The sequence below is a fragment of the Schistocerca gregaria genome, chromosome 1 (assembly GCF_023897955.1).
Source record: "Schistocerca gregaria isolate iqSchGreg1 chromosome 1, iqSchGreg1.2, whole genome shotgun sequence".
NCBI classification, from domain to species: domain Eukaryota; kingdom Metazoa; phylum Arthropoda; class Insecta; order Orthoptera; family Acrididae; genus Schistocerca; species Schistocerca gregaria.
The window spans coordinates 892883562-893154220 of NC_064920.1; the positions used below are offsets into that span (position 1 = coordinate 892883562).

At 42.5% G+C, this 270659-nt stretch overlaps 1 protein-coding gene across 1 annotated transcript; it reads left to right on the plus strand.

Annotated features, from left to right (window-relative positions):
- The first annotated feature begins 29832 nt into the window (after positions 1-29832).
- On the plus strand, positions 29833-239837 carry LOC126273784 (uncharacterized). Its single transcript, XM_049977059.1, has 5 exons — positions 29833-30068; positions 106609-106765; positions 207582-207814; positions 228575-228734; positions 239328-239837. Exons 1-5 carry the CDS (start codon positions 29870-29872, stop codon positions 239509-239511), a joined length of 933 nt encoding a protein of 310 aa, XP_049833016.1. The 5' UTR covers positions 29833-29869; the 3' UTR covers positions 239512-239837.
- Positions 239838-270659: the final 30822 nt, after the last annotated feature.

Sequence of the window (270659 nt, forward strand, 5' to 3'; positions counted from 1 at the left end):
AACATCCGTATCTACATACATACTCCGCAAGCCACCTTACGGCGCGTGGAGGTAGGCACCCTGTACCACTATTTGTCACTTCCTCCCTGTTCCACTCGCAAATAGAACAAGCGAAAAACCACATTTATATTCCTCAGTATGAGGCCTAATTTTTCGTATCTTATCTTCGTGGTTCTAATGCGAAATGTGTGTTGGCGGCAGTAGAATCTTTCTGCAGTCGGTCTCAAATGCCCGTTCTCTAAATTTTCTCGATAGTGGGCCTCGAAAAAGACGTCGCCTTTCGTTCAGGAATATCCATTTGATTTTGCCAAAGCATCTTCGTAATACTTGCTTGTTGTTTGAACCTAGCGGTGCTGTCACACTTCCCTGGGACACTCCTGATGATACCCTGGTCTCTGACGAACACTCGCCGTCGAGGTCAACGTACTGCTTTCTATTACTTAGGGAGTCTTCGAGCCACTCACATATTGGGAACAAATTCCGTATGCTCGTACCTGTGTTAACAGTCTGCAGTGGGGCACCGTGTCAAATGATTTCCGAAAATCTGGGAATATGGAATCTGCCTTTCGCCCTTCATCCATAGTTCGCTGTACATCATGCGAGAAAAGGGCAAGTTGATTTTCGCAAGAGCGATGTTTTCTAAAACCGTGCTTATTCGTGGACAGAAGATTTTCGGTCTAAAGGAACTGTATTATATTCACAGTGAGACTATGTTCGAGAATTCTGCAGCAAGCCTTTGTTTGGTCTGTATTTTGGGGGGTCAGTTTTTTCCCCCTACTTATATACAGGGGTCACCTACGCTTTTTTCCACTCGCTGGAAACTAAGTAAGGGACCAATGCGGTACAGTACTCTTTGTAAAACGAAACTGGGAGTCCATTCAGATCTACATTCGCTATATGACGGATTAGTTATTCTTTCCCATCACATCTAAGCTATGGAACAGACTTTAAAAAATCTAAGGATTCAGTTTGCTCCGTATTCAATGAACTAGATAACTGCTTTAGAAAAAGGAAATTCATATAGTATTGTCACAGATTTCAGATTTTTTTTCATTTAGCACTTCTCTCAGCTTCTGGCAGCGTTCAGGGCCAAATGTGACTCTAAAGGGCTGAACGACCCAGTCCTATGCTCGTGACTCAAAATTGTAGCTGCGACCGTTGAAGCGGAAACGATTTTTCAGATTCAGTGGCAATGATTTACGAAAGTTAGTTTCTCCGGCCGACTTGAGTAATAAACAAGGACAGAGCGCACTAGATCCCTGGGACTTGTATCTGTGGTTCGAGTTTCACAAGTTCTCTCTGCAATGTCCTCCGCTCCCCTTTCCTCCCATAAGCCAATTCTCTGCCTCAGTGGTCAACAGGGCCACCGTGATCTGTCGTTCGTCGTAGATAGCAACCCACAATTACTTAACTGCTAACATATTTCATTTTGTGGCAAGCGATATTCATTATAAGCTGTCATTCATTTATCTGAAGGCAGTTGCCGAAATAATCAAGAGCAGATATGTTAACCCACATCTAAAGGGTGGAAGGGTACTGGTATTCGACAGAGACATAGTCATATTAAGTAATCTCCTGTATATTACTGGGCATGAACTACGCTACAAGTAGCGCGAAGCAGCTCTTTTTCACCTTGTGGTGACGATTCTCCTGACTGTACAAGACATCAGAATTGCAGGGGGCCATGTAGATTCATAATGCTCAACAGCCCGCCATAATTCATGCATGTTCCTTGGTGGCAGGCATACGCCTTCTGATTAACCTTATTTGTTCTATGGAAGAACGTACTACAGGTTTCTAGCGAGGTTTCTCAAAGCGAACATCTACCAACAAGTGTTCATTAAGGCGTGTCTTATTTGGCATTCCTTAAATATTTTAAAATCATTATGGGTTACTTCCCCATTTCGGTTTCATTCCATGTAAAAATGAGCTGTGTGCAGTTTGGGCTCATTAGGGTACGGTGAATGGGTACACCTGGTTCCTCAAAATAGGAAAATCCATATGCATGAAGCTATGAATTTCTCAAAATATTAGTTCTGCATGACAAATTAATTCATTATCCAATGTTTGCAGCTTGTTTGTATCGGACTCGTTAACAAAAAGCCTTCTCATGTCAGAGATAGGTTAGGCAATGTGAAGGGGCAGTGACCTCAAGAAGGTACAGGGAGGGAAGAGTGATCCGGGCCTTTCCTTTCTACGGCGCTATTTTGACAACCCCAGTAGTCTCTCACTTTCGAGGAAGGCGGCAGTCGTAACAAGAACAACGCCTTATTCTTCAGCTGCTTTACAGGGGAAAATTTATTTACTCAGGTATTACACATATGAGGTACCTGAAGCAAACTGACACCTGCTAGCCAAACGTTACAGGCTTTCTATTACAATTTGTGGTGTGTAAATCAACGGTGCACCAATGTATCGCAGTAGCTGTACAGGAAATGATTACTGATTGAGAAGAAGCATCAATTCTAACACATGATGTGAGAAATTGCAAACCAAAATTACCAGCTTTGTATCAGCTATGGATACAACTACAAAAAAATACCGGAAGATCGTCGGATATTCATAAGTGAAAAGAAACATTTTCAGACGCTAATTCTTTAAACGGCAATACTATTGAAAAAGACAAACAGTGGCTGAAAGGGCGGGATTAATCACCTGCTATTTAAGAAAGAGATAAGAGCATCTGAGCAAGCAGAGACGGTTTCCAAGAAGAGAAAGCGAAGCGAATATGAAATTCAAGACTTTGATAAATATTAATTTATAACATACTTTTTATACAGAAATATATTTTAAAATAAAATAAAAGAAAAACGCACCACTAATTCAGTGCTGAAAATTTTACTATTATTTTGGTCGCGCTGTTGTCCATATCTTACTTAACTTTTTTCTCAGATCAACCTGCCGAACTGATGATTTCAAGTTTATTTAGTATTGAATCAGAATTACTCGCGTGGCAGCTCCAGGAACATCGATTGACAACACTGTTCCAAAGATTCCATTGCCACAAGAAAGAGAAGACTGCGTCAAGGAGTAAAGGCTCCCATACTTGCAGCTGTCTGTGAAAAACTTAAGATCAGTGACAGGATACCAGTTTACATCCTGGTAGCTAAACTCAAAGCGTTAGGTCAAGATGTTGCGCGGTCAACCTGAGGTTCCATTTACAATTCCAGAGAGAAACCCCTGGACGAAAAGGCTACTGAAATAAAGAACCAGTTTATGGATAAGAAATTACAGGCTACTACCATTCAGACCGTGAACCACTACTAACATTAACAGGTAACGATACGGTAGAAAGACTTCCTATGATTCTTTCAAATTGTGGTACTGAGCAACTTCTTGGAATACCTGCATTGCGATCTGTGATTGGGAAAGTGCAAGCTACAGCTGTGCATAAAACTCTCACTGAAAGAGGTCTTCAGTTCTATGTTCAAGCGTTGGTTATTGACACAACAGAGTCAAGTACGGGAACTTTAAGATGTGCGTATCTGATGATGGAAAGTATATTAGAGAAAGACACCTTGTACATTGAAGCGCCAAAGAAGTTGGTATAGGCATACGTATTTCAATTGTAGAGAGATATGTAAACAGGCAGAATACTGTGGTGAGGTCGGCAGTGCCTATATAAGACAGCAAGTATCTGACGCAGTTGTTAGATCGGTTGCTGCTGCTACAATGGCAGGTTATCAAGATTTAAGTGAGTTTGAACGTGGTGTTATAGTCGTCGCACGAGCGAGGGGACACAGCATCTCCTAGGTAGCGATGAAGTGGGGATTTTCCCCTAAGACCATTTTACTAGTGTACCGTGAATATCAGAATCCGCTAAAACATCAAATCTCCGACATCGCCGCGGCCCGAAAAAGATCCTGCAAAGCGGGATCAACGACGACTGAAGAAAATCGTTCAACGTGACAGAAGTGCAACCCTTCCGTAAAATGCTGCAGATTTCAATGCTGTGCCACCAACATGTGTCAGCGTGCGAACCATTCAATGAAACTTAAACGAAATGGGCTTTTGGAGCCGAAGGACCACTCATCCTTTATGACTGCACGATACAAAGCTTTGCACCTCGCCTGGGACCGTCAACACCGACATGGAACTGTTGATGACTTGAAATACATTGTCTGGCCTGACGAGTCTCGGCTCAAATTGTATTGAGCGGGTGGACGTGTACTGGTATCGAGACAACCTCATGAATCCATGGACCCTGCATGTCAATAGGGGACTGATCAAACTAGCTGGTGGAGGCTCCTTATTGGTGTGGGTAGTGTGCAATTAGATTGATATGGGACCCCTGGTACGTCTAGATTCGACTCTGACAGGTGACACGTACGTAAGCATCCTGTCTGATCACCTGCATCCTTTCATGTTCATTGTGCATTCCGACGGACTTGGCCTATTCCAGCAGGACAATGTGACACCCTACACGTCCAGAATTTCTACGGAGTGGCTCCAGGAACAATCTTCTGAGTTTAAACATTTCGGTTGGGCACCAAACGCCCTAGACATGAACATTATTGACCATACATGGGATGCCTTGCAACGCGCTGTTCAGAAGAGATGTCCAACCCCTCGTACTCTTACTGATTTATGGACAGTTCCCTCCAGCACTACTTCGGACATTAATCGAGCCCATGCCACGTCGTGTTGCGGCACTTCTGCGTGCTCGCGGGGGCCCTACACGGTATTAGGCAGGTGTACCAGCTTCTTTGGCTCTTCAGTGTGAATAATCTACAATTAACGGGTGAAGGACGAAATATCTTCCTACAAAAATGTGATAATGTAAAGTGAAAACGATGTGTATACACCAGCTTTATTGATCTCCAGTGCTGAGTACGGGAGCATGTGCCTGAATGTAAGCCACCTGAAGATAGGCACAAGCCTGAAATCGGTCGTGTGTTAAATGAAATCGCCTTCTGATGTGACTGGCAGCGGTTGTTATTCTACACTATTGTTTCAAGGAATACTAAGATATTGCAAGTTTTTCAGATGCCCACTGGAGGCTTGCACCCTTGATGTCTGCACGACACAAAGCTTTGCGCCCCTCCTGGGACCTTCAACACCGACATTGGACTGTTGATGCCTAGAAACACGTTGCCTGGTCGAAAGAGTCTCGTTTCAAATTTTATCGAGCGGATGGACGTGCACGGGTATGGAGACAACCGTATTCATGTGGTTTCCTGCATGGAACCTGCATGTCAGCAGGGGAGTATTCAAGCTGGTGGAGACTGTAATGGAGTGGAGTGTGTGCAGTTGGAGTGATATGAGACCCCTGATGTGGCTAGATGCAACTCTGACAGATGACACGTGCATAAGCATCCTGTCTGATCACCTGCATCCAGTCATGTCCAATATGCATTTCGACGGACTTGGACACTTCCAGCAGGACAACGCGACACCCCACACGTTCTGAATTGCTACAGAATGACTCTGGGAACACTCTTCTGAGTTTAAACACTTCCACTGGCCACCAGACTCCCCAGACATGAACATTATTGAGCATCTCTGGAATGCCTCGTAACGTGCTGTTTAGAAGAGATCTGCACCCCACAGTATTCTTCAGTGTATTTACCTTGCAGGCAACACATTCTTAAGACACATTCTTTTCACCTCTACATCTAGACAGTAAATTGAAAGCTGTAAATGTAAGGAAGAAAGAGGTGACAAGCTCGTAGAGGATTACAATAAATTTACAAAAAAAGAAAAGTATGTCCGTCAGGTTGTATGTGCTTAACGCAAAAAGTTTCCAGGGTATAAAAAGAGATTATCAAAAAACAATGAGTTGTAAAAGAAAATTTTATTTTCTCATCTTATTTTCGACGCATATATTATAGGCTCGACATAGTATTATGTATGGAACTGTTAAAGTTAATATAACATATTTTATAATTCAGCTGAAAGTAAGTGGTTAATGTTGAGTTCCCCGACGTATAAAACGTTAACATTTCTGCATGTGCTCCGCATACCAAAGTTTTAAATTTCAAATGGTTCAAACGGCTCTGAGCACTATGGAACTTAACATCTGAGGTCATCAGTCCCCTAGAACTTAGAGCTACTTAAACGTAACTAACCTAAGTACATCACACACAACCATGCCCGAGGCAGGATTCGAACCTGCGACCGTAGCGGCAGGGCGGTTCCATACTGAAGCGCCTATAACCGCTCGGCCACAGCGGCCGGCTTTTAAATTTCCTAGCGCAGTAGTTTTTGGTTGCATTTGTGCCTTGAAATTGATGGGGTATGCACCGTCAGAATATCGGCATTTGTCGAAGACGTCATCTTCATTCCCTAAGTTATCTGAACAACTGATAATTCTTAAGATGAAATGTAAACGAGACTTGTATGTGATTCTTCAATTTCTTTTCAAATACGAACGTCTGTGGGCACGACTTCAGGTTTCCTTACGGACACAAAATTACACACATCTCATTTATTCGTGCAATGGAACCAAACTAGGGAACTCGCAAAGAAAAAATCAAACTTGAAAAATTAGAGCTATCCTTCTGCTCACTCAACTCTGAGGATGACGGCGAACATGTCAGGTGTATCATTATATCCGAGTGAATCACGCATATGCGAGAATATGATGGTGGTGGTGGTGATGATGATGATGATGATGTTTGGTTTGTGAGGCGCTCAACTGCGCGGTTATCAGCGCCCGTACAAAGTCCCAGTATTTACACTGTCCAGTCTCGCCACGTTCACGATGACGATGAAATGATGAGGACAGCACAAGCACCCAGTCCCCGGGCAGAATATGTGAGAACAGATGTACATATCTATGACCAACAGGAATTAATATTAGGTACAAACAATAACAGACAGGACGTTCAGGATGATAAAATCTTTAGTGACGGAGAAGGAGCTATTCGGAAATATGCCTTTGCGAGAAGTCGTCTGAGCTTCGAAGCAAAGTTGATTAAAATTCCTGGTACCCTTGGAGCCACGTGACACAAACTGCTCCCACAGTTAATTAAAAGAGTTGCGCAATGGAAAGCGCTAGCAATTTCCCCAACTGCTAAGAAATACAGGTAATGTAAATCTAGTCCTAGTAAAGGAGTTACGGCGACAATAAAGGACAGGTACTAACTCCTAACGACGAAGTTATATACAATGTCCAAGATATTACAGTTTTAATGTTTCAAGAAACTTTCCTCAATTTTATAAAAAATTAAGCAAATGCAAATTAAAAAAATACACTCCTGGAAATTGAAATAAGAACACCGTGAATTCATTGTCCCAGGAAGGGAAAACTTTATTGACACATTCCTGGGGTCAGATACATCACATGATCACAATGACAGAACCACAGGCACATAGACACAGGCAACAGAGCATGCACAATGTCGGCACAAGTACAGTGTATATCCACCTTTCGCAGCAATGCATGCTGCTATTCTCCCATGGAGACGATCGTAGAGATGCTGGATGTAGTCCTGTGGAACGGCTTGCCATGCCATTTCCACCTGGCGCCTCAGTTTGACCAGCGTTCGTGCTGGACGTGCAGACCGCGTGAGACGACGCTTCATCCTGTCCCAAACATGCTCAATGGGGGACAGATCCGGAGATCTTGCTGGCCAGGGTAGTTGACTTACACCTTCTAGAGCACGTTGGGTGGCACGGGATACATGCGGACGTGCATTGTCCTGTTGGAACAGCAAGTTCCCTTGCCGGTCTAGGAATGGTAGAACGATAGGTTCGATGACGGTTTGGATGTACCGTGCACTATTCAGTGTCCCGTCGACGATCACCAGAGGTGTACGGCCAGTGTAGGAGATCGCTCCCCACACCATGATGCCGGGTGTTGGCCCTGTGTGCCTCGGTCGTATGCAGTCCTGATTGTGGCGCTCACCTGCACGGCGCCAAACACGCATAAGACCATCATTGGCACCAAGGCAGAAGCGACTCTCATCGCTGAAGACGACACGTCTCCATTCGTCCCTCCATTCACGCCTGTCGCGACACCACTGGAGGCGGGCTGCACGATGTTGCGGCGTGAGCGGAAGACGGCCTAACGGTGTGCGGGACCGTAGCCCAGCTTCATGGAGACGGTTGCGAATGGTCCTCGCCGATACCCCAGGAGCAACAGTGTCCCTAATTTGCTGGGAAGTGGCGGTGCGGTCCCCTACGGCACTTCGTAGGATCCTACGGTCTTGGCGTGCATCCGTGTGTCGCTGCGGTCCGGTCCCAGGTCGACGGGCACGTGCACCTTCCGCCGACCACTGGCGACAACATCGATGTACTGTGGAGACCTCACGCCCCACGTGTTGAGCAATTCGGCGGTACGTCCACCCGGCCTCCCGCATGCCCACTATACGCCCTCACTCAAAGTCCGTCAACTGCACATACGGTTCACGTCCACGCTGTCGCGGCAAGCTACCAGTGTTAAAGACTGCGATGGAGCTCCGTATGCCACGGCAAACTGGCTGACACTGACGGCGGCGGTGCACAAATGCTGTGCAGCTAGCGCCATTCGACGGCCAACACCGCGGTTCCTGGTGTGTCCGCTGTGCCGTGCGTGTGATCATTGCTTGTACAGCCCTCTCGCAGTGTCCCGAGGAAGTATGGTGGGTCTGACACACCGGTGTCAATGTGTTCTTTTTTCCATTTCCAGGAGTGTATACCAACATAAGAACTCATAAACAGGAAAAATAATGATATTAACGTTCAATTGAAACACTGAGAGGTAAGACCACACTCTCAAGGAATAAGGAAAAGAATTTTGCCATATAGTACAGGAAAGTAAGTCACAAGTTCCTGTCGATGCATTACCGTCATGAGTGATTACTCGATCACAAGGGAAGCAAGAGACATAGCTCAAAGCCCAAAATTGTACATTAGTAAGCTGCGGTAAGCCTCTCACGCATGTGTGCCCAAGATCGAGCAATCCCATGTTAAATGAATTGTATATCAACTGCTCTTTATCGTCGTTACTGGTTCGGTGCGCAGCGCCGCGGAGTTATCTTTCCATCACTGAGCTGACGACTTCCACAGCAAAAGAAGCGTCGCAGTTTCTGAAGAAGCGGGTGCGTCTGTAACGAGATAGGCAGATTTATATCGCTAGTTACTTCCCTCCACGTTCCTGACTCATCAGCACGAAAACACTGAGTTACTGTAGATGTGTAAGCCAAGTCCAAGACTGCTTGCTGCTGAATAGAACACCCTCTCTCCAACGCTACCAGTAACCAAACAGTCCCCCAGACTGCTCGCTTCTGTGAGTGCTGTGCTACATTTACCGACAAATCCCAGAGATAACTGGAGCACTGGCTCAATAGTTACTACCAGTGAAAAGATCGTACAATAACAGTCCAACTCCTAGCTTCTGAATCTATAAGCAATAGTCAATTAGAAACGTTTCCGCGAATAGCGAAAGCGGACCCGAATCTGTTCCCAGGCTTTGCGCTCAGATGACACTTTCCACCCCCCACAAGCGTAGAAAAAACATGTGGTCCTGACTGCTCATCGCTTTCAGGAAACGTAGGAAAGTGCTTCAGTAACATTCTAGAGACTCTCCTTTTAGAGGAACAGAATGCAACCGTGTTCTCCGCCTTGGAGTCTGCAGTTCTCTTGTTCCGCTAGTAGCTCTCTGTACACTTCGACGTCCTGGTGATTGTCACTTCAGGGTTCAGCACAGGATGCCTCTTTGGGATTATTCTCCTCCTGACTTCCTAAGGGGCCACCTCTTGAGCCAGGTTGGCGTTGGTTGTATATACCTACCCGTCCCACTAACACTAGGTCCCACGCAGAGTTTCCCAGAAGAGTTGCATCCTGTATCGCCAAAGTCATGAAATGAACGTATTCAGGATGAAACGAAACAAGTACAAAAGAACAAATTGCAGATGAATCATTCATTACCATGGCAAAATCAAACGTGTGTTAATAAAAATGATCAGACCATAGATTAGTATTAATTAAAGAAATAAATGAGCTAAAAGATGGGAGGAAGTTCAGCCTCCGGCTGATGCCTCTCATCGGCTCCTTCATAGGGAAGGAAATTGATACGGGAGATATTACACCAGAATAGACACAGTGTAGCCTTTCCCAATCAGTTTTTCTAAACCCACAGCTCTCAAGAAAATTATAGGATGTGGTAGCTGGACTGGCCTTTCTCTCTGGCATCCAGCTGACATCCGACTGTGACTATTCCGTTCGAGACAGAGCTGTCGCGTGGCCTCGAGAATATCTCAGGTGCGCCTGTCCAACACCACTCATGTCGCCATGTCAGCTGTCTCTTATGCCAGTCTTGCCCGCCATCTCTTTGTAACAGTTGTTTGCACGTTACTTTACCAAAAATATTACTACACATGTCTGTCCCTAATACATTTATTATTAACAACTGTTTAACCACGTCGTTTAAGATTCTGATTACCATTCATTAATCATCTATCTTTTACATTAAAATAATTTGTTTACAACAAGTAATTTTATGCATAGTGTTGATCACAAAAAAAAGATTCCTGAAAATTTTCATTTCTTCGCTAAATTTTTAACATCTTGCCATTTATCGCTCAGTATTCTTTACAATACACTCCAGGTAATACTTTGACCACCTTTTTACATGATCGAAACAACTTTTAGTAATGACTCTCGTTTTTCCCTTCAAGCAAAACTCGCGGTACACTTTTACTCCCACTTGAAAACATCAGTTAGATCTTAGCTATTATTAATCATCGTCCTCCACCACCATTCATGCTCATAGACTTACAGTTACGGTATTCCTTAAAGTTAACCAATCGCTATAATTGTATTGATCAAATGCAACCATCTGTCATCACCCAAAATCCCCAATATATGCTGTCAGTTTCCTTTCCATACTCATTGATTTAAATGTTTATCGATCAGCTCCCTTCCTCTTCCTATTCAACCAATAATCCCTTGATAATTAACATGGTAAAAAAGGTACAAAATTTAATACTTACTACTCACCGTCTCATACCTGCCTGTTAGCTTCCTCTCGGCTTCGTTCATCGAATCTCTGCAGTGTGTTTTCTCTTTCTCCTCAACGTCTTTCACTCCTCTCGTCATGCTCTTCCATGTTCGTTATTGTGCCCTCCGCACATGGGTCCATTGTTATTCTGTTGATATGAAACATCAATTAATTGTGCACCGTGTGATTTTTCTTTCTGTTCTTACTGACACCTCCTTTACATGATCCCTTAATTTTGCATATCAGTTTCTACAAACTTTTAAGCAAAACTTCATTCGAAAAGAATATGAAATTCGTGAAAAATTTATCTTACCACATTCTTATCCGTGAGCTTCACTGTTTGCTCAATCTCATTTTTTCCAGTCTAGTATACCTCTCGGCTTCGTCGCTTCCTACACCCGTCTCGTTTAGCATAGAAGCATACATTGTGCACTAGTCCGTCTCTCCGCAGTGCTTCTCCGCAACGGTTACTATCCCTGCGACATCTCTTCATCCTTGACTTATTCTGTTCTCAATATGGTGACCCAAACTGAAATATATGTTATCAGAAAAAGAAAAATAGTACTCATTGCCGGTTGTATCAACATGCGACGTGATTCCTGTTACTTAGTGCACGACTTCTCTAGGCAGGTTCAAATGGTTCTGAGCACTATGCGACTTAACTTCTGAGGTCATCAGTCGCCTAGAACGTAGAACTAATTAAACCCAACTAACCTAATGACAGCACACCCTTCCATAATCGAGGCAGGATTCTAACCTGCGACCGTAGCGGTCGCTCGGTTCCAGACTGTAGCGCCTAGAACCGCACGGCCACTCCGGCCGGCTCTCTAGGCAGGTTCTTTAGTCTAATGCACTGACTGATTTCGCTGGTATTCTCTTCTAACAAGGTAGAGCACAAAAATTGCCTGCCAATGCTACTCTAATAGTTGCTCCAGGCTCCTTATCAACAACTTGACTTCTCCCCCACAGTATCTCAAATCTTCGCAGTCCCAACACTCCCTTGCGCAGCTGGCTCTCCTTTCCACACACTCATTACTTACAGTTCCAGCACACCCGACATGAACAAAACATATCGTCCATCATTCCGGCACCACTTCGATTTGAACTACAACTCTTATTAATCTCAATATAGCTCTAAGATTCGACGGACAAGCTCCTTAAGACACTACGCAATCAGGTTGATGAGAGTCAAATCATTCAGACTCAACAGTACTCAGGGGACAGAAATGAATAACTCTGACTCAAAGATTACCTGGCTCTTGCCTGCACGTTTTCTGACACTCTTTGCTTTATACCACGACTGTTTGCCTGCGACCTTGTATAGCCTACCCTACTACATTCATACTTGCAAATACTGCCTTAGAACGGATCTCTTTGCCATCTCTCGCGGTTCTAGGCGCGCAGTCCGGAACCGTGCGACTGCTACGGTCGCAGGTTCGAATCCTGCCTCGGGCATAGATGTGTGTGATGTCCTTAGGTTAGTTAGGTTTAAGTAGTTCTAAGTTCTAGGGGACTGATGACCACAGCAGTTGAGTCCCATAGTACTCAGAGCCATTTGAACCATTTTTTTTTCTTTGCCATCTCGCCCTCAATTATCTACAATCTATGCGATTGCAGTCTTTCTCGGCGTATTCCACTGATGAATTCTTCTCGGGTTATCAGCCGAGTGGTGGCGTCGTCTTGTCGCAACGTTTCGATGAGTTTCGCCAGAAGATGATGGGTACGAAACTCATTGAAACGTTGCGACAAGACGACGCCTCCACTCGGCTGATATCCCGAGAAGAATCCATCAGTATCTACAATCTAATAACCCCCTCAAACATCATTATAGTTTCACGTAATAATCATCTTCTCAATCAGTACAACACTCGACAGTGTTATCGAAGAGAACCACTGCCTAAAATTAAAGCAAAAATTGCATGTTACACACAATAATTGAATCCAGACAGATCACGATTCAAATTCTCTCGAAATTAATGAACATTACTTCAGTCTATTGCGCTTCCTTAACTGTAAACAACAATTCAAATCACTTAATATCACATAAGTTTCCAAAAACGCATCGTAAGTCAGTAAATGTACAGCAGGTTCATCTCTCGTCAACCCAGCGAACATGACCACTTAATAAAGGGATTGATGTTCAGCACATCATGCAGCCACTATGATTTTCCCTTATTAACGGACTCTAGCTTTACAGCCTTCCTGTGAACAATTCTACCAAGACGAACTGTAGCAGATCGGTATACAAGGAGAACATTGTGGGACACTGCATTTTCTGCTTGTTTGATAATCTCTGAGATATCGCCAACACTATCTTGCCAACACGGTTCTCCTGTGTGGTTGCCTTCCGATCTACCCATTCCTTACGCTTGCTTGCCACACCTTTAACATGAGTAATCGCCAACCTTACAACTTCTTTATGTTGGAGGGCTCATTATGGTGGACAATGGGTGATGGGTGATCCCTCAAAATTGTAACTGTTGGTAAATAAGTCAAGAGAACATCCCACGATATGGCCTGCTTTGCATAATACATCCTACATAGACTCCTTCATTCTCCATGTACATCGCTGCTAGACTGGATGATGGATGGTATGCTGAAATAAACGCTAGTGTATTCAGTCTTGTTTAAGCACTGTCACCCACCGAGCTGACCAAAACCGCAAAACTATGATCCATTATCAGAAATTACTTTTTGCACAGACCCCACTTCCTACAGAAATCGCCTCTCAAATGCACCTGACACGGTGCGTCCCACTACTTTTCATAATGGCATGACGGTCGTGTACTTTGAGCTGCGTTCTACTGTGACGAGAACACTCCGGTATCCGCAGTTCGTTCTCAGAAGAGGACCAAGATCTGTTGCCGCAAGTGTCACAATTTCAGTGGTACGAGGGGGGATTAAGAGTAATCAAGGGATTCACATTCTGACTGTCCTCACATGGCAACAAGACCTTGATTATGCTACACTTCATATCATTGAAATAGCATGTGGTTCTAAGATTCCTAAAATAATTCAGATTGATATACCACACAACTTTATTTAGCTATTCATCATGGATACACAGCAGACACTGAGGATCATCCAAATGCCTCCACCTTAACAACTTTCCATTTCTCAGTAAATAGTATTGTCTAATCTGAGCGTAGTTTGTATCCTTGTGCTTACTCTTAATATCGGGAAGTGTGGGGTCTTTGTCTTTCGCCACCACTATTTTGGACACGGAGATCGCAACATAATGCTGAAAAGAAACGTTCTTGATGTGGTGTACGCTGAAGTGATTCTTCTACTCCATCGGCTAACCCTACAGACAAGCATGAAAAAGCAATGGCAAGGGTATTTGTTGCATCTGGTACATATGAAGTAGAAAACTCGCATTCTTGAAGGTAAAGTACCTAACGAGTGAGTCACCCATGAGTGAGTTTCGCCATCAGGAGAAAACTGCCTTGCAATTTGTAAAGACCATGATCTTGCATCCAAAGAAAAGTCTAAACTCCTGCAATCCCCACACTATTACAAGTACCTCTAGCTCTGGTACTGAGAAATCTTTTTGGCTCTTCGTCAGCAGATGGCAACCAATGCAATCCTCTTCCTAACTACCGTTCTTTCTTTTTCAGCTTGCTGGAACAGGGCAATACCTTGACCTGTCTTAACACTGCCCGTAATCATGTATTTTGCAATGAGAAATCTGAATGACGTATGAGGGCAGACATAAGGGGTGACTTTAATGCCTGGAACTATGTTTCCACATCTCTCATCCCATTACATTCTTACAAATCAACTCACACAACCTTTTTTGGGGGGGAGGACAAACTTTCGAAATTTATGAATCTTTTATAGAAATTTACTAATCCTAGACATAAACACCGTATTTTTTGTTTTATGTTTCCGAAATTGCTGTTTTATCTTAATTTTCGATTGATCTCGCAAAAGTCTGCTCCCGGTGTAACATCTCCCAAGAATTTAATGTGTGAAGTACCAAAACATGATTTCTTTAAAGTGACTGTCACGCCGTGACTGAACGTTGTATGAAGCAACCTACCGAGCATGTCATTGTGTTCTTCCCATTTATTTTCTGCAGCCTGCTTACCACCTTACTCAGTACCATGACTCCTGAAGAACACTATCTAACCCACATATGAATGCTGATAAAACCATGATAAATCTATCGGGAAGTCATCTGAACTCATAGCACCTACCAGACATTAAGAATGCCTTATATGACGACATAAAATGTTTAATTCGACCTGTCAGTAACTCGACCTCAAGCAGAAGGAAGAAAAAATCTGTACCACATGAAACTTCTCCAATAATTTTTCCTAGCTCTCCTGTCTGTCTCCATTTCAGTGATTGTATTAATACGTCGTGAGTCCAGAACCAGAGTAATTATACCATTAATTTTTGGAACAACTAAAAGTGGTCTATTAAACAACGAAATTGCCATATCAATTATTCCCTGGTTGAGCATTGCCTGTACCTCCTCAAAAGAATGTTTTTGTAAGCCAGAGATGTTGGCATGGACAAATAAGAAATTTTACTTGTTTCTTGACTTTAAATTTATATTGAAAGTACTTCATTGGCCGCAGAAAGGGTGAAAATACTCCTACATTCTCTCACAAGGCTCCTAATAACTTATTTTCATCCCTCATACTGACATATTATCCCATAAGCCTTCTCTTTAATTTTCATTCCAACCCGTACTTCCCTTTATGATTGACGCTCCACATGTTTTTCCAATTCAACTACCAAAATTCTTCCAGCTTCGGTATCTGTTCCAGCAATCTTTACACGCATTTTCAGATAACTAGGCAGTGCCCAATCAAGGACAAGCAAGGAAAACTACTCATCAATCGAGAAGACCAAGTGCAGAGATGGAGAGAAAATTTTGAGAACGTTCTGAACCGCGAAGTTACAGATGACAGTGTAACTCAGCTGAAAGTGGATGGCGAAGGACTCCTACAAGGCGCCATCCAGAGAAGAAATCGCCAAAGTTGTCCAACAAATAAAAAACGGGAAAGTTCCAGGCCTGGGCTACATCAACTCAGAGTTACTTAAAGCAGATCACTCTATAACAGCAGAAATTTTACATACATTCCTGACAGTCATATGGATGAATGAACAAGTAGCAAATGACTGGAACAGAAGCTTGATCATCAAGCTCCCCAAGAAAGGAGACCTGTCCGTTTGTGATCATTGGAGAGACACCACCCTGCTGTCAATTCCAAGTAAGATCCTTTCACGAATAATCCTGAATATGATATAAGCACATGTAGACTAGAAAATAAGAAGGGAACAAGCAGGATCCAGAGAAGGTCACTCTTACATTGACCAGGCAAACACCTTGAGAACAATAGCAGAACATTAATATGAATACCAGTCACCACTTTACATGCTGTTTGTAGACTTTGAAAAGGCATTTGGCAGTATAACTAGAACAAAAATTTGGAGTTCACTGCGAAATTTTGGAATCCCCAAGAAAATAATAGCTCTCGTTAAGTGCATGTATGAAAACTACACATGCCAGATTCAACATCAAGGTCTGCTTTCAGATCCAATGGCAGTGAAAACAAGAGTTAAGCAAGGCTGCATGCTCTCACCGATACTTTTTAACCTAGTACTTAATCTTGTAATGGCGCAAGCAATAGATAAAGTAAGAGGAATAAAAGGGAGCAATGGGACACATCTAGAAGACCAAGATTTTGCAGATGACCTTTGTCTTCTATCCCACAGCCTCAACGACATGAAAGAGAAGCTAGAAGATCTGAAATCTGCAGCGAAGGAAGTTTCCTTGAAAATTAACGCCCAAAAAACTAAAGACATGCGGGCAAATGATAACAGCACTGCAGAGTTTAAGCTTGGGAGCCAGACAACTGAAAAGGTGGATAAGTTTTGCTACCTTGGAAGCATCATTACACCAGATGGCGGTGCTACAGAGGACATTAACAGACGTATCAACAAAGCAAGAGGGGCTTTTACAAATCCACGCTCTATCTGCAGATCGAAGGAAATTGATGATATTTGAAAGTAATGTAAAATCGGTACTCCTTTACGGATATGAAACATGGAAAGTGACAAAACAGTTAATCCACAAGCTGCAGACATTCAACAACAGATGCCTGGGGAACATCCTGGGGATACGGTGGACAAATGTCATCTCTAACGAAACTCTTTGGGAAAGAACAAACCAGAAGCCAATAGAGCTGCAAATCGGAAGCAAGAAGTGGAGATGGTTAGGACATATTTTTAGAAGACAAAATGAACATATTGCGAGAGAAGAACTTGACTGGATCTCGCAAGGACGACAGAGACGAAGCAGGCCCAAAGTGACATGGAGACGGTCAGTTGAAGCAGAGGGTCATCACCAAGAAATAGGATGGGGAGAAATGAAGATTCTAGCAGAAGACAGAAGAAGATGGCGATCCTTTGTTGCAGCCCTGTGATACACATAAGGAGTTAAAGGAATTAATAATAATAATAATAATAATAATTTGAGCTCTAGTTCTAAACACTCTTGTCGACTCACATTAAACCTTTTTCCTACTATTCCCCTCTTACTTTGGTTCTTTGTATCTGCGACATTGGCCAATTGAATTTCATGGAACTCCACTGACGGCCGCTATCCCAGCTTGCTTCCAGTGTAGTCACTCCTACTGAAACAACAATGGCAGAATAAATATTCTTGCCACTTTCACTCTCCTTCGCCCTTTTTGCTATAGTTTTAAATAATTTTATTCTTTTTTATAATACTACTCTTTTTTTTAAATTCCAAAAGACTGTGAATAGAGCAATTAAATGATATTGCAATTACTTTTCTTTATAGAAACGAAAAAAAACATTTCAGTATATGTTGGGTTGTAACATATGAGGAAGGACTGGACCAACGAGGAGTATGGTTGCGTGCTCTTCTAGGATGACAGCAGATTCAGTCTGAGTAGTGAGTCTGGAAGCACCCTCATTTGGCGAGAGGTGGAAACACTTAATGTCGTTTAGGTGGTCCAGGTGCTACAGTGTGGGGAGACGTAATGTCACATGTGCGCACTGACATTCAAATCTTTGAATAAGGTACACTCATCGGTCAACGTTATTGTGACACTGGAATCTTTCTCATTTGCGTTCTTTCAGGAGTGCATTTGGTCCTGACTTCTTTTTTATGAATGACACTGCATGACCACATCGAACAGGGTAGGTGAAGGAGTTCTTAGAACCAAAAGATATAAGGCGAATAGACTTGTCTGCCCGTCCCCCAGTCTTAAATCCCATCGAGCATGTATGGAATGTTGTGAGGAGATGTACTGCAGCACGTCCAAACGTCACACACTCTGCTGATAAACAAGTCCCGCCTTTTTTTTTTTAATTTCCAGGAACCATTTGAAATCGCGGTGACTTCAGCGTAATTGTTGTTGTTGTTGTGGTCTTCAGTCCTGAGAATGGTTTGATGCAGCTCTCCATGCTACTCTATCCTGTGCAAGCTTCTTCACCTCCCACTAACTACTGCAACCTACATCCTTCTGAATCTGCTTAGTGTTTTCATCTCTTGGTCTCCCTCTACGATTTTTACCCTCCACGCTGCCCTCCAATAATAAATTTGGTGATCCCTTCATGCCTCACAACATGTCCTACCAACCGATCCCTTCTTCTAGTCAAGTTGTGCCACAAATTTCTCTTCTCCCCAATCCTATTCAATACCTCCTCATTAGTTGTGTGATCTACCCATCTAAACTTCAGCATTCTTCTGTAGCACCACATTTTGAAAGCTTCTATTCTCTTCTTGTCCAAACTATTTATCGTCCATGTTTCACTTCGATACATGGCTACGCTCCATACAAATACTTTCAGAAACGACTTCTTGACACATAAGTCCATACTCGATGTTAACAAATTTCTCTTCTTCAGAAACGCCTTCCTTGCCATTGCCAGTCTACATTTTATATCCTCTCTACTTCAACCATTATCAGTTATTTTGCTCCCCAAATAGCAAAAGTCCTTTACTACTTTAAGTGTCTCATTTCCTAGTCTAATTCCCTCAGCATTATCCGACTTAATTCGACTACATTCCATTATCCTCGTTTTGCTTTTTTTGATGTTCATCTTGTATCCTCCTTTCAAGACACTGTCCAATACGTTCAACTGCTCTTCCAAGTCCTTTGCTGTCTCTGACAGAATTACAATGTCATCGGCGAATCTCAAAGTTTTTATTTCTTCTCCATGGATTTTAATACCTACTCCGAATTTTTCTTTTGTTTCCTTTACTGCTTGCTCAATATACAGGTTGAATAACATGGGGGAGAGGCTACAACCCTGTCTCACTCCCTTCCCAACCACTGCTTCCCTTTCATGCCCCTCGACTCTTGTAACTGCCATCTGGTTTCTGTACAAATTGTAAATAGCCTTTCGCTCCCTGTATTTTACCCCTGCCACCTTTAAAATTTGTAAGAGAGTATTCCAGTCAACATTGTCAAAAGCTTTCACTAAGACTACAACTGCTAGAAACGTAGGTTTGCCTTTCCTTAATTTTTCTTCTAAGATAAGCCGTAGGGTCAGTATTGCCTCACGTGTTCCAGTATTTCTACGGAATCCAAACTGATCTTCCCCGAGGTCGGCTTCTACTAGTTTTTCCATTCGTCTGCAAAGAATTCGTGTTAGTATTTTGCAGCTGTGGCTTTTTAAACTGATAGTTCGGTAATTTTCACATCTGTCAACACTTGCATTCTTTGGGATTGGAATTATGATATTCTTCTTGTAGTCTGAGGGTATTTCGGCTGTTTCACACATCTTGCTCACCAGATGGTAGAGTTTTGTCAGGACTGGCTCTCCCAAGGCTGTCAGTAGTTCTAATGGAATGTTGTCTACTCCCGGGGACTTGTTTCGACTCAGGTCTTTCAGTGCTCTGTCAAACTCTTCACGCAGTATCGTATCTCCCATTTCATCTTCATCTACATCCTCTTCCATTTCCATAATATTGTCCTCAAGTACATTGCCCTTGTATAGACACTCTATATACTCCTTCCACTTTTCTGCTTTCCTTTCTTTGCTTAGAACTGGGTCTCCATCTGAGCTCTTGATATTCATACCAGCGGTTCTCTTTTCTCCAAAGGTCTCTTTAATTTTACTGTAGGCACTATCTATCTTACCCCTAGTGAGACAAGCCTCTACATCCTTACATTTGTCCTCTAGCCATCCCTGCTTAGCCATTTTGCACTTCCTGTCGATCTCATTTTTGAGATGTTTGTATTCCTTATTGCCTGCTTCATTTACTGCATTTTTATATTTTCACCTTTCATCAGTTAAGTTCAATATTTCTTCTGTTACACAAGGATTTCTAGCAGTTCTCGTCTTTTTACTTACTTGATCCTCTGCTGCCTTCACTACTTCATCCCTCAAAGCTACTCATTCTTCTTCTACTGTATTTCTTTCCCCCATTCTTGTCAATTGTTCCCTTATGCTCTCCTTGAAATTCTGTACAACCTCTGGTTCTTTCAGTTTATCCAGGTCCCATCTCAAATTCCCACATTCTTGCAGTTTCTTCAGTTTTAATCTGCAGGTCATAACCAATAGATTGTGGTCAGAGTCCACGTCTGCCCCTGGAAATGTCTTATAATTTAAAACCTGATTCCTAAATCTCTGTCTTACCATTATATAATCTTCCGTGTATACAACCTTCTTTTATGATTCTTGAACCAAATGTTAGCTATGATTACGTTGTGCTCTTTGCAAAATTCTACTATACCTGCTTCTTCTTTCATTTCTTCCCCCCAATCCATATTAACCTACTACGTTTCCTTCTCTCCCTTTTCCTACTAGCGAATTCCAGTCACTCATGACTAATAAATTTTCGTCTCCCTTCACTACCTGAATAATTTCTTTTATTTCAACATACATTTCTTCAATTTCTTCGTCATCTGCAGAGCTAGTTGGCATATAAACTTGTACTACTGTGGTAGGCGTGGGTTTCGTGTCTATCTTGGCCACAATAATGCGTTCACTATGATGTTTGTAGTAGCTTACCGCACTCCTATTTTTTTTATTCGTTATTAAACCTACTCCTGCATTACCCCTATTTGATTTTGTATTTATAACCCTGTATTCGCCTGACCAGAAGTCTTGTTCTTCGTGCCACCGAACTTCACTAATTCCCACTATATCTAACTTTAACTTATCCATTTCCCTTTTTAAATTTTCTAACCTACCTGCCCGATTAAGGGATCTGATATTCCACGCTCCGATCCGTAGAACGCCAGTTTTCTTTCTCCTGATAACGACATCCTCCTGAGTAGTCCTCGCCCGGAGATCCGAATGGGGGTCTATTTTATATCCGGAATATTTTACCCAAGAGGCCGCCATCATCATTTAACCATACAGTAAAGCTGCATGCCCTCGGGAAAAATTACGGCCGTAGTTTCCCCTTGCTTTCAGCTGTTCGCAGTACCAGCACAGCAAGGCCGCTGCTCCTCTTCAGGAACCACACGTTTGTATGGCCTCTCAACAGATACCCCTCTGTTGTGGTTGCACCTACGGGACGGTTATCTGTATCGCTGAGGCACGCAAGCCTCCCCACCAACGGCAAGGTACATGGTTCATGGGGGGGCAGCGTAATCATTGTCTTTGAATAAAAGTGTCATTTCTGCTCGTCTCAATGACTGTTTCTTTCAGTTACCTTCTGTAATATACTGTAGCGGTTCTTTCTGTGTTTGGTCCAAGTTTAATCGAGCTGTGTTACTTCGCAGTAACACATCATGTGAAAGTTACTTTCGTCCTTAGTTTTGCTTAGCTGTCTAAATATCCTACCATATGTAACTTCAACTTGCCCATTTCTCTTTTTAACTTCTCTAACCAAGCTATCTAATTAAGAGAGCTGACATTCCACGCTCCAACCTGTAGAAAATGGGATTTGTCTTCTGTGATGATAACATCCTCTTACTGTTTCCCACCCGGAGATTTCGATACGGGTCTTTTTCACCTCCGAAGTATTGTATGTAATAAGATATCATCATTAAACTATAAAGTAGAACTGCATGTTCTCGGAAAATGTATCGGTTGTAGTTTCTCCGTTCTGTCACCCATCCTTAATATCAGTGTAGCAAGGCTTTGATGCCTAATGTTCTAAGGTCACATAAGACAAGACACTTACCGAGACTACTGAAAAGACTGATGAACCACATGTCAGTCTGGCCTCTCCAGAGCTCTCTCTCCGTCGTCGTTGCCTCTACAGTACTGCTGTCTGTATTGTCGAGACAAGAAAGCCCGCCCTCCCCAATTTCGGCACGGTGCATGAATTGTGTGACCAGAGACACTTTTCACGCATACAAATAATGACCAGCGGGATGGAATGGATAAATGACAGAAAACGTTCTAGAATCGACTGAAGTTTGAATTCCAAACCTTTCGATAGGTAATATCACTCTTACCAACTTAGTCACCAAGCCAATTTAGTCACATAGACGTCATAAAAATAAATCAGAACTGTAATTTTAATACGAGCGGCCTCCTATCATGAGCTACATAAAAATTATCGCTCTTTGTATTTTTATTTCCGTGACAGTGCTACAAACGCAGTTCAGTGCGCCAGCCGGAGTGGCCGAGCGATTCTAGGCGCTATAGTTTGGAAACGCGCGACAGCTGCGGTCGCAGGTTCGAATCCTCCATCGGGCATGGATGTGTGTGATGTCCTTAGGTTAGTTAGGTTTAAGTAGTTCTAAGTTCTAGGGGAGTGATGACCTCAGAAGTTAAGTTCCATAGTGGTCAGAGCCATTTGAACCAGTTCAGTGCATGTGCAGTAGATGCTTTCAGTCAAGGAGGAGATGACACAATTTTGAGTTTTTTGTGTTCCGTTTATGCTGTATAGTGCTCGTTTAGTGTGTGGAAGTTGATTGAAAATTCCGCCGTTGTGAGATTTGATTTTTTGTCCGTTTTCTGAATGCGAAGAACACCAAATCAGTCGACATTCATTGACAGATCAGGGGTATTTAAGGAAAAATATAATGAGTGATTCAATGGAGGAGACGGATCCGGCAGTTCAATGAAGGACCTGATCAGTTGTACGATGACGGACGAAGTGTGGGTCCATGTTTGGTTAAGGATGTATGGGTTTGTGGAGTTGCAGAGGTCACAAAGGAAAACCGTACCTTACAGTATCCAATCTTTCTACTAACTGACCTCTGATTTCAAGATCACCTCCCTAGGAAACTGTTTTTGAAAAACAGAATTTTCGAAAACTCTGTGCTCGATGGGTGCCGAAACCGCTTACAGAGCAACACAAACAACAGTTCGTAGGCATTGCATTGGACTTTTTCACACATTTCAGCAACAGTGGTGGTGATTTTCTCAGCAAGATGGCGACCAGGGAAGGTACCTGGCTCGGTTGCGAAAGTCCTAAATCGAGACGATAATCAATAGAACGGAGGCACACTCCGTCACCAGTAAAGACTACAGCCAAAGAAATCTTACGAAAGACACAGCATTTTTCACTCCGCGAGGTCAAACGATCAATAGAACTGTTTTCTATGAGACGCTTATGATACTGCTTCGCGCAGTACAGAATAAGTGCCACAGAAATCTCACAAACGGTGCTGACAATGACCGAACTCACACTGCGAACAAAACACAGCTCTTACAGGACGTTTACTAGAACCAGTGTGTTGTCCTCATCATAATTTCATCCCCATCTGAGACGTGCAAGTCACCCAATGTGGCGTCGAATGCAATAAGTACTTGCCCTCGGTGGCCGAACTTCCTCGAATGGAGGACTCCCGGCCCACAATGCCGTACGCTCATTTCCATTTTCTGTAGTCAGCGCCAAGCGAGCTTTCAGGTGACGTAATTGGACAGTGGGTGACTGGAAAATAATGATTCGGAGTGATGAACAACGTTATACCTTCTGGAAATCCGATTAAAGAGCCTGGATGTAGCGGAAACCTGGAAAACGTTAACTACCATCTAGTGTAGTACCAACAGTAAGGAATGGAGGAGGTGATGTTATGTTACGGAGGTGTTTTTGGTGGACAGGGTGTGGTGTCATTATTAAGCTTAAGAAGACCGATAAATACAGAAGTATGTGAACATATTTTACATCACTGCGTATTGCGTACAGTAGAAGCTAGGTCGCAGACGACGATTGTTTGCGTCAGCAAGACAGGACACCCTGTCATAAAGCAGCATCTCAGAGACAAAAGTTTTTGGGCAACAGCATTCCAGAAATGGACTGTCCGGCCGGTGGTGTAAACAGCGACGCCACTTGACAGTGGATGACTGCAAAGCAGCGATTCGGAGTGATGAATCACTTTGTACCCAGAGGCAATACGATGGAAGGATTTGGGTTTGGTGAAAGTATGGAGAACGTTACCTACTATTATGTATAGTGCCAACAGTGAAATTCGCAGGAAGTGGTGTGACGGTACAGAGATGTTTTTCGTGGTTAGGGCGTGATACTCTTATCGAGCTTAAAGTAAAAGCTAAAAACGAAAGGATAGCACATTTTACAGAATTGTGATCTATGTGCACTAGAGGAACAGTGCGGAGATGACAATTGGTGGCATCGCCATGACAATTGTTGGGTTGAGTTGTTTGGGGGAAGGAGACCAAACAGCGAGGTCATCGGTCTCATCGGATTAGGGTAGGACGGGGAAGGAAGTCGGCCGTGCCCTTTGAAAGGAACCATCCTGGCATTTGCCTGGAGCGATTTAGGGAAATCACGGAAAACCTAAATCAGGATGGCCGGACGCGGTATTGAACCGTTGTCCTCCCGAATGCGAGTCCAGTGTGCTAACCACTGCGCCACCTCGATCGGTGCCTTGACAGTGCTCCCGGTCATAAGCATAACGGTTTGTGGAGAATAACATTCCTGAAATGAGCTGGGCGACACAGAATTCCGACCTGAACCCAACGGAACACCTTTGGGGTGAATTAGAAACTCGATTTCGCTACAGATTCCAGCGTCCCACATCGTTACTGTCTCACTTCGTCTGTTGAGAAAGAATGGGATACCATTCGTCCACATACCTTGTGTGATCAAAAGTATCCGGACACCTGACTGAAAATGACTTACAAGTTCGTAGCGCCCTCCATCGGTAACGCAATACGGTGTTGGGCCACCCGTATCCTTCATGACAGCTTCCGCTCTCGCAGGCATACGTTCATTCAGGTACTGGAAGGTTCCTCGGGGAATGGCAGCCCATTCTTCGCGGAGTGCTACACTGAGGAGAGATATCGATGTCAGTCGGTGAAGCCTGGCACGAAGTCGGCGATCAAAACATCCCAGAGGTGTTCTATAGGATTCAGGTCAGGACTCTGTACAGGCCAGTCCATTACATGGATGTTAGTGAGGTGCAGCCACTCCGCCACAGGCAGCGCATTACGAACATGTGCTCGATAGTGTTGAAAGATGCAATCGCCATCCCCGAATGGCTCTTCAACAGTGGGAAGCAAGAATGTGCTTAAAACATCAATGTAAGCCTGTGCTGTGATAGTGCCACGCAAAACAAAAAGGGGTGCAAGCCCCCTCCATGAAAAACACGACCACGCCATAACACCACTGCCTCCGAATTTTAGTGTTGGCACCACACACGCTGGCAGATGACGTTCACCGGGCATTTGCAATATCCACACCCTGCCATCCGAACGTCAAGTTGTGTACCGTGATTCGTCACTCGGCACAACGTTTTTCCAATGGTCAATCGTCCAATGTTTATGCTCCTTACACCAAACGAGGCGTCGTTTGGCATTTACCGGCGTGATGTGTGGTTTATGAGCAGCCGCTCGACCATGAAATCCAAGTTTTCTCACCTCCCGCCTAACTGTCACAGTACTTGCAGTGGATCCTGATGCAGTTTGGAATTCCTGTGTGATGGTCTGGATAGATGTCTGCCTATTATACATTATGACCCTCTTCAACTGTCGGCGGTCTCTGTCAGTCAACAGACTAAATCTGCCTGTACGCTTTTGTGCTGTACGTGTCCCTTCACGTTTCCACTTTACTATCACGTCGCAAACAGTGGACCTAGGTGTGTCTAGGAGAGTGGAAATCTCGCGTACAGACGTATCACACAAGTGACACTCAATCACCAGACCACGTTCAAAGTCCGTGAGTTCCGCAGAGCGCCCATTCTGCTCTCTCACGATGTCTAATGACTACTGAGGTGTCTGATATGGAGTACCTGGCAGTAGGTGGCAGCACAATGCACTTAATATGAGAGACATATGTTTCTGGGCGTAGTGTACTTTCAGACACATCATTGATAGTGTCCCCAACTTAGATCAACCCGTCATAAAGATGAGTGTGCAATAATAGGGGTCTGGCTACGGTGTGGTTAGTTTCGAGCAGACAGTATATGGCCGGTTTCTGTGACCGAGCGGTTCGAGGCCCTTCAGTCCAGAACCGCGCTGCTGCTACGGTCGCAGGTTCGAATCCTGCTTCGAGCATGGACGTGTGTGATGTCCTTAGGTTAGTTAGGTTTAAGTAGTTCTAAGTCTAGGGGACTGATGACCTCAGATGTTAAGTCCCACAGTGCTTAGAACCATTTGAACGATTTTGATAGTGTATGAGGAAGGCATACAAACGCGTGTGTCACGCTAAAACATATGCCTGCAAAATGACGGGAGTTACGTAGAAATATAGTTTAAGATTTGTAGTTTTCTTCCAATAATTAGTTTCTGTGTCTGTACTCGTTTTCTTTTTAAGCTGTCCAGTAAGATTAATGCGTCGACCTGTCAAAAGCCTGAACAACCACTTTTGCAGCACAGACCTCTGTGAGTTGTACAGGTAGAGACTCAATGAATTTCTGGAAGGTACCGACAGGGATGTGGAGTCATGCCGACTGCGTGCTTGACAAGTTCGCATGAGGATCCACGGCGCGAACTCCCCGATTCAGATGGTACCAGAGATTCTCAATCTGGTTTAAATCTGGGAGTTAGGTAGCAAGGAGAGTTCGGTAAACTGTGGTGCTCTTCGAGCGACGCAGGTACACTGTGAGCTGTGACAGGTTTCATTGTCTTACTGGTAGATGCCACGGTGCCAAGGGAAGACAAGCTGCATGTAGGGATGGACACGGTCCCAAAGGATACGTACGTATTTGTGTTGATTCATTGGCCTTGTAGAATGATAGAGACCACCCATGGAATACCACGAAAAGATGCCCCAAACCATAACGCTCTCTCGTCCTTCTGATGAGTGGTGTATGGTTTTTGCTCTCTGTCCGGTGGGGCATAAAACGTCCTTCTTGTGAGATACCCACCTATCGCCTCTCAGTGGAACGTCCAGTTGCGGTACTAGGTGCTAATTCAACTCTTTGTAGCCGATGAACAGCAGTCAGTATGGGTGCATGAACCAGGTGGCCTATGTATAGGCCCATATATAGCAACGTCCGCTTGATGGTCGTTGAGGAGACTACGTTGGTAGCCTCTTGGTTCATCGGGGCACGTAGCTGCTCAACAATTGCACTTCACTTCGTCTGTATGCATCTCCGCAATCGTCGTTCACCCGTGTCATCTGTGGACTGTGGTGCACCACAATTGCCGCGACGCTGGTTTCGGATAACGAAATCTTGCCAGGCGTGGTATGATTTAACCGAAGCGGTCCCGAAATGTTGAAGAACTTGTCAGTCTCGGAAATACTTTCACAACTACCCTGAAAGACGGCAGATAAATCGCTCAGTTTCGGCATTACAACAATGATTGAATTGTTTTCCGCATCCACCCGACGCGCTTTTCATATCATCCAGTAGTAGTACTGCCACATCGCGTTTGTGAGTGGTTACTGCAAATTGACGCCGAACATAGGCGGTCGTCAGATTAATGTGACTTGATTGTATTAAAAGGAAGGAGGAAAGAAGATAGGACGCTGTGGCTGCATAATAGGGAGAGGACAGGAGGGACACGTTCAATGCGGTTAGAAGAGAAACAGCAAGAGTTCTACGAACAGAGAAAAGGAAATATCTAACTGGAATCCTAGAATCTATAGAAGTGGAAAGCAGGAATGGAAACTCAAAGAAGTTGTTTCAAAATACAAAGAAAAGTAAGAGAGGTTATCAAAGTGAAAACCTATTCATAAAAGATAAAAATCGAAATATGCTAACGCAGCTGGAAGGTACCCTACAAAGATGGAAAGAGTATTTCTCAGAAATGTTAAATTGCACTGATCCGCACATAACCTTCAATTATGCAATGTGTGAGAGTGACAGCATTAATAATGACGAATGTAGAATCACAGAACAGGAAGTGATCCACTCCAGTCAAAAACTGAAAAACAACAAGGCAGCAGACGAGGACCAGATATCGGCAGAGATGTTACTGAAACACTGCCAGAAGATTGGAAAACTGCGAGAATTTGTCCCACACACAAGAAAGGAAACAGAATGGAATGTGGAAATTACAGAGGAATCAGTTTGCTGAACATAACATACAAAATCCTGTCAATGACTATTCTGGCAAAACTTAAACCTTACGCAGAAAACATTTCTCAAGATTACCAGGCTGGATTTCGAACAAACCGTTCCACAACTGATAATTTGTTTACTATACGACAAATCTTTGAGAGATACTGGGAATTTAACAAAAACATCCACTGTCTCTTCATTGACTTCCAGCGAGTCTACGAAAGCATCCACTGAAGTAGCCTCTACAACACATTACGAGAATTTAGTATACCCAGTAAAATCATTAGGATGATACAACTGTGCATGGATGGCTCCCAGGCAGCAGTGAAGTTCAGAGGATCCGTATCCCCCACCTTTCCAATTAAAACAGGCTTACGACAGGGATACGCTTTTTCATGTGTCCTCTTCAACCTTGCATTAGAGAAAGTGGTTCGGGAGAGTAATTTACATCTATACAATGGTCTCCGATTCTAACACAGTGAAGTAAAACTCCTGGCTTATGCAGATGATATAGTGTTGCTGAGTGAAACTGAAGAAGAACTGAAAGACATGTACAGATCTCTCAGGCACAGTGCCAGCGAAATCGGGCTTTTGATTAACCAAGGGAAAACCGAATATATAGAAATAGGTCGAGTCATAAACACAAATCCTTACTTTGAAATTGACCAACAATCTAAATTCAGAAAAGTTCTTCAGTTTAAATACCTTGGATCAAGTTTCAACAGTAAAAATATCATAACAATGGATATAAATGAAAGAATAGCCTCAGGGTCAAGATGTATGTACTCACTAAGCAACCCACTCAAAAGTAAAGCTTTGTCAATCACCACCAAGATGAAGACATACAACACTATTATCTGCCCCATACTACTATACGGCTCAGAAAGCTGGACGTTTACAAAGAATGAAAGAGAAAAAATTAATGTTTTCGAAAGAAAAGTAATGAGAAAAATCTGGGGACCTGTGTCGGAAAATGGTGCATGGAGAATTCGAAAGAAGAAAGAAATTTATCAGTTAATGAAGCAACCCACTATCAATCAGGAATTAAAAAGTAGGAGACTGCAATGGGATGGACATGTGGCCAGAATGGAAAACAACAGGATCACCAAGAAAGCATTTGAAGGAACTCTCCAGGCAACAAGACAATTGAACAGACCTCGTACAAGATGGAAAGATGCATTGAGAAGGACATCGCAGCATTAGGAATTTCCGCAGGGTGGAGAGAGGCTGCGAGAGATAGAAGGCAGTGGAAGCAGATCGTTGATGCAGCGCGTGGTCTACGGGGCCTGTGTTCGCTGAGAAGATAGATAGAAAATCTGAACGTATTCTCAGGTCGCACCTCGTACTGTCTTGAACTCCTGCAAGATGATAAGACTGCAATGAGACCCTCGAAAGCAAATGAGGTACTGTGTTGTGGTGTGGACGATGCAAAAGTGGGGGAGGCGGGCAGCAGGCAGGCGCGCGCACCGCCGCACCGCCGGCGACCTCCGGAGTGGGAGCGGCGTGACTTTCTAGCCGCTGGCCGTGCCTCCGCTGTAAAAAGCGTCGCGGCGCGCGCGCGCGCTCAGTCGCGGTCGCGATGCGGCGCCCCCAGCAGCTGCCTGCGCGCGCGCTCGCCTGGCCCTGGCCGTGGTCGTGGCCGCAGGCGCAGCCGGCCGCCGCCCCCGCCGCCTCTGCCGCCCCCGCCGGCCTCGGCGCCGCCACCGCCTCCGCCGCCGTCGTGCTCGTGCTGCTCGCCTCGCTCAGCCTTCTGCCCGCAGCCGCCGCCGCCTTCTCAGGTCAGTCACATCACCCCTCACCGAATTCAGTTTGCACAAAATCGCGATTTTGGGATTGCTGTTTTATCGGCAGAAAAAGGACCTAAAGCTCGGGACATCAGAATGGATTCGTCGAGGCCGAGTAGTAGTCGCGCACTGTGGGTTCGATACAAAGTTAATTATGAATATAGATAGTTCATCCTCCCCGGGAATCGAGAATCTCGAAGATTTTTGCCTGTTATCATTATCAATACTGGCAAGAGATCGGTCACAATAATATCCAAGACTGATCAGAATATCTACAGTACTTCCTAAGACTAGCCTGGACATACAGAAACCAACTAACAGATGACTTGAAAGTTTACACGTGCAAAGAGAGAAAATTTCATAAAATATATATTTGTTTACTTAAATACGATTACAATAATTGACAAAAAATAATATTTTTTCGTGATGTAACTACGAAATAATAATTTTCGAATTTTTTCCTTTACTTGTACTCTGAAATCTTGTTTAATGCCAAATTTCATGATTCCAGGCCAGCAGGAACTACCCTACAGGTTTTGATGAGTGAGTTAGCCAGTATCAAAGTACGTGACATAGACTGCCTGATCTTTTGACTGCATTGACCTAGAAACTTCAATTATTTGCACCACCAACGGACCAGAGAGCTCAGTATGTGACTCAAATTTCAGCTTGATAAATCTTCCAGTTCCTGATAAAATGGGGTCTTAAAAGAGAGATAGAGAGAACAAAAATCACAAAAAAAATTTTTCGTTTGGGATACGATAGTAATCCCAAAAGTAAAGTCTTTTTTTTAATAAGTACATTGACCTGTTTATTTATCCAGTGGTTTACATCAGTTTACAGTTTGAACATTTAGCTATTTTTCGACATAATCACCATTTCTGTCGATGTATTTTTGCAGACGCTGTGGCAGTTTTTGTATGCCCATGTCATACCAGCTCGCCGCCATGCTGTTCAGAAAGTTATGAACCTCTTCTTTCACCTCCTCGTTGGAACTGAATCGCTGTGACCTCAATTAACGCTGACAGGTACTGTGAGACTCTGAAAAAACTCAGACGGGCAATTCAGAACTGGAGAAAAGGAATGTTGAGCAAGGGCGTACACATTCTCCATAACAACGCTCGCCCCCGCAAACCGTTGCTCTCCTGCAACAGTTTCAGTGAAACATAATCACCCACCCACCCTATAGTCCCTAGGTTAAAAGAACATCTGGCCGGAAAGCGATTCAGCTCCGACGACGAGGTGAAAGATGTTCATAACTTTCTGAACAGCATGGCGGCGAGCTAGTATGACATGGGCATACAAAATCTGCCACAACGTCTACAACAATGCATCGTCAGATATGGTGATTATGTCGAAAAATAGCTAAATGTCCAAGCTGTAAAGTGATGTAAACCATTGTAGAAATAAACTGGTCTATGTACTTATAAAAAAATAGGAGACCTCACTTTTGGGATTACCCTCGTAATTACAAATTAATGTTTTTTACGGATTTTTACTTCTACTGCTAAATGTTGCTTCTTGCCAAATTTCATGTTTCTAGTTCAACGGGAAGTACACTATGGTTTTTTACGAGTGATTTTCCGAGTACCAAAATATGTAACATAATTGACCGTACCTTTTGACTGCATTGTCTTAGAAGATTCACTTCTTTATACTGCAAAGGGACCGTAGACCTTAGTACGTAACATAAATTTTAACTTGATATGCCTATCTGTTTCTGAGAATAATGGATCTTAACAGACTGACAGACAATACCGAGAGACCGACGGACAACGAAGCGATCCTCTAAGCGTTCCGCTTTTACCAATTTCTGTACGGATCCCTAAAGGCAAATTTTCAATCATTCGATCAGTATTTCCTTATAACATATTATGAACGAAGTTGATACACTGGTACAACAACATTTACAAGCAAAACAGATTTATAGGATCTCCTTGCAACTTCTTCCTTGAGATGTTGCTTTTCGCTCTTACAAATGTCTAGGGATGATAGATGCACGTCAAGGGGAAGAACGTTTGTTAGAGACAAAGTATTCACTGACACTTCCCGGCGGTGCTATCCTTTTGTGTTGGCCATGGTCGTGAGGACGGCAGGGTGTAGGTGTTCTACAGCCTGCGAATGTCCTGTGCAGCGCCTATAATCCAGTCTGAGCGTAGGGCACTACGCCAGGCAAAACTGAAGTTCTAAATTTGCTTCTAAAACATCTTTTTCTGCTCAGAGGCGCTCGTTCTTAAAGTTTTATATATATATATATATAAATAGCTCTGTTATTTTGCTTCGGTATCTGCTATGCAGCACACCGAGTTAGTAGATCCTGCTAATTGTGTCAAATCTCGTCGTGCCAGGGTCGTCGAATGTTAAAGGAACCTAGCGTCGCCGGGAAGCGTCAGCAAACATTTTGCCTCTAAAAAAGGTAGTTTCCTACCACGCGATCTTTCGACCCTAGACGTTTGCTGCAGACTTTCAAACACTGCATAGATATAACTCCGCCCCTTTACGGAATATGCATTGAATCTGTTCCGTTCTCACTAACTGTCTTGACCTCTCTCCATAGTTATTCCAACTTCTCTTCTTCCTGTCGGTCTATGAGCTAACGCTGATTTCGCAAATAGTTTACTGTCCGTTCTTTGTACTTCTCCGTATCAGATGTTGCGCTGTTTAGTTACGCTGCTTTCAATTGGCCCTACTATTAGTTGTCATCACACTGTTTCGATTTTTTTTATAGTCCGCTCTTGAGTAGCTTTTAGTTGTTCTTGGAAATTTATAAGATGTTCTTTATGTAGTTATCCAGTATTCACTCCTATGAAAAATTTCTGGAAGAGGTATAGTTTTATAAAATTTTACTCTTGTTTCTTGTCTGGTCTTATTTTTAAATATATCGTGTGTGGTGTCACATATATTTCCAAATCTAGCCAATTTTACACCTAGATCTTTATTACAGTCTATGAAATTTTGACATCCAAACTAAAAGAAGGACGATGCTTTTTTTCTAAACTCACACTATCCACAATGATTCTACATCTGACAGGAATTCTGCCGAGCGGTTTCAGGCACGTCAGTGCGGAACCGCGCTGCTGCAACGGTCGCAGGTTCGAATCCTGACTCGGGCATGGACGTCTAAGTCTAAGCGACTGATGACCTCAGATGTTAAGTCCCAAAGTGCTCAGAGCTATCTGAACCATTTGAACCGGAACTCTGCCCCAGAAAGCCATCGTTTTAGTCTTGGTTTCAAGGAAACGCAACATCGAATTGTTCACCAAGGTAATTCTGATGGCTCAATGCACTTTGTAAGTTGTCTTTTTCTCGTTGCAATATTACGAAATAATACGCATTTAACATGATATCTTTTCATATACCTTTTGAATACCTAGATATGTCACGGTTAGGTGGAAGTGAAAGTTGTGTGTCTTTTAACTTGTCTCTGAAGCAGTCAAAGTTCTTACGCATCTCAGCGCCCTGAGCTACAATGCTTTTTTCGTAGCAAATGCTGTACGGGTAGCGCTTAGTTAGTGGAATTCAGGGTTTGTAACAAATTTCTGGAAACATAATAAATTGGAGAAACGATAAGAGTTCTAAGGTCCATGCTTTTTACCAGTCTGATCTGCACAGCACGTGCGCAGTAAAAAAAGATATTTTTTTAAAAAAACGTCAATTTTTCATCTGACGTCGGCCGGGGTGATAGAGTGGTTCTAGGCGCTTCAGCCTGGAACCGCGCGACCGCTACGGTCGCAGGTTCGAATCCTGCCTCGAGCATGGATGTCTGTGCTGTCGTTAGGTTAGTTAGGTTTAAGTAGTTCTAAGTTCTAGGGGACTGATGACTATAGATGTTAAGTCCTAGGGGACTGATGACCATAGATGTTAAGTCCCATAGTGCTCAGAGCCATTTTTCATTTGGCTCGTATGTTCCTCTATAACAAATACTTAAAACGGAAAAAAATCATGCGTTAAAAGGTTAAATACGATGGTTCACATGCACAAAAATGAATTGTATGTTTTGTGTTTCTTAAGAATATTAATAAAACTTTGAAACTAAGACGGGCCGATCTTAATTAGTTAGTGTAGTTACTTAATACATCTAATTAGCTTTCGAAATAGATATACTGGGTGTCCCAGAAATGTAACGACCAAACTGAACGTTGATAATCGTTCGCCACGCATCTAAAAGTTACTTGCCATCCCGATTTTTTTTAATTTTTCGCTCTTTAAACGAATCGAAAAACAGTACTAATTGATGCGCGAAGAGAAGTAACGTCCAGTGCATGATCGAGAACAGGAGAGGTACACGGTGGTCTTCGGTGTGGCGGTAATAATCCAACAATGGAGGCCACGCGGCTGACTGTTTTCGAAACTTGCTCGCGACCTTCTTGTGCACCGTATTCTTTCTTATTGGTTACCGCCATCATCGCATTCAGAAACTCATCTCGGAGCTTTCAGTACTCGACCATTTCTGAAGTGAATACGCATTATATTTAGAATTGTTAGCACTGCCCATAATTCCGTACATATTGGGTCCGTGTAACGTTTACGCGGGACGGATCATGACACCCATAAAAACTGGTGGGAACATTAGTCACACACAATACCTGAAACACAGCGACTTTCAGTATCCACGTAGCTCTCTGTTTACGACACGTTTCGGCACCTCTTTGTATCATTATGAGGATACTATTTCTGTAAATTATTGAACTTATGCATTGTCTGTTCCATAGCTACGACAGTTACGAGTTTCTGTTAGATGTGGAATGTATCGGAAAACCATAAGAAAGAGTACACAGTAATAAACATTGTTATGTTTAACATCCATTCCACAGATAGCAAGTGGAGTCTTCTGTAGACTCAATGCTCTCCAGCTAACACGAAACTCAGGAACATAATTTTCCTGACTAAAATGTCAACATTGGCGGCGTAGGAACTATTTTAAATTTATTATGCCGTTTCGGTCACATGCTCATCTTCAACTGAACGCTGTAAATATCTTTATGTCAGTCGTAATCGTTATGAACACTCTTTGAAATACGAGTTACGATAGTGGTAGTATTGTAAATGCTTCATCATGGTAAAAACCAACGATGACCAAATGCGCGAACGCCCATAGAACAACTAGGGCTCAGTTATTCTGGCCTTGCGCTTCGCTCTGTTAATACATTGTCTGATGAATAAATCGGGTCCTCCCCTGCACTTATCTAGATACAAATGATCATGGTTGGATGTGCGTCCTGTAATTAATGTCGTAGGTTTAAAGTAAAGTGACATACTCGTATAACTACTGTGGAAAATCATGATTTTTCAACAGAAATTTCCATTAACATTTTAATGTGTGCTCACTAAAATGCATAAAGTAATTCCTAGTCTACAACAGCTTAATATCGTCAAAAGAAAAGTTTTCATTGTGTGCGTGAGTCGATCATATTATTGCAGTTGTTTTACAATAGCCAAGCATCACATATAACTCACATTTTTGTGATGTCATTATTATTAGAGCATAAAAAATTAGTTGTAGTAAGAAATTCGTATCTGGATTATAAAGAACTTATACTCAAACAATCTTCATGATCCTTTTAAAATATAGATTATTAGTTGGTATGATACTTATGGTTTTTGAGAAATTATAGAAAATGTGTACTCCTGGGCAATGTACACGGTTTGGCTCACAGACATAACTCTTAGCCTTGATGTACATTGTTCTTATCTGTAGTACTTATTGTGAAAACTGAGCTGTTGAGGGGAAGGAACACGTGTTTATAAGGCAAATGTCAGTAGGTTGTTAGACTATTGGGGAGCGAAAGTAAATATAATCGACTCTTAGAATTGACTTTTACAGCACAAATAATACATCTTACATTTGCAGCCTCAGTTTAGCTTTAGAAATTACTGTAAAATATGTTTCTGTACAAGCTTATATACAATTATGTCGTCCACCTAAGACAATATTCACGTTACAACATTCAAATAAACCTTTGCCTAGGTATTACGGCAGTTCTATGATACGTTCCTCCCAACTGAATTTATCACGAAGCTATTATTTCAAGAATTTAACTTTAAGTTTTTTGTATTTATGTTACATTTTATCCGATTTTATCCATATACTAGCTCCAGCTCTGAACCACACACAGCAGTTTTTTTTCAGATTTTGATAAATATGCATCGTTGTAAAAGTTATCTATCAATATCCATATCTGTCGCAATATTTGAATCATCTACAAACAAAAGAAACCTGGCATCTGGCAATTTTACATATGAAATATTTATAATATACCAAGACAAAGCAAAGGCGTAAGGTAGAACCTTGGGGGACATCAGACGTAATTAACCTTCTAATTGGGTAATGAGTCATAGATTAACTTACCAGTCAGTCTTATTCAAAAACTTCTTTCATGTTAGAGAAACACGACTTAAACTACGACGGTGTGCTGAAAAGTAGTGTCCCCGATTTTTTTATGTGGAAACTCTTAACGCTTTTGAAATAAAACAAACGTTATTAACATTATAAATCTTTTCTCTTCACGTCTACATATTTGCAGCCCTCTGCCGCTAGAGAGCTCCGAATCCTAGCGTGTAACGCAGTGGTCTTTAATGTAACTACACCGTTGCGTGAGAAACAGCGTTCTGTGATAGGGTTTTGAATTGGAAGAGTTCGTCTACACATGGAGCACCCTCTCCTTCAGCATCACAATGCCAGACCATACACGAACGCTGCGACAAGTGCAACAATCTGACATCTTGGCTTCACTGTCCTCGATCGTCCTCACTACAGCCCCGACTTGGCCCCTTCGGATTTCATCTGTATCCAAAGCTTAAAGAACACCTCCAAGGAATTCACTTTGGTGGTTGGAAATTGTACAAGCAGAGATGAGGTTGTCGCTCCGACAACAAAGTCAAACGTTCTAATGACGGTATCAACGAACTGGTCTCAAGTTAGAGAAATGTGCTCGTCACTATATTGAGTAAACATGTAGACTTGAGGAATAAAAATGCAGAATGTTAATGATGTTTGCTTTATTTAAAGGTTCTAAGAGTTTTCACATCAAAAAATCGGAGGCATTACTTTTTACGACTGCCTCGTATTTTCCGAAGTTACCTACGACACTGTATAATGCTAATTTACTAATACGGTTGCTATGATTTGCACTGTCAAATGCCCATAACAAATAATTGAGAATAACGTAACCTGTACTTTGTTATGTCATGCATTATATTATAGATGTCACAGTGTTTGTTTCAATGTACACCTGCCAGGGTAGCCGAGAGCGCTGACGCGCTGCTTCCTGGACTCGGATAGGCGCGCCGGCCCCGGATCGACTCCGCCCGGCGGATGTGGTTTTTAGGCGGTTTTCCGCATTCTACTAAGTGAATGCCGGGCTGGTCCCCACGTCCCGCCTCAGTTACACGACCCGTAGACATTTGAAACAGATTCCACTATTTCACGATTTACACTAGATGCAGACAGCTGAGATACACTAATTCCGTCCCGGGGGGTATGGAGTGGCGGCAGGACGGGCATCCGGCCACCCCTTCCAATTAACCATGCCAACTCCGTACTTAACCCTGCCGACGCTGTGCAGAGTGCGGGATCAGGCAGTAGCGAAAGAAGAAGAGTGTTTGTTTCAATGTACGTCTGTATCCATGCAAGTGTCTGTAACTTCTCTGGTTAGGTTGTTTTCATACGATGGAATCTGGGAAAACCGTCGTTTACATTCATTCAGTTCGCCAACGTCCCATCCGTAGCATGGATAACGAAGCGAACGTACGACTTGACAGCCTTGTTCAGTTAGCAGTACTGCAACTATGAGGCATTGGATACAACAAAAGCACAGACAGACAAATCAAAAGAATCAGACTGTGAGCAGCACCGTGACTCGCGCTTAAAGTTATTCTCTACTCCGCCCTAAGTAGAATGCAGCTGACGAGTTGCAATTTAAGATGAATCTACGATATAACCTTGCACCTGTCACACACCAACTCAAAGCTTTCATCTACTTGTTATACTTTTGCAAATCTTTTGATTACCACGATTAACGAATGACGAATTGAACCAACCATGCCGTATCAATCCTAGACATGATATGGTACGGGGTCAGTAAATCGTGTGATCATACAGCTCTAGGCAATACAAAGGTTACTGGTACCCGCATAAATGAGTGTCGTGTATTGAAGACAATGCTTTGGAAACTACTCGGTCCAGACATACTAATGTGATCACCGCCTATGTTCTACGTCAGTGTGCAGTGACCACTCACAGACAGCAGTTGGCAGTACTACCAATGGAAGGTGTATAAAGTGTGCCAGTGGGAAAGCGGAAAACAGTGTAGTCGTTGTCATAATGCGGAAACGGATTCATTTAGCTGAAGACAAAACGGCATGATCATTAGCTTTCCACATCTACATGGATACTCTGCAAATTACATTTAAGTGCCTGTCAGAGGGTTCATCGAACCACCTTCACAATTCTCTATTATTCCAATCTCGTATAGAGCGCGGAAAGAATGAACACCTATTATACACGCCTGGAAATTGAAATAAGAACACCGTGAATTCATTGTCCCAGGAAGGGGAAACTTTATTGACACATTCCTGGGGTCAGATACATCACATGATCACACTGACAGAACCACAGACACATAGACACAGGCAACAGAGCATGCACAATGTCGGCACTAGTACAGTGTATATCCACCTTTCGCAGCAATGCAAGCTGCTATTCTCCCATGGAGACGATCGTAGAGATGCTGGATGTAGTTCTGTGGAACGGCTTGCCATGCCATTTCCACCTGGCGCCTCATTCGGACCAGCGTTCGTGCTGGACGTGCAGACCGCGCGAGACGATGCTTTATCCAGTCCCAAACAAGCTCAATGGGGGACAGATCCGGAGAGTTTGCTGGCCAGGGTAGTTAACTTACACCTTCTAGAGCACGTTGGGTGGCACAGGATACATGCGAACGTGCATTGTCCTGTTGGAACAGCAAGTTCCCTTGCCGGTCTGGGAATGGTAGAACGATGGGTTCGATGACGGTTTGGATGTACCGTGCACTATTCAGTGTCCCCTCGACGATCACCAGAGGTGTACGGCCAGTGTAGGAGATCGCTCCCCACACCATGATGCAGAGTGTTGGCCCTGTGTGCCTCGGTCGTATGCAGTCCTGATTGTGGCACTCACCTGCACGGCGCCAAACACGCATACGACCATCATTGGCATCAAGGCAGAAGCGACTCTCATCGCTGAAGACGACACGTCTCCATTCGTCCCTCCATTCACGCCTGTCGCGACACCACTGGAGGCGGGCTGCACGATGTTGGGGCGTGAGCGGAAGACGGCCTAAAGGTGTGCGGAAATGTAGCCCAGCTTCATGGAGACGGTTGCGAATGGTCCTCGCCGATACCCCAGGAGCAACAGTGTCCCTAATTTGCTGGGAAGTGGCGGTGCGGTCCCCTACGGCACTGCGTAGGATCCTACGGTCTTGGCGTGCATCCGTGCGTCGCTGCGGTCCGGTGCCACGTCGACGGGCAGGTGCGCCTTCCGCCGACCACTGGCGACAACATCGATGTACTGTGGAGACCTCACGCCCCACGTGTTGAGCAATTCGGCGGTACGTCCACCCGGCCTCCCGCATGCCCACTATACGTCCTCGCTCAAAGTCCGTCAACTGCACATACGGTTCACGTCCACGCTGTCGCGGCATGCTACCAGTGTTAAAGACTGCGATGAAGCTCCGTATGCCACGGCAAACTGGCTGACACTGACGGCGGCGGTGCACAAATGCTGCGCAGCTAGCGCCATTCGACGGCCAACACCGCGGTTCCTGGTGTGTCCGCTGTGCCGTGCGTGTGATCATTGCTTGTACAGCCCTCTCGCAGTGTCCGGAGCAAGTATGGTGGGTCTGACACACCGGTGTCAATGTGTTCTTTTTTCCATTTCCAGGAGTGTATCTTTTCGTACGAGCTCTGATTTCCCTTATTTTATCTTGGTGATCGTTCCTCCCTATGTAAGTCGGTGTCAACAAAATATTTTCGCATTCGGAGGAGAAGGTTGTTGATTGGAATTTCGTGAGAAGATTCCGTCGCAACGGAAAACGCCTTTCTTTTAATGATGTCCAGCCCAAATTCTGTATCATTGCTGTGACACTCTCTCCCATATTTCGCGGTAATACAAAACGTGCTGCCTTTCTATGAACTCTTTCGATGTACTTCGTCAGTTCTATCTGGTAAGGATCCCACACCGCACAGCAGAATTCTAAAAGAGGACGGACTATCGTAGCGTAGGCAGTCTCCTTAGTAGGTCTGTTACATTTTCTAAGCGTCCTGCCAGTAAAACGCAGTCTTCCCCACAACATTTTCTATGCGTTCCTTCCAGTTTAAGTTGTTCGTAATTGTAATACCTAGGCCCGCATCTCGTGGTCGTGCGGTAGCGTTATCGCTTCCCACGCCCGGGTTCCCGGGTTCGATTCCCGGCGGGGTCAGGGACTTTCTCTGCCTCGTGATGGCTGGGTGTTGTGTGATGTCCTTAGGTTAGTTAGGTTTAAGTAGTTCTGGTCAGTCGGCCTTTGGCTGTGGAGCGGTGCGGTACGTCCCGGCCGCTCCGTGTCGCGTTTCCGGGTGTGTTGTTGTTTACCGCGCCGGCGTGTTAGTGTTACGTATTGCCGTCACGTTCCTGACACACGATGGCTCTTTCGTATCGGAAAGCCACGATCAAGCTGCAGTTCGACACTACGTACTCTAGACCCAAGGCCCACGAAGTAGAGCGTTTTTTACGCGATGTGGTACATGTTGATCCTAACGAGCTGATCGGTATCCACTTATCTATTGTCTCCAGCGTCGTATATCTTAAGTTCACTGACGACGAAGCATGTGACAAACTTCTCAGACGCTCGACGGCATGTCATCGGTTCTGCCACTCAGACGGAAACGTGGGTGTGGTGACGCTTGAACGTGCTGGATTGGGAATCCAAAATGTGCGCGTGTTTGAGCTCCCTTTTGAAGTTCCAGCGGATTTGGTCACCCTTGCTCTTCGGCCCTATGGAACAGTTCTCGGCCACATGGCCGAAAAATGGAAGACCTTCGACACCTACCCTGTCCTTAACGGGGTGCGACAAGTCCGTATTGACCTGCATCGCCATATTCCTTCATATCTCACGATCGCTGGTTGCAGGGCAATAATTATTTACGACGGTCAGCCGAGAACCTGCTCCGGTTGTGGCCAGACGGGACACATGCGTACCGAATGCCTGCAACGCCGTCTCGTGCAGACACCCTCGACCGACCAGATTCGTCCGTCGACACCGACCTCTCTGCCGATTACGTATGTTGCGGCGGCGAGACGGGAGACGCCAGCTGTATATGACGACCCCACTGTATTGGTGCGAGCTTTGGAGGACCCTGCAGTAGCTTCCACGGAGCCCCAAGCGTCTTTCAGTGCTGATGCTACTGATGTCCTTTCGTCGGACCCCGGCGCACCGTCACAACGGCTCGCCGACGGTGCGATGGAAGTTGAAGCACAGGATGCAGCGTCCTCCCCTTGCCCTACGTCGGAAACAGAGGCGCGGCAGCGTAAGCAGAAATCACCCAAGCGTCATAAGAAGCGGCGCAAGACAACCGACGACGTAGAACAGCCCGAGGCGACACCGCTGGATGACGAGGTGCCTCAACCGCTCCACCGCGCCGACACAGGCGACCATACCGTCTCACACGGTTCGACGTCTTCTCCCACTACCGCTGGGTCTGAACCACATGGGGATGCGGGAGATCACCGCAGCTCCGACACCGGGGATGCACCCTTGCCTCCGTCTGCCTCTCGAGATCCAGTGGTGTCAACGTCCCTGGGCGACTGGGCGCAGGAGATGGAGTTGCAGGATGCGTTTCAGAACCAAGACGATGCACCGATGCCGATGGCAGCGTCTACGCGGCCGGCGACAGACGCCTAGGACGGCATGAGCACCTCTCGTCGCTGCCTAGCACTTCGCAAGACCGGCGCTCCACGTCACGACTACTGCCCCCCTGTCATACCATGGTCACCTCCCGAGACTTGATGGACCAGGCATACCGCCTCGCCACGATCAACGTCAATGGCATTACATCTGATGTCAAGACCCGTATGCTGAAGGATACGTTACGCGCTGCGGATCTGGACGTTGTTTTCCTTCAAGAAGTCCGATCAGGACTCTGTCTCGATGTCTACGGATATGACGCCTACACTATGCCTGCAGATGTGGGCGGCGGAGGTACGGCGATTCTACTGCGGGAAGGGATAATGGCCACTGATGTCTCCTATTTACCGTCGGCCCGGGGGGTCGCACTCACGATTGGTACAGTACGTCTGGTGAACTTATATGCTCCTTCAGGCACCGGCAAAAGGAGAGAACGGCGCACCTTTTTTGCCGAAGATATAGCCCCGCTCTTCCAGGGCAATACCGACCACTTGGTAGTAGGCGGCGATTTTAATTGTGTGCTCCGCCCATCCGACCAGGAGCCACACTATACCACCTGCCCGGCACTCCAGGCACTTGTACAGGACTTGGCCTTGTTGGACACCTGGATCATCCAACACGGCGACCGTCGAGCACACACCTACTTTACTAGTCACTCCGCGAGCCGTTTGGATCGAGTCTACGTCACCCGCGGCCTACGATCGGCCGTTGTCGACGCTGAGATGTGGCCGGCAGCGTTCACGGATCACCTCGCATATGTGTGTACTCTCATCCTTCCCCGCCAGCGCGTCCGCCGAAGTAGGGGTCCGTGGCGCCTCAATGTGGCCCTTCTTGATGAGATAAATTGCAGACGCGCAGTCGAGTCCACATGGAGCAATTGCCACCGGCGTTTACCCGCCTACCGTTCTGTACTTCAATGGTGGTTACGGTGTGCAAAACCCGCACTGTGCCGAACATTAGTCAGCTATGGACGCGACCGAGCGCGCTGGTATACTGCGACTACTGATTTTTACTATACTGCGCTCCGCGAACTGGCTGTACAACCGCCGTCGCCAGAGCGACAATCAGCAGTACAACGCGTCAAGGCACAATTGCTTCGTATCAACGCCGTACGTCTTGCGGGTGTGCGGGTGCGAGCGAGGACGACTGATGATGTTCGTGGGGAACGACCTTCCCTCCACCATATCATTCAAGAACGCCGAAGACGCAAGAGGCAGCTCATTACCGAGGTTGAGACGGAGGACGGGCGACGCGTTGACGCACAAATGGATATCGTCCGAGCGTTCACACAGTCATATAAACTTCTTTACGAGAGGGAGTCCCACATGAATGTAGGGGTCAGGGAAGTCCTATGTGACCTACCAGTCTCTCGGAACCTACAAGATGATGCTACGCTCTTGTCGGCGGTGACTTTGGAAGAACTGCGAGAGGCTCTGTTGCGTGGCTCTCCCAACAAAACGCCTGGCCCTGACGGCCTCCCTCTTGAATTTTACAAGCGGTTCTTTGATCTCATGGGCCCAATGTGGGTCAGGATGTACAGTGAACTCCTGGACGCCGATTTTCAGGTACCATCTGACTTTACTGAGGGTCTCTTGATCCCTGTGCCCAAACCCGGCGGAGGCCGTCGCCCTCTTGATTTTCGCCCGTTGACAATGCTAAACACTGACTATAAGCTGTTGACACGCATGCTCCGTGAGAGGCTCAAACCTACGGTAATGGCGGCCATTCACTCTGATCAAACCTGCCTCGGGGGCGACACTAATGTGTTTACGACTTTAAGCACCTATAGAGACGTGGTGGCGCTCACGCAAACTTGCCGCCTCCAAGGCGCTCTTGTTGCGCTGGACTTCGACCATGCTTTCGACCGCGTTAACCATGGTTTCCTGCGTGCTGTTATGGAACACATCGGTGTCCCGCGTCTGACGACGTCTGTTGTGCTTCGATTGATCCATGGGGCTGTCACGAGGATTATGATCAACGGCTGTCGGTCCGCCCCCGTCCGTGTCAACAGGTCCGTCCGGCAGGGTTGTCCTCTTTCTGCCATGCTCTTCGCCGTTGCCCTCGAACCAGCTCTTCACGGACTACGGCGACGCTTAGAAGGACTTACCCTCCGTTCCGTAACCTTTCGATGTGGTACATACGCCGACGATGTGATGTTCTTAGCACGGTCTGGTGACGAAATACACACGGCGTTTTCCTGGCTCCACCAGTATGGGGCGGTGGCAGGCAGTGTGCTCAACCTTCGGAAATCACGCTACATGGAGGTAGGACGAGGAATGCCTGCAGGTCTGGCCGTACCTCTGACAAAGGTCCCGATGCTAAAGTGTTTAGGGATATCACTCCATCGACAAATACAACGCACGGCGACCTTTACGTATCGTATGGTCTTACGACGACTCCGTTTAGAGGCTCGTCTCAATAAATTCAGATCATTGAACATTTTGCAACGCGCCCAATACGTTAATGTGTACATGGCTTCTCACCTTAACCATTACGCCCATGTACTGCCGATAACGGACACGATGGCTTCCAGGATACAGGCAGTGTTTGGACACGTGGTGAACGATGGTGCTGTTTTCAAGATCCGTTTTGTTACGCTTACTTTACCCTTCGACAAAGGCGGTGTTGGACTCACTCACGTCAAGCACAGAGCGCTGGCACTGTATCTCCGTTCCATGAGGCGACTCTGGCTTTCACCAACAGCCAGTCTCCCAGGCCTACTGATTGAAGAAGTGGCCCCACGTACGCTGTACCCACCGGTACCAGTTGGACATTTATCGCCCTCGCTGTCACACATTCGAACGTTTTTCGTAGAGCATAGCTATGTGTTGCGGGTTATATCGGAGACACGGAATCCGACAGCGAAGACTTATTATAGTGCTCTCCAGCACTGGACTCCGGATAACGACATTGTACGGCGCCACCCTACGGTCGACTGGCCACGAGTATGGCGAGCTATCCACGCGCCGTTCCTGTCTACTTTCGTGCGGTCGACGTGGTATGTGGTCGTTAACGAGAAACTTCCAACCCGACAACGGCTGCATGCCATTCACCTAATTGACGACCCTGTGTGCACCCGTTGCACGACGTTAGACACGGACGAACATAGACTGAACTGTGGCCCCGCGCGTGAGTGCTGGAAACTGATCCGCCAGATCCTGGCTTTCCTGCTCCGCCGCCCCTACGTTTCGATTTTACCCCAAGAACTCTTTCATCCCGACGCTGTCTATTTCCCTATGACCCGGATGAATGCGGTTAATTGGGTACGAGGAATGGCGATACACTACATATACCGCGATGGAGACAAAGACGTCCTCGATTTATGGTACTATATGATCGACGAGTTTCTGGTCTTAACGAACAGACAGGATTACCGGAACCTTTTTGCGAACTATTTGGGTTCGTCATTCATGGACCCACCACCCAGCTGGGGTGTGCCGGGTGTGAGAAGACATTAACTTGTAGATGTGATCTTTCCACGATTCCCCTATGGTAACAGAAACAGTCTCTGACTGTGTGCAGCGGCCCCGGGCGCTCCAACGATTGGTGGCTGGTGATGTCCAATGCAATGACGACCGCCCGTTCCTGGCCGCCCGCCTAGCAATGTGACCGCGGCGAGCAAGATGGCCCTTTTTAGTTCACTTTATTGGCAACTTTTTGCGCATGGCTGCCTTGTTTTTTTTTATGCATTCTCAAAAAAAAAAAATGTAGTTAGTAGTTTGTGAAATAAGCATTGTAGGCTGTGATTATATTTTTGTTGAGCTTAATAATTAGTGTGTGTCGAAACACCATTTTCTTTAAGTATTCATTGACATATTTCTGTACATGTTATTTGCATAAGTGCCTTAGTACAACTTCAGTTTTGTGGCTTTTTCATCGCATTCCATGAAAGTAACCAAAAAGATGGGAGGTTATTTTATGCACAGACAGATTTTTTTCTTTTCTTTTTTTGTAATATTTTTATTTTCCATTTGAAGTGTAAAATTTGAGCTTAATTGTTATGTTCTGCACCACAAAGGTGAAGCTTTGTAAGACTTTTCCCAATAAGTTGTTTTCTTGTGTACTATTTTGTAATTGAATCTCATTTGTATTAAAAAATAAATTTTGTACTTTAAAAAAAAAAAGAAGAAGAAGAAGAAAAAAAAAGTAGTTCTGAGTTCTAGGGCACTGATGACCTAAGATGTTAAGTCCCATAGTGCTCAGAGCCATTTGAACCAATTTTTTTTTTTTGTAATACCTAGGTATTAAGTTGAATTTATGGCTTTTAGATTAGACTGATTTATAGTGTAAACGAAGTTTAACGAGTTCCTTTTAGCACTCGTGTGGATGACCTCACACTTTTCGTTATTTGAGGTCAAATGGTTGAAATGGCTCTGAGCACTATGCGACTTAACTTCTGAGGTCATTAGTCGCCTAGAACGTAGAACTAATAAAACCTAACCAACCTAAGGACATCACACACATCCATGCCCGAGGCAGGATTCGAACTTGCGACCGTAGCGGTCGCTCGGTTCCAGACTGTAGGGCCTAGACCCGCACAGCCACTCCGGCCGGCATTTAAGACCAACTGCCACTTTTCGCACCATTACGACATTTCTTCTAAATCGTTTTGCAGTTTGTTTTGATCTTCTGATGACTTTATTAGTCGATAAACGACTGAGTCATCTGCAAACAACCGAAGACGGCTGCTCAGATTGACTCCCAAATCGTTTATATAGATAAGGAACAGCAAAGGGCCTATAACACTACCTTGGGGAACGCCAGAAATCACTTCTGTTTTTTTCGATGACTTTTGGTCAATTACTACGAACTCTGACGTCTCTGATAGGAAATCACAGATCCAGTCACATAACTGAGACGATGATCCATAAGCACGCAATTTCACTACGAGCCGCTTGTGTGGTACAGTGTCAAAAGCCTTCCGGAAATCCAGGGATAGGTAATCGATCTGAAATCCCTTGTCAATAGCACTCAGCACTTCATGTGAATAAAGACTTAGTAGTGTTCCACAAGAACGATGTTTTCTAAACCCACGTTGACTGTGTGTCAATAAACCGTTTTCTTTGAGGTAATTCATTATGTTCGCACACAATATATGTTCTAAAATCCTGCTGCATATCGATGTTAATGATATAGGCCTGTAATTTAGTGGATTACTCCTACTACCTTTCTTGAATATTGGTGTGTCCTGTGCAACTTTCCAGCCTTTGGGTACGGATCTTTCGTCGAGCGAACGGTTGTATATGATTGTTAAGTATGGAGCTAATGAATCAGCATACTCCGAAAGGAACCTAATTGGTATACAGTCTGGACCAGAAGACTTGCTTTTATTAAGTGTTTAAGTTGCTTCACTACTCCGAGGATATTTACTTCTACGTTACACATGTTGGCAGCTATTATGGAATATTTACTTTTTCTTCTTTTGTGAAAGCATTTCGGAAGGCTGTGTTTAGTAACTCTGCTTTGGCAGCACTGTCTTCGATAGTATTTTCATTGCTATCGTGCAGAGACGGCATTGATTGTTTCTTGCCGCTAACATACTTCACATACGACCAGATTCTCTTTGGATTTTCTGACAGGTTTTGAGACGAAGTTTCGTTGTGGAAACTGTTATAGGCATCTCGCATTGAAGTCCGCATTAACGTTCGAGCTTCTGTAAAAGATCGCCAATCTTGGGGATTTTGCGTCTGTTTAAACTTGGCATGTTTCTTTCGTTGTTTCTGCAACAGTGTTCTAACCCGTTTTGTGTACCAAGGAGGATCAGCTCCGTCATTTGTTAATTTATTTGGTACAAATTTCTCAATCATGGGGCCGATGATGAAATCACTTCCGAAACTGCTAAGTTTGTAAGCTGTTCGCGTACCGCCGTTGTTAAACTATACTGTTCATGGCAAAATGGCGCTAGCCAAAAGCAACTGTGGTGCAGCACAGGCCAAAGACGATAGGGGTGAACGACGGCTGCCGTGATGTATATGGGCTAACAGACGTGCAACTGTTCTGTAATCGACAGCCCAGATGAATCTTCGGGATACTCACAACGTCTCCTCAACGACAGTTCAGCAAACGTTTAACTGTATGTGCTTCCGCAGCAGGCCCCTGGTTCAACTGGTTCGTGGACCAATGCTGACTGCTGTTCATCGGCAACGAAGGCTGGAATTTGCACGAAAATACTGCAGCTGGACGTCCACTGAGTGGCGACAGCTGGCCCTATCACATGAATCACGTTTTATGCTCCATTGGACAGATGGCCGTTGACGTGTGCGGCATGAAACGTCTGAAACACTGCTACACTTGTGGTCTGGGGAATGCTTTCGTGTCATTCCTTGGGCGATCTCGTCACTCTGGAAGACTCAGTGGATCAACACAAGTATGCATCTATCCTTGGGCACCATGTCCACACCTACACGCAGTTCGTTTTTTTCTCGCCACGATGGCTCTACCAGCAGAACAATGCAACGTGTCACACAGTTCGCAGTATATGTACGTGGTTCGAAGAGCAACAGGATGAGATTACCTTACTGCCTGCTCACCGGAGTCCCCAATGGAGAATCTGTGGGATCACCTCGATCAGGCTGTACGCGTCAGTGATCCTCATCCGAGTAACCTAGCGCAGCTGGCCATGGCGTGGCTCCACGTCGCTGTCCGTACCTTCTAGAACCTCACTGGCTCTCTTCCTTCTCACAGCGGTCCGCGCTGTTTAACGTGCTTACCCAGGTTTTTCCAGGTGATCACGTTAATGTGACTGGGTACTGTATCTCCAAGAGGATATAAGTAGTGTTCAATTTCCTAAAAAAGTACTACAGATTAGATCTTTGGTCCGGTACATAAGATATGATTTGTTGCCTCAAATAGTGATCGAATGAAGTGTTGCAGTCTTTAGAAAAGTGGGATTGTATTCTGAAAGAGGGAGCATTAGTTCCCCTAAAAACGCCTTTCAGTTTCTATATACAGGATGGTCCACTGATCGTGACCGAGCCAAATATCTCAAGATATAAGCGTCAAACGATAAAACTACAGAGGATTAAACTCGTCTAGCATGAAGGGGGAAACCAGATGGTGCTATGGTTGGCCCGCTAGATGGCACTGCCAAGGCTCAAACTGATATCAGCTGCGTTTTTTTTTTTTAAATAGGAACCCCCATTTTTATTACATATTCGTGTAGTACGTAAAGAAATATGAATGTTTTAGTTGGACCACTTTCTTCGCTTTGTGATAGATGGCGCTGTAATAGTCACAAATATATGACTCACAATTGTACACGAACAGTTCGTAACAGGTAGGTTTTTTAAATTAAAATACAGAACGTAGGTACGTTTGAACATTTTATTTCGGTTGTTCCAATGTGATGCATGTAACTTTGTGAACTTATCATTTCTGAGCACGCATGCTGTTACAGCGTGATTACCTGCAAATACCACATTAATGCAAAAAATGCTCAAAATGATGTCCATCAACCTCAATGCATTTGGCAATACGTGTAACGACATTCCTCTCAACAGCGAGTAGTTCGCCTTCAGCAATGTTCGCACATGCGTTGTCAATGCGCTGACGCATGCTGTCAGGCGTTGTCGGTGGATCACGATAGCAAATATCTTTCAACTTTCCCCACAGAAAGAAATACGGGGACGTCAGATCTGGTGAACGTGCGGGCCATGGTATGGTGCTTCGACGACCAATCCACCTGTCATTAAATATGCTATTCAGTACCGCTTCAACTGCACGCGAGCTATGTGCCGGACATCCATCATGTTGGAAGTACATCGCCAATCTATCATGCAGTGAGTAACATCCTTAGAACATTACGCAGGAAATCAGCATACATAATGCCGCACCATACATTAACCCGCTAAGGTCGCTGATGTTCCACTTGTCGCAGCCATTGTGGACTTTACCTTGCCCAATAGTGCATATTGTGTCGGTTTACGTTACCGCTGTTGGCGAATGACGTTTCGTTGCTAAATAGAACGCGTGCAAATAATCTGTCTTCGTCCCGTAATTTCTCTTGTGTCCAGTGGCACAATTGTGTACGACGTTCAAAGTCGTCGCCATGCAATTCCTGGTGCATAGAAATATGGTACTGGTGCAATGAATGTTGACGTATAATTGTCAACACCGACGTGTTTGAGATTCCCGATTCTCGCGCAGTTTGTCTGCTACTGATGTGCTATTAACCGCGACAGCAGCTAAAACACCTACTTGGGCATCATCATTTGTTGCAGGTCGTGGTTGATGGTGGCTGAACACTTCCTGTTTCCTTAAATAACGTAACTACCTGGCGAACGGTCCGGACACTTGGATGATGCACACGCCCGTTGGGTATTTTGATCACAATAGCCATACATCAACACGATATCGATCTTTTCCGCAATTGGTAAACGGTCCATTTTAACAAGGGTAATGTATCACGAAGCAAATACCGTCCACACTGGCGGAATGTTACATGATACCACGTACTTATACGTTTGTGACTATTACAGCGCTATCTATCACAAAGCGAAACAACTAAAACATTCATATTTCTTTACGTACTACACGAATATGTAATAAAAAGTGGAGGTTCCTATTTAAAAAAACGAAGTTGATATCCGTTTGACCTATGGCACCGCCATCTAACGGGCCAACCATAGCGCCATCTGGTTTCCCCACTCACGCTAGACGAATTTCGTTCTTTGTAGTTTATCGTTTGATGCTTATTTCGTGAGATATTTGGCCCGGTCACTATCAATGGACCACTCTGTATACTGTTATTCCATATATTGACCCTGTGAATTAAGCTCTAGGAGATCAGTTATCTGTCCGGACAACCACTTTTCGTCCTGTTACAAAAGGAACAAGATGAGGTGATTGCGCTTACAAGGACAGGGTCGACTTCCTTCTTCTTGCCAGAGGAGCCAGAGCTATAAACCTCCTCTAACGACGTTTTAGTTGACCGATCATTACGCTCTAATCTCCCTTCCTTCAACTGCCAGAAGAACATATCGAAATGCAAGTTCTCAGCCTGGAACTTTTTCAACTAGTCGGGAAATTCCATTGCGCTGTACAATTCGCTGTAATTTGAGATACCACATTCTGAATGACTACGATACTATTGCTGTAGGATATAATATATGTCATGCGTTACATACTGATTTGTTCAATAAAGATGTAGAATTTCTGTTACAACCTTGATGAAATTTATTGAATTCTGCTCGTTCGTTCTTTGAAAGTAGCTAAAGTGTATCACGTCATTATATAGAAGGTGCCATCGTTGGAAAGACTTTTAAAGCTTAATGCAAATTCCTTTTGGAGCCACTCATCAAATTTCTGAAGAGTTTACAGTCGCGAAACTGTTCGGTCTGGCACTGTGAAATGCGGCAAATAAAAGTTCTTGAATCATAAACAGACGTACTGAATATTGTGAGAAGAGTGTCGTAGTGATCAACCGACTAGTTTTGAAAAACTGTACCGAGCAAAGAGATACCAACACTCATAAGAAAACCCATCGAGTCAATCATTACGCAGGTGAAATTTGGTTAGGTAAAAATATCAGTCGATGACGTAGCGACACGATAAAATAAATTTCAAACCGTTTTCCACACTTGCAAGTGTCGCTAGATTCTGCTCTCCAAGCTTTTGTTTCATTCGTGATTAAAAGAGAAATTTTACGCACATTTTTATCATAGTCTGAATGTGGAGAACACGCGACCGGGGACTGGTGTTTCCATCTCTAGTGAAGAAATAATTTTTCATAATGAGCAACTTCGAGTCGCTAAAAGCGAACACTGTTGATTCGAGTACGGCCTCCGCGATAGACGTGTGTTTTGAATCTAAATATATGTCAGACAATTCATAAGACATGTTATACGCTGTGTCTCTTCTAAATACACAGAGACTGCCAATAAGATCTAATAAACTGGCTGAATCGCTAAATTTAAAAATACTAATAAACTTTTTAAGTACCAACACCGGAACTCGGCAGGTAACTGTAACAGAGAGATGCTGGAGTAGATTTGCTTATCAGCAGACTGGACAGCAATATCCTGGGACGAATGTCAAAATCCGACAAAGTATCTCCAGAATTGAACGTGATAAAAGTTCGGTAGCTCCCATGATGCTGTTCGAGAGGAGCAGGTTATGTCCTGGTACTAGATTTCGCCGTCTCTACTGCCATTGGGATCGGTCTCGAAAAACAGCAGTGTATATCCGCTCTCCACAGTCATTTACAACGAACAGGTTCACTAAATCCTCTTCACTCTTGCTTCGCGAAGATTATGTCCCTAATGAAATTCTCATTCCACTTCATCTATCAAACAACCATGTCATTTCAGTGTCGAGTAGATAGAACGTAGAACACGTGATGGATTTTGACTAGTAGCAAGTGTACGCAGACCTATTTGTTCTTAAATATCATAACAATTTCGTTATCCACTCCCCATTACTATTACCTCAGATCCTGGGTACACTGTTGTGTAAATAAAGAAACCATTTCCGACTTAAGTCTATTGAACCCCCAAGGTCACGTCAGCTAACAATACTGAAAGCTTCTTTATGTGTTGGAACAGAATCAATAGGAAGGAGAACCGGAGAGACAGCGCAGTTTAAATACTGGTGTAGTATTCTGGAGGTGCTGCCTTCAAATCCCCGTGCGACCGTCTTTATTTATGTTTTCCGTTGGTCCCCGAAATCGCTTGAAGCGAATACCTATATGGTTCCCTAGAACAGGCCAGAGCCGATTTTCATCTCTATCCTTGTCCATCCTGAACTAGAGTTCCGTTTCTAATGATGTCATAGGCAACAAAATGCTAAACTCTAATCTGCTTTCCTTCCATTAGAAATAAGATAGAGGTTCCTCCTGCGACCTCACAGTCTGTTCTCCACCAAAAGGAGCATTAGGATATACAGTCTTAACGCTGAGATCCGACGGGTAGATCACCATATGGTTCCATAAGACCAAACGATTTTCCGTGTTTCGCAGAATATCGGAGCTCAGATCAAAATGGTTCAAATGGCTTAAACCTAACTAGCCTAAGGACATCAGACACATCCATGCCCGAGGCAGGATTCGAGCGCGGTTTCAGATTGAAGCGCCTGGGACCGCTCGGCCACACCGGCCGGCTCGGAGGGCAGATCGACAGAGATAATATGCCACTGCATGTCTTACAGTCACACTGCATGTTGGTGCAACGCACATTAGTTCCCCCACCCAGATAAAGGTAGGTTACCCCCAAGTCGTGTGTTACCACAAATGGTTCAAATGGCTCTGAGCACTATGGGACTCAACTGCTGGGGTCATTAGTCCCCTAGAACTTAGAACTACCTAAACCTTACTAACCTAAGGACATCACACACACCCATGCCCGAGGCAGGATTCGAACCTGCGACCGTAGCAGTCGCACGGTTCCGGACTGCGCGCCTAGAACCGCGGGACCACCGCGGCTGGCCTGTGTTACCACAACTAATGTTTCAGAAAGCTACATGAAAGAAAGTGCAACGGAATATTGATAGGACAAAAATATAAAATAGCTGCGCGAGAGATAAATACTCTGTGGAATTTAAGAATTTCCGTGCGAACTCGATAACAAAGGTATACAGAATGTATTATGCTACGGCAAAGAGATAATTATGTTGAACATTGGAAGGGAGATGCTGTTGTCGGATTGAGAGGAGATTGTTGGAAGCCGCCGTTAAGACAGTAATCCATGTTTTATGGTGTTGAAGAAAATAAATTCATATAAAACCACAAAACGGGTATCAGGTGTGTAGCGTTCATAACCCTTAACATTTCTAAAGAAATATTCACTAATTATAAAGACGCAAGTCGTTCGGAAGTGTTGTGTGGTTTGATGGTGCGAACCTGCAGTTTTACACAATTTTAGGATTCGTCGACAATATTTCTCCGAAGATCTAAATTTCGCGAACTAAAGTTGGACGCCACATTCCATACACATGACATAGCATAGCACTTGGCTGTACCGATCGATTTCCGTAGAGCGATAAATAATCTTTGGCAATTTCAGGTGGAGAAGTTCCAGCAAGGAGACTCAACGAGATCTGCTGCTGCGAAACGCATATCGAATTACCGTAACCTTTAACTTACGGAGAACTGTAAGCAATATAGATTTCATAACCACCGCAAGCATAACTGAAAGGACTCAAATAAAAGGAGCAAACAGTAAAAAGGAATCGCTAAACCAAACATAAATAAAAAATCAATTAATAACAATACGCCATCACGTTAATAAAACGCTCATTAAATAATAGAGAGAATAAAAATAAGAACTTTAAACACTCTACCGCTCGTCAGTGGCCTCGACTTCGGCACAACCCAAAGTAAATCCTAAATAGCATTATGGATAGTGACACCAGTCCTGCATCTGCGTCACACTGAGGTTACGACGAGGTTTTAACACTGTTGTGTTGTTCTTTGTACTCTAGATTTGTCTTCTCAAGAACCTTACGTAAGATATGCCTGTGTGAAGCTCTTCCCTGTCAGAATTATTTCTTCCCTGCTACCGAGGAAGGGGATTGTCCCTTAGCTGCTCCACACTCTTGTCATTTATTCTTTAAACCAGAGCCCTCTGTAGCGCTTCAAAGCCTTATTTACGAGATGTCTAATGTCTACAGTGGTCGGCCTACACACGGTCGCCAGGAAGTGAGAGAGGTAGGGCAGCGTGTCTCAGATCGCTGCCAAGTGCCGTTTCTATTCAGTCCGTGCGCTCCACGTGAGAGGAGTCTAGCCTTCGTGAAGGGAATAAATCATCGAGACAGCGGCGAGCGCCTGTGGACGCCGTGGCTCTAGCGTCCGTCGTCAGCCCGTCATCCAAGAGGATTGAGAATGAGATTTTCACCCTGCAGCGGAGAGTGCGCTGATATGAATCTTCATGGCAGATTGAAACTGTGTGCCGGACCGAGACTCGAACTCGGGACCTTTGCCTTTCGCGGGCAAGTGCTCTACCATCTGAGCCACCCTAGCACGACTCACGCCAAGTACTCACAGCTTTACTTCCGCCAGTACCTCGTCTCCTACCTTCCGAACTTTACAGAAGCTCTCCCGCGAACCTTGCAGGACTAGCACTCTTGAAAGAAAGCATATTGTGCAGAGATGGCTTAGCCACACCCTGGGGGATGTTTCCAGTGTGAGATTTTCACTGTGCACCGGAGTGTGCGCTGATATGAAACTGCTAGTCCTGCAAGGTTCGGAGGAGAGCTTCTGTAAAATTTGGAAGGTAGGGGACGAGGTACTGGCGGAGGTAAAGCTGTGAGTACAGGGCGTGAGTCGTGCGTGGATAACTCAGATGGTAGAGCACTTGCCCGCGAAAAGCAAACGTCTCGAGTTCGAGTCTCGGTCCGGCACACAGTTTTAATCTGCCAGGAAGGTTCATCGAAGCGGATTGTTTGTACTCAACACCGGTCAACGCCAACGGCACTGGAGATGGAGACACAGGCCATTTGGAGAGGGCTGGCATAACAAACCCTCTGGAACCTGTTTAAGGAGCCGTCAGTAGTTTTGCACTGCTGCCCACTAACACTTAAAACTCATTAAGGTGGCATGCAGTATGCGTGATATTGGCATGAAGTGGACTACATGCCTGAATATGCAAATGATTACCATTGCAGCAAGACTGCACAGAAGATATAGGGATCATACAATTTAGTTTATGTACACATTGTTATTCTGTGATGATGATACAAACTTTTAGGTATGATGGAAAAAGGTAAATGTATCAACCTGAGGTAGGGCACCATGGTCTCTAAACGACCGAGTCGAAATTTATAACCGAAATGCATTCCGATACATCTGACAGTATAATACACGCTATCGGTACTGTTGTTAGTAAGATTGTAGGCTAGGCAGCTACCAGAAGTGGTGGTATGGACCAAATCAAAACAAAATCTAACCTATAAAATGCACTTGTTCATCTTCCATATTGTAAAACAGATCTCTTCTGCTACAAGCTCTTTGGTCCATATTTTTTTGAAGATGTAGTACGACCAAAACAAGAAAAAATATCCAGTAAATATGGGCTGTAAAAATGAATGTGTTAGGAGCTATAAGCATGTCATTGCTACTGCGAAACACGTCTCTTCTACTGAAGTCGTGCCCATAGCTCTTAAGATATGTATTTTATAGCCCATATTTACTGGACAATTTTCCTTGTTTACTTTGTTTCCTCCAAAGATATGGAAACCAAAGAGCTTGTAGCAGAAGAGATGTAATTAAAAGTATCAAAGATGGACAAGTGGTTAGCTTGAAGGTCTTAGGATATGCATTTTAGAGCACACATTTAGTAAACATTTTCTTTGGCCCATCCTACCACCTCTAAACGCTGCGTATCGTGCAGTCTTACCAACAACAGTACCTGTACATGTATTACACTGTCACAAGTATCAGAATGATTTTCGCTTATAGTTTTCGGCTCAGTCGTTTTTGGAGCAGTCTCCTTTACCTCACATTGATTTATTTGTCTTTCTCCTCATACTTGTAAGTTTGTAACGTCATCACGGAATCACTCCGTATAAGGAAAATTTATGCAGAGGGTTCCCCATTCAGAAATCGCATTTTAGTGTTGGTTGTTTATAATAAGATAGTGTTATGCGTCGTGTAAGAAGGAGAAACGCCCAGCAGTAAGCTTCGGAATTTGACAGAATCAGGATTGTGGCCTGTTGAGGCTGCGGTTGATAACTGTACGACACTGTTGCTCGCTTTGATCGGGATGCAACGACTGTCATGCGAGTACAGAATCGATGAGTGCGGGAAAGCCACATTCAACGTCACAAAGGAATTCAAATGTCTCACGTGACTAGCGTCCGAGAGGATAAGCATGTTGCTTATTTGGAAGTGCAGGATAGTACTTTGAATCAGATTGGTTCAAATGGCTCTGAGCACTATGCGACTTAACATGTGAGGTCGTCAGTCCCCTAGAACTTAGAACTACTTAAACCTAACTAACCTAAGGACATCACACACATCCATGCCCGAGGCAGGATTCGAACCTGCGACCGTAGCTGTCACGCGGTTCCAGACTGAAGCGCCTAGAACCGCTCGGCCACTCCGCCGGCTTTGAATCAGGAAATGTGCATATCTACAAGTGGCCACACGGACAGTATGACTCCGTCTGGAACACCACGGACTGTCAACATGGCAACTACTGTCGTGTCTTACATTGGGTTAGCATCAGACACTGGCGCGCCGGCAGCAGGGTGCCCAAAGTCAACATCGGACACCGTGTGAAACGGCGACACATTGCTGCTCCTGCGCCCTGGTTCATTGTACTGTAGGACAATGGGCGTATCCAGGCATGGAGTCTCCGAGGAGAACGTGCTTTGCCAGATCGCCTTCATCAATGACATACGAACCCAGCAAATGTCGTGATGATATGAGGAGCCACTGGATGCTCAACACGATCAGTTCTGGTTCACATAGCCGGTAATTTGGACAGCGGGCGCTACATTTCTGACATGTCAAGACCTGCTTGTGTGCCCTATTTCCAGATCTCCGTCACGTTACCTTTCAACTGGATAACGCATGGCCGCATATTACCTTTACGTCCCTTACATACCTCGATACCAAGAGTGTACGATTGTTGCCCTGACCAGCACGTTCTTTCGAATCTCTCATCCATTGGAAACACTTGGTCATGGATTGAAAAGAGCCAAAGTCACCTATCGGCAGCAGTACGGGATGACGTAGCCGGATCTCTCATGCAAGTTCAGCTCGACACTCGGCCCAGCCGTGTCAAATCCACTGTTGAAATCAGAGGCTGCTGCTCTGTGTGCTACATTTCACCCACAATCATGTATTCTTCCTGCAATACTGTATACATACAAAAAGGATTATTTCGTTATTTGCTACGCTTCCTGCTGTTGCAGTTTTAACCCTCGCAGTACCAAAAGGAGGCGGGCGGCAACTTTGTGCCGATCTTGTGAAAAACCATCTAATCTAGTCAGGTACTTCATATTTTAAAACTTTAGATAAAAATATTTATTGGTTTTGATGAAGTCTTTCAACAGATTCCACAAAAGTTTTAAATTTATCGTTAAATTTAACTTTTCACATATTAAATATTTTCAGTTTTAGGGTTCTACTTGCACGTTAATATTTCTTTAAATAGAATGTTGTGAGTAAAATTCAACAACAAGTAATGATTTTTTGTGGTGGTCATGAAGTACCTCGCACTCTTGGTAGTTGGCGTTGCTCATAGTGCGTTTCAAGATATTTCTGAAAGTGTGCTAATAGATTTTTTAGGTTCTGGACCCTACTTGGGTATCAGCGCCTTTTCAAAAAAATTGTCGTAAGTAAAACTCAACAACTATTAACAAATTCTACTTTTTTAATAATATTTTAGGGTGAGCATAAAGTACCGCCACCGCCTTAGGTAATATTCGGTATTGAAAATGCGTTGGTATCTGAGAGGGTTAATGGCCAGTAGTATACATGTAATGATCGTGAGAAACGGCACAAAAGCTAAAGTACAGGGACCGGACGAGGACTGGAAAAAGAAGGAAGGAAGATTAAGGTTTCCCGTCCCGTCGACGACGAGGCCATTAGAGACGGATCGAAATGGCGAAAGATGGGGAACCAGATCTTCCGTGCTCTTGACGTGCTACCATCGAGGCGTTCGTCTTAGACAATTTAGGGAAAATACGGAAGCCTAAATTTAGAATTTGAACTGCCGTGCCGCTCTCCGTAATGTGTGTCCAGTGCATTACCTCTGCGATATCTCGCTCGGTTCTGGGATTGCAACCCTGCACATCCAAGGAACGCCTTTTGTGTGTTCGTCAGCGTATGAGATCGCAGTTTGACAAGATACAACTAAGCGATTCGTACCTTGATCGTTGCAGTGAACTCTCCTTTACAATAGGCGCTAGCTTAAACATGCTGTTGTGCGATGGTCAATGTGTGATTTCTTTAATAACTATCGTAATAGAGTTTTTTTAAAAAAAAAGGGCTTCATACATTTGGAAAGATAAAAATTGTTGAGTCTTACCTCGAAACTGACAACTTACCACTTCGCTCAGCATACGGGTACGCAAATCGACCGAGCGAGGTGGCGCAGTGGTTAGCACACTGGACTCGCATTCGGGAGGACGACGTTTCAATCCCGTCTCCAGCCATCCTGATTTAGGTTTTCCGTGATTTCCCTAAATCGTTTCAGGCAAATGCCGGGATGGTTCCTTTGAAAGGGCACGGCCGATTTACTTCCCTATCCTTCCCTAACCCGAGCTTGCGCTCCGTCTCTAATGACCTCGTTGTCGACGGGACGTTAAACACTAACCACCACCACCACACAAATCGACTCCAATACTCATCCCGCCCTTTTCAAGACTCGACTGCATTTTACTGTCAACTAAAACTTTCACTGGTACAATAGAATGGTAAAGAAAACTGTCTACTGCTGTTTAAAATTAATGCTAAAGGTGAAATGTAAGCAAAATCGGTTGTCTTAAGCGATGGTGATCTTAAATTTGAGCACTGTCAATCAGAACTTGAAAAGAGAAATGTTTCCAAACATTATAACAGAGAACAGGACATACCTCCGTAAATGTTGACCTATACTCTGCAAGCAAAACGTACATTGCTTACATATTCATTCTCATAGTCTTTCTAGTTTCGCCAAACGCGATAAGTATGTGACAAGCGGTAAAACGTTTTCGATACTTCTCGGAATGTCCGCTCTCCAACTTTTAAGAGTAAGCAACGTTCACAAAAAACTTATTTTCAAGCTCTCTCCTTCTTCAGCTGGAGTTGGTTGATAATTTGTATGATACTATTGCGCAACAAGCCTGTGTGAAATACTGTACGTCTCTGAATCTTCTATATCTTTTCCGTTAATCCAGTGTGATACAGGTCCCACTCAGCCAATCAACACTAAAGAATCGATCAGACAAGAGTTTTATAACGAACCACCAGTGTGAAAGGATTATACTTTTGAAATATTCTTCCAATTATTTAATTATCATTTATATTCTCCTGACAACTATATTTCTCTCGTCGTTTCGTTTTTAGTTGTTCTCGATAGACACCGGTAGATAAGTGGCGGATGCGACTGATAACGGTGATTGGTCGATGGTGCTTAATCCAGCGTTATAGTGTCTTTTCTTCAAGTCCTATTCGTTACATCAGAACTGCGTACGTTTGGGGTTCGGCGAATGTCTTCGCACAAAGTGTTCATCATCTGCAAGTCATTCCACATTAAGTAACAGTTTTAGACTTATTCTCTTTGTGAAGCCTCAGCCACCAACGTCATCTGCCATCTCATTTACATAATTAGTGAATACTATTTACTCTACCACATTTATTATATGCACACTACACCCGGCACTTGTAATAATCTGAGTTCAGTCTTTTAAGCACTCTTCAGTCCACTCGCATCACTGTTCCGAAGCACTTTTTTATCTTTTTATTTTAGTAATAAGCCCCGTAGAATCTAATGGAAGGCTTTCGAAAAGTTTAGGAATACGGCGTCAACTTGGACTCCCCGCTGTGTGAGGCAAATGAACGGAAACAAAAAAAAAAAAAAGGTCATGGACGGGTGCTGTAGATTGCAAGTGAGCGGGATGTGAGTGGCTCTAAAGGCTACTCACCAGCATAAAAGGCTTCCTCACAGTAATCGACCGGATTTCGAAACTTTCGACCGTCCCAAGCACGGAACATACTCTAATGGCACAATTAAAGCCGTGGATCAAAATAATGTGAGCCTATCTCTTGCTTTTTCAGAAGCATTTCATTCAGGGCCACACCGTCGCTGAAAAGGAATATATTTTCTTGTGTCACACTCATAAACGATTGCAGTTACGTTGAGTAATATCTAACTGGTAAAACACAACCTACTCTCAACAGATAAAAAGCTGAACTTAAATGTACGGTGAAGCAATGTAAAAGAATGATTAGCATCTCAGTCCGCATTAAAGACCAAACACACCTCCTTTCACTATATGCGAATGATAAACTCGTCTAAATCACAGTGCTGCACCAAACAGGACACACAATTATTCAACCTGATCAAAAAAAAACAAACTTGTAACTTCCTTTACTTGTTTTTAGCACTTACCGATTGAGCCATCGAGCCCGACTGCAACAAGCCATAGACCGTCAACTAATGGTAAATACAGAAAATTGTACGATACTGACGTAATAACTGGACAGCTTTTGATTGCAAAACAAGTAATTTCAGGAATTCTTATGAAATGTAGAATTAACACTTCATAGATTGAAAAAGGGAAAATGTTTTCACGGAATTATGCTTTCAGTTTTGCATTATTTTAGTTAGTACAGTGTTCTACAGTTGTCCATTGCACGGAGCCTTGAGCAGACAAGCTGAAGCATCATCCTCTGCTACAAATACACAAGTTGTGCCACAAAACGCCCATTCACCTCACGCAGTTACCAGGAATAAGCGGCACAGATCACTCTTCCCATCAACACGTATCTACAGGCGGTGATTCCCTGTTTACTAATGACCTCTCTCAAACGGAGTAATGTCTAGATCAAGCACTTGGTGAAGTTATTAAATGGAGCAGTTTCTCTGCCTGCTACTAATGTTCCATGTCTTTTGCGTCTACAAAAAGACAAAATGATTCAGCATTTCCAAAAACTGGGAGCTAATATGCGTGTCAAATTGCATTTTTTGCGCAGTCAGTTAGATAAATTTTCTGACAACTTGGCCGATCACAGCGAATAACAAGGGTAATGGTTCCACCAGGACATCAAGATTATGGAGGAAAGATGTCAAGGCCGTTGGTATCACCATATGATGACAGACTACACCTGGAACTTGCAGTGGGGCTGTCCAGACAAAAAACACCGAATCAAACCCCACACAAAATGTTTTTCTTAATTCTTATTGATATGTTTTTGTTGATATGATTAATTTTATTATTCTTTGTATCATTTATAGCACTTTCTTTGTTTGAATCATCTAATAACTTCAAAATAAACGTTTTAAAAAGTATTCTCTTCTTTATAATTTAATTTCCAGTATAAATTGATTGCCTTTATCTCAAAAAGTAAAATCAATTCAACAAGAACATTATTATTTACGTATTCTGCAGACCAAAATTACCCGAAATTCATTAGTGAACCCTGCGCCGCGAAACCAGTGTTACCCTGTGGAATTAATACATGAACAGTTCACCTCTTTATTATTATCAGTTGCATACGACCCATATTTTAGGTTTTAAACCTTAGTTATTTTCATATTCAAAATCACTCATTTCAAGACTACCTGTGTGAGGTTAGGAATCTGTATGGGACTATGAGAAATTATTTTATGTTTTAAAAGAGTAGTGCTGTAAAAATTAATTTTTATTTAAGTAATTATTTTTTGCTCTTTGGTGTTGTGTGTGCGCATTTTTCAATCGATTTCAAACATTTTGATGACGTTACAACAGAGACATGTGGTAAATTTTGTTTTATTTCAGTTTCTCTTCTCCTGACTCAATCAATATATTGCTTTCTCCTACGTATATCGCGCTAAAAGACAGTGAGGGTAAAAATTATAAAGATTCGAGCTCGCACGAAGGTTTGCCAGCATGTTGTTGGGCCCATCTGTACCGCGCTGCATGCCGTCGTCGATGCAAAGATGGACCTCGCCATGGACGTCGGGAGTGAAGTTGCACATCATGCAGCCTATTGCGTACCTTTTGAGTCGTAACACGACGTCCTGTGGTTGCACGAAAAGCTTTGTTCAACATGGTGGCGCTGCTGTCAGAATTCTTCTAGGCGATAGCCCGTAGGTAGCGGTCATCCACTGCAGTAGAAGCCCTTGGGCGTCCTGAGCGAGGCATGCCATCGACAGTTCTTGTCTCTCTGTATCTCCTCCATGTCCGAACAACATCGCTTTGGTTCACTCCGAGACGCCTGGACTCTTCCCTTGTTGAAAGCCCTTCCTGCGACAAAGTATCAAAGCGGACGCGATCGAACTCCGGGATTGAGCGTCTGGGCATAGTTGAACTACAGACAACACGAGCCGTGTACCTCTTTCCTGATGGAATGACTGGACCTGATAGGCTGTCGGACCACCTCCGTCTAATTGGCGCTGCTAGTGCATGGGTGTTTACATCTTTGGGCGGGTTTAGTGACATCTCCGAAAAGTCAAAGGGACTGTGTCTGTGATACAATAACCACAGTCAACGTCTATCTTCAGGAGTTCTGGGAACCGGTGTGATGCAAAACTTTTTTTTGATGTGTGTGTATGTGTGTGTACCGAATGTACAGATAGACAAACAAGAAAGCGACCTCATAAAAACGCGGTAAAAATGTAAAATACACACTCATTCCAAAAAAATATTTTTGGCAGTGCGGCGCTGGCAAGCGCAATTCCATAATAATGAGTCGTGGGTCTTTCACGTCCTGCACACAGACAATGCGCATTTTTCAGTTCAGGAAGTGAGAATATTCGCAACCACAAGCTGCACTAAACTACTAAAGAAACAATTGATCCAACCAAAGTCGCAATCTAAAAAATAAATATGGTGCTCCAATATATTTTCCTCTATTGCAAACACTCTCATATGTTAATGCCTGCACCTCTAAAAATCGTCTCGGAATCGTTCGAATCACCTTTCATTTAATCCATCACATTTTTTCATCAAGTGTATTCCGTTTGAATCTTTGTGGAAATTCCAAGATTAAGGATATGTAAAAGAATTCAACTAAGGGGTATTGCGAAGTAGCATCGGCCACGCAAATGAGTAGAATTTTAGAGCAAATGCGACCTTTGCTTCATATTGTCTGCTGAACGATTAACGTAAATTTAAGGGTTCTAAGGAGCTGGAAGAGACGTATACTGTTCTTAGTGAACTGGAAACACTGGCAGGTTTCGCTATAACTCATCATCATTAGCCTTAATCTATTTAGGAAGAGGAACGGAAAACGTAAATCTTCACAGTCAGACTAGGATATGAATCCCTTCTCCCGAATGCGAGTCCAGTGACTTAGCCATTGCTTCACAAATAGGTTGTACACCAGCACCGAACTACACACCTTTCCTCCGTAGCGTCAATAAAGCACTAAATAGGCATTCAAAGACTTTGAGGGTTACATTAGTCTATGCTTTCTGGATTACAGTAATATTAATTTTAGAACAGTGATAGTTCCATATATCATTTGGGATGGCTTGACCATACCGTCGTCTATAGGACCATGTATGAAAAGGATCGAGATAGTCCAATCTATCTTGGTATGAGCGACTGGTTTACATTTTACTTTTTATGTGTGAAATAAACCCTTACTGCGGAAATACTTTTTATCGGCAAACGTAAGCAACTCACGTCTACTACCGTACAAAATTAAACGTATGTTCATATTGACAAGTGTGTAGACTATAAACCTTAAAATTTTTATTTCCTATAGTTCCTACATTTTCGCAATGGTAACTAAGGTAGCACTCACGCAGACCTCTGATATAAAGAGTATTGCAGAGAATAACAAAACACATAAGTATTTCAATATGGGTCGTGAAGAAGCCGCAGTTGAGTCGTGAGTGCCCAGGCTCTCGGGCTTAGTGTCTGCTCTCAGTTCCCAGTCTCAGAGCTGCGTTTGGTCTGAGAGTTTGCAGCTGCACCGTGCTGTGTTTTTAAACATTTAGCAGTCACCGTGTAACGGGGGATCCGCCTCTGCAAGCGAGTTCATTAACTCCAAGTGACGGCGTGGTGTCTCAAGATGACTACAGCATACACTGGTAGTATTTCTTTGTACAAAAAGTTTCGAGTGTCATGTGGCCCAGTGCTGGGTGCAACCATTTATTCGACGGCACTGCGGTGGATTGCGTGTCAACATCTGTACAGTCAAGAAGCTTCTTAGATGGCCTCAAAAGGCAAGTCTTCCCAATTCAGAAAACGAGAGGTGCGCTCTAGAATCGAGTTTGGAATCTGTAGGCCACAAGTCAGCGACGCTAAAACGACATTAGAGACACGTCTTGAGGCCTGCCGTGAGACAATGTTATAAACAGATTGCAGAAGAGGAGACCATCACAATCAACACAATAGCTTGATTGCAATTACATTGAGTCGTACTGTTCAAAACCTGTATTCATCAGTCTCACAGTAGCTGGTACAACTATCGTAACTCACTGAGGCTCAAGAAAACAAAGAGCAACATATGAAAATCACGCAATATTAACGAGTGACCTCTTGACAGCATTCCTCGCGGCATTCTTCCCCCATATCTCAGCTGTGTAGTATTCCCTAAAATAAAAGAAACCTTTCCCCTCTTAAAATACAAGGTACTTTCATCACAGGTATCTACGAGCTGCTTCACGCTCTTTGGGCATAAAACTACATGAGAAATGAGATGGTGGGCCCACACAGAATATCGCAATGTCTCCTTCCAGAGGCGATCAGCCCAATTACTACAGGGTGAATAAAAAATGCCTCACTTGGCGGTCAGCATCAGATTCTTCATCCCGATTCAAGACAAAATGTATCTAGCCAAGTCTAGTCCCGCCACCAGGTTTAACAGATATGCTATTCAAAAAAACGAGGCTCTGGTAATGCTATAGCTGAGTATAGCGTGGCCAAAAACAGGTAGCATGAACTTTGGGTTGCGCTGGAGCCGTCCCATTAGCTCACTGAGACGAGGCATTTTTTTGTTTTTCAGTTAAATTGCATGCAGTTTACACCTCCGCAATGAGGTATCTTGAGTATTTCTTTCTGTTACAGTTATCTTCATTTAAACATTAAGACATAGCGTGAACTTCTGACAGACGTAAAAGGCCACTTTGTTTCGTCCATGAAACAAAAAAAGTCAACAGAAATTAAAAGTGGATACAGTTACATCGCCAGCGTACAATGTAGTACAAAAAACACAGTAGGCAGGCTGTACTAGATGGCGTATACTGCTCGTATTAAATCCACTCCATGTGATTGGAGTCCTGGTTTATCTTCACTGAGCCGGTGCGTTCACGTATGACCAACGTTCACTTTGGAGAAAATGCTCAAAGCGACGACTTCGCCACTCGCTGGATCATACTTTGCTGCACCTTGCGCAATACACTTGCCGAAGTAGAATGCAAGCGAGCTATTATGTCGTATAATCTGTGGACATTTTACCTCTATGACCAATCCATTTCGCTGGATTCACCTCATTTAAATAGTTATGCACAATTCATTTCAAAGCAAAGTGTGACGGTGCATCACTAGGCTGAAACCATAGCTATAGCGTCATCTGTTTGTGGAGTACGTCTAGACCTTAGATAACCTCTGTCCATTACTTGTGGATGACAATTACCAGTTTCCCGAAAGCGTTGCTCCAAGCGACGAAAAAATTCTTATCGGGATGGCGCCTTAGAGAGTACCGTCCACGTACACAACAATAGTACCAGCAGCTCTGTTATCGGATGCACCCAGCACCAAATGCATAACGACGTATATATCGTATCTGTATTCCATCGGGAAGCTTTCGTACATGAACTTGACCGGACCGCAGGATCAGTTATGGTTGTGCACTGCGCGGCTGGTAAACACCAGCATGCAGTTTAATGGATTCACTGTCATGTGATAGGCTATTGTCATGCGACAAAATGATGTGTCTTTTTTGTAAACAGCGAGAACTAGGGAATGGATTCTAAAAACTAAAAAGGAGCCTCACGATGATTCGAGCCATAGCTCCATGTTGGATGTCCGTTCGATGTCCCACCAATCTACTAAGTGAGTTACGGCAGCTGGCTCGGTAGTACGGAATACATTGCGTTGCGCTGCATGATGTGACAGTGTTGCCAACTCTTTGTTTTAACGCAAGTGTTTTCAAAATGCACCCTATCTGATTTTGCTACAAAAGCTTTTGTCTTGAATTTGGATGAGCAATCGCATGCCGACCTCCAAGTGCGGCATTTTTTTTTTTTTCAGCCTGTATGCTACATGCACTGCTACTACTGAAACTTCTCTAACAACTACCCTTGAACTATTGAAACATGAGGACGAAATATGCCTAAACTCAACTGCAACGTCTGTCCACGCCTGCCACAGTCTGTATCTTGTTGTCATGCTACTTGACTGTTGGCTGATAAGAAATAGGCCAGTAATATCACCTCACAATTACTGGTGTTTACTTGCAAAAGTCTACAGCGCATGCTGTATAAATGAAATTGTGACACAACAGTAACATCAATTACGCAGTTCCTAGGACCATCCAGGAGTGACGTAATATACCAATTTTAGACATCTGCTTCCGAGGCTCGAACAAGCAATGAATGTTATCCGTTCGCTGGCCCAATACTCGCTCCTCGCGAATAGTCGCCTTCAGCTTTTTCTCCGTTGCCCTTCCTTTCGTTCACCAAAATCGACAGATATAAAGGTAACTTCGGGAGTGCCCCAAGGGAGTGTGATAGGACCGTCACTGTGCTGTCTATGAGAAAGTAGCAACACCAGAAGACGTAAAGGTATTGCAGGAGAACCTAGAGAGGATTGATGAATGGTGCAGCCTCTGGCAGTTGATCCTGAACGTAAATAAATGTAACATATTGGGCATACATAGGAAAAGAAATCAACTACGGTACAACTAAACTATCGGTGACAAATTTCTGGAAACAGAAACCACCGTAAAATGCCTAGGAGTGTCTTATTGCACTCAAGCGGTTTTGACAGACTAATTTACCATTTGCGGAAGTTCAGTACTGGTTTATAATGTATCTGGAACAACGTAAGTGAAATGTCCACATAAAATAAATAGTAGGAAAATTAGATGCAAGACTGAGATTCAAAGAAAGAATGTTAAGGAAACATAACTCATCCACAAAGGAGTATTGTTCATTATTCTGGCGTCCTTAACAGGTAGGACTGATAGAAGAGATAGAGAAGATTCAAGGAAGTGAGGTGCGTTTTGGATCGTTTAGTCGGAGCGAAAACTTTACAGAGATGCTTAACTAACTCCACTGGCAGACGTTACAAGAGAGGCGTTGTGCATCATGGAGAGGCTTACTATTGAAATACCGAGAGAGTACTTTCCGGGAAGACCCGGACAACGTACAACTTCCTCTCACGTACGTCTCGCAAAAAGACCACAGCGAAAAAATTCGAGAAATTAGTGCTAATGCAGAGGCTTACTGGCAATCAATCTCCACACACGCCATTTCGAATGGAACAAGGAAGGGGGATCCGTTAGAGATACCACAAGTACTCTCCGCCACACACCGACAGGTAGCTTGCAGAATATTGATGTAGCAATGCCAGGTTTTCCGATGTTTCACCGGCATGTTTGTCTTCTTGCTCCGCCTTCTTATTAGAAGGTGCTACATCTTTGTTACACTCTTGCTGTTGTTTTTGTATCTTTCCCCATAGTCCTCTATATTACATAGTAATTATGACGATAATAGGAGAAAAATCTAAAATATGCAAGCAATTAAAGAAAACTGTGAAAAAATCAGATGGCACTCTCAGATTTCCTCGTCAGTTTTTAGTAGAGTTACGAACTCGAAGTCTGCGTACAATAAGAAAATAAGTGTTCCTATTGTGAAATCTTCGTCAGCTTGCGCCATACAGCTCATATATCACTATCTATCGTACGTATTCAAAGTGCCACGCCACTTTTTTCCGTTTACATTTGAAGGCTAGTCTCAGGAACTACTGTAGGGATTTCACTAATAGACTGATTCACGAGGAATGTTTGTGCGCATTGTATATTACAGCCACGCTAGACAAGCCGACTTGCAGTGAATACTTAGTGCTGCCCGTACGAAAGCAGATCGGGTCACTACCTAACGTAAAATTTCCAAGCGTTGCGGTACCCATGTCTGTTGATGTGCCCGCAGAAGTCGTCCTCTTTCCTAAGTCATTCTGTGGCTCAAACGAAATTAAATGCTTTGTTTCTTATCCTCATGATACTCATATTTGGTATTCATATAAGTATTTTGACTATAAAATTGCAAGAATTTGCTAGAGAAATAACTTCTTCTACCTACAATTACAAAACCATTTATGCTGAACCACTGGAGCTTTGTTTGACACAATTTGTACACTCGTTGGCGTGTTATCGAGACAAAATAAGCGTCTAATTATCCCACTTCCCAAGCTAAGCTAACTCATTACAAACAAAAATCGAAAAAGAAAACAAAACTCAAATCTATTTGGCACCGACAGTTTTCAACTTACCAAAGAAAAACAGAACTTTTCCTCTTCAGTAGTTGCCTTTTATCTTTCACCAGAAATCTAAAAGTATAAATCAACTCAATTTCTTCCAATCCTGCTCAAATACCACTTCTGGCTTGAGAATTAAAGAACGCTCTTCTACTATATTCCAGCTTATTAACATAAACGTATACCATATTGTACGTCACCAAATTCCTATGGCTGGCTCCAACTTCATACCCTTGATAAAACGTACACAGATCATTTTTCTACGGACAATGAGAGCTTCTTTTTCATGGTCCCTTAATTCATTACAATTACTGTAATAACAACAGCCTTCGCTGTTAACGACCACATCTTCTCCGACTCACGATGTAGACGCCCGCCAGCTTCTGCGGTCCAAGCAGCTCTGCTGTCGCCATAGCTCACCCAGACAGCGTACAATCGTGCAACACAGTAATTACCACTACAATTAACATGCCCTACAAGGTATAAATACAATATTGTGTATCCTTTCCTTCATTTAAGAAAACTGTGTGAAATCTTATGGGACTTAACTGCTAAGGTCAACAGGCCCTAAGCTTAAACACTACTTAACCTAAATTATCCTAAGGACAAACGCACACACCGATGCCCGAGGGAGGACTCGAACCTCCGCCGGGATAAGCCACACAGTCCATAACTGCAGCGCCCCAGACCGCTCGGCTAATCCCGCGCGGCTTTTCCTTAATTCTTCTAGAAAAAAAAATTACCGTCTCGACATTCTGAGTGATGGAAATGTGCAGAAAGAAAACACTCACTTTAATCAGGAGAACAAAGTGGTATCTTACATAATCTCTTGTAAAGATGTCATAAATCAGTGCTGTGGTGCTTTTGACATCTGCTCGCTTTATTCAGATTATTTCTAAATAATTTTATCCCAGTTATGTTACCTGGGTGTTAAGAGGGACTAAGCTGATCGCAGGATTCAATCTCTGGAAAACGTCTTTAGGTGTCATTTACGGTCTTAACAGAGCGTTTAATGTAGGTGGCCCTACAGTGCCCCCAAACGATGTTCTATCCATAACCTCCCTTACTGCATTTTAGTGCTGTAGTTTAAAACGCGACTTTAAACAGGTTTAGTTGCCAAATGTACGAACCGGCTACCGTAAAAATGCTTTGCGCTATCGCTTTAATTATAGGTAATGCTGCCACTATGTGATGCAGAAGGACGATGACGTAGTTATGACGTTATGACATATGTGGCTGTTGGTACTCTGTCCATTGCCCTCATATACTGTTCCCCAAGACTTGCCCTAATCATCTGTATTTCGGATTGGCAACTGATGTGCATTGGCATGTTACAGACAGCTACCTATTCTGTAAGTTACTACATTGGGACATCTGTCGACTTTTAGAGCGGAATTACGACCATCTTTACAGATATACGTACACATCATTATTATTTTGCAGTTGATTTCACTTAATAGTGGGTGTGTCAGTTATGTTTTCATCAGAATCTTTTGAGGCTATTTGGTCGTGAACTTTGAAGTCTGCATCTGAACAGGGAGGTAAATCCTTTCTTTTTCTGCCGTTCGACTCCAGACATCTGCATGGCTTGCTTCTTGTCCCTGTCTCTAAGTTCTTGGCAGGTGTCTATCTTGCCAACGGTCTCACTGAGTTTCTACCAGCTCGGCATAATGCATGACAGCGTTGAAAGATAAGCTCTTTTTAACGGTTGTGTACCGGTTACTAATAGTGTTTCGCGTGTCGATTTGTACCGGTTACTTTAGTGAGCATACATTATGGTGTTTCGCGCGCCGTTTTGGATTCTCGCTCTGCTAGCAAGGCGATGGCCTGGGTGTGGTGCTACGCCTTTTCCAACTTCGCTCTTTTGAGTAAATGCTGGGATGGTCCCAAATTATCGCCTCACAAAGTACGATATGCACGTACTAGCAGTTAAAATTTAATAACACCATGAGCTAAGTTTACACAGACAGATGCCTCACGAGACTTCCCTTCCTTAGATTAACTTACGAATGGCGCACCAGGAGGGACTTTCGGCCGGCCGTTGTGGACGAGCGGCTCTAGGCGCTTCAGTCCGGAACCGTGCTGCTGCTACGGTCGCAGGTTCGAACCCTGCCTCGGGAATGGATCTGTGTGATGTCCTTAGGTTAGTTAGGTTTAAGTGGTTCTAAGTCTAGGGGACTGATGGCCTCAGATGTTAAGTATCATAGTGCTTAGAGCCATTTGAACCATTTGAGGGACTTTCGGTCACAAAGTTACAAATAAAATAGGCGTTCGCAAAAAATGCACAAACAGCGGGTTCTGTGCGACGAGATGAACACTAGAATAGAGAGAAAGACCGAACGAGGTGGCGCAGGGATTAGGACACTAGACTCCCTTTCGGGAGGACAACGATTCAAACCCGCTTTCGGCCAGCCTGATTTAGGTTTTCCGTGATTTCATTAAATCGATTCAGGCAAATGCCGGGATGGTTCGTTTCAAAGACCACGGCTGATTTCCTCACCCATTCTTCCCCAATCCGAAGGGACCGATGACCTCGCTCTTTGGTCCCCTCCCCCAGATCAGCCAACCAGCCAGAAAGAAAGTACAATTGGATAGTTTCGTTGAAGCGTTATACTAGAGTGGATTTCTCAGATTGTGAAACGTTTGTCGAAAATCATCTTATTGGATATTTACACGGCCTAACAAAAGCGTGAAACACCCAGAAGACATGTTCAGGTAACAATTTAACTTATATGTACACATCACCAACGGATGTTTAAAAGATTAGAGTTGCAGTTCTCTGTGAGAAGCAGAACGGCCACCAGAATGCATTAGTGTTGTTCTTATTAGCTTTATCACGCACCGTTAGGTATACGGGGTGAGTCACTAACTATTGCCACCTAGAATAACCCCGAAAGAATGACAGTAGCTGAAAACTTTGTGGGACAAAAGTTGCATAGGACAACGGGGGTTTTTTGTTGATAGGTTGGGTCGCTTCAGAGATATGAAAATCAGTTTTTTTTAATGGAATGCTGTATTTTGGTACTTATTTTCTCATACCGTCTATCGAGGATAATCCAATAATGTGTAACAGTAAGAGGTCTTTGAAGGTTAAAAAGGTGACATGAATGTTCATTCACAGAAGGTTTAAAGAATACTCTGGACACTGACCGAATGATTTGTCCACCCAGATCACCCAACATGAATCCTATCGAACATTTATAGCACATAATCAGTTGATCAGTTCGTGCAAAAGTTCTTCACCGACAACACTTTCACAGTTATTGACGGCTGTGGCGGGAGATGGCACCTGTGGTGTTGTGGAAGCGTCGTTGACTAACAATCGAAATGTCCTCGGTCCGGGGTTCGTACCCCCCACTGTTTAAATTTCGAATACAAATCATCAACAGTGGTGTCCGGAGCCTTTCTGCATAAGATGTCACCCTCATTCTTTCAACGGTTTTGTAAAGGAGGTCGGAGGAGCGGAAAGAGGTTCAGGGCACTCTTTTGGTCTTGGATGGGAAACTGTCCCTAAAAAGGGGAAGAATCAGCAAAGGGCAAGGGCATGAATATTATAAAGTTACATATCTCTTACTATCAAAAAGTTCGTATATATAAAGAAAATAAATATCTTACATAGTACTAATTACTGTAGTGTTGTTAATGCCTCTACAATTTCATAACGCCAGAAACTTTATTTTAGGAAATAAATGTTGCTTAACTTTCTGTGGCTGTCTCGTTGTCTTGGGTGTCTGTTCCTGTAGATGCTAATAGGTCAGAGTTTTTTTGCATCAGTACAAGTCACTGGAATATTGTTGCTTTTCGGCATCTTCAATATTTATTCAAAAAATCATTATATATATATTACGTCACCTCGATTCCGAAGTGATCACCATTGGTATCAATGCAGTGGTGCAATCTTGTTATCATAGATTGAGTGGCATTACTTATCACTTCGGCACTTATCGAAGCACATGCTCTGACAACTCTATCTCGTATATCGTGCAAATAGTAAATGTTCTCCGAATACGGCGTATCCATTTAACGTGCCACTGACATGTAAATACCATTCGACGGTTTCGCAATACAACACTAAAAGGAACTGTAAGACTAGTATCGTCGAATCAAGGGAATGTGAATGATGTACTCCTTCGAAGAAGTCGATATACTTCTCATTTACGGATAATACCAACGAAATTCAGTAAGAGCTTATACGCTGAAAGATATCCTCATCGTACTCACTCTATACCCGTACATTTAAATATGTGTATGATAAATTGAAAACAACCGGATCTTTAACGCATCGGTAACATATCCGGCAAAGGAAAGTTACTAAAGAGGAAACGGAAATTGATACTCTTGCCACTGTGGTTCGAGATCCTTGTGCTAGTTCGCATCAAATCGTGAGGGAATCTGGCATGAGCCAGAGTAGTGTTGTTCGTGTTCTGCATTGCCATAAATATCATCCTTACCATATCAGTCTCCACCAAGAATTAACCGGTACGAATTTTATGCGTCATATTGAATTCTGCCGATGGGCTCAACTTAAGATTCAGAGGGATGACATATTTATTAATTTGATTTTATTTACTGACGAGGCTACATTCACGAACAGTGGAAACGTTAATTTGCATAAGATGCATTATTGGGCAACTGAAAATCCATGTTGGCTGCGGCAAGCTGCACACCAAAAACCGTGGTCGGTGAATGTATGGTGTGGGATTCTGGAGGACAGAATTATAGACACCTATTTCATTGAAGGAACTCCTAATGGTAGGAAGTACACCAGATTCCTGCAAGAAACATTAGGTCTGATACTGGAAGAAATACCTTTAGGAACAAGGAACAGAACGTGGTATCAACACGACGGATGACCGGCACATTTTTCGCTGATGGCTAGAAATGAGTTGTAGAGACAACTCCCAAATCCTTGGATTGGACGCGTAGGAGAAGTGCCGTTCGTTCGCCAGATTTGACGCCTCTGGATTTTTTCCTCGTGGTGATTCGTAAAAGACATTGTTTATAAAAACGTTCCAACTACACCTGAAGATATGCGAGGGAAAATTGTCAGAGCATGTGCTCCGATCAGTGCTGATGTGATAAGGAATACCACTCAATCCATGAGAAGAAGATTGCAGCACTGCATTGATACCAATAGTCATCACTTCGAAAACCTTCTGTAAATGGACGTTCCTGCCACCGTTTTGATCTTCGTTGACCTTCAAAGACCTTACTGTTACAAATCATTGGATTCGTTTCGATAGCCGCTATCAGAAAATAAGTACTAAACTATAGCATCCCATTAAAAAAAAAGTTGACCTTCATATCTCTGACACGACCCCACCTAGTAACAAAAAAACCATCGCCATATTATGGCCTCCGTTATCCCATGCAATATTTGTCCCACAAACTTTTCAGCTAATATCATACTTTCGGAGTTATTCTCGGTGGCAATAGTTAGTGACTCACCCTGTATAACAGAGTGAACAGCGTCAGATTTTGAGTATAAAGGACACGGAGATGCCACTTATGTGAGGCAGCGTTATCAGCACCTGACAGGGTTTGAAAGGGCCTCATTTTGGGTTCCCATTTGGCCGGCTGGTAGGACCGTCAAAAATCCAGGTTTATAGGCCGTTCGGAAGTGACAATGGCCCACTGTTGGATTGCAACGTAACGTGAGGGCAATGAACCAAGTACGTCGTAATTCTTTGACATGTGCGCCTGCCAGCCGAGCACAAGTAATAGACTCGCTGCAATATTGTCATCCCGCACCTTTGGTCGGAGACTAGGGAATTACAGTTCCATGCGTAGGCTGCCATTAATACACAAAAGGTTGCTTTTGGAGTACTGACGTAACATGGAAGCAGGAGCTACTGATGATCGGCGCCGCAGCGTATTCAGCGATGAATAGCGCTTCTGCACTGGCCCCGAATACCATGGCCGGCGAGTATAGAGGCGACGTGGGGAGAAATACCATTTTTCCAATGTTTTGGAGACGTGCAGCGGTGCCACACCTGGCATCAAGTTGTAGGGAGCCGTAGAGCATGACTTCATGTCACGGCTGGTAGTGACTGAGTAATTTCTGACGGCACAACAGTACCTCACGGACTTCCTGCGTCGTTATGTTTTACCTCTCATCCGACGGTATCAATCTGCCATTTTTCAACACGACACGTGTTCTTATCAACTGTCTGTGTGATGTTGAGGTACTCCCGTGGCCATGAAGCTCTCCAGATCTGTCCCCGATATAAGGGACCACTCCAGACGTCAACTCCGTCAATGAGATCAAGCACCAATTACAACTGTGGGCCAGCTTACCTCAGGGGATACATCAGCTTCAGGAAATACTTCCCAGTCGAAATAATGAGCGTGTTCAGGCCAGAATGGGTGCGATGTCGTACGTGTAAATGGGCTAATATTGCCAAGTTCTTTGTAAATTTGACTCTATGTAGTGTTCGCCGAAATAAGATCAAATGCTCTCTTTACTCTTTTCATTGCTTTTTCTCATCTTCTTCTGGGTGCTGCACTTTTTTTGTCCGACAGTGCTGCTGGCAGTTTAAGGTACAGTCTGTTGTGGTGCGTTCAGTAATTACGCTCTGTGTACCACCGAAAGGTAAGTTAAAGACGTATACTGTGTTACGATTGGCTCTGAAGAATAAATAGCCACGTCCGTTTCTTATGACTTTCTCAGAGGAATGGCGGAATCGGACAAGTCCGTGGTAATGTGGAGGTAAAGGGCGTGCCGGATTTTGTACGGGTGCGCTTGCAGATGGCCTCGGCTACAGAGAGGGCAGCCATCTGCGGTCAAGGATCATGTGCGATGGGCCGCGCCAAGCCGGCGGGGAAACCAGAAGCTCCGGGTGGTTGCACCCGGCGGTCTGTTTCCCTTCAGCAAGGCCAGCAGGCTACGGCAGCTGGGACGCGGCCTCTGTCGTTTTGTTGCGGAGAGACGACTGTCTGACCGTTGTGTCTGAAAGTGAGCCGCTATCGCCGTTCCAGAAACGATTCTGTATTCGCGCTTCTTTCCATTTCATCGTGGTCGAGTTTACTTTCGCTGGACGCTGCGGTGGCGAGTATACCGTGAGGTAGACGATGCGAATCCTGGTAGCGGAAGAAATTTTCGTCACCGGTGCTTGGCCAGCAACGGGGAAGAAGTAATATTGTAGAGTTCTTAAACATTAAGCCTTGTGACAATGCACAGTGAAAGAATTAACATTCGGGAACACGGGGTTCAAATCTCCGACCTGACATCAAATTTGGGTTTTCAGTGGCTTCCTTAAATCGGTTAAGATGAATGCCGAGATAGTTTCTTTGAAAAGGACTCTGAGGATTTTGTCCCCTATCCTTAACCAGTCCGAGGCTGTACTGTCTTTCCAATCTCCTGGTCGTCGACGAGGCAATGAACCCCAGTCCTACTTTCTTCCATTATTTTGCTCAATGCTCTGTGGTCTGTGGGTAAGTGACACAGTCGCTGGTTGACCCCATTCAAAATAGTACTGTTCGAATGAAGTGTGCTATGTGCAGGCTAGGATTTTTCCCGCCTCTCTTCGTCACCAACACCACAAATTCAGCTTTACTCTTTACAAGCAATTGGCAGAGTCACCTACACGAAAAAGACGGGACTTGACGCTTCTGACATGACTTGTGGACAATGAATACAAATAACGAAATCCTTTCTAATTTATGAGGGTTGCCCTTGGGGGATTTCCCAGGCAACAGAACCTTAAGGGGGGGGGGGGGAGGGGTACGACGTCAAACGGGCCGACTTGGAGGAGGACTGGCACCTCAGGACATTTTAATTTTTAATTTCCAGTGTCTATAATTTTACAAATAAATTCATAAAACTTTGTCAGCAACATCAGAAAGGATTCAGGATTCACATTCATTGCCCTGGAAGTTCGAAAACATAACAAAATGGTTTTTTTACATGTGAAATTTCATCATTTTTTTCACTTACTAATGGCAGTATTTGTTTCTATAGGTACACTTTTCTTCATAAGTTAGAGAGATTCTTCTATGAATTGTGCACAGCATACATACCATACTCACAGGTGTATGAAACTCTAGAATTTATTTAGTTTATGAAAAAACGAATGAACTGTTATATTTTAAATTTCATGTTCAGAAAAAACACAACTATTATAGTTAATTACCTCAATTTTTACCACAGTTTTTAATAGATTTTGAAAATTCTAAGAGTTTCATACACCGTTAAGTATGGGTTGCATGCTGTGCAAAATTCATCGAAGAATCTCTATTACTTATGAAGGAAAGTGTACCTATAGAAACAAATACTGCCATTAGTCAGTGAAAAAAATGATGAAATTTCACATGTAAAAAAAAACATCATTTCGTTATGTTTTCGAACGTCCACTCCGATGAGTGTGAATTCTGAATCCTTCCTGGTCATGCTGACAAAGTTTTATGAATTTATTTGTAAAAGTATAGACAGTGTAAATTAAAATGTCCTGTGATGCCCCTCCTGCTCCAAGTCGGTCCGTTTGACGTCCTATCCCCCTTAAGTCATTTTCATTGCCATTATTATCAAACCAGTGCCAGAATCCGTGACAGTAACAACTCGAAACTAAAAAGGTGACATTAAGGGATATTATGCCCTGTTTGTACTTTTCGGGATTCATGAGACTGTCAGGCTTAATAACCAGTATTGATAGTTCGTACTGATAATCAAGAGCAAACAATATCTTTCAGTAGCATGTTAAATGTGTTGCTGACCGACTTTGTATATGGAGTCAGTTTGACCTATCTGAGTCGGACGAATTTCTTAAGGCAGAGACGTAATGGTTAATAGTCATATTCTAGAAGAGCTGCTTTCATCCCACGTCCCTTAATCTCATTTCAAGATTTTTTTTTCTTGTGTGACGTGACGTCTATCAAATTTGGAGCTGTGTCTTTCAGTATCGGCGCCGGCCACTGTGGCCGAGCAGTTCTACGCGCTTCAGTCTGGAACCACGAGGCTGCTACAGTCGCAGGTTCGAATCCTGCCTCGGCCATGGATGTGTGTGATGTCCTTAGGTTAGTTAGGTTTACGTAATTCTAAGTCTAGGGGACTGATGACATCAGATCTTAAGTCCCGTAGTGCTTAGAGCCATTTTTTTCATTATCGGCATTGACCTTCTGAATGCGCCTCTACTCTTTTACACTCCAAGCTCGGATAGTTACTGACGTGAGACATACGAAACAGTTTTTAGGTGCGCTTAAGCGTAAGTAAAAATGTATTGGTTCATAACTGTAGTATTGGTATACACTCGTAGAAAGAGAGCCGTTAAATTCAGCTACTGAAGAAAGAATGGAGGTATCCAAGCAATCCAATTCCATGAAAATAATGTTTTCCGCCTATAGTCTATTAAATCCGATTGCTGTATTCGCAATACCTCGCATATGCTAAAGTTTACTCTTGCAAAGTAAAAACACTTTTTTCGGTTTCTTGCGTCTAACTAGGAGAGATCAAGCATCTTATCTCTGTTTGCTACGGTCGCAGGTTCGAATCCTGCCTCGGGCATGGATGTGTGTGATGTCCTTAGGTTAGTTAAGTTTAATTAGTTCTAAGTTCTAGGCGACTGATGACCACAGATGTTAAGTCGCATAGTGCTCAGAGCCATTTGAATCATTTGAGCCTTATCTCTGTTAACGACCTATTGCTATCTCTGCTTGGGTTCCCCATGCCGTCACCCGCCTTTGTTTTCAAAACTGCGTGCAGTTTTTCCCAACAGTAGGAATGGTACTATCGTTCACAGGAGCGTCACGCTCCCTTCATTTTCTTTTCTATGGTAGATGAGCCAAATTTCTACCGCGTTGTGTTTTTGGAGACTGGATCAAATAGAGAAATACCCATTATTGAGCACAGCATAAGCGTTGACATAGGATGAAAATGTCTCTCTGTAGCCACTATTATTGCTTAGCACATGGTGCCATAAGGCGCTGAGGCATGGACGATGATCTTGCACATCTTGACTTTCCGGAACACTGGCATTTGTCACGCAGGACCAAGATGAGCCCGCGCCTTTGTATCCAGGTTGTTTGATTTCCAAGTCTTTCATCGCTGTTGATGGTGCCAACTCTTTGTAAATGGCCCAACTCTGCAGCTATTTGGTTTCGTGGATACCCAACTGGAGTCCATACTGATTAAGTCGGTCGCACCATAACTGGACTTGCTACTGCAGTTCCTGTCTTATCGAATCAGCAACGATGACATCACTAGCGTGGTGCGAACTCCAGAGTATGTCTGGTGCACATATCGTGTGACGATGACGGTGAGCAAGAGGAACAATAGTGGTGACACAGCTTGCTGACCCTTGGTGCACTCTGCTTGTCACTGTAAAGCTGCAGGATGTCCTACATACAACCGGTACACATCACGTAGCTTGAGATGTGACAACACTGTCTCCAAAGTTGTCTACACTGAATTTTATCGAAAAGTTGAATGCAGCTGTGTGTTGGTGCGTCAGTTGTTGCGAGAAACTCATATTGTTCAGTTACAGAAATGCGGCAGTTTGCATTAGAACTAATATTGCGGAGTTTTACATGAAGACAGTTTCCATTAAAGAATCTAAAAAAAAAGTTTCAAGTTGAGTATCCTGGTAGGATACTCCCAACGAGCGGCACTCTTCAACATCTGTACAAGAAATGGAGGGCTATAGAATCCGTTCACACTGTGCAGAGGAATAGGCGACCGACCGTGAGGACCCCAGAAACTATAGACAGAATTTGCATGGACAATACGAGAAGAACTCGCAAGTTGGGGAGGAGGTTATCACAGCGAGTTGTTGAATCTCATACATCGCGTCATCGTATGCCAAAAGATATGACATTTTAATCGCATGAGTGTGGCGCAAGAGTTGAAATTTGAGGACCAGGAAAAACTAATTCATTACTGCAACTGACCGTTAACTTCAGTTGCTAACGGTTACTTGGACACCTTACTTTAGTTCGTATCAGATGACGCCTGGTTTCATTTGCCAGGTCATGTTATCTCCCATAATTGCAGATACTGTTCGCAGGACAACTCACACATTCTGCATGAAGAACCTCTCTACTGAGAGAGAAAAGAAGTCGCTGGAAAGCATATTAGCCAGGCCGTAGATTTTTCAGTATTCGTTTTAAACTAGCCTTCACCTCTGAACGATGTGGGAAGTCCTCAGAAACAGCTCTAGATTCGGCTGCCATGTTAATCTGTAGGTCCCTTTCCCTGGTTGGATAACGGAGGTGGGTTAGGAAAACGCAAGTGGCCAAAGTGGCGTCCAATAGAAGCGCTTGCATCAGACCGCTGAGCTAGACGAAATTATTATTACTATATATATACCTAACTAAGTTCGTATGTCGTAGGGAACCCTCAGAGCCGTGCGGGATTAGCCGAGCGGTCTTGGGGTGCTGCAGTCATGGACGGTGCGGCTGGTCCCGGCGGAGTTTCGAGTCCTCCCTCGGGATAATTTAGGTTAAGTAGTGTGTAAGCTTAGGGATTGATGACCTTGACAGTTAACACATTTGAACCCTCAGAGTGCGAGCCCTACTCGCGTTTGTCCGGTTTGTTTTCTTCTTCATTTTTTTTCCTGCTGCAAAATTCTGTAGCATATTATGGTGTACATGAGAGGATGCGTACGAGAGAATATGTGTGTGAGTATGTGTGTGTGTGTGTGTGTGTGTGTGTGTGTATGTGTGTGTGCAATTTGTACACAGATTTTATAGCACATCCTGCTGCAAACCTTCATGCCAGGAACCTACTAAAACAACGGGACACGTTGAGGCAGTGATAAAATCCATTCAGGAAGTTCTATTGTTGGCGGTGCCGCTCTTGTAATACTGTGCTTGGTACGTGGAACGAGAGGACGCAACGGGAAGTTACGCTGTGTTTTACGTTAATCATTTGACGTTGCTTCTATACGGCACTAATTTTATATCCGCTTGAAAAAGACTAGATGTAAATGCAATTCTCGTTAGTAACTGGAGCGGCTTTTTAGTAACTGAACAGACAGTTGCTAAATCAGCACCCTCCGAAGTTGGACAACAACTACAAGATCATACATTTTAGTTAGTTCGTGCAAACTGAGTGCCAGTAGCGTATAGCAGTCTTGAGATTATTCCTCCGCTTGTCCTTCACAGTAGGTTAACGGTGTGCATTGATGACGTTGTTATAGGAAATCGACGGAAAGTGTTGGCACTACTGCAAGTACGATTTGCTTAGATACTGCAGTAGGATGTGTAGAAATATCTTTAGCATTTTCTGCGGTTTCTAAGCTGAGAAATGTTCTACCATAGATCCGCTTTTAATTTATTGTTGCTTAACGAGGTGACGCACGCCACTGCACGTTCAGTGATTGGATTGTTTCAATCCTACCCTTGCAGGCATGGGGCTACTCTGTTTTCGAACATCTTTTGTAAATGTTCTACTATAGATCCGCTTTTAATTTATTGTTGCTTAACGAGATGACGCACGTCACTGCACGTTCAGTTATTGGATTCTTTCAATCCTACCCTTGCAAGCATGGGGCTACTTTGTTTTCGAACATCTTTTGTAAATGTGATCTGTCGGAGGCGTAGAAGCAACAAAATTATTGTTCTCACTGTAACCAAGCAAAAGCTGTTCTTATTTTCTGTTTCTTTCTTTTTGTCCCTTATTTTCTTATTTACAGACTTTATTTAATAAAGAACACGTAGGTTGTTTACTGATAGCGATGCAATTCTGAAGTTTATATTTATTTACTTGTGGCACAGTATGGCAGGTTTTGTTTTACTTGTGGCACAGTATGGCAGGTTTTGTTAACAGGCGTAGACCGCAGGACCACTAAAAATGAAATGAATATTATTTCCGTATAAACACACAATTGTCTAACGTAGTGCACAAAAATACTGCCTGCCGCATACAATACTGGAACCCTGATTCCCACACGCTAAGGTCTCGCGCATAGGTCCGGAACCACACCGACGTGAATAGCTCATTTGGGTTGCAAGTGCGGCGAGGCACGTCACCTGGTGACTTCATATGTTCAACATTTGTCGCCCACTTTTGGGGTATTTTTCCCATTATTCCCGACAGCATGTGTCTTGTAATAAGTTATTTGCCACATTGTCATTTATATCGCTTCGGGGTTTTTCAAACGTTAACAAAAATCATCTACAATGCAAACAGGAAGACGAACTCCTGGTCATTTTCGAGAAAATCGAGCTTGAAAATTTTAGGCGTGTTTATATGCTTTGTATGGCCGCTAGTGAACAAGTCCGCAGCCGAGAGAATAAGAACTAGTTTCATAAGCACGAGCTCTCTGGATTGAATCTCGCCGCTGGTACAACTTTATTTTGTTAGCAGTCCACACCTATATACGTGTATATGTTTCGAGATGCATTGTAAGTCACTAAATTGTGTGACGACCGAGAACCGTTTTTGAATGTAAATCAAGGTTTTTTTTGCAATAGATATAAGGAAAAAATCATGCACATGCTAATTAATATTCGCCGTTATTAAATGTGTTGTAGATCGTGCTATAATCGAATAGCTATACGCAAATATACAGATTACGGTAGTATCACGTAAAACCGGTATAAAAGGGGAGTGCATTGGGGGAGTTGTCATTTGTACTTACGTGATTCATGTGTAAAGATGCCCGACTGATTTTGGCCGCACGACGGAAATTAACAGACACTGAACGCGGAATTGTAGTTGGAGCTCGACGCGTGGGACATCTCATTTCGGAAATTGTTAGGGAATTCAGTATTCTGAGATCCGCGGTGTCAAGAGTGTGCTGAGAATACCGAATTTCAGTCATTACCTCCCACAAAGGACGACGCATTAGTCGACGGCCTGGGCTATCGCAGCAGAAGAGCGACGTGAGTACCTTTGCTAATACGTAGCACAACATCGCCTGTAGCGTCTATTCTGGGCTCGTGACAATATCGGTTGGATCCCAGACGACTGGAAACCATGACCTGGTCAGATGCGGGACGTATTTCAGTTGGTAAGAGCCGACGGTAGTGAACGATTGTGGTGCAGACCCCACGAAACCACGGACAAGGCAATGTGCAAGCTGATGGTCGCTCCATAATGGTGTGGGCTGTGTTTTCATGGAATAGACTGGGTCCTTTGGTCTATCTGAACCGACTGAAAATGACTATGTTCGGCTACTTGGAGAGCATTTTCAGTCATCCATGGACTTCACGTTCCCAAGCAACGGGGTCGTGTCACCGGGCCACAATTGTTCGCGATGAAGTCCATGTGGAAAAAGAGACCAATTAGACCCTTTTGAACGTTTTGTTACTGTCAAGGTAAAACAAATTAAAATATTTACTGTCGCTTTTAAAGTGAAACTACACATGGCGTGGTCAGCGAAGTGTGCTTGGCGAGAGTAAGGTTATCTGTTGTACTTCGCTAGAGAGAGTTCACATGAGTTACACCCGCCTGGCTCCACTATTTATAAAGTTATTCTGGAGTAGAAACGTTATAAATTTTATGAAACTTATAAATCTTCCGGCAGGCTGAACAAATTAGCAGAGATAGCGTCGATTAAAAGGCTACCCTTCAAACGTCCTAATCAATCTTTTTTTTCTTCTTCAGAGGTTGACACTAGCAGTTCAAGTGCAGAGTTCATTAACAGAACATGCCGTCCAGAGGCATTAGAACTCGGTTACGATGCGACTTATCACGGGAAAGAATGCGCGACGCCGCTTAGAATGGAAGAAACAATTCCATTATACACCTGTGGAGCAACGGAAGAAGCTGCTTCGGAGGGATGAACCACGATACACCATGAGGAACTCGGATGGATGCGTCAGGGCCTGACAGGTGTCTGGCGAACGGTATTTACGTGAGTGTGCCGTGGCAACTTGAGAAACTGGGCGAATGCGTTGGGGTAACGTGAAACTCTTTAGGTCTGACTGTCATTTTGGGCAATGACAAAACTATCACAGGCGTTGCTAAATACATTTAGTCTACAGCAAGCTTCTCAAATATGGCAATAGAATAGAACTGGGCATTTGCTGTATTAACGTGATAACGAGCCTGTCGACCTACAAGCAGGTGTATTTACTGAACTGATATCATGATCGAAGTACTGACCCGAACCCTGTAAATCGTCTTTGAAGTGGTCTAGACACCGGTTGCGTGCCCCACATCAATTCGCGCAAGTACCCAGCAACAGCTACCCTCCAAATTCCAGGGAGGCTGGTATCATAATACACCGCCAGTGCACTGGAACCTAGCGGATTGTGTGTGGTTCTTATGGGGGGGGGGGGGGGGTCAACGGCGAGGTTATCAACGCCCTTACACTCATTAAAATAAACGAATGTGGAGATAAGCTATAAAATTGTTGCACTCTCAGGCACTCGAAATGATCACGCAGTCATTCTGTCTCACATTCACTAAAGCAATTAGAAAGAGGCTAAACATGAAATTAAAACACAGAGAAAACAAAACACAAAAGAGCTAAAAGAAAGGCATAGGGAAATATGACTGGTGACCAATAAAAAAAATGGGTGAGCCAGTCACCCTTTTAATACATTAAAATCATCTCCCTATAACCTTGGGAAAAATTTTGGACAATTCACAAGACTTTAAAACCGGAACCACATTCGTTTAGCCGTTACTGAAAATAAAGCGTAGAACCGCCGCGGCCGGCTGGTCAGAAAATGAAACACAGTCCAATTAAATGTGGTGCACAGTGATCTGTAAGCACCCATTGGAGGGTCCTCTCGCCGGAGTAAGTAGCCATGCGTCATAGGGCTGTGGCTCATGCGGTGACGAGTAAAAAGGATCTCGTCCCGTCCACCTGGCAAGAAGGATGTACTCCACGGCCTAGTTTTGGGCTTTACTACACGGAGGTTATTGTTTTTCACTTCCAGCCAGTCGTCTTCCCAACGACGCATGACTTTGCATCTCAACAACGAGGTGACAGCATGCAGGGGGAAAACACTGAAATAACTGAGGACCACGACACGCCTTCTTGGTTGCTAGATCCGGCCTTTCGTTCCCCGCTATACCAATGCGCCCTGGTACCCAGCAGACTGGGACCTCCCTCCCCAGTCGTTGTAGTTGGAGGAGGGCATCCGAAACCTAGTGGAGAGCTCGTATGGCATAACAGTAGCAAAGCGAGATCTTACATCGCAATGGGTGTCCGGGCGCCGACCGGAGTGACTGAGCGGTTCTAGGTGCTACAGTCTGGAACCGCGCGACCGCTACAGTCGCAGGTTCGACTCCTGGCTCGGGCATGGATGTGTGTGATGTCCTTAGGTTAGTTAGGCTTAAGTAGTTCTAAGTTCTAGGAGCCCATAGTGCTCAGAGCCATTTTTGGTGTCCAGGCACTTTTGATCACATGGTATTTACCTGTGTCTCTTCCGAGAATTTATAATACAGATGAGTTTTATTATTAGAAGGACCAGAAAAAGTCATGAATAACAACGCTAAGAAACGTTCTTATTATTCTCGGCTAAATTCAGGCAGGGAATGATACGACGGCTCATGAAGCACCTGTATCACGAACTATCCACATTCATGGCGTAATCTGCTACTGCCTGCAGAATTTGAACCTGTGCTAACTGAAAAAGTGAGGAGGAATTAGTTGTAGTGTGATCATCCATTGCTTGACTTCAGAGTCCGTGAAGCGCCTTCTAACAGGCCGCTGGGCCTTGCATTTGACCGTTCACTGCAGAAATCCCAACCAACTGGCTTCTGCTCTCTCCCATGTCACGAATAGCAGACATACACAGTGTGCGCTGTAAAGGAACTATTATTATATTGTTAATTTTAATTGACGACATTTTAAGTACATGCCGCCTGTAAACAGTCACTGTGTTTTCACAACGATGGATTTACGACGCTCGGGCCCATAAGCTACGTTCGCGTTAAATTCAGAGAGGCACTTAAGTGTGTCATTGTGATGTCTATCTATGAAACGGCCAGTCTTTCCCTCCGCTCTGCTCCTTCGGTGCATTCGCTTTAATGTTGACTTTTCTGCTGTGTCAATCCCAACTGGTTTTTTCCAAAGAGGTATGTACATGAGAACCTAGATTCTTCTGCACATCAACTAGTTTTGTGGGTAGCGTCCTCTTCAATGAGTGTTTCATATTTTCTTTTATACAAACGTCATTAAAATTATGCGCACCGGATCAATTAGTTACTGTGTCTGCTGTTTTTTGTTTTATCTTAATCAGATAAATTGAAAGTTAAGGTACTCTATCGCCCTACACCTAACTGTAACGAAAATTTAGTACATAGAGTGGCAAATATGATAGACGTCTAAAACGAATTACCTTTGATGAGCACATGGCTATGAGATTTTCATCTTACGGCGATTTTTCTTTACGACGGTTCACTTTGATTTTTCTTTACGACGGTTCACTTTCTATGTCCATGTATCGATTTATAATAAATAGGTTTAAGAGATTCTGTCTTGGGCAAAACAGAATTTCTTGTTTTTTCTGCACTCATCCATGTTTCGGTGATCTTTCATTGAAGTGGGTGTCCTTTTACTTAACAACACACGTTGTTACTTAAGTAGATACCTGTCTTCCGCAACCCAGTCGATTTTTCGACACACTTTGTTACGTGCAGTTCTGTTGTCTGCGGCTATGATTTCCCGTTATCAACACTCCGTGAACCGTATTGGCAACGTGCTGTTTCACTGTTTACGATACTGTCAGCTGCTACACATGGTTATGTGAGTGCAAAGAGAAAATGGCTTTACATAAATCTCGCTCCGCGCTGACGTCACATAGGTTTGTTGCTGTTACGAAGACACATCTATTTCATTCCTTCAGTGGCGACAGCACCAGCCTGTATATTAACCACCGGCCGCCACCGCATTGTTGTCATGGAATAAATATGGAACGCGTGGCAGCGCCCTTACATATTCATATCATTTGACAAACGATGTAAATTAACTGAAGAAAGGTAGCTTTAGGAAGTAGTTAACTGCTGTGGAAGGCGTGCCACAATCAGTCGCTATTGTGTTATCAAATTTGTTTTATCCTTCTTCAGCAATTTCTTTTGTTCTCACACCCATCTGCGGGAGGTGTACAGTTAGTTTCTCATATAGAAAAGATAGAAGGCCCTACATTTGTTCTCAACGTGGTATTCTCTTCTTCCATTCCGTTGGTGTGAGTACCAAAAGATGAGCACAACGCATCGAAAACGCAGTTACGAAGTTACAGCACAATAACACACAGCTGACAGGAACCAAAAGTTGCAGTCGACCTTTTTTTAAATAACCTGATTGCGCAAAATTTGCCAGTTGATTGTACTCAGTTTTTTCGTGTATTGTACTTGCGATACTGGGTAACGTTGCAGATTTATCTTATATTATTATATACGAACTATATATTTCATTTAAATAGGCTATGGTAAACATTAACACGTAACATCTATTATGATAATATTGTTGTCTGCATTTCCAGGGCTAACATTTTTTTAAAGATCATCGCATTTGCCAATTATTTCTTAACAACTACAGAGATTGACAACAGGTATCATTCAAGACAGTGTATGTAAGTATTGGTGGGGCATGGGGATTGAGATGATGTGTGTGTATGTTTAGTTTCGTCATAAAATAGACAATTGCTGGATCACTAGTTTTATGTGAAGATTTCAGTTTTTCATTGCAGATCCATATTTTTAGTTTTTCTTTATATTGTGTATTATTTCCATATTCTTTTCAGTGTCTGTGGTTATGTTCGTCTCAGCTAGGTGGCAAGCAATGGCCGACCTGATTATACTGTTTAATCATAGTTCATCTATATCTTCTCTGTATAGGGCGCCGAATCTTCTCCCTGCCTGTCCCATCTAGTAACAGGAATAATAATGCCAATAATCTTGTAAATTACTGACATACTGTGAATTTTCAGGTCTTTTTTAACAGTATGTGTACGTCTACCACACTGTCACTTATTTTAGTACTGTTATTACAAAGTAAGTTTTCAATTCTACAGGACAAAGTTTCTATCATCAACAGGCTAACATACTTAATTTTCGTTTGTGGAAACTGAGAAGGAACACTGCCTATATAGTTATTGTTAATTTTATATGATTTCGTCTTAATGTTACCGTGGGGATTATCAGTTAATGCAGGAATTTAACTATTATTTTGTATATTGGTTTTGTATTTTGTAACATAAGCTGTTCTTTTCGATCTAGTCGCATTTTACATATTCTGTTAAGCATTGCCCTGTCGTAAGTTACTTTATGTTGTTTTGGGTGATATACACAACTGTGGTGAAAGGGTTCCTAAGGATCTGGAACTCCTATCTGTTATTATGTCTCATTATTATGCTGTCGAGGTAACTCAATGCACCTCCAATTGGTTTGCTACTGTGAATTTGATCTTGTGGTGCATTTTATTTAACTCATCTGCAACTAACTGGATTTCATTTGTGGAACCTCGAAACATAATCAGAGAGTTATCAACATACTTTCTACATTTTGAATACATTTTGTGTGATCAATGTGTTGCAAATATTTACTACCAAAAACAATCTTGATCACAATTTATTGATTACGGTGACCGGTTTCGACCACTATTGTGGTCACAGTAGTGGTCGAAACAGGTTACTATCAAAAAGAGTCTTGATCACAATTTATTTATTACGGTGACCGGTTTCGACCACTAGTGTGACCACAGTAGTGGTCGAATATTTACTATCAAAAACAGTCTTGATCATAATTTATTTATTACGGTGACCGGTTTCGACCAGTACTGTGATCAAGACTGTTCTTGATAATAAATACTTTCTACAACCTACAGTTTTGCTCTTTATCTGGAAATACTTTGCAAAAGAATTAATTTCTGTGCTGTTGATAGTAATTTGATTCTTCCTTCATGAAAAAAAATGAAATTTGCGGTAAGGTCTTATGGTACCAAACTGCTGAGGTCATCGGTCCCTAAGTTTACGCACTACTTAATCTAACTTAAGCTAACTTACGCTAAGGACAACACACACAACCATGCCCGAGGCAGGACTCGAGCCTCTGACGGGGGAAGCCGCGCGGGCCGTGACAAGACGCCTGAGATCGCGCGGCTTTCCTTAATGGCTAATATGCATCACCTGCCATGGAAAAATTTAATAACTTGCCTTGAAATTGCACCCCTCCTCACTGTTACCATTGTTACTTTATTAATCATTGCGCTTTCCTCCTCCTGTGTTAGGAGGAAGAAAGCATCGAAAATAACTTTCGGCGCTCAATTTGGAGCCCTAGTGACTCAAGGCGCACCCTGCGTCTTTAGTAAGAGCAGCACGGAGTACGCAGCCTCTGGAGTCTGCCAAACGTCTACGGGACCAAGCGCAGCGCTGCGTTCTGCCAGTGCGAGTGAAAGCTGCAGCGGACTGCCCGCACCCTCATCTGTTGCGTAGTGTCAGCTATCCGGAAGCGTTAACGGCGCAGGCGCCACACTGCAGGAAAGCGAAATCACCCATCAGCCTCCGCCGTCTCGTCGGGCATGCAGCCGTTAGCACTTCTGGTTTACGCACAGCGACGCACAATAGTCCACTTTCAGCACGCTTTCCCTCTCTTCTGTTTACAGCTGGGTTGCAGCAACAACTACGTTATGTTAACCGGGGACCTAGAAACGACGGAGAGGTTCGGTCCCCGCCGCAGCCGCAGTGGTCCACAACCCCACGACGACTACCGCAGTCCACTTCGCCCCTTCGCCGCCCCACACCGAAACCAGGGTTATTGTGCGGTTCGGCCCCCGGTGGACCCCCCAGGGAACGTCTCACACCAGACGAGTGCATCCCCTATGTTTGCGTCGTAGAGTAATGATGGCGTACGCGTGCGCGAAGAACCCGTTTGCGCAGTTGAAAAATGGCTCTGAGCGCTATGGGACTTAACATCTATGGTCATCAGTCCCCTAGAACTTAGAACTACTTAAATCTAACTAACCTAAGGACATCACACAACACCCAGTCATCACGAGGCAGAGAAAATCTCCGGGAATCGAACCCGGGAACCCGGGCGCGGGAAGCGAGAACGCTACCGCACGGCCACGAGCTGCAGACGACACAGTGTAGCTGAAACGGAATAAGGAGAACCAGCCCGCATTTGCTGAGGCAGATGGAAAACCGCCTAAAAACCATCCACAGACTGGCCGGCTCACCGGACCTCGACACAAATCCACCGGGCGGGTTCGTGCCGGGGACCGGCGCTCCTTCCCGCCCGGAAAGCCGTGCGTTAGACCGCACAGCCAACCGGGCGGGCACAGCAACAACTAACAAACACGTACTTTTCATTAACTTCATGTATATTGCCGTCTACCTCATATTACGTTCTTATTTATGACGTAAATTTTGTAAGGTTGGTCTGTACACAGTTTCATCAATCCACTTTTATTATGCGTATCCACACCGTAATAAAAAGTTACAGCGTTCCGCCTTACACTAATATACACTGGCAAAAGTCATGGGATAGCAATACACACATAGACAGATGGCGGTGGAATCACGTATACGACGTATAAAAGGCCAGCGTATTGGCGGAGATGTCACTTGTACTTAGGTGATTCGAGCCAAAGGTTTCTGACTTGATTACAGGCGCAGAGCGGGACTGTTTAATGTGAAAAGGTTTCCGACTTGAATAAAAATGGAAATAAGCATATGGCATCGTTGGCTGGGAGGCCCCTACACGGGGAAGGTCGACCGCCAAATGTAAGTCTTATTTCATTCGACACCACGTTGGTGCGACTTGCGCGCCGCTGATAAAGGTGAAATGATGATGAGGACAACGCAACGCCCAGTCCCCAAGCGGGGAAAATCTCCAACTCGGTCGGGAATCGAACGCGGGCGTGCTTGCATGGGACGCGAGCACGTTACAACCCAGCTAAGCAGGCGGACTCAGACTTTGAAACGTCCCCTTAGAAAAATTAAAAAATGACAGTGCTGGAAAACCTCTACGTTATTTGATACAAAGACAGCTGAGTAAAACTCAGCGTACTCAAGCAGTTTTCTCTTTACTTATTCTGAACATCACTAAACTGACACACGATATTTTTAGCGCAACGCAATCTGACTCTCAATAATCCCTACAAAAGAATGGCCCTGACTAACAATACCCTATACCTTTCATGAATCCCTTACCTCACAAAAATCTTCGTTACTCAAACTACTGCAATACAGCGAGCGCCAGTACTGCTAGCAAAATAAAAGATTCAAACTACGGAAGGCACTAGCTACTGATAGGCATAGTTAGCAAATGAAAGATTTTGATAGAGGACAATGTATTTACCTTAATATTGTCCAAAAGTCATCTATCAATCTATGGCATACATCTTTACAAATTTCCTTTTTCTGGCGGACACATGTCCAGATCGTCCGCTTACATCAACCTCTCAAAACTCTGGCATCTCTCTCTCTCCACATCCACCACTGCTGGCAGCAAACCTCCAACTGCCCAACGCTACGCGCTGTTCACATCCAACTGCCCAACACTACACAAGCGAATATTGCAACAATGAGTCCAACCAGCCACAGACTGCACACAGCACAGTCAGTGATTTTCACCCAGAGCGCTACGTGGCGTCACAAACAACTTGAATATGGGTGCATGACCGGACTCAACAAAGGACTAGACCCATAGGAGATTCCGTTTCGTAAATCGTTATAGAAGTAAAGTGTGCCGAGAATACCAAATTTCAGACATTGCCTCGAACCACGAACATCGCAGTTGCCGACGACTTAACGACCGAGAGCAGCCCTGTTTGCGTAGAGTTGTCAGTGCTAACATACAAGTAACACTGCATAAAATAACAGCAGAAATCAATGTGGGACGTACGACGAACGTATCCGTTAGGACAGTGTGCCGAAATTTGGCGTTAATGGGCTGTGGCAGCAGACGACTGACGCGAGTGTTTTTGCTAACAGCACGACATCGTCTGCAGCGCCTCTCCTGGACTCGTGATCGTATCGGTTGGATCCTAGACGACTGGAAAACCGTGGGCTGGTCAGATGAGTCCCGATGTCAATGGGTAGGAGCGGATGGTAGGAATTCGAGTGTGGTGTAGATCCCACGAAGCCTTGGACCTAAGTTGTCAACAAAGTACTGTTCAAGCTAATGCTGTGGGCTGTGTTTACGTGGAATGGACTGGGTCATCATGTCCAACTGCACCTATCGCTGAACGGAAATTGCTTTTTCAGCTACTTGGAGACCATTATAGCCACTCATGGACTTCATGTTCCCAAACAACTATGGTATATTTATAGATGACATGCGCCATGTCATTGGGCACAATCGTGCGCGATTGGTTTGAAGAATATTCTGGAGAATTCGAGCGAATGATTTGGCCACCCAGATCGCCCGACATGAATCTCATCGAACATTTATGAGACATGGTCGAGAGGTCAGTTCGTGCAAAAAATTTTGCACTCGCAACACTTCCACAATTGTGGACGGCTACAGAGACAGCATGGCTCAATATTTCTGCAGGGGACTTCCAGGACCTGTTGATCTCATGTCACGTTGAGTTGCTCCATTACACCGGGCAAAAGGAAGGCCGACATGATATTAGGAGGTATCCCATGGCTTCTGCCACCTCAGTGTATTTTTTTAATTTAAATCCGAATCTTTTCTGCAGCAAACTATGGGGCGGTTCATTTTAATTTCGAAGAATTCGTAAGAACACATCATTGATTGATCCTAATTTTCAGGTACTCGTGACGTGTTCTGAACAGTATACTACCTTCAGCTGAGTGTCATGTGAACGTGACCGAAATCGGCGGCGGGCTTGTTGAGGCAACGTACTCACATACTGGATTTCTAATCACCATCCAGGAAATCAGATTCGTCAATTTTAAACCATACAGGCTGCTACCCGACCACAACTGTTAAATTAAGTACTTCACATTTTTTTGTTAATTTGCTTAAATTATTTAATCTTGCAACATTTCTCGAGTTACAACCTCGTCATCAGGCGAAAAAGGCAATACAAAAAATATTTAACATAAGGAAATTAGAGCCTAAACTAGTTGTATTTTATCTTGGCGTGTGCTGTGGCTCTTCTTCTGCAGGTAGGCCACAGCTCACGCTAAGATAGAATTCCTGAAGATCTATGTTTCTTTATCTTAAATGTTTTTATACTGCCTTTTTCACTTGCTGATGAGGTTATACCTCGAAACATCTTAAATAATTCAAGCAAGTTAACAACAAAACTGTGACCGTTGGTGGCACCTGAAAAACCTGTTCATATTTCATAATCCATGTTTTCCTGATTTCCCTATATCAATTAAAGCAAATGATTGGACGGCTCGCTTGAAACTTGAACGTCTATAATTTGTTCAATCTGAGATTATTTTCAAAAATTCCACTGGCCTCGTCATCAACTGTGTGTTTAGTCTTTATCTTCCTTTTTTTATTCATTGGACTCCGACATGATGCACACACAACTACACAGGACACAGTTCTGGCCACGACTGACACTTGCAACTTACTGAGGACATTGCACAGGTGCCGTTCATGCAACAGCGCAACCTGCATGCTCGGCTAGAGTCTGCATTTGTGTGCAAGCACGTTTTTCTCGCAATGCTGCCATATTTTTGTTCACCACCTCTCTAGCTTCAGTACTATCATCTTCGACGGCAGTGATATTATTCGGAAACTGTAGTTGCAGCATAACATTCACTAGGCCATCATAAATGATGCTGGATTTCTGTCCATAATTCGTACATCGAAAGCAATAACAGAATGAACGGAATACCATGCAACTGTGGTACCATGTATTATAAACACTCCATGTGGGAGTAGGAATTAGGATGTCCGAGCCAACTTTCTCTTCGGAGGTTTGTTATAAGCAAAGGCAGCGTGCCGGCCGAAGTGGCCGAGCGGTTCTAGGCGCTACAGTCTGGAATCGTGCGACCGCTACGGTCGCAGGTTCGAATCCTGCCTCGGGCATGTGATGTCCTTGGTTAGTTAGGTTTAAGTAGTTCTAAGTTCTAGGGGACTGATGACCTCAGATGTTAAGTCCCATTGTGCTCAGAGCCATTTTAACCATTTGGAAGGCAGCGTGTTATTGAAAACAAGGTGAAATTCGCCTCATCGAATTTTATCAGTCAATTGTAATCATCTTTGTCCGCTGTCAATTAACATCGCCGTTGTGTATGTTCTTCTGGGCAATTATAAGGTAATGAATATAAAATGATCGTATCGTATTGCTGGCCGGGAGACCCTATCTGTTCGGCTGCCTAGTGCAAGTATTTTTATTTGACGCCATTTCTCGTGCCGCTCGTCGTTGATAATGAAATGATGATAAGAACAACATCCAGCCCTCAAGCGACTAAAATCTTCAACCTGGCCGGGAGTCGAAGCCGGGCTCCCTACAGGGTTGTCAGCCGTACTGATCTCTGAGCTAGGCAGATGAACGATAACGTAATGATATGGCGTTGGAGTGTTTCTCTTGCGATTGTTGAACATCTTGTGCAGCCCTGGATGGAGTGTGATCGCTACAATTCTTCGTTGTCCTGATGTGGTCCAGAAGCAACATGGACCGTTGTGAAAATCACTTTCAATAGTCGAGTACTGATTTTCGTCCACAATTATTATTTAAAGATAAGGAATGGCCATGAGTAGTCTGCGCGGTGATCACCGTGTACACTGTTGCTCTCTATCCGCCTAACACACGGGCGGTTGTCGGTACGATTGCACCAACTGATCGCTCTCCACTACTGTGCTCTTGTTGAAAATCAGAGGTTTCTCCCATTTCGCTTTCCTTTCGGCTGGACAAGTGCAAGGACGAATACGTAATGCGCCGCCTATCGTACCACAGAGAAACTTCCTTTCCTGTAACCATCAACGATATTTACAGCGTGCATAAGATCAGTTTTATAGCTAACAAATATGGATCGTTTCCGGGACACAGGAGCTTCTATCAATGTGACAACCGTTTTACGTTCAAAAGTGAATAAAACTGTGACAGAAAGTTGCAGCGACCAGTTCTGCTATCTCCGGTCTTATTTCACTAAACTAGGAGCAGTTCAGTAATACCCAGAGACGTGAGGCTGTGGTTGGGCACTGGACTCGCATTAGAGAGGGATGCGTTTCGAACCCGCATTCGTGCATCCAGATTTAGGTTTTGTTTCGTGATTTCCGTAAATCACGTTAAATCACGTAAGGCACATGCCGGAATGGCTTCTATGAAAAGGACATGACCAATCTCCTTCCCAATTTGAGCTTCTACCTCGTCTTAAATGACCACGCCATCGACGGAACGTTAAGCCTTAATCTTCTTATTCCTTCGAAAGAGGCATACTATTTTTAGGTTTTCCTTCCTCGTTCATTCGTTCTATGTAAGTTATGCCATGAGTTCGTTCTTGACCTGCTTCCGCAAGTCACTGAATTTTGAATAATCTTCTGTGAATATACCCCGATCTTCCCATAACACTTCACGTGCGAATCAATTGAGGATTCCCGCAATGTTTTCGTGCTAATCAGTGAGTTCTGTCACATGTTGTCAACTCTTCTTTGGACGTAGCAGCATTTTGTAGTTTCAATCTCTCACGTCCGAAAAATATTCTCATTCGCAAGCTAAACATTAATGTGCTGGTTGCTCGCACTCAGGAATTTGACTACGGCACTGCCTGCTATACGAACGCATATGAGCCTATTTTGGAGAACGATAAAAATGGATAAATCAACGAAAAGTGTTGTTAACTGCTTCTTACAGCATGTAGCCAAACATCTTTGGATACCCATTGGGTCACCTCCTGTCTGACGTCAGCTGTGAATGGAGGGATGTCTTTAAAACTGTTGGGCAGTTAACAGCATAGGAAGCAAATCAGTGAAGGAATGGAAATGTAGAATAGTAGAGAAGCAGTTAACAGCACACTGGTTGGGTCAGGAGAGCTCCGTCACCTCGAACGTAGACTATTTATTGGATATTACCCGAGTAAGACATTCATCATGGACGTATCACCGCAACTAAAGCTGCCCAAGTCGACTCTTGGCGATGAGATTGTGAAGCGAGAACCCGAAGGAACAACAACAGCTAAACCAAGACCAGGCAGACATCATACACTGATGGAAAGGAACCGTCGAGTATTGCGGAGGATGGCTGGAATAAAATCGCATGAAATCAGCAGAAGGAATCACTTCCAAGTTCCAAAGTGCAACCAGCTACACTGAAGCGCCAAAGGAACTGGTACAGGCATGCGTATTCAAATACAGAGATATGTAAACAAGCAGAATACGGCGCTGCGGTCGACAACGCCTATATAAGACAACAAGTGTCTGGCACAGTTGTTAGATCGGTTACTGCTGCTACAATGGTAGGTTATCAAGATGTAAGGACGTTTGAATGTGGTGTTATAGTCGGCGCATGAGCGATGGGACAGAGCATCTCCGAGGTAGCGATGAAGTGTGGCTTTTCCCGTACGACCATTTCACGAGTATACCATGAATATCAGGAATCCCGTAAAACATCAAATCTCCGACATCGCTGCTGCCGGAAAAAGATTCTGCAAGAAAGGGACCAACGACGACTGAGGAAACTCGCTCAACGTGACGGAAGTGCAATCCTACTGCAAATTGCTGCAGATTTCAATGCTGGGCCACCAACAAGTGTCAGTGTGCGAACCATTTAGTGAAACATCATCGACATGGACTTTCGGAGCCGAGGGTCCACTTCTGTACCCTTGATGACTACATCACACCAAGCTTTACGCCTCGCCTGGGCCCGTCAACACCGACATTAGACTGTTGATGACTGGAAAGATGTTGACTGGTCGGACGAGTCTAGTTTCAAATTGTATCGACTGGATGGAGACAACCTTATGAATCTATGACCCTGCATGTCAGCAAGGGACTGTTCAAGCTGGTGGAGGCTCTGTTGTGGCGTGGTGTGTGTGCAGTTGGAGTGATATACGTCTAGATACGACTCTGACAGGTGACACGTACGTAAGCATCCTGTTTGATCACCTGCATTCTATTCATGTCCATTTTGTATACCAATGGACTTGGGAAATTCCAACAGGACAATGCGACACCCCACACGTCCAGAATTGCCACAGAGTGGCTCCAGGAACACCCTTCTGAATTTAAACACTTCCGCTGCCCACCTAAGTCCCCAGACATGAACCTTATTGGCCGTATCTGGGATGCCTTGCAACGTACTGTTCATGATATATCTCCACCTCCTCGTACTCTTACGGATTTATGGACAGACCACTTCCGCTGCCCACCTAACTCCCCAGACATGAACATTACTGGCCGTATCTGGGATACCTGGCAACGTGCTGTTCAGGACATATCTCCACCTCCTCGTACTCTTACGGATTTATGGACAGCCTTGTAGGTTTCATGATATCAGTTACTTCTAGTACTACTTCAGACATTAGTCGAGTCCATGTCACGTTTTGTTGCGGCTCTTTTGTGTGCTCGCTGGGGCCCTACACGATATTAGGCAGGTGTACCAGTTTCTTTGGCTCTTCAGTGTAGTACAACGACTGCGCAAAGAGAGTAAACAAGAGTGAGGTACGATGGTCGAGCAGCTCTTTATAAGCCACACATTTTTGTAGTGAGTGCCAAGCGACGCCTGAGCTAGTGTAAAGAGCAACATCACTGGACATTGGATGACTGGCAACCAGTGGTCTGGAGTGATGAATCACTCTATAGCCTCTGGAAATCCGATGGAATGTTTTCGGTTTGGCGAATGCCTATAGAACATTACCTGTCGTCATGTGCAGTGCCAACGGTGAAGTTCGGAGAAGGCGATGTTACGATATGCTGGCGGTTTTAGCGATCAGGGTACGGTCTCCTTACTGCACACGGCTGCGCCTGGTGCAAGGTTTGATTTGTTTCACGCTAGTCACACATGATGGAAGGTAGCGTTCTCTAGGCAGTCGCCAAATCCAATATCTATTATCGGATTGCAACAGGGTATAGTATGATTTATCACTCCTAGGCAGCTATTCTAAAAGGTAACCCTCGACTTCAGGTTCAGATATTTAAAACGTCATCTTTGAAGGAATAATTTTAGATAGAAGAATTTTAGGTAGGAAAGTGGCAGTGGTATTTCGAAAATAAAGGTAAATGTTTTTCTCAAAGTCTATCGTTGCCAGTCTTCCACAGTCCAATGACGTCACTCTTTACACCACGCCAACCGTCGCTTAGCGTTGACTGCAGAAATGTGTCTCTTATGAGGAGCTGCTAGACCACTGTACGAAATTCCTTCTAACTCCCTACGCGCAGTCATTTTGCTAGCCGGACTGGTGGTAGCTCTTTCGAACGCACGAGTGATTCCTTCCGGTGATTCCATACCATTTTCTTCGAAGCCATCCTCCGCAATACACGATGTTCGCTGACCGTCAGTGTATGATGTCTGCCTGGTCTTGATTCAGCTGTTGTTGTTCCTTCCCGTTTTCACTTCACAGTCTCATCACCAATACCTGATTTGGGCAGGGTTGAAATGTCCATGATGGATTTGTTGCTTAGGTGAGATCCAATTATTAGACCGCGTTCGAAATCATTGAATTCTCCTGAGCGACCCATTCTGCTGTTACTGTTTCTCAGTTGACAACACAATACTCATCGTGACATGTGTCGTGACACCTACTGGTCAATTCCGCATTCTGTTTGGGTATCCGTATACTTGTGAGTAGGTACAGTATTTGTGCTTACTGTCAAAACATCAACCGTCCGACCCTCAAAGAAGTTTTCTGCAGGCTGAGGTGCAGATCCAAGAAGTGGGTCGTGGAGATCGTGACACCTCTCCCAACCGCCACATCTTCTCACCAAACAACATTTTATTAAAAGCATTTAGATAATTTTCGGAACACAATGCAGCATGGAAACACTCAGAGTATCAAACGTATTTTTCCACAATGAATGCAGTTGAACTCCTTAACTGTTCCTTTGTAAGCTGTATAGTAATAGCCGCTACCATTCACATGAGAAGGCAATTTAACATACTACGGGTTTCAGGCCTTTATGTGAGTCTCAAGTTACCAAAATCTAAAGTGCCACTACTTTGTCAAAAATGTAATATGGAAACACCAATAATCACACTGAAGTGCCGAAGAAACTGGTATAGCTGAGTCAAATACAGAGATATGTTGTAAACAGGCAGAAGACGGCACTGCGGTCGGCAACGCCTATGTAATACAACAAGTGTCTGGCGCGGTTGTTAGATCGATTACTGCTGCTACAATGGCAACTTATCAAGATTTAAGTGAGTCTGAACGTGGCATTATAGTCGGCGCACGAGCGATGGGACAGAGCATCTCCGAGGTAGCGATGAAGTGTGGCTTTTCCCGTACGACCATTTCACGAGTATACCATGAATATCAGGAATCCCGTAAAACATCAAATCTCCGACATCGCTGCTGCCGGAAAAAGATTCTGCAAGAAAGGGACCAACGACGACTGAGGAAACTCGCTCGACGTGACGGAAGTGCAATCCTACTGCAAATTGCTGCAGATTTCAATGCTGGGCCACCAACAAGTGTCAGTGTGCGAACCATTCAACGAAACATGATCGATTTTGGCTTTCGGAGCCGAAGGTACACTCGTGTACTCTCGATGACTGCACGACACAAAGCTTTGCGCCTCGCCAGGGACCATTAACCCCGACATTGAACTGTTGATGACTGGAAACATGTTGCCTTGTCGGACGGGTCTCGTAATAATTTGTATCGAGCGGATGGACGTGTACGGGTATGGACACAACCTCACGAATCCATGGACCTTGCCTATCAGTGAGGGACTGTTCAAGCTGGTGGAAGCTCTTAAATGGTGTGGGGAGTCTGCAGCTGGAGTGATATGGGACCCTCATACGTCTAGACTCTGACGGGTGACACGTACGTAAGCAGTCTGTCTGATCAACTGCACCCATTCATGTCAACTGTGCATTCCGACGGACTTGGGCAATTCCAGCAGGACAATGCGACACTCCACACGTCCAGAATTGCCACAGAGTGGCTCCAGGAACACCCTTCTGAGTTTAAACACTTACGCTGGCCACCAAAGTCCCCATACATGAACATTATTGAGTATATTTGGGATACCCTGACAGTGGAATACATGTACCGCAACTTTTGTTGCTAAGAACATAGGGTATGCAACTTTCCGAGGTGGTGGTATGGGCCCGAACAAGTAAAAAATTCCAGAAAACATCGCCTCTAAAATACATACCAGAGGAGCATAAGCACTTGTTCATCTTCGATAGTGTGAAACCATCTCCTCTTTAATGAGCATATCTGGGATGTCTTGCAACGTGCTGTTCAGAAGAGATCTCCATCCCCTCGTACTCTTACGGATTTATGGATAGCCCTGCTGGGTTCATGGTGTCAATTCCCCCAGCAATACTTCAGATATTAGTCTAGTCCATGACACATCGTGTTCCGGCACTTTTGCGCGCTCGCGGGGGCCCTACGCCATATTAGGCAGGTGTACCAGTTTCTTTGGTTCTTGAGTGTTATTGATGACGATGTTTGCTTTGTGGAGGGGTCATCAGTGTCCGTGCAAATTCCCAATTTTTACACAGTCCAATCTATCAACTGTCAAGGAAGATACTGATGATGATGAAATCGTGAGGACACACAAACACGGAGTCCCCAGGCAGAGAAAATTCCCAACCCGGCCGTGAATCGAAATCGGGACCCCGTGATCCAGAGGTAGCAACGTTAGCTGCTAGACCACCTCTTGAGTGTAGTGTGGCGACTAATATACAGTTAATACGTAAAGAACGAAATACCTTCGTACAAAAATGTGATAGTGTAATGTGAAAACTATGGATACACCAGCTTTATTGATGTCCAGTACTGAGTACGGAAACATGTATTTGAATGTAAACCACCTGACGCCTGAAATCGGTCGTGTGTTAAATGAAATCACCTTCCGTTGTTACATCAACATATATACTCCGCTAGCCACCAAGCGGTTACTGGTAGCGGTTATTATTCTACATTTTAGTGAAATACTATAAGGAATACTAAGATATTGCAAGGTTTTCAGTTGCCCTCTCGAGGGCTTGCACGCATAAATACGCTTGTGGGCTGATCCGCTGCATTCCAGCCAGGTAAGGGCAACCGTCAATAAGTTGGTCGTACCTACTGTGAACGGCAAATCCGACACAGATCTAGAGATCACGGTTGGAACCTACAAACCACAAAAAAAGACAGAAGTGCTGACTCTCCTAGCAGTAGGGGCAAACGACTGAGAAAACAGCCTTCCTTTTATTTACACCCTGGCATGCTGATATTCCGCAAAACCTGTGTTTATAGTCGTAATGCTAAGTGAAATACTGATAATGTGAATACATATTTCGTTTTATGTCGTTTGAATCATTATTCGTATACATTATGCTAAAGCGATATACTAAGTATTAATCTTAACAAACTATTGTTGTTACGTTATTGCATTATTTTATGTATTTTATTGTCCTTATTATTAAATCATAGGCAACTGTGGTGCGTTAGAAGTTGGGGTCATAACAAATTATATCTGGAGAGGAGATGTGGGGAAAGTAAGAAGCCATGACCCCTCCCCACCCCCAGAAATCATCCTGGACTTGTGACTGTGTCTGCTGCTGTTAAGTACATTGCCTGACGAAAAAGATGAAGCACGCAGAAGGCATGGTTATATATCACTGTACCTTTCTATGAGGGTAATCCCAAAAGTAAGGTCTACCATTTTTATAAGTACATAGACCTGTTTATTTCTACAGTGTTTTATTTCAGTTTACAGCTTGAACATTTAGCTATTTTTCGACATAATAACCATTTCGGTCGATGCAGTGGCAGTTTTTGTGTGACCATGTCATACCAGCTCGCCGCCATGCTGTTCAAAAAGTTATGAACTGGCGTCACTGTTGCTTGGTCTCAGGTATTAAGTAGTATGCCCAGGTTTCGTCACCAGTGACAACTGAGTCCAGAAAGCTGTCCTGTTCGGCTGCAAGGCGGTGAATAAACGCGCGGGAAGTATCAACTCGTTGCCGCATGTGGTCCTCAGTCAGCATGGGTGATCTGCGGATCTTCACGCATGCTTTGCTCAACCTTCTCCTCAGAAATTGACGGTTTTCCGCTCCTTTGTTCGTCGTGAATTTCGGTCCGACCAGTTGCCAACTCTCTACACCACTGACGAGCATTTTTGATATCCATGTACAACTCATCATACACTTCCGTCAATTGGGGCAGTGCCCTTTGCCTTCAGAAACCGAATAACTGCGCGCAATTCGTACTTGGCGGTAACATCCAACGGGAGTTCCATTCTCAACGGCTGTCAAGCCAAGACTGAGCGCCTCAGCACGGCGTGCGCATGTTTACACACAGCGCATGAAGCACTCTTCGTAACAGTGTGGCCAACTGCCACACAAATAGAGTTCTGTACTCATAAAAAAAATAGGAGACCTTACTTTTGGGATTACCCTCGTACATGAGTACACCATCGGTGGGTATGTGAATAATTAGAGTCGCAATTTTCTGTGTCAGATGGAAAGGCGACAAAATGCATTAAGCCGGCTGCTGTGACCGAGCAGTTCTAGGCGCTTCAGTCCAGAACTACGCTGCTGCTACGGTCGCAGGTTCGAATCCTGCCTCGGACATGGATGTGTGTGATGTCCTTATGTTAGTTAAGTTTAAGTAGTTCTACGTCTAGGGGACTGATGACCTCAGATGTTAAGTCCCATAGTGCTTAGAGCCAAAATGCATTAATGTTGTTCGGGTTTAGTTTTCTTCCCAGACCTGGTATGGTGTATAGCAGCGTCAGATCTAGAGTGATGACTGTGAATCACACGAAGATGCCGCTTATTCGTGTGAGACAGCTTTATCTGGACGTGACAGTTTGAAAGGGGCCTCAAAGCGGGTCCCCATTTGACCGGCTAGTCGAGGCGTGCAGCATCCAACATTTGTGAGGAATTCGAATGTGACAGTGGCCGGCTGTTGGACTGCAGAACAGCCATACACGTCGTCAAGGTTATGGTCGACCACGTCTGATCACAACCAGGGAAGATCACCAAATTGTGCACCAAGCATATCGTTGTCCCATGACATGTGCGTCCGCCACCCGAAACAAATAACGGACTCCGTGTATAATTCTGTGCCACCCCGCACTATTGGTAGGAGATCGTCAGCATTCACACTAGATACTGTCCCACGAGTTGTCTGCCGTTAACACGACAACACAAACGGCTGTGTCTGGAGTGGTGCTGAGACAAGGAAGCATGGACTGCTGATGTATGGCACAGCGCTGTACACTACTGGCCACTGAAATTGCTACACCAAGAAGAAATGCATATGATAAACGGGTATTCATTGGACAAATATATTATACTAGAACTGACATGTAATTACATTTTCACGTAATTTGGGTGCATAGATCCTGAGAAATCAGTACCCAGAACAACCACCTCTGGCCGTAATAACGGTCTTGATACGCCTGGGCATTAAGTCAAGCAGAGCTTGGATGGCGTGTACAGTTACAGCTGCCCATGCCGCTTCAACACGCTACCACAGTTCATCAAGAGTAGTGACTGGCGTATTGTGACGAGCCAGTTGCTCGGCCACCATTGACCAGACGTTTTCAGTTGGTGAGAGATCTGGAGAATGTGGTGGCCAGGGCAGCAGTCGAACATTTTTCTCTATCCAGAAAGGCCCGTACAGGACCTGCAACATGCGGTCGTGCATTATCCTGCGGAAATGTAGGGTTTCGCAGGGATCGAATGAAGGGTTGAGCCACGGGTCGTAACACATCTGAAATGTAACGTGCTCTATTCAAAGTGCCGTCAATGCGAACAATTGAGGTGACCGAGACGTGTTACCAATGGCACCCCATACCATCACGCTGGGTGATACGCCAGTATGGCGATAACGAATACACGCTTCCAATGTGCGTCCACCGTATTGTCGCCAAAGACGGATGCGACCATCATGATGCTGTAAACAGAACCTGGATTCATCCGAAAAAATGACGTTTTGCCATTCGTACACCGAGGATCGTCGTTGAGTACACCATCGCAGGCGCTCCTGTCTGTGATGCACCGTCAAGGGTAACCGCACACATGGTCTCCAAGCTTATAGTCCATGCTGCTTCAAACGTCGTCGAACTGTTCGTGCAGATGGTTGCTGTCTCGCAAACGTCCCCATCTGTTGACTCAGGGATCGAGTCGTGGCTGCACAATCCGTTACAGCCATGCGGATAAGATGCTTGTCATATCGGCTGCTAGTGATACGAGGCCGTTGGGATCCAGCACAGCGTTCCGTATTACCCTCCTGAACCCACCGATTCCATATTCTGCTAACAGTCATTGTATCTCGACCAACGCGAGCAGCAATGTCGCGATACGATAAACCGCAATCGCGATAGGCTACAATCCGACCTTTATCAAAGTCGGAAACGTGATGGTACGCATTTCTACTCCTTACACGAGCTATCACAACAACGCCGGTCAACTGCTGTTCGTGTATGAGAAATCGGTTGGAAACTTTCCTCATGTCAGCACGTTGTAGGTGTCGCCACCGGCGCCAACCTTGTGTGAATGCTCTTAAAACCTAATCATTTGCATATCACAGCATCTTCTTCCTCTTGGTTAAAGTTCGCGTCTGTAGCACGTCATCTTCGTGGTGCTGCAATTTTAATGGCCAGTAGTGTATTCAACGAAGAATGACGTTTCTACACTGCCCCGGATGACGAGTGCGGCAGCTACCTGGGCAGCGGTCCCACTCTTCGAATGATTTCGAGAGGCACAGCAGAGTTACTCCTAGTGTCGAGGTGGGCAGTGACCCGTCGGGTATGACTTCACAACACGGCAGGTAGTGATCGAGGGAATTTTGACGACACAACTGTATGTCACGGACATCCTGGGTCCTAATGTGTTACCTCTCATACCACATTAACATGGTACCATTTTTCAACTCTCTTCCACACGTAGCAAGTGTCTGTATGAAACGTCTTCCCAGTCCCAGTGCCGCTTTCAAGGATATCAAGGATCTGTTTGCCCCAGAAGAGGATACCTCTGCTTCAGGACACCCTTTCTAACCGAATCAGTGGGTGCATCCATAACTACTGGGGTTGAGCGTCGTACTAATAAATGGCCTCATACTACCAAGTTATTAGTAAATTTACTCTACTGTTTATTCAATAAATAATATCGCATACCCTGTCAACCTCTTTCTTTCCTCCTTCTCTTCTGGGTCCATCACGTTTTTTGTCAGGCGGTATATGAGGTGCAACAATAAAGTAATGAGACTGATTTTCTATGCAAGGTGTGGCAACCCTGCAGGCTTGCGTAGGCACAATATCTTTGACCTTGGTCTATAAGCTGCTTCTAATCCAAGCGGCAAATCGATGCAACTGCTCAGTCGTGAGTCGTGCTGTAATAAGTTAACGCGTGTTTGTGTTTCTTGTCACGGAAATGGAACAACATAATATTGCGCAACTGTATGCCATTTCTTTTTGCGTTAAATTGGGTGAAAACGCGATGAGAACTTACGGTAAGCTTCAGAAGACTTTTGGAGAGGAGGTTATGTCAAGAACTCAAGTTTTTCGTTGGCATGAAATGTTTAGTGAAGGCAGAACGAATGTTGAAGATGAAGACCGCAGTGAACGACCATCAACGTGACGGTCAGATGTCAACTTGACCATGGTGCGTGAACTCGTACGATCTGATCGAATATTATCCGTAAAAATGATTGCAGAAGAACTGAACATCAATCGAGAAACGATTCGTCTAATAATAACTGAAGATCTTGGTATGAGAAAGATTTGTGCAAAAATGGCCCCAAAAATCTCACACTACAACAATGAGAAACACGGAAAAATATGACAGCCGATCTGTTAGAGTAAGCAGAATTCAAACCAGAACTGTCGAGCCGTGTCATCACTGGTGATGAAAGTTGGTTTTTTCAGTACGATTCAGAGACAAAACGCCAAAGTTCGCAATGGTGTTCAAAGAGATCATCCAGACCAAGAAAAGCTCGCATGTCAAAGTGAAAAGTGAAATGCATGCTTGTATGCTTAATTGATTCCAAGAAAATTGTTCATAAAGAGTGGGTGTCTCCTGGACAAACAGTTAACCAGTATTACTACAAAGGAATTTTAGAAAGACTTTGTAAAAGAGTTCTTCGCGTCCGTGTCAACATTGCTTATAATTGGATTCTGCATCACGATAATTCGCCATCCCACACTGCTCTGTCAGTACAGCAATTTTTAATCTCAAAACAAATTTCAGTACTACCACAGCCACCTTATTCATCAGATATCGCTCCGTGAGACTTTTTTTCTATTTCCAAGAGTCAAAACGGCGCTCAAGGGACAGCATGTTCAAACAACACAAGATGTCCAAAAAGCTGTGACGAGGGTCTTGGATGATATTACAGAACATGAGTTCCAGAAATGTTACCATCAATGTCGGAAGCGCTGGAAAAAGTGTGTGCAATCAAAAGGAAACTTCTTTGAAGGAGACAACACTGAACTTGACCAAAACGGTAAGCAACATTTTTTTTTTCACATCAGTCTCATTACTTTATTGTCGTACCTCGTAGACTGCAGCACCTCTGGTTTTCCATGTCGTGGTTTTGCACCGCACCAGTGTTGTAAGAACACACACGAGTAGTGACTTTCGTGCAGTGACTGCAGCCGCTCCCTGTAGTGACGCACAGCTTGTACGGTGTTGCAGGCCGCAGCTCGGCGCAGCCGCAGTACAAGCGCTACAGCGGGCTGCGCGCCAGGCAGGACTCGCTGCTGCGGCTGGTGCACCACGAGCAGACGGTCGCGATCATAGAGCTCGCCTCGCCGTCCGGCCCGCTGCTCAGCTGCGAGCTCATCGAGGTCTAGTGAGTGCACGCCCAGTTTATTGCTGCAGCTGAATGTAGCTGTTCATCAGCCGTACAGTGTTTTTAATTCGTCACTGCTAAAGCAACCATTAAAAAGTGAAAAACAAATGGGTGATATTAAAAAGTACCAGCATGTGGCAATGGTTGTTGTTGTTGTTGTTGTTGTTGTTGTTGTTGTTGGTGGTGGTGGTGGTGTTGTGCTCTTCAGTCCAGAGACTGGTTTGATGCAGCTCTCCATGCTGCTTTATCTTGTGCAAGCTTCTTCATCTTCCAGTACCTACTGCAACCTACATCCTTCTGAATCTGCTTAGTGTATTCATCTCTTGGTCTCCCTCTACGATTTTTATCCTCCACGCTGCCCTCCAGTACTAAATTGGTTATCCCTTGATGCTTCAGAACATGTCCTACCAACCGATCCCTTCTTCTAGTCAAGTTGTGCCACAAATTTCTCTTCTCCCCAATTCTAGTCCCTACCTCCTCATTAGTTATGTGATCTACCCATCTAATCTTCAGCATTCTTCTGTAGCACCACATTTCGAAAGCTTCTATTCTCTTCTTGTCCAAACTATTTATCGTCCATGTTTCACTTCGATACATGGCTACACTCCATACAAATACTTTCAGAAACGACTTTCTGACATTTAAATCTATACTCGATGTTAACAAATTTCTCTTCTTCAGAAACGCTTTCCTTGCCATTGCCAGTCTACATTTTATATTCTCTCTACTTCGTCCATCATCAGTTATTTTGCTCCCCGAATAGCAAAACTCCTTCACCACTTTAAGTGCCTCATTTCCTAATCTCATTTCCTCAACATCGCCCGACTTAATTCCACTACATTCCATTATCCTCGTTTTGCTTTTGTTGATGTTCATCTTATATCCTCCTTTCAAGACGCTGTCCATTCCGTTCAACTGCTGTTCCAAGTCCTTTGCTGTCTCTGACAGAATTACAATGTCATTGGCGAACCTCAGTGTTTTTATTTCTTCTCCATGGATTTTAATACCTACTCCGAATTTTTCTTTTTTGTTTCCTTTACTGCTGGCTCAATATACAGATTGAACAACATCGGGGATAGGCTACAACCCTGTCTCACTCCCTTCCCAACCACTGCTTCCCTTTCATGTCCCTCGACTCTTATACCTTCTTCTGTTTCTGTAAAAATTGTAAATAGCCTTTCGCTCCCTGTATTTTATCCCTGACACCTTCACAATTTGAAAGAGAGTATTCCAGTCAACATTGTCAAAAGCTTTCTCCAAGTATACAAATGCTAGAAATGTAAGTTTTCCTTTCCTTAGTCTAGGGTTATTAACATGTTATAATTGTAGCACTGACATTGCGTATCCAGTATGGTGATGGTGGATCAGTAGAGTGGCTGGACGACTAAGACTGGAGGCTTCATGACCAGATCCGGGCGAACAGTTGGATGCAATAGGATAATGAGATCAGTAGGGGGGTACGTAGAACTGAAGCTATGGTATGCAGCTGATGTATCGTGTACTTGTACAGGATACGGTTGTATTTGTTATGAAGCTTTGGTGAAATACACTCCTGGAAATGGAAAAAAGAACACATTGACACCGATGTGTCAGACCCACCATACTTGCTCCGGACACTGCGAGAGGGCTGTACAAGCAATGATCACACGCACGGCACAGCGGACACACCAGGAACCGCGGTGTTGGCCGTCGAATGGCGCTAGCTGCGCACCATTTGTGCACCGCCGCCGTCAGTGTCAGCCAGTTTGCCGTGGCATACGGAGCTCCATCGCAGTCTTTAACACTGGTAGCATGCCGCGACAGCCTGGACGTGAACCGTATGTGCAATTGACGGACTTTGAACGAGGGCGTATAGTGGGCATGCGGGAGGCCGGGTGGACGTACCGCCGAATTGCTCAACACGTGGGGCATGAGGTCTCCACAGTACATCGATGTTGTCGCCAGTGGTCGGCGGAAGGTGCACGTGCTCGTCGACCTGGGACCGGACCGCAGCGACGAACGGATGCACGCCAAGACCGTAGGATCCTACGCAGTGCCGTAGGGGACCGCACCGCCACTTCCCAGCAAATTAGGGACACTGTTGCTCCTGGGGTATCGGCGAGAACCATTCGCAACCGTCTCCATGAAGCTGGGCTACGGTCCCGCACACCGTTAGGCCGTCTTCCGCTCACGCCCCAACATCGTGCAGCCCGCCTCCAGTGGTGTCGCGACAGGCGTGAATGGAGGGACGAATGGAGACGTGTCGTTTTCAGCGATGAGAGTCGCTTCTGCCTTGGTGCCAATGATGGTCGTATGTGTGTTTGGCGTCGTGCAGGTGAGCGCCACAATCAGGACTGCATACGACCGAGGCACACAGGGCCAACACCCGGCATCATGGTGTGGGGAGCGATCTCCTACACTGGCCATACACCTCTGGTGATCGTCGAGGGGACACTGAATAGTGCACGGTACATCCAAACCGTCATCGAAGCCATCGTTCTACCATTCCTAGACCGGCAAGGGAACTTGCTGTTCCAACAGGACAATGCACGTCCGCATGTATCCCGTGCCACCCAATGTGCTCTAGAAGGTGTAAGTCAACTACCCTGGCCAGCAAGATCTCCGGATCTGTCCTCCATTGAGCATGTTTGGGACTGGATGAAGCGTCGTCTCACGCGGTCTGCACGTCCAGCACGAACGCTGGCCCAACTGAGGCGCCAGGTGGAAATGGCATGGCAAGCCGTTCCACAGGACTACATCCAGCATCTCTACGATCGTCTCCATGGGAGAATAGCAGCCTGCATTGCTGCGAAATGTGGATATACACTGTACTAGTGCCGACATTGTGCATGCTCTGTTGCCTGTGTCTATGTGCCTGTGGTTCTGTCAGTGTGATCATGTGATGTACCTGACCCCAGGAATGTGTCAATAAAGTTTCCCCTTCCTGGGACAATGAATTCACGGTGTTCTTATTTCAATTTCCAGGAGTGTAGGACCGGTGTTGCGATGAGAGTGTGATGAGAAAGTGGTATCTGGGCGCCAGAGGTTGACAGTGGTTCTGGGAGTATGTAGCTGTGTCATAAAGGTAAAATGTGGGACAGGCAGCCAGTGTGATTGGATGAAAGATATGGAGTAGCTCAAACGAAGTCATATTTTGGAGGACAGCTGTGACAAAACAGATTAGGTATCGTGTAGTGGGGGTAGGATGTAGAGAGATGTTATAATAGTGTTGTATTCGTGGGGGACGGATGGGTTCAGCCATTCTACTTTTTGTGAGACTGGTTTTTACCTTCTACTTGTAGAAGTGCCAATGGTTTCGACGACATTCTATACCTCTTAACGACAAACAACTGAGAGCAAATAGAGAGGATCATGACGGGTACGCGAATTAGTGACCATAAGGCCTCTGTCGGGAGATTAAATATCTTTAACATTCAAATCTACTTACAAAAAACACAAACATACCTCTTTTAAAAAAGTACCAACGGTGGAGGCGTCTACCAAATGTGGCTTAAATTCGAAGAAACAGCGTTGAAGGCAATTGAAAGATTTATACCAAGTACATTAATAATAGACGGAACACATCACTTATGGTACACAAAGCATGCCAGGACACTGTTGCACAAACAACGAAAAAGCATGACAGGTTTAAAAGAACGGAAAGTCTTAAATACTGGCGAAGATTCACAGATACGCGAAACTTAACTTACACTTCAGTACGAAATGCTTTTAATAGTGTTTCACAACGAAAGTCTGTCTCGAGATCTGGCAGAAAATCCGAAGAGTTCCTGGTCGCATGTAAAGTATAACAACGGCAATATACAATCATTACTTTCGCTGCGTGAGAGAAACAGTAATGTTACCCACGACAAGGTCAATAAAGCAGAATTATTAAACACTGTTTTCTGTGATTCTTTCATCAGAAGAGATGCAGTAAATACTCCAGAATTCGAATCAAGAACCTCTCCCAACATTACTAATTTGCAGGTATATACCCCCTGGAAGCAAATTAATTCAGTTAATAAAGGAAAATCATACGATACAGATCGTATGCCAGTTGCGTTTCTTTCAGTGTGTGCTGAAGAAACAGCTTCATTTTTAGCAGTCATATACAACCACTCGTTCGACGTAAAAGACTCTATAATTTGCTCATGTCTCAACAAAACACCAAAAAGGACACAAAAGTAATTTATTGAATTATCGACCCATACCATTGAAATCGATTAATAGTAGGATTTTGGAACATATTCAGTACTCCAGTTTTATCAGATACCTGGACGAAAACGATCTATTGACACAAGTCGTCACGGATTCGGAAAATATTGTTTTAGTGATACACAACAGGCTCTTTAATTGCACGAAGTAATGAGTGCTATCGACTGGAGATCTTAAGTTGATTTCGTATTTGTAGGTTCCAGAAGGCTGTTGACACCGTTCCTCACAAGTGATTTCCAATCAAATTGGGTGCCCATGAAGGGAGTATCCCCTCACCTGCGCGTCTGGATACGTGATTTCCTGTCACAAAGGACACATACACACGTATATGTAGGGTCCCCAAGGAAATTTTACACGCCCTCTGCTGTTCTTAATCTGTAGAAGCAATTTAGGAGAATATCTGACCAGCCGTCTAACCGTCTTATTGTTCGTAGATGATACCATCGTTTGTCGTCTAGTAAATTCATCAGGAGATGAAAATGAATTAGAAGATTATTTATACAATATATGTGCATGGTGCGAAAACTGGCAATTGACTCGGAATAATTAAACTATGACGCCCTCCACATGAGTACTACAAAACATTTCGTTTAAATTTCGGAGAAACTATATATCACAGATGGGTGAATAAAACTACTACTACTACTACTACTACTACTACTACTACTATTACTATTGTTATTCTGATTGGTGATGATGGTTCTTTAGGTGGTTGAATGGAAGGCGATGCCTAGAGTCCTTGTGACCAGATGCAGGTAAATAGGTGGGTACAATGGGATCATGAGATCTTTAGGAACTTGGAAGTGGAACAACTACAGTGAACGTTGTAGCGAGTTGGAAACTTCTCACGATTATCCTGAGGATTGCCATAATATGACTTTTTATGGTCATACTTGTGATCGGGATTTAATGCAGCAGGGTTGCACATGTTGCACTTGGTAGGGTGGGAATGAGGTCGGAAAAGACACTCTGCCTGACAAAAAAAATTAAAAGCTCCCGGAAGACACGGTAGGATATCAATGTAATTTCGTACACACAGACACCGTTGGCGGGTATTTAAATGACTAGAGCTGCAATCCTTTTTGACATGAAGAACAGCCACCAGACTGCATTATTGTTGTTCGTGTTTAGTATTGTTACAGGCCTGGTGGGGTGTATAAGCAACTGAACAGCGTCAGATGCTGAGTGATAACTGTGAAGGACACAGAGATGCAGCATACTCGTCTGATACAGCGTAATCAGCATCTGATGGGGCCTGAAATGGGCCTCCATTTAACCGTTTGTAGATACGGCAATGAACCGATGTTGGGAACTTGAGGGCAGACATAATCGCCGACAAGATTACGATCGACCACGACTGATCACCACAACAGAGGATCGCCAAATTGTCCACCAAGCAGATCGTAACTTCTTCAAATATGAGCCTGCCATTCGGGAACAAGTAAAGGACTCTCTGAAACATTGGTAGGGGAGCAGCAGTAGCCAGACTAGGGAACTGTAGCCCCATGGATAAGGATGTCGATAACACCACAACACAAATGACTGCCTTTGTAGTGGAAAACTAACCAGGAATCATGGACTGCTGATGAACGGCGTCGCAAAGAGTTCAGCGATGAATCGAGATTCCTCTCTACCCCCGATGACCACCGTTGACGAATATGGCGGCTACATGGGGAGAGATCCCATTCTTCTAATGTACTGGAGAGGCAAAGTGGCGTTGATACTCTCGGCGTCATGATGTGGGGAGTCATCGAGTGTGACTTCAGATGTTGACTGAGGGAAGTCTGGCTGCACAACGGTACGTCACAGACGTCGCGAATCCTTGTGTGTTAGCTCCCACGCCACTTTCACGTGGTGCCATTTTTCAACACGCCAATGCTTGTCCACAGATGACGTGTGCCTCCATGACCTGTTTCCATGATGTTGAGTTACTCCCGTGGCCAGCAAGATCACCAGGTCTGTCCCTGATAGAATATATGTGGGACCAATTCTGATGTCAACCCTGTCCCACGGCCAGTATTCACGTTATGAAGGACCAGTTGAAACCATTGTGGGCCAACTTGCCTCAGGAGAGGTTACGACGGCTTTATGACATCTTTCCCAACCGAACAGTGCTTGCAGTCGGGTAAGAGGGTGTGTTAAGTCATACTTATAAGTGGGATCATATACCAAGTTCTTTATAAAATTTGACTAGATCTGTAATCATAGAAGTAGCACCAGATATCCTCATTCCCTTGTGGGTGCTTCACTTTTTTTTGTCCAGCAGAGTATACTGACGGAAGAAAATGGTTGTGTTTGTGAAGTATATGGCAATGACATGTAGGTGTCATCTGAAAAGGACAGCCAGTATTAGTTGATGAACGATATGATGTCGCTCAGATGGATGGATGTTCGGGGAGACTGTCCTGACAAAACAGATTGTGTCTGTTTCTAATAATTTTCGGGCCGGCCGATGTGGACGAGCGGTTCTAGGCGCTTCAGTCTGGAGCCGCGCTGCTGCTACGGTCGCAGGTTCGAATCCTGTCTCGAGCATGGATGTGTGTGATGGACTTAGGTTAGTTAAGTTTAAGTAGTTCTAAGTCTAGGGGACTGATGACCTCAGATGTTAAGTCCCATAGTGCTCAGAGATATTGCATTACTTAATAATTTTCGGGTTTGCAACCGGATCCCGTCAACATTCTGCCACGATATTTCGGCCAAGAGACGTCCGGACATTTCCAGATTAGTAGACAACTACTGAAGAGCACTACAAAAAACAAAAATTTGAGCTCCAGTTTCCAGTTTTTGGGTTTCAGAATCAAAGAATCGGTGGCAATATGTCTTGCCGATAATCTTATAAATCGTGACAACGGCATTCAAGTTGACAAAAACTGCAGTCCCATAATTAAAGTTATCTAGTACCATCGAAATCGACCGGGTCATTCGATACTTAATGATTAGTTCATCTCTCGCTTACACTACCGAGGCCTGCACAAACAACTCGGTGGTCCCGCGCATGTCGTCACCCAACTCACGCGCCGAAACACACCAGCAATTTTCGCACGCGCGAGATTCGGCATAGACTAATGAATGCACGTGGGCTCTTCAGTAGTTGTCTGCTCACCTGAAGAGGGCCAGACGTCTCTTGGCCGAAATATCGTGGCAGAGTGTTGACGGCAACCGGATGCACACCCGAATATTATTAGAAGAAGAAATACGCCAGGAAAATTTTAGATCATGTCTTCTTTGTCCGCCCCCTGTAGCTGAGTGGATTACCCGCACGGTAGCTCAGCGTGTTCGGTCAGAGAGCTCTGTAATAAAAAAAACTGAGTGGAAGGATCAACAAACGAACTTGAACGGATGTCATGTGATGTCCGCAACGACCAAACACAACGGTCAACAACGAACAAAATGAAAAAAAAAGTGGTCAGCGCGACAGAACGCCAATCTTAAGGGCCCGGGTTCGATCCCCGGCTGAGTCGTAGATTTTCTCCGCTCAGGGACTGGGTGTTGTACTAATCATCATCATTTCATCCCCATCGACGCGCAAGTCACCGAAGTGGCGTCAAATCGAAAGACTTGCACCCGGCGAACGGTCTACCCGACGGGAGGCCCTAGTCACACGACATTTACATTTTATATCTTCTTTGGCGAAGTTCGGGGTCGGGTGGTTGCTAGGATGCAGTGTTGGATCTCTAGGGCAAATGGAGACGGTCGCCACTTTTTATGGGAGGTAGTTTTGCCCTGCACTATATTTGTTACGTGCCCACGTCGTATCAAAGCACTTGCCCAGCATGCTGTGAACGCAAGTGCAGAGTGGCTGTAAGCCGAATGCGAAAGAAAGCCGACGACCTCGTGCGGCGTATCGGCACGTGGAGGCTGCTGGGCCGGGCGGCGTGTCTGGGTAGCGGCGGGAGGAAGCAGACGCGGAGTGTGGCAGTGAAAGCTGCTGCCACTGGCCCACTGACACGCTCAGCGGCATACTTCGCCCAGACATCCGCCCTCTTCTGATTCCAGTCGGCGGCTCTAATAGCTCTCCTATCCCAGGCTATACCCAGTATCGGAGTACGACACACATTATTCTATAAGGGGGTGACAAAAAATATTTGTCTAGGGTGCTGCTGCAGCGTATATGCAAAGTAGCGCGACTCTGCTGCGGGTATATAAGCACCGACATGTGGGCAACGAATTAGTGTGGCATTCGTGACTTTCCGACGTGCGTGGGGGCAAATGCGGAAATGTGACTTTCGGCTGCGGTATTACCAAATGCACCCAAACAGGAGCAATATGCTGTTATTCTTTACTTGGCTGCCGAAGAACAAACATCGGTAAATATACGTCGGAGAAAGAAGAATGTGCATGGAGCACCGTATATGTCAAAAAGCACCGTGGTGCAACTCAAGTGGGAGATACTCGAGCATCCGGCCTATAGTTCTGATCTCTCCCTGTGCGACTATCACATCTTTGGTCCCTTAAAAAAAGGCCGTGAACGATCGACGATTCCTGTCGGATGAGAATGCGCAGCAGGCTGTTTCAGACTTCTCCACGCAGCAGGACACGAAGTTTTACCAAGCGGGTATCTTCAACCCTGTGGGTCGGTGGGATGATCGCCTCCCTACTGACTGCGATTTTGTCTGATTGGCATATCGATTCTGGGCTGTGCGGCCTTCGAGCGGTAAATTTTTGCTCGCCACTTATGCGACTGTTGAACTTGGCGTACTAGGCTACCTGCGAGCGCGTAGGCCGTTGACCCCGCTAAGTTTCGGGGCTCCCTGACTCTGTAGCGCGTCCCAGCCGCTCTCCACAACTGGCGCTCGGTTACTGGGCGATACGGCCCACGGCGGAAGTCTCAGCAGGCTCATTTATTACAACGCCGTTTTCTCCAACGATGAAGCTTGCCTTCTGAATGAGGACAAACGCTTAAAGTTTCTTCGCAGCAGCAGTCGTTAACAGTCTTAATAAATGGTTCAAATGGCTCTGAGTACTGTGGTACTTAACTTCTGAGGTCATCAGTGCCCTAGAACTTAGAACTACTTAAACCTAACTAACCTAAGGACATCACACACATCCATACCCGAGGCAGGATTCGAACTCGCGACCGTAGCGGTCGCGCGGTTCTAGACTGAAGTGTCTAGAACCGCTCGGACACTCTGACCGGCAACAGTCTTAAGGAATTTAATGAAAGACGTTCTGGTGAAACACCATAGGCTGTGCACATAAAACTTCTTTATTTCATTCGAGTACAAATGGTTTCGAACTCCTTGGTTATTATTAGTGCAGAGTAAAGAGCCGTTACATAATAAACCACCAACTGCGCTCCATGTAATCACATATCTCAATAACTGTGTTGGTCGTATAATTCGAGTCAGCGTTCCACGACAGTACTGAGTAGCAAATGGACCAACCATGTCAAATCTTTTTCCAACTGTCACTGCCATCACGCTAGTCGTATGAATCAGCCTGAAAATAGCACAAGGGTGGCAAATGAGGTCAGGCGAGGACGTTGTGGTAGTAGAGCATAGTGTGATGCTAAGCTCTTGCCTTACTTTTATTTTTTAATATAATTAACATTAAGTAAGCGCTCGCAAGAATATAAGAAGGTGACACAGATATAATCACTACGGAGCAAGTTTATACACACGTACAAAAATATTCGTACTGAAATGACAGTTCCAAATCTTCCGTATTCCTGAAAAGTCAATAGCATCTACATCTACATAGTTACTCTGCAATTCACATTCAAGTGCAGAGGGTTCATCGAACCATTTTCATACTACTTCTGTACCATTCCACACTCGAATGGCGCGTGGGAAAAAGGAACACCTAAATCTTTCCGTTCGAGCTCTCATTTCTCTTATTTTATTATGATGATCATTTATCCCTACGTTGGTTGGTGTCAACAAAATATTTTCGCATACGGAAGAGAAAGTTGGTGATTGAAAATTCGTAGATAGGTCTCGCCGCAAAGAAAATCGCCTTTGTTTCAGTGACTGCCACCCCAACTCGCTTATCATATCAGTGGCACTCTCACCCCTATTGCGCGATAATACGAAACCAGCTGCCCTTCTTTGCAATTTTTCGATGTCCTCCGTCAATCCCACCTGGTGAGGATCCCACACCGCGCAGCAATATTCCAGCAGAGGACGGACAAGTGTAATGTAGGCTGTCTCTTTAGTGAGTTTGTCGCATCTTCTAAGTGTCGTGCCAACAAAGCGCTGTCTTTGTTTCGCCTTCCCCACAATATTATCTATGGGGTCTTTCGAATTTAAGTTGCTCTTAATTGTAATTCCTAGGTATTTAGTCGAACTGGCAGCCTTTAGATTTGTGCGATTTATCGTATACCCAAAATGTATAGGATTTCTTTTACTACCCGTGTGCATGACCTCGCACTTTTATTTGTTTATTGCCAATTGCCACTTTTCGCACCATACAGAAATTCTCTCTAGATCATCTTGTAATTGGAATTGATCGTCTGATGATTTTACTAGACGGTAGATTACAGCATCATCTGCAAACAATCTAAGGGGACTGCTCGGATTATCACCTAGATCATTTATATAAATCAGGAACAGCAGAGGGCCTATGACACTACCTTGCGGAACGCCAGATATCACTTCTGTTCTACTCGATGATTTACCGTCTATTACTACGAACTGTGACCTCTCTGAGGGGAAATTACGAATCCAGTCACGCAACTGAGACGATACTCCATATGCAAGCAATTTGATTAAGAGTCACTTGTCAGGAACGGTATCAAAAGCCTTCTGGAAATCCAGGAATATGGAATCGATCTGAGATCCCTTGTCGACAACACTCATTACTTCATGGGAATAAAGAGCTAGCTGTGTTGCACAAGAACGACATTTTTTGAATCCGTGTTGGTTATGTATCAATAAGTCATTTTCTTCAAGGTGATTCATAATGTTCGAGTACAGTATATGCTCCAAAATCCTACTGCAAACTGAGGTCAGTGATATGGGTCTGTAAGTCAATGTGTTACTCCTATTTCCTTTCTTGAATATTGGTGTGACCTGTGCTACTTTCCAGTCTTTAGGAACAGACCTTTCGTCAAGTGAGCAGTTGTATATGATTGCTAAGAAAGGCGCTATTGTGTCTGCATACTCAGAAAGGAATCTGACTGGTACACCATCTGGACCGGAAGACTTGCCTTTCTTAACTGATTTGAGTTGTTTCGCAACACCTAAGATATCCACTTTTATGTCACTCATGCTAACAGCTGTTCTGGTATCGAATTCTGGAATATTTACTTTGTCTTCTTTCGTGAAGGAATAGCGGAAAACTGTATTTAGTAACTCCGCTTTAGTGACACCATCATCGGTGACATTTCCATCGCTATCGCACGATGACGGTTTTGACTGTTTCTTGCCACTGGTGTACTTTACATACGATCAGAATCTCTTTGGGTTTTCAACCATATTCTGAGACAAGAATTCTAGTAAATCATATTTTCAACATTGGAATTTCAGATGTGCAAACAACATATCCCGACGGAAAGAAAACTAAATTTAAATGTACTGCGAAATGCAAACAATACTGACCTTATGGACAATGAACCCATGAATCCACAACCCCGTCATCAAGACCACAGGCAAACAAAAATCCGTTGCCTCTTTCTGAGCATGCCTGTCCCATAAGATGAGCCTGAAGTCCACCCACTAATCGTCATACTTTTCCCGTTTTGACCTAAGGAAACCTTGCTCTTGATTATCATGAAACATAATTATTTGTTCGAATTTTTGCACCACAGTTCCCTCTGTGATTTTAGTGCATAGAACACGTCACTTACTTTAAACTATTTGTTGCATCGCAGAGGAGTTGTGTCAAGTGCATGCCACTATTGCTCCGTTATTCTAGAGTAATTCCTTCGGCTGGCCCGTGTTATCTATAAAGAGTATCCCCGATATATTCCTGTATATCTTTCGGCCCCCTAAAACATACTTTCCTTCCCAGGAAGCCATGAAATAATCATCCTCCCATCTGCTTTCGCCCTCTACTTCACGTGTAAACCGGTAAATTTAACGAATTCCTGTACGCCCAGCAGGTAACGGTGCAGAAATCGGCGAGCTTCCCTTCTCCACTTTTTCTCGTCTAAGTACTGTTTAGTAACGCATTTGTCCTGTGTCGGCACCATAAAATCAATTTCCTACCGCCACAAGCGTTGTGTTCACTAGTTTCAATAGTTATGCTGTGATATTAATAACCGCACACTGGAGTATAATAAGTTACGTGCAGAGCATTTGTACCAATAAATTGCCTACTTTTTCTAACAAGGAACCCCTTGAGTGTGAGGTCGCAAAAGGCCAATGATGTTTACGGAATACGATGCTCCACTTATTGTCTATGATGCAACTACAATATTGGTTGCTAATGGCAACAGGGGGTGTGACTAGGGGTATTCAGAGGTGAACAAACATGACGCTACGCAGCGTAGTTGAACTGCTTAGTCGACGAGTAACTCACAACTGTGCTACAGTGTTAGCGAAAGAACCCTGGAAATTAGAGGTACCAAGATCAGCTAACATCAATGGGTTAACGCATTCATATACAATTATGACAACTTTTGGATGGTTAATTGCCGGGAACGTTATTTATTGCGCTGCGAGAAGTTGGAGGTGCTCTGCTCCCTACAATTCTTTCTCGTGTGCGTGAAGGGAAGTAGGGAATATCTACGTCACAGCAAGCAACGGTGGGAAAATGGGCGTCAGTGGACCGCTACTATGGCATGAGTACTGTTTCTAGCAAGTAGCAGGTCAGAATAACTTGCTTTTGCTTGATTCTTGGTCTGTGTATAAAAATCATATTCCTTTAGAGCAAACTATGCCTCCTGCAAAGTGTGTAACTGGTAACACCCGGACCCACTGGTCAAACTCATCCTCTGGATGTCTGTTTCTTCCGCTCCTATAAAACATACTACCGCACTATTTGCATCTACGCCTTAAAGGATAGCCGTCTCACTATAAGCTCCACGATAGACTGCTTCACATTCGTTTGCATGCCATCATATTCCATCAGTTCTCACCAGCCCGTTATATGCATTCTTTATGCATTCTTTATGAGTGATTACCTAGCTGGTCGTTCTGCACGGTTTGTAACTGCCAAGGAGTTCGCCTTCGATCTTGATGGTGCGAACCTTTGTGACCGCTGTGACTCGTCATTTTTCATTCGGTGTTCATGGTGCAAGTTAATGGGTTGTTCTGAACATTTCTTGAACGTTGACGATGTTCATTTTGCAAATTGTAATGCATACATCCCATAGAAAGTTGATCTCTGCACATCCCAGAAACTCATTTCCTGTCGCCCTCCTGGTGCACATGATGAGTCATTAGCAGCTAATGTTTTTCCTGTCATAATTGTCATAATTGTTAACACAACACCTTCAATTGAACTTTCGACCTCGCATTCAAGGCGCTCCTTGTCAGTGTGTAAGCTTGGAGTCTTGTCTGCTTCGTTACAGAAGAAAGAAGGAATATGTTAATCGTGATATTTCATATTGTTAAAGGAACCAATAAGACGTGCGATACGACTACAATTACTCAAGCTCCGCGTTCTGGCCCTGGTACGACAACCGTGACCGACCGACTGCCGTGTCATCCTCCGCCAGTGGCGTCACTGGATGCGGGATGAAGGGACGTGGGGTCAGCAGACCGCTCTCATGACTGTTGTCGGGTTTATTGCTCTTGGAGCCACTACTTCTCACTCAAGTTGCTCCTCAGTTGGCATCACGAGGCCGAGAGCATACCGGTCCAGGCCTAACACAAAAGAAAACTTCCTGGCAGTGCCGGGAATTGAACGCGTGTCCTCCGCGTAGCAGCCAGACACGCTGATCATTTTACTACTGAGGCGGACCTTCAATTACTGAGGAAAATCAAACATCAATATGGCTGCATTCTATCCCCCTCTAATATGAGTACAGTGTCCTAAGCATATCGACTCACAGCACAGACTGATTGCGGGCACCAGGCGAACTGCAACATCAGCCCAGCAAAATGGAACCTTCCAGTTTGTCACATACACTCAATTAGAGAATGCTCGTTCGATTACTCATTCTCTGACATGTCTGACATGCAATCTTTTTATTCTCCTTGCTGGTATTAATCCACATTAACTCATACTGCTCTCCCAGAACTGATAAACATTTGTCCACTGCGGATCAGGCATATAGCTCTGCTGCCGGACATCCTTAATAAATCCACATATCTCAACCTGAGAGAGAGGAATACGTTAGCGCCGTTTTTCTGGAACTGCCGCGGCATTCGCCAAAATGACTGGTGTGTGATAAAGCCTGAAAATAGTACCCAGTCTTGCCAGGTGTACCAAGAGCACGGATTCGATATGGGCTTCTATGATTTCCTTGAATCGCAGGATAGCATTCTGCGTAATACGAGCAGCTGTCAGCCGATTTAACAATAAGCGTAAGGGGAAATTTAACAATATACACAGACTGAAGACACAACCAACGACTTAGTCTTTCAAAACAGTTTTGTTGCTCACGTTCCACAGCACTGATTAATCGTAGTAATAAAATACTGTAACTCGTAAGGTTTCTGAGTAAGTTAGTTTTAATTGCGCGACGTTTTCCGTCAGAGATCATTTTCCATTACCTGTTTTACAACGTTATGGATACGGGACAAATTTAACGCAAAAATGTTTTTGAAAATTGTACTAATACACAAGCAATACTTACAAATCAAATTCTTTGTTAATAATAGGTGTTATTTCTCTCTCTCTCTCTCTCTCTCTCTCTCTCTCTCTCTCTCTCTCTGTCTCTCTCTCTCTCTCTCTGTCTCTCTCTCTCTCTCTCTGTCTCTCTCTCTCTCTCTCTCTCTCTCTCCATATACACATTTCAAAAAAAGTTTAGCATCACCTCGGTTCCGAGAGTTCCGGAACCTGTACAGAAAATTGGAATAGAGATGAACATAAATATCATTTCCGCCCTTTTTACTGCTCATGAAAACCACACAGTGCATGTTGTATCACCATACAGCGAGATCTTCAGAGGTGATGGTACAGATTGCTGTGCACACCGGTACCTCTAACACCCAGTAGCACGTCCTCTTGCATCGATGCATGCCTGTATTCGTTGTGGCATACAATCCACAAGTTTATCAAGGCACTGTTGGTCCAGATTGTCCCACTCCTCGACGGCGACTCGATGTAGATCCCTCAGAGTGGTAGTCGAGTCACGTCGTTCATAAACAGCCCTTTTCAATCTATCCCAGGCATGTTCGATAGGGTTCATATCTGGAGAACATGCTGGCCACTCTAGTCGAGCGATGTCGTTATCCTGAAGGAAGTCATTCACAGGATGTGCACGATGGGGGCGTGACTTATCGTCCATGAAGACGAATGCCTCTTCAATATGCTGCCGATATGGTTGTACTATCGGTCGGAGGACGGCACTGATGTATCGTACAGCCGTTACAGCGCCTTCCATGACCACCAGCGGCGTACGTCGGCCCACATAATGCCACCCCTAAACAGCAGGGATCCTCCACCTTGCTGCACTCGCTGGACAGTTTGTCTAAGGCTTTCAGCCTGACCGGGTTACCTCCGAACACGTCTCCGACGATTGTCTGGTTGAAGGCATACGCGACACTCTTCGGTGAAGAGAACGTGATGCTAATCCTGGCCGGCCGGGGTGGCCGAGTGGTTCTAGGCGCTACAGTCTGGAACCGCGCTACCGCTACGGTGGCAGGTTCGAATCCTGCCTCGGGCATGGATGTGTGTGATGTCCTTATGTTAGTTAGGTTTAGGTAGTTCTACGTTCTAGGGGACTGATGACCTCAGTAGTTAAGTCCCATAGTGCTCAGAGCCATCTGAACCATTTGCTAATCCTGAGCGGTCCATTCGGCATGTTGTTGGGCCCATCTGTACCGCGCTGCATGGTGTCATGGTCCAAAGATGGACCTCGCCATGAACGTCGGGAGCGAAGTTGCGCATAATGCAGTCTATTGCCCTCAGTTTGAGTAGTAGCACGACCTCCTGTGGAATCACGAAAAGCATTATTCAACATGGTGGCGTTGCTGTCAGGATTCCTCCGAGCCATAATCCGTAGGTAGTGGTCGTCCACTGCAGTAGTAGCCCTTCGGCGGCCTGAGCGAGGCGTGTCATCGGCAGTTCCTGTCTCTCTGTATCACCTCCATGTCTCTAAAATCTCCAATGTTCTTCGATATAAAGGAGAAAAAGAAACTGCAGATGGAAACCTATGTCCGAAGCGGTCATCCACCAAGACAACCTAGCGTCGCATTCAGAGAGACAAGGTCTTCCTTCGCAGCAGATAGTTCCATCTTCTCCACTGGCGATCGTAGCAATCAGTCGCCATCACTTAATAACAAACAACACCTTTGCGAGACGTTCCGCCCACGGTCCCGCCAGCGTACAAAGTGGCGTTTGCTGCCAAAGGGGGTGGCCTAGTGACAGGCGCCGCCGGCCCCTAAAGGTTAGACACACAGTAGTGTCGCTGGACGACGTTTCCGTAAACGGGTACCTGTCCTCGATTTGTTCCTCAAGACACCCCCTAGAACACCTCGAAATTCGTCACATTATTTCTGGGACCCCCTGTAAAATTACTTCGCTCCGTTTTAACAGTAGAGGATAGCGAGAGGAGAATAACATTAACATTTTCTGACCTAAATTTAAAGAAGAGTGTTTCCTAGTAATTTATTCAGCGAACAGCTATAATTCCAGTATGATGTAGCTTAATGGGCTATAGATGACCATCATTATGAAAAAACTATATGCTGTTGTGTGAACACATCTGTTTTGGTGAAAGTCAGGCGATATATCACTATTTTAGACACTAGGACTTGGGAAATTCGGTACTACCGAAACAAAAGGACTGCAACATAATTTTGTGCCAGTTCCCGAAGATAACTTTTTGATTTTCTCATGATTATCTTTACTTTTCATTTTGGAGGCCTAACATTCTGACCCAGATTCGTAAAGCGAATGTATAACCAAGGTAAAATGCACAATTGGAAATTCCAGTCTTAGCGCAAACTTACGAGGATTTAAAACAACATCTCTGGTTTCATGACAATAGGAATTCTACAAATGGATTCTGGCCGTAAGAGAAAGAATAGTACCAAAACATTCGCCTTTTGCAGATGTTGGTGCCAAGCACTTATGAGAACACGCTGTCTTTTATGCCGGTGCCGGCCGATATTGCCGAGCGGTTCTAGGCGCTTCAGTCCGGAACTGCGCTGCTGCTACGGTCGCAGGTTCGAATCCTGTATCGGGTATGGACGTGTGTATGTCCTTAGCTTAGGTAGGTGTAAGTAGTTCTAAGTACAGAGGACTGATGACCTCAGATGTTAAGTCCCATAGTTCATAGAGCCCATCTTATGCCGGCACAGTAGCTCAGCGTGTTCGGTCATAGGGCTAGCTGCTTTCTGTAATAAAAAAAACTGAGTGAATGGATCAGCGATGTACTTGAACAAGAGTCATGGGACGTCGGCCCCGAATGAATACAACGAACAAAATGAGATTAAAAACAAATCGTCAGGGTGACGGATTGCCATGCTACGTGGCCCGGGTTCGATTCCCGGCTGGGTCGGGGATTTTCTCCGCACAGGCACTGGGTGTTCTGTTGTCTTCATCATCATCATCTCATCCCCATCGACGCGCAAGTCACCGAAGTGGCGTCAACTAAAAAGACTTGCACCAAGCGACAGGTCTATCCGATGGGAGGCCCTAGCCACACGACATTTCAATTATTCTCTTGTATGAACTGTTTCTGGTTACATTTACAAAAACTGCTTAGCGTAGGAGAAGAGAATGTAGCAGTTTAGCTTCCTGTCGATGTCGAGGTCAACAGGGAAGGACCATTGCATCAGTTAACCAACAGAGAAGAGGCAATCAGCCGTGTCCTGGCTGAAGAAACCATTCTAGTATTTCTTTAAAGAAACTATGGAAAATTATAACACCGATAGTTACACAGCAATTTGAAACCTATTCTCCGCAAAAGGCATCGGCGACGAGACATAATCATTAACGTCCCTGAGTCCAGTTGAGAAGAACGTTAGCTGCGAGGGGCCGACCTACATGCAGTGGTTGACACTCAACCAGCGTTAGTGAGAGGCAGGATTCATGTCTCGTATACCTCCATTCTGATTTATGATTGCGTCTAATCGTTAAAACCATTTCACGGCCTTCTCCAACTCAACCGTAGTTCCCCATTGGCTTAGCCGAGACGTTAAACAGTTTAATCGCCACCTATTTCCTGTGTTGTTGAATGTGACTGATTTCTTGGGCAAAGGCTACCTTTAAATGGACGCATTCAAGCCGTACTTGCCAATTCAGGTCAGTCCATTGCACACCGCAGCCTCGCTGTTGTATCGGCGTTTCCTGCAGCATTTGGCCATCAACGGCCGTTGTTATACCTGAGCAGCCGTTAGCGTAACACCGAGACGCTTTCGCGAATAACCCGTTCTTTTTCCTCACCTTGCGGCCGCAACACTCAGCCATCTTCCTGTCTCTCTAATTTACATATAAGATTTTTCAGCTTCACGCATCCGCAGATCACGAGACAAATATTGTTTGCTGAGTATTTCTGTTTAGCAGTACCCAACTCAAGAATGCTATTTTCGAGACCGGGAACGCGATGGTTACAACGCTCAGACTCATATTCACGAAAAACACAGTTCAAACCAGCCACCGGCTTTCTACGCGTAGATTTTACGTGACTTCTCTGACTCACTTCAGATCTTAATCTTACGAAGACTGAATCCCAGGTCCAGAGTCCTCAACGTCGATCAAATGTGTGGCTCTTGGATTCCTTCATCTCTTCTCTTCTTCGAATACATTTGAACAGTAAGCAACTTTTGAGGCAATGTAAGATTTGCTGCGGAACAACACTACAGCATCTACTGAATCGCAGTCTTCCGTAATTCATTATACTGTACTACTACCTACAGTACAATACATTTTCAAATATTTTCGACCACCACCACAATCGCTTTTTGTCCTGTAATGTAATGTACGTATTTAGAAGAGCAGTGTATGAATACGGAGGGTGAGTATTTAGAAGAGTAATGTGGGAACATGGGTAGTGAGATATGAAGACAAATGTTTGAAAAACGCTGTATATCGTAGGAGCGGAAGGAAATAACTGATGAAGTAATTATTAAAAATGGAACCTTTTATAAGTACTATAGTGTCAATCTAACAGTGAACAGAAGCAATGTTCTGGATATACAGAATGAAGTAAGGAATTACAAGACTCCAAAGTTGTAAAGAAACGACAGCACAGGTATGAACACTGCCAGAATGAAAGTAAGTCTCTAGGTAACGAATCTGATACAAACCAATATAATGGATGGGGTACGGAATGAAGGTATGAAGCGAATAATGAAAGTAGATTCATCATTGGCACAGTGGATAGAGAGAAACAGTATGAATTACATTGCCATAGAAGACATATGGACGGTAACAGAACACCTCAGGAAGTGTGTGTATGTAGAACTCCAGGAAGGCGGAAAAGATGTAAACACAGGAAGTAAGCAATGTAGGAATTGTATACGTGATGCAGGAAAAACAGCGGACAGAAAATACGTCTATAAATAAAGTGGTTTGGAAATCTGGTTGCATTAGACAACCAGTGATGCTGTGAAATAACCATTACAGTAATAATAATACAAACACATTGTTATTTGTAAGTCTTTCCACAGAAAAAGAAAAAAATCTCTTGTCGTATTACAGCTGTGTACTGATAACACATTCGAGGCTACTTCTCCATCCATTTAACTACAGGACACATGTCCCAACCCAATGTTTCCGGAAAAAGTGACAAAATTTGACGCAATGTAATAACTTACTGTTACGCATAAGGAGAATGTACATTCGTACAAGAACTAACAGACTACAAGTAGGTGTTTTTGCCATTGTTAATACAGTTTGACTCTAGCACCACTTCTATAGAGTCACCCATTTAAACAATATTCTTTTTCTAGTCAAGTACTATGGATCAAATTGGACTTGACGGTAAAAGACCAGTAGCAGGAAGAATATGATTTTTGATCAGGTGAGTACGAGGTTATAAATTCAAAATGAAATAGCGATAATGCAGGAGTAGGTCTAATAATGAATAAGAAAATAAGAGTACGTGTCAGTTACTATGAACAGAAAAATGAACGCATTATCGTATCCAAAATAGACACGTGTCACACCCACCACAGTCATACAAATTTATATGCCAGCTAACTTCACAGAAGATAAAAAGAGACTGAAAGAATGTCGGATTAGAAAAAAATTATACAGGTAGTTAAGGGAGTAGAAAATTTAATTGTAATGAGGAGTGGAATTCGATAGTGCAAAATAAAAAGAATGAAAAACAGTAAGAGAACATGACCTTTTTATAAAGAAATGAAATAGCAAGTTGCCTGGTAGAATATTGTACGGAGCTTAACTTAAGAATCAACCAAGAAGGTTATACACAGGAGAGACCTGGAAAGGCCTTCTGATTGATGATATAATGGTCAGACAGAGATTACAAAACAAGATCTTAAAGTAAAAGACATTTTCAGGTGCAGATCTGGGCTGCAGAATAAAATTAAAGAAATTACAAAGAAGGTAGAAATTTACGAAAATGGGGCAGAACGAGAGGTTACTGCGAATTTCAGATGGAGCATTAGCCAACGATTGAAGGTCTCAAGGAAAAAATACAGAGAGTGAAAGTTTTTTTCCCTTTTTTCACAATTTGAATAGAAATCAAACATCAGTTATAAGAACTAAAGGACATGAAAGGGAAGCAGTGTTTGAGAATGTAGTGAAACATGATTGCAAGCTATCCTCGAACTTACTCAATCTGTACATTGAGCAAGCAGTAAAATAAAGAAAGAAGATATTAGGAAAGCGACATAAAGTTCGGGGAGAAGAAATAAAAACTTTGAGGTTTGCCAACGACATTGTAAATCTATCAGAGACAGCAAAATATGTAGAAAAGAAGTTGAACGGAATAGATAGTGTCTGCAAACAGGCTATAAGATGAACAATAACAAAGTAAAATAAGGACAATGGAATGTAGGACAATTAAATAAGGCTATACCGAGAGTATTAGATAAGTAAATGAGATACTAAAAGTAGTAAGTGAGTTTCGTTATTTAGGAAGCAATATAACTGATGACTGTCGAAGTACAGAGGACATAAAATGCGGATCCGCAATAAAAATCATTTGTGAAAAAGAAAACTTTATTGTGTCTAATACAAATGTGTTAGGTAATCTGTTCTGCAGGTATTTGCTTAAGGCATAGTCTTGCACGGAAGTGGAACGTGGACGATGAGCAGTTCAGACAAGAGGAGAATAGAAGATTTTTAATGTGCTGTTACAGAAGAATGCTGAAGATTAGACGGGTAGATCGCGTAACTAATGAGGAGGTGCCAAACAGAATTGGGGAGACAAGACATTTGAGACACAACTTAACAAAAAGAAGTTATTGCTTGGTAGGACATCAAGGGCTCACCAACGTAGTATTAGAGGGAAGTGTGGCGGATAAAAATCGTAGAGGAAGACCAAGAGATGAATACAGTAAGCAGATTCAGAATAATGTAGGTTGAAGTATTTATGCAGAGATGAAGATGCTTGCACAGGGTACACTACTGTGGAGATCTGTTTCGAACCAGTCTTCGGACTGAAGACCACAGCAACAACACAGTAAAAGAGCTACCAAAATCATTCTATTCAAGTGATATAAAGCACAGTCTTCACAGAGCAAACTATGTAAGACAAATGGCCCCAGAAAATAATATCTAGCGGTGATAAATGCAGTACTCGAGGACACCACAAAATAAGATCTCCCCTACCAAATTAGGAAATTGTCCATTGGGTATACTTCGAAGCTGAAATGTGATGCACCATCATAATCTATAAAAAATTCTGGCGGGAGTCTTCCTGATTATTTTGGCAAGTTGCACACGTTGCAACTTGTGGCGGTACTTCTGTCAGTAGAAAAACGCTGCAGCTGCTCAACGCTGCCCACGACTGGCTCTGGGGGCACCGTAGAAAGACGTCTGGTTTGTTGGAATGCCCTGCGCGGCGGCTGCGTCCATTTACTCACTCATCCGCTCAAAGACAACACGTCTGGTGGACAGTTAATCCATATTCACCTTCCATAATCCACGCTTTTCCAACTAGACGCATTTAGTACATTCGGTCTCCTACTTTGTAAACGCAGATAAATTTTGTATAAGTTAATGACTGTATTCTGGATTACATCGTGGCAGTTATCTTCGGAATACCAAGTTGTGAACACGATGGGGAACAAGGCAAATTTTCTTCAGTCTATGATGGATAACGTTGAGCACGCTTAGTATTTTCCTTACTAGTTACAGGGGTTGAACAAAAATATGGAAACACCGCTATAAATGCTTGTTTGAACATAAGTGCAGATACTAGCCAAGCCTACAGGTTTCGCTGTTGTATTTGACCACAAACAGCACCTTTACAATGTCCTCAATACGTTGCAATTGTCAGGCGTGACCAGAAAAGTGTTCTGTGTAGTTGTTAGTGCATTACGTAGCAGCTAAGTGAAGTCGAACATCGGTAAATTATTGGTGCTCGTATGGTAAGTGCTTCCGTAAGCAAGTAGCCGAAATGTTTGGTGCTTGAAGAGGCACTACACAGAAGATTTCTTTCTGTATATAGACAAAACGGGACAACACCATCCGATAATTCACAACGCGGATGGAAACACATGTTGAGTGATCGTGACAGACCGACACTGAAAAGGTGTGTGACAGAAAATAAGGGGTACGAGAGCTGCAATTGAATGCCACACTCGTGAACACTGTCAGAACCAAAACAACACGAAGGGATCACCATAAGCAGGAAAGTGTTGTTTGTTGTTGTGGTCTTCAGTCCTGAGACCGGTTTGATGCAGCTCTCCGTGCTACTCTATCCAGTGCAAGCTTCTTCATCTCCCAGCACCTACTGCAGCCTACATCCTTCTGAATGTGCTTAGTGTGTTCATTTCTTGCTCACCCTCTATGGTTTTTACGCTTCACGCTGCCCTTCAATACTAAATTGGTGATCCCTCGATGACTCAGAACATGTCCTACCAACCGATCCCTTCTTCTAGTCAAGTTGTGCCACAAGCTCCTCTTCTCCCCATTTATATACAATACGTCCTCATTAGTTATGTGATCTACCCATCTAATCTTCAGCATTCTTCTGTAGCATCACATTTCGAAAGCTTCTATTCTCTTCTTGTCTATTTATCGTCCACGTTTCACTTCCATACGTGGCTACACCCCATACAAATACTTTCAGAAATGATTTCCTAACACTTAAATATATACTCGATGTTAACAAATTTTTCTTCTTCAGAAACGCTTTCCTTGCCATTGCCAGTTTACATTTTATATCCTCTCTACTTCGACCATCATCAGTTATTTTGCTCCCCAAATAGCAAAACTTCTTTACTACTTTAAGTGTCTCATTTCCTAATCTAATTCTCGCAGAATCACCCGACTTAATTCGACTACATTCCATTATCCTCGTTTTGCTTTTGTTGATGTTCATCTTATACCCTCCATTCAAGATACTGTCCATTCCGTTCAACTGCTCTTCCAAGTCCTTTGCTAGGTGATCTAAAACTCCAAGAACGGCTCGTCTGTGATGCAAAAACCCGTAACAGGAAAACATGGTGCCGAAGCCGTGAAACCTGGGCTATGCAGCAATGGAAGAAAGTCATTTGGTCAGATGAGTGTTGTTTCACAACTGTTTCCGACTTCTGACGGAGTTTACGTCCCAAGAGTGAAACATGATGGGGTTTCTATGACAATATGGGATGCCATATCATGATATTCCCTGGCCCCATGGTTGCACTGCAAGGCTGTATTACCACCAGACGTCATGTGGGCATTTTGGGTGATCAGGTCGACCTCATGGTACAATGTTTGTTCCTCAATGGCGACGCTATATTCCAAGACGACAGCGCCCTTGTTGACACACTTCATGTCATCCAGGACTGGTTTTGCGAGCACGAACATGAATTGTCAAATCACCCCAGGTCAGCACAATCATCAGATGTCAGTATCATTGAGACTTAATGGTATAAGATTCTTTTGAAAACCGTACAGGAGTTATACAGGGTGTTACAAAAAGGCGGACCAATTCCATGTCCTCCACGCTCTCCTGACCTCAACCCTCTTGATTTTCATTTATGGGGGCATTTGAAAGCTCTTGGTTACGCAACCCCGGTGCCAAATGTAGAGACTCCTCGTGCTCGTATTGTGGACGGCTGTGATACAATACGCCATTCTCCAGGGATGCATCAGCGCATCAGGGATTCCATGTGACGGAGGGTGGATGCATGTATCCTCGCTAACGGAGGACATTTTGAACATTTCTTGTAACAAAGTGTTTGAAGTCACGCTGGTACGTTCTGTTGCTGTGTGTTTCCATTCCATGATTAATTTCATTTGAGAGAAGTAATAAAATGAGCTCTAACATGGAAAGTAAGCCTTTTCGTACACATGTCCACATAACATATTTTCTTTCTTTGTCTGTGAGGAATGTTTCCTGAAAGTTTGGCCATACCTTTTTGTAACACCCTGTATTTATTCACTGTGAGGCGACAGGTAGCTATTTTGAATGCCAATGGGTTTCCTACACGATATTAGGCACGATAACTTGTGTTTTTCGTGTTTTCATATTTCTGCTCACCCCATGTGAGCCGAAGTTCAACAACAGAGTTAAATTCAAGAAACCACGAAAAGCTCTGGATTGTTTCTTTTACATGATCAATTATTGCAATCCACTAGCCTATTTCCGGTCGTATAGTTTCTTCAATAACTTGTATTTCCACTATAAATTTCACATCATCTCTTAATGATGCAGAAATAAACAAATTACCACGTCTATCATCAAAAATGTTATTACTATGTAAAATGTGTCATTGTCTATCGGAAAACATGTTTTTGGGCCAAATGATCTACCTCAGAGCGATTCGTTCAGTTTACAGAAATGAATACAGTATCTCAGCTGAATTCCTAAGGGCATTCTAATGTGTGCCTATCTACAAATCGAATTCTGATTTCGTGCAAATATTCGTATCAGGGGAGCATTCTATGACCATTAATTGGCCTTCAAGAACTTCCTAGATAGCTTGAGCGATGTGGAAGACTCTTTGGGGACCTTTTACGCAATGTCATACAGTTTCTTTATGCACAAATCGTTGGGACATTCCGTTAATAGACCGCGGATTGATAAGATATTTTTATAAAGATGACAGCTTATGGGTTAGTTTCAGAATCCATCCTTTGTCAACTCGACCACACTTTCAAAGGCATTTATCCAACTAATCTCTTTGTGCTCTAGATTAATAATCTACAAATATCGAGCAGCACTGGATAACTGTCGGAACAGCTTGCGTCTACAATTCTTCAAAGGCCTTGTGTTCTTTGTTTGAGCTGATATCACTCGATTCAGTGTACTTCTTTAAAACAGAACTGGTTCTACACGATTCTGAGGATCTGCCCCATGTCTTTGTCATGACAGTACCATTCAATTTCTCATGAAATTGAGAGTTTAGAAAAGAATAGCTGTTCAGATACATTCCTTTGGTTGCAATCGGTTTGCTTACGCCATAGCGTCGAGGTCACATTCGTGGTGTCAGACATTCGGTGCATGTACGCACGCACATAAAGGTTTTTATGTTCGGTAACTTGCCTTTGATGCTACGACAGCGTCCCGCACACTGTGTACAAATTGCGAGGTTACTGACGTGGCAAGTGTTTCGTGGAAGCATTTTCACCAAAGCACTTAGAATTTTTCCAGATGGTGGTGTACTGGGCTTGCCACTAGAAAACTGAAGGACGGAATATTTATTGTTTACAGTGTATCTGTCGCGAGGTCTTATACTGACCACTTGTTCGGGGAAAGATGGTTAGGAACAATCGGACACAGGCAATTTAAAGGGCCATCCCTGCAGTTCGCCTAAAATAATTTTATGAAAACTTTGGAAAAGGTAATCCATGGTAGGCAGATATGGATCTGAAAGGTCTCAATATCTTACTGGTTCCGTTGATAACTTGGATGTCTTCCCTGATAATGAATTGACTCCGAATAGGAGTCTAGTGATTTACGTACATCGCCATACCGTTCAGTTTAAGGCAGAGGGTTCGTATAATGTAGAAGAAGGGATGGAAGCTATCTTCAGGCCATCCTGAGTTAGGTTTGCCACTGATTACTTAAAATCACTTCAGGTATATCTCCAAAAGGTACCAAGGGTACAAGATGATTTAGACAGGATGGTTGTAATGAATGACAGCTAGCTATAATGTAGAAACGTGTAAGTTAATGTGGATGAGCAGGAAAATCAAACCCATAATTTTCCGATACAGCACTAGTAATGTCCTGCTTGACACGGTCATATTGTTTAAATATCTGGGCGTAACACTGCAAAGCGGTATAAAATGGAACATGAGAGTGAGAACTGTTGTGGGGAAGCCAAACGGTCGACTTCGGTTTATTGCGAGAAATTTATGAAAGTGCGGTTCATCTGTGAAGGAGAACGCATATAGGACGCTCGTGCGACCTATTCTTGAGTACTGTTCGAGTGTCTGGGATCCGTACCAGAACGGACTAAAGGAAGACATCGAAGCGATTCAGAGGCGGGCTGCTAGATTTGTTACCGGCAGGTTCGAACGATATGCAAGTATTACCAGATTCTTCGGGAACCCAAATGGGAATCCCTAGAAGGAAGCCAAGAGTACCAGAATTAGAAGTTGGCTGCAGAATGATTCTACTGCCGCCGACACACATTTCGCTTAAGGGCCACGAAAATAAGATACGAGAAATTAGGGCTCATACGAAAGTATATACAAAGTCGTTTTTTAGTCGCTCTATTTGCGATTGTACTAGGAAGGGAAACGATTAGTAATGATATAGGGTACCCTCTGACACGCACCGTCCGGTGACTTGCGGAGTGTGTATGTAGATGTCGCTGTAGATGTCATGAGTAATTCTTTTCGCTCTTGGTCGGGGTTCGGCTACCAAACGCAGTTGTCTTCCTTCGATTAGAAAATGCAGTTGTCTCCTAACTATCGATGAGACAGATATAAAGTTATGCCCTCACAAAAAAAATCAACATTTACATGCATACATACTCTGCAGACTACCGTGAAGTGCACAGTAGAGGTACCACATATTTGGGTTTCATTCCGTTCCAATTGCGTACTGAATGCGGAAAGAATGACTCCGTAACAGCCTCTGTGTGTGCTGTAATTAGTCTAATCTCGTCTTCACAGCACCGGCGGCAGCGATGAACAATATCTGTAGATTCGTCACTTAACACTGGTTCTTGAAACCATTTCCGTGACGCTGGATATTTCAACGAGTCACTGATTCCAGTGTGACTCATGCATTTGCAGAATATTCCGTTTTAATACAAACACTATGCAATAATTGACATTATTTTTTATGTTAACCTGGTATAAACAGTAGAAATACGTTGATAATGTGAGACCCACCTGCTTAACAGCGTATTGGTCAACCTTTGAAACGTAATACATCAGCGATCCTGCGTGATGTGAATTCGACAAGTTCTCCATTTGATTCACAGGGTACGTGTCACCAGATTTCTGAACACATAGCATGCAATTCGCGTAAATTGTGTTTTGTGAGTGCGGATCTGGCGCCCGATAGCGTTCCCGATGTGTTCAGTCGGGTTTGGGTCAGGCTAAGTTCGTGGTCAAGACATCAGCGTGAATTCATCAGACTCCAAAACCATCGTATCACTCTTCTGACATTGTGACACCAATAGTTATCGTGCTGGAAAATGCCATCGCCATTGGAGAAGACATCATGCGTTGAAAAACGGAAGATCAGGTTTTAACGTCCCGTCGAAAACGACATCGTTGGAGACTAAGCATAAACTCGGATTGTTTCAATGACTGGGAAGGTAATCGGCCGTGCTCTTTCAAAGAAATCATGGCGGCACTGTCCGCCCCTGGTAGCTGAGTGGTCAGCGCGACGAAATGTCATGCCTGGCTGGGTCGGAGATTTTCTCCGCTCAGGGACTGGGTGTTGTGTTGTCCTTATCATCACCATTTCATCCCCAACGACACGCAAGTCGCCGCAGTGGCGTCAGCTCGAAAGACTTACACCAGGCGAACGGTCTACCCGACGGGAGGCCCTAGCCACATGGCATTTCCATTTCCATGGCGGCACTTGCCTTGAGCGATTTAGGGAAATCATGGAAAAACTCAATCACGATGGTCGGACACGGATTTGAACCGTCTTCCAACCGAAGGCGAGTTCATGTGCTAACCACTGCACACCTTAGCTCGGTGTCAAACATTAAGTAGAGCAGATACTCCACGATAATATGCACGTAGTATACAACGGTCGTGGTGCAACCTATTACACGACGGGTCCCATGGAGACGTACATGTAAACTAAAATGAACGACACGCGAAACAAAGCTTAAGTATGGACGCATTTACAGGGCATCTCGAAACTTTGAAAAGGCCACCGCTCTTCTGAGTCTCAGCACCCCTGGCACGAGCTCATTGAAAACCAAATAATTTTGTGAATCCCTCCTGCCTACAGGATCCGGTTCAGGCTGATGGCGAATAAAATTAAACCCATATTACTCCAGCTATTGTTTCTAGAGGGCCAATCAGTTCGTTCAGCAGCTTTGCTGTGTATTTAATAACAAAAGGATGAAAGAAAGATGGAACCTAAATATCTTATTCATAATGGATATGTGAAATACTGAGAGTGGCAGTAATAATGGGACAAAACAGACAGATATTTGTTTGGAATTAATTGACGCAGTGACGGTTTCTGGCAACTCTGGGTTATTCTGAGTTAACGAGGTAAATTTTCTGTTTTTACGAAGCTGTTACATCAAATACATTTTCGTGCCTCTAAGCACATATTTAACTATTAGATTAGATTTTTAGATTGTGGGCTCCAATTGTTACCTGTCAGTTTCCGAATGATGTTGTTCCTAGCAGATACTTTCAATTTTGTGTCCTTACAGTGGATTCTGAAGGTGAGGGAACGGTCTAGCTTTACTCCCAGGTATTCTGGGGTATCGCAGCTGGTCACTTGTCCTCTCCAGGTTATGTTTCGGTTCCTTCTATCCTCTCTGTTCCGTAAATGGAAAGCACACGCTTGTGTTTTAGAGGGATTTGGTTTCAGGTAATTGTAATCATAATAGGCAGACAGTGTTTGAAGACCTGTAGTTAGTTTTCTTCCACCTTTAGATTACTGCTGTCGTATTGCACCGACATAATTACGGTAGTCGTGTCTAAGCGATCACTGCTTGAATGATTAAGCGGAATTAGAAGAAAGTGTGCCGCTCGTTTCTCGTTGAGCGGTACACTGGGCATATGGCACGGGTGACTGGTGGAGCATAGGCGTGTACCCGCTAACAGCAGTGTCACAGCAGCACAGCGTGTGACGAAAGACCGCGCCAGGTCAGCTGGAGCAGCATCCGGAAGCTGAAGGGCGTCCCTGGCTTTGTCCACGCACGGACATCAACTGACATCAATTAATCTGCAGTTGGGACGCGTGGGACTGCATACCAGTTGTCACAACATTATCATCGTCGTGTGGTTCTTGTGGCCTACAGTCCGAACAGATTTGATGCAGCCCTTCGCGCTAAGTTACATCAGCGCACATTTCTGCGCTACTGTAATCTACATCGAATAGAACCAGCGTGTGGGGCAAGGCTTGGTCTCCTTCAACAAATTTTACCCTCACCTGCCACCACACTTCACATCAATTATCAAACTGATAGTTTCTTATGAGTTTCTTAATGTCCCAGAAAGTGTCCTTTCAACCGATCCCTTGTTTAGTCAAGTTGTGGCCTAATTCCTTTTCTCCTAGTGCGATTCAGTATTTGCTCATTAGTTACGCCATGTACCCATCTTCAGCATTCCTCCATAGCACCACACTTCAAAAGCTTCTATTCTCTTCTTGCCTGAACTGGTTATCGTCCATGTTTCACTTCCGTGCAGACTGCGCTCCAAACAAACATCGCCAGAAAAGACTTCAGTAATACTTAAATTTATGCTCTATATTAACAAATTTCTCTTTTTTTGAGAAATATTTTCCCTGATCTTGCCAGTCCGAGTTTTATATCCTCTTTACTTTGGGAGTCATTAAATATTTTGCTGTCTAAATAGCAAACCTCATCTACTTCTTTTAATGTCTCATTTCCTAATATGTTTCCTCAGTATCGCCAGATTTAATTCGAGTACATTCCATTACCCTTGTTTTATTTTGGTTGATGTCCATCTTATAACATCTTTTCAAGATACCATCGATTCCGTTCAACTGCTAATCCAAGTCCTCTGCTGTTTCTGACAGAATTTCAGTGTCACTGACAACCTTAAAATTTTTATTTCTTCTCTCTGATCTTAATTTCCTTATGCAATTTTTTTCTTTTCTTTCCATCACAGCTTGCTCAATGTGTAGATTGAATAGCATCGGAGAGCCGGCGGGTGTGGCCGAGCGGTTCTAGGCACTTCAATCTGGAACCGCATGACCGCTAGGGTCGCAAGTTCGAATCCTACCTCGGGTATGGATGTGTGTGATGTCCTTAGGTTAGTTAGGTTTAAGTAGTTGTAAGTTCTAGGGGACTGAAGACCTCAGATGTTAAGTCCTATAGTGCTCAGAGCCATTTGAACCATTTGAGCATCGGGGATAGGCTACAATCCTGTCTACTTCCTTCTCAGATACTGCTTCCCTTCCATGTTCTACAACCCTCCTGTTTGCTTTCTGTACAGGCTGTATATAACCTTTTGCTACCTGTATTTTATCCAGTTATCTTCAGAATCTCAATGAGTGCACTGCAGTCAACATTGTCGAAAGGTTGTCCTAAGTTTGCAGACGCTGTGCAGGTAGGTGTGTGCTTCTTTAACCTCTTCTAAGATAAGTCGTAAGAGTCAGCAATGCCTCACATGTTCCTACAGTTCTCCAGAACCCAAACTGATATCCTACCACCTTTCCCAGTCTAGTGTGAATAAGTCGTGCCAGTACTTTATAACGATTGCTTACTAAACTGATAGTTTCGTAATACTCACACTTGTTATCAGTGCCTTGTTTGGAAGATGGTTTGTCACATTGCTCTTGACGTTAGAAGGTCTCGATGGTCTCGTATCTCTTGCATGCGAGGTGAAATGGTTTTGTCTTGATTGATTCTCACAAGGATGTCAATAATTCTCAGTGAATATCGTCTACTCCAAGTCTATTGTTTCGAATTAGGTGTTACCAACTATCTGCCCAAGTGAACCAAGGGGCTACCAACAGTGTTTCTCGAACGACCGTTTAGTAGACGTTGCTGCTTATGGGCCTTTGCAGCAGGAACCTAGTTAATGCACCCATGCTGCGAAGAAGCCTGGAGTTGGCACGCCAATATCGCAATTTCACATCCACTGAGTGGCGACAGGTGGCCTTTTCAGAAGAATCACGTTTTATGCTTCATCGGACAGATGGCCGTTAGCTTGTACGGCATCAAATATCTGAAAACAAACACCCTGAAACAACCGTTGGAAGGGTCCAGGCAGGAGGGCATTTCCTTGGTGATCTTCTCATGCTGGAAAGTGCACAAGTATGCACCTATCCTTAGGGGCCCTGTTCACCACTATACGCTGATTCTTTTTCCTCGGCACGATGGTGTACCAGCAGGATAGTGCAATGTGTCACACAGCTCGCAGTTTATGTGCGTGGTTCGAAGAACACCAGGATGGGTTTACCGTAGTTATCTGTCCTGCAGACTCCCCGGGTTTAAACCCAATCGAGAATCTGTAGCGCTGTTCGAGCCATGGATCCTCTATCGAGAAATATAGCTCAGCTGACCACGGCATTGGAGTCGACATGTGTCCACATCCCTGTCGATACCTTCGTATACATCTACACCTACATAATTACTCTGCTATTCACAATAAAGTGCCTGGCAGAGGGTTCAATGAACCACCTTCAAGCTATGTCTCTACCGTTCCACTCTCGAACGGCACGTGTGAAAAACGAGCACTTAAGTTTTTCTGTACGAGCCCTGATTTGTCTTATTTTATCGTGATGGTCATTTCTCCCTATGTAGGTGGGTACCAACAGAATATTTTCGCAATCGCAGGAGAAAACTGGAGATTGAAATTTCATGAGAAGATCCCGTTGCAACAAAAAACGCCTTTGTTTTAATGACTGCCACTCCAATTCACGTATCATGTCTGTGACACTATCTCCCCTATTTCACGATAGTACGAGACGAGCTGCCTTTCTTTGTACTTTTTCGATATCATCCGGCAGCCCCACCTGATGACGATCCCACACCGCACAGCAATACTCCAGAATATGGCGGACAAGCGTGGTGTAAGCAGCTCTTTAGTTGCACCTTCTAAGTGTTCTGCCAATGACTCACAGTCTTTGGTTTGCTCTACTCACAATATTATCTATGTGATCGTTCCAATTTAGGCTATTTGTAATTGTAATCCATAAGTATTTAGCTGAATTTATAGCCTTCAGATTTGTGTGACTTATCGCATAATCGAAATTTAACTGATTTCTTTTAGTACTCATGTGAATAACTTCACACTTTTCTTTATTCAGGGTCAATTGCCACTTTTCCCACCATACAGATATCTTTTCTTGATCATTTTGCAAGTCGTTTTGCTCATCATCTGGTTTTTACAAGACGGTAAATGACAGCATCATCTGCAAACAATCTAAGACGGCTGCTTCCAGAACCTCATTGATTCTCTTCCTGCTTGTCTCGCAGCGGTCCACGCTGCATAAGGTGACTATTGAGACTTCTTACAGACGTTCTCATTAATGTGACTCCGCAGTGTGTAACACAACTATCTCTGGCTTGAACTTCACCTCCACACTCCGCAGGTTAAACGCTTAGTGAGTCGTAGGTGCACTCGACGTCTTGCAGAATTCGAAAAAGAGGCAAAATAGCGACTCGTCGGACCTCATTGCACGCCTCCAGTCAGCTACTACACAATTTCTGCAACGTTTGTCCACTGAAGATGTACAGCTTTATGTGTCGCTTTGGGGACTGACATGTTGTGAGTTGCGCGATTCTAAATATCCAGTTGCTTGCATTTTTCGTCGCAATATTCGCTCGAACAGTTGTTGAAATGGATCTTCATATATGTTTGTGGTGGATGACCTCTACAGTGGCAGTGTTGAGTGGGTTGTTGTCAGGACGATGCCCGATGACTCCTCAAGGAAACTCCATTATTAGTCACACAGTTTACTGGAGAACAAACTTTGATACTAATAGCGATGCGCTGTGGGGGCAATGCCCTCCTGGCCGTGTGCTGACGGCAGCGTGTGTGGCGGCGTTGATGAAACAGGCGGCCGACGGCCTGTTATGACGCCAGCGGCTGAGCACGAATGCTGACGTGCGGAGTCCGCTGCCTGCAGAAAGTTTTCGATCGCCTATCAGGACTGCATTTGTGGTTAACACAGAGAGATACTTTTGAATATTTTAGTGTATCCCCATTCCGATAATAAAACAAGTATAAATGGAACCTGATAGTCAAGGGAAGGCAGGATTCGGTTACGATTGTGGACGGGGCTGTAATCAGTTACTATTGGCTGCATTTTACAGTTACACACATTTATTTTTAAAACAGTAATTCCAGACTCAACAATAAATAAAAAAATACCACACGTTATTAATGAACGAATAAACAACTGTGTAAATGGTTCAAATGGCTGTGAGTACTATGGGACTTAACATCTGAGGTCATCAGTCGCCTAGAACTTAGGACTACTTAAACCTAACTAACCTAAGGACATCACACACATCCATGCCCGAGACAGGATTCAACCTGCGACCGTAGTGGTCGCGAGGTTTGAGACTGAAGCGCCTACAACCGTTCGGTCACACCGGCCGGCTCAACTGTGTAAATAATAGTGTTTTCAGTGCATTACAATTTAGCAAGTCACCATAAAAGATAGATACAGAGAGTGTTAAAAAAATAAAAAATAAAAGAGCCACTGTGATCACGGCTGAATGCCTTACTCGCCAAAAATGGCAATAAATGGCAATAAATTAAGAATGTTTAAGAACTCGCTTCAATTACAACTTACAGGTATTGAAATATCGAAAAGTAAGTGTCCACAAACACAGCAGAAGGTATCAGACGCCAGGAATGGCTGTAAATAAGGTTTTAAGGCTTACTGCTAAAATACAAATATCGAATTACTTTTTCAAAGCAAATGACCACAATCACGGCTAAAGTTCTTACACGCCAGAAACGGCAATTATATAAAAAAATTTAGAAACAGGCTGTAAAACAGCAAATACAAGCAAGGTTAATTAAAAGAAACAATCAACTGACCACCAAACGGGTGAAATAAGATGATGGTAACCTTGTAACACAACCCTTACACTGCTAGATTTATTCCAAAAGGCGACGGGCACTATTAACTAGACATACATAACCTTTAATGTAGGCATTACAAGGTATGGTAATAAATAATACAATAATAAAACTTAAGGACCAGTTACAGATGGCGCTCCAGGAATCGACCTCTGAGAAGGTCCCGCAACAAACACTTTTGTGACCGATGAGATAGGCAGCCAAGAGTAGCATTTACTTCACGAGATGGTAACTCAGACCAGTGGCAGTCAAACGAATGACTAATGATAATCTTGCTGAAACTACTTGACGTCCAATAACCGAAATGCAAGAATGGAACAACACGCCAAAGCCGGAACCGGCGATCTGCACTACGTCCCCAGAATACCACTAGCAGATTTCCGTCCGATTCCACAAACCCGAAAATCTGGACAAAAAAAAAGTCACAGTACAGAACATCAGACAAACTAACAGTAACTAAAGCCCCACTCGATTTGCGTGCGATGCAGAACCGAAATGTAACCAACCAGAATCAGCAACCACACGTCATTGCGGAAACAATCGCAAAGCGAGCCAAAACCAACTACCAAATGAGTGACAACAAATTCATTAGGTACACAAAAACACACTGAACTCACTCCGACGACGGTTGGCAGAATGAAACACTGCTTTATTAATTCACAGTTGACTTACCACACCGTCTAATCACTGAGCCAAGTGCTTTTAACACAGTAGGGTCTTCAAGTACTAAGCGGTACACAGATCTGTCAAACTGTACATGATGGCGTGATGATAATCTGTCACAACATCACATACGTACTACGGGGCGCATACGGGTGACTGACTCCGCTCTACTTGGATTGAAATGCACTCATCGTAAGGCTTGCAGGATCCGGTTTACGACGAGGCGTGCCCCCTCGTCACCACAGCCCTTCCATCCGGCAATCCATGCGTGCCGCCATTGGTCTCGGCTTGTTCTCACACTGCGCGGACCTAGCTTCTTCTGAGTCTCCAACACGACTAGCACACTCACACGACCCGCAAAAACAAAGACGTCGCCCCAAAGATAGGGCAACAGTTACTACATCTCGATAACCACCGCTGCTGCCACTAGCGGACAGGCAACGCTTGCGAAACAGAGTGGCGCCAGTGAACACGAGAAAAAGACAAACAACCGCAACCATGTCAACTAAACGATAACGTCTGGCCTGCAACAGAGGGCGGAAACCTACAGACAGCACCAACGCGAGCCGCAGAACGGCTCAATAAGCATGTAAAGACTGAGCGCCTATGTTGTGTATTTGATTGGTTGTTCGCCTAGAGGGGAGCTGTTGAGTATCCACAACAGTGACGTGGCTTTACCTAAGACGGTTCCATTAGAATAGGCCTCATTACTTCTGCTGTGTGTGTAACAATCAGTTCGCATTAGTATACAGTAAATTGCGTGCACCTAACAGTGTGTTTGTATACCTGATCAGGTTCATACTCTATTGTCTCCTAATATGACTTGCTGCAGCTGTAGCTCTGCATTAGGAAGACTATTCTAGTAAGAGAAAAGCAACAAAAGTTCTCGTAGACCTATCTACAATGGTGTGTATGTTGCAATGGATCAGGTGTTTCGCTATCTGGAAGACCCCGAGCAACATCATAAAAGGGAGCTCAGTTCATATGTGTACAGAGTAATGACCAGAGGACTTGCACTGCACCTGAAATTCACGATGTGGTAAACAGTATGCGAATAGCCCCAATGTCTGTCTCTTCAGTTCAATGCCCTCGCGGTGAACTAATTGTAAAGCGGTGCGCAGCGGCCAAAAAATTTTTATTACGCAAACAAAGTAATGTCAAACGATTGCATGGGCACAGCTACATAAAAACTGGAGCGTACAGCATTGGCACAAGGTGTTATTCATGGACGAATCTAAAATTGAAATATTTGGAAGCCATTATTTAAAAAAATGGCTCTGAACACTATGGGACTTAACATTTGTGGTCATCAGTCCCCTAGAACTTAGAACTACTTAAACCTAACTAACCTAAGGACATCACACACATCCATGCCCGAGGCAGGATTCGAACCTGCGACCGTAGCAGTCGCACGGTTCCGGACTGAGCGCCTAGAACCGCTAGACCACCACGGCCGGCGAAGCCATTATCGAATGTTTGTTCGTCGCCTTCGTGGAAAGCGAATGAAGACTGAATGTGTGACGTCAACTGTGTAGCATGGTGGAGGGTCGGTCATGGTGTTGGAATGTTTTGCGTGTGATAAAGCTGGTGATCTAGTGAGAATTAATGGAACATTAAAGAATGTAGGATATCACAGGATACTGATCAACAATCCAGTTCCATCTCGCAACAGACTTATTAGTCGTGAGTTTGTTCTGCGGCGGGACAATGATACAAAAAGTGCTTCTAAGTTGTGCAGAAGGTATTTCATTAGAAAAGAGAAATGTGGGAAACTGAAGAATACGATTAAGCCAAGTCGGTCATCTGACTTGAATCCCATAGAACTCTTAGTGGATGTACTTGACAGGAAGGTCAGAAACTTGAGGTCATCTAATGTTACAGATCAACGGAATAATTTACAGACCTGTTGGAATGCAATATCTGCAAAAACAGTACAAAATCTTATCTACAGAATGTCAAGATTTAGTGCGGCCTTTCTGAGTGCGAAGGGTGGATACTTTGAAGAGGCTAAAATCTGAACCATATTGTAGTGTACTTAATGACAGAGAAAGTATTTATTTTATCTATTAAGTTTGTACACTGCATTTGTATACTGAAGTAAAGCAAATAGTTTTTATCGTGGGTGATCGAAAACCTTTGACAGGTAGTATACGATACGTACCGCTTGGGCAAGGCTCTGCAGTTCAAGACAGGGCGCACCGGAAGGTGCGGGGACCCGCCGTGATTCCTATAGAGCAAAACAGGCCTCAGCAGTGGTGTCCATCCTTGGGAACGCAGGCATGCCGCGTCATGTGCCCACCCAGGTGTGTGTGGCTGAGCAGCACCGATCTAGTCTCGAGCAGCTGTCCTCCGAGGCAGAAGGCTACGGCCGAAGTGAGCTCGGAGATAACCCAGCAGCTGGGAGGAGCTAAGTCCGCAGTGGTGGACCATGTGCCAATTGACGGCCAACGACTGGCGGATGCCAAATCTCGTGGTGGCTGCATGCAGGACCGTGTCGCCTCATAGACCGGCATACACCTCCCTCCTAGGTGGTGCTGCCACACTACGATTCCTTTGGCTAAAAATGATGGCTATTTATATTGGTTCGGTGCCTACTTGTTAGGCTGAAGCAACGCTTCCATCCACGTATGTCGAAATAAGCCCGTAGGTTGGCGACTAGTAACCAGCCTGCCAATGCCGCAGGCCCCCTGTCATCCTGGTGTATCGACGTTATTGCGCTGCTGGCCCATGGCTCAGCCTGCCATGTGGAAATCAACCAGTGCTGCATCGGATGTAGCGGTGTCTTACATCTCCATCTACTTAGATACTCCGCAAGCCACCGTACGGTACGTGGCGGAGGGTACCCTGTACCATTACTAGCCATCTCCTTTTCTGATCCACTTGTAGTCTTCATTTCGAGACTGGTTTGAAGCAGCTACTCACGATAATCTACCCTGCGCAAGACTCTTCATCTTTGCATGACTGTTGCAACCTGTAGCCACGTGAAACTGTTTACTATAATCAACTCGTGCTCTCCCTCCACGGCGTTTAGTCCATACACTTGTCTCCGTCACCAGACTCTACATCTGCATCCATTCTCTGCAAACCACTGTTTGGAGCGCATGGCAGAAGGTACGTCCCATTCTATCAGTTATTACGATTTCTTCCCATTACATTCACATTCGGAGCGCGGGGAGGATGATTGGTTAACCGCCTCTGTGCATTCTGTCATTGATCTAATCTTATCAAAACGAACCCTATGGTTGCGAGCCGGCCGGAGTGGCCGTGAGGTTCTTGGCGCTACAGTCTGGAACCGCGAGAGCGCTACGGTCGCAGGGTCGAATCCTGCTTTGGGCATGGATGTGTGTGATGTCCTTAGGTTAGTTAGGTTTAAGTAGTTCTAAGTTCTAGGGGACTGATGACCTCAGAAGTTGAGTCCAATAATGCTCAGAGCCATTTGAACCATTTGAACCTATGGTTGCGAGACGTAATGGCTGTGGTATATTCCCAGAATCAAGATTTAATGATGGTTCTTGCTACTTTGTAAGTACGACTTCGTTCTATAGCCAGCATCTATATTGAAGTGTCTGTCAATTCAGTTTCAAGAGTGTAAGGCGGTGAGATTTTGCCTCTTTACAGGATCAATTAACGTAATTAATTTGGTCGATCAGATTAAAACATTTCTATCATTTGGGATCTAATGTTAGATAGGGTAATCAGTTTATTAATCGTACTGACTGATACTGGAGAGTTTCACACTAACAACTGCAGTACTGCGTACTTTACAAAAGTAGTTTTTGTGCTGGCTAGGATAGCGGGAGAGATAGAGGAGGTGATGGCATGGGGGTGGATTGGGGGTGAACTGGGAGTTGTTCTGCTCAGCTACTGAAAGGCAGAATTTTTGGAGCTCACTGCAGTGCCATCCTGTGGAGAGGCCCAGCGAGGCAGAGCCGTCTGACAAAAACAACTGTCTATATGGTTCCGTATGAGCCGTCTGACAAAAACGACTGTCTATATGGTTCCGTATGAGCAATGTATGTTTGCGGGAATAGAGTCATACTGCAGTGAGCTTCAGATGCTGGTTCTCTACATTTTCTCAATTTGGGTTCCAGAAGCATCCCCGAAACACTTGCATGTTATTGGAACGTACCAGTAACATATCTAGCAAACCCGCCTCTGAACTGCTTCGATGAATTCCTTTAATCCGACCGGGTACACATGCGAAACACTCGAACAGTACTCAACAATGGGTCGCACTGGTGTCCTACGTGAGGTCTTGTTTGTCCACGAACCACTCTTTCCTAAAATTCTCCCAATGAACCGAAGTAGACCATTCATCTTTCCTGCTACAATCCTCACGTGCCCGTTCCATTTCATAGCGCTTTGTAACAATCGCCCACAATCAAACGACATGACTGTGTCAAACAGCATTATACTAATGCTGCATTCGAACATTACGGGTTTGTTTTTTCAACCCATCCGCGTTAACTTATATTTTTCTACATTTAGAGCTAGCTGAAATTCTTCACAGCAAGTAAAAATTTTGTCTGAATCGTCTTGTATCCTCCTACAGTCACTCAACCTCGGCACCTGCCCGTACACCACAGCATCAGCAGCAAACAATCACAGATTGCTGACCGACCTTTCCTCCAAATCATTTATGTACATAGAAAGTAAAAGCCGTCCTATCAAACTTCCCTGGGGAGGTCCTGACGATACCCTTGGCTCTGATGAATACCCACCGTCGAAGACAAAATACTCGGTTTTATTACTTAAGAAGTGTTTGAAACACATATGTGGAACGTTATTCCATACGCCCACACCTCCGTTAGCAGTCTACAGTGTGGCACTGTGTCTAATGCTTTCAGGAAATCAAGAAATATGGAATCTACATGTTGCCCCTCATCACAGTTCGCAGTATAACATCTGAGAAAAGAGAAAGCTAAGTTACGCACGAGCAAAACAGTGCTGCTTCGTGGGCATAAGCTTGTCGATCTCTAGGAAATTTATTATATTAGAGCTCAGAATACGTTCTAGAATTCTAAGCAAACCGTTGTTAAGGATATTGATCTGTAATTTTCCGGTCCGCTCTTTTACTCTTCTTATATACTGGAGTCGTCTACGCTTTTTTCCACTCTCTTCGAGCTTTGCGCTTGGAGAGGGATTCGCAATAAATGCAAGCTAAGTAAGGGGCCAGTGCGTAGAGTACTCTTTGCAAAAAAGAATTTGGATTCCATCTAGAACTGGCGACCTATTTGTCTTCAAGTTTTTCAGCTGTTCCTCTACTCTAGTGGAGTTTATTATTATGCCATCCCTACGAGGCCACTCCTCACTTGAGTGCTTCCATGGTCTTTTGCAACAGGCGTGGCAGCGTTGCTACTTTGCTGAGTAGCGCCGGAAAGTAGTGGTGCCACTACAACTTACAGCAGCAATTCCTGTCGACTCTGAAACCGACTGTCAGTGACAAGGCGTGACATTCATCTCCAGACCTTGTTGGTTAGGATCTTTTTTACAATTACTTTCCTTACGCCGGGTTCCTTGGCTTCGAGTGGTAAACCATTCTTTACAGGCTCTTTGGATAGTCGTCGTTCAACAAATATGGCAACGTCATTTAGAGTTCGATCGCGAGTGCGTCCAGGCATTATAGATCATTTTTGTCATTCTCTCACGTCTCCACGTTACCTAGTTCACTGTGCGTATTCCATACAACCGATTGACACATATACTCCGCTTCATTGCCATTACTTACGTCGGCGGCTGGTATCAGTTGCTCATATATTGTACTCCAAAGCGACCAGTGTGTTCTTTTAAGTGAGTGATTTATGTTTTGAAAGGTGAGCCTGCTTGTACTGCTGTGATGGATCTTGGCTTATCTACGATAATGCGTCCGCCGTGCTGTTTCTTGTAGTTTACCCACATTCCTATCTAGTATTCATTGTCAGACATACTACCAACGGCCTCGCACCAGTGGTAACACGGTTACTGTCTCAGCAGTGAAGTTAAGCGCTGTCAGGCTTGGCTAGTACTTGGATGGGTAACCGTCCGGATCTGCAGAGCTCTATTGGCAAGCGGGGTGCATCCATCCCTTGTGAGGCCAATTGAAGAGCTACTTGAGTGAAAAGTAGCGGCTCAGGTCACGAAAACACAACGACCGGTAGAGCAGTGTGTTGACCACATGCTCCTCAATATGTGCATCCAGTGACACCTATTCTCTGAAGATGACACGGCGGTCGGACGGTACCGTTGGGCTATGCGAGGCCTTTTGGTCGGAGTTGACTTCTAAGTGTCTCAGATATCCTCCTGCACAATCCATATTTAACTTTGAATTGATAACGTTGTACTACCCTGACGGTCACTCCTGTTCTTATTGTCACCGCACTTCACTTCAGTAGTTCCCACTACATCTGACTTCAACCTTCCCCATTCCTCTTTTCAAGTTCACTAGCCTACCTAGTCGATTAAGAGATCTAACATTTCACTCTCTGGACTTGGAGAATGACCTTTTTTTTTTAATGACACTATCCTGCTTAGTGGTTTCCGCATGGATGTCACGGTTGGTTTTTGCCTCTGCAACAACCGTCACCTTTTCCCTAATCTCTTTTTCCGTTCTCAGTAATTATCTGTTGTGACAGTCGGCCTACTACCGTTGCCTTGAACATAAAATATTTCGTTCAAAGATAATTCTTTGAACATCTGGATATGAAGCATAGAGTTACCTTCTTCAAAAAACTGCTTTGCCTTTTTAAATTCTTGATTGATTTGTGTGGTGTCTTCAAAAAGCTGCTTTGCCTTTTTAAATTCTTGATTGATTTGTGTGGTGTCACCGCCAGACACCATACTTGCTAGGTGGTAGCCTTTAAATCGGCCGCGATCCGTTAGTATACGTCGGACCCGCGTGTCGCCACTATCAGTGATTGCAGACCGAGCGCCGCCACACGGCAGGTCTAGTCTAGAGAGACTCCCTAGCACTTGCCACAGTTGTACAGCCGACTTTCCTAGCGATGGTTCACTGTCTACATACGCTCTCATATGAAGAGACGACAGTTTAACATAGCCTTCAGCTACGTCATTTGCTACGACCTAGCAAGGCACCATATTCAGTTACTGTAAGTACTATCTTCAAGAATTTATTCTGGACAGATAATATTGTGACTCATGTACCGTCAAGAACGACGTTCATCATTAATGGGTTAAAGTTAAGTAACAAACTAATTACATCCGCTTTCTGAATTCTCATTCCTTGTCATGTTCCAGACCTCACGTCAGTATAGTTCTTCCCTCCTCACGCCAGCCTGCGTGAGCTAAAACGCGTGCATTTCGGCCCCCACCCGTAACACGGTGTTGGCTCTTCTGATAACACAAAAATTTGATTGATTTTCTTTCTGCGCTACCACATTCTTGTTCACTCTCTCAACAAACAACTTTTTTCATCAGTTTACGTTATTTCGGCTTATGTTAAATTTCTCAGGCGTCTATAGAAAAGCACTGCAAAAGGAGGCTGCTCACTCTATTGTTTTACTTTTGTTTGTTTTCATAGTTAACAATTCTTTGGCTACCGCACCGGCTCTCAAATATGAGTTAAACGCCCACGATATAGCAAATCTCTTTAAATTAGTCACTGCTATCAGGTGTCATGTTCCAGTCTAGTTCATATCAAATTTTACATTGAATGCGCTACATACCTTATTTCATTTTTATGGACAGTTCCTCACCCAGTTCATTTTAATTTATAATACTAGTAAAACAAGGAATTCAAGTTATTACAAACAAAAACCCCAACATTTGCCTGTTGTTGAATCCTGTAGTGACATCTAAGCTTTAGCGTAGTGACTTCCTTAGAGAAACAGAAGTCTCCCACAGCAACAACATGAATTCAGTGAACAACACTCAATGAAACACAAATCGCGCTCTTCACTCTTGATATTCGGCAAACAGGACCAGGTGAACGATAGACGCCTTCTTTCTACATTTCCCGAAAGTACACAGTATCATACTGTTGACAGAATCATGGAGTATTTTTTAATAGCACAAATCAGTTTGTTGTACTGGACAGCGAATGTTCAGTCTTTAGTATCACTGCAGATATTCGTAATTAGCGAACTCTGATTGCTCTTGCGATGTACAGTACATCGTCAGCTATTGTCTACATGAGGACTCCCTCATCTTTCGCTCATAATGAGAAATAAGAAAATGAAGAACAGGGTTTAACGCTCCGTCGATGATTAGGTCATCAGAGACGGAGCACAAGATAAGATTGGAGAACGGTAGAGGAGTAAACTGCCCGTTACCTCTTGAAACGAACTATCCTGCCATTTGCCTGGTTTGAACCAGTGTTCTCCAGAAAGCGAGTCAAGTGCCGTACCACTATGCGCTGTCTAGCTCGGTCATGCATAATGTGAATACCTGACAATCAAATTTAGCCGTCACAGACAGCGAGGCTCGGAATATGCAGAGGGTTAATATGAACTGCACTTTCATTTAAAAGTGTTCCATATCATACTAACAAGAGCGGACTCTAATCGAACTGACTCACAGAGTGCCCACAAATGATGTAGGTGGAACCACAGCATGCCCATTTGCACAAGCGTAGAGGCCACACCACAAAAATTTAAAATAGAAGATGTTATTGTTTCAGTGCTGTGGTGTGAGCGCTCTTATAATCTTAAAATAAGTATACATAATTGTGGCTACGAGTTCTTTTGCGTCGGAGACCTTGGCTAAAAAGTTCTTGATGATTCGGATACAATCGTCCTCAGCTCGTGGGCTAGTGGCTAGCGTTGCTGACTCTCGATCCCGGGTTCCCGGTTTCGATTCCCGGCCGGGTTGGGGATTTTCTCCGCCCAGGGACTGGGTGTTCGTGTTGTCCTCATCATTTCATCATTTTTCATGAAAGTGGCGACACAGGACTAAGTAAAGATTGGACAGTTGAGCGCCCCAAAAACCAAAAATCATCATCATCGGATACAATCCCAAGCCTTAAATGACTGTATCCATCATCGTCGTCACTGGATTGGTGTGACTGTCGCACAACTGGCGAGGCTCACACTTGTGTGCCCAGAAGGACGGCTACTGACTGCCTGTATTACGTCACGGAGATGGCGCATGCTGAAGTAATCTCTGAAAGCAGAGGGCGCCACCAAACATGCGCCATCTCCGTTACGTAAACCCGCCAGTCCTTCTCCTTGTCACGGGGGTCCTATAGCTGTGGCCCCGTCCCGCATCTCTGTCGCCAAACACCTCGATCTACTCATTATTCCTCGCTCTCTTCTATTCCTCTTCTCTCCGTCACTTCTTGGATACCCCTTAGCCATCCTTTTCGTAGTCTTCCTCTTCTCCTTCCAGGCGCTAGCCACGAAAGTGTTCTCTTTGCCGACCTGTCTTCTTCCGCTCTTTTGACACTTGCTAACATTTCTAGCTGTTTTTCTTTTATTCTATCCGTAATACTCTAATGGGTCCCGGGTCTTTCCTCATATTTTTCCCATTTCTTAAGCGGTCACGTCGGGAAATTGCACATGATCTTTTCACGTCATCCATTTCTAAATCTCTAAGTCTCTTCCTATTTCTTTCTCTGAGTTCCCGACACTCACTCCCATAACTTGGTATTGGTACCGCGATAGCTTTGTAAAATCGCATTTTAACTTTTAACTCATTTTTGTGGCGTGCAATACCGGATTTAATTTCTGGACTGTCGCCTGTCCCTAGTTGATCAGTTGTTGGATTTCGCTGTAACTTCTTCCAGCACGTGACAGGTTACTTCCTAGATTCTTAACCTCTTTACGCACTTTTATTTGATATCCCCGAATGTCTTCTCCGCAGTATAGACATTCCATTTCTCATAACTAATTTTCAAATCGCACTTCTCATATTCTTCCAACAACTTCGTAAGCACGTGCGATATGTTCTCTTCATCGTTTGCTGCTACGATCTGACAGCCACTACAGAAAAGGGTGCACATACACTGGTTCCCTAGTTTAGTCCCCATTTCCATACACTTTCAACAGTAGAGATTCAGTCCCTTCTGCACATACATCTTAAAGAGTGTGTAAGGGAGACAGCAACCTTGTTGCATTCTACTTATTCTCAAGACCTCTCTAGAAATTTCATTCAGCAATTTAATAATACATACTGCCGACTTATGCAGATTTATAATACTTCTTACATAATTTTTTGGTAGTTCCCCTGACCACAGCATCTCGAACAATATCTTAGTGGCACAGTGTCATATGCTTTCTCAAGATCTATGGAAACTAAATGACTCCTTATATTTCTTTCCAATTTCTTCTCCATTTTAGGGTAAATACGTTATACACGCATGACGCGCCTCTTCAAAACCCACTTTGTTCTTCCACTTCAGTAATAAATCTTCTCCATTATTGATTTTAAAATCCTCCCATACAGCCTTCTAACTGAAATTGTCACACTTTTGCACACACGTTTGCGACACTCTTTCTTGCTTCTTTTTTTATGCGTAGGCTTAGATATGTTAAGTTCCACCCTTCTGAAATTTCCTCCCCACACCACATAAATTTATTTAATAACTTTCTTAGATATTCATACAGAATAATTGGGCCATAGCTCACCAACTCCATTGTTACATTTCCATACACTGGTGATTTCCCGATTTTCATTTGTGTAGCCTCCTTCTATATCTCTTTCGTGGTTATTTTTTCTACCTCTTCACCATTTTTGTTTTCTCCGATCTCCCACTTTATTTCCTTTTATTCTTACCTTTCTTCTGCCGTCTTCTGAGCAGAAAAGGTGAGGCCTCGCCAGTTCTATGACAGTCAGACTTAGCCCCTAACGACGATGATGGCAGCGATAGGTATCAAAAACGCATAAAGACCCTGACATGCGTACACATCTGTTTTCATTTGTGTTATTTTATGCTGGAGAGCGGTGTTTAAATGTTGATAAGTAGTAGTTTTGTAGTCTTTGTCTATGTGTTGCCATACGATAAATAAATAAATAATGAAACGTCTCTATAGAACCGCTTCAAAAGACATTTTACCAAATTTATCTTGTTCCCTTCTCATTTTCTGCAATGCTTATCTTCGGTGTGTTTCTTCAAACTCGCCCAGAGGGAATGAGCAATAGGATTGATAGACATTAATTAACTGTCTGCTTTTGAGATGCAAATAACCTGTGCTCTGCATCAGAAATTTTATATGTTGTGCATTTCCACTACTCATCCTGTGTAATCCACACCAATAGTTATATAACGACATCCTATATTATTATGTTTCCGCCTTTACTTTACCTTTTGTATGAAAGAATGAGAAAGTATACCTGTCTTTTCGAGTTTATAAGGTATGTGGCAGCCTAGTTTCTTTCTGTCTGCTGGAAGGTGCCGTCCGAGTTTTATTTGTTACGTTGGTGGCGGAAACGTACCCTCTGGTACAACTGTTTTACCTGGATGGATATTTGGATGCTATTGTTTGAGAGGCGCTCTGCTGCTGGCTGTTAGTGAGGTCGTTTCAGGCTCTGCTGTTGGCTGTTGGTGAGTTCTGTTCGTAGTTCTTAAGCACAGTCTTGCTATTTTGAAGTCGTTGGAATGTGCAAGTTCTTCATCTTAGCTGAAGCGTTTTACTTCCTTTTCCAGGATGTAATCAGTTATAAACATAATGCTTCAATTATGTTAGGCGTTTCCATTTATTCAATATTCTGTGTTTGCTTTGCTCCTTTTGAACAATGCAGTGTGGAATGTTCTCCAACGCCAAGTTAGGGCGATATTTATCTTGTGCGAATGTGATAATAATTGTGTCTTCTTGTGTGTGTGTGTTTCTTACTATTCTAAGTTATGTGTCTTTTCCTGCGTCTACTTACGTGTGATTAGATACACCAATTTCCTCCTATGCATAGTTCCACCTACATCCCCATGTTCTTCGTCCAGTGATCCCTCAGCTGGAATTTCTGTATTTCAAGGTGTCATCTTACTTAGATTAAATGATCACGTCTAAAGTGCTACTTGAGCTCCTGTATTTGCATAATTTCGTGGAATTTTAGTAACCTCTTTTTTCTGTGGTGAGGACGTGCAGCATGAAGCGGTGGGCCTCGTGATTTAGTCTAACTCATGATTTAGACGCGTTTCCTCATGATTTAGTCTAACTTTCGTAATAGTGTGGGTTTGTTCTCTGTAATTTCGTGATTTTTATCTGTTTCAGCTAGGCCCTGCTCATTTAATAATTTATTCACTCACAAGTTCCATCCCTTTCATCATCTGTATAGTGGAGGCGAATTACCGTATCTTATACTTGTTTTAGATGTTCAATCACTATAAATAACTTTGCCGTAATTCCATGCTTATGGCAATGATTAATTTCTCTCCGAATTTTATCTTCTTGTTGTTAATTACGATGTACAAAACTGCATTATTTTAACATGTTCGGGAGGTGGCGAGTTGTTTAATGCTCAGACACTAGGCAGTTTTGGATAAGGATGTTCCCCTCTTATTTATCGTATGTCAATTTAAGAATAAGTATTCCCATTGAAAATTAATACCTTGTGTCCTGTCCTATTCCTTCCTATTCTATTACCACGCAGTCACCTTTATTGCAAAATGCAGTGAGCCTAATGCTAACGTTTCCTCAGAATATTTCAGAGTTTTTACAAATTGCAAAAAGGTGCAGTGATAATTACGAAACATGATTTGAGACAGAGTTTTAACCACTGGAACGCGTAGCCCGCACTTTATTAATTTGCTGTATATTTTATTGTGTGATTACATGATTGATTTTGCTTAATTTGACTGAATTAATTTAAACCTGTGTAATTTCAGTTATACAGTCACACAAAATTTTCACGTCTGGACTGATCTTTAAAGTATAAAGAAAAGACTTGAGCTAGTGCCGAAACTGTAATTTTATAAAAGTTCGTACGTGGCGTAAGTCGCCAAAAGCCGAAAACGCAAGCAAGCTTACGTCCGTAGCAATAGACAATGGATGTGTTCTCACAAATCGAAGGCTTGGGAATTTATCCGAATTTGATGGGGTAACTTAACTGAGAAGTTTTTAACTGTATACGTCATTATTTTGTATGAGGTTGTTCGACTGAATTTTTCAATTGATACCTGACTGAATTAACTCATCACTCACTCACAAACTTTGTGCTCCATTGAGTCAAATTCTCTGTTGCACCACATCATACACACAGCACTTCGACTGGAAAAATCATTAAGACTTTTAAAAGAATGATTAACAGAAATGTTGCAGTTTGATGCAAGTTTAGTTCCGCAGAGAATCGATTTCTTACACGTCTCAGCTCACCAAACTCAGAACCCATAGAATGTTTTAGTTCCTGGCGCCAGACGCAGAGTCATGCACTTGACTTTGAAAAAACTATTTTCATGTAACTTTATTCATTAACGTACAAGATGAGTTAAGAACCATATCACCATACAGATAGCTTACAGACGAGGCGTACGTGAAATATGGGCCCCGCAGTGAACTTACGACGTCATACTAGTTGCCTTGCCTCACATACATTGGCAACGCCCGTCTCCGTCTGGGATCCACTATAAATCAATATGCGAATGAAAAGATGCTCATTAAAGGTCTTAACTCTGTCATGTACTATCGAAAGATAGGATGCATTTAAACACGTTTCTACAAATTATTGAAGTGGATTGAAATAGTAACTCGCTCCAGTCCAGGGACGATCAGTGTGACTCGCAAGAGCTGTAGTTTCACGTGCTGTGACACACGCCACAGGGCACGTATGACTGTATGTGTCGTAGGCCCCACTTACAGGTTCGTTACATCACAGCAAGTCGACGACTATGCTGAGCACTTTAGCGGGAAATTCAAATAAACACATTTTTTAATACAACGTATTTTTTATAAAAAAAACTTATGGTCATAATAATCTTGCTACTACCAACTGCACATGTCACTTTTAAAACTAAAATACTGCCTTTTGCATAGACATTGTCAGCTTTTGGTTCTCTCTTAAGAAAATATAGTTGTTCATAACAATTTTAATCTCATTAAATCTTACTCTCTATAAATTTTATATGATTTAAAAATAAAACGAAATCTCGTGTTACAAGCCTTTAACTCCAAAAATACTTTAAAATGCTATTTTTGCGAGATATTTAACATAAGTTCGGCTTCGAAGTCTAAACACAGCCCTGAGAGGAATGTGTGAGGATTTGGGCTTAAATTCTATGCCTTGTTACGGTTTGTAATGTTCTGACGTACTTGAGAGGGAGGTTAGCCCTCGTCTCTCACTGTAATTGCTGATGACTGGCGATGCCCTAAGGTACTTCAGGTGCCTCTCGTGTGTTTGAAAGCAGGTTCACAGACTCGACATTACGTTTCGGAAGACTCCAATGTCACTTTCCACCTTACGCTGTGAGTGCTCTGTTTCTACCTTACTAACGGTCTGCCATGCCACGAAAATACAGAGCAATCACTTTACTGAGATTGTATATCGAAGCGTTCAGCGACAGGTAACACGAACAACTCCAGAAAGCTATTGTACTTAAGAGCTATAGTCCCTAATGACAGGTGACTAGATTAACACGTGCAGGTGAGGCTTTTTCCTCCTCCTCTAATGATACTGAATGGTTGTTTTCCAAGCTGTTCCAGACGCAGTTTTTCACCCTACACAAGGTTGTAACATGGCTCATTCCATAACTGGCTTAACCAGTGTCACAGACTGTAATCTCGCATACGAAGAGAGAGGAATATCTGGTTTCGCTGACATCAATTTGTAGTCTTTTTGAGGAACCTGGTACACGTTCAGCGTTTGATATCCCGTCGACAGCTCAATGCAGTCATATTAATATTCAAAAGTGCCATGTCACTATTTTTTCTCCAGTGAACCTACCATAGTTCAAATTGTGTTCTCATAAGGACTGGGCAACCTGAGAAGCTGCATTGGTAAGTGAACTGTGTACGTCTCAAACACTAAGTGCAATACTTAAGGCTACCTAGTATTGCGTATTCCTGTAATTTCTCTCATTGTTGTAAATATAACATCGATGCCGGAGAGGGGGATGAGGGTGGAGGGAGGAGCCGTGCAGAGTGATGTTCTGTAGGATGGAATAGTTCGCGACATCCAACTTACGTATCAGCGTGTCAGAATCATTCTTTGGCGAGCTTATTTGTCAACCATCGTCAGTCGTAATCATAATCAGCGGAACACATACGAGTTGCGTCCGCCTCGGTATTGTGTGGTAAAATACATAGCTGCAATGCCATCCTGGCTTAGTTTTGTCTTTGCTAGTCGTAGACGAGGATTGTTTCATGCTGAGATTCTGTGTCAAATGGAACCTGCGCAGTCGCCAATATGTGTCACAGACGATTTACTGTTTGACCAGGAGACTCTGTAACTCTAAAGACAATTATCACAGCAGTAAATATAGCCCTGTCGTAGAAAACTTGCCGAATTTGACAGAATCAGTGATGTAAAGTAGCACACATGTCTTCATCTACTGCAAATCGACGACGAAATATATTTAGCTTCAGGTAGCCTAAAATGTAAAAGTCACAGAGTGAAGTTTCTGAGTCGCAAGGCCAACTTTGAACTATCTGAACCGCACTCTCACTAAAATGCAAACATGTGTGCATACGTTATCGAAGAGGGCCATTTGACATTCGACAGTGCTGCATATCGTTCATACTTTGTTGCAGGGGTAGCCAAGAGTTTGGCTCACTAACCATGGCCGGGTCCGAGAGTCAACGCGTTCAGCATTGCTTCACATTCCGTCGCCGCCACGCCGCACTGACTTGAGTCCGAGGAGGGGAGAGGAAAAAACAGCGAGCGCACCGTATTTAAATGGCAGTGCAGTCACACTACGTGCCACTTAGTTTTATGTTTCACGTTTCTCATAACAAAGATCACAAACAAAACAAGTTTTCAGTATAAATTAACTATTTTTGGCGCGTCGAAGACATAATATGATTTTTAGCTAGTACAAACTGTCGGCATACGGACAGACACAGACTGTCTCATAGAGTTTCACAGTCAAGTTGCCACATAATCGTGACTTACTTAGATTCATAATCGAAAAAAGATCTTCCACACAAATATGTCGCTCAAAATATTGTAGCACGTTTACAACCTCATTACAGAGACTTGGAAAAGCTACCTGAGGAAAGCAGGGCAGTTTTGACGCAAATAGATTTTTCATTGAAACTGGAATTATCTTGCAGTTAAGTCTGCAAATGCACAGGGCTCTTTCAAGTGACATGACATATGGCCTCGAAAACAGCTCGAAAAGAGATGTAGGCCTGACAGTGTCCTCAACCTTTATAAAACTGACCTTTTTTTAATTCTTGCAAGGCCACAATCAATTCTTCACACTTCATACTCTCTTTAACGTCATTGAGCGTAAGGAACCGGACTGCCTTTGTCAGAATGTGGTTCTTCTACAACTCGATTTTCTTTTGAAATGCATCCCCATCAAATCATAAAGAAGTTAAGTTACCTTGGAATGTTTTGCTGAGGGCAGTGTTCAGTCAAGTCCACTTAAAATGCGAAGTCTGCCATCCATTCCGGAAACAGTAATTTTGGACTCCTCTTCCCTTCATAATTGAACAACATCGAGTTTTAAATCGAAAAATCGTTTCAGGCACGCTTGTTGACTTAATCAATGTACTTTGCAGTACTATATGAAGTCTTCGTACTCTTCGTTCATTTCTGTTGAAGAGTGTTGCAACTGACAAATGGAATAATAGCTGCGACTTCGCCAGTTTTACTATTCGTACCACCAATTTCTTCACGTGCTATATGCCTGCAAATTTAGAACAAAGTGCTTCTTGATGTACAGAACAATGAATACCATGTGTCGAACGTCGTAATTTTTTGCTCTTTCATTGTCATCTAAATGCATTAATTATATAAAAAAAAGGAACTCCAGCACCCGTCGCTTATCCGAAATTAGTATACTTATCCCTCTCTTCTGTAGCACCCATTCATTTATTTTAAAGGATTGTGACGATAGATCGCTAGACTGCCTCTTTTTGCGCAGACAGCCACTGGACCTATGAAAGTCCTTCATACCACGAACAAATAGCGAAGGGTTATCAGCGCTGACACCACGATTCTGTTACGGCATATTGATAATTTTTACTTTTTGGACCGTCTGACTACAAGTTAATGAAACACACTTTTCATGCCACACACACATAAACACACATGAATGGATACACAAACATATCACAGATAGTTCAAAAATTACACTCGAAAGTTGGCAATAACATTCGATCTTCGGCAATAACATCCGACAGTTGACAACACAAATCAAAAAAATGCATCAAAACAAGTTTCAGTTCCTAGTGCTGTGAAATATGGAAAAAACCTTGGCAATTATAATAAGAGGAATGGCACCAAAAATGGAACAGAAACATAATAGGTAGAAAATCGTCCACGCAACCTGTAAGTGGAATTTAAAATATTACTACACCATAGGAAAAAAACCAACCACCAGAAGTGTTTATAACCTATAGGTACATTGCCCAAAACGTAAACTAAATAGTAAAAATGTGTACATATTCCAGGCCGCTGAAGATGTCTTGCAAAGAATAAAGGCGAAACGCGTATGGTACGAAAATTGTTTTATCCAGTTGTAGTCAGACGCTTCAAAAAGTAAAAATTATCAATATACCGTAACATTAAACGCAACTGAGGAAGACAGGACTACAAAAGTAGAAGATGTTATCTACTGATGCCTTTGCCGTTTGCTGTTTGCCAGCGTTGACAACACATTACGGTGCAGTGAAGCTTGTTCTTTCTCAATGTAGTGTGGCAGGTGATGCAGGCATTTAGCAGACCTCTGATTATGTAAACAGATCGCAATCAATTTAGTTAACAATAAGTTTTATAACTCCAGTCTTTTATAAAGACTATCTCCAAGAAAGGTTAAACACTATTTCAACTGCTGCATAACAAAACACTTTTCTTTTGTTTGTCTGACACCTGACGGAGAGTCCATCATCCTGCACAGATTTTTAGATATGTAGGTGATCTTTGATCAAGATATACATTGAGCTGCGGTTTACACACTTCAAACGCCACTCTGATCCGGTGATCTCCCGGCCAATTACCTAGGGCTGTGTATGGAATGAATTTAGTGAACTGGAATTAAATTAGTGGCTCTATGAGTAAATCAGGATAAATGACATAAAATGATGCCACTGCAGGCCGTATACGTATGCTTGACCTGCAACATAGAGAATGTGTAGTGACAATTGAAAATCTGTGTCAGACCGGCGCTCGCACCTAGACACTTCTTATATTTCCCATGTGTTCCCCGCTGACCCTGCTCCTTCATTGGTACTACGCTTTCCCCGCATACCTCATTGGAAAACCTGTAGGATTAATGTTTAGAGATCGTAGGTGGGAACGTCAGGACAATGTGAGTGAGGTCTGAAGGCGTGTTAGAGAGCTTAATAGTCAAAGCTCGCGATAGGCAGGAAATCTAGGTTCTAGTTGAAACGTCCCCTTAGAAAAATTATACACGGCTGGTCTATATGAAACGTCCCCTTTGAAAAATTATACAAGACTGTGCTTAAACTGACACACAATAGTTTTTAGCGCAACGCAATCTGACTTCCAAAAATCCCTACGAAGGAATGGCCCTGACTAACATTAACCTATACGTTTCACAAATCACTTACCTCACAAAAATCTTCGTTACTCGAACTACTGCAATACAGCAAGCGCCACTACTGCCAGCTAACTAAAAGATTCAAACTACAGAAGTCACTAACTACTGATAGGCACAGTTAGCAAATGAAAGATTTTAATAGAGAACAAACAATGTATTTACCTTAGTACTCAGAATATATATATCACTTTATGACACCAATTCTTACAAATTTCAAAACTCCGCCATCTCTCTACCCACGTCCACCACTGCTGGCGGCTCACCTCCAACTGCGCAACGCTACGCGCTGTTAGCATCCAGCTGCCGCTGCCCAACACTACAATGGCAGACAACAATGCAAACCAGCCACAGACTGCACACGGCACAGCCAGTGATTTTTTTACAGAGCGCTACGTGGTGGCGGTGTTACCAATAAAAAAACCTAAACAGCCTACTTACATAGTCTCTTGCCGGCACAAATGTTCCATTGTCGATACATATTCACTACAAATGGATGAAGCTTACACCCTTCAAACACCATTGTCTTGTGGCGAACACTGAAATCAGACATTTGTCCACCATAAGAAGCCTTTAGTGAATAATATTTTATTGAATAGTACATTCGACAGGAAGTACCAGTTTCAAGTCGACGTAAAAATCATTAAAAGAGAAGAAAACCTCACGTCCAAGGTAACTGTTGTCCCGATCAAGAAAATTTACGTTACACCCATTTTATTGCTGTCGTTTGTCCCGAACGTTACATACCAACACAAGTGTGCCATGTTTTCACGACGCCCATCAATAGGTCAAACATTTGCAAATGAGGCTTTTCTTGTTGTCACACTTGACTTCCTACTGCCGAAACTGGACGTCAACAAACCATTAGTCACTAAAAGCAGTTTCTAGTGGTAACAATAATTTCTTCAACAATACATTACCTGCCTAAATAGTGAAGCATGCAGATTGGGGAGGGGAAACAAACTAAAACTCCATGGGTTCAGAGGGTGTGTGATGTTATTTCGGTGATTAAAATTGCAAGTCCAGTTACAAAAAGAACTTGAGAATATGACCTCTCTTACGATTATGACGGTGCACCACATCTACCATGGATCCATACACTGATTCGGTTGGGAAGCGTGTCATAAAATGGGTGTATCCTGTCCTGAGGCGAGCTGGTCCACAACTGTTGAAGCTGGGCCTTGGAATCCTGGATAGTGGAACCAGGACAGAGTTGACCCTTGATATGATCCTACAGACTTTCTGCAGATCTGGGGATATTGCTGGTCACGGGAGTACCTCAACATCAAGCAGACAGTTCATATAGAGAGACATGCCATTCGCAGACGAGCATTGTCCTGTTGAAAATGGCACAATGATACCGTCGCATGAGAGGTAACACATGACGACGCGTGACGTCCGTAAGGTGCTGCTGAGCCGCCAGAATTCTCTCCGGGCTCCGCACGCCTTGACATCAGGAGTAGCATCGCTGTGCCTTTCCAAAACATCGGAGGAATGGGGGCATCTCTGCTGTCGCTGCCATACTCGCTGTCGGTGGTCGTCTGGGGTAGTGCAGAACCGCAATTTGTCCCTGAACACAATACAACGCATTCAGGAGCAGTCCTTGCTTCACGGTGGCGACATCACTCCAAACGCAACCGTCTGTGTTGTGTTATTAACGGCAGCCTACTCATGGACCGGTAACTCCCTAACCCGGCTGCTGATAGTCTCCAACCAATGGGGCAGAATGACACCCAATGCTGCATGGAGTTCAGTATTTGTTCTTGGGTAGCAGACGCTGTCGTGAAGAGGTTGCGATACGCTTGGTGAACAATACGACAATCCTTCCTTGTAGTGATCAGACATGGTCGACTGGAACCTTGACAACGAGTATGCCTGCCCTCACTTTCTCGTGCAGTAAAACTTAGGGCCACTGTCACATCCTAATGCCCCCGGATCTGGATACTGCACGTTTCAGCCAGCTGGCTAAATGGAGACCAAAACTGTGAGTGCTTTCAAACTCTGTCAGGCGCTGATATCAATGTCTCATATGAGTATGCGACCTCTCCGTGTCCATCACAGCGATCACTCAACACCTGACGCTGTTGCGTCCCTTATATACAATACAAGGCTAGACAACAACAATAAACACAAGCAACATTAAAGTACTTTGATGTCTGTCCTTCCCGTTACAGAGAGTTGCGTCTCTAATCATTTACATTCTCGCCCAATGGTGTGCACATGTACGAAGTTGCATTAACATCCTACCATCTTTTCGGGATGCTTCCCTTTTTTATCAGGCAGTGTATCGTAGCTATGAAGCATGTCTGACAAAAAACGTTGTTTAGCAGTTGTCAAAAATCGGGCTAGATCATTCTCATATACTGATGCGATAAGTGCATAAACGTATCTGGTTAGCCACATGTGGACGTTCGTATGTCAGTGTTGTGATGGTGTCCCTCCAACACATACGCCCATTCCTCGTGCCTCGTAATACGTTATTTACTTTTTTTTATTGTCTACATGTCAAGTTCCGTAGGATCAAATTGAGGAGCAAATCTCCAAGGTCATGGAATGTGTCAACACATGAAATTACAACATAAAAGTGATAAAAAATAAAAACAAAATGTTTATGAGAAAACAGTCAATCCATAAGTTAAGTAAACGCAATCAACAATATAACATAAGAATCAGCTTAATTTTTTAAGCAACTGCTCAACAGGAGTGCCTTTTGAGGAAACTCTTCAGTTTCGATTTGAAAGCGCGTGGATTACTGCCAAGATTTTTGAATTCTTGTGGTAGCTTGTTGAAAATTTATGCAGCAGTATACTGCACACCTTTCTGCACAAGAGTGAAGGAAGTCCGATCCAAATGCAGGTTTGATTTCTGCCCAGTATTGACTGAGTGAAAGCTGCTTATCCTTGGGATTAAGCTGATATTGTTAAGAAGAAATGACAGTAAGGAATATATATATTGAGAGGCCAATGTCAAAATATGCAGACTAGTGAACAAGGGTCGACAAGAGGTTCGCGAACGTACACCACTTATTGCCCGAACCGTCCGTTTCTGAGCCGAAAATGTCCTTTTAGAATGGGAAGAGTTACCCCAGAATATAATACCATATGACAAAGCTAATGAAAATAAGCAAAGTAGACTAATTTTCGTGTCGAACGATTACTTACTTCAGATGCCGTTCGAATAGTGAAAATGGCATCATTAAGTCTTTGAACAAGATCCTGAACGTGGGCTTTCCTCGACAGTTTACTATCTATCTTAACACCTAGAAATCTGAACTGTTCAGTTTCACTACTCATGTGCCCTTCTGTGAAATCGAAACGTCGGGTTATGTTGAATTCTGTGTTAGAAACTATAAAAACGGAGACTTACTGTGATTTAGCGTTAGTTTATTATCTACATGCCTTGAACGTGTCACATACTGCACCATTTGAAACCAGGCCAATGTTGCACACAACATCCTTTACTACTAAGTTAGCGTCATCAGCAAACAGAAATATTTTAGAGTTACCCATAATACTAGAGGGCATATCATTTACATAACTAAGGAACAGGAGTGGCCCCAACACTGATTCCCGGGGCACCCCCCATTTGACCGTACCCATCTCAGACCCCACATCACAGCCATTCTCAACACTGTGAATAATGACCTTTTGCTGTCTGTTGTTAAAGTAAGAGGTGAATCAATAGTGGGCTACTCTCCGTATTCCGTAATGGTACAACTTCTGGAGCAATACACTCCTGGAAATGGAAAAAAGAACACATTGACACCGGTGTGTCAGACCCACCATACTTCCTCGGGACACTGCGAGAGGGCTGTACAAGCAATGATCACACGCACGGCACAGCGGACACACCAGGAACCGCGGTGTTGGCCGTCGAATGGCGCTAGCTGCGCAGCATTTGTGCACCGCCGCCGGCAGTGTCAGCCAGTTTGCCGTGGCATACGGAGCTCCATCGCAGTCTTAAACACTGGTAGCATGCCGCGACAGCGTGGACGTGAACCGTATGTGCAGTTGACGGACTTTGAGCGAGGGCGTATAGCGGGCATGCGGGAAGCCGGGTGGACGTACCGCCGAATTGCTCAACACGTGGGGCATGAGGTCTCCACAGTACATCGATGTTGTCGCCAGTGGTCGGAGGAAGGTGCACGTGCCCGTCGACCTGGGACCGGACCGCAGCGACGCACGGATGCACGCCAAGACCGTAGGATCCTACGCAGTGCCGTAGGGGACCGCACCGCCACTTCCCAGCAAATTAGGGACACTGTTGCTCCTGGGGTATCGGCGTGGACCATTCGCAACCGTCTCCATGAAGCTGGGCTACGGTCCCGCACACCGTTAGGCCGTCTTCCGCTCACGCCCCAACATCGTGCAGCCCGCCTCCAGTGGTGTCGCGACAGGCGTGAATGGAGGGACGAATGGAGACGTGTCGTCTTCAGCGATGAGAGTCGCTTCTGCCTTGGTGCCAATGATGGTCGTATGCGTGTTTGGCGCCGTGCAGGTGAGCGCCACAAAACAGGACTGCATACGACCGAGGCACACAGGGCCAACACCCGGCATCATGGTGTGGGGAGCGATCTCCTACACTGGCCGTACACCTCTGGTGATCGTCGAGGGGACACTGAATAGTGCACGGTACATCCAAACCGTCATCGAACCCATCGTTCTACCATTCCTAGACCGGCAAGGGAACTTGCTGTTCCAACAGGACAATGCACGTCCGCATGTATCCCGTGCCACCCAACGTGCTCTAGAAGGTGTAAGTCAACTACCCTGGCCAGCAAGACCTCCGGATCTGTCCGCCATTGAGCATGTTTGGGACTGGATGAAGCGTCGTCTTACGCGGTCTGCACGTCCAGCACGAACGCTGGTCCAACCGAGGCGCCAGGTGGAAATGGCATGGCAAGCCGTTCCACAGGACTACATCCAGCATCTCTACGATCGTCTCCATGGGAGAATAGCAGCCTGCATTGCTGCGAAAGGTGGATATACACTGTACTAGTGCCGACATTGTGCATGCTCTGTTGCCTGTGTCTATGTGCCTGTGGTTCTGTCAGTGTGATCATATGATGTATCTGAACGCAGGAATGTGTCAATAAAGTTTCCCCTTTCTGCGACAATAAATTCACGGTGTTCTTATTTCAATTTCCAGGAGTGTATTTTGTGGTCAACATAATCAGATGCCTTAGTTAAATCAAAAAATATGCCTAGCGTTCGAAAACTTTTGTTTAACCCCTGCAGTACCTCACAGAGAAAAGAGAATATAGCATTTTCAGTGGTTAAACGGCTTCTAAAGCCGAACTGTACATTTGATAGCAAATTATATGATATAAAATGATTAATTATCCTTACGTACACAGCCTTTTCAGTAACTTTAGCAAACACTGATGACATAAAAAGAGATCTAAAATTGTCTACATTATCCCTTTCTCCCTTTTTATATAGCGGCTTTACTGCTGATTACTTTAACCGTTCATAAAATGCCGGCCACGGTGGTCTCGCGGTTCTAGGCGCGCAGTCCGGAACCGTGCGACTGCTACGGTCGCAGGTTCGAATCCTGCCTCGGGCATGGATGTGTGTGATGTCCTTAGGTTAGTTAGGTTTAAGTAGTTCTAAGTTCTAGGGGACTGATAACCACAGCAGTTGAGTCCCATAGCGCTCAGAGCCATTTGAGCCTCGTTCATGAAACTGACCATTCCTAAAAGAAAAATTACAAATATGGCTAAGTACAGGGCTAACATGTGCAGCATCGTACTTTAATATTCTGCTAGGCACTCCACCATATCCATGATTTAATTATTGACTCAATCTCTCCCTTCTCTGTATCACAGAGGAGTATTTCGGACATCAATCTCGGAAAGGCATTTGCCAAGAAAGTTATATGATTCCCTGTAGAAACTAAATTTTTAATTAATTCACCAATAACCCTCAGAAAATGATTGCTAAATACTGTGTATACATCTGATTTATCAGCAAGAGAAATATTTTTACTACGAACTGACTTTGTTTTGTCGACCTTGTGCTGCTGAGCAGACACTTCCTTCACAGCTGACCACATGGTTTTAATTTTATCCTGAGAATTAGCTGTTTTATTTGCGTACGACATAGTTTTGCCTTCCTAATAACATTTCTAAGCACCTTGCAATACTGTTTGTAACGGGCCACTGTAGCTTGATTGTGCCTACTTCTAACATTTTGAAAAGATACCCCCTTTGTTCTACATGATATCCTTATCCCACTAGTCAGCCATCCAGGCTGCCTTCTACTGATAATGCCCCGTTTAGAATGTTGTAATGGAAAGCAACTCTCAAAGAGCATGAGAAATGGTTCAAATGGCTCTGAGCACTATGGGACTTAACATCTATGGTCATCAGTCCCCTAGAACTTAGAACTACTTAAACCTAACCAACCGAAGGACAGCACACAACACCCAGCCATCACGAGGCAGATAAAATCCCAGACCCCGCCGGTAATCGAACCCGGGAACCCGGGCGTGGGAAGCGAGAACGCTACCGCACGACCGCTAACTGCGGACAGCATGAGAAATGTGTTAAGGAAATCATTATATTTGTCGTCCATGTTATCGGCACTATAAACATCCTGCCATTCTTGTTCCTTGACGAGGTTTAAAAAGCTCTCTGTTGCCATTGGATTAGCATTCGTGCATAGTTTGTAATTATATATAACATATGTTTGAGTACAAAAACCTTTTAGTGTCACAATCTGTGCATCGTGGTCTGAAACCCCATTCAACCTTTTACTATGAGAATGTCCATCTAGCAATGAAGACTGAACAAAAGTATTGTCTATGGCTATGCTACTGTTCCCCTGCACCCTAGTTGCAAAAACCACAATCTGCATCAGATCATATGAGTTCAGGAGACCTACTAACATCCTTTTTCTTGCACAATCATATGCAAAATTAATACTGAAGACACCACATATAACTAATTTTTGGTGCTTCCTATAAAGTGAACCAAGAATCCCCTCTAGCTTGAGCAGAAATTATCTGAAATCAAAGTTTGGGAACCTTTAAACAACAATAATCAAAAGTTTTTTCAGTAAATTCAACTGCCCCTGCACAACATTCAAATTTCAGTGCAGTTCCGTGATAGGTCTATGGACTCAAATGGAGTACTGTTTTTTACGTACATAGCCACTCCCCCACCCCGCAAGGAACTCCTTGAAAAACAGCCAGCTAACCTCTATCCTGGTAAAGGAAGCCTCTGAATTGCCAAATTGTTTAAGTAGTGCTCCGATGTACCAATAATTTGAGAGTCAACATCTATAAGCTGTTCACTAACGTTATCTCTAACACCTCTTATATTTTGATGAAACATTTTAATTCCTTCTCTACTTGGGAACATGATGTCTTTTGAAGGTGATTCCTTAGTTAGCAGGTGCACCTGTCAGCTGACTTCAATCTAAAAGGTGCAGCTCTAACACCAACTACTACAGGAATTTTTTCATGAGTGATCCCACCACCACCCACTTTACCGTCACCTATAAGCTTTGCCAGCCTCCCTTCCCATACCTATTGAGGTGCAGACCATAAGACTTTCTTCCAAAGTCTCCTAATATGTGTCCTGCCACGGCGTAGGAAAACGTGCGAAACATACCGTTCGCATTTCACTGGTAGGCGAAAACGACGGAGATAATGACATTTTTGACCAGTGGGAGGAACGAATGCAGACCTGTGTGGCTTCAAACGAGCATTCCTTTAGATGACCATTAAAAGAAGGTGTTTGGCAGGTATAAACGTTGTTAGAATCAATTTCGCACATTCCTGTGAATACTGGTACATTGAATCTTCCAGCGAAGCGCAATGACTACCGTGTTGTGAACTGTTCGTCCATCGCCGCTGGGTTGATTGACATTTATGAAACATTCTCACTGAGGTATAAAGTGGTAGCCAGAGAAACTGTCGTGTGATAATACGCCACGACAAATAGTTCTTATAGTGGTACGAGTAGCCTCGTTTATTCTCTTGTCAGGCCTCGCGTTCTGGTTGAACGCTGAAAGCTGAAATTTAAAACAAAAAAATCAATGTTGTGATACAGAAGGAAGAGCATAAAGCAAAGTCGATCGGTAGGACTGGAGTGAATGTACACGCCAGAAAGTGGGAGACACAAGCAACAGCAAAGCGAGATAACCTCGGCAGCCAGGAGAAATCGGCACAGGGGAATTTCGCTACGGGATTGCCTAAGGCTACCTACCGCCAACGAGAGGTCAGCGACAGGAGAATCTTCAGTGTGGAGAACCGCAAAGATGAGGTGTCTGATAGCTACAGCACGGGCTGCAGACTAGACAATCAGTGAGGTGAGCGACGTTTGCGCCAGCGGTCGCGGAAGCGGACAACACCGTTTTGGAAGTTCCGCAATGGCAGTTGTGCACGGACTGGCGGTTATGCAGAACAGCTACGCAACGGCGGCATTCCTGGCTCGCTGCCCAGAGACACAGTCAGAGTGAAAGGCTTTCTGTTGCCCGCCCGGCTGAAGTGTATATAAGGAAGCGTTACGGAATTACCTTATTAATAATGTACCGGGCATACTTACAGCTGTGACAAGAATTTGGACTGCAGACACTGAATCAGAAGCAAAGTCGAAATGAAAAACTGAAATACACAGTATCAATGCTCCTCAACCATATTTATTTTATACTTCGTTATTAACCGCCTTTCGACTTTATAGACCGCTGTCGGAGACCTCAAGGTTGAACAAACAGTCCACACGACGTAAGCGAGAGCCGCTAGCTGCACAAAAATTGTTATTTTCAAGTGTTTCGGCAGATATCTGCGATTTCGTTTTTTCAGTGTGTAGCTGGAGTCAGAACAAACAAATGCTGTCGGTTGCGTCTTTCACGCACGCTCAGTGTCGACGGAAAGCGTCGGTTTGTTTCCCGTTACAAACTAAATGAGTTTTAAAGCGGAATTTTGCGTGTCCATTCCATATAATGGTTCCAAATTAGTCTATTGCGTTTTATCTATGTGTGTTAATAGGAGCAGTAAGTGACAAAAATAGCCACTGCTCCAGCAGTGATATCGCCCAGGCCTGCGCTGATCGCTACCTTTTACTGTTAATTCAAGTCAGTAAAACGCACTAGACTAATCTGGGACCATGCTATGGAACGGGCACGTGAAATTCCACTTTCGTTTGTTACGAGAATCAAACCGGTGTTTTACTTCGGCACTGGGAGGCGCGACGGACATTATTTGTTTGGGCTGACTCTCAACCACACATTGCAAAAACGAAATTTCAAATAGCCGAAACAACAGAGAAATTGCGCAAGACAACTCTTAAAAGGAACAGCCTGTATATCAAGAGGAATACGCAAGTTATCGAGTAAAACAGATGTGATTTATGGCGTTCCCCAAGATAGTGTTATAGGCCCTTTACTGTTCCTTATCTATATAAACGATTTGGGGGACTATCTGAGCAGCCGTCTTCGGTTGTTTGCAGATGATGCTGTCGTTTATCGACTAATAAAGTCATCAGAAGATCAAAACAAACTGCAAAACGATTTAGAAGAAATATCGGAATGGTGCAAAAAGTGCGAAAAGTGGCAGTTGACCTTAAATAACGAAAAGGTTGAGGTCATCCACATGAGTGCTAAAAGGAATGCGTTAAAATTCGATTACACGATAAATCAGTGTAATGTAAAAACCGTAAATTCAACTAAATACAATTACGAACAATTTAAATTGGAAGGAACACACAGAAAATGTTGTGGGGAAGGCTAACCAAAGACTGCGTTTTATTGGCAGGACACTTAGAAAATGTAACAGATCTACTAAGGAGACTGCCTGCACTACGCTTGTCTGTCACTTTTAGAATACTGTTGCGTGGTGTGGGATCTACCAGATAGGACTCAGTACATCGAAAAAGTTCAAAGAAAGGCAACAAGTTTTGTATTATCGTGAAATATGGGAGAGAGTGTCACAGAAATGATACAGGATTTGGGATGGACATCATTACAAGAAAGGCGTTTTTCGTTGCGACGTAATCTTCTCACGAACTTCCCATCACCAACTTTCTCCTCCGAATTCGAAAACATTTATTTATTTATTTATTTTGACACCGACTTACCAAGGGACGAAAATAAGGGAAATCAGAGCTCGTACGGAAAGATATCGGTGTTCATTCTTCACGCGCGCTATACGAGATTGGAATAATAGAGAATTGTGAAGGTGGTTCGATGAACCATCTGCCAGGCACTTAAATTTGATTTACAGAGTATCCATGTAGATGTAGATGTAATGCTTCAATTTGACATGGGTACAGAACAATAAATGTTCTGTGATGATCTTTTAGACTCTAAAAATATGAGTATAAATCCCTAAAACCACTGACCGACTGACTGACTGACGTAAACATATTGTATTACTCGAGTTAATTACAAACAAACGGAAAGAAACATCTTGTAGGGAGTTAGGCCGCGTCATGTTAAACTTCAATTTGTGCTACACGATCGGCGTTTCGATCCCGCCGCTGGCATTCTCTTCAGGATCTTCTAGTGTTCATCTAACCGTGAACACTAGCAATCCCAGCACAGGGATAGAAACGCCGCTCCTGTAGAAGAAATTGAAGTGCAATGTGACACGTCCTAACAACCTACAACATTTTGCCTTCAATGAAAACGGCCTCAAAAGCATGCAGACCTACGAATCAACAAACTGGCAAATTGTCATAAGCATATAGAAACACATAACATGAAGGTATGAGTAAATATACTTTATATCATGCTGGGTTCAAAGATTAAAAATATAACAATACCAGCGTCAAAACAATACACCATTGAAGTACCAGCAGAGACTGCTATGTTACATGCACAAAATTGCTGCGGAATGTGATGAAGAGGGAAGGGGCAAAAGGGGGAGGGGGCAGAAGGGAGGAATAAGGACACAATGGATTGTGGAGAATGGGAACAAAGGATAAAGTTGAGGGTCGCTTCTTGTGGATATTTATGTCGTTTTTGCAGTTTCGGTGCTATTGCTAGTACAGTACGAAGAGATGTTGCTGCCTTTTTTAAGAGCAGCTCTGTGGATCGCCAGCGACCAAGGAGTTGGGTCTGACAAAACAGTGCTTGGAAACCCGTGTTGAGGCATATATTGTCGTTTCATTTTTTGTTTTACTTCCGCTGTCACACTTTGATACTACCTGCAGTTCCTGATGAATGTGAAAATTTGTAATTTTAACTACTAAGTTTAAAACTTAAATCTTTCTGTCGAAATACGATCGTATCATACGAAATTCCCGTCCGCTATTTGTCTTAGAAATATGACCGATCGATGTCTGTAGGTCTGTTATAAGAGACAGAAAGATTTTATTATTTAAATGGTTTGCTTCAGCTGTTTAGGCCACTGTCGGGTTGAGGCTCCACTGCCGAACTAGACACATACCTGCTAAAAATGTCAACGACGAAAGCACAGAGAGTAGATACTACACGGTTTAGACGTAAATGACTTTGAATATGAAAAAGATAAAAAAATACAAAATCATCCAAAGAAAGAACATTCGTCAGTAATAGCAACCGCCGCAGGAAATAAGAAAAATTTCCATTCAAAGTTCAAGATATTTGTCCTTGCGTTTTACGTGTGACTGATGGACCGTTAGAAACTAATCGAATAACTTAATAAAGTGATTAAATCGCAAGACCAATTTTCGTGAAGATAATGTTCCAAACAACCGACTAGTTACCGTCATTTAAGTTTACCACAGGTTTCCTAAATCACTTCAAACAGATTACTGTAATATTTATGAGCCCAGTACCTATTTACTATCATATCCTTGTCCAACGAAGTTTATGCACCAACTCTAATGACAACGACATCGCCTTGAAGGTTACGCTTCCTACATTCCTTCAGTAGTGAATTCTCCATTGTTTCTGTGTAAAATGTAACGCATTCAGATATCTGTCACACGCACATTCATAAATTTTACCGTTTTAAGAAATGTCGAAGTTTTTCTTGCAAATGCGTCATTATTGGATAAGGGCGACCGAGAATGTGTTCATCATTCGTCACTCGTTAAATGTGAGAGTTGTGTCTCAAGTGTAAGTGTTCGGTGTAGACAACCAAGATGAAATGATTGAGAGCGTAGTGTCGTGTTTGTGTTCATGAAGGCAACAAGAAAATTCAAATGACTCTGAGCACTATGGGACTCAACATCTATGGTCATCAGTCCCCTAGAACCTAGAACTACTTAAACCTAACTAACCTAAGTACATGAAACATATCCATGCCCGAGGCAGGATTCGAACCTGCGACCGTAACAGCCGCGCGGTTTCGGACTGAGCGCCTAGAACCGCTAGACCACCGCGGCCGGCAGGCAACAAGAGAGAGAATACAGAAGTCCTGGAAAAACGAGAGTACTGCTAGACATTTAAATTTTGCCATGGCGTCTTTTTATCGTGTATGAATATATATGTACCAATTACCTATAAAATCTGGATAGTAAAATTTGAAGCTAGCAATTAATTTGGGATCAGTGTTAATTATTACGTTAAATGAAGAGTCTATTTGAATTTGAAGCTAGCAATTAATTTGGGATCAGTGTTAATTATTACATTAAATGAACAGTCTATTTGAATTATCGAGAAGCCAAGGAACATTTTGTTTCCATATAGGTCCTTAATCTTTTAACAAGTAGCTTCAGTAACTTATTTGTACAATTTTGGTAATTTATGTGCGCACAGGTAAAGAAGAAAATGACTCATCCTATGTTAAGACTTTGATGGGTACCAAACCGATTACAGATATCACAGATGATAACACATGACTGAATTACAAATTAACACGACAGTTATCCGGACAGTAAGGAAGTAAGAGAAACAGCAATTACAGAAAATTTGCTTTTACGAGGTATGGGATGTTGTTGCGCATCCATTGTACCGTCCAAACCTTTCACCAGTTGGCTAATACTTGTTTCCGAAGTGCAAGAAAAGACTAACAGACGGTGGTGACGTTCAAGAGGTGAGTTGAGAGAGCAGCCATAAAATCACCACGACGCTGGAATAAGACATACTCGTCGCCAGTGTCACAAAATGTATGGAACTCGGTCGCCACTGCCTAAATAAAAAGCCAAAAATCACCAGACCTATGTTCCGACACTGTTGCGCTCGAAAAATGAGTCCGAAACGGTCGTGTCCATTCCTGACTCAGTACTTGCCAACCGCGAATTCGTACTGTATCAGAACACAGTGATAAAACTACGACGGCTCATTTTACATCAATCAATGGAAAGAGAGCACATATGCACCGTCAAAGAAAAAAATCAAAAACTAATCTTTACGCCAAAAATTCACGGCAAAGTTTTTGGAAGGATAAATAACATGCTATAATTGCAGATGTCTGCTATGAGACACTGTAAAAATTGCTATTCAAAATAAATTGTGGAGAACACTGCCACAGGTATTTTGTTTACCGCTTAGCAACTGCTGAGAGCAGAATGTGTATAGCATACAGATACAGTTGCAGACCTTGGGATGTTATTGTGCATCCATCGCACCGTCCAGACCTTTCACCAGTTGGCTAATACTTGTTTCCGAAGTGCAAGAAAAGACTTACAGACGGTGGCGACGTTCAAGAGGTGAGTTGAGAGAGCAGCCATAAAATCACCACGAAGCTGGAATAATATATGCTCGTCGCCAGTTTCACAAAATCTACGGAGCTCGGTCGCGACCATAGGAAAAAGAAATACAAAGTATATAATGAACATGTACATCATATTAACAGAACACTATGTTTCTGCAGTAATATTTCCTTTTTATACGAACTTTTAGGATAACCTCGCACAGCAACTGCTGTGGGGAATAAACGACAGATGTGGTGTGTACAATTTACTTCTGCTAAGGTGGATCGTAAGTTACCTTGTACATTGTAATGTATACATACTTTGGTGTGTTACTTAATCGTACCAGACAAATATACGAGGGATGAATCTATCATTGACGCATCAATTGTACAGTAGGAGAGAATCTTGGTATACAGGGAGAAGCCGTCGAAAAAGACAGAGATCCAGAACTTATTTTTCTTTCCACCTGAATATTGTCCTTTATTCTCCAGTCTGTGTTGACTGCAAGTGATCACTTGTGTTGGCTGGAAGCATGGAAACACGATACGAATATATCAAAGAGGTTGAGCGATGCCTTTAGTTGTTACTCAGTAGCAAGAAATCTCAAATCAATTAGCAGCTGTAGTTTCCTTTCGTCGTCACTCTGTGTAAGGTTTCTTTCATATGATTCCTTTGTCTATATGAGTTTGCCAGATTTATAAGCTACTTCTCACATTTAGAATGTCAGGTTGAAGTCGAACCCTGGGTCAACTGCCTACTCTACCACTACCTGAATGGGCAATTGAACGCAGTTAATAATTAGTAGAACGAATAACTGTATACTGATTTGGAAAAAAAAATTACTTCCGTGAGAAAACCGTTTTCCTAAAGATCATTTAAACATGTTCAAGCAGCCTGGTTGTTTTCATTTTTAATTTAGGTGCAGATACAAAGTTAAGTAATCTGCACATCCGCTAGTGTACAGTAAAAATCAGAAACTTCAAAGAATAGAACTGTTGTAATATTTTGTTTTACAAAATGTGTGATTACGTAGTTCTTTGGCAAACAAATTATTGAATAATGGAACTAACGTCGTTGTACTGTGTTTACACGTTGCTACAAAGTGCGCAGTGCTTCATTCCAGTCAAAATGTAACTACACATTGCAAATAATAACGACAATGAACTCTGCGTTTGGATAAGAGTTACACATATGAGGTTGTGACTTGGTATCCCATTGCGAGAAGATGACTCTGGATGCTATAACCGCTCACTGGCTGTTAGCATTGTCCGGCACTGGAATGGTGAATGGTTTGTCGCAGTATCCGCTGCTACACTCCGCGGTAACTGAAGGCGATCCATAACATCAACCTGTTCTTTCCTACAGCAGTTTGCTCTGACTGTGGTGGTTTACCCCGAAAGCAGCACCACCCGCCCTTGACACGGTGGTACGCGAAATGTGAAGTGCCTGCACGAATACGGAATCAGAGTGGTCGCATTGATCAGGTACCAACGAGGTGGTAGCGATTAAGGAGGTTTTCCGCTCTCCGAGTCTTATTTTATGCTTATGTTCAACATCTTTTCTGAAAAAATTATTTTTATATACAAAAATTTATTAAGAAACAAATTTAATTTTTTAAATACTATGAAATAATTTTTGGCCGGTAAATTGAATAGCCCATGCAGCACAATATGGCGGCCAAAATACCTCTGCAAGGATTGCACAACTAAACGGCTCGCACTACTGAGGCCCGACTATAGGTCAGCAATCAAAATTAAACACAGCCACATTAGCAGAATTAAATTCTCAGTGGCGTGAACCTCGAAAATCAAATTTCCTGAAGTGCGTTTCAGAATGGTGTAGAAACCGAAAATCGATCTATTTTGTTGCCTTTCAACGTAAATAAATAACAACTACTATCAAAAATAAAAAAAATTTAGGCTCACGCCAAAATTACAAGTGTCTATTTTATTAAATTCACACAGTATCCAATTTTACCGAGTAGTTTTTCAATCATTCGAACCAGTTTTAAAAACGCTAGCCTGAAGAGTACGCATTTAAAGTTCTGAGTTCGATTTTTGTGTAACTAACTTCAAAATTTTTCAGCTTACCACTTATTTGTTATTCCTGGGCCATACAATAAACCTTCCACTTCTTCAATATCTCTCTAGCTACAATTCATACTCGACGTTGGTCTAGAACGAACGCCGGTGTAACGGTTGAGGCGTTTATCGTCCCTTTTCGTGGCGAATGAGTAAGCCATGATGTCGGTAACGACTCCTATGAGTTTCATGTTATGCGGGATACCATTAAAACCGCCGTTAAAAATGATGCATGCCCAACTGTCAGCAATTTGAACGACATCCACGCTCCAAAACATATGTTTTGGAGCAAAAGTCCGAAGTAATGAATAAAGTAACTACTACACTCTTCATTGGTGTATTAAGATCAAAAGTATTCATTGGTCCGTTCATCTCAGTTTACTTCCAAGTACACAACCTTCAGGACAGCAATCGTGTTGCGGATTGTCATTCGTGAACTCCTGTGATAGAGTGTCGCCATAACCCCCCGTTTTTCATCTCACTTTCATTGAAATCATATACCTGAGACATCTCGTAGGAAAGTATAACATCTATATCGATATTTTCTTCGATCTAGAATGTTATAAGAGCTTTGCGGAGAAAAAGGTTATTGATCGGAGTCGCGAACGGCCCAAGATACGAGAGCGGCTTGAGTGGGCGTATGCGCGCTTCCACTGAAATGTGATTTCCAGGTATAAAGAATAATTTTCCGACAAAATCCTTTTGATCACATCTGTTAAGACTATAAGGAGTCACAAACACAAAAAACCTTTTTTTATTTATTTTTTTAAACCTCGACACCGGGAAACCCCACTTAACTGCGCTGATATTGCACTCCTTGCCCATCTATCCTGCGCTCGTCTGTCAATTTGCCGTCAAGCGCGGGTTCAGGGTTTGATTCTACAGGGGGATAGTTTGTTAATGGCTCTTCCCCTTTGCCATCACCCCTCTTATAACGCGCCTTAGATGCCTAGGATTTTTAATAGTAATAAAAATAGCTTGTATAATCATAATCATAATTTGTTTATATCAGCTCTTAGTACGACGCTTTCATATAATTTCCAAATAATTGCAGATCACAGAAACACACAAACTGAAAAGGCATTCGTCCCTATATTTGTGATTTGCATTTGTAATGAAAAGGTTAACAAGTATAATAGCAATACATTCTCACAGCTCTGAAAACATCATAATTTATACATGAAGTGTACACTCAGCATTGCCACTATTTCACTGAGCACTTTGACTGTGAACACAGGTCTGCAGACTACAGCTAAGCGAGCATGCAAATGGGGAAAAAGCTGTTTCTTTCGCCCGTTTCCGACTATGTCTGGGGAAGTCTTTCTGTTATTGTTTCCTTAGTGTAGGATCTTTTTCTTCACGTGTTGCCTTACTCAACGCCCTGTGGTTTGCAAACTTTTTTTTGTCTTTTCAGATTTTTAGCTGGCTTCACACATGGTCAACCAAAACCTTGGCCTTTCCGGAAAGTTATTGCCACTGAAAAGTAGCCTTTGTTAAGCATAACTCGCATTCTCTTGATTCCTTGACATTTTAAAAGCTCTTCGTGCTGTTTTATTCTCCGAAAGTTAGCTGAAAAATTTGTTAATTGAAATTCGGAGTGGTTTTGCGCAATGGAGGCAAACTGCAGGAAACGATTCCTGATAGATTAAGGAGTAAAGAAGGTTATATGAGCGTATGACAGGGTATAGATCCACTTCGCGGTGGAGGTAAAAGATCTACGACAGAGGAGGTTCCAGTAATTGAAAGCACACATGTAAACACATCAGGCAAGTGGAAATGTTGTACTTGTACTTATGTTAGAGCTCCACTCTTAAGAGGGCAATACTGTAATGTTGACCATGACGGCGGCGCGCTTACACACCGGAACTACTGTTGCCGGCTCATTCCGTATAGACGTGCGTAGTACGCCACTGAGAGACAGTGGCCCGGTATACGAGAGACCAAAAGCCCGACGTTGTCTTTACAAATGGACCGGCAAATGGCAATGGGCGGGCGGCAGCATGATTGTGCCGTGAGAATTATCCCCATCGACAGCAACCGCACCATAAACTGCAACAGAGTATCGTCGTTTATGGGAATGGCTAACTATGACAGGCGGGTACGCACGCTCTGTACCTCAAAGGAACAGGTATTGAGCGCTGTAGGCACAAGACAGGGGCCTACCAGCATGAGGTAAGCAGACCACCGTGTGGAACATTCTCCACGACAGCTGCCTTTATACATTTCAGGTTTTATTACCTACGGACTTGCCTCGTCCAACAGGCCACCACAGAGTTGGGATTCCTGTCATCCATGCTAGTCACAGATGAAGCTGCCCATCCTAGTCACAGATGAAGCTGCCTGTCAGAGGGGCGGAATCGTCTACTATCGCAACACCCCGATTATAAAGTCTTGGGCTACAGAAAATTCCGATGGTTTGGTTGCAGCGTACCGTCAGCGCCGGGTCACCTCAGTGAGTGGCCAGTCATTATCGGCGATCACCTTATGAAACTACCCATCCTTCCACAATGCCTCAGAGGCGAAACATATCTGCGCTTCCTGTGGGTGACACAGTCTCCCTGCTGGAAGACATGCCTTTAATGGTAAGAGGGGTAACGCAGCTACAACATCATAGTACTCCAACTCACTTTCTCATTTCCGTGCAGAGGCATCTCGACAATACCTTCTCCGCAGGCCGATGGATCGGACGGGATGATGCGGTTGTATGGCCCATCCATTCGCCAGATCTCAACCCATTAGGTTTCTACCTGTTGGGGCACGTGGAAGAAGTCGTTTATGCGGAGCCCATCCAGTACGTGCAGACACTAGAACAAATTGGGATGAGGTGTTAATACATTGAGTTGACAAAAGTCATGGGATACCTCATAATATCGGGTCGGACCTCCTTTTGCCCAGTGTAGGGCAGCAACTCGACGTAGCATGAACTCAACAAGTCGTTGGAAGCCCTTGCACAAATACTGATCCTTTCTTCCTCTACAGCCGTCCGTAATTGCAAAAGTGTTGGTGGAGCACGATTTTGTGAACCAACTGACCTCTTGAGTATATCCCATAAACGTTCGATGGGAAACAGGTAGGGCGATCTGGGTTGCCAGATCATTCGCTTGAATTTTCCAGAATGTTCTTAAACCAGTCGCGAACAGTTGTGGCTTGGTGACATGGCGCATTGTCATCTTCAAAAATTCCATCGGTTTTTGGGTACATGAAGTCCACAAATGGCTGCAAATGGCTTCCAAGTGTCGAATATAACCATTTCCAGTCAGTGATCTGTTCAGTCAGACCAGAGGGCCCAGTCCATTCCATCCAGATACAGCCTACAGCATTATGCAGCCACTACCAGCTTGCACAGAGCCTTCTTGACAGCTTGGGTCCATGGCTTCGTGGTGTCTGCGCCACACTCGAACCGTGCCGTCAGTTCTTACCTACTGAAAAGTGTCTAGGGCCCAACCGATACGGTCAGGAGCCCAGGGGAGGAGTTTCAGGCGATATCGTGCCGTTAGCAAAGGCACTCGCGTCGGTCGTCTGCTGCCATAGTCCCTTAACGCCCAATTTCACCGCACTGTCCTAACGGATACGTTCGTCGTACGTCCCACTTTTTATTTCTACAGTTAATTCACGCAGTATCGCTTGTCTGTTAGCACTGATGGCCCTACGCAATCTCGCATTCGGGAGGACGACGGTTCAATCCCGCGTCCGGCCATCCTGATTTAGGTTTTCCGTGATTTCCCTAAATCACTGAAGACAAATGCCGGGATGGTTCCTCTGAAAGGGCACGGCCGACTTCCTTCCCCATCCTTCCGTACACCGATGAGACCGATGACCACGCTGTCTGGTCTCCTTCCCCAAACAACCAACCAACCAACCCTACGCAAACGCCGCTGCTTTTGGTCGTTAAGTGGAGACCGTCGGCCACTACTTGATACATGGTCAAAAGTAATGCCTGAAATTTTGTATTCTATGCACACTGTTGAAACTGCAGATCTCGGAATACTGAAATTTCTAACAATTTTCGAAACGGAACGCCCCATGCATCTAGCTCCAACTACCATTCCGCATTCAAAGTCTGTTAATTCCCTGGTTCGTCAACTAACATGTCGGAAACCTCTTCACATGAATGAGAATAAATGACAGCTCCGCCGATTCACTGTCCTTTTATACTTTGTGTACATGATACTACCCCTCTCTGTACATGTGCATATCGGCTCTCCAATAACTTCTGCATCTCCAGATATATTTCCACATAACCTTTCTCGCATCTTATCGTTTGGGGGATCGTTTCCTACACTTTGTCTCTATTTAGCAAGATCATTCTGTAAGTGAAAATGTTAACACTTTTAGAAGATGCTCGTTGGAGGGGGATGGGGTTCCATAAATTTAAGGAGAGATGCAATCAATAAAACCGAGCATGAAATCTTTTTTACATTTGGTTATTTATGATTTTCCGGCAGCTATAACTTTTGTGTGGTCAGCATCGTCAACGAACGAAATGGGAATAAACATAAATTTGTCGAACAACAGAACACGAACAGGCAAGTTCCGATGATATTTCCTTGAGTCCGTTCTATTGAGAAACTGCCGGCCAGTGCAACACAGGATTGCAACGGTCTAGCAGTGTTTGACCCTCTTACATATCGTACAGAAGCTTTCATGCAGCCGCGTTCTTTCTTAGAGGTAGACAGTTGTTTTGGTTGAGAATCACTATTTTGTAATAGTAATATTCTAGCTGTGCACTGTCATGTTTTAAAAGAAGTAGTTACTACTGCAGTATATTGAAGACGTAGTTGAATATAAATTCGACTAGTACAAGATTCCTACAACAAATTACGAAACAAACCAATTCTGGGATACAAAGAATTTTTCGGAAGTTCACTTTCTCTTTATCTACATTCATCCGTCGTGTTTAATTCTACCAAGCGAGATAGAGTACACTAGGCTCTTGTTCAAGACGAACAGATTTCAATTTCCTTACGGTCACTCTGAGTTAAGGTCACCGAAGTTACTTCTGCGTCAACATCCACACTCTGTAAATCACTATGAAACGCATACAAACTGTACTTTCATTCTGTGACATACTTGGATTTCTTCCCGTTCCATTCGGATACGGAGCGTGGAAGTAATGACTTCTTAAATGTCTCGATGTATTCTATACCAGCAGGTATAATAAAGTCCTTATTATCACCCGGAAATTGTTTTGCTATACTGATGAAATTTTGTCAGTGTCGTCATTGGTCCCTCAGTGCATGATGGTGAAAATTTCAGTTAATTGTGTCCATTATTTCTTTACAGGGACCACCAGAAGTAACTGAAGTGTAAGTTGTAGAAAACTGAAGATCGTAATGTTATAAAGTTCCTGCATTTGGAATGCAAAAGTGCCTGGAAATCCTTGATGAGATATCGGGTGTTTACGGAAGTGATTGCTCACTGTGGGACACTGTTGTGAGGTGAAAAAGGAATTTACAAAGTGGTCACAGAGTCAAGATCTAGTAGACCGTTAATGACAGACGACGCGGTTACGGTGAGGATAGCGGACTGTTTAATCGTGGAAGACAGGCGAGAAACCATCCAAATACTCGTGAATGAAACTCGTCTCGGTTATGGCAGTGTATAGAAAAACATACATGACGAACTGCACATATCTGTGATATTTGGGTTCCACGTTTGGTGATCCTCTTTCCGACATCAAACACGGGTCAACCTTCAAGACAAATAGTGATGCAACAGCAACAGTATGAAGATTTTTTTTATCGTCTAGTAATCATGGATGATTTGTTGATCTACAACCATGAACACCTCCCTACCCTCCCCAGCCCAAAAAGGCAAAAGTATAGAAGTCAGCTGGGAAGGGAGTTTTTTGGCATTGTCTTGGAGTAATCGTCACAGATTACCATGCCATCACTGGAAGATTCTAAAGCAATCTTTTGGACAAGTTACGAGTAACTGTGGTTGAGAAACACCGCGGTATGGTCTCCAGAGGCGTTGGTCTTCTGGCTGACAAGGCACCAGTTGCAGCTGACATAACGAGGGCAAGATCTTGCGGCATCCGCCTTGTTCTCCCAAACTGGCACCGTTTTCTTGTCCCCAGAAATGAAAAACCTGTTGCGTGGTCGACGATTTACCAACACAGATGACGTGATTAATGAATCGGAACGGTGATTTAATGCAAAATCTGCATACTTCTACAATCGAGGCATTCGGAAGGTCAAGAAACGCTGGGAAGAATGTGTAAAACTGCTTGGTGATTACCTAGAGAAGAATAAAGAACAGTAAATCAACACAGACTCTCTGTTACATTTGAAGGGCGATGGCTATAAATTTACGATAATCTCTCGCAAGTAGTCTAATTTAGTTTTCGCAGTACCTAAGAGAACGATATGCAGGAGGCTGTAGAATGTGGCTGGATTGCTCATTTAACACTGGTTCTTCGAATTTTATTAGTAGGTTTGTCTTCTATTCTCGAGCGTTTGCCAGTTCAGGTATCTCTGCATCTCCGGATGCTCTCCCATGTGTCAAACAAATCCTTCACCATTCGTGCTGCCCTTCTCTGTATTAGTCCTATTTGATATAGATCCCGTACACTTGAGCGTTATTGTAGGATGAATTGCACGAGTGCCTTGTAAACACTCTCCTTCGATGACTGACTGCACTTTCCCCACCGTCCTGCCAATGAACGAAGTCTCACACTTGTTTTACTATGACTGAGCCTATGTGATCGTTCCATCTCATACCCTCACTTCAGGCGAATGGCGGAATTGTTCCTTAAACAAGTTTACGGTCGGTTTCCTATACTATTCATTTCCAATTCCAGCTGAGTTTTGTCTGTAATGACCTACCCATCGACAAATCTCTAAACTTTCAAGACTCATTTCTGCACTGCTAGTATTTGCAGCTATTATTCTTCAGCTGCTACTTCAGTAATGTTTATCTTTTGGGTAAGAATAAATATTACTAGTCTTTTTCCGCGGACTATGATTATTATTTTTACCAAACAAGTTTCGTTTGATTCTGTTAGACATAACTAGACAGAAAATTTTGATCTTTAGGTCTGGTTTTACATCATCCGACTAGAGTTCCGTCACCTCGTATCCAAACGACAACCTGCTAACGAGGAAAGCTGTGACAGCTTCCACACTTGTCTGGTCCTTGTCTTTCTCTTGACTTGAACTTCTCTAGCTTGACTAACGCTCATCTGTCTCTGAGCTGTAGTACACCTGTTGTTGTGGTCTTAGCTCTCCACGCTACTCTATCCTGTACAAGTCTCTTCATCTCCGAATAACTACTACAACCTACATCCTTCTGAATCTGCTTACTGTATTCATCTCTTGGTCTCCATCTATGATTTTATCCTCCCCCCTCCACTTACTTCCTGTACTAAACTGGTGATCCTTTGATCCTTTGGTGTCTCAGAATGTGTCCTATCCAGCGAGCCTTTCTTTTTAGTCGACTTGTGCCAAAAATTTCTTGTCTCCCCAGTTCTATTGAGTACCTCATCATTAGTTTCCTTACCCACCCTGTAGCACCACATTTCTAAAGCTTCTATTCTCTTTTTATCTGAACTGCTTGTTGTCCACGTTTCATTTACACACATGGCTACACTCCAAATAAATACTACCAGAAAAGACTTGCCAGTGCTTAAATTTATATTCGATATTAACTTGTCTCCGAAGTATCCTTTCTTCCAGGAGTGCTAGTTCTGCAAGGTTCGCAGGAGAGCTTCTGTGAAGTTTGGGAAGTAGGAGACGAGATACTGGCGAAAGTAAGGTTGTGAGGAGGTGGCGTGAGTCGTGCTTGGGTAGCTCAGATGATGCCGGCACGGTAGCTCAGCATGTTCGGTCAGAGGGTTAGCAGGCCTCTGTAATAAAAAAACTGAGCTAATCGAACAACAACGAACTTAAACGGATGTCTTACGACGTCCGCCCCGAGCAGATGCAACGAACAAAAGCGAACAAAATGAGATTTTTTTTTAAAAAAAAATAGGTAGAGCACTTGCCCGCAGAATGTAAAGTCCCGAGTTCGAGTCTCAGTCCGGCACACGGTTTTAATCTGCCAGGAAGTTTCAAAGTGACATCTTGTTGAAGGAAAGGTTTGAAATGGGAAGGTCTTTTCTCCCCTGAGGAAAACGTACGCCTGACCTCACTGGCTTCGTGGTAAAATACATTCTTTATAGGCTGAAATACTTACTATAATGAAGCAGGCATCTGTTGACCGTCTGACCTGCATTTTCTAAACATATGTGTTAAAAAACGCTGAATACTCCGCATATAACCGTAAGTTGTAATTGAATTAATTTGAACGAACAACATGGAATAAACGTATTTTAATGGATATTTCTACACGACATCCTTCGCGACAAACTTAAATTTTGAAGTAGTCCACATGAAACAACCTGTCTCGCTTTAGCTGTATCTATGATGGTCCGGTGACTGTATCTCAGAATTAAACCAAGAGAGCGCAAGAGTTCTGAAACGAAATTTCCGCTTTAAGCGACCTAATTGGTGCACGTGACCTGCAAGCAATCGCTGTATAATCAATTTGTTCAGGACAACCGTACAGCTAAGAGGGGTCAGTTTCGTCCATTATCATCGACGATGCCATCACGTGCCAGAACCCTATGCTGCTTTCAAGAGGAGACCGCCGCCTTATTTGCTTTCTGGTGTTCTCACGTCGACATATGCCGCGACGCATTAGTCCGTAAGGCCTTTTTCTTCGCTTCTGTCTTCGACTGACCGTGTTCCTCCACAACAGATAACTTGTATGCCGTGTAACGTGGGTTGGTAGAGACATTAGTTTCGATGTCCTTTTCTATACGACATCCAGTTGACGCCGGATACGGCTGTTACATCTGAATAGCAGCAATCGCTCTAAACGTCCGTAAAAATCAAGTGCCAGAATGTCTACCCATGCTTCCAGCCTTCATCACCTCCCTGTAATCCAAAACAATGAGATCCTGTATGTTGTCTATCTTGTGTGTGACAGACACTCGGAACGGCTCTGCGAGTCGAAAAACAGTCATGTATCACGACTAACTACCACATTCGGTGAGGCGACAGGAACTCTGTTTCTCTCCGTTCCTTCTCAATGTAAATCTTCAACTTTATCCATTTTACTGACGTTTTTATGTTAATGTAATAGATAGTTGATTAAAATTCCAGCCCCCATTCTTAAAACTGTTTAATGATGTTTTTTATCTTGAATCTGAAGCACAAACACGAAAGAACGAATGCCGATGTCGTTGAAAATGAAATGAACAAAAATGGTCCAAATGGCTCTAGGCACTATGGGACTTTACATCTGATGTCTTCAGTCCCCTAGACTTAGAACAACTTAAACCTAACTAACGTAAGGACATCACACACATCCATGCCCGAGCAGGATTCGAACCTACGACGGTTGCAGCAGCGCGGTTCCAGACTGAAGCGCCTAGAACCGCTCGGTCACAGTGGCCGGCTTGTATGAACCCCCTCAGCAATGACTGTGAGTGTTCTTGATGTAAAATAAAAGCTAGGCGACTGACGGTGTCTTTTCGCAGAATAACGCTGTATGCTGAGTGCCTGAGCATATATTAAGGGACCTCACGACTGCCCCATGCGTGCAGTACGGTGAAACGGTGGACAATTGTTTCACATTATTATCCGGAAAAACTAGCGGAAATCGTAATCACGTCCCGTTTCGGTGTGTTCCCATAGCAGTAGCGTCGACAACGATGCTTCTGAACGGATTCATTCGTATGCTCACACTGCAGTACGACAGCTGCTCAGTCAGTTCGAGTCTATCTGCACTCTACTTGCTTTCTCTAAATAACTACGAGTGGAGAGCGGTAATATTCGTTCATTTTTGGCCTGAAATTCTGCTTAACAAATTCCTTTTGATTTCCTCTGCTCACAGCACGTTTAGGGCACAAGGATCAGATTGAACTCCACCACTAGACGAGGTTCATTACTAGACTGGAGCAACTGGTGCAATGCAGTGCAGTGAAGACATGGCCTAGGAAGGAAACAAAAGAAAAAAACTAGAATAAACTAAAATGGAAAGCAACAATTAGTAAGGGCGATCAGACTAGTGAAGTTGTTCGCTATATTAAAATAATCAAAGTTGGTTTCCGAAGTCATTGAAAGGCAAAGGTATGCCAGTAATTTACGTACTTCGCCCAGGTCAAAGGGTAATCATAAATTAACTGAATCTATTGAACGAAGGCGCCTAGAAGGAGCAAATGTTGCGGCCGAGTCAATGACGTGGTGTAAGTGACGTACACAATGATGTGCAAAAAAGAATCAGCTCAAGGTTTCAATTTAGTCAATAAAAGTGCTACACAGGCTAATCAAGAAACAGCTTTGTATTTTGAAATAGTTGATATAGTCCACCGCTGTTTTGGCCACAGCATGCCACGGAGGTAGGATTTAAAATCTTGTTCCGTGTGTACTTCAAACGTAACATTAAAGACACTAAACTGGGCTGGCAGATACCACGCCGTTACCACTTAACGATACGTTTACAAACTTCTTAAGGGTCTGGAAAACATAATTCTTACGAGGAAGAAATGTAATGAACGAACTGTGGAAGTAGATATCCTCGGAGTAGCGAAGCAACTTAAATCATTGAATAAAAGCAAGTCTTCCGGTCCATACTGTATACCAATTATGTTCCTGTCAGAGTATGCTGATACAATAGCTCCATACTTAGCAATCATACACAACCGCTCGCTCGATGAAAGATCCGTACACAAAGACTGGAAAGTTGCACAGGTCACACCAATATTCAAGAAAGGTTGTAGGAGTAATCCACTAAATCACAGGCCCACATCATTAATGTCGATATGCAGTAGGATTTTGGAACACACAAGTATATTGTGTTCGAAGAGAACGGTCTTTTGGCGCACAGTCAACAGGAATATAGAAAACATCGTTCTTGTGAAGCACAACTAGCTCTTTACTCACACGAAGTGTTGAGTGCTACTGACAAGGGTTTTCAAATTGATTCAGTATTTCTGGATTTCCAGAAGGCCTTTGACACTGTACCTCGCAAGTGGCTTGTAGGAAAATTGAGTGCCTTTGGAATATCGTCTCAGTTTTGTGATTGGATTCGTGATTTCCTATCAGAGTGGTCACAGTTCGCAGTAGTTGACGGAAAGTCATCGAGTAAAACATAAGTGATTTCTGGCGTTCCCCAAGGTAGTGTATAGGCTCTCCGCTGTTCCTTACCTATATAAACGGTTTAGGAGATAATCTGAGCAGCGGTCTTAGGTTGTTTGCAGATGATGCTATCGTTTATCGTCTAATAAAGTCATCAGAAGGCCAAAACAAATTGTAAAACGGTTTAGAAAAGATATATGTACGGTGCAAAAATTGGCAATTGATCCTAAATAACGAAAAGTGTGAGGTCATCCACATGAATACTAAAAGGAATACGTTAAACTTCGGATACACGATAAATCAGTCAAACCTAAAGGCCGAAAATTCAATTAAATACCTAGGAATTACTATTACGAACAACTTAAATTGGAAAGGACAATAGAAAATATTGTGGGTAAAGCAAATCAAAGGCTGCGTTTTATTGGCAGAACACTTAGAAAAGAATAGCAGCACATTTTGTATTATCCCGAAATAGGAGAAGAGAGTCACGGACTTAATACACGATTTAGGCTGGACATCATTAAAACAAAGGCGTTTTTCATTGTAGGGGAATCTTCCCACAACATTTCAATCACTAACTTTCTCCTCCGAATGTAAAAATATTTTGTTGACGCCGACCTACATAGGGAGAAACAATCATCATAATAAAAGAATAGAAATCAGGGCTCGCACGGAAAGGTATAGGTGTTCGTTTTTTCCGCACGCTGTTCGAGACTGGAATAATAGAGAATTATTGTGAAGGAGATTCGATGAATCCTCTGCCAGCCACTTAAGTGCGACTTGCAGAATAGCCACGTAGATGCAGATGTGTCTCAAAAACACAAGTCATACTAAAGTTTTGTTATCATTGTAAAGCCGGCCGCGGTGGTCTCGCGGTTCTAGGCGCGCAGTCAGGAACCGTGCGACTGCTACGGTCGCAGGTTCGAATCCTGCCTCGGGCATGGATGTGTGTGATGTCCTTAGGTTAGTTAGGTTTAATTAGTTCTAAGTTCTAGGCGACTGATGACCTCAGTAGTTAAGTCGCATAGTGCTCACAGCCATTTGAACCATTTATCATTGTAAAAAGCAACAAAGAATAAGTGTAGCACCTAAGCCCTAGAAATCAGAGGATATGGACGTTGTGGCCGCATATGGTCTCCTAGGAACGAAGGCGTCGGAAAAGGATCAATCGACAAACAGCTTGACGAAGCTTTCAGCACCTGAGAAAGATGAAGCGTCGAGTGTAAATTCTCTGGCAAATGTATAAAAATAACAAAAATGCACTTTGACGAGCTTTGTAGGAACGGGCGACTATCAGAGCCCATAACTAGACTTATGATGACATTTTATTTACGGTAACAACATTAGAGAAGGAAAGTTGCTACTCACCATATAGCAGAGACGTTGAGTCGGAAATAGGTACAACAAAAAGATTCTCACAATTAAAGCTTTCGGACGTTATGAACTTTGTCAAGAATAGATGTACATACATACATACATACATATACACACACACACACACACACACACACACACACACACACACACACACACACACACACAAACGTGCGCGCGTGCGCAAACGCAACTCGCACACACGACTGCGGCGTCGAGCAACTGAAACCACACTGCGACACTGCGAGTTGCGTTTGCGAGAGTTATGTGTATGTGTGTGTTTGTGTGTGTGAGTGTCGGCAGAAGGAAGATAAAGCTGATATACCTTATTTAACTATACGTCATCAGAAATAAATATTTCAAATCGTATTTCATTCCGTTAACCTACTGACGCACTTTTTAACACTCCTATCGCTTAAAAGACAAATAACTTTTTGACAAAAAAAAACAGATTAATGCATGAAATTCGTTCATAATGCACTAGAAACCCTTATCAAAATATGTTATATCTTATAATATTTGCACTGTAAACGTCTTCCAAGGCGCCTTGGTGCTATACTTGACTTGCCGAACATTATCTGTCCGAGCCCGGGTAGACGTGCACATGGCACAAAAATTTCATACGATAATGAATGTTTTGTAGAATTAAGATTTTTCTGTAACTACACGATTTATGGCATTCATCTTTCTCCAACACAGACAACTTCAGACAAGCCGTGATAAATCATCGGATGACTGGTTGAAAAATCAAAGTATTATGCATATATCTGCCGTGTCGAAGACTTCATACTCATTACACACATATGAACTGAACTCCGCCCAAACAGGCCATACGCCTGTGAGAATTAATGTTGTGCGACCGCAGAATAGTGTAATCGATCTGACACATGGGTTTTGTGTGCCACGGATTGGCAGAACTCAGATTTTTGTTGGTTGCTTACCTTCTGACTTCTGTCGTGTTTCCGTGTTCGTGCTGCATTTCACGGTTTTCTTAAGACTTTGCTGACAGAACGGACGCCTTCTTGTTACTCGCCAGCTATCTCGTCTCAAACTGTTGCCATGCAACGGCGTAGGCCGTTACAAGGACCCGTGTATTGTTGAGAACTGCGTCACATCGCGATTTGTTGTTTACTCTTAGAGGACAAGCGAAAAATAATGACCGCATAATTCCAGAAACTATCCAGCAATTACAGAATGGGGTAATTTGACTGGGGCACTTGGGGAAACGTCCTGTGATACCAGGAGACAAGGGACCATGGGACAGGAATAAAATAAGGAAAAATTAGTAAAATCGACCAGTCTTTCGCTATCGCAAAATAATCAAAAAGTGTTCTGAAGATACTTAATTGGTAAAGATGCATGCTGGTAATTTACCTCCTTTAGACACATCATGTGGCGAACTAGGGTAAGGCAGCAAGAGCGTGTGCTCTTTGCGCTGTTGCTGGCGAGAGGCCATTCTGTGCCGGATGAAAAAGAATATGTAGAAAGTAGAAGGGTAAAAATTAAAGAGAAAGAAGGATGGTCAAGTAGGAGAGAGTAGAACTTTACTTTGTGTTCTTGTCATCGGGGAAGCCTCGTCAGAGAGGTCCACCGCATGAGCATCTAGGGAAGTGATTCCAGTGATAGTTTGCCGTTGCCTTCCACAGATGATGATGAAATGATGATGAGGACAACACAACACCCACTCCCTGAGCGGAGAAAATCTCCGGCCCAACCGGGAATCGGACCCGGGCCCCTTGGCCTGACAGACAGCCGCGCTGACCACTCAGCTATTTGTTGTTGTTTTTTTAACTTTATTGGTCATAAAATTCCACAGTAGTACATAATTTTCAACTGACATTTAAAAGTAATAAAACAAACTAAAATTAATTACAGGTTCCTTGACATTTTTGAGAAATCCAAGTCTAAACCAGATAGTGATGTTCGTCACTTGATCGTATTTGTTTTCCAAAGATCAAATTGTCTCTCGTTTCTTCATGTTCTGAATCGAATAATCGAAAATGGAGTTCACATGAGGGTTCTTCTGAGGAAGTTGGCGTAAGTATCATAGTAACTATTCATGCGTAGTAGCTTATGGTGCTGGTCGGAGATGTACGTCCAAAAATCTCCTTCGCTCGTTTCCTTACTAGACAGTAGGTAAAATATCGCGTGTACCTTCAACCAGTTGATGGCATTTTTCTTCGAGGTGGGGTATAATTCTTCTCCCGCGTTTAAAAGGCACGTTGGCGTTATCAAGTACGGCGGTTTTCTCTGCATAGTTGCTAATTTTTTTCTGATTGACAACCACATATTATTTGCATTTCCACAGACAAAATTGATGTTCACCTATGTCTATCAGGTTGCAAGTGGTACACAAAGGGAAATCAGTCAGATGAATGGAATGTAGTCTGGAGTTCGTTGGAAATTTCCTATTCACAAAATAATACCACAATGACCGCACTTTTGTTGGTAAATGCGGGTGGTGTATGTTCCTCCAGATATCATGCCAAGAGTGACCGACGTATTTTTGTTCTATAATGTTCTTGGTCTGAAAGTTCATTAAGTTTTGGTATATTTTCTTGATTTTGACATCTTTCTAATGTAGCTATATTCTACGACGAAATATTTGATGTGGTACAGTCCATTTGGGATGTGGTGAACGTCAGTTGGGGCATCCTGGCTGGCCGGCGCTATTGGGGTGCACAGAGACTAGAAGAAGACAGAAGAACAGAAAGGATTGGAAGATACTAAAACGAAAAAACCAGCGAGGTACGAAGGGAACCATGATGAGATTCAGGTTGTTCTGTACGGAGGAATAGCTCCATAGAACGTGCCTTTCCGTGGTATGGACACGCATGTTTCTTGTTTTCGGCTACTAGAGGAAGTCACTCCCGTTATGCCAAGCTATCCGACGTAAACAAAGTTTGCATCTGATTTTTGTTCGTTACGATTTTGTATTGATCGCGACGAAAAACGAATCGCTCGTAGTTGCAAGCACCACGACTTTACACTATGTGCCGGGTGCCATTAGGTTAGCTACCCCATCGCACAGGTCAAAGACCAGTCTGAATTAGCACTACCGAGTGAGGTGGACCAGTGGCTAGGACACTGGATTCACCTTTGAGAGGACGATGGTTCTGAAACGTCCCCTTAGAACAATTTATAAACGACTGTGCTTAATCTGACACACAATATTTTTAGCGCAACGCAATCTGACTTTCAATAATCCCTACAAAAGAATGGCCCTGACTAACATTAACCTATATGTTTCGCAAATCATTTACCTCACAAAAATCTTCGTTACTCGAACTACTGCAATACAGCGAGCGCCACTACTGCCAGCTAAATAAAAGATTCAAACTACGGAAGTCACTAACTACTGATAGGTATAGTTAGCAAATGAAAGATTTTAATAGAGAACAAACAATGTATTTACCTCAATAGTGATAATATATATATCAGTTCATGGCATCCAGTCTTACAAATTTCAATACTCCGCCATTTCTCTCCTCACATCCACCACTGCTGGCGGCTCACCTCCAACTGCGCAACGCTACGCGCTGTTAGCATCCAGCTGCCGCTGCCCAACACTACAATGGCAGACAACAATGCAAACTAGCCACAGACTGTGCACAGCACAGCCAGTGATTTTTCATACAGAGCGCTATGTGGCGTTACCAATAAGAAAACCTAAATAGCCTACTTACAGTTCAAACACGCGTCCGGCCGTCCTGATTTAGGTTTTCTTTGATTTCCCTAAAACGCTCCAGACGAATGCTGGGATAGTTCCTTTGAAAGGGCACGGCCGATTTCCTTCCCCTCCTTCACAGCATCCGAGCTTGCGCTCCGTCTCTAATGACCTCGATGTCAACGGGACGTTAAACCCAGTCTTCCTTCCTTCCTTCCTTCCTTGAATTAGGACTCGAACATCACTTAACTGTAAACCTGCAGTCTGTAGAGACTACTCAAGAACGCTCCGTATTTTGAAACAGTTGACATCATAAGCAGATTTTTGTTGCCACGCCAAGCGACGTTGGTAGGATTTAAAAACTTGTTTCGATAGTATATCCAACGTAACGCTAGACCTACTAAATCCTATGCGTTTGGTTAGTGGATACGACGCCATCAGCACCTATAGGAACATTCATTGACTTTTTAAGGCTCTGACAAACATATATGTTACCTGCAAGACATGTAAAGAACTAAGTGTAGCACTATGTCTTAAAAACATAATTTGTTGAATCCTACAGCTTTCTTGTTCAATGTAAAGTACCATAAAGGTTCAGTACTGCACCAAAATGTTGAGCCGGTCGGTGTGGCCGTGCGGTTCTAGGCGCTTCAGTCTGGAACCGCGTGACCGCTACGGTCGCAGGTTCGAATCCTGCCTCGGGCATGGATGTGTGTGATATCCTTACGTTAGTTAAGTTTACGTAGTTCTAATTTCTAGGGGACTGATGACCACAGATATTAAGTCTCATAGTGCTCAGAGCCATTTGAGCCAAAATATTTAAATCTGAGCGTATGAGCGCTGAAGCTGCATACGGCCCCTTAGGAATGCAGCTGTCAGAAAGGATCATTCGACACCCTGCTTGATTAAAGTTTGAATATCTCTAAAGAAGACACATCAAACATCAATTATTGAAGAAACGGATAGAAACAACGAAGATAGATGACTGAACATTAACTAGACCGCTACGGTCGCAGGTTTAAATCCTACCTCGGGCATCGATGTAAGTGATGTCCTTAGGTTAGTCAGGTTTAATTAGTTCTAAGTTCTTGGCGACTGATGACCTCAGAAGTTAAGTCGCATAGTGCTCAGAGCCATTTGAACCATTAACTAGACTTACACTGAAACTTTATTTATACAAAGACTGACAACATTCACTCGCAATTAAACCTATGGTTTTAAGTAATGAAGTTAAAAGTACAGGCGGAGCAGTAACACCTCATTGAACATCCGTAGCATGTGAGGAGAGCTTAAAAATGAAATAATAATTACTTCTTATATTTCCCTTCTGTTTCATCTAGCTGATTATGATCAGAACTTCATTTAAAGAAAACAAATAAAGAAACTGTCCGGTGCGCAAGACTATGAGAGCTGATATCGAATTACTTTGACGTACAAACAACATTCCTGGTATATCTAACAGAACTCACAACTACTTCAAAAGCTCAGCTTTCCATAACTAAGCCAAAAATATTTTAAAATCTTACTATCTACCCTGACACAGGAACTATTACATTGTCTGGAAATAATATCAGCAGAAGAAGGTTGGTGCGTAAGGTAAAATGATTGTTTGACTGACTTGAAAGCGTAACAGAAATATTGACATATACGGAAAGTAAGTCGCCACACATCTTGAAAAAACGCGCTTGGAAAATTCCAAGACCCAACTATCAGCGCATAAACTACAAATAATCTTCAGCCACCCATGTATCCATTGTACACCGACTACAGAGATCCCGGTTTCAGTCCCCGATAGTAGGGGGACTTCTCCTAAATCCAGTCCCTCTAGGAAGCCCCACATCTACCTCAGCTTGCTGTCAAAATTAGTACCGGGGGCCCACAATGCCACCCCCACTCCTCTCCGTAGAGTCGCGGCGAATATATATGCTGCATTCTACCTGCAGTCAGGCTTGTACCACATCTACATCTACATCCATACTCCGCAAGCCACCTGACGGTGTGTGGCGGAGGGTACCCAGAGTACCTCTATCGGTTCTCCCTTCTATTCCAGTCTCGTATTGTTCGTGGAAAGAAGGATTGTCGGTATGCTTCTGTGTGGGCTCTAATCTCTCTGATTTTATCCTCATGGTCTCTTCGCAAGATATACGAGATATACCACATCGGGACCAACGAGGTAATATAAGGGCCCTGCGGCGTACGTCACAGCATATGATACAACAGGTCTCACGAGATGCAGCGACCGTCTCCAGTGTGGAGCGAGTTACTGTTTCTGACCAGTTTAATACTGTAAGTAGGCTGTTAAGGTTTTTATGTTGGTAACACCACGTTGCGCTCTGTATGAAAATGACTGACTGCTGTGACAGTCTGTGGCTGGTTGGACTCATTGTCGGAATATTCGTTTGTGTAGTGTTGGGCAGTTGGATATGAACAGAACGTAGCGTTGTGCAGTTGGAGGTGAGCCGCCAGCAGTGGTGGATGTGGAGAGAGAGATGCCATAGGTTTGAAAGGTTGCTATAAGCGGACGATCTGGACTTGTATCCGCCAGAAAAAGGAAATTTGTAAAGATGGATGTCATTAATTGATAGATTGTATATATGATGAATTTGAACACTATTAAGGTAAATACATTGTTTGTTCTCTATCAAAATCTTTCATTTGCCAACTATGCCTATCAGTAGTTAGTGCCTTCAGTAGTTATAATCTTTTATTTAGCTGGCGGTATTGGCGCTCGCTGTATTGCAGTAGTCCGATTAACGAAGATTTTTGTGAGGTAAGTGATTCATGAAAGGTATAGGTTATTGTTAGTCAGGCCATTCTTTTGTAGGGATTATTGAAAGTCAGATTGCGTTGCGCTAAAAAATATTGTGTTTCAGTATAGTGACGATCAGAATAAGCAAAGAGAGAAATGTCTGAGTACGTTCAGTTTTACTCAGGTGTATCTGTATCAAATAAGAAGTTTACCAGCACAGTCAATTATAATTTTTATAAGGGGACGTTTCATAATACCTCGTAACTGCGGCTTAAACACACTTACGCTCTCGATAACTTATGACGTGGTTAAGGGCTTCCATTGACTTACTGATTTGCCGCCTAGTTCAGGACATAGCCGAGAGTTCGAAAAGTATGTCGGGCAAGGCAACTAATGTGACGTAAAGTACCTTGTAGGGCTCGTATTTCCCGTGTTCCCCGCACCAAAAAGACCTACGGATCTATCCCACAGAGATTGTGCAGACAAAAGAAGGTAATTACAGCTCGCAGATCTGTGCTTGGAGGAGGTACAGTCCTTCATATATTGTTCAATAAAAAGTATCCTTGGGCATGTACTTTACAATAACTTGCAGAATGGAATTGAAGACGTAGGCTAGATACATCAGTTAAAAATAAGAGAGCACAAAATATTGATTTTTCTAAATTAATAGGCCATTTTGCACATAGTAGACCGAGGAATAGTTTACTTAAGTAAGGCTATAATTCAGGTCGCAGTTGTTGGAGCCTTCGGTCCGAAGATTGGTTTGGTGCAGCTCTACACACCACGCTGTGCAAGCTTCGTCATTTACGGATAACTACTGAAACCTACACCCGTTTGAACCTTCTTACTGCACTCATCTTGTAGTCTCTCCCTACAATTTCTATCCCACGCATTCCCGCCAGTAGTAAATTTCCTTGATGTCTCAGAATGTGTCCCACAAACCGATCTCTTTTACACAAGTTGCGTCCCAAATTTCTTTTCTCCGCAGTTTCTTCCGTTCTGTACCTCCTCATTGCTTACGCGATCTACGCATGCAACATTCAGTATTCTTCTGAAGCGCCACATTTGAAAACTTACACTCCAGAAAAATACTTTCAGAAAACACTTCGTAACACTTGAATTTATATTAGATGTTCACAAATTCCTCTTCTTCAAATATGTTTTTCTTGCTGTCGCCAGTATGCATTTTAAATCGTCTCTACTTACGTATACATTTCATAAGTAGCCAACATTTTCCCTAGATATTTATACTTATGTACTATTATGTCTTGCAATGTGATGTTAGACTTTATTTCACCTTTTGTTAGATTATTCTGTGTTATAATTACTTAATTAATCTTCAATGTTTTATTCTTGGTGTAAGAGGATTATCCTAGTAGATGAACACAGATTGTCCTTAAAAGTTTCGTTTTGTATTTAATTAAAATGCATCTTGGGTAGTGTGCAGTATTCGTTATGTGCAACAATATAGTGAAGAATTTTGATTTGACTAAGGTGTTTAATTGTGTTGATCACAAAATATTGCTCCAGAAGTTGTACCATTACGGAATACGGGGAGTAGCTCACGATTGGTTCACCTCCTACTTTAGCTACAGACAGCAAAAGTTCATTATTCAAAATGTTGAGAATTGCTGTGATGTGAGGTCTGAGTGGCGTACGGTCAAGTGGGTGCCCCAGGGATCAGCGTTGGGGCCACTCCTGTTCTTTATTTCTATAAATGATATGCCCTCTAGTATTACAGGTAACTCTAAAATATTTCTGTTTGCTGATGACACTAGCTTGGTAGTAAAGAATGTTGAGTGCAAAATTGGCTCGATTTCAAATAGTGCAGTTCATGACCTATGTTCATGGCTTGTAGAAAATAAACTAACGCTAAATCACAAGAAAATCGTTCAAATGGCTCTGAGCACTATGGGGCTTAACTTCCGAGGTCATCAGTCCCCGAGAGCTTAGAACTACTTAAATCTAATTAACCTAAGGATATTACACACATCCATGGCCGAGGCAGCACTCGAACATGCGACCGTAGCGGTCGCACGGTTCCAGACTGAAGCGCCTAGAACTGCTTGGCCACTACGGCCGGCGCTAAATCACAGCAAGACTCAGTTTTTACGGTTTCTAACACGCAAATCAACATAACCTGACGTTTTAATTTCACATAATGGGCATATGATTAGTGAAACTGAATATTTGTAATTTTTAGTTGTTCAGGTAGTTAGTAAACTGTCATGGAAAGCCCACGTTCAAGATCTTGTTCAAAGACTTAATACTGCTATTTTTACTATTCGTACGGTATCTGAAGTAAGTGATCGTTCGACACGAAAATTAGTCTACTTTACTTATTTTCATTCACTTATGTCTTATGGTATTATATTTTGGGGTAACTCTACCTATAATAAAAGGATATTTTTGGCTCAGAAACGGACGGTTCGGGCAATAAGTGGTGTAAGTTCACGAACATCTTGTCGACTCCTGTCCACGAGTCTGCGTATTTTGACATTGGCATCTCCTGCCTGAGGCAGGGTTCGAACCTGCGACTGTAGCGGTCGCGCGGTTCCAGACTGTAGCGCCTAGAACCGCTCGGCCACAATGGCCGGCGACGAGTTTCCTCATGAGTCACACCTTTATTCTGCTGATTAAGCTGGTTCTTGTTGTATTGTTGATTGCGTTTACTTAAACTTATGGATGGACTTTTTTCGGTTTTATATTTTGGGGTAACTCTACCTATAATAAAAGGATATTTTTGGTTCAGAAACGGACGGTTCGGGCAATAAGTGGTGTAAGTTCACGAACCTCTTGTCGACTCCTGTCCACGAGTCTGCGTATTTTGACATTGGCATCTCCTGCCCGAGCCAGGGTTCGAACCTGCGACCGTAGCGGTCGCGCGGTTCCAGACTGTAGCGCCTAGAACCGCTCGGCCACAATGGCCGGCGACGAGTTTCCTCATGAGTCACACCTTTATTCTGTCGAGGAGTTCCTTGAAAAATTAAGCTGGTTCTTGTTGTATTGTTGATTGCGTTTACTTAAACTTATGGATGGACTTTTTTCGGAGTCATAAACATTTCATTTTTATCTGTTATTACTTTTATGTTGTAATTTCATCTACTGACACATTCCATGACCTTGGAGATTTGCTCCTCAATTTGGTCCTACGGAACTTGACGTGTAAATAAAATAAAATAAATAGTTGTTTCACATCTTGATAAATAAAATAAACATTGCCTTACAAAAAAGTAAAGCATCCAGAAGACATGGTCGGACAAAACTGTATACACCACCGACGGATACATAAATGATGAGATTAGCAGTTCCCTGCGACATGTAGAACGGCCACTGGAGTGAATTAGTGTTGCTCGTGTTTTATGTTGTTACTAGGCTTGGTAGCGTATATAATGGGCATGAATAACGTCACATGTTGAATGATCATTGTGGAGGACACGGAGATAACAGCATTCTCGCGTGTGATAGCACCTGACAGAGCCTGATAGAGGCCTCAGTGTTGGTCTCCGTTTGGTTGGCTGGTCGAATCGAGCAACATACAGATTTGTGAGCCATTCGAAGCATTTGGATGTGACAGCGGCCCACGGTCGAACTGTATGGAAACGTGAGGGCAGGCAAATTTGTCGTCGAAGTTGTGGTGGACTACATCTGATCACCACAAGGGAGCACGCCCGGGTTCCCGAATTCGATTCCCGGCGGGGTCAGGGATTTTCTCTGCCTCGTGATGACTGGGTGTTGTGTGATGTCCTTAGGTTAGTTAGGTTTAAGTACTTCTAAGTTCTAGGGAACTGATGACCATAGCTGTTAAGTCCCATAGTGCTCAGAGCCATTTGAACCAACCACAAGGGAGCGTTGCCTGATTGTGCACCGGGTACATCGTAACCCCTTCACGTCTGCGCCTGCCAACTACAAAGAAGTAATGGTCTCCCTGCAATATTCTGCGTCATCCCACACCACTGGTCGGAGCCTAGCAGCTGCTGGACTGGAGAACTTCCATTCCAAGCATAGGCCGCCATTAACACCACCCCACAAACCGCTGCGTCTGGAGTGGTGGCATGAGCGGGAAGCATGGACTGCTGATGACAAGCATTGCATTGTGTTCAGCGAAGAGTCACGGCTCTCCACGACCACCGTGGCAAGTATTCCGGCGATCTGGGCAGAGGCCCCTTTCTTCGAACGTTTTGGAAAGCTACAATGGTTTTATTCCTGATGTTATGGTGTGGGGTGCCATCACGTACACCTAACATCATGGCTGGTACTGACCGAGGGAACTTTGACAGCACAACGGTACATCATGGACATCTGTCTTTGTGCAAAAGGGTTGTGGTGCCATTTTCCAACAACACAATGCTCGTCCACACTTGGCACGTGTCTCTATGAACTGTCTGCGTGATTTTGAGGTACTCCCGTGGCTGACAAGATCCCCATGTCTGTCCCCTGATAGAAAATGTGCGGGACCACCTCAGGTGTCAACTCTGTCCCAGTGCCAGTACCTAGGATATTAAGGACCAACTACAAAATTTCTATGGCGGCTTTCCTCAGGAGAGGATACGATGGCTTTACGGCACCATTCCCAGCTGAATCAGTGCATGCATCCAGGCCAGAGCAAGAGCAACATCATACTGACTAAGTAGATTCTCACTGCAAATTTCTTTGTAAATTTGACTACCTACTCCTCTGAATTCATTAAGATTCATTTAGTTTCCTCCTTCCCCTCTGGGTGCTTCAGCTTTTTCATCAGGCAGTGTATTTTGCTTTACTAAAGTACAGTATTTCAAATAAAACCGTATTTTTAATTCTTACATATTTTATTTCTTATTCAAGTTAGAGGAGAGCGTTCAGGATGATGGTGTAGAATAGTATAGGTGTAACCGGGAAGAGGAGGAGGGGGTCTGGCTGTGACAGACGATGTGTGGTCGACGTTTTGTTGACTCGGGAATGGGGTGTGGGCAGGTGTATAGGTGAGAGAGAGGGCATTTTTTTTTTTTTTTTAAGATAGATAGAGGTGGAGCCCTCCACGCCCACCCTGGCAAGATGGCCAACTCAAAAGGTCTACTGCCATCTCTGCATAAGGGTTAGTTTTCACTAAAATGAGTTGTCGCAGAATGTGGGTACTGCGATGTTTGCGTACGTCTAGTTGTAGATTGGGTCGAAGTCGAACGAAGGGTAGCGGTTTGAAGGGCAGAGGGTAAAAAGTGCCAAGGCAAGAGCCAAGGCAAAAAAACCTCTGCGATAGTTATGGCGGGTGGTAAGAGCAGTAGCGGATGTCTTGCTGCCTGTGATAGGTCGTGCAAGGGTAGGCTTTGTTAGTAGTGGGTATCATGCATGTCGATGCCTTTGACGTTGTGCTGTGCTGTTGCTCAACGGCTGCCGCTGGGTGCCGGTGATGAACTCTCGATCAGTGTCAGCAGCCTGCAACAGTTAGGTTTATCATCGTTTTTGTGTCCGATAGGTAATATATCGGATTCACAGTGTAGGGTGATGTTGGCGATTTGTTTGTGCGTCAGTGGACGAGCTCGTCGGTTTCCCTGCTGTGGCCTGTTGTTCGGCTCTAATAGCAGCTGGTAATTTACTGTCAGCGTTGCTGATATGCGGGGGCTAGCCGACGTTTGTCGCTTGTTGGTGTATGTTAGCTTGCCATAGATGGCTATGCCCTAACTAGTAGCGTCTTTGGCCGCTTAAGCTTCCACCTATGGTTGTGGGAGAGAGGGCCTCACTTCACGTAAAATAAGTACTTGCCTCTGGTGCCCGTGGTGGTAGTTACACCTCTGTACTGAACGCTCAAACCATGGAAAAGGTCGCCTAGAGTAGCCCACCTTGTCACATGCCGACGGCAGTGGACGTCTGCGTCGAAACCCACGTGAGGCGATACATCCCATTTGGCAACGGTGCGACGCTCAAACAAGAGGTTAAGTTGTGCCGCTGTGATTAACCAGCCATGGATCAGGGTGGCTCCTTAACACTTGAGACGTTGGAGTCCCTTTTACGACGTGTCGCAGTCTTCGTCAGGGCGAAATGCCATTGCACACACCACTCTGTACGTCTCTCTGACTCCATAGCTCGCGAACGTATATCAAACTTTGCTGCACCTCATGATGACATCCACCGAACTTAGCATTTGGCTTGAATGAAGCAATAATGCTGGTTTAACGATGACTGTACTCATCATCCTTCACGTACATGCTACCAGCCAGATTGAGATCGTTGACTAACTCGAACGGAATAATTCTTGGAAGGTCGTGAGCGATGATTCTTTCATTGGCTTCAGCAGTTTGATCGATAGATCCTAACTCACTGCCAACACTGTCTTTTACGTCTTTGTACAACTTTACATCGCTCATCATAACCTATGTCGGATGTAAATTTCGACGTTATTTTTTTAATGTGAGGATGACCTCAGTTACAGTACAATTTGTCAAAACGATTTCTCGTATTTCTAGATTAATCTGCCGTGTACTGGGACCACGCTCATAACTATCTGCATGAAGTATCCACTCTGTACGTAATTTATCTGAAACTGAGAAGGAAATGCTCGACAACTATCGTGCCTTGCCCAAATAATACTAATCCATCACATTTGACTCGAATAAAGGAAGAGTTGTACGGCGTTGTTGTCTAGAAGACACCGATGGCTAGGTGAGAGTTGTGTCGTAAGTTTATCTGTTGACTGTTGTTCACTTTAATGGATGCGTGTACAGTGCGTTGCAATGATGATGATGAGAAAAGGGAGAGTGGCTCTGAGGACTATGCGACTCAATTGCTGTGGTCATCACTCCCCTAGAACTTAGAACTACTTAAACCTAACTAACCTAAGGACATCACACACATCCATGCCCCAGGCAGGATTCGAACCTGCGACCGTAGCAGTCGCACGGTTCCGGACTGCGCGCCTAGAACCGCGAGACCACCGCGGCCGGCGAGAAAAGGGAGAGTTTGAAATCTGGTGCCGGCACATAGCCCCTCTTGAACAGCATCGATGGGACCGCCGAGCTTAACGTCGTCATCCGAGAGGCGTAACACCGTCAACAGTGTCACATGCATTCACTCCACGATAAACTGTGAAGTTAATTAGTTCGTTATTTAATTTCACGTTCCAGGGCTCATTTGTGTAATCGATATTAATTATGTAGAACGAGTCATTTGACATTCTTATGATACATTTATACATAGTTCAAAAAAAGTGTATGTATAGTATGTATGTATATATGTTCTACATCTAACCCTAAACCACTGGACCGATTTCAACCAAACTTGGTACACATCTCTCTTACTCTTTGGAAAGAATCACTATGGGGGAAGAACAGTCTACCTCCCAGAGAGGTGGTCCGCAGCACGTGGTCTAGTGGCTAGCGTTGCTGCCTCTGGATCACGGAGTCCCAGGTTCGATTCCGGGTTGGGGGTTTTCTTTGCCAGGGGACTGGGTGTTTGTGTTGTCCTCATCATTTCGTCATCATCATCATTATTATCATTCGTGAAAGTGGTTAGATTGGACTGTGTAAAAATTGGACTGTGTAAAAAAATGGGACTTTGTTCGGGCGCTGATGAGCGTGCAATTGAGTTCCCTACAAATCAAACGTCATCCTAGAGGGATGGCACTAAGAAAGAAGCATAACGCCCGATGCACAGATATGCAGACTACTTTCATCCAGTAATTGAGAATAAGAGCACTTACTGACTTGCAGTACAATTTGTCAAAACGATTTCTCGTATTTCTAGATTAATCTGCCGTGTACTGGGACCGAGACTTTTTCTCGCGGACACCCGCCACAAAATGATAAAAGACAAAAAAGTTTATCGTTAACTTCATTTTCGCTGTTAATGCAGTAAAACTGCCGCATCAGGCATTATCTTTTGATTTATTACATCTTTACTAATAACTGTGTGTGCACACAGTTTGCAGACAGTATTCTAATATACCTTTGAATGTACTTGCAAAAATATATAATTGTACGACACACAATTCAGGACGTATAACGTCATAAACACTGAGGTGCGTGAAACACTGCCGCATCATGCATGACCTTCCAATTTTTCATTTCTTTACTACTAATTCTATTCGCATCACATTTCATAGACAGTATCCAGTATATCTACAAAATTATATCATTGTCGGACACATAGTTCAGGAGTCGTCATTAAGCACTGAGCTGCGTGAAAGCGAGACCGCAGGGCGAAATTCGCTATAGATACATGTGAAATGTGTTAAATATACGTTAAATATATGTGAGTACGTGGGCAAAGCCACACCTCCAAAACCCCCGGATCGATTTCAGCCAAACTTGGTACATATATTACTTACTATATGGAAAGAAATACAGTGGGTGTAAGAACCAGCAACTTCATATTGAGGCTGGTGGGCAGAGCGGGAACAAATGGACACAGAAAGGTAAGAGAAAGCGATAGAAGGAGAAAGGTGGAAGGCGGAGATGGGCAGCGAGAGGAGGAAGGAAGAGAGCAGGAGAAGGAAGAGATGGACTAATAGAAGACTGAAATAAAAACATACAAGGACAACGCCGAGCACTCGGCCAGTTTATATATAAACATGGCCCCATGCTGACCATTTACAAGCTTTTTATATATAGATGTAAATTTCTAATTCCTACCCACCATTTTTTACATATTACATAAATATAAATTCTTCTGTTGAATAGAAGGAGCTGTCAAGGATAAACTTTCTCAGGTTGTTTCCAGATTTAAGTTTGCCCTCTGTCAGACATTTTATATCATTGACCACATGATTAAGAATTTGCGTGGCAGCGTTGTTGATCCCTATATGGGCTTCTTTTGAACTGTAATGAGTTATTTACAACAAACGTCATGAGGGGATACATGTACCATGAAGCAGTAGACGAAATGCCTAACTCCTTAAACATAAGTCTGCAAGATGACTAGGGGTAATCACCAAACGTTATTCGTACAGCATGTTTTTAAGGAATGAAAAGTTTTTTTCCTTGAAAACGAATTACATGAGAAAACATTACTGAATGAAAATACGCCAAATGTGTTAACTTACTGATTTATCTCTCTCGAAAATTTGCAATGATTCAAATACAAACGTGGCTCAACTGAGTTGTTTTAGGAATTCAATGCAGTGTTTTTTTTTTCATTTTAAATTGTCATTTATAAGGACACGAAAAATTTGTTAAGTTACCACTCTAAGGGCGACGATGACCTTGCTGTTTAGCGCCCTCCGCCATAAATCATCATCATCGTCATTATTTCCCTGCCATGTGTTTCATTTCTCATTGGTGTTGCACCCCTAGATGTGCAGAACTAAGTGTACTGCCCTTTTGGAATTTAAAGCCATACCATTTGCAGAAAACTAATCAATAATACAGGATGGTTATATTTAGACTATCGCTACTTGAGTCAGTACAGACGGAAAACTGTTTGCCTTATGGGTACCCAACTTGATATGAATGATGGACAGACTGCCCTGCGCCCTGCGGGATTTCCGTTGATAGCAAGTGTGAGTCATGGCTTGCCATTAGGCGGCGGTAATGGTGCGGTGACGCAGGGTTGAAACACAAGCAGTGTGCATTATTGCATTGTAGTTGCGGACAATGGATACAGGTCTCGACAACAAAAAAAAGGCTTCAGTCGTAAGCCTGTTTTGTCAAATTAACAACAGTAGTGCTGCTGTTCTTCGCGACTTCCAACACTTGAAAGGAATACGGAGAGGTCTTCTTTCTGCATTGGGTTGAACAACTCGGAAGGTCGAATTAATTGGCGATTTTGGAACTGCTCCTGGGAGAGGCCGACGGCCAGTTGCGCCACAGACTGTAGAAGTTACTGTTTCCATGGCTGACAATGTTGGCTGCAAAGTGCGATCTTCAAGCAGTGCACGAACTGTGCCACGACAGCTGAACATTCCATGGTTCACCGTTGTTTCGGGCAGCAGTAGAACCATCTGTAGTGCGGATCCAAGCTATCTCGGATGCAGATGGTCGTCACACTGAACAACGTTTGGAACGTAAACATAGTTTGAAATTAACAAATGTTGCCCCCTCTCGTCAAAATTCATTTTTTTCGTTATTTCTCTTGCGCATGTCCTTACAAATGCTTCCACCATCTTTGTCATTCGTTTTTCATGTGGTGGGTGGGGGGGGGGGGGGCTCTCAAGTAGCGAAATTTTTGTTACAATGACCTTGTACTTTAAAGAACATTATTTACCATGTCTTCCGTTGTTGTATGTATGTTTCGATTGATTACAGTTCTAGTGCCATCTGCAAAAAGAACTAATTCCAGCCGGCCGCGGTGGCCGAGCGGTTCTGGCGCTGCAGTCCGGAACCGCGGGACTGCTATGGTCGCAGGTTCGAATCCTGCCTCGGGCATGGATGTGTGTGATGTCCTTAGGTTAGTTAGGTTTAAGTAGTTCTAAGTTCTAGCGGACTTATGACCTAAGATGTTGAGTCCCACAGTGCTCAGAGCCATTTGAACCAACTAATTCCACTTCTTGTATTACGAGGATCATTCAATAATTAAAGAGACAAATTGGTCTGGGGAAAAAACTGTTACTAGGGAAAGTTTGATACTTTTATGGTTTTAAGTTGGCATCACTGGGATGAGCCCTGGTCAGCTGATGTATCAACATTGTTTTGTTTATAACCGCTTGAAACATCCACATTAGTTGAACAACGTTCTGTTATTCGTTTTTTACTTGCTGAAGGCGAGAAACCAGTGAATATACACTGTAGAATGTCTAACGTTTATGGTGAATGTTGCATGAATCGTGCAAATTTTTAGAAGTGGGTAGAGCAGGTCAAAAATGTCGCGACTCAATGACTGACGAACACCGTTCTGACCGACCAGTTGCAGTTTCAACTCCCTCACTTGAGAGTCGAATTGATGACATTATTCGTGCCGAATGCCATGTGACTGTGGAAATGGTAGTTGATAAGGTTCAAGTTAGTACTGGTACAGTTCATAACATTATCTGTAACAAGCTGAAGTGCCACAAAACATGTGCAAGATGTGTCCCGAAGGAGTTGACGTGGCTCCATAAGGAAACAAGGTTGAGAATGTGCACAGAGCTAAAGGAACGTTACAAAAGAGAGGGTGAGCACTTCCTCAACAAAATTTTAACCTGTGATGAAACTTGGGTTCACTAGTATGAGCCAGAATTAAAAAGAAAAACTATGGAGAGGAAGCACACAAACTCACCAGCCAAAAAAAAAAAAAAATTCCAAATCCAAGCATTAGCAGGAAAAGTTACGTTGACGGTGTTTTGGGATGCTGAAGGTCCAGTTTTTTGTGATTATCTCGAAGAGCAGCGTACAATGTACAGCCAATACTACTCGGATTAGCTTTTAAACAAGGTGAAGCCAGCCATGAGGGAGAGACGTCGTGGATATCAGAGGAGAGGTGTGATTCTCCACACAAACAACGCACGTCCTCATATTGCTCAACTAACCCTTGAAACCATCGACATTCCTGGTTTAGCACCTAGTGATTTCCATTTGTCTGGTGCACTGCAGGAGGCATTACGTGGGAAGAGGTTCCAGGACAACGAAGACGTGAAAATGTTTGTGGCGAAATTGGTTCAAACATCAAGATAAAGAGTTCTTTGCAGCCGGAATAAAAAAGCTTGTAACTCGTTGGAACAAGTGCATAAATGATCGCCGGCCGGAGTGGACGAGCGGTTGTAGGCGCTGCCGTCTGGAACCGAGCGACCACTACAGTGGCAGGTTCGAATCTTGCCTTGGGCATGGATGTGTGTGATGTCCTTAGGTTAGCTAGGTTTAATTAGTTCTAAGTTCTAGGCGACTGATGACCTCAGAAGTTAAGTCGCATAGTGCTCAGAGCCATTTGAACCATTCTGCATAAATGATCAAGGGGATTATGTTGTAAAGTAGAAAAAGTATTGTTTTGTAAAAATAAACGCTTTTTTCTCCAGACTATTTGTCTCTCTAATTATTGAATGACCCTCGCTGATGGAAGAACTTTTATGTATATGAGAAACAACAGAGAACTGAAGTTTGAGTAATTTGGGTTTTAACCCAGTACATTGGTGCAAAAGTCTGATGATCCATAACTTTACAACTTTACACCATCACATCTCGTCCCCTTGCCGGCCAAATACTAGCTTTGAAAATTTCTTCCACCACCAAGATTCGAGAGGGCGTGCGCTAGTGACATCAGCTACGGAAGTGTGTAACGTGACTCCATGTACTATGTACATCAGAAGTATGTTTTAACGTTATTTATACTAAGACTGACGCCAGTTACCTAATGAACTGATCACACAACTTTTTAGATTAATGGTCAAAGATCTGTATGAATCATCCACTTTGAATGTAATCTATGTGAAGCTGAGACGGAAATGTTCGTTACCAGTCATGTTTTAGCTAAATAACACTCTTTCAACAGATATGAATGATTGCTGTCATTATAATACAACTTGCAAAACTTACTCACACAGTTTTTTATGCAAGAATGGCGCTAAGGTTTCCTTTCACTGTTTACAGCAGGCCAATTGATGCGAAGGGAGCGCTAGCGTCGCTTTCTGAACTGGCTGTTCCTGAAGAAGTGAGATTCTGGGAGATGAAACAGTTGATGAACGAATGTGAAACGTTGCCACCACCGCCACAAGCAGCGTTAAACGGGTCTCTGAAAGCTCTGTCGTTGTCACCCGAGTCCGAGGCGACAGGCCGAAGCATCTCCAAGGCTACTCACACACTCCTCAGCGGCGTCGTACCAGGTAACGAACAGCGACGATGGGATTAGAGCGTGTAGGTATCATCCTCTCAACGCACACTGCGATTATCGCAGGTGTCACCTAGTAATAGGCTCGAAGGATGTAAGACGAAATTTGAGTGCTGAAACCAAAATGTGTTAGATTATGGCATAGTCATAGCTCTATTTTTTAAAATACCAGTACCACTATTTTTAAACTCTAATATTTATTAGATCATTGCCATAAATCATTTTCAATTGTTTAACATTAACATCTGGATAAAACTGGCCTCTAGACTTTTTCTTGCATTGCCATTTTCAGCATGTTGCTACTGCATATTTTTAATGCCATACATACGCCTTCCATTTTGTCAATTTCTTGATCTTTTCCTGTTTTTAGAAGGCAACAGAGAACTTCTTGAGTCCATGTATCATCCATTCGTCTGGCTAAATGTCCCCCTGTCTTCATTTCATTTTCACTGTGGTCATAATTACTACTTCCACTCTCCTTCGTTCCTTGGTAGCCCTGCGCCTGCTACACGGACGTCTGAGTCACAGCTCTTGTACAAGATAAGTAATTTAAGTAGTAATAAACTGTTTTTAACACTTTAAACTAATTTATTACGTTAATTATAGTGCTCTGCAAGCGTACCATTAAAGGTTTTTGTCTTACTCACGTATTTTCACAGTAATCACGTAAAGTTCGTTTTGTTTACATATCGCGGCCAGGCCGAACTTTTGAGTTTTCAGATTAAACTTCATACCGCAATCTTAAGTGCATTTACTGATAGTTTAGTGTGCTAAATACGTTTGCTGCCCCTTTATATCTGTAGAGTATCGTCATCTCTTAAGTAATTTCCAGTAAAAAACTTCTGAACCACTGTTTACATAGTCGCGAGTAGGCCTAATTTCTCGTACACGTATTTTCATTGTTTTCCGGTAACTTAATTGTCTTTCTGTCACTAAAATCGATTGGTACCATGAGTGTAAAGTGCCTGACGTGCCGTAGGATCGTTAGCTCCGGGGTCTGGTGTGATGGATGTAGTAACTTTTTTCATTGGGGCGACTGTAGTGGCGTGGGAATTGGGAAAATGAGCGAGACTCATCAGTGGTTCTGTAGGCTATGCAGTAGAGATAGGAAGATTGTGGAACAGGAGGGGAAAATTGCTGCCCTTCAGGCTGAGTTAGATGAGGCTAGGCGAGAACTGGGCAGGTTAAGGGGGGAGAAGGGTATACAGGGGTGGGAAGTGGCAACAGGCATGAGGAACAGGCCAAGAAATTCTTCTGACAGCTTTGTTATTAATGTACAAAATAGGTTTGACCTGTTGCCTCAGTCAGAAACTGATGAGCCTCTCACAGAAGTAGATGTAGACAGGGCTCAACAAGCTTTCAGCAGCAAATTGATTAAGAATGTAGGGAAGTCTGCAAAGAGAAAGAAAGTCTTCTTGCTAGGTAGTTCGCATGCTAGGGGTGTGGGCCAACTTCTGCAGGATGAATTAGGGTTGGATTACCAGGTCACAAGTTTTTTCAAACCTAGTGCTGAACTTGGGCAGGTTACAGAGGATTTAGGTTCACTATGTAAAGGTTTTACTAAGGAAGACACCGTGGTTATTGTGGGTGGGCCGGGCAACAGTATTGACAGAGATCCGGGGTACAGCATAAAGTGTGACCTGGCAAAGATTGCATCGGCATCGAATCATACCAGTGTTGTGTTAGTGTCGGTTCTGGAGCGCCACGACCGACCTCATTTGACCTCTTCTGTCAGGAGAGTTAATTTGGAGTTGGAACGGCTACTTGGATCTGGTGCAGGGTCACACATTGGTGTGGTTCCTGTTGATTCACTCTGTAGGTGGGACTATACTAGACATGGCCTACACCTCAACAGGAAAGGGAAGGGTAAACTGGCTGGGCTGATAGCAGGAAATTTAAAGGGGGGAGGAACTACATCTCATGGTGGAAACTCTTATTTGGTGTAAGATCAGTGTCCAGTGGGAAACTCAGCCAGGCAAGTACTAAAGATGTTAAAAAAGTTCAAGATACTCACAAAAGTAAAGTGAAAAATAATGTTAGTATATTTCATCAAAATATTGGGGGATTGAAGAATAAAAGTACTAAAGATGTTAAAAAAGTTCAAGATACTCACAAAAGTAAAGTGAAAACTACTGTTAGTATATTTCATCAAAATATTGGGGGATTGAAGAATAAAATTGATGAGCTTCTGCTTTGTTTAGAAGATATAGAAACCAAGAATGTAATAGATATACTATGCCTGTCTGAGCATCACATTGTCACTGATATGCAAAAGGTTAGCATCAATGGGTACAAATTAGCTGCACATGTAAGTAGAGATAATATGATGAGAGGAGGAGTTGCCATATATGTCAAAAGCTTCCACAGTGTAAAAAATTTAGAAACTAAAAAATTTTGTGTAGAGCAACATATGGAAGCATGTGCCACTGAACTTAAACTAAATGATGGCACTTTCATAATTGTAACAGTGTATAGGTCCCCCTCAGGGAATTTCCAGCTATTTCTAGAAAACTTGGATGCTTTGTTGTGCTATCTGTCAGACAGGGGGAAGCAAATTATCATTTGTGGGGATTTCAATGTTGATTCCCTGAAAGAGTGTAATAGGAAGAATGACCTTTTAGTATTACTCAGTTCTTTCAATTTGAGCTCCGTCATTGATTTTCCTACTCGGATAACAAAGAACAGCAGTACATTGATAGATAACTTTTTTATAGACCAAGATAAGTTTAAGGACATAAATGCTTATCCTGTTGAGAATGGTCTTTCAGATCATAGTGCACAGCTTGTTACAGTACATGACATAGCTCCATGCAGTATAATAAATCAGACTTTCAAAGCAGTGCGTTCAATTAACAATATAAATATTGCAAACTTTAGGGAAAGCCTACAGCAGCTAGACTGGGATGAAGTGTATAAGGAACCCGATGCAAACTTGAAATATAACTTATTTCACAATACATTTTAAGGGTATTTGAAAATTGTTTTCCCAAGAAAATAGTTAAACATAATTCCAAGAAAACATATAAAAAACCTTGGCTAACTAAAGGAATAAGAATATCTTGCAACCGTAAAAGAGAACTGTATCTAACAGCAAGAGGGAGTACTGACCCCGAAATTGTTCAATATTATAAAAACTATTGTGCGGTACTAAGAAAAGTTATTAAAAAGTCCAGAAGCATGTGTATCATGTCTGAGATCAGTAACTCTGATAATAAAATTAAAGCAATTTGGAATGTTATTGAAAGGGAAACAGGGCAACCAAGAGCACAGGAAGACTAGTGCAATAAAACTGAATGACAAGTGCACTAACAAACAATCAGAAATTGAAAATATTTTGAATAATCATTTTTTAAATGTTGTGGAGAAAATAGGATCTAGATCTTCACTAGAAGAGGCAAGGCTATTAATAGAAGAGGCCATACCTGCGCAGTTTGAAACAACTGTAATTCCACCAACCTCTCTCTCTGAAATCAGTAAAATAATAAACTCTCTGAAAAGTAAAAGCTCTTACGGAATTGATGGCATTTCCAGCAAAGTACTTAAAGCTTGTTCCCCACAGATAAGTAGGATTCTCAGCCACGTATGTAATAGCTCTTTGGAGCAGGGTGTTTTCCCTGATAGACTGAAATATGCCATTGTAAAACCATTGCATAAAAAGGGGGATACGTCGGATGTCAACAACTACCGCCCAATCTCTTTTCTGACAGCTCTATCAAAAATTTTTGAGAAAGTAATGTATTCAAGAGTAGCCTCCCATATTTGTAAAAATAAAGTACTAACAAAATGTCAGTTTGGTTTTCAGAAAGGCTTTTCAACAGAAAATGCTATATATGCTTTCACTGATCAAATATTAAATGCTCTGAATAACCGGACATCACCCATTGGTATTTTTTGTGATCTCTCAAAGGCCTTTGATTGTGTAAATCATGGATTTCTTTTAGATAAGCTAAATCATTATGGTTTGAGTGGGGCAGTGCACAAATGGTTTAATTCATACTTAACTGGAAGAATGCAGAAAGTTGAAATAAGTGGTTCGTGTAATGTTAAAACAACAGCTGATTCCTCAAACTGAGGTGCTATCAAGCACGGGGTCCCACAGGGTTCGGTCTTAGGTCCTTCACTGTTCTTGATATACATTAATGACTTACCATTCCACATTGATGAAGATGCAAAGTTAGTTCTTTTTGCTGATGATACAAGTACAGTAATAACATCCAAAAACCAAGAACTAAGTGATGTAATTGTATATGATGTTTTTCACAAAATTATTAAGTGGCTCTCAGCAAACGGACTCTCTTTAAATTTTGATAAAATACAGTATATACAGTTCTGTACAGTAAATGGCACAACTCCAGTAATAAATATAGAATTTGAACAGAAGTCTGTAGCTAAGGTAGAATTTTCAAAATTTTTAGGTGTGTCCATTGATGAGAGGTTAAACTGGAAGCAACACATTGATGGTGTGCTGAAACATCTGAGTTCGGCTACGTATGCTATTAGGGTTATTGCAAATTTTGATGATAAGAATCTCAGTAAATTAGCTTACTATGCCTACTTTCATTCACTGCTTTCGTATGGCATCATATTCTGGGGTAATTCATCGTTGAGTAGAAAAGTATTCATTGCACAAAAACGTGTAATCAGAATAATTGCTGGAGCCCACCCACGGTCATCCTGCAGACATCTATTTAAGGATCTAGGGATCCTCACAGTAACCTCACAGTATATATATTCCCTTATGAAATTTGTTGATAATAATCCAACCCAATTCAAAAGTAATAGCAGTGTGCATACCTATAACACCAGGAGAAAGGATGATCTTCACTATGCAGGGTTAAATCTGACTTTGGCACAGAAAGGGGTAAATTATGCTGCCACAAAAGTCTTTGGGCACCTACCAAACAGCATCAAAAGCCTGACAGATAGCCAACTAACATTTAAAAATAAATTAAAAGAATTTCTAGATGACAACTCCTTCTACTCATTGGCTGAATTTTTAGATATAAACTAAGTAAAAAAAAAAAACTTAATCATTAGTGTCATGCAATATTTTGTGTAATGTAATTTCTTGTACAGACATCTTTTATTAACCTGACACGTTCCACATCATTACGAAGTGTCGTATTCATGATCTATGGAACAAGTATTAATCTAATCTAATCTTGATTCATTTGGATTTTCCTGTCTCTCTTATTTGTTCCCAACATGCTGCTTCCCATAGCTCATGGAACAGCCTCAGTTTTTGAACTGTCCAGTCTGCCGGAGTGGCCGAGCCGTTCTAGGCGCTCCAGTCTGGAACCGCGCGACCGCTTCGGTCGCACGTTCGAATCCTGCCTCGGGCATGGGTGTGTGTGATGCCCTGAGGTCAGTTAGCTTTAAGTAGTTCTGAGTTCTAGGGGACTCATGACCTCAGATGTTAAGCCCCATAGTGCTCAGAGCCATTTTTGAACTGTCCTTGTCTCACAGGCAGGAGTCAAAAGCACTAATAAAAAAGGACTGCAAATTTCCAGTTATTCAGGAATCAGTAACTTAGTTTTGAAAATTCTATTTTTATTATCAAAATCACTCCTGGATTTTTTCTCCTGTATTTAGTACTTTTTTAATTGAATTTATTGACCTTTAGCTTACACTATACTGCCAGCCTATACTCACACAAAACATACAACTATCGACAGAAAATTGGCGTTAGAATATCTGTTTGCATACTCACACAACTTGTAGACGGAAATCAATGTAAAATCAAATTTAATAGAAAACTTTTGTACAGGCAATTGTCAGCGATATGTTGGTCTTACACTCATATGAATATGACAACTGAGAATCCCTACATCGCGCGGAAAAGTATGTGATTCGGTGTTGTAAACAAACGCAGGTTGGCAAGCTTTAAAAGTTTTTGTGAAATGGTCGTAGTGCTATCCTGTAGGCCGGGTACCCAAAGGAAAGGTAACGTGCGTCCTCTTTTTCTGCACAAGAGCAGAAAGGCGTCTATGATGTGCAGTCTGTGAAGACGTTTACGGAGACATCCGTAGTTAAATTTGAGGCTGGTTATTAGACAGGCGATGTGTCAAGGCATTGAATTTGTATGAGATTTTGTGGAATGGGGGACAGACTAATCAAATGTTGTGTACGTCTTGCCTTTTTGTCTTGTTGTTTCCTCCTGTTTCAAATGACAGTCTTCTATCGCGCGTCTGTGTAGGACATATTGCTAATCTATACTTGGGATTGCAGTGCAGATAGTATGCCATGGTCCAGGCAGTTTCTTTGCCTAAGCAGTCGACAGCCAGGTGCGGTTCGAGAACATTTTCCCAAACAAACGACTTGGCACCTCCTCCTCTTCGTCCCCCTCTCCCTCGTACACTTTCACCTTTGTCAGTTTTCGCTATTTCTGATAAGCACTGTATACAAATTTTTCACTTGGGCGCCCCTCTCAGCTTGGCGCCCCAAGCAGCCGCTGCTAATTGTGACACGTCCTGTATAGAAATCTTACAGCTGTTTGCCTCTCGTGCCCCAAGCGACGTCTTGTGTTGCTTGGGTCCGGAACAGGCCCATTCAACAGCTCCACTGCCAAAGATCCCACAGTGTTTCCACTCGAGCGAAACTAATGTAATGGCGTTTTTCATGCGTCGATTCCAATATTTCGGTAAACCTGAATTTTTAAATACTGCTAGAGCAGATAATCAGATGCTGTCATCCATCCAGGCTGAAGAGCTTCCAGTATAGCAACAATTTCCGCAGCCATGATACTCGACCTTGCTGGTAATTTGAATAGACCAGGCTCCCGCAAATACGGTATGCAATACGTACTTCCGACAGGGTCATTGATTTCGGAGCCGTCAACACTGTTATTTATTGCCTCCGGAAACTGTCTTAAAAATTGTTCCCAAATTTTACTGTTGTTGTGAGCCTCATGCTCATAAGTAATGTCAGTTATTACGTTTATCTCAGACAGTGGGAATAGGATGATAGAACTGTGGACTCTACATGCTCTAATGACCTCCCCTGAAAACTCCGCCGGCCGCGGTGGTCGAGCGGTTCTAGGCGCTTCAGTCCGGAACCACGCAGCTGCTACGGTCGCAGGTTCGAATCCTGCCTCGGGCATGGATGTGTCTGATGTCCTTGGGTTAGTTAGGTTTAAGTAGGTCTAAGTCTAGGGGACTGATGACCTCAGATGTTAAGTCCCATAGTGCTCAGAGCCATTTGAACCATTTGAAATCTCCTGAGTATCTAAATACACTTGTACTACTGCAGGAAGAGCTCTAATGATCGGGAAGTCTCCAGTTAAGCACTGTACGCTTTGGTTTGAGGCGACAAATTTCAGATTGTTGGATGCATATTGATTCCTTTTAAGAAGCAATTTGAAGCTGAGGTACCGGCGGCGAAGATGTATAATAGGGACATGTGCTTCAACCAAGAGTGCACTGGTACGCGGGGAACATATTACTAGGGAATAGGTCATGGTATTCAAACCACCATTTTAACTGGAATTTTACCATTCTTTCCAACACTTGATAGGCACATTGTAGTAATGATATGGGTTAGTAGGACGTCACCGAGTCAGGGTTCTTCCCTGATTTGAGCACAGGTGTGTCCTGCCTATCTTTAGGGGCTCCATGTTATAATGTTCAGAGCACATTTTATTGTTATAACGGAGTAGGTATTGTTCTTCGTATGGCATATTTCTTCCAAACAAGCACTTTACATTGGCATTTATTAATTCTGTTGAGGCAACTGTCAGTTGCAGAAACATAATAATCATTCACATAATACCTGGACTACCACCGTACAGTAACCTGTTAGTGCTGTGCCGACCTTCGAGTCTTCATATCAGCTTATGGCCGATGAAGAGTCCGAGGTATTTGACACTTTCTTCGAAGTTAAGAGGTACTGATCCAGTGCTATTACCACTGGCAGATTCGTTCTGTGCCTCCGAAACAGTGTCGCATTTGTTTCATCTGTGGATGTAACCAGCCTGTTTCTTGTGAGCCAGTGTTGGAGCGCGGACACTGCGGTTGGCATCTGTGACTAGCAGTCTTCTTGGGATGCACTTTCCACGTAAACATATGCATAGTCTGCATATTGTGAATCTTTCACCTTCACCAGGAGTATCTTATGAAGGGCAATAGTGTAATATTAAAGAGACGAGGGACCAAAACAGGTCCTTGTGGCAACTCCACACTTGTAGCTCTTGGTCCTGTCGCTCGTCCTTCATGTACGACCTGTAGCAACCAATCAAAGAGAAAAGACAGAAAATGTTCTGTGTTTGGGCTAGGCATTGTTCGATTATTTTTGTAGCTAGCGATGGGAGCACTACATCACCGTAGGTGCTGCTTAGGTCCAGGAAAAAAAGAAATTGGTAGATACGTGTTTGTATGTTACAAACCAGATGCATGAGAAGACTTTCAATAGCTTTCTGTTTGCGAAATCCGCCTGATTGCTAGGAAATAGGTCATGGTATTCAAACCACCATTTTAACTGGAATTTTACCATTCTTACCAACACTTGATAGGCACATTGTAGTAATGATATCGGTTAGTAGGACGTCACCGAGTCAGAGTTCTTCCCTGGTTTGAGCGCAGGTGTGTCCTGCCTATCTTTAGGGGCTCCATGTTGTAATGTTCAGAGCACATTTTATTGTAAAAACGGAGTAGGTATTGTTCTTCATATGGCGGAACTGACAGCACATTGCAATGAATATTATCTAGGCCAGGAGTAGTATTTTTACCGGAGGAGAAATCTCTCTGCAGCTCGACTGCTGAGAATGGCTGTAGAGAAGGATGACTGTCTTTGAGATTTGGATCCTCTGTGCTAGGCGGGTGTTTCACGAAGGGAGGTGATTTCTTATGTAACATTTGTTCCATAACGCAACTCGTAGACAGTGAATTGTAAAGACAAAGTATCGAGGGTTTCTAGAAGCTCTTCATCTTTTAGCACACACTTGACTTTTTAGTGTCCTTAGACAGAGCATTTCAAAGGTTTTTCCAACCTGCCCTTTTCTTATTTTTCAAAACCCTCTTGGTTTCCGCTTGTATTTTTGCAGGCTGATGTGGTTTTGTTGGGTATTATGGCTCTTACATTTCCTAAATGCTTCCTCGCGTTCGTTCACTTTCAGTGTCCCACAACACAGGACTGGCTCTGTTTATAATCCAAAGCGGCTTCTGCTGAGGAACAGCCTCTACAATGGCTTCAGTAATGCACAGTGTTAGTTTGAAACGGCTGGAAACTAGATCTTCAGATGTCTCTAATTGTGGGAGACTCCCCCAACACAAGCAGTGCATGGCCAAAGTGTTGTAACAGGGATGTCATACCAGCGCCTGATAGGAGCTTGTCAAATGGCCTGTAGTTAGCCAGTCCAGTATATCAAGGTCAAATTCTGAGGTTCATGTAGATACTGCTGCGGCTTGTATGTCTTGGTTGTTGCATCTACATTCAAGAACATCGTAAGACATATTTTTTATCACAAGTATAGCTACCCCTCCTCATCCATCGTGTGTCGCATCTAATGATGTCACAGTCGGCAAGTGGAAAACCCCCGTGGTCTTAACGCTTGAGCCTGGTTTCTAAGACAATTTTCTTGGAGTCTGAGAGGACAATGCACTGAAAATAAACAATATTAAAAAAGGACAGTCAGCATTTTGGCGAAAATACGTTACCGTACACTCATCTCAAAATTACAGTCCTCAGTGGCCTCTGTTGCATACTCATTTATAATATCGTAGCAATTGCGACTGTTTTTTACTTAATTTAAACCTGCAAGCAACAATTCAAAGTCTCTTGTATTACAGGATTTTTTTTGGAAATTTCTCCCATGGTTCAGTGACATCTTAATATTCCAAAATTTAAATGCCTTTTCATTATAATTCGCTATTTCTTCACAAATTCGGTATTTTACGTAATTAATTAAATCTCCATTAATTTTGGGTCCCAAATTCGTTCACATTTATGTAATATTTATTTAGTTGCTTATTTCTATTAATTCATTAGCTTCACTCGTCAATATTTGTTTTTATTGTATACGAAACTTATGCTACCAAACAATTGTTTGTATGTTATTAGTATAGCCTTATTGACATCTACTTCCATAGTTTCGTGTTAAATTTAATTAACAGTGTTCACATCATTCAGCTGTAGTCAAGGTTACTGCAAACAATTGCAAAATCAATAATCTTCTCTGCAAAAAAAACGCAGACAGCAATAAACAGTATTACGTATGTGTGGATATCATACCGTTCGAAATTTCCTACTGTCATTTACATCTAGGTTTGCCATATCTAGCTGGGACCTCGTCGGGACACTCTGAGATGGGGGTGTAGAAATGCAGTAAAAATGTATTTATTATAATTACTTTTTATTTAGAACATAGTTGCACGAAACTTGTTGCGGAACAAGTAGTTGGTACACCATATTTTTCGGACAGCAAGCCTTTTTTTCCCTTTACATATTTATAAAACTCTATGCAAATCAGCTTGTAGCTAAACTGGCACTGCAAGATTGATTTCACAGTCCCTGGCAGCAGTCGATTTCTGTAATCAGTCCACTGGGCCGACATCAGCAAAAATACTCTTCCCATAGTGGCTTTGTGTGCGAGAATAGAAAACAAATACTCGCATAATTTTAGCAGATGGCATTTACGTTCAGGATTTTCGGTTTCCTTAAGAAAATAAATCCACCTTTCCTCCACGGACTGCTTACACTTCCATTCTTCAGAGTCACACTTAGTTTCTAAAAAGCTCTTCAGATACATATATTCCAGAAAACAATTGTCGCCTGAAATCTTCACACCACTTATAGTCAGGTATATAACAGTGTTTTCAATCATCAGCCAATCTGGAGTTTGAGATAGCGTCATCCAATCAAATACTTGGTATTTATTAAGAGAAATAGCCCATTTCCCTAAGTAATCAAATGCTTCAGAAAGCCCATCATCTCTTCCTCAAATTTCGAAATCAAATTAATTATTTCTTGAGTATGGTGGTCATTCTTTAATTTGTTCAAATTCATCCTGATTTGCACGCCAATAAAATTCACTGATCGGACCACCGAAAAAAATCTAAAATTGTTCTAGGTGACCCGTCTGTGGCGTCAAAAAATTGTTTTATGGAATCGAAACTTAAAAATTCTCTAAACTGCGCGCATTAACAACAACCATCTTGTTTTCCAGTGAGAAAAGGGTGATGATTGACATCAACATACAAGCAGAACTCTTTCAGCTTCTGTGTCCTCGCAGTATAGACTGAAAAATAATTAAATATTTTCATGAGATTATTTCAATGTCGACAGTTAAGATTCCAGCAGCGCTTTATATGGTATTGTGGAGCAATCGGGAGGACATCTAATTCCTTCTACATTTTTTCCTAGTTCTTTGATTTGGTGAAACACATTCCGCTGGCCGCGTCGATAAAGCCCTCCGAAGTTGGTACTGGTATTGTCTTCGCAAAAAGTGAGTAACTTATCTAATGGAATTTGCAGTTATCTCCATGTCTCTAGACAAAACTTTGCAATTGTGACCGATGTTTCGTTGTTCAGTGAATCAAACTTAAGCTTCTGTTGGATTTCATCAGTTTCAGTAAAGGAAACAACTTTTCAGCCTTGTGGGTCGATGCATCGGTGCCTAAGCCATAAAATGAAATCTCATGCAATTGTTTTATGCATTCGGACACGGAGTGTGGTGGACAATATTTTTACAAATTGCAGTACCTTCCGTCTTGGCTATAGAATGCTTTGCGGCGACTTTGGTGTCAGGATACAATGCAGCAGTCAGATTTACGGTACAGTTACGAGAACTGAAGATGCTTTACAACTTTATAAGCTTTTGTTAATTCTGCAGCAGCAACGAGCACTTCCTACTGGCTATCTTCTTTAATCACGTATAAATAGACTTTTTATGTCGAAGCTACTGTGAATCTATTTGTATGATTCTTCGTAGTAACGTAATGCGTCACATCTGCCTTACCTCCGTGAGTTACTGAGATGAAACAACTACAAATCTTACACAACGCTTCCTGACCGGTACATTCTTTCTTGACAAAAGATCACTCGTTTGTGCAATCATCCGAAAAGTGACACTTTCTCTTTCCATCCTTAGGCTTTTTAGTAAGCTATGATAACGCAAGTTTATTATATGGTAAACAGTCGACAGTAACACTTTAGTCATCGAAGTACACATCACTACACTCTTGAAGCCCTATACCTGCAGTAAACACTTCAGACATTACTAACTTGCACTTGTTGTTCGTATTACACTTAGAAAGAATCGTCTTATCAGATCGCTATTCAAATGGGAATTTCACGATTCTTCCGCGTGGCGCTGCTTGAATTGTTACAGCCCCTTACTACTAGAGAAATCTGGTATTTTCTCTAATGATGGCACCAAATCTAGAAGGTGGTTGTATTGTAGATAGCCGGCCAAAGTGGCCTTGCGGTTCTAGGCACTTCAGTCTGGAACCGCGCTGCTGCTACGTTCGCAAGTTCGAATACTGCCTCGGGCATGGATGTGCGTGATGTCCTTAGGTTAGTTAGGTTTAAGTAGTTCTAAGTTCTAGGGGACTGATGATCACAGCAGTTAAGTCCCATAGAGCTCAGAGCCATTTGAACCATTTTTTGTATTGTAGATAGAGTGAATGTAACCTGCAATGCCATCTGTGAGACGACCATGTCAACATACACTTGTTGACATAAATAAAACTAACTGAGGCTGGATTTAGATGTTGCGCTAACAGATGACGCTACTTTAGTACTTGATCCAACCTCGTAACAGTATTTTGCAAAATCGGGACAAACAAGCAGATCACTGTCCTAGCTGTAAATGACTGATCATTGTCATTTTCTTCATCGTAGATATCGGGACTCACTGAGGAAATATTGTAAGGTTATTTGAGAGCTCTTACACTACACCTGGAATAACGAACTAAGAAATAGCGTTTGTTCCCGAGGTAATGCATCAAATTATGTAAAGCGATTAAAAGGAATATCTCTATTCATAGTCATGGCCACGGGAGCTGACTCACTAATATGCTGACATACTGTGAAGAAGTTAACAGAAAAATATTTCCAGATAATCAAACAAACAAAGCATCCAAAGAGTGTAGCAGATTCCGATACATTCTACTGCTTCTTGGGCAGACGTTAGTAGATCATAATAGTAAGATAGCGCAAAGATCAAATAAAAAAATGTGGCTGCTTTTCTCTTACCTTGAGGCAATATTCCACCATCTCAGTTTTGTTTTTAGAGTTACTTGCGGAGATGAAACAGAATACGCCGGCTGACCGGGCTTTCGTCACGTAGGCCAAAGTGGCAGCCGTGTAGCAAAGATGCGTGATCGTACCAGAGCCGCTTAAGACTGGATGTGTAAGTCGCCGAAGTGGCGTAAAATTGAAAGACTTGCAACCGGCGAACGGTCTACCCGGCGGGAGGCCCTCGTCGCACGACATTTTTACAGACGCCTACGGAAGTTTGTTTGGCGCTTTCCGTTCGTTTCCGCCTTCGCTTCGTCGCCTTTACGAAATACACGGTGCCCTGCGATCGCGAGAAAAAGATTCGTTTCGTTCCGGACGCGCGTCTACTGTTGTCCTGCACTCACTTTACCGGACGATGCACTCGTCACCCTCCGGAATCGGTGTTTAAATGTAACTATTATGCAAACACAATTACCGCGATCGCCGGCTAATGGATATTGCGATCTGAGTTCGTTTTTGCCTCTAGTTCATTTACTCATTTGGCAGAATAAGTACATTTTCGGCAAGTGTGGTTATTAATTCTCGTTGCCATACCATCACCATGGTCTACATCCTGAACAAACTGCGACAGTAAAGTCGGCTCGCTGCCCGAGTGATATGTAAGCGGCGACACCCACACGTTCCCGCTTAAAAAATAATTTTAGCACAGTCCTTTTCGTCTGTCTGTGTTTCAGTTCAAATTATAAACACATAGCCGTCACTTCTAGATAATTTTATTCACCGTTGACTGATGTGACAGGGTTAATAATTCTAAAAATAAATAATTTGATACCCCAAGTAAGAACGAAAATAAGTTTTTAAACTGTAAACACGACAACAATAGTGAAATTCCTCTGTTACATTTGACACTGGGCTACTCATTACAAAACCGGTTAGTTTCTAATAATCCATGATTGTTTTTCTCTTACAAATATTATTTTATACAAGCTTATGTCGATTAAACTCTATCAGTCAATAATTACAATTGATACCTTAGCAATTACATCTTGCCACAAAGACAGCTTACAATCAAGAGAGAGCAAGATACAAAATGTCTGATATAAAATAAAATCACACAAATGCTTCTGTACAAAGATTAATCAGTTGTCAATCGCATGTATTGATGAAACCTTCGGTGATATCACCGTTTTTAAAACTATGCAAGGTGGCGCAGTGGTTAGCACACTGGACTCGCATTTGGGAGGACAACAGTTCAAACTCGCGTCCAGTCATCTTGATTTAGGTTTTCCTTGCTTTCTCTAAATCGCTTCAGATAAATTCTGGGATGGTTCCTGTCAAATGGCATGGCCGACATCTTTCCCTAATCCGATGGGACCGATGACCTTGCTGTTTGGCCCCCTCCCCCGAATGAACCCTTTTTAAACTTCGTAGCAACCACCTGTACATATTACAGGCCTGACATTTAGTGTCGGAACAATGCATTGCAAGTTCTTGACAGCGCTGCAAGTATGTCCTGGCGTCTGTTTGATAACAATATCATTACATGAAAAAATAACTGCCAATGTTTCCTTTTGTCAGCTTTTCCCTAGTTTAAAAGGTTCTTATTCTACTACCAAGCACACAAATATCATCAATAATAAATTGTAGAAAAACAGACGCGTAAAAACATGAACTGCATAATGCAATTCTAATTGAGTAGATGTACATACATACATCTTTACAATAATCTGTAGTGTTTTCATCTATCAGTCATAGTTCTTTAGGCTGAGATAAAAGTTGCCTTGAATCGTGTGGAGTGGTCATCTGAACAAGAACCGTTTCATTTCCAGACCTGTCTTCTATAATAACAGTTCCTTCACTCACTAGCCTGTAAACTGTCACATACTGGCATTACAGTCATTAACAAATAAATACACATCTATTTGATCTGCAAGGCCGTCTTCTGCCGTATCTCTGCAACTACATGGAACAATGCAACAATGTAAAGACCACTATTGTTGCAAAGTACTTGATTTGTACAAGCTACTGTATCGCAGAAGTACCCGGATCATGCTATATTAGTCGGAGGCGTCTTGAACCTACCTAGTATAGACTGGGATGTCTATGGATTCAGTTTAGGTGGTACAGACAAGCCGTCGTGTGAATTACTTTTGAACACACTATCCGAAAACTGTCTTGAGCAGCTACATTGACAGCCAACGCGTAATGGAAATATTTTGGATCTGGTAGCTACGAACAGACCACACCTCATCGACGGTGTCAGTGTTGAGAAAGGGATTAGTGATTATGATGTTGTCATTAAGATTATGGTTACGAAATTTAAAAGGTCGGTCAAGAAGGCTAGGAGAGTATTCTTACTAGAAAGAGCAGATAAGCAGTTGTTAGCATCCCACTTAGTAAATGAATCGACTTCATTTACTTCCGGTACGATGGGCGTGGGAGAATTATGGGCCAATTTTAAACACATTGTAAATCACGCATTGGACAAGTACGTGCCGAAGAAGTGGGTTACGGCCGGAAAAGACCCACCGTGGTTTAACAGCGCAATGCGGAGAATGCTCAGGAAGCAAAGGCAGTTGCACTCGCGGTACAAGAAAGATCGGGAGAATGAGGGCAGGCAAAAGTTAGTAGAGATTCGTGCTGCTGTAAAAAGAGCGATGCGCGAAGCATTCAACCACTACCACGCCATACCTTAGCAAAAGGTCTGGCTGAAAACCCAAGGAGATTCTGGTCTTACGTAAAATCGGTAAGCGGGTCGAAGTCTTCCATCCAGTCACTCACCGATCTACATCTACATCTACATCCATACTCCGCAAGCCACCTGACGGTGTGTGGCGGAAGGTACCTTGAGTACCTCTGTCGGTTCTCCCATCTATTCCAGTCTCGTATTGTTCGTGGAAAGGAGGATTGTCGGTATGCCTCTGTGTGGGCTCTAATCTCTCTGATTAGATCAGTCTGGTCCGGGAGCGGAAGACAGCAAAACGAAAGCTGAAATTTTAAATTTAGCATTTGAGAAATCTTTCACGCAGGAGGATCGTACAAATATACCGCCATTTGAGTCTCGTACAGATTCCCGTATGGAGGACATAGTGATAATCCCTGGGGTTGTGAAACAACTGAATGGGTTGAAAATAAATAAATCGCCAGGTCCTGATGGGATTCCAGTTCGGTTTTACAGAGAGTACTCTACTGCATTGGCTCCTTACTTAACATGCATTTACCGCGAATCTCTTGCCCAACATAAAGCCCCGAGCGACTGGAAAAAAGCGCAGGTGACGCCTGTATATAAGAAGGGTAGAAGGACGGATCCTCAAAATTACGGACCAACATCCTTAACATCGGTTTGTTGTAGGATTCTCGAACATATTCTCAGTTCGAATATAATGAATTTCCTTGAGGTCCTTGAGCCGCTGGTGTGGCCGTGCGGTTCTAGGCGCTTCAGTCTGGAGCCGCGTAACCGCTGTGGTCGCAGGTTCGAATCCTGCCTCGGGCTTGGATGTGTGTGATGTCCTTAGGTTAGTTAGGTTTAAGTAGTTCTAAGTTCTAGGGGACTGATGACCACAGATGTTAAGTCTCATAATGCTCAGAGCCACTTGAACCACTTGAGATTCTTGAGACAGAGAAGTTGCTGTCCATGCATCAGCACGGCTTTAGAAAGCATCGCTCCTGTGAAAAGCAGCTTGCGCTTTTTTCACATGATATCTTGCGAACCATAGATGAAGGGTATCAGACGGATGCCACATTCCTTGACTTCCGGAAAGCGTTTGACTCGGTGCCCCACTGCAGACTCCTAACTAAGGTACGAGCATATGGGATTGGTTCCCAAGTATGTGAGTGGCTCGAAGACTTCTTACGTAATAGAACCCAGTACGTTGTCCTCGATGGTGAGTGTTCATCAGAGGTGAGGGTATCATCTGGAGTGCCCCAGGGAAGTGTGATAGGTCCGCTGTTGTTTCCTATCTACATAAATGATCTTTTGGAGAGGGTGGATAGCAATGTGCGGCTGTTTGCTCATGATGCAGTGGTGTACGGGAAGGTGTCGTCGTTGAGTGACTGTGGGAGGATACAAGATGACTTGGACAGGATTTGTGACTGGTGTAAAGAATGACAGCTAACTCTAAATATAGATAAATGTAAATTAATGCAGATGAATAGGAAAAAGAATCCCCTAATGTTTGAATTCTCCATTAGTAGTGTAGCGCCTGACACAGTCGCGTCGATTAAATATTCGGGCGTAACATTGCAGAGCGATATGAAGTGGGACAAGCATGTAATGGCAGTTGTGGGGAAGGCGGATAGTCGTCTTCGGTTCATTGGTAGAATTTTGTGAAGATGTGGTTCATCTGTAAAGGAGACCGCTTATAAAACACTAATACGATGTATTCTGGAGTACTGCTCGAGCGTTTGGAATCCCCATCAGGTCGGATTGAGGGAGGACATAGAAGCAATTCAGAGGCTAGCTGCTAGATTTGTTACTGGTAGGTTTGATCATCACGCGAGTGTTACGGAAATGCTTCAGGAACTCGGGTGGGAGTCTCTAGAGGAAAGGAGGCGTTCTTTTCGTGAATCGCTACTGAGGAAATTTAGGGAACCAGCATTTGAGGCTGACTGCAGTAGAATTTTAGTGCCGCCAACTTACATTTCGCGGAAAAACCACAAAGATAAGATAAGTGAGATTAGGGCTCGTACAGAGGCATATAGGCAGTCATTTTTCCCTCGTTCTGTTTGGGAGTGGAACAGGGAGAGAAGATGCTAGTTGTGGTACGAGGTACCCTCCTCCACGCACTGTATGGTGGATTGCGGAGTATGTATGTAGATGTAGATGTAGTTGTTGTACAAGTACTTCCCCTACTTCTGAAACCTTAGTCGACTCATTACACTGCAGAATGACAGATTTCTACAATGTTTACGGAACTGTTCTGCCTTCTTAAAATGGTGGGAACTAATTTCTGTTCAGTAAGCCTGACATTAATTATGTTGTGCCTGACATTAATTGTCTGTATTTTTTGTATCCATCTACAGATACTTAGCCTGGCATAAAAATAATTACTGCACCTTGAATAAAACACACATATACACTGAAGTGCCTAAGGAACTGGCATAGGCATGCGTATTCAAATACAGAGATATGTAAACAGGCAAAAGAAGGCACTGCGGTCGGCAACGCCTGTATAACTTATATGAGTCTGAACGTGGTGTTATAGTCGGTGTACCAGCGATGGGACACAGCAGCACCGAGATAGCAATGAAGTGGGGATTTTCCAGTATGACCATTTCACGAGTGTACCGTGAATATCAGGAATCGAGTAAAACATCAAATCTCTAACATCGCTGCAGCAGGAAAAAGATGCTGCAAGAACGAGACCAATCACAGCCCTAGAGAATCATTCAACGAGACTGAAGTGCAACCCTTCCGCAAATTGCTGTAGATTTCAATTCTGGGCCATCAACAAGTGTCAACGTGCGAATCATTGAAAGAAATATCATCGATATGGGAAGGCCCACTCCTGTATCCTTGATGACTGCATGACAAAGCTTTACACATCACCTTGGCCCATTAGGACTGACATTGGACTGTTGATGACGAAACATGTTCATAATTGCTACAGAGTGACTCCATGAACACTCTTCTGAGTTTAAACACTTCTGATGGCCACCGAACTCCCCAGACATGAACATTATTAAGCACACATGGGATTCCTTGCAACATTCTGTTCAGAAGAGATCTCCACCTCCTTGTACTCTTACGGATTTATGGACAGCCCTGCAGGATTCATGCTGTCAGTTCCCTCCAGGACTACTTCAGACATTAGTCAAGTCCATGCCATGTCATGTTGCGGCACTTCTGCGTGCTCGCAGGGGCCCTACGTGATATTAGGCAGGTGTACCAGTTTCTTTGGCTCTTCAGTGTAAGTTAAAGAGTTCATAAGTGAACAATAATTGTGTGAGTTAACAGTTAGTAAAAAAAAATGTAACTCTGTTCTCAGGAATAGTGGTTGGATTGAGGCATATCAACCTCTCTTTTCCTCAATGCCCAAACAATGGCCAATGTAATTTCCACAATCACAACTCAAACTACTTTGAGGCAAAACACCACTATACTATACTATACTATACTATACTATACTATACTATTGGTAAGTGTGAGAGTAAAAATCCATAGTTTTTGGCCTAAGCCCTATCGATCTTAGGAAAATCTGTCTCATCTATTTTTATTTCTGCTGAATGACAAGAGTTTGAAAAATGTTACGCTTTAGTGTGGATTAGATTTCAGAGCAAACTGTAAGTCTTTGTAAAAGGCTGGATGACCGGTTTTCAACTGTACACCATCCTCAATATGATTTTACCTAGCAAAGTACAGTGATGTTCACTCAGATGGTAGCTTGATTAATGCTTTACAACATACTTGTTTCCTATCTGAGGTTGCTAAGCCATAGTAGTGTAGTGGTATTTTGCCTCAAAGTAGTTTGAATTCTGATTGGGGAAAGTATTTTGGCCATTGTTTGGGCATAGAGGAAAAAGAGAGGTAGTGGCAAATTTTTTCTAATTACCAGACTACCCTCCAATGTCCTGAGTTACACTCCATGCCCCTCAAGAGATTGTCATGGAATAAGGGCAGCTGACACTTCTGATGACAAATTGTGGTGGTATTTATGTCACCAATTCCTCTTTATGCTATTTAAGAGGCCATGGGTTTCAGCTCCCTTGTCACTGTCAACAATACAAAAATGAAACTTCAATCTACAAGCACCGATCAGCCATGTACACGAAGCATTACACTTACAATGCAATACACATGACTCTAAAATATTATCAAGTAAAAAGCATTGCTCAGTTTTGCAGTTAAAAAAGTATACAGGGTGGTCATAGACAATCTGAAAAGCTTGTCAGGAATGTTGCATGGTAGGTTGCGCTGAGAAGTAATTGTTAAGAAATAGTCTGATACATTGCGCTGTTTCTGAGTTAATTGACATTGAAGTTAGCCAATCAGTCTATTGCAGCTGCAAATTCAAGTGACCCACTAGATACAAGTAATGTCAGTTGTTGTCATAGCGTAGATGATAGCACCCAAGACTGCTCATCCTTTGCCTCAGGTTTGATACTTACTACCATTCTATGTCCAATTTTTGTATTGTTCACTTGTTTGGTTTTAGAAAATCAGACAATTAAGACATCTGACAACACCATCTCTGGTGGACCCCCTGAAATTCTGAGAAAATGGCTTGATTTGCTAACTTCATGTTAATTAACTCAGAAATGGAGCAACATATAGAATTTTTTTCTTAACGATTATTTCTCAGCACAACCTTACAAGGTTTTTGGATTGTTTCTAACCACACTGTATGTGTCTATGCCACATGGAACAATAAAAAAAGCAAAAATTAATGAAAATTAAACTCCTGTCAAACACAGTTGAGCAAATACCGGTAGAGCATGAGGAGAGAAAAAATTATTCAAAAATGGTTCAGAGGAAACACAGAAACTTACAGCAATAATAACAATATATCTGCACTAATAGTTATAAAGGTGTGATCTTACTAAAATTGCATGTAGATTTCAGAAGCTGTGTCCTTGCATACAGGTACAAAGTGGTGTGGAGCAGGGGACATTGCAGAGACGTACCACGATCTGGGCAATGACAGTGAGGTGGACAGATGCTGCCGCAGCCATGACCTCTGCCCCGTGAAAGTGCGTGCCTTCCGCAAGCGCTACAATCTCACTAATCTTTCTGTCTACACAAAGTGAGTAGTGTATGGTACATTCTTTCATTTATGCAACAACTGTTAAGTTTAATTTAATAGGGCATTGCTGGAGCCAAACTCTCTCCTGAACCCCATTCCTATTAGTGCTAGTTCCAATGCTTTGTGTGCTGTCCAGTATGAAGTTTTAAGAGAAACATGTAGTACGTTGAAGCTTTGAGCTAGTCTGTGAGGCTTCCTACAGGTAAAGTTTCCTCGTACATCAAAAAGTCCAGAGAGTGACTTCCATTGGGCTATTAGTTATAAATTAAATGTAACTGGAATTTTATTGTACAAATTTTGAAGCTATATTTGTGGTCCTTTTATGCACTGTAGTTCAGGAGCAAAACATACATTAATGGGATATGGTATCAATCATTATAAAGGGAAATGTTGTATAAAGATATGTATTATTCTTTATAGTCTCCAGGTGTCTGAAACTGCCAGGTGCAGGTTTCAGTAAGTTAACAGATTGTTACTTGTGTCTCATCACGAACTGCTCTTTGCAAACTAGTGCTTAAAATTTCCACTGTCAATTACAACGTATTTTGAAGCTTGTGTAATGAGGCACAGTTCTGCTAACTGGAACTGGTAATTACATTCTTCTTTAATGTGTAGATAAGAATTTAAAAGGCACTACGAGTCTACAAACAGTCCCACTGTTTGATAACAGTCAGGTTACCATGCAACAGCACTACTGTGATCGATAAGGTTCCCAGTTTCAGTGAGGTACTGTGGCAAATGTTACAAATAATGTGCAGTGGCTCCATTCTGTTGCAAGCGTTTTTAAATCCTTGATGCCCTCTGATGTTACTTCTCCTTCTGTTGATGATTCTCCATCCAAGATAACTTCCTGCATCACTTCTACAGGAATCCTCAATTGGGTCACAAGTTTTGTTTGAGATCCCTTATGATTATACTTTCAATAAAATGCACACACATATCTATTGTGGAACAACATTCCATATGTACCAAAAAAAAGAGAAACCTGCTCACATTAATTATTGCTTCTTGTCATGCAGATAACAGGAGAATTCAATTCTGTAATCTGTATAATCAGATAATTTGTAAGAGTAACTAATATATTTTTAATTTTCTTTTGAATTCACAGAAACTATCAATTTTATGCTTTTCCTGTTGAAGACGTGTGCATCATAACACAAAAACTGTCTCAGCCATAGATACCTTTAGAAACCCAAACTCTGACTTCATCACTACACCATTTGACTAATTTTACCAAAGCTAAAAAGTTGGAGAAGAGTGGCTGGCAAAACAAGGTGTGAGGAAGATCATGAGCCAATGACTGCATAACCCAGTCAGTAAGAACATTGTGTTGTACAAGACAAGCTTCAGATTTTAAATACCACTCTGGCACAGAGTTTTAATCTGCCAAAAAGTTTCAATGCGATGCTTAAGTCACAATTTGAATTTTTAAAAGATTTCAATTTTGAAAGGGTCATTTACTTGTAAAGAGAGAGAATGCATAGTTCACTATGCAATAAATTCCTTTCTGCTAGGATATTCTATGATCTGTCAAAGATGTTTGATTATCCAAATGACAACATCCTTTTAAGTAAAGCATGTAAGAATGTAATTGTGTCACAAGAAGTTCCGCAAAATGGTTTAAGTCACATCTCTTGGACAAAAAACAAAGGATATCACTAGGAAAGAGTCCAATGTCTGATGTTAAGCTGTTGGTGTTCTTCCGACTGGGAACTAAATGTACATGGTGTCCCACAAGGCTCCATCTTCAATTTATTGCTTTTTCTTGTGTCTGTCAGTGAATCAGCAAAAATATCTAATTTTAAGTTTGTTTTGTGTCCATTGTTATGAATATTATGATAAATGGCAAATTAAGTACAGCATTCAAAAGAGTTGATAATTATATATTCTTGGGTATTAACAAATGGTTTCTAAACAATCCATTGTCATTAAACTTTGAAAAAATTCGCTGTAGGCAGTTTTGAACTTGCAAGAGATATTAACACAGCTCATAGATAAAATGTGAGGACATGAAAATAGAAATACATAGTTGACAGAGTGTGTTTCTTGGAGCATTTTTTTCCTATTACTGAATTTGGCCAAATTTTGACTGCTTAGAATCTATGACTGTGGTACAATCTTTTTATTCTTGTTTTCCCAGAACTTCTTCATGCCTTGGCTGATTGCTTACTCTGTTCATGTGACATCACCCTTATATGTTGTGGTTTTTGTTGTTGGATAGGAAATTTTACAGTATTAATCAGTAGCCTGCAATTTTCCCTGTCCTGCATGTTGTCTTCTGTGATGTTATCTCAAATTCATTCTTGTCTCTTTCAGCCATCCCATGGTGTTTTTTTTAAAAAATTTGGAGATGAAATTAAAAATTTTCTTAAGCAATGGAAAGTCCCTGTTGGAATATCAACAGTATAAGGAAAAGATAGATTGCTACTCACTGTAGAGATGATATGTTGAGTTACAGACAGGTAAAATGAAAAGACAGTTACACATTAGCTTTCAGCCAAAGATTTCTTCAGAAAAGGAAATACACACACATTCATTCACACAAGCAAGCACACCTAATGCACACATGACCACGATATCCGGCGGTTCAGACTGGAATGCAACTGTCACGTAGAAAAGAATCAGCTATCTGGATGGGGCAGAGAAGGGGAACGGATGCCAGGATATGGATGGGTGGGAGAGAGGAGCACTATCTGGCAGAGCATGCAGGGACTAGACTGCTAACAGGAGCAGTGTCGAGAAGCTGTGAAGCAGGGAGGTGGGAAGGGGGGCAGGGGAAATAGGGAGTGAATAAGCATAGGAGCAGGGAAGGGGAAAGACAGATGGGTGCCTCGGCAGAGCGTGGCATACAAAGAGTGTGAGGGGATGATAATAGGGGGTAGGTGATAGAACAGGAGATGGAAACTGTTGGGTGGTGCTGGCCATTCATCCTGATGGGTGAACTCCCTTGCCCAGTGTGTTTCACAACCAGGCACTATCCCCCAGACCTAGACTGCAAACATATCTTCCACACCATTCCCCCCCCCCCCCCCAATCCTCCCACTACCACCAAGAAACAGCTACAAAAGAATGCCCCCTTTGTCACCCAGTACCAACTCAGATTAGATGAATTTAACCACACCCTTCATCACGGCTTTGATTACATATCATCACACCCTGAGACGAGGGACATCCTACCCAAGATCCTTTCCACCTCTCTGAAAGTAGTGTTCCATTGCCCATTCTACCTCAACAACATCCCAGTCCATCCCTCTGCCACTACCAATTCCAGTCCCTTGCCAGACAGATCATACCCCTGTGGAAGACCCAGGTGCAAGACCTGCCCATTCCACCCACTCAGTATTTCCTATTCCAGTCTTCTCACGGGCTTATCCTGCCCCATCAGAGGCCAGGCCAGCTGTGAAAGTAGCCATGTCAGCTCTGCTGCAATCACTGCACAGCTCTTTATATTGGCATGACTACCAACCAGTTGTCCACCAGGATGAACAGCCACCACCAAACTGTGGCCAAGAACAAGGTAGACCATCCTGTGGCACAACATGCTACTGAAAATAACAACTTCGATTTCAATGGCTGCTTCACTACCTGGGCCATCTGGATCTTCCCTTTCACCACCAGCTTTTCTAAGCTGAACAGATGGGTGCTATCCTTACAGCACATTCTCTGCTCCCAGAATTATTCGAGTTTCAAACTTCAGTAACATACTGGCCCCACACCTTCTACCAAACAGTTTTAGCCCCTTCTGGCTTATCTCCTTCCTATTCTTGTCCTCTCACCCTCATTGTGTGCCACCCTCTGCCAACACACCAGCCAGTCTCTCCCCTTCCCCACTCCTCTTCTTTTTTGCTCCTCATTCCGCCCCATCTCCACCTACCTGCCACCTGCTATCCCTTCCCTTTCTCATTCTCTGAAGAAGGCTTTGGCTGAAAACTAATGTGTAACTGTCTTTTTGTCATGCCTGTCTGCATCTCAACATCTCACCTTTAAGGTGAGTGGAAATCTATCTTTTCCTTATATTGTTAAAAATTTTCTTGTCATGCATTCTGTAAACATGGCTGTAAAACTTTAATCTCCTGTTCCTTATTGCGTCTGTGATTGTTTCTATATATATTTTCAGTCCTCCACTTCAGTCAGTATCTTTGTTCTTTGATGATCCTCAACTTTTTCTGAATATTTTCGTTTCTTTCTTTACCAGTGCTTTTTGTTCACCTCTTTTCTTCAGTATTTGGAATTAAAATCCGTATAGTGCTTCCATTTTAATTACTGTTGTGTAGTGTTTAATTTTTGCCTGGAACAATATTGATCTTTTATAATATTGGTTTTGGGGCAGTTTATGCTAGTTCCATTTTCTTTGATCTTTCTTCACACGTAGTATTATTTGTACCATTTTACTGTATCCATTCTCCCAAATACTTACATTTATCAACTCTTTTGATGTTTTGATGTTGTTTGTATTTATTTTTCTCTGCTGTGCTTATGTTCAGTGTATTCTGTTTCCTCATACACTGTTTGTAATGTGGTTTTAGCTGCAATTTTCTGATGTCTTTCTGTCATTATCTTTTCATCTGTTTTGTCCATAGAAATTACTGCAATGTCATCAGCAAAAGTGAAACATTTCACCTTGATATTCCTCTTCCTTGTCCTATATGGACTCTTCAATGTTTTTCTCTTTTAGTTCCTTATCCCACTCTCTTATGGCCAAAAATAACACCAGATTGAAGAGAATTTGTGAGATCCCTTCCTTCTGCTGAACTCCTGTCTTAATTCTGAAGGCTTACGAAGCTTCTTGCAGGAAATTTAACTTTTGAAGTTGTCTGTAATTATCTGTTCAACAAATTGTCTGGTTATTTTGTCAATACCTGCTTCTTTTAGTGTTCAGAATACTGTCTGTTGGTCTACTGTATTGCAGTGTATTTGGAAATCAATAAATGTAATGATTGTGTTAAGGTTCAGCACTTATCTGATCTGAGAATTGTCTTTAAGTTAAAAATTTGCTCTGGACATGTTTCTTTTTTTTCTGAATCTCACTTAGTACTCAAGAGTTGTGTGTTCTACTTGGTCTTCTATTTTATTCAGCAGAGCTTTGGACATAATTTTGAAGGTGACTGGATTTAGAGATATGCCTTGGTAACTATTGGTGTCTGTCCTGTCTCCTTTCTTATGTAGTGGATGAATTACAGCTTGTTTCTAATTATCGGGTATGCCTCCTTTCTCCCAGAAATCTTTAATAACTTGTAAATGGTTTCAGCTGTTCGCTTTGCTCCAATTTTCACATCTAAATTAACATCCTGTCTTCACCTGGCACACTGTTGTTTTGCAGCTGGCCAGTTTATTGTTCAGTTTGATACAGTGGCTTTTGTGTTGGTTCCTCGCAGTTTTGAAGATGGTTGAACTATTTTGGCACTACCTCACAGTTGTCTTAGTTTTTGGTAAAAGTCTGCCTGTTGAATCTTTGAAGAGAATGCTCACTGGCTTGTTCCCTGTTGTTTCTTCTTTGAAAACTTTGTGTAAATCCCTAGTGTAGATCTGTCTGACATTTATATCCATTTTGTCTCATCGATTTTTGTAATATTTTCATTTCTCTGTTCAAACAATTTGATGTCTATTTTTTGGTCTCAGTGAGTGTGTTCCAGTCACTTTCCATTTTTCAGGAGTTCCATTTTTTCCAAACTGTTAGTCTATGCTCTGTCACTTCATCACATATCTTATTCCACCATCTATGTTTTGTTCTTCTTGATGGTTGTTCTAGTTCTTTCACTTTTTCTATCATTGCTTCCCTAATCTCAAATTCTGCATCAATTCTATGAACTTTTTTAATTTTGCAGTTCGGTTTTTAGGTTCAAATTTGGCTTTGATTTCTGTTGAAAAGTGTTCCCAATCTATGCCTAGTCCTCTTCTGACCCATACCTTCTTTATTTCTCTTTGGTTTTATGTGGTTATTGTCACATTATACAGTTGGTATGAACCTAAATGTGTAATAGAAGAAGTCCAGGTCTTCTTTCTCCTTGATAATTTTCTGAAAAAGGCTACATTAGTTTTAAGTTGAACTGTCTGCAGAACTTGTTGAACCTTCCTCAGCTCTTTTGGTGCATTTCTGTGCAGGAACTACTATTGCCTTATACTTCTCTTTTTTGATGATCCATGCATTGTAGTTTCCTACAAGTAGTTTTATGTGGTGCCTTGGCATTTCTGATGCCTTATTTTCTAGTGTTTCCCAAAATTGTTAGACTTTTTCTGTATTTTTACTGTTGTCACTGTTCCTAGAAGCATGTGCATTTATGATGGTATAGCCATTGTTTAGCCCTCTGATTCAAATGCATTCTCATCTCCATTTCTGGTTTCCGGAAGTGGTATAATTGAGACAGTTGTAAAACAATCGCTGGCAGCTCACAGCACTGTTGTATGCTTTCAGCTGAAAAGCACTAACAGCTACAGGTGAAAACAGTAGTCATGGAAAGAGGTGTGCCAACACTGAGGCATCACCATATAGACATTTACAAAATCGCATTCTATTATTGGTTGAGAAAGACTCATTGAGCTACCACACCCAGCTCACACAAATTTTCAAGGATCAGCTTATGCTGACACAACATAGAATGCATATGTTGCATCTTTCTAACACACTCATCAATTGTTTAAGTGTCTCAGTCTTTAGGAAAGTATTGAAGTTCAATGTGCATAGCATATGTTTCTTCTTAGGCCTTATGAAAAATGTTCTTGGAAGCTCTGATTCTTCCTTACATGATGTTCTAGGCTTTCCAGAATCCAATGGCCTAGTTTCATCACTGTTTCTAGTGATGAAGGATCATTTACCTCTTTGAGTACTTTTCTGTTCAGTCTTTACCATCAGGTCTTGGTTGAAAGTAAGTTAGGGAGGGGTATTACATCTGTGACCAAATCCCCAGATTGCCTTCAATAGGCTGCACAATATTGAAACACATGCTTTTCATAGCTGACAACTTTTGAAACCGATGCTACCATTTTTTTCAGTTGCTGTTAACATATAGACAGATGTGTACTACATAGCCACTTGCAAATCAGATATGGTATGGATTTTTGTTCTGGTTGGTGTGTTGCCTGTTTCACTAGATCCACCATACTGAGGTCCATCCTCTCTTCCTTTGACATTGTTGAGGTATCTCTATTAGGAGAAATGACTCATCCAGCATCTTTGGCACTGAGGTTAATATCTGCCTTGGAAACCATTGATCTTCTTCACCTCATCTCCCATACTGCTGACTAATTGGCTTCCTCTCTCTTCTTACCAGATGACCAGCAGTTCGAAAGAGATTGTGCTACATTGGTCATCTGGATAATCTATTAGAAACAGATAGTCCCTCATTGGTCATCTGGATAACTGAAATGGGTTTATAAACTGATAATAAATTTAGTTGTAGTGTATTACAGAACTAGTGAAATGCCTAAACAAATCTTATATTGTTAGACATAGGAGAGATAAAAGTAAATAATCTGTCATTCTCTGCTTACTATTGTTCCATAATGTCATAAAGTATAATATTTTGAGGTATCTCATCAATATGGGCTAAATTGGTTGGAGTCTAAAAGCATGTAATATGAATTGTTTGTGGTGTGTATTTAAGAATGTCATACAGAGGCCTGTTCAAAGAACTGGGCAATACTTCTCAGTTTAATTATCCGAAAATGAAAAATTGTCATAAATAATATATCCCATTTTCAACTAACAGTGCACTTCACAGAATGAATTCTTGGAATAAGAATGACTATCGTAGCAGAAGTGAATAAAGTGTAACAGATGGACACAACTTACATAAAATAAAATATAAACATTACAAACAGAACTTGACAAACTCAGGTGTACTGATCGTTCCTTTTGTTAATCCTCCATGGTGCATGACACTGGTCATAGACAACACTGCAAGTAATGGACTGGAGTCTGCTCTGCCCCACATACATAGAACACAGACTCTGAATTGAAATCCCACTTCTGATGATTAGTTCCTCTCCTTTTGACCACAAAGCAGAGCTGGTTGAGTGATCTCCAAGTTGTCCATCCATTTGTGGGGCCAGGAGGGAGTCATCCTTCAGGTTTAATATATCTTTCAAGATGCTGAGTTCTCATGTGGCATATTTGTAGGCTTGATTACTATAGTACTCCTAAGAGTTGGTCGGTTGTCTTGAGGAAATGCTTTCTTGATTTCATTCATGATTGCCCCACTGGTAGCTAAACAGAATATGAGCTTCTGATGGTGTTGCTTTGGTCTTCTCTCTTCTGTTTGTTACTGCTCATTGAATGTCAGGAAGTGCTATCCCAGAGAAACACTGTAGCTTATAACATCATACCTTTTCAAAATCTGTGTCATTGTTCATGACAACAGCTAATCTGAAAATAGTTTCAAGGGTGTAAATTCAGTGAAGTACAAATACTTATCTACTTTTCTTTTTTGCTGCAAAGCTGATTCTCGTAGATAATCTGAAATTCTACCAATTTGCAGACTTTAAGTGTAATGTGTATAATAATCAAGTTGACAAATGCACCATTTTAAATAATGCTGCTTATTATCACATTGTTAGGACCAATGACAAACATGGATTCCACCTCAAAATCTGACGGAGGACTGAGCCACTGGCTACAAATATCTGACAGTATTTGTGGTAAATGCTGCAATGGGTTAACTGTTGTAAACAGACTTTAAGTGAGTCACAATTAAAATTTTTGCATTGAGCTGACAATTCAGATGGAAAAATATTTCTAATTTATAGTTTATGTCTCCAAATACAAATGTCACAGTAATTCTTACATTTTATCAGTGAAATAAGAGATGTCCAATTTAACAAAAATTCAGTCACTTTGTTCTTTACTTGTAGCCAAACAAGTTAACAAAAAATGAGTTTTTACCATGTACTGAGAGATGAAATTAAATACAGAATTTCATGATATATACAAAACTCATGTTGGTTATCAGAAAATTAGATTTTTGTACATTTCCTAATAATACCCTTACCCTGATTTATACAGCTGAAACACATTAACTTGTTTCTATAGCTTTGAACACTTGAAAAGTTTAAGAATATTTAATAGAAATACATTTGGGTTAACATAACATCAAAACACCATGGTACTAATGTTTAATAATTTACTTTGCATCACTCATTGTTTGTGGTTACAACTTTTAAAATTACAAATGAGCCTGATAATCTGATTCATTCATACCAATGTTAGAAGTACATTTCAATACATACAACACTATTACATAATTATCATTTCCACAATACTTCCGTAAGGTGGTTGTTACTCGTGTTTGGCTGTTTTGTATTATTGTCTTTTGGTATTGTTTGCATCTTGTGTTACATGTATTTGAATGAATATTCTATATGTGACTTTGGATATGGTCAAAATCAGCAGTTATGCTTCAACATTCTCCAGAGGAGTGAGGCATAGACAGCCTCTAATGATCCAACATGTCTCACTGATAACCATACCCACTTTTTGGTATGGAGGGATTGTACCATACCAGTCATGGGTATGTACCAGGAGAGACACAAAGCTAGCGCAGAAGGCTCACAATTTTTGATTGTTCTCACAAAGTTGTTCCTAGTATTTTGCTATTTCTGGAAGCCACATTCAGTTTGTTTTTAAGACAGAGCTGTTTAGTAAAACATTGTGCAGTTCAGCATAACCCCTAGGTATTTCTATACTGTAGTATACTGTAGAGATCCTCTGTCCCCTTTTTATTATATCTTTGAGACACCATAGTATACATATTTTGTGACTTGTTATTCTGTGTTCTCTCAATGCTTGCATACGGTACCAAATGCTGCACTACATGATGAATGCTAGAAAACTTGTCAGTATGACTCACAAGCTGTAGTTGCTAATTCTGTAATGAGTGTCAGCTGTACAATGCTAAATGTGATCCATTGTAGTATTAACAACTTTCTTTCAGCAAAATTTCATGATTTAGATATCTATCAGTTAATTCATCTGCTCTTCCAGAAAATACATTTGTTTATTTCACATACATAACACAGGAAACATATAATTTTAATTTGCTGTCTGAAATAGTGTTAATGATTTACATACTTTTTTATTTCTGCATCGTTATCCAGGAAACTATATACAACACTTTTCCTCCAATATAAAACAGAGAGACACAAATATTTCTTCTGTTAATGGGTTTGTGAACATTATTGTCCTTTAAAAGTTAGGTACATGATTAATAATAAGGTCTTAAATTTAGTTTGATGTTACCACCATTCATTATTTAATGACACACATATAAAAGACTTATAAAGAAAAAAAATATCTTAGCTGTACTTACATGTGATTTTCTTTCTATTTATGAATTATGACACTAGAAATTATGAAAAACTAATTTATACAATTTATCAAGCACTAATTTGTACACCCCCACGATGCAAAGTAACATAATATAAAAAATTAATCACAATGTCTTTTTTGCATTTCAGTTTGTTTTCTTCCCAAATACAGATGTTCACTTTCACCAATAATTTCAGTTCCTATGCATCCTATATCCAGATTTTAAATGCAGGCTAAATATGCTGTTTTTTTTCCCCTCCGCATTTGAAATAATATTCATCGGTTCTATATAGGTCACACTGTGATTGTGATGCAATGTTGTATGGGTGCCTGAAAGCAGCTAATTCAACCACAGCTGCACTGTTGGGACGAGTGTACTTCAACGTCCTGCGTGTACCTTGTATAGAAGAGCAAGCATGTTTAGTTGAGTCCTGCAAACCAAGACGCCGATTCAGGTCTCCAAGACGGCAGTTCTGAAAAAAGAGAGTTAAGAGCTTGGTCTACTAATCAGTGCATGGAAAAAAACATGCAAAATACTTTGTGATTTGAAAAAAAAATATCATCACTATGAAGAACTTCAGCCATTGAAATAGATTTTATGGTATAATATATATGCGGATACCACTAGACTATTATTTAAAGTGTCCTGAATAATAAAGAAAATTGGAGATAAATGATTACCACATTCTTTCACTTATTCTAAGCTTTGGCGAGGTAATGTAAAAAAGTCTTTATTAGTGGTGGTTTTCAGACACACTTATTTCAGAAAGCTACAAAAGTTTCATATATTTTATCAATGTTTTGCATTGTATTGTATCCAAAATATGAGACTTGTTTTATGAATAACAAAAATGTGCAGTGTTGTGTCCTGATCATTGCTATTGTCAAAAGTATACCTATGATCATTTGTCAGATGAAAACAGACAAGGCAGTTTCTTCATGCATGTTCTGAAATAGTTGTTCATCTACTGCGGCATTAATAGTTTGTGCAGTATTTTTGCATGTTTTTAATTATTTATCAGTTGTTTCTAAAAACAGCTATATTCTTTTGATGATAACTATTTTTGTTGTTCTAGTAGTTGTGATATTGTTATATTATTGAAACTCTAGTCCTTGTATGTGACTAAATATGGAAGTGTAACTGGTCTCTGTAATAGAATAGCACACAAATATTGTACAAATATTTATTGTGTAGTATAATAAAATAAAAAATTACATTTATGAAAAGCTTTGTTATTTTATAAAACACAAGTTTTGTGTTCTGTTCATTACAAATATGGTACACCTATTTTCACTAAGTACGAGGGCGTACTGAAAAGTAATGCCTCTGAATGTTTTATGTGAAAACTCTTAAAGTTTTTTAAGTAAACAAAATTTATTAATATTCTACATCTGTATTCTTCACGTCTACATAATTATTTATCAACATAGTCACCCTGGCAACAAACACATTCCTCCCAACAAGAGACCAACTTGTTGATACCATCAGTGTAGAATGTTTTACAAAGTTGACGAAGCCAAACCCTCACCTCTGCTTGTAGCACTTCATCACTATCAAAGTGAAGTGAATTTTGATTTATTTGCCTCATAACGTACATAATTCTTAACGGGAACAAATGATGTAGTAGAAAACGAAATGAAAGACCTAGTGATCTCCCTTAAATGAAGGCTACATGAGACAAGAAGTTCAAACGTAATCATCTTCTCTGTTCCACATCGACATGACTTGCCAGTCTGGTCATGTGTAAATAAAGAAGTGTGAAGCACAAATAAACAGATCTTAAATATACGCATGAGATTCAAAAATGTTACATATGAGGATATAAGCTGCATAGGAAGAAGATTCCACACATCCCATGGCTTACATCTCAACAGACTAGAGAAGGAATTAGTTATAAAATGGATTCAAGAGATAGTGACCAGCAAACTGAATGTGCAGTCTTGTGCTGCAGAGGCCATCCCTATCAAGGACAAAAATAATGAATACTTTGGGAGAATCAGCCACGAAATGCCAGGTCAGTAAATTAATACATTGGCACGACAAGAGCAGTGTTTTTAAGACAAAAAAAACCTTCCACCAGCACAACACCAGATGCAAGTGTATGTGTTTCATATGTGCCTAAAACATACGTCAGTCCACATGAGAATAATTTGTCACTTTTGCATTATAATGAACAGGGTTTAGGAAACAAAATAGATGCTTTTGAATCATTTATCACAGGACTATCACCACATGTAGTAATAGTTACAGAACACCATAAAACAGTGAACAACATTTAATATTGCAAATTAGAAGGATACACCCAAGGTACATTCTACTGCAGAACACACAATGAAGGTGGTAGTGTTGCCATCTACTCAAGAAAATGTAAGTTCATAACCACCATTGAAAAAGTGTTATGGGCGAACAATTTCTGTGTTGACAATGATTTCAACATTTCAATTCTTAAAATCACATTTTACAGTGTTTCTTTGTATGTCATAGCTGTACATAGATCCCCCTGTGGAAACTTTGATGCTTTTCTGAAATTACTTGATGGAGTTTTAAGTAAATTAATGTCAGGCTGCAGAAGTGTAAATCTTGTCATACTGGGAGATCTGGACATCAACACTCTACGTGATGATGGTCAGGAAAGCAAGCGTTTTACAGATTGTATCCTGTCTTACGGGGCTAACGATCCAATTGGACTAGTACCCACCAGAATAGCTAACACACATGGTAGTTCAGTTGATCATGTTATCACAAATTATGACCACATCACTCCAACAGACATAATAAATGGTCACCTCTTAGATCATTTAGGCCAAACACTAGTGCTAAAATGTTATACCAAATTCAAACCAAGAAAAATATACAAGCACAGGTGAATATTATCTGCAAACAACATTGCTACACTAAGACATAGTTGAAGCCAGGAATCATAGGAATCAGTAATGACTACCATTGGGGTCAACAATAAATGGAATGTGTTCACAGAAATTAACACTAAGCACTTAAATAAAGCCATGCCATTAAAAAAAGTGAGTACTCAGAAGAAATCAGCCTCCAAAATCAAAACCTGTGCCATTAGATTTTATAACAAAAGACCTGAAAGAAAAAATGGAAAACATGTATAGCTTATACAGACTGACAAACTCAGAGTTACATAAAGAACTCTACAAGCAGTACAAATATAAGTACCACAAAGAAGTCAGGAGATAAATCAGAAAGAATCAGCCAACAGATACAAGGTTCAGATAATGTTTCAAAGATTTTCTGGTCAATTGTAAATAAAATCAGAAACAATGAAACAGAAATTAAAATTAATAATGTACAATTAACTGTGAATAATGAAGATATCTCTGATCCTCTTCTAGTCAGAAATATTTTTAATAATTACTTGATAGATACTGTCGAAAATGATGTTTCTATGAAACAGGATCAGCACTCATTTTAGTCCTGTAACAAACAGAACTGCAGTACACTACCCACAGTAAGCACATATGACATGCAGCTGCTTGTTGATAATCTCAGAAACAAAAAGTCAGCAGGATTAGATGAAATTTCTCTATATCTATTGGAAAAATGCAAACATAAACTAATGAAACCATTAGTTCATCTAATAAATTGTGTTCTCAAACATGGTGTGTTCCCTGACAAGTTAAAACTGTCTGCAATGAAACCAATACACAAAAAGTGGGAAATAAAGCATGTACAGAACTACAGACCCATTGCCCTAATCTCAACTTTCAGCAAACTGATAAAGAAAACAATATTTTTAAAAAATCTTGGAATATTTCAACAATGCTGACATAAGTGATTTCCAGCAATGTTTCAGAAGAGGTCGAAGTACCAAGTCGGCGAAAGTACAATTTGTCCTTAATGAACTCAAAAAATAAATAAAAAATCCCAAGCAGCAAGAGTGTTCACAGACCTCTCAAGGACTTTTGAGAGAGTACATTATGACTTGTTCTTATCAAAAATTGTGTAGAGTGGTGTCACTGGAAACCATATGCAATTGTTAGAAACATACTTAAAGGGTAGACAACAGTGGATGGAGATTATGTGCTCTAATGGGAAAATACTGGAGAGGAGAAGGTCAAGTATAAGAAATATAGATTTTGGTGTTCCTCAGGGCTCCATATCAGGTCCACTCCTATTTATATGCTATGTAAATTATTTCCCAAGTTCTCTTGACAATAAGCGATTGAACACTATGTATGCAGACGATACATTTGGTGTCTGCTTAGGCAGACAATGAGCCCAGCCTAGTTGAAGAGATACATAACTTTATTGAAAAGGCAAGAGCTCACTTTGAAAGAGAGAGCCTAAAAGTAAATACAGAAAAAACTAATGTTATTAATTTTAAACCAAGTAGTCCAAACAAACAAAATATTGTGATTGATGAAATTCTATCAAAAACCTGTACAGACTGTATATTACTGGGTTTATGCATAGATGATTGACTTTCATGGAAGGAGCAAGCTGATTATGTCTGTAAAAAAATAATGCTCAGTCAACATGTATTAAGAAGATTATCACCATATCTTAATTCAGAAATCCTAAGGACTGTATACACCACTGGCCATTAAAATTGCTACACCAAGAAGAAATGCAGATGATAAACAGGTATTCATTGGACAAATATATTATACTAGAACTGACATGTGATTACATTTCCACGCAATTTGGGTGCATAGATCCTGAGAAATCAGTACCCAGAACAATCACCTCTGGCCGTAATAACGGCCTTGATACGCCTGGGCATTTAGTCCAACAGAGCTTGGATGGCGTGTACAGGTACAGCTGCCCATGCAGCTTCAACACGGTACCACAGTTCATCAAGAGTAGTGACTGGCGTATTGTGACGAGCCATTTGCTCGGTCACCATTGACCAGACGTTTTCAATTGGTGAGAGATCTGGAGAATGTGCTGACCAGGGCAGCAATCGAACATTTTCTGTATCCAGAAAGGCCCGTACAGGACCTGCAACAAGCAGTCGTGCATTATCCTGCTGAAATGTAGGATTTCGCAGGGATCGAATGAAGGGTAGAGCCACGGGTCGTAACACATCTGAAATGTAACGTCCACTGTTCAAAATGCCCTCAGTGCGAACAAGAGGTGACCGAGACGTGTGACCAATGGCACCCCATACCATCACGCCGGGTGATACGCCACACGAATAGTTGCTTCCAATGTGCGTTCACCGCGATGTCGACAAACATGGATGCGACCATCATGATGCTGTAAACAGAACCTGGATTCATCCGAAAAGACGACGTTTTGCCATTCGTACACTCAGGTTCGTCGTTGAGTACACCATCGCAGGCCCTCCTGTCTGTGATGAAGCGTCAAGGGTAACCGCAGCCATGGTCTCCTAGCTGATAGTCCATGCTGCTGCAAACGTCGTCGAACTGTTCGTGCAGATGATTGTTGTCTTGCAAACGTCCCCATCTGTTGACTCAGGGATCGAGACGTGGCTGCACGACCCGTTACAGCCATGGGGATAAGATGCCTGTCATCTCGACTGCTAGTGATAGGAGGCCGTTGGGATCCAGCACAGTGTTCCATATTACCCTCCTGAACCCACCGATGCCATATTCTGCTAACAGTCATTGGATCTCGACCAATGCGAGCAGCAATGTCGCGATACGATAAACCGCAATCGCGTTAGGCTACAATCTGACCTGTATCAAGGTCGGAAACATGATGGTACGCAGTTCTCCTCCTTACATGAGGCACCACAACAACGTTTCACCAGGCAACACCAGTCAACTGCTGTTTGTGTATGAGAAATCATTGCAGGTGTTGTCACTGGCGCCAACCTTGTGTGAATGCTCTGAAAAGATAATCATTTGTATATCACAGCATCTTCTTCCTGTCAGTTAAATTTCGCGTCTGTAGCACGTCATCTTTATGGTGTAGCAACTTTAATGGCCAGTAGTGTATTATGGATTAGTGTATCTTTTCTTATCTTATGGAATAGTACTCTGGGGTGGGACATGAAAAACTAATACGTAAAGAGTTTTCACACTGTAAAAGTGAGTTGTGAGGATCATAGCAAAAGTAAAACTAGGAACTTCTTGCAAACCCCTATTCATTAGACACAAGATTCTCACAGTTTGTGCCATGTATATACTAGAAAATATAATGCTAATGAAAGAAGACACTAAGACCACAAAAAGAAACATAGATATTTGCAACTACAAAACAAGGCATAGAAAAGATATTCATATGATCAACTGAAGATTAACAGTGAAAAGCCCATATTGCAAAGGAGCTGTTTTTAATAACTTGTTACCAAATGAAGTTAAGGTATTGACGGGGATAATTTTAAAAAGAGATTCAAGCAGTAGCTTATCCAAAAATGCTCTTTTAACTTGAATTTATCATGAATTATGATGTAATTAGAAATAACGTGAACTAAAAAAATTGTCATTGTAAAAACTTTATACTTGGTTGAAAATTCACATGCATCTAAAATTACTTGTTCAGAGCAATAAACTCAATTGAATTAAATTGAATAACCTAAATCATTTGATTAAGGTACAGCAGACATGTCAAATTGTGATAAAATTCCACAATAAACAAAGAACAGCTGATGTTAACAAACAGCATCATAACATTAATACAATTTTGTTACATACACATAAAATAAAATATAATACTTAATTACCCCTTGCTCAAATTGTCATTTCATCGTCTATGAATTCGTCTATTGAAGAATTTTCGTATTAGTTTGGCATCTCCCACCCCACAGTACTATTCCATAAGACAAGAAAGGATACACTAATCCATAATATACAGTCCTTACGATTTCAGAATTAAGATATGTTTATCATCTTCTTAATACATATAGATTGAGTGTCATTTTTTACAGACATAATCAGCATTTCCTCACAGAACCTGCAGTAGCCTCATTTTTAAAATTTCTAGCTTCATAGTAAATATGTTTTTGCCCATTACCTTGTTATACATTGTCATCCCCATATACTGTGGAGTCTGTGCAAATAATTTCAATTAGTGTGTGGGTAGCATAAAATTATTTTTATTTCTTTTATTATGTGTATTGTTAAAACAATTCTCCTGAAATAATTTTTGGTTGCTGTGTAGAAAGATTATAATTTCATAAATGAATATGGAGGTAACAGTTAGGATAATTTTCTTTTGCAGTTTCAGTATTCAAGATGTTGTTGTTGTTGTTTTCAGTCCAGAGACTGGTTTGATGCAGCTCTCCATGCTACTCTATCCTGTGCAAGCTTCTTCATCTCCACATAACTACTGCTCCTTACATCCTTCTGAATCTGCTTAGCGTATTCATCTCTTGGCCTCACTCAATGATTTTTACGCTCCATGCTGCCCTCCAATACTAACTCAGTGATCCCTTGATGCCTCAGAACATGTCCTACCAGTCGATCCCTTCTCCTAGTCAAATTGTGCCACAAATTTCTCTTCTCCCCAGTTCTATTTGGTACCTCCTCATTAGTTACATGATCTACCCATCTCATCTTCAGCATTCTTCTGTAGCACCACATTTTGAAAGCTTCCATTCTCTTCTTGTCTAAACTATTTATCATCCATGTTTCACATCCATACATGGCTACAATCCCCACAAAAACTTTTAGAATAGACTTCCTGACACCTAAATCTATACTCAGTGTTAATAAATTTCTCGTCTTCAGAAACGCATTTCTTGCCATTGCCAGTCTACATTTTATATGCTGTCTATTTCAACCATTACCAGTTAATTCACTCCCTAAATAGCAAAACCCATCTACTACTTTAAATGCCTCATTTTCTAATCTAATTCCCCTCAGTATCACCTGATTTAATTTAACTACATTCCTTTATCGTTGTTTGGCTTTTGTTGATGTTCATCATATATCCTCCTTTCAACACACTGTCCATTCCATTCAACTGCTCTTCCAGGTCCTTTGCTATCTCTGACAGAATTACAATGTCATTGGCAGACCTCAAAGTTTTTATTTCTTCTCCATGGATTTTAATTCCTACTCAAAATTTTTCTTCTGTTTCCTTTAGTGCTTGCTCAATATATAGATTGAATAACATTGGGGATAGGCTACAACCCTCCTAACCACTGATTCTCTTTCATGCCTCTCAACTCTTATAACTACTATCTGGTTTCTGTACAATTTGTAAATAGCCTTTCACTCCCTGCATTTGACCCCTGCCACCTCCAGAATTTGAAAGAGAGTATTCCAATCAAAATTGTCGAAAGCTTTCTTTAAGTATACAAATGTTTGCCTTTCCTTAATCTATCTTCTAAGATAAGTTGGAGGGTCAGTATTGCCTCACATGTTCCAACATGTCTGCGGAATCCAAACCGATCTTCCCCAAGGTCAGCTTCTACATTTTTCCATTCGTCTGTAAAGAATTTGCGTCAGTATTTTGCAGCCGTGACTTATTAAACTGATATTCGGTAATTGTCACACCTGTCAACATCTGCTTTCTTTGGCATTGGAATTATTGTATTCTTCTTGAAGTCTGAGGGTATTTCACCTGTCTCATACATCTTGCTCACCAGATGGTAGAGGTTTGTCAGGGCTGGCTCTCCCAAGGCTACTGGTAGTTCTAATGGAATGTTGCTTACTCCCAGGGCCTTGTTCAACTTAGGTCTTTCAGTGCTCTGTCAAACTCTTCATGCAGGATCATATCTTCCATTTCATCTTCATCTACGTCCTCTTCCATTTCCATAATATTGTCCTCAAGTACATCGCCCTTGTATGGACCCTCCACATACTCCTTCCACCTTCCTGCTTTCCCTTCTTTACTTAGAAATGGGATTCCATCTGAGCTCTTGATATTCATGCAAGTGGTTCTCTTTTCTCCAAAGGTCTCTTTAATTTTCGTGTAGACAGTGTCTATCTTACCACTAGTGATATATGCCTCTACATCATTACATTTGTCCTCTGGCCATCCCTGCTTAGCCATTTTGCACTTCATCTCCTACCTTCCAAACTTCACAGAAGATGAAGTACTGGTATTATTGAAGCTGTGAGTTATGCTTGGGTAGCTCAGATGGTAGAGCACTTGCCCGCTAAAGGCAAAGGTCCTGAGTTTGAGTCTCGGTCCAGCACACAGTTTTAATCTTCCAGGAAGTTTCATATCAGTGCACACTCCGTTCTCATTTTTGAGACATTCATATTCCTGTTAGCCTGCTTCATTTACTGCATTTTTATATTTTCTTCTTTCGTCAATTAAATTCAAACTCTCTTCTGTTACCCAAGGATTTCTACTACCCCTCATCTGTTTACCTACTTGATCCTCTGCTGCCATCACTATTTCATCTCTCAAAGCTACCCATTCTTCTTCTACTGTATTTCTTTCCCTTGTTCTTGTCAATCATACCCTAGTGCTCTCTCTGAAACTCTCTACAACCTCTGGTTCTTTCAGTCTATCCAGATCCCATCTCCTTAAATTCCAACCTTATTGCAGTTTCTTCAGTTTTAATCTACAGTTCATAACCAACTGATGGTGGTCAGAGTCCATATATGCCCCTCGAAATGCCTTACAATTTAAAACCTGATTCCTAATTCTCTGTCTTACCTATATATAACCTTCCAGTGTCTCCAGGCCTCTTCCAAGTACGCTACCTTCTTTCACGATTCTGAAACCATGTGTTAGCTATCATTTAGATATGCTCTGTGCAACATTCTACCAGGTGGCTTCCTCTTTCATTCCTCAGCCCCATTCCATATTCACCTACTACTTTTCCTTCTCTTCCTTTTCTGAATATCGAATTACAGTCCCCCATGACTATTAAATTTTCGTCTCCCTTCACTGTCTGAATAATTTCTTTTATCTCATGACACATTTCTTCAATCTATTTGAGATACACTACTTGAACTTCCCCAGAAAATTATCCCATCTCTAAGACAGATACTAAATAACTAGGATAAGCAATTTTTTGTGTACTCAAGTCAGTGGAATTTGCTAGTATTTGCATTGGAAATGTAGAACTGCTTAGTTTATTTGAAAGAGAGTCAATATGTGTATTTCAGCTAAGTTCTTGTGCACATTTAGTCCCAGGAATTCGATCATGTCACCTTTCATACATTGATTGTTATGTTACATTGTTATATTTTAAGTTCCACACATCTTGAATGTTTGGTTTTGAAATGTACCATATGAGTTTTTGCCATGTTCAGTTTCAACCCATTTAACTGGAAACACTTTTCTAGCAGCTAAGAATTTTTTCTGCATCATCATCTTCAATTAAAACAGAAGTATCATCTGCAAACAGAGTTATGGGGAATTTACGGGTGAGTCATTTATGTAGAGTAAGAGTAGGACTGGCCCCAAAATGGAACCTTGAGGCACACCTTGTGATACTGTACTCCATTTAGAATAATAATTCTCTGCATCTGAGGTGATAGCTACCCTTTGTTTTCTGTTGTATAAGTATGTTGTCAGCCAATTTAGATCATTGTCCTTATTCCTGCATTTGTGTAATTTGTAGATAAGCAAGTCATGTTTCACAGAGTCAGATGCTTTTGTGAGATCACGCAAGATATCTGCAACTTTACTCCTCTGATATAATGATTTGCATATCTTTTTAATAAAGTTATTCACTGCATACAGAGTGCTTTTTCTTGGTTGAAATCCAAATTGGTTACTTATAATCATATCATTTTTTACAATAAAGTTTTTGATTTGTTTGCAGCTACTTTCTTTAACACTTTTGACAGGACTGGAAGAATAGAAATAGGTCAATAGTTTCCCATGTCTTCCCTCAACCCTTTCTTCAACAGAGTCCTGACTTTGGCATACTTCAAACTTCGGAAAGTATCCTGTTCAAAAAACAGGTTGAATATTTTAGTCAGGAATGTGCAGTAATTATTCTAATCTTATTCTGATGATCCCTATGTGAGCAATACATAGGGCGTTGTAGTATATTCTTAGAGTCACCATTTAAAGCAAGGCCTTGAAACTTTGTTAATAGACTTTCTCAGGATGGTTTACATCTATCCTCAAGAGTCTTCCAGTTCAGCTCCTTCAGTACTCAGTGATGCTCTCCCTCGTATTAAGCAAACTTGTGACCATTCACGCTGCCCTTCTCTGTATGTGTTTTACATTCCCTGTTAGTCCTATTTGGTACAGGCTTTTTGCACCTGATCAATATTTTTGAACTGACTGCGTAAGTGATTTGTAAGTGATCTCCTTTGTAGACTGATTGTACTTCCCCAGTATTCCACCAATAAACCAAAGTCTACCACCTACTTCACCCACAACTGAGCCTATCCCTACAGGGTGCAGATATTTGTATGAGTTGGCTAAATTTCAATAATGACTCATTGATATTATAGTCATAGTATACTTTTCTTTTCTTTTTTTTTTAAGTGCACAGTTTACATTTCTGAACATTTAAAGCATGTTGCCAATCTTTACACCACTTTGAAACCTTATCAAGATCTGACTGAATATTTATGCAGCTTCTTCCAGATAGTACTTCATTACTGATAAATGCATAACATGCAAAATGCCTGATGTTACTTTTAATATTGTCTGCAAGGTCATGAATATACAACATGAGCAGCAAGGGTCCCAACACACTTTCGCGGGGTGCACTCAAAGTTACTTCTATATCTGACAATGATTCTCCATTCAAAATAACATGCTGTGTCCTTCCTGCCAACAGGTTCTCAATCCCCCCAAGAAATTTGACTCAATACACTATATGATAAAACTTTTGACAAGACACATAGATGTGGTACTGAGTCAAATGCTTTTTGGAAATCAAGAAATACTACAGCTACCTGACCACCTTGATCCAAGGCTTTCAGTATGTCACGTGAGAAAAGTGCAAGTTGGGTTTCACAAGACTGATGTTTCCAGAATCCATGCTGGTTGGCATTGAGGAGGTCATTCTGTTCAAGATACCCCATAACATTTGAACCTAGAATATTTTCTAAGATTCTACAACAAATTGATGTCAAGGGTATTGGATGGTAGTTTTGTGGATCACTCCTACTACCACTCTTGTAGATGGGTGTGACCTGTGCCTTATTCCAAGAACTAGGCACAGTTTTCTGTTCAAGGGATTTATGATAGATTATATATAGGAGAGGGACTAACTCAGCCACAAATTCAGTATATATGTGACAGGGACTTCATCTGACACTGGATCATTGTTAAATTATAACAATTTCAGCAGTTGCTCAACACCACTGACACTAACATTTACTTCATTCATCTCTTCAGTGGTAAACTGGGGCAATTTTCCTGGGTTTTCATTTGTAAAGGAACATTTGAAAATGGAGTTGAGCATTTCAGCTTTTACTTTGCTACCCTCAGTTTCACTCCCTGTCTCAATCACTAGGGACTGGACCATTAACAGCCTGTACAAATGACCAGAATTTCTTTGGGTTCAGTGAAAGATCATTTGATAATATTCTGCTTGGTAGTCTTTGAAGGCATCACACATTGTTCTCTTGATGGCCAAATGTGTTTCATTTGGCATCTCTCTATCTAAAGACCTACACTTTGTTTTACACCTATTGTGCAGTAATCTCTGTTTCCAGAACGAGATTTTCACTCTGCAGTGGAGTGTGGGCTGATATGAAACTTCCTGGCAGATTAAAACTGTGTGCCGGACCGAGACTCGAACTCAGGACCTTTGCCTTTCGCGGGCAAGTGCTCTACCAACTGATCTACCCAAGCACAACTCACGCCCCATCCTCACAGCTTTACTTCTGCCAGAGGAGGAGAGCTTCTGTAAAGTTTGGTAGGTAGGAGACGAGGTACCGGCAGAAGTAAAGCTGTGAGGACGAGGCGTGAGTCGTGCTTGGGTAGCTCAGTTGGTAGAGCACTTGCCCGCGAAAGGCAAAGGTCCATAGTTCGAGTCTCGGTCGGGCACACAGTTTTAATCTGTCAGGAAGTTTCAGTAATCTCTGTTGCTTTAGAAGTTTCTTTACAGTGATTGTATATTATGGAGGCTCCCTCCAATTACGGATTGCTTTACTGTGTACTTTTAAACCTGAGTCATAGTTCCTCTACATGCTCTTGTCCGGTGCTTAAAATTCCAAGTTCCTCATTGAGATACGACAGTACTGATTTTTTGTCTAGTTTACTGGACACATATATCTTCCTGCTAGGTTTAGTTGTTCTTTGCACTTTGGCAATCATTTTTGCCAAAACCGCATCTTGATCACTGATGTCAGTTTCAATGTTGGCATCCTCAAAGTGGTCAGCACTCTTTGTTACCATTAGTTCCAATGTTTCCATAATTAGTGAGGTTCTTAGTTATCCATTCTAGGCACTTTTCAGAGAAGGCATTTAGTACTGTTTCACAGGATGTCTTATCACATCCACCACTAGCAAAAATGCATTTTCCCAATTAACTGTTGGATGATTAAAGTCTCCGCCAATGGTTACATTACAACTGAGGAACTTAAGTAAAAGTGAACTGGTTTTTTTTTTTTTTTAAGTTTTTGGTTTCATCAGGAGACAAGTCTGGTGGGCAATAGAAGGATCCAGTTATCATTTTATGTCCACCCTTGATACTGAGTCTTCTCCAAACAATCTCACATGTAGCTTCAATTTCTATTGAAGTGGATTGAGTTACAAATACACCAGCTCCATTTCCTGTTTGCTATCTTTTCAATATATACTTAAATTTTCCCCAAAAATCTCACAGCTGTCTCATTGCTATACACAAAACAACGTAAAATATGGAGTTGGTTGAGAATTGAGATGAAATGGTGCATACAGACAAGAATATCACTAGAGAGGGACAACAAGCAGTGCTCAAAAGCTGTGGACATAGTGACCCATAGTACCCAAAAGAATAAAACAAAAAAATATTTAAAGCAAGAATGAAAAGCTTATGTTCACTGATTTATGATTATGATGATGGTGATGATGTGATCTTTAGTCCAAAGACTAGGCTGGTGCAGAACATTTTGATGTGTGAATGATTCAAGGTATAGGCCTATATGAATACATGACAGATATCATATAGATATAATTTTTATGCTGAATTAACAATAACCATCAATATACTGATTAACGCTATTCACACCTATGCCATCTAAATTTAATCAAGTAAATTGATAAGAAAGCTTCTGCTTTCTCAGTATTACTCTCCAGTTGCTGTTTATCTGTGCTTGGTACCTTAATGTTTACTTGATTGCAATGAAGTTAATCAACTAAAATATTTTTTTCACATCTACAAATACTAAGCCTTATTTAGAGTACATTATTACTTGTCATGCAGCTTTATAACAAACACTGCTACTTGCCATGTAACTCACAGAAATTTCCAATCCCTTTCTCTAGATATTCAGACAAATTGTAAAAAGGGTGGCTAATGAGGTATGTTTTGGATTTTCATTTGAATTGGCAGGGATACCCTATTTTTTGCTTTAAGATTGATGGGAGATTGTTAAATATCATACCACCAGAGAACATGTCATTCTGAACCCTGGACAAGAAGGTAAAGTGTACATTAAAATTATTTTTGTGTCTTGTTTGTGGCAATGTACGTTGATGTTCAGTTGAAATTGATTTTATCATCAGCAAATAAAAATGATTAAGTAGTAAATTTATTGAGAAGTGAGTGTAAGAACAATAATATTTGGTCTCTGTCATTCTCTCATTTATTCCAGAACTTGTGACATTCACCTTCCTGGTTTTGCACTTGGTTCTACTTGTCTTGATGATTTTGAAATAATATGTTGAACATTGATTGTAGAAAGTTTATTGCCAAATGAGTCGCACCACACAGTATTTGGAATTAAGTGGTTCCTTCCCACTTTATTTTGCATTTAGAAAAATTTGATGGCCAATTCCTGTCATATAACACACAGATATTACAGGTAAAGGCAATCGCCCTTCTGCTTCCAAAAACTTATCTGCAATACAATCATTTTGATTTAATTCAAGTGATAATCCATTCTTTGGACAGGACAATGAGAACTTGATACAGTGGCAATATATCATAACAAAACAGTGTACATGTTATTGTTAGTATCAGTGAAGTCATCACAATTTATCACAATATACAAACTGTACCATTTGTGTATCATTATCACCCAGTGGTTTCATGTATCTTAAACAAATGTGAACCTTTACTTGGGAAGCTGAAATAGTTATTAATTCACCCTTCACTTCTGGCTACAAAACTACATTACTTGGTTAATAACATACCTGGAACTTTCACTGAGGTGTTGCACTGGTGATTTCGAGGTGGACTGGATTATTAAAAGACGTGTACAGGTATTTGTTAAGCTCAAAAATTGCATAATGTTTTGAAAATTGGCCAGGTTAGACTTTGTTGTTTTCATGGTTTCTTGGTCTATGAAAAAATGTTGAAGGTTAGTAAATTATTAAAGTATACAGAAGTGTGCTATGCTTCTGTGTTTAGAATAACCAAACTACAAGTATGGTATCCATCCTGAAAATAATTTTACATTATGATAATTTATGTAAAATCATAATTAGTGGATTAATTATTCAGTGAAACATGTCATCTGTTTTAGAAAAATATAGCAACAAAAGTGCTTAATTAGTGAGTCATGTCATCATCCAATTCAGAAAAATATAACAACAAAAGAACTGTAGGGTCCCTGTAAAGAGGTCAGGTGTGCACTACACATCAGAGGCTGCTACCATGATAGCTGACTGTTTATGGGGTGCACACAAGTGTTTTTTAGATTAGGCAACTCTTCATCCAATGCAGATAACGATAGTTGTAGGAAAACCAGATTTATCAATGAAATATCGAAAGAGGAACTATTAAAATCCTAATGATTAACTACCAAAGTATTTGCAACAAAGTGACAGAGTTCAAAGTACTCTTGAAAAGCATTGAAGCTCACATAATACAAGGTACAGAAAGATGGTTGAAGCTTGTAATTGATAGCAGTGAGATTTTTGGCTAACATTTAAGTGGATATCGAATAAACAGGCTGATGGGAAAGGGAGGTGGTGTATTTCTCACAGAAGACAAGACACTCAAATCCATTGAGATAGAAATTGAAGCTGCGTGTGAGATTGTTTGGGCAAGACTCAGTATCAGGGGTGGGCATAAAATGGTAACTGGACCCTTCTATTGCACACCAGACACATCTCCTGATCCACTTGAAAACTTTAGAGAAAACCTCAGTTTGTTTGTGCATAAGTTCCCCAACCATACTTTAATCATTCATGGAGATGCTAATAATCCAACAATCAATTGCGAAAATTACAGTTTTGTTAGTGATGGGTGTGATAAGATATCCTGAGAAACAGTACTAAATGCATTCTCTGGAAACTACCTAGGACACACAGTTCGGAATCCCACTCATGATGGAAATATGTAGAATCTAATGGCAACAAACAAACCTGACCTCTTTGAGGATGTCCATATTGAAATTGGTATCAGTGACCATGACACAGTTGATTGTTATGATTACCAAAGTACAAAGGGCAACTAAACCAAGCAGAAAGGTATGTATGTTCAGTAAACTATATAAGAAACCAGTAGTGTCATATCTCCATGAGGAATTTGAAACTTTCAGCACAGGGCAGGAGCATGTAGAGGAATTATGACTCAGGTTTAAGAGACTAGTTGACCATGCACTGGATAGATATGTATCTAGTAGTACAGTCCATAATAGGAGTGAACCTCCATAGTACACAGTCATTGCAAGGAAATTACAAGAGAAACAGAGATTACTGCATAATGGGTGCAAAACAAAGCATAGGACTATAGACAGAGAGATGCTGAAGGAAACACATTTGGCTGTTGAGAGGGCAACGAATAAAGCCTTCAATCACTGCCATAGCAGAATATTGTCAAATGATCTTTCAAAAAACTCAAAGAAAGTCTGGCTAAATATAAAGGCAGTTACTGGACCAAAGTTAGGGTCCAGTCCCTAAGGAATGAGGTAGGAACTTGAATTGGTGGTAGCAAACCAAAATGTGAAATACTGAACTCTGATTCCAAATGTTACTTTACAAAGGAAAACCCAGGAGAACTGCCATAATTTAATCCTCATACCATCTACATCTACATCTACATGACTACTCTGCAATTCACATTTAAGTGCTTGGCAGAGGGTTCATCGAACCACAATCATATTATCTCTCTACTATTCCACTCCCGAACAGCAAGCGGGAAAAACGAACACCTAAACCTTTCTGTTCGAGCTCTGATTTCTCTTATTTTATTTTGATGATCATTCCTACCTATGTAGGTTGGGCTCAACAAAATATTTTCGCATTCGGAAGAGAAAGTTGGTGACTGAAATTTCGTAAAAAGGTCTCGCCGCGACGAAAAACGTCTATGCTGTAATGACTTCCATCCCAACTCGTGTATCATATCTGCCACACTCTCACCCCTATAACGCGATAATACAAAACGAGCTGCCCTTTTTTGCACCCTTTCGATGTCCTCCGTCAATCCCACCTGGTAAGGATCCCACACCACGCAGCAATATTCTAACAGAGGACGAACGAGTGTAGTGTAAGCTGTCTCTTTAGTGGACTTGTTGCATCTTCTAAGTGTCCTGCCAATGAAACGCAACCTTTGGCTCGCCTTCCCGACAATATTATCTATGTGGTCCTTCCAACTGAAGTTGTTCGTAATTTTAACACCCAGGTACTTAGTTGAATTGACAGCCTTGAGAATTGTACTATTTATCGAGTAATCGAATTCCAACGGATTTCTTTTGGAACTCATGTGGATCATCTCACACTTTTCGTTATTTAGCGTCAACTGCCACCTGCCACATCATACAGCAATCTTTTCTAAATCGCTTTGCAGCTGATACTGGTCTTCGGATGACCTTACTAGACGGTAAATTACAGCATCATCTGCGAACAGTCTAAGAGAACTGCTCAGATTGTCACCCAGGTCATTTATATAGATCAGGAACAGTAGAGGTCCCAGGACGCTTCCCTGGGGAACACCTGATATCACTTCAGTTTTACTCGATGATTTGCCGTCTATTACTACGGACTGCGACCTTCCTGACAGGAAATCACGAATCCAGTTGCACAACTGAGACGATACCCCATAGCTCCGCAGCTTGATTAGAAGTCGCTTGTGAGGAACGGTGTCAAAAGCTTTCCGGAAATCTAGAAATACGGAATCAACTTGAGATCCCCTGTCGATAGCGGCCATTACTTCGTGCGAATAAAGAGCTAGCTGCGTTGCACAAGAGCGATGTTTTCTGAAGCCATGCTGATTACGTGTCAGTAGATCGTTCCCTTCGAGATGATTCATAATGTTTGAATACAGTATATGCTCCAAAACCCTACTGCAAACCGACGTCAATGATATAGGTCTGTAGTTAAATGGATTGCTCCTACTACCCTTCTTGAACACTGGTGCGACCTGCGCAATTTTCCAATCTGTAGGTACAGATCTATCGCTGAGCGAGCGGTTGTATATGAGTGCTAAGTAGGGAGCTATAGTATCAGCGTAATCTGAAAGGAACCTAATCGGTATACAATCTGGACCTGAAGACTTGCCCGTATCAAGCGATTTGAGTTGCTTCGCAACCCCTAAGGTATCTACTTCTAAGAAACTCATGCTAGCAGATGTTCGTGTTTCAAATTCTGGAATATTCCATTTGTCTTCTCTGGTGAAGGAATTTTGGAAAACTGCGTTCAATAACTCCGCTTTAGCGGCACAGTCGTCGATAACAGTACCATCGGCACTGCACAGCGAAGGTATTGACTGCGTCTTGCCGCTTGTGTACTTTACATACGACCAGAATTTCTTCGGATTTTCTACCAAATCTTTGAATCACGCTATGACTCGGGTGCCTATGTCGTTGTTGACAAACATTAGCACCCTTTAACGTCCGACTTTTAATTTAGGGTAGCTGCAGGGTTGAATACATTGACGGGCAGTGTTACTGAAGCGTCTGTGGTACCAGCACCATTGATCTGACAAATCCTGTTGGATAGCATTTCTTCATCTTTTCCAACTGCGACTTCATAGCTTCTGGTGGTGTGAAGTTACTTGCACGTTGAGTTTTGTCACTTGTGCTGCCAGTTGCTGTATGGTGGGTTCGGTCGATGAGCACTGCTGTTGGGAAGTATTATTGCATGTTCCTGGCTCACTGACGTCGGATTCCATCACACTACACGTTCTTGGGCCTCTATCCTGGCTGTAGTTGAATTCGAAACATGCAGAAACTTCAGTTAAGGTGTTTGCGATGGTGTCTGCCTTTTTTGCTAAGACTTGCAATGGTAAGTCTGTTTCTGCTGCAATGACGGCACGGATATTGGCAGTAAGTTTACGAAGCCATATTAGACGTAAAGACTTTTAAGGTAGGAGTTCCGGGGCGGTTAATGTACGTAAGGCTTTGAGTACTTGTGACGGAGCCTTGTCACCCAAATCTTCGTATGCGAAATTTTTTTGTAGTCGCAAATCTGGTGACAACGTATAACGCTGTATGAGAGCTTCCTTTAGCACAAAGTAATTTTGTTGCGACAAGGTTTCTTCTACTTGCCCTGTCACTTCTAAATTTAGATGTGAAACCACTATATTAAATTTGTCAGTGCTGTTAGACACCCCACGCTGCCGAGATATGCATTCAGCCTGCGTAAACCAAAGCTGGGGACGCGTCGGCCAGAACGCGGAAAGCTTAACATATTCGTGTTGCGGGTAGGTACTTCCATCTTTTGTGTTAACATCTGTCGTTCCGTATTGTGGCGAATCAAAGGGCGTGGACCGCGATCCTTGGTCAAACAGACTGTAGTCTTCAATCTTGATTCCGCTGCCCCGTGCTTTTGTCTCTGAATTCATTATTCTCGTCGGTATACATATTTTCTTTATGCTTCTGCTACGATTTTTCGGGGTCACCACTATGAGAGCCTTCATATTTTATGAAGTAACAGCTTTTTCATGAGATGAGAAAACATTTTATTTTCCAAGCACAGATAAAAAACTAACAAAAATAAACAACTTGTAACCAAGCCGACTACGGCAAAGATAAATATCTATCAGCTGCAGCTTTCACCCGCTGTTTTTGGTGCAGTGGATAAATGACATCTCCACAGCACAATAAAATCTATTGAACTACTACTAGACACAATAAGTTTAGTGATGGTATACATTTTCTTTCAGATATTCATCCACAGTATAATAAGATTTCTCTGTCAGGTAATCTTTGAGAACTTGTATAAATTTTGGCAGTTCTGTATGAACACATTTGATATGTAGTGGTAGAGCATTGAACAGCTTAATGCTGGAGTAGTAAACTCCTTTTTGTACCAGAGTGAGACGTTTCATTTCTAAATGTAGTTTGTTTTTGTTTCTGGTGTTTTGTTTTTGTTTCTGGTGTTATAACCATGGAATTTACTGTTGTCTTGGTAGATAGAATAATTTTTGCACACAAAGGTAAGCAAGGAAAAAATATACTGTGAGGCAGTTGTTAGGATACCTATCTTCCAAAATAAGTCCTGCAAGAGTGTCTTTGATGGACCCCACACATTATTCTGATTGCTTTTTTTTGGATGGTGAAAACTTTTTTTGCAAGTGGTTGGTTCCCCCAGAATATGATAGCATATGAAATCAATGAGTGCAAGTAGCCAAAGTAGGCAACCTTAACGGTGTCAACTTCAGCCACTGAAGAAATTACCCATAACGCAAATGTTGCTAAGATTTTTATATATATGAAGAATGTGAACTGACCAGTCCTTCTGTACAACATTTTAGGACACATGACTTCTGGCACTTGTTTGTCCTGCTGTGTTTAAGATATAATGACAATTCAGTCACAAATAAATGAAATATGTCATTAATTGAGACTGCTAGTTTAATGCCAGTGCATTGACAGAACTCCCAGCCATGAGGCAGTTTGGCTAAAGCGGTGTATGAAAACACGCAGCTAACCATGATTACCCCCAGAGCTTAAGATATATTGACAAAACACAATGAGGGAAGCCCTGCCCAGCATTTCCTGCATGGCTTAAGAGCAGCACAAATCACCCATAGGTACTGATTCTGTGATCTTTCATCCGGCATTATCCCTATTGATACTGTGTTGATTATGCTATCTGTGCTCGATCAGAAATCCCGTTCATCCTGCCATTGTACCTGACTGATTTCCACTACAATTTCTCACTACCTGATTAAGAGGTCTAACATTCCATGCCCAAGCCCATAGAATGACAGATTTGTTTTTTCTGGCACCCTCCTGAGAAGTTTCCACCCAGGATTCTGAGTGGGAGACTATTTAACCTCTTGAACATTTCACCACAGAGGACCTTTTATAAATAAACTGTATTACAACCTCCTTGGATGCTGGGAGCAACTAAACTTGACTTTCTTCACACTCAATTGAGTATCATGCTTGAAAGGCCCAGCAGTCTAGTTACCAATTCACAGCTCATCACCCACCCATGACATGTGAAGGTGAGATAAAGCGCAGTGTGAAAGCAAAATTTGATTAAATAATTGCAAAGCGATTTAGAAAAGATTGCTGTATGGTGTGGCAGGTGGCAGTTGACGCTAAATAACGAAAAGTGTAAGGTGATCCAAATGAGTTCCAAAAGAAATTCATTGGAATTCGATTACTCGATAAATAGTACAATTCTCAAGACTGTCAATTCAACTAAGTACCTGGATGTTAAAATTACGAACAACTTCAGTTGGAAAGACCACATAGATATTATTGTGGGAAAAGCAAGCCAAAAGTTGCGTTTCATTGGCAGGACATTTAGAAGATGCAACAAGTCCACTAAAGAGACAGCTTACACTACACTTGTTCGTCCTCTGTTGGAGGATTGCTGCGCGGTGTGGGATCCTTACCAGGTGGGATTGACGGAGGACATCGAGAGGGTGCAAAAAAGGGCAGCTCATTTTGTATTATCACGTAATAGGGGAGAGAGTGTGGCAGATATGATACGCGAGTTGGGATGGAAGTCATTAAAGCAAAGACGTTTTTCGTCACAGCGAGATCTATTTACGAAATTTCAGTCACCAACTTTCTCTTCCGAATGCGAAAATATTTTGTTCAGCCCAACCTACATAGGTAGGAATGATCATCAAAATAAAATAAGAGAAATCAGAGCTCGAACAGAAAGGTTTAGGCGTTCGTTTTTCCCGCGCGCTGTTCGGGAGTGGAATGGTAGAGAGATAGTATGATTGTGGTTCGATGAACCCACTGCTAAGCACTTAAATGTGAATTGCAGAGTAGTCATGTAGATGTAGATATGCTGTGTGTGAAAGTCAGTTGTCGTAGCAGTGTTTTGGAGACATTTTCATTGGTGATTGATAAGGATAAATTGGTGATAAGAATTCAATGGAGACAATCTTAAATCAAGAAATAGAGATCAAGTGGAACAGCTTGTTTAGAATGCTACAGTCTGTAGTTAGACAGTATGATAGAAACCTGGAAATGCTTGTACAGAATAGCACCTTTGAAAAATTTATTGGTTACGATAACAACACCGCAAAAGAACTCGTGACATTTTTAAAGCCATTCAGAAATGCAACAGCAATGCTCAAAGATAAGAAGTATCCTAGAGTTCAGTTTCTCACATTCGAAACTCCAGATCAGACTATCAACAACAAAAGAAAAATATAGATTGCTACTTACCAACAGATGACATGCTAAGTTGCTGATAGGCATAGTGAAAAGCACCTACAAATTATCTTTCAGCATACGCCTTCATCAGAGAAGGAAACACACATGCATGCATTCATTCACACAAGTACACTTCACACACACTCTCCAGCAGCTCAGACTGGAATATAACTGTCACGTTTTGTTATGCGCGCATAAACTGAAAAGTCACGCTAATGCTGTGCCTGAAGACGCAGAGGCTCATTTAAACTACTGTACATCTAATTTTCTTGTTTAACACACACTACGTGTCCAGCAAATGAAGAAAATTGTATTTAATTTGCAGAATGCATTTTAGTGTGACTGGTATTTTGGCAGTATTGTCTTATTACCGTCTGATAACTCTATATACCAAGAGCATTGGAAAAAACACTGTCTCCATCTCACATGGGAGAAAGTTGAAATTTGGAGGCTGCAGAAAATAGTAAAATTTCTGTCACGACACTTCAGATTATTAAAAATGTCCATTTCAGATAGAGGTGAGATGTTAAATACTGTGCATCAAATTTGTGATGTAATGCCAGTTTCAGGTAAGCTAGAACAGAATTATAATGCGACTGTAATATCTTGTTCTGTTTTTATGATATTTGTAAGTAACTACTTAGCATTGACAAGAGCCTTACCAGTCAAAAAATATATCATCTCTGTTTCTTAAGTGACTAGATTATGGACCATGTCATACTCTACCAATTAGGATGGCTTGCATTCAACCCAAATGGGTAGTGCTGACAACGATGATCAACTTGACAGGTGGAAGCATAACAGTATTCTATTTTCCAGGCTATGTAACTTAGTAAAAACAATGTTTTGTGTTCCAATATCAAATGTAACTAGTGAATGACACATTATCTTGGACAAATGAAACAGAGTTTATCCAAAACAAGCAGATGACAACCTGACAATTCATTTTAATTACAACACTAACAGAGAATAATTGGGAGACATTTTTGTTCCTGCTAGATTTCTAAATTCTTAGGTGAGAAAATCCACATATGTAATTTTGAATCAATAAATCAGGTGATGTTATAGAAAACAGCAATGTGATTTTCCACTCAGAATCAGCCTTCATTACGACCATTGGTAGCTACTTAGTTTCCTGTGAAACTTTAAACTGTTCCCAAGTTTTAATTATTGTTTAAAACAAGCTATTTTATCTTAGGGCTCATAATGATGTTGTGTTTAGACTTACCTTGCGGAAATATACATCTACTGCACAACTAGTGATGTGAGTATAACCCCATTCTGGTGGAAGTATGGCAGAAGCAACACCAGCCTAAAGCACACACAACATTGAGCACACCAGACTGGGCAGCATCTGCTGTCACCATGGCGCCTCGTTCGACCACAGCTTGCCTGCTGCTGATAATCACACTTGTACACTCCGTACATATGCATAGTGTGCTCGAGTGAGCATGAGCAAACAAAACGCCCAATTTGCAAATGTCTCGTGTATGTATAACTTAGCTTGATAAAATTGCTGCTCACCATATAGCGGAGATGCTGAGTCGTAGATAGACACAACAAAAAGACTGTCACAAATGAAGCTTTCAGCTGGGGTTGTGTTGTGCCTATCTGCAACTCATTATCTCTGTTATGTGGTGAGTAGCAACTTTCCTTTACATAATATTGTTACATTCCATCCTGGATTTTCCACTGTCTGATTAGCTTGATAACACATTTATACTATTAACTAGTTAGTTTTCCTTCTCTTTTTGTCCATTCCCATTGATGACTCAATACCTCCGCTTTTCAGTGTGTGATTTACTTTACTCATATTTTTTTCAGTTATGTTCATATCACCATCATTTCAACCCCACTATGTGCCTCATAGTGAAAGTGATTAGAACTTCACCAGTCAAGCTATTGATCCCAAAAATTAATAATATTACACTAATTTTAATTCTTGATATCAAATACTTAGCCAGTGAGTCATTCACAACCTATGTAGCAGTTAACAGAAGCAATTGCAGCAATGACTTCAGCCAACTCCTTTCCCCCACTCCACTGCTTGTTGTCAGCCAAAGATGCTTCAGACTGAATACCTGTAACATTAACTAAATTGTCTGCTTTTTTACATTGGACTTACTGTAAAGAGAAATTATTAACATTCTCATACTTTGGAGACTAGATGTTTCATATATTGTCACCTACACCTGTTTACATGACAGCCTAAACTGAGGCGGTGGTCTGAAGCTTAACCTGCAGGTAACTGCTACCTTGGCATCATTTCTCCAATGCTCAACAACTGCTCTACAGCAAATATCAGTTAATTAAATTATAATTAAATAATTAATAATAGCATGCTTGATTACTTCACGCTGCTCTCAACTTTTTTTCCTACTCTAGTAACGTACGTTGCAGCACTTGAGATGATTTGTCTCTATTTCACTTTTTATCAACTTCAAATTTTCACTCCTTTTTATTAATATAGCAAACAAGAGCATTTTTAAAACTTCTTGCCATATAGATGACTAATTCATCACTCTGGTGGGCTCCACACCACCTGTAGTTCTTAATCACAACAATGAAATTTGGATTTCATACCATCTATTTGACAGCATGCACACTTTATGATCGTAAGTCTGCAGGGCAGTTTATCTTGACAGAGCTTACAGGCAGGGTTTACTAATGGGTTGGAAAACTGAAATTGTGAAGAAAAGGTGAGGATGTTACAATGACACAACCAAATGTTGAAGGTGGGATTAGATAAAGTCAGTCACTCTAGTAGCAGAAGAAAAAGGAAAGAAACAGAAGAAACGTAATCAAGACAACAGATGCAAAGACAGATACCCTTCCCACCTCAGGCCAAGACTCTTTCCCGAACCATACTTCACAGGTGAATGGCACCCATACAGGCCCAAAAATTGACTTCGGTTTCCTTCTATGGAAATCTATCATATCAACCACCTGACTACCCCTCCTCCTTCAGTAAACTAGATGCAGCTCCATTTCAGTTATGCTCAGGGACTCCTTACTACTAGAGGCACAACCATAGAACCACTTGGCAATATTCCACCAAATACTGTATTGATCCCCACAAAATTGTTAGTACCCATCCAGTAGAACACGCTAAAAGCCGTCATATAGTAGCACTCACTACAAATAGTAGACAAATCATCATTAGATTTCCTTAGTTCCTCAAATGCTAGGCAGTATATCACGCAACAAGTTTCCTCCTGTAAACTCTATCAGCTGCAAGTTTTTCAGTTTCCTCCCCATTCATGTCCATGCACTGAAGATCCTTTGCTAAAGTTTGTTTACAGGTGTTAACAAGATCATCATCTAATTCTGTATCCATCTGTTGGCTTCTATAACAGTGCTGATTTGGGTATTCTCCAACCTTTCATGCATGGAACACATCCTTTAAAAAGACCATTCATGGTTTTTTTTTTATTTTTTTATGTAACCAATCATCATTTTTAACACAGACAGCTAGTCCATAACCTTATTTTTACATCCTGTATAATAAACAAATCTCTTACTTAGAGACTGGGTGTGCCACCACAGCTGGCTCCTCTTCTTATTACCAGAATTTCTACAATTCTCCGGTCAGTTGACACACTTTAACAATGGTTCTCTCTGTACCTGAACACTGCTGTTTCTAATAGTTAAACCCAGTAGTTGTGTGTAGTAGCTCATTCAGTATCCCTCCATTTCTGGGACGAATTCCAACAATTCTAAATATTTGTTCCCACAATAACTCCTGAGCATCCTACCCAGCTCTCTCATTATCCTTTCTGCAGTAGTTTTTGAGGGTATTGCCTTGATATAAATACAGTTTAATTCTTTCTTGAACTAAAATCTGTTTCAAGTTTTGTACAATGAACTCAGATCTATTCTCTGACAATACTCTGTTGGGTATACCTACTTCTTTAAAAAAAAAAAAATCCATCTCTCAATCTCTTTATTACGGGATATGACTTTGCCTTTCTCACTGCAACCAGTCTGGAGGTAAATATGCTACTCCCTGGCTTCTAGGCAATAGGCCATACATCTCCACAGGCACTCATGGCAGCATGCTGTTATTTTGTCTACAGAAAAATGTGCACTCACCTTTTGGTGGTCTTCTTCTGCATGACATGCCTTCCCTGTTAGAAGAAAGGTAGAGTTCCTCAGCTAAACAAGCTGTAAGCAGAAACTGGCTGTGCTAAACATACCTAAAGGCTGCATCAATATTTTCTAGTTGCAGGTTTTTACTACCTATTGAATAAAAGACAGTTGTACGAAAATCAGTATACCAAGAGTGTAAAAATGATGCTTTGATGTCTTGTAGCATCTGTCACATTCAACCTACCATTACAAATGAAAGAGTAACTCTTAAGAGTTTTGTTTGTATATCTTTGCACTTCTCCATGCACTATGTCATGTGTCTTAAATTAGAAAGCGATAGTAGCAAAGGTGGTGACTTGTAAACAGAAAGCTTTTCATGTCTTACAGTTTGCAAGGACTAAACCTGTTTTTACAGTGCAACCTTGGTTTTCGTATTAAGTTCCGTACTAATCCTCCAACTGATTTTAACATCCATAGATAGTACCACCAGTTTGATTATACCTGCTGTCTTCGCAAAGGGAAGAGTACAGGACAACCAAGAGTGATTGAATTGAACGGGTCTTTCACACATAGCCCCTAGAAATCACACAGAAGGCTACTCGTGAATTAGCAGTTCCAATGAGATTCTATGAGGAGATTTTCAACGGGATGTTTACAACTACGTCCGTATCGTTCGCAGCTGTCACAAGCTCTACAGCCTAGACTATGGTTTACATGCCAACATTGCAAACGAAATGTTGCTGCATGACAATTGATATTTTTTGGATAGTGTAATTTTAGCAATGAATTAACATTTGACCACATAGAATGTGAAAACATCCGATCTGATGCCATGTGATTTTTATCTTTTGGGGTTCATAAGAGTGTCCTGTGTATATGCCTCCACTACTAGCTCATCTATCCGGCGTAAGAAACATGACTGAGACAGTTGTTGCGACTACTCCAGACACAACGATCCAGGTTTGGGAAGAACTCACCTATTGACTCGATGTCTGCCATGTGACGAATAGTGCTCTCAATCAACACTTGCAAGAAAAACTGTTCAAGTTGCTCTGTCATTTGATTTAAAATTTGTAAGATAAATATAATAAATGCTACAAAACCTTAAAACCACAATATTCATTTTGAAACATCTGGTAGTGTCATTTCTTGGTTACAAACTTACTGCCAAATACAGTCAATTTGAAGCTGCAATTTCTACACTCACACATAATCACATGGAAAATTTACATGATGGTCTGTGAAACTGAATACTCACTCAATATTACACAAATTGGCAACCCTGAAAAATCAATGGTCATGACTTGACCATACATCATGTGCATTTTTGTTATTCAAAAAGGCACGTTTCATACAAAATATCTGGAATCTGCACCATTGTTATTGTCATTTGCCCATTACCAGTAACTCTTTATAGCACTCCATGACATTTATATAATTGTAATTCTGCAAAATTAAAATATCTTTTCAGAGCTTAACAAAACTGCATCAGATTGTCATGATATTTGAACCTGACTGTTTAGACTCTACAAAGAAATTCTCCAACCCACAAAATGCATGTGAATTCTCTCACTTCTGACTAGCGGAGAGACATCATAGCCAATCAGCTAGCAGATCTTCACCTTGCTATTCCATGTCTTTTACTTTACATCAATCACAACATAAAGATCTCTTTAATGCAACTAAAGCAATTTCATACATACATACATTCATCAGATGATGTTCTGCTTCACCTTCTGTTTTCATCGAGTAGAATAAAATACATCCAGTGCACCTGTCACTAACGATAAACATGTACTGAATATTGTTGATATTCCAATTTGGAGTTTCCATTGTTTGCATACTGAAGTTGGGGTGATATAATAGTTGTACCTCAGTTAAAGCCTCTACAATCAATTAAAATTCTATGTACCATTGTTCTGCCCACCTTCATTTAGTCTATACACTAATGAAACTTAACAGTGACAGTGTATTTAGCATTAATCCTGACACAAACTGTCTACAGCACCCAGTCATTCCTAAGAATGCCTGCAATTGTGTGGTTTTTTTTATGACTGAAGGCGTTGTTACAGAAAGGGAAGAGGACATGGATGAAGATGAGATAGGGGATATGATACTGCAAGAATCTGACAGAGAACTGAAAGACCTAAGTTGCAAGGCCCCTGGAGTAGCTGATATTCCCCCAGAACTACTTTTATCTTGGGAGAGGCACTCATAACAAAACTATTTTACCTGCTGTGCAAGACACATGAAGACGGTGAAATTCCCTAAGATTTCAAAAATACTGCAATAATTGCAGTTCTAAGGAATACACATGCTAACAGGTGTGATTGTTAGTAAACTATCAATTTAATAACTCATGGTTGCAAAATTCCACAGTAATGTGGGAACATGTGAGGCAATACTGACACCGTGACTAATCTTAGAAAATAGGTTAATGAAAGGCAAACCTACATTCATAACTTTTGTAGATACGGAGGAAGCTTTTAACAATCTTGACTGAATACGCTCTGAAATTCTGAAGATCACAGGGATAACACACAGAGAGCAAATGCTTATTTGCAACAGCATGCTGGAATGTTATCTGTATGCACTGTAACTGTTCAGCTGCACTTTGTTACAGTACATGTATGGTATCCTGACATGGTTCTTACATTTTGGGAAATACCATCTTGACAATGTGGATGATTTGAAAATGGGTCCTGAACCAGAACCAGTCATCAAGAAAATAAACGTGAAATTTGAATCTTTGGGTGTTTCTCTGTTGTATCGCTTATTTACATCTTGTGCAGAAACCAGGCGGCACTTATAGGAGTCCAGGAGCATGAAAGAGAAGCAGTGATTGAGAAGGGAGTGAGACAGCATTGTTCAGTCTGTACATCGAGCACGCAATAAAAGAAACCAAAGAAAAATGTAAAATATAGAAATTGAAGTTCAGAGAGAATAAATAAAAACATTGAGGTTTGATAATAATGTTGTAATTTTGTCAGAGACAGCAAAGGGCTTGGAATAGCAGTCGAACGAAATGGGTAGTGTGGATAGTGTCTTGAAAGGAGGATATAACATGAACATCAACAAACGAAAATCAAAAGTAATGGAATGTAGTCAAATTAATTCAGGCAACGCTGAGGGAATTACATTAGGGAATGAGACACTAAAAATAGTAAATGGGTTTTGCTATTTGGGTATTAAAATAATGGATGGAAAAAGTAGACGATATAAAATGTTAACTGGCAATGGCAAGAAAATTGTTCCTGATGACGAGAATATAGATTTAAGTGTCAGGATGTCCTTTCTGAAGGGTGTAGTGCAGCTTTGCATGGAAGTGATATTTGGGGGTATAAACAGTTCAGGTAAGTAGAGAATAGAGGCTTTCGAAATGTGGTGCTTCAGAAGAATACTGAAGATTAGAATGGTAGATGAGGGTATCAATGAGGAGGTACTGTATATAATTAGGGAGAAAATAAAAAATATGTGGCATAATTTGACTCAAAGAAGGGATCTGTTGATAGGACACATTCTCAGCTATCAAGGGATCCTTGAAATCCAAAGTATCCTAGACCACAGTACCCAGGTTCATGCAATGTTCTCGAATTCCGGAAGACATTTCATATACTTCCACACTGTCACTTTGTGAGTAAAGATGAACCAGATGAGTAACAGTGACTGGAATTAAAGCTTCCAAGCAGATATTTCTCAAAACATTGTTCTTAATAGGACGAATTCGACATATGTCTAGATAATATTGGAGAAACCCCAAGGAGAGCCGTTGTGAAATGACTGTTTACAACATACATAAATGAGCTAGAGGATAATGTCATAAGCTTCTGTTCGCGGACAATGCTACCATCTATTAAAACATTACATCGTTAGAAGACTAGCAAAATGCAGTACGAACTGCACGATCGATAACTGCTACAGGGACTGGCTGTTGACCCTGAACATAAATGTTTGTAACATATTTTATTGTTTGGCAACATACTGACAAAAAATTGCCAGAAACTGTAACAAAGGTAATGTATCTGGTATTAACCAAACCCAGTGACCTAAAGCAGAATGACACATAAGACTAAAGGTGGGAAAATATGGTGCCACGTTGAGATTATTTGGAAGATTATTAAGGAAGATGAGAGGGAGTGAGGAAGGGGGCAAAGGAAGAGGGAGGGGAGGGAGGGAGGGAGGGAGGGAGGGAGGGAGGGGGGGGGAGAGAGAGAGAGAGAGAGAGAGAGAGAGAGAGAGAGAGAGAGAGAGAGAGAGAGAGAGAGAGAGATGCATTTTAGATCAAGGAAAATTGGAGAACTTGAGTACAAAAATAGGAAAATGATAGTGGTCCAGCAGTACTCTCAACCACACACTATTAGGGGGCTTGCAGAATATAGATGTAGATCAAGACAGAGAACAGCGTGTAAAAGGAATAAACAAAACACACAACCTTTAAGAGAGGTGTGGGACAAAGTTGCTGTATGATTCTAGCTCTGCTTAATTTTTGTAGTGGCAGACTTGTAGGTGAACCTTGAATAATACAGGTGCAATACAATTAGGAGGGACACTGAAAATTATTAAATGTGGAGATGATCGAGCAGTCTTAGCAGAAAGTGGAAAGATCTTTAGAATACGACAGGGGCAATTTTGGAGGGGTAAAAAGGAAATGAGGAGAAATTTGAATGTGTGTCAAAATACCTAAAATAAAAGTAGAGAACTACAATAAAAGTAGAGAAAATAGCACATTTACAGCCCTATAAAAATAACAATACGGGAAAAGAAATGTGGAAAAGTAAAATCCTTCACTTATTTAGGAAGCATGTTTAATGCAGATGGAGGCTGCATCACAGAAAGAACAATAGCAATTGGAAAGGAATTATTTCGAGAAATTTAAGGATTACTGGCAACAAGAGCAACAGGAAGTGATTTAAAAGAGTTTTGCATTACACCTTGTTTGAAGCGAAAAAAGTGAAGAAATATTTTGAAAACTTTGAAAAGAAACAGTGGAGAAAAATGAAAGAATTTTG

Bases quoted from the DNA above. Each gene is read 5' to 3' on its own strand.
- LOC126273784 (XM_049977059.1), top strand. From the start codon at position 29,870: ATGCGGCGCCCCCAGCAGCTGCCTGCGCGCGCGCTCGCCTGGCCCTGG. The intron at 106,766-207,581 runs GTGAGTGCACGC...CACTGTTTACAG, and splicing joins TGCGAGCTCATCGAGGTCTA to CAGGCCAATTGATGCGAAGG. The intron at 207,815-228,574 runs GTAACGAACAGC...CCTTGCATACAG, and splicing joins CCTCAGCGGCGTCGTACCAG to GTACAAAGTGGTGTGGAGCA.